The sequence below is a fragment of the Mustela putorius genome, unplaced genomic scaffold (genome assembly GCF_011764305.1).
Source record: "Mustela putorius furo isolate JIRA1106 unplaced genomic scaffold, ASM1176430v1.1 tig00003898_pilon_pilon_pilon, whole genome shotgun sequence".
Lineage (NCBI taxonomy): Eukaryota > Metazoa > Chordata > Mammalia > Carnivora > Mustelidae > Mustela > Mustela putorius.
The window spans coordinates 2670907-2959264 of NW_025422047.1; the positions used below are offsets into that span (position 1 = coordinate 2670907).

Consider the following 288358-nt stretch of genomic DNA (forward strand, 5'->3'; position numbering starts at 1 on the left):
GTTGTTTTTATAAAATTGTATTATCTAATTCTTTAAGAGTTAGGTTCTCTAAACCTGTCAAGAAAAATCTTTTTGATTTCTTTCTTTTAAAAAATGTATCTCCCTAGTATAGTGTTCTGCATAAAAATGAAATGAATACCAATTTCTAGAAAACTTCCTATAACATCAATTTTTCTGTCAAACTACTTTAGACATTTTCTATTATATAATCAAAATCATTTTTTATTCCTTTATTTAATTGAAAGATTAAGCATTTCAAAATAATTGCAAAATATAATTAAATATTAGTAAATTTCCTTGGTTAGTCTTATGTCGGCAAAATAAGAATGAAACATATGGTCTTCAGTTATTAAAAATTATGTCTGAAACCATTTATTTTAAGGATAAGGAAAATAGGCCAAATTACACCATTTGAAAATGAGCATAGATTGGGTGCAGAGAGATGAGATAAAAGAGTAAGAGGGAGATGTACTAGCTCCACAAGGATTCCTTTTTGACCTCACTGCCAGTACCACTCTCCTGTATTAATTTTCCTCTGCTTATACTCCAGAATCCCTTTACTTCTCAAGTCTTACCATGAATGCATGTCTCCGTGTGCAGATTACTAACAGTGGTTGTTAAAGAATAGTAAGAATAGCTGCAAAAGATAGGGATATAGAAGAAATATGTGAAAACAACACATTAGGAAATACGAAAGACACATAAATTTGGAAAACAACATAACCACTCTACCAATGGGAGAGAAGATGATAAAAAGCAAGCTTCTGAGCCAGGGATTGCTATATAGCAGAACATGAACCTGGAATGAGGATTTAAAGGGGATAACCAGAAAAGTTCTTAGTATTAAGCATTCACACAACTTTCTCTTCACATGACAATAATAGTTACCTACCTTCCAGGCAGGAAGAGCTTGAATTGGTCACATATGCTGAGTCAACAGCTGAGAAATTTTTCATGCTTTTAAGATAGATGAACCAAAATGATGTCTTTTTAATTCCATTCCCCTAGATTTAATAGTAGCTGCAGAAGAAATGATATAATTATAAGTTTAGGACAATTTTAATTAAATTACAATTCTCCTGCTAAGAAAGTTATTAGTGATATTTTGAGTCAACTTCATACAAAATATATTCCATATATGTTGTATATATTTCTGATCATGGGTTAGTATGATTGTAGCATCTGGTGATGAAATAATGTAGAGGCTGGCAAACTTTCTCTGTAAAGGACTAGTAAATATTTTAAGCTTTGCAGGACATGAGGCAAAAATTAAGACATTATATAGAACTTAACAAATTACAGAAAACCTAACAAAATATAGGCAACAAATTGCTTTATTAAAAAAATTCAAAGTATAATAATAATAACTGAAACATTAAAAAAATATATCTACTACTAAGAAGAATGGAGTTCTCTCTTTTTTTTCTTTTAGGATATCATTCCACTTAACAAGCGTTCAAAGTTACTCTTCCTGACATCAAGTTGGTTGCAAGAGGTCATTTGTTTTTTAAAAAAGATTTATTGATTTATATTAGAGGGAGAGCAAGGGAGAAGGGAGGGACGGAGGGAGAGGGAGAAAGAATCTTAAGCAGGTTCCATACCCACTGCAGAGTCCAATGTGGGGATATATCTCTTGACCCATGAGATCATGACCTGAGCCAAAACCAAGAGTTGGACACTTAACTTGACTAAACCACCCAGATGCCCCACAAAAGGACATTTGTAAAAATCATTCATATCTTGTGGGCAGAATCAAGATGGCAGGAAACTGGCTTTGGTCTAAGAGTTTTAATTTATTGACTTGGCAGTATTGAGCTTTAAAGCTATCATGATTTGGCCTTTTATAAAAATTAAAGTGTGACTTTAAACTTTAGATTTTGGAAAATCAATTGACTTCAATTTGCCAAGTTTTTTCCTTATAAACCTTATATTAATAAGATTAAATAAATGAATTCACATTTTAAAATGTTACATTATGGAAAAAATACTGGTTTTTACTTTAGTGTACTTTTTTTTTTTAACAAAAGATTCTACCTATTTATTTATTTACTTGAGAGAGATAATGCACACAAGTTGGGGGAGAGGCAGAGGGACAGAGAGAATCTCAAACAGACTCGAACTGAGCTTGGAGCCCACACATGGCTCAATCTCATGATCCCAAGATCATGACTGGAACAAAGTCAAGAGTTGGATGCTTAACAGACTGAATTACTCAGGTGCCCCCATAAGAGCATACTTCCAAAGAGTAATCTCAATGATTTTAATACCTCATCCCTTACCAAACAATAGCCAGAATAAGGAAAGAAACCCTTACCACATTTTAATTAAAACAAGTCAAGTTTATGGTTTCACTTACTTGTGGAACATAAGGAATAACATGGAGGACATTAGGAGAAGGAAAGGAAACATGAAGTGGGGGAAATCAAAGGGGGAGCTGAACCATGAAAGGTTAGTCTGTGGACCTCAAGAAACCAACTGACAGTTTTAGAGGGGAGGGGGTAGGGAGATGGGTGAGCCTGGTGGTGGGAATTAAGGAGGACATGTATTGCATGGAGCACTGGGTGTTATACGTAAAAAATTAATCTTGGAACACTGCAACAAAAACCAATGATGTACTGTATGGTGACTAACATAAAACAATAAAAAAAAACAAAAAAACAAAACAAGTCAGGCTTAATTTTGACTTCTGAAATTGCTTGTAATGCCCTCTACAATAGATCTGAGATTTGAGCATTTTGCAGTTAGATCCACCTTAGATGGTAGATTGTAAATACTAGAAAATTAAGATAAACAGCATTCTCTTAGATTGTTAATTGTTTATACACATTGTTATCCCTACTTTCTCCAAAGCTCTAAGCAATAATGAAATAAATCTTCAAAGAAACAAAAAACCTAAAGGATTTAATGTGATGAAGAAGCAAGAAACCAGAACCACATCTGATGAGACTGAACATTACTGATAAAACAGAAAAGGGAAATAATATTCTTGGGGTGAACTTAATCCTGGTATGACATTTGACTTTATGGAACTCAGTTGTTAAGGAACTTGAAAGGCAGTATCTCTCCTTCAGGGTGTTCCAGTTAGAACTGAGAATTATAGGTGAAGAATGCAGAGAGGATAACTGAACAGCAAAATCATCAATAAAGTAGATAAGAGAAATAGGATTTAAAATATACTATATATTGAATAAAAGAAAATAGCTTAAAAATGAGATAATAACTTACAAAGAGTTCTGTTTGAGGATCTTAAGCTGTTTTCTAAATCAATATTATTTCATTCTTATATACTAGAAAATTAAGCCAAAATAACAATCACTTCCTGTGCCAGAAAATAGCCATCCTTTTCTGGTCAGACCCATTTCTTTGGTGGGCACTAAACTGTCTTATTCCACATTCATTGGTGATAGTATTTCTTTAAGTACTAAGAAAATAAATTAAAACTATTCTAAAGTTTTATAGTTTGAAATGCAAGTTAATGCTTAAACATGAACCAAAGATAAAAGGTTAAAGGGGAAATACCTAAGAAAGGATGAAATATTTAGCCACAAATTTTTAAAAAATCCCATTTCTTGATGAAGGACCTCAGTGTGAGAAAGGAATCCATCAAAATCCTTGAGGAGAACAAAGGCAGCAACCTCTTCAACCTCAGCCACAGCAACTTCTTCCTAGAAACATCACCAAAGGCAAGGGAAGCAAGGGCAAAAATGAACTATTGGGACTTCCTCAAGATCAAAAGCTTTTGCACAGCAAAGGAAACAGTTAACAAAACCAAAAGACAACTGACAGAATGGGAGAAGATATTTGCAAACGCCTTACCAGATAAAGGGCTAGTATCCAAAATCTATAAAGAGCTTAGCAAACTCAACACCCAAAGAACAAATAATCCAATCAAGAAATGGGCAGAGAACATGAACAGATCCAGATGGCCAAGAGACACATGAAAAAGTGCTCCACATCACTGAGCATCAGGGAAATACAAATCAAAACCACAATGAGATAGATACCACCTCACACCAGTCAGAATGGCTAAAATTAACAAGTCAGAAAAAGACAGATGCTGGTGAGGATGTGGGGAAAGGGGAACCCTCCTACACTTTTGGTGGGAATGCAAGCTGGTGCAACCACTCTGGAAAACAGCATGGAGGTTCCTCAAAAAGTTGAAAATAGAGCTACCTTATGACCCAGCAATCGCACTACTGGGTATTTACCCTAAAGATACAAATGTAGTGATCCGAAGGGGCATGTGCACCCAAATGTTTATAGCAGCAATGTCCACAATAGCCAAACTATGGAAAGAACCTAGATGTACATCAACAGATGAATGGATAAAGAAGAGTGGTATATATATATACAATGGAATACCATGCAGCCATCAAAAGAAATGAAATCTTGCCATTTGTGATGACGTGGTTGGAACTAGAGGGTATTATACTTGGTGAAATAAGACAATCGGAGAAAGACAACTATCATATGATCTCCCTGATATGAGTAAGTGGAGATGCAACGTGGGGGGCTTGGGGGGTAGGAAAAGAATAAATGAAACAAGATGGGATCAAAAGGGAGACAAACCATAAGAGACTCCTGATCTCACAAAACAAACTGAGGGTTGCCAGGGGGAGCAGGGTTGGAAGAGGGTGGTGGGGTTATGGACATTGGGGAGGGTATGTGATATGGTGAGTGCTATGAAGTGTGTAAACCTGGCGATTTACAGACCTGTACCCCTGGGGCTAATAATACATTATATGTTTATTAAAGAATTAAAAAATTTTTAAAAATCCCATTTGTAAAAACTCCTTATTGTAAGAATTATGAAATATTTGACTACTGGAAAGATTTTTGAGTTTCATGCTTTATATTTTTCGAAGACTGCCTACTATTTTTCCAAGTTCAAGTATAATTCTGCCCAAGAGTCGAGATTTGGCCCAGACAAGCTCTTGCTATTCCTTTCTGTTTGGTGATCCTTTGTTAAATATGACAATCAACAGCATTTACATCTAAGAAACAGGGGGTACCACTATAAGGCAAAGGATCTGAAGCTCTTATGTCAGAATTTTTCTCCAACTTCTCCTAGTCTAGAAGTAACAAAGAGATTTAGAAACTTTCCTCACTCATGTCTGTGTTTTCAATTGTGTCTGACAGCTGGAGATAATGAATTTAAACTCATGTTATACAAAATGTGTCTAATTTTAGGATTTGGAGTTCCCAACCCAAAGTTATTCCCTAAAAGGAAGATAAATAGGTGATTAAAGTTTCCTGACCCATTTGCTTGTGATACCTGGCTGGTTTGTTTGCCACCTGAAAACACTTCGTATGGAGCTGCTTCCACTCGTGATGGTCTATGGATACTGATGTTCTTGCACTACCATGCTGAGAATACTAAGTGTCCTGATTACATGCAGTTCCCCCAACAAACATTAGTAGATAAGAGATGGGCTGTAAGTTCCACTATTATCCATACCTTCTCAGAAGATGAAGTCCATCTGTTACTGTAGCAATCTCCTTTATCTCAAAAATTTGAATAAGAATAGAAAGCTATAACCTACTTAACCATATTAGTGAAAGATATTAATAATAATAGTTTATGTAATTTTTGGCATGTGTGTGAAAAAGTTGGAACTCTCATGCACATTTTAGTAGGCATATAAATCAATTCAGCATTTTAAACAGTAATTTAACAAATGTTCACAGTCCATATTTGGAATATGGAAGATACAGCAATACAGCTTTGGGAAAATTATGTGGTCTTAGTGATCTTGAAATAGGGAAAATTTTTTCTTAAATGAAATACAAAAAGCATTAACCTTAAACCACCCTCCCAAAAGGAATAAATTGTTCATCAAAGACATCATTTAGTGAGTGAAAAGGGAAGCCACAGTATAGAAGATGATGGGGCGCCTGGGTGGCTCAGTGAGTTAAGCCTCTGCCTTCGGCTCAGGTCATGATCTCAGGGTCCTGCACATCAGGCTCTCTGCTCAGCAGGGAGACTGCTTTCCTTCCTCTCTTTCTCTGCCTCCCTCTCTCTCTACTTGTGATCTCTCTCTGTCAAATAAATAAATAAAAATTTTTAAAAAGATGATGATATTGCAAACACATGCATCTAACAAAGGGATTACATCTAAAAAAGTAAAACAAATAAAACAAAAAACCCAACTCTTACTGATCCATCAAAAAGTATGAGAGATAATACTGTAAAAGTATGTATAAGAGACTAAAAAACACTTTACAAAAGAGGATTTCCAAATGGCTACAAAGCAAGTTATGAGTGAACTACCAATTAAGAATACAAGGCAATTCCACCATAATCTCACTAAGATGGCAAAAATTAAAAAGACTGATAATATAAAGTGTTGGTGAGGCTATGGAGCAAATGGAACTCTAATAAACTGCTGGGAGGAAGGTAAATTATTTAAAGCACTTCAGAAAACCCAGCAATTCTTTTCAATAAAAATGCATACACATTTGAATAAAAGTTCTGTATAAGAACGTTCATAACACAATTATTTATAAAGCTATAAAATACCAAAATGTCATTCTTGAATGGATAAAGGATAGTATACCCATACGATGGAATAGGTTACAGAAAAAAAGTTAAAAGAAAGAAGAACCCGGGCTATCTTTATGATAGCATGGATGAATTTCATAACCATAATGTTGAGAGAAATGAAATGAAAGAAGTCAGGTACAACAGAATATACAAGAATAAGCAAAATATTTTCATTTATGTAGAGTTCAAAAACGAGCAATCCCAAGTACCTGTGGCATTAATTGTCAGAGTTGGTGACTGTCAGGAGAGGAGATAGAACAGTGACAGGGAAAGTCAGAGGAGAATTTCTTGGGAATGTTTTATTTCCTGGCCTGCATAACAATGACAAAGGTATGAGCACTTCCTGAAAACTCACTCATCTGCATATTTGAGTCTTGCTCTTTTCTGTGCCTTACTATTTTAACAAAAAGGTAAGAAAAAAAGCAGTCATATGGATTTTCCTAAAGTCACACCCCCCAATATCACTTCATTCATGCAAGGGTGACTCTGGACAGATATATTTCTTCCTGCTTCTCACTTCACATGGCCACCATCTTCTAGTAAGTTTTGGCATGTCATCTGTATTTGTAAACATTTTCTCTCACCATCCTTTCTATCTTACTTCATTTCGTTTCTTCATTGGAGTGATAGACTATAACCCTGAAAGCATCCAGGAATAGTTTTGGGTGGGAGCTTTAATCTGAATGATTATACCTTTTTAAACTAAGGATAGTTTTCTTCTATTTATAAGATGATCTTTCCACTACCTATTTCTGTTCTGTTTATTTGAAAGTGGGCCCCCCCCCCAATTTTTCTTCCATATCTCTCAATTTTTCTTCCATGTATTCCAGGTTGTTCTATTATATTCTGGACCATATCATTGACTGGTAGGAAGTTATTAGATTACAAACTTGTTCTTGTATCTTGAACTAAATTATGAACATCCTGTTAATCCCAGGTTATATATACCTGATTTCAGGAACCCAAGTAGCTTTCCGAATGAATTTATCAATGTTTATGGAAAACCCTGGATTTTTATTGAATTTTTAAAATTTTCACTCAAATATGTTATTTAAACATGTGAAAGAATAAAGAAAAAATAATGAAGATACTGCTCATGGATGAGTTTGAGAAAGATTTTAAACTTTCCTTTCTCAAATGTTATAAACAGCAGACAAAGTGATTAAAATGGATTTTTAAGAAATTAAGGTCCAATTCTGAATATGGCATTTAAAAAGCATTCTATTTAAAGATTAATGTTATTAAGATATAATGTGCATTAGATGTGTAATTTTCCTATGAATGTCTTGAATCATCTTCCTTGTAGAGGATTTTGGTGTGGCTTTGAACATTTTTTTTGGTTTTGTTTCAATGAACATATTTGTGGGACAACAGCCAAGAGAAGGTGCCATTTGGGGAAGGAAGGGGAAAACATTTTGTTTCTTTTTTTTCCTTGGGATATTTTTGTTTACAGAGTGAACACAGGTTGCCATCAAACTTTTAGATCTTAACAGCAGAGGTGACTTTGTCAGCATCACTTTGTTCCTAAAGTCAGTAGCTTTCCAAAATAGTGCAGTTGCCAGCTGACCTCTTTAGCTACTGCCACATTTAGACACTTTAACAAAAGCCTATTGTTTACTTTAAGGGGTATCATTTCATTTTTATGTATTGCTTGCTCAAGGTGAATTTATTTATAAGTGGGATTAATGCTCTAAAGTTATTCCATCATTAAACTGCTTTAACAACACTGAGAAATTATTTTCAGCCACTAATTAAAAACTAAATGCAGCATCAAAATCCATCCAGTATTTGCTTGCTTCAGAACGCTGAGAAAACACTGTCATTAGGATTCCACTGGAAATAATTTATTTGACAACATATGAAAAATTTCTACACTTAAATTTCTCACATAAAATTTCATACCTAAGTAGCTTGAGAAATGCACCTACATTTCTTTTTTTACACAATCCTTCAATAACAGACTTATAAGGTAGGTATTTCACTAACCAGTGGAGAGACCATATACCATTGAAGTTAAAAGAAGTTTAAGAGCCAGTGTACTTATGTTTAACCCACCTACTGACTACTTGCATGAACTCAGCGCAATTAACTTTTATTAATTAATTAATTTAAAGATTTTATTTATTTATTTGACACAGAGAGACACAGTGAGAGAAAGAATGCAAGCAGAGAAGTGGGAGAGGGGGAAGCAGGCTTCCCGCCGGCAGGAAGCCTCTTGCAGGGCTGGATCCCAGGACCCCATGATCATGACCTGAGCCGAAGGCAGATGCTTAATGACTGAGCCACCCAGGTGCCCCTTAGCCTAATTAACTTTTAGATACCCCAGTTTCATCATCTGTAAAATGGGGATGACAATAGTATCTAACTCATAGAGTTATTATGAGGATAAATAAGTTAATACAGTGCCTGGCACATAGTAAATATTAGACAAAATTTATCTAATTCCTCACTCTTTTTAGGGAGGAGTCAATAGAGAGTGTCTGAAGATGCTAAATAAGTAGAGATATAAATGTACTGTATAAAATTATGTCATCTTCCCAAAGACCTAAAAATAGAAACTGCTAAACTATAGAAAGGGAATGGGAAAGTTAAATACCTACTTTTCTTTAAACCTGATAAAAATAGCATAAAAATAAGTGCATAAGCTAGTTAAATATAAACCACTCCTTCCTCTCTCTGTGCCTTCTCACTTTGTTATTTCTGTTATTCACAATGTTTTTAGCAATCCCTTTATGATTTTAAACATTTCCTATGCCCTGTCTCCCAAAGACTGAACATATACACACAATCCCACAAAGTTGAGGGACCTGCAAATCTCAAGACAGGAAGTGAAGATTACCACATACAAGTTCTTATACTTTTCCATCTCTGCAATTTTGCTCTGGGTTGTGTAAAAATTCCTGGGCTTAACCTTGAAGCTCCTTAAACTGATGTTTAGATAATTTCTTTCTACTGTTCATCCCAGTACTAAGGTTTGGATTTGTTTAAGTTTATAACTGATTCACTGTTACAACAGCAGCCCTTTTTGTTAAGCCAGCTGTATCTTTAATTTATCAGATGTTAATGGTAATAATTAGTTTTCCTCTGCTTCTCATAATAACTCATCAAACAGGTAAATTACTTCTGTGGGTTGAAAATGATACCTGTCTTCTATGCCTGTATTGGTTTTCTTCAAATTTTTGGTGGTTCTTGGTTATCAGTTTATGTTTATGGATAAGCATCTAGATACCTGATCATTGCTAGCTGCAGTATAAGTCTTCAGTCCAAGTGATAATCTTTTCTCTTCTGGTTCTGAGTATACTGATTATATGAGTCCCGGCCATGCTCCCAGGTCTGTTTATGTAGGCCACTTATCTGGATGCAAGTACTCCTGTTCTTGTGAGACCACCCATAGCCTATGATCTCGGGCATGAAATCTCCCTCTGAGAATCTCTCTATTAGAATTAGAGTCACATACGTGGTCTGGCTTTAGATAGCAAATTTGGCTGCTTTGAAAGGAAACTACTGCTAGAACTGTTCTACAACCTGTAATTACATTACTGGCCAGCCAGCCAGAGCTCATCCTTCCCGGTTTACCACCGACTCTAATATTTGGCTTATAAATGTCATAGACTTACGACATTTATAGGCTGATGAAACCCCTAGGTAAATTACACATTTTAAAAAATGTTAACATGAGGTATATACTATATACCTATGAGGTATATACCTATATACTATGAAGTCTCAGTATTGCAGAAATCTCCATTCTCTCCCACCTGCTTTATATATTTAATGTATCCTTGATCTAAATTCCAGCATTATTTTTGGTTGAAAATGAAATGCTAATTCTAAAATTTTCATGGAAATGCTCAGGGTTAAGAATTGCCGAGATAATTTTGAAGAACAAAACTGGAGGATTTTTTCTACTGGCTATCAAGACATAGCCAGTAATTCAGACAGTGTGCTAATAGGGCAAAGATGGACAAATCAACCAGCAAAACACAGCAAACAATTTGGGACACAGTGATATAAATAATTAATGAAAAATGGTAACACTGTAGACTCCTGGAGAAAGAACTGTCCCTTCAGTCAATGGTGACGGTTCAATTGTATATGTTTATGGAAAAGATAAAATTTCAACCTTACCTCACTCTATATGCAGAAATCAATATTGGGGGGACTGCAGATCTAAATGTAGAAGTTAAATGATAAAGCTTCTACAAGATACCATTTCTTCATAGCCATGGTCTTGAAAATGTGCTCTTGAATAGGACACTGAAAGCAGTAACCATAAAGGAAAAAGTGATAAACTGGCCTCCACTAAGTGAACAGATATGATTCAAAAGATATCATTAAGACAGCAAAAAGGCAAGCTAGGGAATTGGAGAAAATATATGCAACAGACATATTTGACAAAGGTTTTGTATCTAGAATAATTAAGAACTCTTTATATAGCTAGCCCAATACAAAAATAGACAAGACACTTCAAGAGGTATTTTATAAAAGAGATAACCAAGATAGCCAGTAAATATTAAAAAAGGTATGCAATCTCATTAGCAATAAGAGAAATGCAAATTAAACACCCACCAAGATACTACAACACATCTAATAGGATAGACAAAATGGAGAAACCCAACAATACGAAGTGTCAGCAAGGATGTGGAGTGAAGGCCAGGCATCACTGGTGGAAGTGGACTAGGTGCACTAGGTGCACTAGGACTTTGCACATGGTCAGCATCATTTAAGACTGGACATGTGTAAACCTATGGTACCTTAATTTTTTATTATGTACCCTTCTCTAACATTGAGTTTTTTCATGTGTATGCTTAAAAGTGTGATAAACCTTAAGTTTTAGGCATTTAATTCAGATACTTATTTATTTATTTATTTATTTGTTTGTTTATTTATTTATTTATTTACTATATTTATATATTTGATAGAAAGATAGGGAGCACAGGTGGGCAGAGTGCAGGTGAGAGGGAGAGGGAGAAGCAGGCTCTCGGTTGAGCAGGGAACCTGATATGGGGCTCAATCCCAGGACCTTCGGATTATGACCTGAGCTGAAGGCTGCTGCTTAACTGACTGAGCCACCCAGCTGCTCCTAATTTGGATACTTAACAGCTTAAACATTTTATCTTTATTTCTTGAAAGCGGACACTATAAAAACCTATTCCTATTTGCTAACTACAAGATAGAATCACCTACCAAATCTAACTGGTCTCTGGAAATTATGTATATGGAAATACTTAATTACATACATAGTTTCTAAGCCACATTTTACTTTTAATTAATTTAAAATGAGCACAGTGATCTTATAAGTGAAGAAGTATCTGTGTTTTATGTAGTACTCAATAAATATTTATTGAGTACCTTTGGTGTGTTTGAATCCTTTCCACTCCCTCCCCACCCTACTCTGTGGCACCCAGCTCCTGCATTCTAGCTGAGGAACAGAGTATAAGCAAAGTGGAAGAAGTAAAATATATCCCACATTAGAGACAGATGAGTGTTAACAAGACATTTATAACAAGGAAGCAATGGACAAAGTGTTGGAATAGGTAGGTAGCATTCACAGATAGGGCAGCCAAGGCAGGCCTCCCCAAGAAGGTGACACGCTCCCAGGGGCACAAAGTAAGCCACTGGGGCTATCTAGGAGAAAAATGTTCCAGGCAGGCTAAACTGCAAGTGCAAAGGCCTATAAAACTGTCTCAAATTTCCACAAAAGGAAGCTGTCCTAATCACTCACATTTTGTCTTTTGGAACTTAACACTGGTTATGCATTTGCTTTGTACTGCCAATTTAAGATGTTGCAATTTTTGAAGCATTATTCATTTTAGTTCTTGCTGAGCATTTATAATCTAGCTACTTTGTAAAAGCTTTCTAAAATTGACTTTCCAAAATCAAATATAATCTTAGTACCCCAAAAGTCCTGACTAAAATCTCCAGGGAAGATTCTTCAAGCAATGTTGAGAGTGTCTGAACTGAAAGTCTGATGACGTGTGCTCCTGTCCCAGCCGTGACGGTAACCTGTTGGAAGGCAGGATTCTAATTTCTCAGTCCTCAGTCCCTCCTTTATGGAATGGGATGGGTAAGTTGATTCAGAGGTCTTAAGTCCATGTTTTGTTCAATGAACAGAGTGTTCTGGATAACCTTAAATTGAACTCTACAGTTTAATTCTCTGCTTCGCCCCAGTAAACATCAAAACTAGCCACCTTATACCTGGCCCATTTCATCCCTTAGTTATCTGCCTGACTCCTGACCAAGTAACTTTTACGGACCCTCCCAGTTATAAGGGCATGGTGCTATGACTGTACCTTATTTATTAAACCCTTCTAAACATAATGGCCTGCTCTGGTTAGTTCATTTATCTTCACATAACAAGAATGATCGAAACTTCCACTCACTGGAATGAAGTTAGGGAAACATTGTGAAAAAAATGATAATGAACTTCTTGTTTCCTGATTGGGAAAGGTCGCGGCAGAAACATACTTAGGACATTTTTCAAGCAGCTGCCTTTACGTAGCTAAGGCCGGTAACGTGGCTAGGAGAGTCTTCATGCAATAAAAGTATAATTCTTTGAACAGTCTACAGAGCTTATTTTTTCTGGAAAAACAAATAAACCAACCCTTCATCTTAATCCTTTAATACAAACTGAATACACATGCTGCCAGTAGATTATAAGCTCTTTGAGGGTAGGACCTATTTCCTAGTTGTCTTTGCATCTCAGTGGCATAACACAGTACTACCACACAAAATACACACCAATATATGCCTATAGATTGATTCATGTTCATAATTTTCTGCCTCCCCTTTCTGCCACTATTTTTTGGCCCTTAAGGCATCACACTCTCTCTTGCTTTGAGATCTCACAAGAATATGTGTTGCCTTTGACAGGCAGCATTTTTCTCCTTCTTTTTCCTATCTTCACCTGGTAACTCCCAAGACACCTAAATCCCTTCCCCCACCCCCCTAAACCTAGGCCAGGTACATTCCCCCCTCCCCATCTAGGTCAGGTGCATGCCTTACATATATTTGTATAATTATGGGTACTGTCCTCACTAGACTTCAAATCCTGTGAGCACATACACTAAGTCTGTTTCATTCTCTGGGATATACCTGGCACCTAGCATAGTACGTGGCACAAGATAGGTGTGGAGGCCACTTTTAGGCAAACAGGCTTGAGTGATGGAGGGGGGAAAGGACCACAGCAACCACCTGGCTGAATACAGGCAGGCTCATCAGGTGACTCACCTGATGGAAATCTCCATAGGCCCTGACAAATGGGCTACTTACAACCAGGCACAGTTAACAAAAAAATGAGAATTCAGTCGCATAACTCCTCTTCCTCACCTTCCCCTTTTAAATACAGCCCCCATCCACTGCCTCCTGGTAGACAGCCTCTCATCCTGCCCATTTCCTTGAGGAGTATTCAATAAACTTCTATCTCCTTTGCTCTACCTCAGGTGAATTCTTTCACCTCCTAGGCCACGGGCTTCCATCTGCTCTTGGGCCCACATTTGGGGTACCCATCTGATTAGACAGACACCCCATTAGGAACCACAACAGGTACTAAAAGGTGTTTGCTAAATGAATGTTATGAAAAGAAGGAGTCTTAGGAGGTAGCTGGCCAAAAGAAGAAACGGTGATGAGAGAAATAAGTGATAGGAGGAAAAGAAGACTTAACACTATTTTATCGAGGAAGATAAATCAAAGTTAAGTCTTGAAAAATTATTTAAAACTATAAAATGCTATAAAATGATGGGTAAAAAAAAAGTAAGCTGAAGAATCCTCATAGATCAAAATCCTTAATATTGAGATTTATTCCAAATAGGTTAGAACATAATGCCATTAGTGTGAGCAAAAATACTTCCTTAGGGGTTAGTAAAAGATATTAGAAAAGTATAAATTCATCGTTCCTGAGGAGCACTTCAACATGAAAAACTAGTGTCAGATGATTACAGTGTATACTAGCCATTATTCACACCTAGAATGTATTGCCTGCTAAGATTATAAAACACAAATGCTATCTGGTAATATTTGTTACTCTGTAAACCAAGGGAAAGAGAGTTGTGAAGGATGGGAGGAGTATCAGCTTTCAAGAAAGTAATAAGAAACAACTTAGAAATTTAAGAAATAACTCAGTCTTCATTTTAATTATACTTAAGCTCAGCCATGAAATTCTAAATTCTTAAATTTAGACTTCTAAATTCCTCTGGCAAAATTTATCTTCTTTGGGGGTTATTAGATCAATTAACCTTGGAAAGGGAAGGTTAAAAGGACTTCTGTGGGCTACATTCTCACAGCATGAAAAAGAACAGGCAGAAGCCTGAGTGAACTGCTGGTAGGGTTCAAGGAAAGGTTTACACTAGCAGATGATCAGCTCTGTTCCTGCTAAAATTTGGCAAAGAAATACACTGTGGTTTCTTCAGATGACAGCATCATAATTCATTTAGCTCTCCCCTACCTTTTCACAAAAAGGCCAAAACCCCACAGGAAATGTGAGCACTGACATTTTCTACCCAGGATCAAAAACTGACTATTTTGCCAGAAATTGAAAACAATATAGCTAAAACAGTAAATACACAGTAATGTGTTGAAAGAAATAGGCTGCTGGACTGGCCAGTGACACAATCCATCATTTCTATTTTAACTTCTGATGGATAGAAAGGTAAAAAAGGAAAAAAAAAAAAAGGAAGAAGAAAGAAAAAAGAGGAAAAAAATGTTTGGATTGGCAGACTTCCATACAAATATAATGGAAACCAAATAAATGTTAAAGAATCCCTTTGCGTTAATTTACAGACTATGCTCCACAGATTCATACTAAACACTGTACCTTTAATGGCAATTTTGATTATACATTTCTAGCTGATTTCCAGACAGTTAAAAGCTAACTTAAGGGCCATCTAGAAGGCATGATTTCTTTTCTTACCACAAAATGCTAAAGCTTCTTTATCATTCTGTATTCAGCCATGAACTCAGCCGCACAAGCCAAATGTAAAGATTTTATGGGCCAATCTATCATGTGAATTCGTGAACAAGAATACAAGCCTACTCATGCAGACACTAAGGGTGATTTCCATTTTTATGAATGAAAAAGAACCCTGCATAAACATTCTTTATTTAAAGTTTTAAATGAAGAAAGATGCAAAACAAAATGGGAGCATTTTGTTTTATATGTCAATATCCTGTAAGAGAGGCAAAGTAAGGGATCTGGCTCACATGATTCCCAAGACAGCAGTATCTCCTTTGCATTAAGTACATAAATGAGATTTATGGCCACTGACCTAATCTTAGATGCCAAAATGTACAGCGGGAACAGCTTTCTGAAAAACTTAATTTAAAATTATGGTGTTAACAAAAGCACTTTAGGAAGCAGACAACACGGCCGGCGTGCGTGCACACATGCATCTAAGAGAATTGACTCTAGGAAGGAGCCATGGCTATTTGCATAAAGCTTTACAATACGTTTCAGAGATAATTCAAATCCACAGGTTTTCCTTTTTCTCCCTACCACCCTGATGCTTATGGATTTCCAAATAAATGCTTATCTCCAGACAGTTGATTTTCATCACTAAAGGTCATTTAATACCAGACATTCATAGGCTCAGGTTTTGAGGAGGCTCAGAATAAAGAAAAATAAATAAACCTGTTTATTCCTTTTCTGAATTTTAAAAGCAGTTTCCTTACCCACTAAGTACTTAACTAGATTAGCACCTTGTAGAAAAGAAAAGGCTTGAGCAGCTGTACCTATAACACTTTATTACTAAATGAGAGAGAGGGCTAGTATACTGCTAATCCACTGGTAACCACTTGGAGATTTTCCTGAACATTGTTTTTTGACCTGAAAAAGAAAGACAGAAAAAGACAAAAAAAAAAAAAAAAAAAAAAAAAAAGAGGAAAGCAAGCAAGCCAGCAAGAAAATAGTAAATGAAACCTATATTGACAGATGTCAAGTTAACACTTCCTTAATATAGTCCCATAAAGTAGAATTCCTGGAAAAAATAGCAACCTGTAGAATAAAATGTCAAGTTGAAGAAACATATGCCTTCCCTTATCATTGGATTTTAACAAGTGAACTATGCATAGTTAGAGGGGGTAGACATATAGTAAAAACTGTGTCTCAAATGACTTAAAAATTTTTTGTTTTTAAATACAGATTTGAAGCACTGATGTGTACATTTCAGATCCACCTAAATATATCATCTCCCTGAAACAGATAAATCAGGCCACCATGTTACATGTCCACAGGGCTAAAACGATTTTTAAACAGTATCGCTGAAATTTTGAAATTAAAATGCAGGGTTTAAAAGAACATTGGACTATATAAATTATCTGAACATTCAATTCTAAATTCCTGTCTTACTTTAGATTGTCTCAGAAGAGAGTCCAAAAAATGAACTTGGCTGTAGGTAATTTCCTTGGGAGGTAAACCCCAGGAAGCAGAGTGGGAAAGCATGGAGATTGAGACAGGGAGAGAAAAACCAATAATGCTATTGCGTTCATTAACGATCTGGGCAACCAAGAATCAGTTCTACTGGGGATTCTCTGAGGAAATCTGTAGAATGTGCCTCAAAATGTTCATCTGAAAGATGTCAGGCTGGTGCCTTTATTAACAATATCCTCTTTCCCATTAGATAACGGCTACTGTGAATGGCAGTAGCTCCCTGACCTTTTCAAGCTTCCCTGGCATAAGGGCTGAATAAGGTTCCTTGGCTTCGGAGAAAGCCCCAGCCAGGGCCAATGGAGAAATACACAGCTCAAGCGTCTGGTAGGACACTGTTGGTGTGCCTAGAACTATCCAGTATTGTTATAGTTGGGATCAGAGGTGAGGTCACAGCATGTGACAAGGGCATCAAACAGTATACCTGAGATGCTAGATCACATACAAAAGCCTTGAATCAGCTCATGGATACAGATTAGTAAGACTCTTCATAAACTCAAAGGTTTTGCTTTCATTATTATACCTAAACCTTAAGAAGCTGAAATAATCTAATTTATAAAAATAATTTATGTGTTCATGTAACCAATCCAATTTCCTTTCTGATTAACGTGTGTGTGTGTGTGTGTGTATGTGTGTGTGAGACCTGGGTGACTCAATCAGTTAGGCATCTGACTCTTGGTTTCAGCTCAGGTCATGGTCTCAGTGTTATAAGATTAAGCCCAGTCTTAGGCTCCCCATTCAGCATAGAGTCTCCTTGAGATTCTCTGTCTTTGCTCCTCCCCCAGCTTGTGCACTCTCTCTCTCAAATAAATAAATAAATAAATAAATAAATAAATAAATCCTTAAGCTGAGCAAAATGATAAATTAGAAACTTAAAGAGAAAGAGGAAAGAGAAGGAGCCAATGATACTAAAGGAGAGAAATAAAAGTATTTATGACAGGTATTTACAAGTAATTTTCTCATTGTATCAGTACTACAAAATTATTTAAATGGAAAATAATGTGATTTGATTCTTTTGATTGTTTTTTTTATCTCAATAAAGAACATGCTGGTTTGGATTAATTTAACACTTTTCAAATGGTTGTGTCAGCATCATGAACACTTTGTCTTCACTGTACTTCTTTTAGAAGACCATGTATCATGGTGGTTAAAATTGCTCAGGCTTTGAGGTCAGATACTTATGTTTGAATTCTCACTCTATACTTTACCAGCTGAGCAAAATGACAGTTAAATTATGGTGACAGTTAAATTATATTAGAATATATATATACATCTCCTCCATAAAAGTGTCTAACTCATAATAACTGCTCAGTAACACTGGCTATTATTATTGTAAATAGTCAGCAAAAATTAGGGGGTAAAAAGTCAGAACAGCAAGTTTGTAATTATATGTGTATTCATATACTATTACACTACAAAGCAATAAATGAGAAAAAGAGCTTCTGAGTAAAATACGGACTCACTCTCTTGTAGAAGGTGAGTCAATGATTTCTAAGGAGAGGTGGAGTTTTACTTCAGTCTTCTTCCTCTGTTAGAGTGAGGATGTTGTCCTCATTACAGTTCACCACACATGAGCAATGATGCATAAACGGCTTGTCTCAGGATGCCAAATGCTAAGAAAAAAAGATTAGTGAGAAGAATAAGAAATGATGAATCAGGAAGCTTTAAAAAAAAGCTGAAATTGGATAGGTAAGTATAATTTACATTTATTCAAGATAAAATGAAGAGGAAAAGCAAAAAGTTTAGGAAAATGCAATATATGAGAATGGCAAACAAATCGATATTGGTGACACTCTATGTTCAGTGACTGGTGGAGAATAAAGAAGTGCTACTACAGGCACACAAATACTTAGTGTAGCACAATCATACAAAGCAGCAAAGGCATTATATGACAACAGCATAGAGTTGTGGACTGTTTAAGGGAAGGGGAAAAATATATAGCTGTTAAAAGCAGAAGACACAAAGAAAGAGTGCATCAGTAAAATACCTTTAAAAATTTAAAAATTCCAGTAGGAGAAAAGGCTGATCATGTAGTATTAGGCCAGCATTAGAAACTTGTATGTTCGGGCACCTGGGTGGCTCAGTGGGTTTAGCCTCTGCCTTTGGCTCAGGTCATGATCTCAGGATCCTGGGATCGAGCCCCACATCAGGCTCTCTGCTCAGCGGGGAGCCTGCTTCCCCTCTCTCTCTCTGCCTTCTTCTCTGCCTACTTGTGATTTCTCTCACTGTTAAATAAATAAATAAATAAATAAAATAAAATCTTTAAAAAGAAAATAGAAACTCGTATGTTCAATGGAATATTACTCAGGCATCAGAAAGGATGAATAACCACCATTTGCATCGACATGGGTGGAACTGACAGGGATTATGCTAAGTGAAATAAGTCAAGCAGAGAAAGACAATTATCATATGGTTTCACTCATACATGGAATGTAAGGATAGCACAGAGGACTACAGGGAAAAGGAGGGAAAACTGAAGGGGGGAAAATCAGAGAGGGAGATGAACCATGAGAGACTGGACTCTGGGAAACAAACCGAGGGTTTCAGAGGGGAGGGGAGTTGGGGGAACGGGTAATCAGATGTTGGGTATTAAGGAAGGCACATGATATGATGAGCACTGCGCGTTATTCACAACTAATGAATTGCTGAACACTACATCAAAAACTAATGATGTACTATATGGCGGCTAATGTAATAATAAACATTATTAACATAACAAAAATAACAAAAAAACCTTGTATGTTAGCATCCGCTAATAAATGAGTTCAGTTAAATAAGTACAGAAACATTGTGTAAAATAGGACAAAGTAGTATAAATGAACACAAAGTACTGGGCATACCTGTAAGAAACTAAATTTACATTCAATCTGGGTTAAATGCATTATTGCAGACTGCCATAATGGATCTAAGCTACCATATAGATCTAATAAGCATCAAATAGTAGATACCATTTTTAGTTCTTCAAAGTCCTCTAGTTTTAAAAGTGGAATACAGAGGATACTTACTTGGGATTCTGTAATTTTAGCTTTAAAAGAAACTTCAGTTTTTAAAAGATAAAAACTATTTTATTTATTTTTTTCCTCCCAGATTTTTTAAAAATTCAAATTAGTTAACATATAGTGTAGCATTAGTATCAGGAGTAAAATCTAGTGATTCATCACTTAAAACACCCAGTGTTCATCACAAGTACCTCCTTAATACCCATCACCATTTTAGCCCTTTCCCTCCACCCACCTTCCCTCTAGCGACCCTCAGTTTGTTCTCTATAGTTAAATTAAGCTTATTTTAAATAAAAAATTTCATCTATTAACACCAACAGATGATTGGATTTATAATAAAGTTTGGTTTAAAGTAGATAGACACACACAAAGTATGTGTGAAAGGTAAATTTGTGTATCACAAGAGAAAATATATTTCCCCCAGTTATTCAAATTGGTTTCCAAGTAGTTTTTTTAAACTGGGCTTTTATATCAAAACATAATGTTCTTATTACATGGGTTTTCATAATGTGAACTTGAGGAGAAGTTTAATGTTTTCCTATAAAACTAACCAATAAATTTTAGAGAAGTCAAAGATGATTGATTCATGCTCATCAGGTCTGTTTTTCTCAGTAACACTTAATGGGCTTTCAGTAATTCATGGGTTATCTGATTCCCTTCCTTTGGATACAGTCAAATGGGAATGCTACTCAGACTAGTATTCCTGCTACTCAGTTTAAATACATCAATTCAAGTCTAATCTTTTCATCTATACTTTCATCCACTTCTCTTTATCCTCACTGGGATTATGTTGAAGGGAATCCCAGATCTCATAGCATTTCACCCGTATATATTTCAGTAACTTGATAGAGAACTCATTATTTTCTTTTTTAAATACAACCATACTACAATTATCCACCTAAAAAAAGTTAATTCCTTAATATCAACTACCTTGTTGATAGTCACCTCAAAATTTGATGAACTGTAACAATATGTAAGACATCTGAGCAGATAGTACAATAAATGGCCAAAGCAAAATCCAAACACCTACTCTGAAAAATGTGTCTTGGTTTTTAAAACACATTTGGTGGAGCCTGGGAGGCTCAGTGGGTTAAGCCTCTGCCTTTGGCTCAGGTCATGATCTCAGAGTCCTGGGATTGAGCCCCACACTGGGATCTCTGCTCGGCAGGGAGCCTGCTTCCCCCTCTCTCTCTGCCTGCCTCTCTGCCTACTTGTGATCTCTCTCTCTGTCTGTCAAATAAATAAATAAAATCTTTAAAAAAAAAACACATTTGGTAATTAATTGCATGTTGTTCTCAGATGAATTATTAGTAAAGTTCTTAATTATCCAATATTATTTAAAATCTCCTTTAAGCAATGTAGAAGGATTTTGACTTTAAAATTCCATACTCACCAGTGAGTAAAAGTGTTCAATTTTTCTGTAAACAGTCACCCTAACTTGTATTTACACATGCACACAAACTACAGAGATGATGTACTTCCATGCCTGTAACACAAAAGTGCATGAGGTCTTTGTAGCTGTACTGCTACCTTATTTTCCATTATATACTACTTCATGTTCTAAGAACTGTTTAATCTATGGTGACAATGAATAGGTAGGGCTCTAGATTACTGTAAAAGATGACTTTTAAATTCAGTCATCCTTTGACAAATATAGAGAGCTGGCCAATTCACTTAAAATTAATTTAATAAATATTGAGTGTCTACTAAATACCTGTGTGATATTATGTGTACTGTGATGTTAGCAGTCACTAAGAGAGAAATGATCTCCTCTCTCATCAAGCTTATAATCTAGTATAGTAGAAAACTGTAAAAATATCCCAAAGCAATAAATGCCCATGTAATCAATTTCTAATATTTAGGAAATGTGATATTTAAAACAATCTCTAGGAACATTTGTTTCTCATATGGAAAATGTGATTTTATTAAGAAAAAAATGGATGAGAAGTGGAAGGTTTTACATATAGAAGGCTACTCAATTACAATTAATGGGACTAAACTGATTAACTTAGGATTTTTCGCTAGAAAAGGCATTCATTACTTTTCATGTTTAGCTGTTAGCTGTGTTTAAAGCACGAGAGATAATTTATAATTAAACCTGAAGTAATCAACTAAGATAAGTCTGAAACATTAAGTCAGTGTTTTATTATTAGATATCTTTTTTTCCCCCAGAAGTTTATCATTATCACTGTGATTAAGGGAAGCCAGACCAGCAAGAAAAATGATTGGGGGGGACATACACTAAAAAGTTCAAAGAGAAAATGTAATTGCCAATCCTAAATCCATTTGAAAATGATCTTTGTCTTTAGAAAGAATATTTGTTCCAAGCTGAAAGTGCCATTATATGCAATGGAATGGAACCATAGTCTATAATTGGTGTTGAGTCAAAAGTATAAACCAGAGATTCCATAAATACTTAACCTGAATACAGAAAGAAAGTCTCCAGTTAAGTGAAAGCTGTACATTTTAAAGTTCGCAGGAGACTCAATTACTATGCCTCATTCTTTTAGTAAATACAATTCAGGAACGGCTTAAAAGGAAGTATAAAAAAGTTTAGATTCCCAAAGGATTTATATTCTCTTGTTAGATATCCACTTATTTAAGTGAATAAATGACCAAGAGATAGATACCAAATTGAATCAACAAAAAGAAGCAACTTAATAGTATAGGATATGGATATATTATAAAATATTTTCCTACATGTGTATCTTGGTTGAAATCATAAATAAAACAAAAAAATAGGTTATCAGAGTCCATAATTTTGTTCTGAACTTTAGTTATAATAAAAAAGATAGAAAATTCTTTATTTACATATTGTTGCAGTTAAAGAATGTGCAAAAAACATAAGCAGATATCAGTTTCTATTTTATTTCAAACTGAACTTGAACTATCTTTGGACTTAATCCAAGGAAATTACTTTTAGAACAATCAGGGATCTTATTTTTAAAGAGATCTTTATCCTTCCTCCTTGGTTAAACTATTAAAAAAAGATACTAAAAATGTAATGTACAATAAATATGATGACTATGGCTAAGACTGCTGTATGATATACGGGAATGTTGTTAAGAAAGTAAATCCCAGGGGGGCGCCTGGGTGGCTCAGTGGATTAAAGCCTCTGCCTTCTGCTCAGGTCATGATCCCAGGGTTCTGGGATCGAGGCCTGCATCGGGCTCTCTGCTCAGCAGGGAGCCTGCTTCCTCCTCTCTCTCTCTGCCTGCCTCTCTGCCTACTTGTGATCTGTGTCTGTCAAATAAATAAATAAAATCTTAAAAAAAAAAAAAGAAAGTAAATCCCAAGAGTTCTCATCATGAAGAGAAAATTTTTCCCTTTCTGTTTTGTTTTCTTTTCATTGTATCTATGAAGAGATAAATGGTAGCTGGATTTATTGTGGAGATCGCTCCACTTTATGTGAATGAAACTGTCATGATGGCTTGCACACCTGAAACCTATACTGTGATGTACGTTGAATATTTCTCAATGAAATGTTTGAGTTGGCTTGACAACCCAACAACATACACCTGTATATAAAAGGATCAACAGGGACTGCCAAATATGTAGCTGCAAAGTATCATATTAGTGTTTGCTCAATAAGGATAGAATTTTTGATGTAATGTGGTACCAGACATGCTGCTAACATTCATTGTGAAAACACTAGCATTTAAATAACATAACAATATAATAAACATTCTTATGATTACAGTAGCCATTTTAATTAATAGATATAAAATATTAATATTATTTAATAATGGCATTATTAAATATTAGCTTTTTATAATATTTCAGACCGATGTGTTTTGGTGAGGTGTTGCATCAATCATCAGTTCTTGTCGAGACCTTTCTTTTATTCTGTCTGCAGAATAGAAGCTTGCTTCTATGCTTCCAAGAGCTTCAATTCCTAATCCCACTTTTAATAAATTGAAAAGGCCAAATATAACAATAAAAACATTACACTGAAAAAAATTCTTTTTTTTTAAAAAGATTTTATTTATCTATTTGACAGAGAGAGAGAGAGAGATCACAAGTAGGCAGAGAGGCAGGCAGAGAGAGAGGGAGAAGCAGGCTCCCTGCTGAGCAGAGAGCCCGATGCAGGGCTCGATCCTAGGACACTGGGACCATGACCTGAGCTAAAGGCAGAGGTTTAACACTCTGAGCCACCCAGGTGCCCCTCAAAAAAAAATTCTGATTTTCTCACAGGAATTCTATATTTGCAAGAAATTGGGTAGTTCCCCCATCTTTAATATATAAGTATAATATGTAAGTAATAGGTAAGTAGATTCTGTCCTTAGATTATAAACCATAAGGGATTATAAAAGATTATCACCTAATTTTAGCACAAATAAGAGAAATTTAGAAGCAAAAATCCTAACAAATCATTTTTAATGTTTCTTCTCGTCCTTTTTTTTTTCACATGCATAGATTTTACATGGCTATAATCATACCGCAGACACAATTATGTCTTTCATTGAAAGGTATGTCATAAGCAATTATTAATATTGTATAATAAACATTTTCAATGAATGTATTCCACTAAGTTGGTGTGCTATAATTTAACGATTGCCATTAAAAAGAAAAAGGCAAGGGTGTCCATATTTAAAATGCTTAGAAGAGTATCTGGTATATACAGTTAAGTTCTGCATTAGTGTTGGCTTTTATTATTATCATTATTATTGTTATCATTGCAATTGTTCTTAAAGTACTGAGAAAATAGAACTTTAAAAGAATAAATGAGATATAAAAATATTCAAATCAAATCGATACATATATAGTTGACCTTGAACAATGAGGAGGTTAGGGGTGCTGACACCCCTGTGCAGATGAAAATCTGCATATAACTTTTCTTCATTTTCCAAATTTTTATTTAAATTCCAGACAGAAGACATACAGTATAATAGTAGTTTCAGGCATAGAATTAGTGACTCATCACTTACATACAATAGCCAGTGTTTATCACATTAAGTGCCCTCCTCAATTTTTTTTAAGTAGGCTCCACAGCCAAAGTGGGGTTTGAACCCATGACCTTGAGATCAAAAGCCATATGCTCCTCCAACTTGAGATCAAAGGCCATATGCTCCTCCAACCTCCAACTAGGTGCCCTTCTTAAACCCCATCGCCTATTTCATCCATCCCTCTACCTACTCCCCCTTTGGTAACCCTCGGTTTGTTCTCTATAGTTGAGTCTATTTCTATATCTGGTTTGCCTCTCTTCTCCCTCATGTTCATTTGCTTTGTTTCTTAAATTTCACATATGAGTGAAATCATACGTTACGTGTCTTTCTCTGACTGACTTATTTTGAATATAACTTTTTTTTTAAATGTATTCTTTTTTTTTTTAAGATTTATTTATTTATTTATTTGACAGAGAGAGAGATCACAAGTAGGCAGAGAGGCAGGCAGAGAGAGAGAGGAGGAAGCAGGCTCCCTGCTGAGCAGAGAGCCCGATGTGGGACTCGATCCCAGGACCCTGAGATCATGACCTGAGCCGAAGGCAGCGGCTTAACCCACTGAGCCACCCAGGCGCCCTGAATATAACTTTTGACTCCCTAAAAACTTAACTACTAATAGCCCACTGCTAACTGGAACCCTTACTGATAATATAAAGTCAATTAACCCACATTTTATATATTTATTAAATACTGAATTATTACAATAAAGTAAGATAGAATAAAGAAAATGTTATTAAGAAAATCAAAAGGAACAGTAAATACATTCAGAGTACTACACTGCATTAAAAAAAATCTGTATACAATAGACTCATGCAGTTCAAACCCATATTGTTCAAAGGTCATCTGTATTTCTTGTGAAATCCAAGAGAATCAACAAAAATGTTATCAGAAATTAAAAAAAAAAACTTTTGTAAGTTAGAGCTATAAAATCAATTTATAAAAAAATCAGAACTTTTATGCAAATGATAACTCGTTAGAAAACAGAATGTAAGAAAATGATAGAGTATAGCTAATATTTAGTGAACATTGTTAAGTGCCAGGCATGGTTGCAAATACCTTAAATTTATCATATTTATTCATTACCTCTTCAAAACTACCTTATTCATCAAATCTAAGACAACATCTACTGTAGGACACATAATTTCAAAGATGTTAAAATGGAGCAAAATGTGCCCTATGATCAGTAAAACTCAGTATCATCATCCCTAGTTTATTATTTTTTTAGTGATTTTATTTATTTTAGAGAGAGAGAGAGAGCAAATTTGCATGAGTGGGAGGTAGGCGCAGAGGGAGAAAGAGAGAGAATCTCAAGCAGACTTCCTGCTGAGTGCAGTGTCTGACAGAGCGATTGATCCCACCTGAGATCATGACCAGAGCTGATATCAAGAGTTGGATGCTCAACTGACTGTGCCACCCAGGTGCCCCACATTATCCTTATTTTATTTTTTAAATTTTTTATTTTTTATAAACATATATTTTTATCCCCAGGGGTACAGGTCTGTGAATCGCCAGGTTTACACACTTCACAGCACTCACCAAAGCACATACCCTCCCCAATGTCCATAATCCCACCCCCTTCTCCCAAACCCCCTCCCCCCAGCAACCCTCAGTTTGTTTTGTGAGATTAAGAGTCACTTATGGTTTGTCTCCCTCCCAATCCCATCTTGTTTCATTGATTCTTCTCCTACCCACTTAAGCCCCCATCTTGCCATTTGCGACAACATGGATGGAACTAGAGCGTATCATGCTTAGCGAAATAAGTCAAGCAGAGAAAGACAACTATCATATGATCTCCCTGATATGAGGAAGTGGTGATGCAACATTATCCCTATTTTAAAGGAGAAACTGCTACAAGAGAGGTTAGAAAATTTGTTCAAGGGTAGTCAACGTGAAGGTGGAAGGCAGCCCGATTCACTTTCTATTTCTGGATGCAGATAAATCAAACTTTTCTCTAAATTAACCTTGAATCCAGAAACTTTACAAAACTTGGTATTAATTCTAAGAAGTTCATAGATTTGTTTTACATTTTCTAATTATACAGTCATAATCTGCAAATAATAATAGTTTTATTTTTTCCTTTCCCTAACATATATTTTATTTTTCTTGACATCTCCACTGGTTGAAAAGAAGTGATGATTTCAGAAATCCTTATTGTGTCTTTAAACTCAAGTGAAAAGATTTCATCAATTCACAATGAAATACAATGTTTGCTACATCTTTTGCAATGGTTATATGCTCTTGTCTTTGTTATTCTGTTAATATGGTGAATTCATTGACTGATTTTCAGTTGTTAAATCAGCCTTGCATCTCTAGAATAACCTAGCTGGGTCATCATGCAGTATTTATTTTGTATCTCAGAGGTTCAATTTGATAATATTTTATGAAGGATTTAAAAATCTGTGTTCATGACTGAGATTGTTTTACTATTTTTAAAATTTCTTAATAAATTTCTTAATTATCAGATTTCATTATTTCCAAGTACATTAAAAAAATTAGAATCATGAATCTAAGGTAAATATAGATTGAACATATATCAAATATCAGTGATATTTGACCTTACCCACTGAGTAAAGCTTTTTCCAAGGGAATCTGAGAGAAGATAAACTAATGAAATGAACTCTGGAATAAGACAGAGATAGATATGCAAAAATGGCTAATATCCTATAGGGCAATAAAATTGTAACTTTTGGGGCTATTTGTTTTACATCACAGAAATCATTCACATCCCTACTGGACAAAAATCTATATATATCACTTAGTAACTTCACAGATTCTAGGCCTTAATCAGTAAATTTCAAGTGAAATAAAAGTCCCTTGACTAGAGAATTAAATATTATTGTTCAATACTCCAGAATAACACTAAAAGGACATGTGTCATCCATTCCAAAATATTTTCAACAGAAACGTCAGTTACATGTAACAGTAATCTACATTACAATAACCTCATAAAATGAGTCTCCAATATATATTTTTTAAAGTTTATATAAAATTGTAAGTTTTTCCCTTATATGCTTGGAAAAATTTGCAAATGAAGTCATTTATATCTGGAAATGTGCGGTTTTTAATAATTAAACGAATTTATCTAATGTATTAGATAAATATTTGATGTGTATTAGATAAAAAGACTATTCAGATTTGGTAATTTTTCTGGTGTCAAAGTTTTTTTTTTTAAAGAATTTTCCCAATTCATTTGGTTTTCAAGTTCACTAGCATAAACCGATTGTCAATATCCTCTTTTTTACTTTTAACATCTGAATGAACTGTAATGACATCTTCCTTTTAAGATTTCTAGTACTATTTACAGTCAGCCCTTGAACACCATGGCGGGGGGGACTAGAAGCACTAACCTCTTGTGCAGCTGAAAATCCATATATAACTTTTGACTCTCCCAAAACTTAACTACCAATAAACAGTAAATTAACAAATATTTTGTATATGTATTATATACTGTATTCTTACAATAAAGTAAAATACAGCAAAGCAAATGTTATTAAGAAAACCATAAGGAAGAGAAAATGCATTTACAGTACCGTGCTGTATTTATGGAAAAAAAAAAAAGCCATGTTCAACTGGACCCGTGCAGTTCAAACCTGTGTTGTTCAAGGGTTAGCTATACTGGTGCCTTTGCTTTTATCTCAGTGTTGCCAGGTATTAATCAAATTTAGTTTTTTCCAAGAATGAACTGTTGGCCTTGGTGACCTCTTTATTAAATGTTTATATTTTATTTAATTTCTATTAAAAACTTTATTATTTTTGTTTCTTTGGGTTAAATTGCTATTTTTTATCTAACTTCTTATGATGATTGCTTAGCTCATTGATTTCCAGATATCTTTCTCATCTAATATATATGTGTGTGTGTATATACATATTTGAAGTTATGAATTTCATTACAAATTATTGCTTTAATGTTATTTCACAATTTTGATATGTCAAATTTTTCATTAGCAATTTGTTAAAGAAATTAAGTTCTCTCAGGATTTTCTGTGTCATGGATTACTTAGAAATTTATTGTTAATTTCCACCTATATGAATATTTTTCAATCTCTCTTTTTAAACAATATTTATCTACTTATTTATTTGAGAGAGAGAGAGAGAGAGAGTGCATGAGCAGAGAGGAGGGGCAAAGGGAGAGGGAGAAGCAGGCTCTCTGATGAGCAGGGAGCCAGTGTCGGATTAGATCCCAGGACCCTGGTACCAGGACCTGAGCTGAAGGCAGATGCTTAACCAAATGAGTCACCCAGGCACCCCTCAATCTCTTTCTTTTTAAATAGTGGCTAAAATTATGCAACATAAAATTTATTATCTTACCATTTTCAAATGTACAGTACAGCTCTGTTAACTATATGCATATTGTTGTTCAACAGATCTCTAAACTTTTCATCTTGTAACACTGATATACACTTACTATATACTCACTGAACAAATACTCATTTCCCTCTCCCCCACCAGCCGCTGGCAAGCAATGTTATACTTAACCGTTTCATAGAATTTGAATACTTCAGATACGTCAAATAAGTGGAATAGCGAAGGAATTGTCTTTTTGCGATTAGATTTCACACAGTGTAACCTAAAGTTTCACCGATGTTGTTGCAGGACTTCCTTCTTTTTTAAAGGCTGAATAATATTCCGATGTATGTATATATCACTTTTTATTATCCATTCATCTGCCAATGAACATTTAGGTTTTACCACATCTCAACTATTAAGAATAATGCTACAATGAGTATGAAAGCACAAATTTCTCTTTAAGACCTTAATTTCAATTTTTTGGGTAAATACCCAGAAGTAGGGTTGCTGGGTCATGTGGTAATTCTACTTTTAATTTTTTGAGAAACTCTGTACTGTTTTAATTATATAATGGTTCCATCATTTTAGATTCCTACCAAAGGTGCACAAATGTTCCAATATAGCTACATCCTCACCATTTGGTATTTCTTCTCCTTCTTTTCTTCTTCTTCTTTTTTTTTTTTTTGAAAGTTGAGGTCCTAATGAATGAGGAGATATCTCATTGTGGTTTTTACTTGCATATCCCTAACGATTAGTGATGTTGAACATATTTTTAGACATCTGTTGGGCATCTGAATACCTTCTTCGGAGAGATGTATGTTTAAGTCCTTTGCTTATTTTTAATTGGATTATTTTTGTTGCTGTGTTGCAGGAATTCTTTATATATCCTAGATACTAATAAGGTTTGCAAATATTTTCTCCCATTCTGTAAGTTGCTTTTTCACTTTTTTGTTTATTTATTTTTTGCTGTGCATACGTTTTTAAGTTGGATGTAGTCCATTTGTCTATTCTCGACTTTGTTGTCTGTGCTTTTGTTGTCATATCCAAGAAATCACTTCTAAATTGAAGATTTTCCCATTTTATTTTAGGGGTTTTATGTTTTCAGGATTTATGTTTAAGTTATTATCCCATTTTAAATTAATTTTTGTGAATGGTACTAGGAAAGGACCCAAATTTATTCTTTTGTATGTGGATATACAATTTTCTCAACACCATTTGTTGAAAATTGTATGCTTTTTCTATTGTGTGGCCTTGTTAGTCTTGTTGAAGACATATGACATATGACATATGACCATATACATGAAGGTTCATCTCTGGGCTCTTCATTCTGTTCTATTCATCTACATGTCTGTCTTTATGTTGGTACCATACTGTTTTAATTGCTATAGGTTTTAAAATTAGTAAATATAAATCTTTTTTTTCTTTTTTTTCAAGAGTTATATGGGCTATTTGTGGTCCACTGATATTGCATATGAATTTTAGGTCTTTTCTATTTCTACAAGATAATAATTAAAAAAGCAATTGGGATTTTAATAGGGATTACATTAAATTTGTAGATTGCTCTGGGTAGTGTGGATAATTTGACAATATTAAGTCTTCCAACCTTGAACTTTGGACTTGAACATGGACTGTTTTACATTTGTGTCTTCTTTAATTTTTTTTTTTTTAGCATTTTTTGGTAGTTTTTAGTGTATAGGTCATTCATCACGTTGGTTAATTTTATTCCTAAGTATTTTATTACTTTTGAGGCAATTGTAAATAGAACTGTTTTCTTAATTTCCTTTTCAGATTATTGTTAGCGTTTAGACATACAACTGGCTTTTATGTGTTATAACTGGTTTTGTATCTCGAAACTCTGCTGAGTTCATTTATTAGTTCTAACAATTTTTTTGAGTGAAATCCTTAGGGTTTTCTACATAGAAGATCATGTCATCAGCCAATAGATAAAGTTTTACTTCTTCCTTTTGTTTCCTTTCTTATCTATTTGCTCTGTCTAGAACTTCTAGTACTATGTTGACCAGAAATGGTGAGAGACATTCTTTAGTTTTATAAGGGGAAGAATATTCAGTTTTCCACCATTGAGAATAATGACAGTTTATGGGCTTTCATTTATGGTTTTTATTATGTTGAAGTAGTTTTTTTCCAATTTTAGTTTGTTGAGTATTTTCATTATGAAATGATGTTGAATTTTTCTGTATCATTTGAATCAAGTAGTTACTGTCTTTTAATGTGATATATTGTTTGATTTTCATATGCTGAACATCTTTGCATCACTTGGTCATAGCATATAATTTTTTTTTAATGTATCGTGGAGTTCAGTTTGCTTGTATTTTGTTGAGGATTTTTGTGTCACTATTCATCAGAGATACCAGACTATAGTTTTCTTTCCTTGCAGTATCTTTGCCTGGTTTTATGCCAGCTGAATAAAATGAGTTTGAAAGTGTTCCCTCCTCTTCACTTTTTTGGAAGAGTTTAGGAAATCATGTTAATTCTTTAAATGGTAGAATTTTTAGTGAAGCCATCTGGTTTAGGGCTTTTCTTTGTGGGGAAGTTTTGATTACTGATTTAATCTCCCTACCATAGAGTTCTGCCCAGATTTAAAATCTCATCATGATTTTATCTTGATAGGTTGTATTTTTCTAGAGTTTTATCCATTTCTTGTAGGTTATCCAATTTGTTGGCATGTAATTGTTTATAGTAGTCTCTTATGATTCTATTTCTGCTACACTACTTGTCTTCTCTGTTATTTTTTATTTTTGTTAGGTCCTCTACTTTTCTTAGCAATAATCGTGCCTCGGATAAACCTCATTGGCTACGATACTGCCACTGCGCAAAGCTAGGTTTTCTACTTTTCTTAGTCTACCTAAAGGTTTGTCAATTTTGTAGATCTTAAAAAAAAAAAAAAAAAACAAAAACCTCTTAGTTTCATGGTTTTTTCCTTTTCTTTCATTTATCACTGCTTTATTCTTTTTTTTTTTTTTAAATATTTATTTATTTATTTATTTGACAGACAGAGATCACAAGTAGGCAGAGAGGCAGACAGAGAGAGAGGAGGAAACAGGCTTCCTGCTGAGTAGAGAGCACGATACGGGGCTCGATCCCAGGACCCTGGGATCATGACCTGAGCCGAAAGCAGAGGCTTTAACCCACTGAGCCACCCAGGCGCCCCTATCACTGCTTTATTCTTTATTATTTCCTTTCCTCTGCTATCTTTTGGTTTAGTGTGTTCTTTTTCTAGTTCTTTGAAGTATAAAGTCAGGTTGTTGATTTGACAGCTATTCTTTTGTTTTTAATGTATCTGTTCTTTTCTAAATTTCCCTTTTAGTACTGCTTTTCCTGTATCCTATATGATTTGGTATGGTTTTTGTTCTGTATTTGTCTTAAGGTATTTTCTGATTTCTTGTGATTTTTTTTTCTTTGACCCATCGATCAAGCAAGAGTGTAATTTTTGACAGATTTATAAATTTTCTAGTTTTCCTTTTGCTATTGATTTCTAGTTTCATTTCACTGTAACTGGAAAAGATACTTGATATGATTTCAATTTTTTAAAAATTTACTAAGACTTGTTTTGTGATCTAACAAGTGATCTGTCCTGGAGAATGTTTCTTGTGTGCTTGAGAAAAATGTATACTCTGCGGTTGTTGGGTACAGTGCTATTTTTAGGTCCAGTTAGTTTATGGTATTGTCCAAGTCCTCTGTTTCTTTGCTGATCTTTGAATGGTTGATCTATAAATTATTGAAAGAGGGGTATCAAAATCTATACCATTATGGTGTTACTGTCTATTTCTCACATCAGTTATCCCACTATTTGCTGTATATATTTGGGTACTCTGCTATTAGGTGCATATTTATTTATTACTATGCCTTCCTTGTTAATTGACTTTTTTTTTAATCATCACATAATCTTGTCTCTTGTGACAATTTTTGACTTAAATCTATTTTATCCGATATATGTATGGCAACTCCTCATCTCTTCTTGTTATCATTTTCATGGAATACTTTCTTCCATCCTTTCACATCCAGTTTATGTATGTCCTTATATCTCAAGTGTGTCTCTTGTAGACAGCATAGAGTTGTATTTTGTTCTTGTTTTTTAAAGATTTATCTATTTGACAGAGATCACAAGTAGGCAGAGAGGCAGGCAGGGGTTGGGGGGAGGGAAGCAGGCTCCCTGCTGAGCAAAGAGCCTGATGCGGGGCTTTATTCCAGAACCCTGGGATCATGACTGGAGCTGAAGACAGAGGCTCAACCCACTGAGCCACCCAGGCATCCCTTGGTTTTTGTTTTTTGTTTTTTGTTTTTTTTTTTTTAAATCCATTCAGCCAGTCTTTGTCTTTGATTGAAGCATTTAATCCACTTACCTTTAAAGCAATTACTGATAAAGCAGAATTTGCTACTGTCATATTGTTAATTGTTTTATGTCCTGTAGTTATTTTGTCATTCCTGTCTTACAGCTGTACGTGGTGTGTTTTGTTAATTTTGGGGGGATGGGGACACGCTTTGTTTGCTTTCTTACTTTTATGCATCTTCTATAGGTATTTTCTTAGTGGTTACTATTGGAAATTACATGGAACATCTTATAGTTATTATAATCTATTTAAACTGAAAACAGTCACAAATAAAACTCTCCTTCTTTACATTTCCCCCTTCCATTTTATATTACCAATGTCACAAATTATCTTTTTGTATATTTTGTATTCTTTAACATAGATTTATGGTTATGGTTATTTTTAAATTTTTATTTGTAAAATTCCATACCAGAATTAAAAGTAGTTAATGTAGGGATGCCTGGGTGGCTCAGTTGGCTGGGAGGCTGCCTTCGGCTCAGGTCATGAGGCCAGCGTCCTGGGATCAAGTCCCACATTGGGCTCCTTGCTCAGTGGGGAGACTGTTTCTCCCTCTGCCTCTTCCGACTACTCTGTCTGCCTGTGCTCGTGCTCTCTTTCACCAAAAAAAAAAAAAAAGTAGTTAATGTAACACCCATTACAGTTATAGGATTCTATATGTCTCTGTATTTATATTTATCAGAAAGTTTTACATTTACATATGCTTTAGTATTGCTGCCTAGGGTCCTTTTTTCTTCTTTCTTCTCTTTTCAACTTAAAGAACTTCCTTCGGCAATACTTTTTTTTTTTTTTTCATTTTATTTTATTTTATTTTCAGTGTTTCAGCATTCATTGTTTATGCACCACACCCAGTGCTCCATGCAATACATGCCCTCCATAATACTCACCACCAGGCTCACCCAACCACCCTTCCCTCTCCCCTCCAAAACCCTCATTTTGTTTCTCAGAGTCCACAGTGTCTCATGGTTTGTCTCCCTCTCCAATTTCCCCCAACTCACTTCTCCTCTCCATCTCCCCATGTCCTCCATGTTATTCTCCTCATGCTCCAAAAGTAAATGAAATCATATGATAATTGACTCTCTCTGCTTGACTTATTTCACTCAGCATAATCTATTCTAGTCCCATTCATGCTGATACAAAAGTTGGATATTCATCCTTTCTGATGGAGAGAACCAAGGTGCCCTTAAGCATTACTTTTAAGGAAGGCATGTCTAGTCGCAATGGACTCCCTCAGCTTTTGTTTGTCTGGGAAGGTCTTTATTTCTCCTTCCTTTCAACTTTTCTGTATGTTTAAAATTTTCCTTAATAAAATGTTGGGATAAAGCAAAAGTGAAGTTAAGAAAAGTTTCAAATAAAAACTAAAAAAATTTATTACTAACAGACCCACACCAAAGGGCATTAAAGACCTTAACATGAATGTTATTAGCTAGAATTAAATATTTGCTTATTTCTTGAGGAAACAAATTACAATGAAATGAATAAACCATAAGCATACATCAGTGAATTCTGATGAATGCCTTACTGTCATCCTGAAAGTATTCTCACTTTAATGTCTGAGGGGTATTTTTGCTGGGGTACAGAATTCTAGGATTGGGTTATTTTCATTCAGTATTACAAAATACATGATTCCACTGCTTGCGTTTCTTTCTCCCCCCCCCCCATTTAAAAGTTAGGTTTTATTCTAATAGTTGCTTCTTTGAAAGTAGCCTGTTTTTAGCATATTTTAACTGTTTTCAATTTCTTTACTTTGCCTTTTGTTTTTAGCATTTTCATCATTATATGCCTAAATATGTATTTAAAAAATTTTTTTATATAGCTTAGGGTTCATAAAACCTCTTGAATCTATACCTTGGTGTGTTTCATCAACTTTGGAAAGTTCTCAGCCATTATCTTTTGAAATATTTTACCTTTCCCATTATCCCTCTCCTTTTTTTCTGACATTAATTACATGTATTCTAGACCACTTCATGTTTTTACTTTCTTAATCTCTAATGTATGCTTTCTTTGTTTCTCACCATGTTTTCATTCTTAATATTTTCTCTTGAACCTTTTTCCAGTTTACTGAATCACTCTTTGGCTGCATCTACAGGCTTCTCACAAGCTCACTAACACTATCTCCCATATGACCAAAAAGTCTGGTCTTCTTACTCTGTCACCATGGAAACCCAGGATTCTCAGACTATGCTTTTTCCATAAAATCTAATCCCATTTTTATGGATAGTAAGACAACTTTCTCACCGTCTCCCTTATTTTAAACATTTATTTATTTGTCTCATTCTATAAGATATAAGCTTCATGAAGGAAATAATTTTTGGATGTTTAGTTCACTACTGTATCCCTAGTGCTAGGAAACAGATGTTAAGCACTCAATAAATATGTGTAAAATAAATGAGGACTATTCTACTTTTCTTTTATAAGAAATCACCAAAGTGAAACTTTATAAAAACATCAGAAACTTTATTTTTTAAAGCAACAATGACAATAACAATAACAAGCTGCATACAAGAGCTTACCAACTAAATAAATAGTAGGACAAAATATATAGTTCACTAGAATTTGAAAGCAGACAAGAAAATCAACTGATTATTTTTATTGCCTCCCCCCAAACTGATAGGTCCACCATAGATTTTGGATTAAAAACACTTTTCCACTGTCCAGTTTGATCCTCTTGACAGTGGTATATTGTTGCTACTACTGAAATCCATGCATTAGGGATACAAATGAGTCAAGCGGCTCTCTAAATCTAAGTGAATCTGATGCTTGATTTATTACTCTGCTCCAATGACAATTTGCAGCAGCAGTGACTTAGTAGTACCCAAGGCCGAAATCTCTCTGAATGTCAAGTTATATCATTGAGGTTTGTAGAATTAGGATTTAAAGTTTGCGATCCGCTTTGCTCCTTCTTATCAAATCATTTTTCTGCTCTTTAGCTTGAGGACAAACGTGGGGGAGAGAGTGGGGTAGGAAAGCTGTACTGAACTCGAATGCTGGTGAGTGAAAAGTCATCATTCATCTTCCTTCCTCCATTGTCTCTTCTGTAAGGAAATATTTTTGAAGTGGCATAAAGACATGGCAGCTTATCTCTCTGGACAGGATCTTCAAGTTTATACATGTTGATATGAGAAGCGAGAGCAATTCCCATGCATAACAAACTTAAGAGGCCCGCTATCTGAATGTTTTTGGTCCTTTTTTTATGTATACTTTCCTCCCAGCATTCTCTGTGCAGACTTTACTACAGGATCAACTAGATTTCAACCCACATTGTGGGTACTGTTTTCACTTGAGTTCTATGGAAAATTTTAAAGAATCCTAGTATGTCTCTTTCTACCTTGACTACAAAAGTGTTGTGGAATAACATTTATGTATTTGTTTAGCACTGGAACTCATTTTATCATCTCCACCTCCTGAGGTTAATTTTCTTAATCAAATATTTTTAAATTTACATGTATATACTCATTATAAGAAGCTACAGATTATAGATTATATAAGTATTAAGTTTTTCTGTTTTTCCTCTTAAGCCCCTTACCCCCAAGATAGCCAATATTATCACTCTGGTTATTACGTGCCCACCCTTACCATCTTCATTCAAATATAAATGAATATATAAGCTCCTTGACTCCATCAGTATTTTTCAGAAAAACAGGATCATATCCTATACATCACTCTAGACAGACTAGATATCTGTCACTGTAATCATGATGCTGGGAATAATGATTACCTGTATTAACTTTGATTTGAACTTAGAATTAAAACTACTCTGTAATTTGTCATTATTTATAGTGAATTCCAAGGGGTGCTAACAATTTTTTAAACAGAGTAAGTACTCTTAGGTATGTTAGATTGAAGCAAAAAAAAAATAAAAGCACAGAGACAGTTTAATGCTATAAAGTTTTTCAAGATATTTGATGGTATTTCTGAAATAAAGCAAAATAAAATGAAAAGAGCCAAGAATGGGTTATGAGACTATGATATTTTTAAAAGTTACAACTTCTTGGAATGTGGGCTTTTACAATCATATAAAATATATACTTGTCCCATGAGATTATTCGACAAAAATCAAATTAAGTAATAAGAAATAGTAGTCCATTAATAGAATTGGGGCTAAGTGTTTGTGAACCTGTTTCTTTAAAAACGCAGTGGCTTTGTCAACAATTAATTTGAAATATTATTTCTCACAGAGCTGTTTGGAAATTCTAAAACAACTATATAAGGAAGAAAAAGCTTGTGAATGGTGAAAAGTAGAAGTCTTGATTTTTCTGTTAAAGGTTATGCATTTTAATATGATCTTTTGGCTGATTTATGTAAAGCTTTGTATTTTTCATTTTCTCAAGCCTGTCACTGCAGTGATGTATGGCATATTTTAGCATCAAGTTTGCCATAAGCAATAAAGTCAAGGTCCCAAAGAAATTTTAATATATTTCCCCATTTTTAACCTGGAGCTTTCCATTATTCAGTTATTTTGTTTGGGATCCCCTGTTTAGTTGACAAAAGTTTTATACTTGCATAAATAACTTTATAATTTTAAAGATAAAATTTAACTAGATTAATTATTGGGTAAGTTTACAGGTCATCATATATAAAGTGAAAATCTTAGTGATAACTTAAATTTTACACTAACAACCTGTCTAAAGGTTATATTTTATATTCTAGCTTGCTTTAAGAGCATTTTTCTCTAACAAGATAAAAGAAAAATGAACGAGAAAGTGACTTTCATTAAATGGTAGGCAACATGAAAAGGAAGCATATGTTTATAAAATTCTGTAAGAAGAAAAAATGAAGAAAATAACAATCAATTATAAACTCAAAAATCTTATTCCAGAACAGCTGTTACAGAGTACAAAAATGAAAAAGGAACAGTCCTCAAGAAATTTACAACCTAGTGGAAATAAGTCCTTAAACGTTATAACATAAAGCTGATTAAGTTTTTGTCACAAGAAAGGAAGAAACAAAGTATTAGGACAGTTGATCCGGTATGGCTAAATGTGTAAGTATTTGAGTTCAAAAAGAAAGGAAGACAGATAAGACAGAATAACCAGAGGCAAGGGAGGAGAGAAGCAGAAGGCACAGTAAGGGAGAATCCATCCAATTGTTCTGTACTACTAAGGGGAAAGGATACATGAGGGGGTTCCTGAGAGCAAGACTGAGAAAAGAAGTTGCACTACCATATTATACAGTCTTCAATTAAGATCTACACATCCTGTTTATTTAAAAAACAATGTAGTTGTATTATGGATTTTTGTGCAGAGACACAAAAATAAATACAGCAGTAGAATAAAATAGGGGGATAATGAAAGCAAAGAGTTCACTTAAAGAAGCTGTATGCTGTCCAAGAGTTTGGGCAAGATATGAGTTTAACTAGAGAGGTGGGCATGGAGATGGAATGGTGTAAAATATATATTAGAGAATTAGCATGTAAAGAATTAGACAACCAACTGAATGTCATGGTAAAGGAGACCCAGCTGTAACAGATGATGCCAATATTCTGTTCCTGAGTTACTAAGGGGAAGACAATTGTGTTAAAGAACAAAAACAGGCAGAAGTTACACCTGTAGGAGAAAATGGGTTCAGGCTTGTACACAATGAACCTGATAGATATTGGCAGTAATGTCCAGCAGCCAGTCAGAAATACGGAGAAAGAAATAAGCAGAAAGACCAGAAAGGGAGTAACTTTAGAATAATTTGCATAGAGCTGAAAAGTAGATTGTGGGAGAAGACAAAATTCCAGAGACAGAAAATGTAGAAAAAGAAAAAAAATGCAACCTTAAAAAGAACTGGGGTTATATACATTTGTTGAAGGTAAGAAGCAGAGGAACTACTGAAGGAGATAGAAGAAATCAGAATGGTACAGTGACATAGAACCATTACAGGGGAATTTTTCAAGGAGATGGTGGTCAATATTATCAAGGAAAGGATTAATTAGGGATTATAAAGTTGAGAAAAGAGCAACAGCAGTTTTTCATAAGCTAGATTGCAAATGTGTTATAGAATGAATTGAATGAAATTAAAGGACTTTAGGGAACAGATACAGATTTTCAGAGTGATATTCAAGGTACTACATTCTACATCTCACTATTATTTGGGGTGGAATGTTAATTTACTATGAATTTGAAATAGCAATGTGATTTTGATAAAGCATGTGAAAAGGTATCTGTATTTTTGTCCTCTAGCATTTATTCATCTTTCTTTTGGAAATCATACTTTGTTTTCCCTCTAGAGCATACCCTTCTCTATTACCTGTGCGAGGACAGAGTAAAGATGGTGACTTAGCCCAACCTTTGCCCAAGCCACTGAGATGCAGTGGGATTTCTGGGAAAGAAACTCTCACTGTTTCCCTCTGGTTCCACACTAAGAATGCCACAACAAAGCTTGTCATTTGCAAAAAAACAAAAACAAAAATAAAAACAAAACCCAAAAAAGGGCCTAAAGGAGGCAACATTTAACTTAAATTTTAATAATGAAGACAAGTAAAATGTCTTAGCAATACTAATGAAAGAAATCACACAATGGAGATATTCCATAATCATGGGTAGAAAGACAGTATTGTCAAGATCTGTTTGTTTGTTTTTTTTTTTTTCCTAATATGATCTACAGCTTCAATACAATCCTAATAAAAATGTCAGCAAGTTACAAATTTATTCTGATATTTATATGGAAAGACTTAGAATAGTCAATAAAATATTGAAGGAAAAGAATAATCAGGAGGCTGACATTACTGACTTCAAGACAACTATTAAGTTATTAATTAAGGCATTGTGGTATTGGTAAAAAAGAGATAAACAGAGCAATAGAACAGAGAGTCCAGAAATAGATCCACACAAATATAGTTAACTGATCTTTGGCAAAGGAGCAAGGGAAATAATGGAGAAAAGATAGTCTTTTCAACAAATGGTAACAGAACAGCTATACTTCCACATATAAAAAAATGAATCCAGACATAATCCTTATACTTCCTTATAAAAATTAACTCAAAATGGAACACAGACTCAAATTAAAATGTAAAACTATAAAACACCTAGAAAATAACATAAAAGAAAATCTAGAAGATCTTTGGTTAGAGGATCACTTTTTAGATACAATATGATAAAGGTACGATATATGAATGAAATAATAATTCATTAAAATTAAAACTTCTGCTTCGTAAAGGACAGTACCAAGGAAATGAGAAGACAGCTGTAGACTAGGAGAAAATATCTGCAAAAGATATAGCTGATAAAGAATTACTATCCAAAATATACAGCAAGCTCTTAAAACACAATAATAAGAAAGCAAACAACTCAATTAAAAAAATGAGCAAAGAGCTGAACAGACACTTCACCAAAGATATGGGAATGGGCAAATAAAGCATATGAAAAATGTTCCCCATCAAATGTCATCAGGAAAACACAAATTAAAACAAGATAATGCTGCACACCTATTAGAATGGAAAAAGTCCAAAATATTGACAATATTGAAAGCTGATGAAGATGCAGAGCAACAGGAATTCTCATTTATTGACAGTGGGGCTATAAAATTGTACAGCCACACTGGAGTACAGTTTGGTGGTTTCTTACAAAACTAAACATATTCTTTTTTTTTTTTTAAAGATTTTATTTATTTATTTGACAGAGAGAGATTACAAGTAGGCAGAGAGGCAGGCAGAGAGAGAGAGGAGGAAGCAGGATCCCCGCTGAGCAGAGAGCCTGATGCGGGACTCGATCCCAGGACCCTGAGATCATGACCTGAGCTGAAGGCAGCGGCTTAACCCACTGAGCCACCCAGGCGCCCAAAACTAAACATATTCTTAACAGTACAATCTGGCAATCACACTCCTTGGTGTTTACCCAAGGGAGTTGAGGACGAACACCTGCACATGGATATTTATTGCAGCTCTACTTATAATTGCCAAAACTTAGAAGTAACCAAGATGTTCTTCGGTAGGTGATTGAGAAGTAAACTGTGGTATATCCAGACAATGCAATTCTCAACACTTAAAACTCGTGAAAAGACATGGAGAAAGTTGAATGCATATCTTCTAGGTGAAAAAAGCCAGTGTGAAAAAAGCATGGCTACACATTACCCGACTGCAATTATATGACACTCTGGAAAAGGTAAAACTATAGAGACAGTAACAAGGTCATTGGTTACCAGGGGTAAGAGGGAAAAGAAAGGATGAACAGGCAGAGCACTGACAATTTCCAGGGCAGTGAAACTATTTTGTATGATGCCATAATGGTGGATATATGTCACTATACATTTGTTCAAACCCATAGAGTATGCAATACTAAGAGTAAACCATAATGTAAACTATGTACTTTGAGTGATAAAGATGTGTCATTCATTGTTTGTGGGTTCATTGATTGTAATAAATGTACTACTCTGACGCCAGATGTTGACAGCAGGGAAGGCTATGCATGTGTGAGGGCTGGGGGCATATGGGAACTCTCTGTTCCTTCTGCTCAATTTTTCCGTGGATCCAAAATTGTTGTAAAAAATTAAGTCTATTCAAAATAAAGTTGTCTAAAGTCAGCACAGATAATACCAAAATATTGTGGGTTTTTTTTTTTTTTATAAGTTGGCTATTGTAAGTAATGCTCCTATAAACACAGGGGTGCATGTATCCCGTTGAATTAGTATTTTTGTATTCTTTGGGTAAATATCCAATGGCGCTTGCTAGATTATAGGGCAGTTCTATTTTTAACTTTTTGGGGAACCTCCACACTGTTTTCTAGAGTGGCTGCACTAGCTTGCATTCCCACCAACATTGCAACATTGAAAGTTCCCCTTTCTCCACATCCTCACCAACACCTGCTATTTCAGTCATTCTGACAGGTATGAGATGATATCTCATTGTAGTTTTGATTTGCATTTCCCTGCTTATGAGTGATGTTTAGCATTTTTTCATATGTCTGTTGGCCATCTCTACATCTTCTTTGGAGAAAGAAGATGTAGAGATGTCTTCTGCCCATTTTTTAACTGGATTATTTGTTTTCTGGGTATTGAATTTTCTAAGTTCTTTATGTATTTCAGACACTAACCCTTTATCAGATATGTCATTTGCAAATATCTTCTCCTATTCTTAGGTTGTCTTTTAGTTTTGTTGATTGTTCCATTTGCTGTGTAGAAGCTTTTTATTTTGATGAAGTACCAGTAGTTTATTTTTGCTTTTATTTCCCTTGCCTTAGGAGCTTTTACCTAGAAAGAAGTTGCCATGTCTGATGTCAAAGAGGTTATTGCCCTTGTTTTCATCTAGAATTTCTGTGGTTTCAGGTCCCACATTTAGGTCTTCAATCTTTTTTTAATTTTCTTTTTATTTTTTTTTTCCTCACCATAGCACATACCCTCCCCAATGTCCATCAGCCAGCTACCCCATCCCTCCCACTCCTCTTCCCTCCAGCAACCCTCAGTTTGTTTCCCGAGATGAAGTCTCTTATGGTTTGTCTCCCTCTCTGGTTTCATCTTGTTTCATTTTTTTCCCTCCCTTCCCCTATGAATTTATTTTTGTGAATGGTGTAAGAAAGTGGTCCAGTTGCATTTGTTTGCATGTTGCTATCCAGTTTCCCAAACACCGTTTGTTGAAAAGACTTCTTCCCATTAGATATAAAAATTGCATTATTCATTGTTATAAAATACTCAGACCTAATGATACTCTTCCTGATTGTCCAATACTGTTGATAAAATGAATACTGTATCGAAACAAAAAATGACAAGTCATGCCAGTAATATACAGTAGAATAAACTTGACTGGCTAAGTAAACTGCCTTTTCATTCTGATTTTCAAATGCTCTGCATCATTAGACAACTGGCAGAAATGAGAGCAGGAAAGAGAAAAGGAGAAAAATAAAACAATGGGATGAAGGAAAATAAATGTTACAGAAATGAGAGTTGGAGATGAAGTAAAAGGGGAAAAAAGACCACATATTATGTACAGGTCATGGATAGGACATGGTAACTAAAGTCAGAGAAAGTGAATCCTGAGGAAGTCACCAATAATAATGAATGAGACTTTCACATTTCCCCAATCATCAATGTTCCTATTAACTTCTTCTGATAAAGATACATATTTCTAATAAAAAATGCAGAGAATGAGCTCGATATAATAGTTGAGGAAATGTTATGTAGTTTTTTTCATATAGAATTGGCAGCTTAGTAAACAATGTTCAAAATGTTCTTCAAGAATTATGTATATAATTAGATGTTCTGTAGTTGTCAGGTACTGTGGACACCTAAAAAAAGAAGAAGAAAGAAAATGCAGCATATTTATTTAGTGTCAGTGAATATTCCACCTTAAAGAAATAACATTCTTTTCTTTGAGAGGGCAAATGGACTGTGAACAAATGAAATACTAAAACAACAAGGTGAACAATGAGCTATTTAGGTATAGCTGCACATATAATGGCTGATATGTCTAAACAAAATAAGTTTCCTCAAAAAAACTCCCAAAAAAACAAAACAAAAAATTCAACAGTTTCTATTTTGTGTGTGTGCACATGGCAGCAATAGCGGCAGAGACCGAGAAAGTAAGAGGTTCCTTTCCCTGGATATGAAGGATGTTTGAATAGTACAGCTTTACTTTCTCGAGGATTACCAGCTTTTGACTTACTTTCTATCTTAATTTTGCTAGACACTGATAATTATACTCTTCCTAGAGAAACTCTTTCATCCTAATTTCTGGTTACCATTCTTTTCCTTCCTTTGCCAATCTTCATTAAACTCTCTTGATTCTTCAGATTCTCTATCATAAATAGCCTCAAGACTTGGCGATAGAACACTAAAGATGCAGAAAACTTCTTCCAATCCTTTATATTTCAAGTGGCGGACTTTAAAATTTTTTTAATTTAATTCTAGTTAGTTAACATACAGTGCAATATCGGTTTCAGTAGAATTCAGTGTTTCATCACTTATAACACCCAGTAAGGAGAAGACCCTTTAATCAAAGGGTCTAATCCAGATCTCTACCTATTCCACAAGACATCCTTAAACTGACATTCTGCTATACCTTGACAATCAACGTATTTAAAATAAAACTCTTTATCACTTTTGCTTCACTTTCCATCTTTCATTTGTACTTCTGTTTTCTTGGGTATTTTTGGAAAAGCTTTTATTTTTTCTTTTCTTCCACTCCTAAACTTTGTATAATGAAACTCCAATTCATTCTCAAACCTTTCCCCTCATGCTTATGTACAATGAAGCAATTCTTATTTTACCAGGTGATCTAATATTTGGTTGTATACTGTCCTATCTTCTCATTGGTTAATGTATATATGATTCCCTTTTTAAGTGAGTTGCAAGCCCTTCAGAAATGTAATTTCTTAGGCATCATATAGAGTTCTCAAAACCATAAAAATTTGCAAAATTTTTAGTTACTGACTGAGGATCTGGAAAAAAATCATTAATGATAAAATGACTTTTTTTTTTAACCTTTTATCTGTTGTTATAGCATTATAGATACAGAGCCAATGCATATATCCCAATTTTCTCTTGAAATCACTGGGAAAGTGAATCTTATTTACTTGCCTTGTCCTCCAAGTGCAATTCCAAAAAGCGTAGATAAGCAACAGGTGCAAATGCATCAGCTGAATGTGTGACCACTTCTGATGAATCCCTAAAACATAAAAATTTTATAATGTGTTTATTTACTATGTAAATTGTGGCAAATTGTTCTCTGCTAGTGAATAGAAGAGACCCAAAATCCTACTTTTGTATTTATTTCCACTGGTAAACAATATGTAGTGATTAACATCTATTTTTAAGAATCCAATATTTTATTGGGAAAAGGATCGAGGATGCTAAATTTACAAGAAAAAGTAAAGACGCTTTTGTCTTTATAATGACATAGTTCAACTTTCAGGTTCACTCAAAGCTCTCTGAACAGTTTTGAGACTTAAAATTCCTATTCAATTTCATTTTCACAAATTTGCTTGGTAGGGGCTAACCATTAAACAATAGCACTTTATCTTCATTATTCCTTTCATTTTCAAGAGGTAATTCATTCAGTGTTTCACACAAAATCTCAATTATCCTTCACAAAAGCAGTACTGGTGACGGTTTTAAGCTCTAGGTGAACTCTTCACACTGCAATATCATTGCTATTAAAATTGATTGTCTGACATAGTAATTACCACATTCAGGTAAAATGGTATGAACTGCTTGCTGGCACCATATGGATACATGTAAATTAACTGAACTTTTATCAAAGATACCCTGTAAAGCGCATATGAATAACTAAGATTATGTGTGAAGTTCTAATAACTAATTATTTTTTATTGTTGTTTATTAAGAAAGCAATAGTGTTTTGCATTTCAACTAAATTTTAAAAATAGAATTTCCCCGTATCTCTTTAATGCCTTGGGAACTAGTTCCATTATTTATATTAATACATTGTTAGCATTTTAACCTTTGTAGGATAGCAAAACAAATTGTTAACTTTATTTGACTTTGTCACTAATGTAAGATATTTTTGAGTCAACTTTTATAATGTAAAGTTATTTAGTGGCAATAAAAGGAACCTCAAAATACTTGGCTCCAGAATATTAAATTTTCATGGACAAAATCTGTTTACTTTCCCCTTTGAAAGATCAGAGATAGAGAAAAAAAAATATGATGATTAAAAGAGTCAGCTACTATTCATGAACCTTTAATATCAAATATGCCTCTTGTTAATGCTTACGAAAAAATAACATTAAAAAGGGCTTCAGTGACATTACAAGGAAAGCAACTTATGTTATAAAAGAAACAGAATTATTAAACAGTCAGGATCCTGGCAGAAAGATATAACCTGCTTTCACAGGTACATCAACCAAAAGATGTCTCTGGGATAATGAGGAGGAGAAAGAGAAAGTAAAGAGGCCAGCTTGCTTTCTCACACCTGCCCCTCTGGCTTGTTAGCCCTAATCTTGTTTTTCCTACTTATCCCAAAACTGCTCGTTATTCTGGTCCTATCTTAGATCATCGATCAGATGCAGATTCCAATTCCTATGCACAACCTTACTCTTACATTAAATTTCAATCTCCCTGTTCCTGATCTCAACCTTGGAAACTGACTCTGAACCTCAATTATGCCTAATCTAGGCAGCTTGGTTTTGATATTCTTGACAATGGAGTGGACCAAAACTGTAATTAACCCAGAACCTAAGCTATGTCAGTAGAAAGGGTTTTGGGCCCTCCCTTCTCATGCCAGTTATCTGCACTAGAAACAGAAGGTTGACAGCAAATAGCTCATTTAATTAATGTAATTACTGCATTCTGAATAGAGATGGTTATCCAGAGAAAATACAGAATATTCTAAGCACTAAATAAAGAAGAATATGATTTTTACGGATTCTATTAAACCCGTAATCTTTAGTTGACTAACATCATTTCATTCACTTATACAAAGTCAAACAACTGGAAGAGACTAGATCTCAAATGAACAGTTTTTAGTTTCAAACAGAGTAATGCCATACCTTTCAGACACTCAACTGAAACTCAGACACTCAACTGAAACTCAGCTTTCAAGGATCTTTGGTTTCTACTTCATGGATTTCTCTGAAACCTAGAGTAGGAACTGCTGAAATGTCCTTAGAGTGACCCAGAAAATTAAGACCAATTGTGCCACAGCAAAAATGCTTTCCAGTTGGTGTTCTCCTCCCCTTTCCCTGTTAATACAAATAGTCAGTCTGGGCACTACCTCTTATACAACCTTGGCTTCTTGGTAGCCTCAGAGGCTAACCCATGTTTCCTTTCACTGTTCCATTAGGCTTACCCCTAGGTACAACTTCAAAAGGACAGCTGAGTCAGGCCAGGCTCCCATGGTGTGAGGTCAGGCCCTATACCCTCACTTCAGAACAAAAAAACCTGACATTGTCTCTTCAGACAGCCATGGTCTTTGTTTCTATCATTCCTCTGAGAGAATAACATATACAGATATTCCCTGTGGACTCACACTTGTCCTCATAGACATCTTCAGTAACATTTCTGTGAAGCCTTCCTTGACATTTTCCAATAGTCCTTACTTGTCTTCTTTTATGTGCTTTTGTAATGTGTTCACAGGCCTTTCATTGCACATCCACTACATTACAATTATGTGTTTGTATGCTTATCTTTCTTCTTAGAGAGGGACGAAGTTTTGATCACCTTTGTGTGACTTCCCCCACCCCACCCCTCTTGGCTCAGTACAGAGTACACTGTCTGGTATTTCATCAGACTTTTGTTGAATAAATGACTATAGTTGAAATTTTGTTAAGTATCTTCACATTACACACTACTGAATTCTCATAAACCCACATTGATTTTTAAAATTACCTATCTTCTCATGAATAGATACTTTCTCATATGTGTACACTGCATGTATACATGTACATATATATACATGCACACACACCAATGTACCATATGCTATCTTCTAGCATAAAAAAGATAACACTTAATAGGTCTAAACATTTAAATATAAGGAAAATAGTTCGTAAGTTTAAATAAATCCCACATAATACAGGATAGATGTCAGAAGGTAGGTAAGTACTTGATTCATCCCCACTGAATGCCACATTGTGATGCCCTGTGCTGAATTATGCCTTGAGTGGGGAGAAAATAGGAGTAGGTGGGAAAAATGAGTACAAAGTGTTTTAACCACAGAATTTAGTACTTCCTTCCTTCCCCCCTCCCTTCATCCATCCCATGTGTAGCAACTTTATTAGTATAGGAATATTAATAAAGCAAATGAAAGATGGGGATGTACTGAATACTGACATTTTGAAAATATTTTCATTAATAGAAGAAAATCACTTTCATTAATACAACATTGAGAGTTCTGTTCTTTTGTCTGATAAATACACACATGTATTTTAAAGTAAGAAGTAATAAAAAAGTAGGCTCTTTATTTGAGGACCTTCAATTGCCCCACTATTATCTTCCTTTCATAAAGGTTAAGCTGTAATTGTTTTCCTCAAGGCCTCTCAGAAAAAACCCTTCACTCTCTGAACTAAAAATCTCTATCTAAAAGTGAGTAATCACATATTAATTGACATGAAAAGTGAATTGTAAAATGCTCTAGTGAGAAAATTTTTAAATTACTTCCAGACAAAGACTGCTACATCAGTCTTTCCTACAAGATTTTAAAAAATGTTAATTGGGACAAAATGTATCTTATAGTAAACTTCTAGAACCACCCCAATTTCTCTAAATTACTTCGATTCAATCTGTGTTTTTGAAGGAAAAAAAAAAGCCCTAATAATAATCAAGTCATTTTGCAGGTAAAAGTTTAATTTTTCTCCCCTTAGAGATGATCTCTTTTTCATCAAAACAATTTGAATCAGACATTTGAAATGGGATTCCTAACAATCAATTAGCTTTATGAATTGTGGCAGACTACAAAACAGGAGAAATTTTAATTTGTCCAAGAATGAATTCAAAGTTACCAGATCCAGTATTATTAATAGTCAGTTTTTAACAGACAGTTATAAGAACTTAATCTTTTAATTGTATCATCTCTAAATAAAGTAACTTTCAGGGGTGCCTGGGTAGCTCAGTGGGTTAAGCTGCTGCCTTCAGCTTGGGTCATGATCTCAGGGTCCTGGGATCGAGTCCCACATCAGGCTCTCTGCTCAATAGGGAGACCTCTCTCTCTGCCTGCCTCTCTGCCTACTTGTGATCCCTCTTTGTCAAATAAATAAATAAAATCTTTTAATAAAAAAAAAATAAAGTAACTTTCATTTACATACAGTTTTAGAATGTGCAATGTATATTCACTCCCAGTATCACATTTAGTGCTTATCAGGTAGGTATGATGATGACATTTTCTATTTTAAAGAGGAGGAAAGATTTTATATATAATAGGTGACATGCTTTTTCCACAAACTAGGATATGTTCCAACCTATCACCTCCAATTACAACCTAAAAAGGAACACATAGAAGTAAGTGGAAATGGGATAGATTTTTAAAAACAATAAATGACTGATTAATTCAACAATATTTAACAAACACTTATGAGTGACAACTATGTGTTCTAAGAGTTTAGGAATGAGAACAAGCACTAGAAGGGATGGCAACAGAAGCTGTTAAAAATGGAAGGACTTTTACAGCATAGGAAAGATAGTCACTACTAGTAGTAGTGCTGTATGGTGACAGATGGTGGCCATACTTGTGATGGGCAGAGCAGAACTTATAGACTTGTTGAATTGCTAGGTTGTACACCTGAAAGTAACATCATGTAGCATCGTGTGTCAACTATATTTCAATTAAAAAAAAAAAAAAGGAAGGATTTAGCAAAGAGGAGAAAAATGGGAAGGCAAGCTAGAGAAAAGGCATCAAATAAAAAAGTTATGAAGATAAGGTGAGGCATAGCCTATGAAGAAAGAAGCACAGAATATGTTTAAGCATCAGAATTAGATGAGTGATGAACTGATAAATGAGCAGGAATGAAAAGACAGTGCTTCCTCTGTGCTCTCAAGATACATACCTGTATATATTAGCACTTACATAGTCGATGCACCTGTCTCTCCTGTTATGGAAAAAACTTCTACAGAGCAGAGCAGTAGCTTGCAGAGTTCCACCCAAATAATTCACCTCAATAAATGATTATTCAATTGAACTAAACATTTCAGCACTAAGAGTTTAAATATACCTCCCCTGCCATCCATCTCTAAAAATAGCATGACTGATTTCTCCCATGGCATTGTCTTGGCCAGGCTTAGGTTCCCTTGCCTACAAATGAAGTCTACAAAAGTTTCAGTTTTCAGGTCTAAAGCACTATAATAAACGGACCTTCTGCTTATATAGTACGTCTCTTATAATTCTAGGTTCTAAAGACTTTTAGAACCTCAAGTTGTCAAATAAATGGGAAAAATTGTATTCTCTGGCATTTTCTCCTTAGCATGTCTTTTTTTTTTTTTTTTTTTTACAAATTTAGTCTCATATTAATAAGTAAATATACTGTAAGTTCCCCCATTATACTATATTTCACCTGCGCATGCAAATACTCTTCTTGAATAATAGAACGGTATTTTCTTATGGAAGTAAGACTTAATGTACATTTCATTCATGAATTATTTTGTGATCACAGTAGCCAGAAGAACGGTCTCCTACACATGAACTTATAACTTTTATCCCTTATCATCTTGTATCTTAATTGTACATAGACGTGTCTTCCATTCAACCTCTGAAGGCAGGAGCTATCTTTGAACATCAACAGTGCCCAATAGAATGCTTTAGACATAATAGGTACTTGATAAATATTTGTGAAATAAATTCTGTCAATGATTATTAATGGAAAAGAAGTTAGAAAAACATGAAAGAAGTAAGAGTGGATGAATATTACATATATGATAATGAAAATGTCTTGGCCGTGTTTCACTAGATAAACGTATTTAAAAAAAATTTTTTTTAGTTTATTTATTTGACAGAGATCACAAGCAGGCAGAGAGGCAGGCAGAGAGAGAGGAGGAAGCAGGCTCCCCACAGAGCAGAGAGCCCAATGTGGGGCTCAATCCCAGGATTCTGGGACCATGACCTGAGCCGAAGGCAGAGGCTTTAACCCACTTAGCCACCCAGGTGCCCCGATAAACATATTTTTTAGAAAATTCACATAGAGTTGTCTTAATTTTATTTCTCTCTCTCTCTCTTTTTTTTTTTTTTTTTTTTAAAGATTTTATTTGTCAGGGAGAGAATGAGAGAGCAAGAGAACACAAACAGGGGGAGGGCAGAGGGAGAAGCAGGCTCCTAGCCGAGCAAGGAGCCTGATGCAGGACTCAATCCCAGGATCCTGTGATCAAGACCTGAGCTTAAGACAGACACTAAACGACTGAGCCACCCAGGCATTCCATTTAATATTCTTAGATCACTCCTTCACTCATTATTAATATGTAAAAAGAAATAACCCCTTAGTGGTGAACATGTTGAAGCTGTCCACTTGAAATAGGATGCCAGTCTTTCATCAGATGTGGTTCCTGAAGTCGAGCATAATTCTGCCAATCCTTCCCAAGAATAAGAGCTTAGAAAAAGCAGATCAAGTGCTCTCTTAGCATAGGAGAAGAGGAACACAAATTAGAGTATAGATTACAACGTTAACAGACTGCAAAAAAAAAAAAAAAAGGAAGTTCTTGTTTTTCACTACACTAATTTTAACAATCTATAGCAAAGAAATCACAGTGCTTGCCAAAAACCGAATTCACTCAAAAACAAAGTTTATATGTAAAAATAACCCCAAATAATAAAAGAGAAATGTTTAGCATTACTATTCCAAGTTGTAAAAGCCAAGAAAGGGGAAAAAGAGGATGGAGTTAATGGAACCCACAGGCTACTGATGTGGCAGTTTATCAAATGTAGCTGTAATGAAAGATAAATAATACAGGCAATTCACACTTCATGAAAGGATAAAAGTGTCAGTGTGTAGGTACCAGTTTTACTGCAGGGCATAATCAGCAGGTAAACGAAAGTGCAATATCTAAAAAGTTTATAGCCTTCTATGAAGGCCTCGTCTTGTCAGGTATTGATTTAGGTATTCAGACGACTTCACTGGTATTAAACAAATTGAGTGTTTGTGAACTTGGAGGACACGTTCTATTTCTCCCAACAAAAGTTGCCTCAAGCTTAATGTTAAGTTGTTTTCATCACTTAAATTTAAAGAAAGGGAAGAAATGCTGAAATGATATCTTACACAATTATTTTCTTCTTAAATAGAGGGCAATCCAAAGTGAATGTTTCATACTCTCCTCCTTCTCCACAAACATGGACTCCATACTTCTTAGAAAGCTGAAAGTAAGAGAATAACACAACAAAAAAGAAAACTCAAAATTAGGCAGCAAAAACACTCATTTAACTAATATTATTTTTTCCTAAAAAAAAAATCCATGCAAGAAACTTTAATTCCAAAAAAGGATCACAAGCTACAGGAAAATAACTTTGTATTTCAACTTAAAATGTGTTTAAAGCCATCTGAAAAATGTTTTCATAAAAGCACAGGAGTTTTAGTAATCCCAAAATCCCTATATAAAGATGTAAAGGCCAACATTTTACATATAACGAGAAAATGTAGAGATTACCATAAATTTTAGGAATGACATTAGCTTTAGATTCAAAGAAGACTAAGGAGAAAAGGTACCTAGTCATATAGTAGTAAATGAGACTGTATGCAGTGGAACTGTGCTTCCCCTTTGCCCTTTGACCTATATGTGGATGGGGGGAAATAGGGTGTGTTTAAAGCATTTCTAGGAGACACATAGAAAGCAATGTAAGGCCTTTCCTTTGGCCTGTGAACAAAAGGGAGTCACAGACATGGTCATTATGCTTGAGGTTATTATTAGTGAAGTTCCAAAGGTACTGAGAACTAATGCAAGTTCCAAGGCTGTAGACAAGTCTTAGGAAGGTCTAACACCAAGAAAGGTTGGGATAGCTTATCATGTTATCTAATTAAACCTGAAATTAAAAAAACAGGCAAGCAAAGAAACAACAAACATCCTGTTATTTGCATTAAAAAGAAGTTATATTACTTAAATAATCCCAAGACTGAGAGTAAAATCATTTCCCATTTGGTCCATGTACGGCTGGACTCAGGGAACACTCTCACTGACTGTGTCAGAGAATCTTCCTGTTCCTGTGTTGAGGCTTTATTACTATGTTCCATCTTCTTCACTCTGAATTTCATAGCTTTCCTTGCTTATAGCCTCTCCCTAGTCCAAAGTCCTCATTGCCCAAAAGGAGAGTGACTCCACTGATGCTGCCTGCTACTGCCAGTGCTGGCAGTATGGCACAAGTCTTCAGTTTTATTTGAATAGTTATACATTTATTTCTCTGGTTATTTTTGTAGCCATGCTGTAATTCTGAAGTCATTATATTTAAACTCTTGACTATATGCCCATAGGGACTTAAAGCATGGATCTGTGTGAATTCTACTGCTCTTTTCAAGGATCAGCAGTAATGTGAATGACACTGTAAAGCCAAAGAGTAGGAAAGTGAAGGAAAGAAAGCTGGGTGGCATTTTCTATGAGTTCACAAGAGCAAAGCAGAAATTTTCACCTTGAGTCATGAAGTAGAGAAGCATTGAGACAGAATTATGGCAGTTGGTCCTTGTAGGAGCAGATAACAAGAACAGATTACTTTACTATATTAAATCAAATTAAATTAATGTCTGCTCTGCAATAAAAATGTAGAAATAATAACAGGATATGGGTTTCAGGGATGTTTCCTCATTCTGTAGCTAGGATCTGTCCTCTTTTTTGCTGATATCCCTTTCACTGGTTTTCCCATTCCAGGAACTTCCCATCAAATGAACCTTCTGACCTCACCTTTATGGTCAGTCTTCTTATAAGGGAGTATACCTTATCAATTATTAGCTTCCTTTCATCAGAAAATTCTTTACTTAAGCTTTGCATAATTTCTATAATCTACCACCAAAGAATAACTGGATTTTTAAATTAAAGTTGGCATGGCTGTTATCCTAGTGAAGTAGTTAGTGAAGTAGTTCTATTAGTCTCTAGTAAAAATAATGTAAGCTGCTATTTAAACGAACATACTCTCATTATAAAAAGACTGCCAGAAGGAGGAGTCAAGATGGTGAAGGAGTAGCAGGCTGAGATGACATCAGGTAGCAGAAGTTCAGCTAGATAGTTATCAAAACATTCCGAACACCTACAAATCCAACAGGAGATTGAAGCGAAGAAGAACAGCAATTCTAGCCACAGAAAATTGACCACTTTTGGAAAGGGAGAACCTGAGGAGAAGTGAATCCAAAGGGAAGGAAAGATAGACTGTGGGGGGAGGGGCCGGTTCCCGGCAAGCGGTGGAGCAACAGGGCACAAAATCAGAACTTTTAGAAATCTACTCCACTGAGGGACATCACTCAAGAGGCTAAGCGGGGGTGGAGCCCTCATGGGGACATTGTGGTCTCGGGTCCTGCAGAGTCACAGAAGGATCGGGGGTATCTGAGTATAGCAGAGTTCACAGGTATTAGAGTGGGGAAGCCAGTTACAGAGACAGAGCAGAGGAGTGAGCTCGCAGTAACAGTTAAACTGTTATCTGTGGCACAGTTGGGCCACTGCTCTTTGAGCAGGGACCCCACAAGTGGCAGACCCAGGGAGATCTCTGTTCCAAGAGTGGCAGGTATCTGCTGGGTTTGGAGACTCCAAGCAGGGCTGTGTGCCAGAGATAGAAGCACTCAGTCACAGGCCACAGGCTGAGTTAGCTTGGAGCGTGGCTGGAGACCAGGGAGAAGGGAATGATTGAGTGCTTTTCTCTGAGGGTGCACTGAGGAGTGGGGCTCTGAGTTCTCAGTAACTCTGAACGGGACACTGGGAGGCCACCATTTATATTCCCATCCTTCAGAGCTCTACGGAAAGTGTTCAGGTAACAAAAGCTTCTGAGAGCGAACCAGAGTTGATTACTTAGCCCGAACCCTGGCAAGGGCAGCACAATTATGCCTCAGGCAAAGACGCTTGAGAATCACTACAACAGGCCCCTTCCCCAGAAGATCAGCAAGAAGTCCAGCCAAGACCAATCTCACTGATCAAGGAGAACAGCAGAATTCCAGAGGAGAAAGCAAGCATGGAATTCATGGTTTTCTCCCATGATTCTTTAGTCCTGCAAAGTTAATTCAATTTTTTTAATTTTATTTTTTTCTTATTCTAATCTTTTAACTTTTACTCTTTCCTCTTTTAATGTTTATTAACTAGTTTATCTTAACAATACCTTTCTTAAAAAAAAAAACACTTTTTGAACCTTTATTATTATAGTCATATTTTATCCTTCATTGTATCGAACTTAATATTTTGTATATACATAGGGGTTTTTCTCCTAAAAAATTTTGGCATACAACTTCTTCTAATATATCAAAATATACCCTAAATTTAGCACAGGGTTTGTTCTAGTCTCCAGCCTCAGCGAATTCTCTCCACTTTCTTTTTCTTTCTTTTCCCAACTAACTTATCTTGTCAACTCCTTTTTTAGAATTCTTTTTTAAAATTTTCATCCTTATAGTCATATACCATTACTTCATTGTGATGATCCTTATTTTTTTTAATAAACATAAGTTTTTCTTTCTTTAAAATTTTGGGAGGTAGTTTCTTCTAAGAGATCAAAATACACCCAAAGTCAAGTGGATGGCTCTGTTCTCTTCATCAGTCTAAAATATATATTAATATATATATATATATATTTTTTTTTTTAACGTTTTACCCCCTTTCTTCTCCTAGAAGAGACCTTTGAGGTCTCTTCTGATTTGGTTACTGCACTTTTTTCTGGGGTCTTTGCCACCTCTTTAGTATTTTATTCTGTCATTCATATATTCTTATCTGGATAAAATAACAAGAAGGAAAAACTCACCACAAAAAAAAGAACAAGAGGCAGTACTGAAGACTAGGGACCTAATCAATAGGGACGTTGGTAATATGTCAGATCTAGAGTTCAGAATGATGATTCTTAGGGTACTAGCTGGTCTCGAAAAAGGCATGGGAGATATTAGAGAAACCTTATCTGGCGAAATAGAAGCCCTTTCTGGAGAAATAAAAGAACTAATATCTAACCAAGCTAAAATCAAAAAAGCTATTAATGGGGTACAATAAAAAATGGAGGCTCTTGGGGTGCTTGGGGGTTCAGTTGTTAAGCATCTACCTTCTGCCCAGGTCATGATACCAGTGTCCTAGGATCGAGCCCCACATCAGGATCCCTGCTTAGCAGGGAGCCTGCTTCTCCCTTTCCCTCTGCATATATGCCCTTTCTGTCTCTCGCTCCGATAAATAAAATCTTAAAAAAAAAAAAAATTAAAAAAAAAGCGGAGGCTCTTACTGCTAGGACAAATAAGGCAGAAGAGAGAATGAGTGATTTAGAAGATCAAATGATGGAGAATAAAGAAGCTGAGCAAAAGAGAGACAACAACTACTGGACCACGAGGGGAGAATTCGAGAGATAAGTGATACCATAAGATGAAACAATATTAGAATAATTGGGATTCCAGAAGAAGAAGAAAGAGAGAGGGGAGCAGAAGGTATATTGGGGAGAATTACTGTAGAGAATTTCCCTAAGATGGCAAAGGGAATAAGCATCAAAATCCAGGAGGCACAGAGAACCCCCCTCAAAATCAGTAAGAATAGGTCCATACCCCGTCACCTAATAGTAAAATTTACAAGTCTTAGTGACAGAGAGAAAATCATGAAAGCAGCCCAGGACAAGAAGTCTGTAACATACACTGGTGAAAATATTAGATTGGCAGAAGACTTATCCACAGAGACCTGGCAGGCCAGAAAGAACTAGCATGATATATTCAGAGCACTAAATGAGAAAAACATGCAGCCAAGAATACTATATCCAGCTAGGTTATCATTGAAAATAGAAGGAGAGATAAAAAGCTTCCAGGACAAACAAAAAGTAAGAGTTTGTAAACACCAAACCAGCTCTACAGGTAATATTGAAAGGGGTCCTTTAAGCAAAGAGAGAGCCTAAAAGAAGTAGACCAGAAAGGATAAGAGACAATATACTGTAATAGTCACCTTACAGGCAATACAATGGCATTAAATTCATATCTCTAATGGTTACCTTGAATATAAATGGGCTAAATGCCCCAGTCAAAGACAAAGGGTGTCAGAATAGATAAAAATATAAAACCCATCAATATGCTGTCTACAAGAAACTCATTTTAGACCCAAAGACACCTCCAGATTTAAAGAGAGGGGGTGGAAAACAATTTATCATGCTAACGGACATCAAGAGAAAGCTGGGATGGCAATCCTTATATTAGATCAATTAGATTTTAAGCCAAAGACTATAATAAGAGATGAGGAAGAACACTATATCATACTCAAAGGGTCTGTCCAACAAGAAGATCTAACAATTTTAAATATCTATGCTCCTAACATGGGAGAAGCCAACTATATAATCCAATTAATAACAAAATCAAAGAAATACATCAACAATAATACAATAATAGTAGGGGACTATAACACTCCCCTCACTGAAATGGACAGATCATCCAAGCAAAAGATCAGCAAGGAAATAAAGGCCTTAAATGACACACTGCACCAGATGGATATCACAGATACATTCAGAACATTCCATCCCAAAGCAACAGAATTCACATTCTTCTCTAGTGCACATGGAACATTCTCCAGAATAGATCACATCCTGGGGCACAAATCAGGTCACAACTGGTACCAAAAGACTGGGAACATTCCCTGCATATTCTGAGACCACAATGCTCTGAAGCTAGAACTCAATCACAAGAGGAAATTTGGAAAGAACCCAAATACATGAAAGCTAAAGAGCATCCTACTAAAGAATTAACCAGGAAATTAAAGAAGACTTGGAAAAATTCATGGAAACAAATGATAATGAAAACACAACTGTTCAAAATCTGTGGGACAGAGCAAAGGCAGTCCTGAGAGGAAAATATATAGCGATACAAGCCTTTCTCAAGAAACAAGAAAGGTCTCAAACACACAACGTAACACTACACCTAAAGGAGCTGGAGAAAGAACAACAAAGAAAGCCTAAACCCAACAGGAGAAATCATAAAGATCAGAGCAGAAATCAATGAAATAGAAACCAAAACCAAACCAAACCAAAACAAAAAACAAAAAACCCAACACACAAAGAACAAAAAACAATAGAACAAATCAATGAAACTAGGAGTTGGTTCTTTGAAAGAATTAATAAGATTGATAACCCCCTGGCCAGACTTATAAAAAGGAAAGAGGAAGGACCCAAATTAATAAAATCATGAATGAAAGGGGAGAGATCACAACTAACACCAAGAAATACAAACTATTTTGTATTATAAGAACATATTATGAGCAACTATATGCTAGCATATTGACAATCTCGAAGAAATGGATGCATTCCCAGAGACATATAAAATATCACAACTGAACCAGAATGAAACAGAAAACCTGAACAGACCCCTATCCAGTAAGGAGATTTAAGCAGTCATCAAAAACTCCCAACAAACAAGAGCTTAGGGCCAGATGGCTTCCCAGGGGAATTCTACCAAACATTTAAAGAAGAAGTGATTCTGATTCTCCTAAAACTATTAAAAAAAAATAGAAATGGAAGGAAAACTTCCAAACTCATTTTATGAGGCCAGCATTACTTTGATCCTAAAACCAGATAAAGACCCCATCAAAAAAGAGAATTACAGACCAATATCCTTGATGAACACAGATGTGAAAATTCTCACCAAAATACTAGCCAATAGGATCCAACAGTATATTTAAAGGATTACTCATCATGACCATGTGGGATTTATTCCAGGACTGCAAGGTTGGTTCAGCATCCGCAAATCAATCAATGTGATACAATACATTAATAAAAGAAAGAACAAGAATCATATGATACTCTGAATAGATGCTGAAAAAGCTTTTGACAAAGTACAGCATCCTTTCTTCATCAAAACTCTTCAAAGTGTAGGGATAGAGGGTACATACCTCAATATCATCAAAGCCATCTATGAAAAATGCACCACAAATATCATTCTCAATGGAGAAAAACTCAGAGCTCTTCTGCTAAGGTCAGGAACATGGCAGGGATGTCCATTATCACCACTGCTATTCAACATAGTACTAGAAGTCCTAGCCTCAGCAATCAGAAAACAAAAAGAAATTAAAGGCATCCAAATTGACAAAGAAGTCAAACTATCACTCTTTGCAGATGATATGATACCTTATGTGGAAAACCTAAAAGACTCCACTCCAAATCTGCTAGAACTTGTACAAGGAATTCAGTAAAGTGTCAGGATATAAAATCAATGTGCAGAAATCGGTTGCATTTCTATACACCAAGAACAAGAGAGAAGAAAGAGAAATTAAGGAATCAATCCCATTTACAATTGCACCCAAAACCATAAGATACCTAGGAATAAACCTGACCAATGAGGCAAAGAATCTGTATTCAGAAAACGATAAAGTACTCATGAAAGAAATTGAGGAAGACACAAAGAAATGGAAAAATGTTCCATGCTCATGGATTGGAAGAATAAATGTTGTGAAAATGTCTATGCTACCTAAAGCAATCTACACACTTAATGCAATCCCTACCAAAATACCATCCAGTTTTTTCAAAGAAATGGAACAAATAATCCTAGAATTTATATGGAACCAGAAAAGACCTCGAATAGCCACTGGAATGTTGAAAAAGAAAGCCAAATTGGTGGCATCACAATTCCAGACTTCAAGTTCTATTACAAAGCTGTCATCATTAAGACAGTATGATATTGGCATAAAAACAGACACATAGATCAATGGAACAGAACAGAGTACCCAGAAATAGACCCTCAACTCTATGGTCAACTAATCTTTGACAAAGCAGGAAAGAATGTCCAATGGAATAAAGACAGCCTCTTCAACAAATGGTGTAGGTAAAACTGGACAGCCACATGCAGAAAAATGAAACTGGACTGTTTTCTTACACCACACACGAAAATAGACTCAAAATGGATGAAAGAACTCAATGTGAGAAAGGAATCCATCAAAATCTTTGAGAAGAACACAGGCAGCAATCTCTTCGATCTCAGCCGCAGCAACTTCTTCCTAGGAACATCGTCAAGGGAAGCAAGGGCAAAAAGGAACTATCAGGATTTCATCAAGATCAAAGGCTTTTGCACAGCAAAGGAAACAGTTAACAAAACCAAAAGACAACTGACAGAATGGGAGAAGATATTTGCAAACAACATATCAGATAAAGGGCTAGTATCCAAAATCTGTAAAGAACTTACCAAACTCAACACCCAAAGAACAAATAATCCAATCAAGAAATGGCCAGAGGACAGGAACAGACATTTCTGCAAAGAGGACATCCAGATGGCCAACAGACACATGGAAAAGTGCTCCAAATCACTCGAAATCAGGGAAATGCAAATCAAAACCACAGTGAGATACCACCTCATGCCAGTTAGAGCGGCTAAAATTAACAAGTCAGGAAAGGGCAGATGCTATCGAGGATGCGGAGAAAGGAGAACACTCCTACATTGTTGGTGGGAATGCAGGCTGGTGCAGCCACTCTGGAAAACAGCATGGAGATTCCTCAAAAAGTTGAAAATAGCGCTACCCTATGATCCAGCAATTGCACTACTGGGTATTTACCCTAAAGATACAAATGTAGTGATCCGAACGGGCACGTGCACCCAAATGTTTATAGCAGCAATGTCCATAATAGTCAAACTATGGAAAGAACCTAGATGTCCATCAACAGACGAATGGATAAAGAAGATGTGGCATATACATACAATGGAATACTATGTAGTCATCAAAAATGAAATCTTGCCATTTGCAACAATGTGGGTTGGACTAGAGGGTATTATGCTGAGCGAAATAAGTCTGTCAGAGAAAAACAATTATCATATGATCTCCCTGATATGAGGAAGTTGAGAGGCAAAGTGGGGGGTTTGGAGGGTAGGGAAGGAAAAAATGAAATAAGATGGGATCAGGAAGGAGACAAACCATGAAACTCTTAATCTCATAAAAGAAACTGAGGGTTGCTGGGGGGAGGGAGGGTAGGGAAAGGGTGGTTGGGTTATGGACATTGGGTAATGTATGTGCTACGGTGAGTGCTGGGAAGTGTGTAAGCCTGACGATTCACAGACCTGTACCCCTGGGGCTAATAATACATTATATGTTAATTAAAAAATTAAAAAAAAGACTGTCAGTACTTGGAAATCTAAAATTTGTATGTATCCAGTGATATTTTCAGTTCACACAAAATATTTCCATAATATTAATTCATATCACTTCTTCAACCAGTATTTATTGAACAATGATTATTAGAAAGTTTGTGTGGGATGAGGAAGATCCGCAAGTAAACAAGACAACACCCCTGGTCTTTTAAAGCTTATCAAATATATACACCATGTATTTCAACACCACACAATAATGAAACAGTGATGTTGCTTCTATAAATGACACACACAATCTCTCCTCCCTTTCATTTACTGATTCATTAGCATGAATACAAATTCTAGGTCAAGAAATCTGAATAAAGAGCTCAGTGGTTTCTATGGCTGATGAACCAAGAAGTAGTTTCTGAATCCTTAGGATGTCTTTTGCAGCCACTCTAAACTCTACTAGCTTCAAGTTCTAACAGACCTAAGTCCTCAGAGAAAAATCCTTCTTTATTGGCTTACTTTTGGCCAACTTCAAGACCCTTTGATGTTCTGCAAAAAGCTTCTGAAGAAGCAAAACCCATGCTAGTCAACCACGTTCTGTAATGAATCTTCTGCTAAGACCTAGTATTCTCTTAGAAATTGACATCCTTGCAGCACAAAAGCATGATGTATGCCTGTTATAGAAAGGGTCAGTTTAGGAAGTGGGAGAATCTAGACGTGCACATTCCGGAAACATGTTTTGGGTACAAAATATTCCATTTAGTTTCATAAAGCCTGTTAAGTGTGTGTTTCTAATACACTGTTCACAGAAAGTTGCAACTTTATTTCTAATCTGTCTCAGGTCTGTGTTTTGCTTCAACTCAAAATTGCCATTATTAGATGCTAACAATCATTCCCAATACAGTTTTACAATTCCCTTTGATAAATTTCTCCATCAGTCTTATTGTCATTGAAAATGCTAAATAGGTAACAGTTTTTCTAAAGTTTAGTTTCTCACTGAATTGTCATGATTTTTTTCATAATTTAAGTACATAAAACAGCAAACTATATTGAAAAGTAAAAAACAAGTATTTTTCACATTGTCTATTTCTTTACTGAGGTCTAATATTCATTAATGATTAAAATATATTGAACAGTTTCAGTTAGTATGTAAAAATTCAGTTAGTATGTAAAAAGCAGAAGTAGATAGTTATTCTCACCATAACAGCAAAAATATGCTAAACAAATTACAAAATCATGCTTTTTTGTTTTACATATGGAGAGCTGAGAATGCAAAGAAGTCTGGATGGACTAAATTCCAGATCAAGGTGAGCCTTTTTTAGGTGAGTAAACATCAACAGCCACCTTCTCAATGGGCAAACAGCATACTTCCACAGACTAGGGATTTCTATCAGTGTGTAGAAAGAAGCTGAATACAGGACCATCTGTGGACATTTGTGATGGCTTCTTAGAGTCCTGAGGAGACCTGGGGAGTCTGTATAGCCTACCAGTTCTTTCCCATAGCTTGCCAATTCTTTCCTAAAGGCCTTAACCAGGTGCACTGACATGTGAGATTTCACTGTGCCAAAGGCTGGAGACAGGGAGGAAGGCTAAGATTTTTTTCCAAGGCTTGGAAGGTCAGGAGGAAAGCAAGGAGAGGCTTAGAGCAATAAGCCTGTGAAGAGGCACGAAGAACCTGTGGCAGGACAGTAAAGCAGGGGGAGAGGGAGGGAGGAAAGAAAGGAGAGAGGGAAGGGGAGGAGAGGAAGAAGAGGGGATGGGAGGAAAAAGAGTGAGAGACAGAGACAGAGATATCTAGACTCACTGAAGCATAGATCGCAAGCCCTGATAAATGAAAGCATTTGAAACAAGTGGTAAACTGAAACAAAATGCAACTCAGGTCAGACCCAGCTCAACTGGGAATTAACAGAATAAACACCCTAGACTATCTGTCAGACAGAGGAAGGGACGTGGCTTTTGGGGGGTAAATATTAATTACTTTAATCTCTCCTGTTCTTTTTTATTGAGTATCTACCACAAAATAAATAAAAAAAAAAAGACGTCAAAAAGTGAAAACTGTGACTTATAATCAAAAGAAAAACAGAAAAATAGAAACAGATCTAACATTAATCAAATACTGAACTCAATAGGCAAAGACTATAATGTAACTACTGCAAATATTAAAATATTATAAATATATAATTCATATTTTATATTTATATTATAAATACAGATATATTTTAATTTATATATTCATACATCATTTTTATCTCCATATCTATATATTTCTATATTTAATATATAATTTATATATATTTTATGCTATTTATATATTATATATTTATATTATGAATAATATATAAATTATATTAATTATATATAAAAATATTAAAGGATTTAGTGAAAAAGATAGATGAAATTCATGAACAGAGAGTAGTTTCAGCAAAGATGGAAACCAGGGATAGATAGATCTAGGTTCATACCCTGACTCTGACACTTACTACGCAAAGGACCTGGAATGAATTACTTAACTTCTCTGGATTTCCATTTTCCTAGGTAATACCTACTGTTTTGGGCATGTTGTGACTGTTCAAACAGATAAATGATACATGCAAAACCTTTAACTCAGTCCCTAGTGCAGAGGAAAACACTCAACACATGGCATTTTTTCTCTATTAGATTTGCCCTTCCCTTGGGCTTTCTGTTCTTTTATCTATGTACTCCCTTCTTTGAGGATTATGATCATTACTATATGTCTTACTTCTGTGCATATGGTTCTCAAAGCAAAAACCCTAGCCACCAACCTCTCTTCTATCTATTAGTCCCCACTCAAAATTCTTACTGAGTGTTTTACTTCTGAGCCTTGTCTTAAATTTAAAATGAATAAAACAAAGTTCTTGATTTTCTTCTCATAACTATTTCTTCCTCCTCATTTCTCTATTTCTGTAATGGTTCAATCAACCTGAATGCTTGAAATACTGAAGGACTTAACTCCTTCCTTTCCTTCTGTCATTCCTTCTGCCACAGAGCCTATATTTAAAAAAAAATTTCATTAATTCATTTACTGAATCAACAAATCTCTACCCATTACTTACTAAGTGCCCCTAGTATATAGAATATATATACTCGGGGCATGGCAGTAAATAAGATGGATAAAGTGAACAAATGACTTCTAACATCTTTCATGATCACTTCACATTTGTTATCTCTTGTCTTCCTGCTTAGTTTTCATAGCTCCCAATCTATCCTACATATTATCATCACGAACTTTCCTTAACAATAAATGACCATGGCACTCATCTGCTTAAAACTTTTTGGTGACTATTACCTATTCAATAAAATCAAACTCTGTAGACTGACTGATATTTCAGCCATCTGACCCCAACCTTTGCATGGATATAAAGAGATAAAGCCAATACAATAGATAAAAATTCAGAAAGATCTTTTGATACTAAATCTTATAAAATGAAATAAAAAGTGACAAATCCCAACATTTAGTTTCCTTCTCTTCAACTTAAAAGGAATTGCCCTTGTTACTACTATCTGTGTGACTATCCTGTGCTGCCTTATAATGTATTTCTACATTGTGTCACTATATACCTCCTGAACTTGAAATTCTTCATGTGTGACTTTTCCTTTGAAACCACTTTCTAAATCCCTTAGACACTCTCCTAGCTTCTTTCTTGTGGCATGTAGCTCACAGTATTTAGTGACCAATGGGGTGCCCTCCTTATGGTCCAGATACCCATGCATGCTTCCAGAAAAGGGCCTGATAGACATAAACTGATAGATCTAATCTGAACCAGAAATAAAGCCATTCCTAATCAGAATTTACCAAGCCAAAGGGCAGGGAAAGTTACTGACTTCTTTTTCTCTACCCTTAGAAATTGCATTTTTATCCTCTGGTGTTGGAAATCTGAAAGAGTAAATAAAATTCACATGTGATAGTCAATTTTTTCCTTATCTCATTAGCCACTGAATCAGTGATGTCCCATTCCCCCAACCCCCACTTTTAGCGATTTGGAGAATGTTATATAGAAAAAGATTTGGACCAGCTGACCACTGGGTAAGATGAACACACATACTATTTTGTCTGACACCCACAATTTGGTCCCAACCTTTGTATGAATACAAAGATATAAAGCTAATACAACAGATAAAATAAAAGTTCTAAAGGATCTTAAACAGTTGAAAAGAAATACGTTGCTGTTTTCTAACCAGTTGGATTATTAATAAAAGAAGATCATTTTTTATTAATTATACAATGTAATTTTCATTGCATAAAAGCATGTTCATTGCTTCACATATATCTAAATTGTGCTGTGTTCTCTTTTAGATAAAGCTTACAGGGAAAGTTAACACTGGTTTGCCATCTAACTTATGTTAAGATGAGCATTTTAAAAAGCATTTTGAACAGATGTGGCTGACTTGGGTCATTTCATGGATTATAAGAATGCCTTGGAGTATGAACATTTAAAAATTCTGAATTTCTAGTAAATGAAAAGGAAATTACTTATATGATTCTATTTTCTCTGACATACTTTTTTATATAGATGAATATTCATACTCATAATAATTCCATTTGAATGCTACTGTTTATTGAGTTGAAAATGTTAAGGGCATCTGGTTTCCACTTAATTTTTATCCCTTTAAAAGACTATAATAAACCCAATTGTGGGAGTTTCTTATTAAATCTAGATTTTTTCTTCTTTTAAACCTGCCTCATATATGTTAATCATTTAAAAGTTAGAATTAAAAAAAAAAAGTCAAATCAAACCACACTTCATCCCTCTCGCCACCTATAGAAAACCCTGAGGTTTATAACTGCTAAAATTTCATTTTATAAATGATATGCTTAACATACAAAACAATTTCATGCTGCATATAATCATTCATAGCACTTATTCAAGAAGTATTTATCAAGTATCTACTATAGGTTTGGTATTGTTTCAGATGCTGGGGATAATGATGAGAGCAGATATAAAAAATTCTGCACAGAGCCACTTATTGTCTGAAGGTAGAGACAGAAAGTTAAACAAGAAATTACAATAATGGGTAGTGATTGCTTTGGTGGATGCATGAGATGCTGAGGGATTGTAAAGTACAGTAGCTAACCAGAAGGAACCAAAAGGCTTCTCAAAGTAAAACCTAAGCTGCTATCTGAAGAATGAGTTAACCAGAAAAGGCTCAAAGGGAGAGGGAGAGGCCGAGGGAAAGAGAGAAGACAAGAGAGAAGGAAAGACTGTTCCAGAGGAAATGACATATGTTAAGTCCCAGAGCACATGATGGGTACTAGAAACTAAAGTAAGTATGGAACAGCTAGATTACAACTAGATAAATAACAGTGAGATGAGAAAGACTAGAAAGAGAACAGATCTTATGGGGCTTCATAAGTTATGCTAAGTCATTATCCTAAGGTCAGTGAGAACCCATGATAAGTTTTAAGCAGAAAGCTGAACTGCTCACATTTATCTTTTAGAAACAGTCTGGTTGCACAGTGGGGAATGGGCTGGAGGGGAGTAAGTCAAGAAGCACAAAGAACTGAGAAGTTGCTGGAGTAATCTAGGCAGGAGGTGAAGATTTCCTGAACTGGGGAAACAGCAGTGAGGACAGAGAGGAGAGGGCAGATATTTTGAGAGATATTGTTAGGAGGCTGAATAAGTGATTAACTGAATGGAGGAGTGAGGAAAGTTCAAAAAGAATTAAGGAAAACTGCCAGCTTTCTGCATTGAGAAACTAAATGGATGATGGCTGTGTTTCTTGGTAACTCAGTATGAATAGTAGTTCACTGGGAGAGTCCAATGACCTTACCCTTTTCAAATTTTATGTGGCATGATACTATGATATATATACTATGTATGTTTTTAAGCTACTGTTAAGCTATTCTGACACCTTCCTGCTGCTCCTAAATTATAAATATCCCTCACGAATATCTGTAATATATTCTTAATCAATTTATTCCCTTGGGTATAGCCTATGCACTCTGTGGCTTCAACCATCACCTTTATGCTATTCTGCTGCTGGTAAAACCAACAGTATCACTACTAACTAAAGACTATTTATTTCATGCCTTAAAATTAAGAAAATGATATAATTCTTTTAATCCTCAAAATGACTTTTAAGAATACAAAAGAGAATAGGTTCTGAAATCAGATAGATTTAAGCACATATTCAACATTTGCTACTTCCCAGCTGTGTGACTGTGGAAAAAGTAACTCACCCTCTGAATGATCCCTCATCTGTAAAATGTAAATATCAACAGTCACAACCTCATAAGTTAGTTGATCAAATAAAGTAAGTCATAAAAAGCACTTAGCACACAGTATGCTGCTTAGTAAGCACTTACTAAATACACTAAATACACTACATACTTACCAAATACACTAAAAAGCACTTACTAAATACATAAAAGTAGACAAAGCACATATTTGTTGAAGACCTATTTGAGAGTACAAACTTTAACAAACCTTGTAAAATAACAAAAAATAAGAATACTTTTGAGAACATTTAAGGAACAGTTCTAAACCTTTATAATTTGATGCAACTCATATATTAAAATTCGTCTACTTTTTTGAACAATGAGAAAATAAATAGTCCTGGGAGGAAAACTGACAAAGGATAAAATAATTTTAGACTCCATTTGTTCACTTATCAGATGATAATTTTGGAAACTGCAGAAGTTTAAGAAGGAATAACTATCATTATTCCATAGTTAATTTAGAGTAATAAATGTACAATCCTTCAAGTATTTTTTGACCCAGGAATAATATTCCTAGGAATTTATATGAAGCAAGTAATAATCAGAAATGTATAGGAAGATTTATTAGGAAAGATCATAATTATAACATTGTTTATAAAAATTTTAAAGTATGTAACATTGTTTATAATAATTTAGAAATAACAAATATTTCTAATAAGAGGCAATTCATTGAATCTGTCAAAATACATTTATATGTGGGATGCAAATATGATGGAATCCATATAACCATTAATTAATGCATTTTCTTAGTATATTCAGTTACATGGGAAAATAAATACAACGTAATGCTAGGAGAACAAAGGACACAAACTGTATGTACAGTCAAACCTAATTATGTAAATAAAATATGTACAACTATTTAACTATGTGAACTTGTGTGAAAAACTCTTAGGAAATAAACCATTACAGAGTACACCAACATGTTAGCCATGTGTGTTACAGGACAGAAAAACTATGCTTTTTATACTTCTCTATAACTTTATTATATCTCAAATTTTCAGCAATATGTAGGTACCTTATGTTGTTTTTTTCTAATTACAATTTATTTGTATACTTTATCTCCCTTTTTTCCCTTATCACAGGCCAACACTTAAAAGTATTTAATATGCAACTTTTGTCTATGTCTTTGCAAATATATTATTATTTTGTGTGCCTGTATTTTTAATTCCTTTCAATGTTACTTTTATGCATTCAACACTTTGCTGCTATGTGCACAATGAATGTATTTTTCTAACTGCAGACTTGTATCTCATAACACGTACTCACCACATTTTAACCATCTGCTCTTCCAGAAATGGACATTTATGTTGCCTCCAATAACCCCAACACCATCAAAAGTAACCCTGTAATGACTATTTTCACTAATGTCCCCTTATGGAATTTAAGCATCTCCTCGCATCTGTATTTTGTCTTGCGATATTCTTTTCTACATAGTGGTTCTCCATAGATTTTACCACTTTTCTGTTAGGATTGTTACCTACACGTTGATATGTCAGTTAATAATCTCCAGTTATAGTGTCTACTCAGTTTTGTTTTGTTTTGTATTTTGTATGGTGGAAGAATTGCAGAATTATTCTTCAGTAATAGCAAATATTATTCATAGTTTTAAACATTGCTAACACTTATTGAGCACTTAGAATGTGCCAGATGGTAAGCTAAGCACCTACTGTTATTACTTTCATTGTATTATGTGGGAAACTAACTAGACCAACATTGAGGTAAGCAGTAGCATTGGGGTCCACACCTGGCCTCCTGGGTACAGAGTTAACTTGCTGATTGCTGTCCTATGCTGCCTCTTACTTCATGTGATCTGAATAAACTATGAAAAGGACACTTGCCCAAAGGTATCTTTTCTCCACCACCTCTGCTACCAACCTGTCTGTCATTCTCACAAATAATATTAATTTCTTCAAGGGAAATCACTGTAATACACATAAATTCCCTAACTAAAAATATTAACTCTTGGATACAATAATATATTAAAGGATTAATGTATTAGCTAAAATAACATTACATTTTGCAAGTGATGTCCACCCACATTACACAAGGGGCACCTAACAGGTGGTTCAGGATACCTGAGGCAGGTGAACAAAATGGGTTCTTCTACTTTAGCCCTTCTTGTCCCACCCCTACAAGTTCAAAGGTTCTTTCCTTTTGAATTTCTTGACTATTCAGGAGAGTTGTGTCAACAAGTCAAAAAATGAATATGTAGTTGATTTTTTATCTCATTTAATGAGGTTAATGACATTTTTCATAAAGATAAGGACTTGGGCACTTGGGTGGCTCAGTGGATTAAAGCGTCTGCCTTCGGCTCAGGTCATGATCCCAGGGTCCTGGGATCAAGCCCCGCATCGCATCAGGGCTCTCTGCTCAGCAGGAAGCCGGCTTCCTCCTCTCTCTCTACCTGCCTCTCTGCCTACTTGTGATCTCTGTTTGTCAAATAAATAAATAAATCTTAAAAAAAAAAAAAGATAAGGACTTATATAGTCCTTAAACCCTGATATATCTTAGGCAATGATGGAGAAGACAGAGCCCTAGAAAATAAGTTTAAAAAATAAAAACCAGCCATTCCCTCTAAATGCTGAAAGAAGATGAAAGTTTGACAAATGACTCATTTGCTTTTATATTAGAATCATTGCATTCTGAATATATCAGGCAATTGATTGAGTCTCCTTTATGAGCATATGTAAAAATGAAAGGAAAAAGAGAAAGCAAAAAACCTGGGTTAAAATCTGGGTTGTGTCAGAAAACTGTTATACATGTAGTGAGAAACAAATTGGCAACAAATTGGTGTAAAAATTGATTAGGCACTCACTTGATAGAAAGCTCACACACACACAGATTAGACTATGCAGAATAGAAGCCAAAGAAAAAAAGGCACTCTAAATTGTTTTGCATAATTTTCTATAACTATCAGGAAAAATAATTCCTGTTCAAAGTATGCAATTAGCCATTAATATTCAATCTTTCCCTTTTGAGCAATTTTTACCATTCTGAGAAGCTACTTGTCAAAATCAGCAAAAATAACCACAGCTAAATCCTATAGTAAAATCTCTTCAAACATTGCTTCTGTTCTTTCCTCTCTCTCCTTTACTCCTGCAACCCCAGTTACAGGTATGACAAACTTCTCTCCCTTACATCTCATAGTTTTCTCTTTACTTTCTATCCTGTTTTCTTTGTGCTTCAGCCTGGATGGTTTATATCACCCTAGTTTCTGGGTCTTTAATTATCTATACAACTCTATCAAATCTACTGGTAAACTCATGTACTGTGTTCTTAATTTCACGTTTTGTATTTTAAGTCCTAGAATTCTATTTGATTGACTTATATAGATTCCAAATTGCCCCTAAAATAGTTCATCTTCCCACCCAATGCCACAGTCATCTGAAAATTTGATCATATGCATCCTCTGAAACCATTTCTAGTGTATGTGTTTTCTCTTGTTTTCAGTTATCTCATTGGATCTCCTCATATGCTGACCATATCTGATTGTCTGCTGAATTCTGTGTAAAATGTTTTAGAGATAACCTGAGGCTCTGAATCATGTTATCTTTTTAAAGAGAGAAATGGGCAATACGAGGAGCATGAGATCACTTCAATTCAGTCTAGAGTTGATATGATTCAAAGCTGGATATAAGTATTTGCAAAGGCTGGACTATTTCTGGTTGCCTCTAAGCCCTAGGGTATAACCCATTCAGGAGTTGACTGAATACCTGGAGGGTTTTTTTTTTTTTTTAATTTCTTTTTTTTTATTTAACTTTTTTATTTTTTATAAACATATATTTTTATCCCCAGGGGTACAGGTCTGTGAATCGCCAGGTTTACACACTTCACAGCACTCACCAAAGCACATACCCTCCCCAATGTCCATAACCCCACCCCCCTTCTCCCAACCCCCCTCCCCCAAGCAACCCTCAGTTTGTTTTGTGAGATTAAGAGTCACTTATGGTTTGTCTCCCTCCCAATCCCATCTTGTTTCATTTATTCTTCTCCTACCCACTTAAGCCCCCATGTTGCATCACCACTTCCTCATATCAGGGAGATCATATGATAGTTGTCTTTCTCTGCTTGACTTATTTCGCTAAGCATGATACGCTCTAGTTCCATCCATGTTGTCGCAAATGGCAAGATTTCATTACTTTTGATGGCTGCATAGTATACCTGGAGGGTTAACCAGGTTTTATTTCCTTAGCGCTATGAAGCTGCTGAGAGCCCTACTCAGCTTCTCAGCTGGAGTTCTCTCCTTAACTTCTTGGTATCCCTGTATCATTTTTTGAATTAGAAAAGTCTTAAGGGGGGGGCGCCTGTGTGGCTCAGTGGGATAAAGCCTCTGCCTTCAGCTCAGGTCATGATCCCAGGGTCCTGGGATCGAGCCCCACATCAGGCTCTCTGCTCCGCAGCAAAGCCTGCTTCCCTTCCTCTCTCTCTGCCTGCTTCTCTGCCTACTTGTGACCTCTGCCTGTCAAATAAATAATAAAATCTTAAAAAAAGAAAAAAAAGAAAAGTCTTAAGGATTTAGAGGCTCTGTTCTCACTGGAATTCTGGCCCCTCAAATTTTCTCATTTTTTGTAATTTCCTAATGCCTTCCAAAATTATTTTTGTTTTAATTCCATGCAACTATTCTAATTGTTTTAACTGGGAGAATTGGTCTGATTTAAGTTATTCCACCATAACTGAAAATGGATGTCTTCAATGTCTATTGCAATTAAAAACATACAGACATTCTGACCCAGTATTTCCATTATAGGATTTTATCCTACAGAGAAACTCACACATGTCCTAAAATATATGTACAGTAATGTTCACTCTAGCATTATTTGAAGTAGCAAAAGACATGAAAGAAAGCAGTAAGGAACAAAACCCATCAATAAAGAAGAGGCTCAATATATTATCCATATATGAAGTCACAAAAACAAACCATCTGAATCCTTTTGTGTTAATATGGAAGATGGAGAATGATGTACAATACGTTCTAATTTTGGTAAAAATGAATAAACACATGCATATATATTTACATATGCAAAAAATGTTTTTGAAGAGATACCTCACAACAGAGAAGAGTGGTTATTCTGGAAAAGAAAATGGGGGGGCAGGTAGTCAGTGGAAGATTTTTGATTATTTGATAGTGTTTAAATTTATTTTTTACACATCACATGCTTTAATGTTATAATAAACCACTAGAAAAAACTAGATAGCATGAGAAGTGCTATAGACTGGGAGTCAAAGAAGAAAATGTCAGCTCAAAGGAAGTTTATTTATTTATAAAGGTTTTGTTTATTTATTTGGCAGAGAGGGAGAGAGAGCACAAGCAGGAGAAGCAGCAGGCACAAGGAGAGGGAGAAGGAGGCTCGGGAGCACGATGCAGGGCTTGAAGAGGACCCAGGGTCATGACCTGTGTCAAAGGCAGATGCTTAACCAACTGAGCCATCCACGCACCTCAAATGAGGCTTATTTAAGCTAGAGTTTAAAGCTTAGACTTTAAGACAGATTGGATTTAGTTGAGTAAAGGAGAGAAAAGTCTGCAGAGACGGGGAGTAGAACATGGAGGTACAAGGAAGTACTCAGTTTAGGGAAACTATTAGTAGTTCTAAACTCATGAAGAATAGGATGGATGTAGGAGACTGCCTATCTTACAAACTCTTTTTCCTCAAGGGTAGATGGTGTTAAGGAGTTTAAATTTTATTTGAGGGAATGGGGAATAATGCAAAATTTTATTTTGAGGGAATGGGGAACAACAACATGATCAGATTTGCCCCTCACATATATGATGATGACAGGCCTTTGGATTGACAAGGGGTAAAGTAGGGAGGAGATAGATAGACTTGAGCTAGAAGATTGTAATAACCTAGGGGAAACCTTAATGCAGTGACAATGAGGATTCAATGGGACAGATTGTAAGATATTAAGAAGGTAGAATTAAAAGGAGCTGGGGCCTTATTTGTGAATAATGGAATATATGAAATAATTTATTGCAATTCACTTTTTATTGGTCTCGAACAACTGAGTAGACAATGGAACCCTTCACTGTCAGGACACACAAAAATGGCATAGATATGTCCGCAAAGAAATGTTCAGTTCTGCACAGCTGAGGTTGAAATGATTGAGTACATCTAAGAGGAAGATGTCTGGAGGTGGAGGAGGTGGTGGAGGAACACACTTAATTGTCATAAAAATAAAACTGGTAACTGAAGTCATGGAGGTATTTAATATCACAACAGGGGTAAGGCTACAGATGGAACAACAACTTATAAGGGGTGGAATATATACAGTAAGCCCTGAAAGGAAGTGAAGAAAATACTCAGAAAGCTTTCAGAAGTAAGTAGCAGAAGCCAATGGATGACAACGGTTTCAAGAAGGCTTACATTCTTTCAGAGAAATCTAGAAATAAAGTGCCTAAAATGTGTTACTGGTATTGAAGAACTAGGAGATGATATATTTGATCACTGTGTTAGAATTATCTAGTGCTTGTTTAAAGATTAGATTCCTGGTCATTCTTAGGGTGGGAAAAGAGTGTATATTTTAACAACGTCCCAAATAAACTTCACCCTCCCGTCTGAGAACAACTATGGCAGACTTTAAGCTCCTTTAGAACAAGGATCTTGTTTAATTCATCATGTAGCCCTAGTGCTTGCCACAGCATTTGCCATGTAACAGGTCCTCAATAAATATGAAGTAACTTAAGGATGAGAGCAGAGAATGGATAGATGGACAGATGAACACACGAATGAAAGAACTAAAGATGTCTTTGCCAAAATCTTGGTAGGATTATTAGAGCTTCCATTCTGGTGGGGTGGGTGAAAGGGTGACAGATAGTATACATGCAAGCAGATAGACAATTTGTAGAGATAACTTATAGAGATTTGCGTTAGCTGGGATAGTCACGGAAAGCTTTCCTGAGAAGGTATCGTTTGAGTTGTCACTTAAATTATGAGAAAGCATTAACCATGTGATGCTCTGAAGGCAAAAAACATTTGAGGCAGAACAAAGTCCTAAGGAGAAAACGGGTGAGTAAAGTGTATTTCAGTCATACGGAGGCATCTGTGGCTCTGGCTCAGTGAGTGAGATAGAAGTTGGTGGCAAATAAGGATGCTGATCATAAACAGTTTCATCAGTTGTGATCTCATAGGAATTTGGATGTTATTCTAATTGCAATGAGAAACTATTTAAACTTTAAACAAAGCAGCGATGTGATCTGATTTACACTTAAAAAAAATTACTCTGGCATCTGTATGAATAATGGATCATAGCAGGGCAATGGTGGAAGTAAGCCGACCAGTGAGGGGTTGATGAAGTATTCCAGACAAGAGATGATTATCTTGTGGTGGTAGCAAGAGAGACTGAGAGAAGTGCCTGGACTTACAATATATTCTGGAGAGAGAGAAAAAACAAGACAAAACTAATGGGTTGGCCAGAGTAAGTAACAGAAAGAGAAGTCTAAAGAATTTGGATTTTAGCCAATAAGCAATGGGGACTCAAAGTCTTGAAGCGAGTGAGTGACACAACAACAGTAGAATATATTAAAACAGATATCTTCAAGTAGTAGGCCAAATGAAATCTTTGGGAAATAAAATGGAAGGTAGAGGTGAATTTGGAGTTGTTAGTAATACTCTAGGCCTGAACTGACAATTACTGAACTAAGATGATGACAAAAGTAATGGCAAAAAGTGACGGATATAAAGGGCCACAATGAAGTTCATGGAGATTTAATTTGCCATGACTTTAGGCACAAAGACTTAGAAAATTTGGGCTAGAAATATTTGGGAGTCATCAGAATATAGATAGCTTTTAAAGCCATGTGAGTGACTGAGATCATCCAGAAAAAGATGATAGAGTGAAAACGGAGCTTAGGCAGTTAGGAACTGGCTATAGAGGCTAAGAGTGACCAGAACAAAAGAGAAAAAACTAGGAGAATGTGGCATCACAGATGCTGATGGAAGCATTTTAAGGAGGAGTGTTTATAATGAACAAATAAGGGCTAAGAAGTGTTGGTTGGGTTTGGTAAAATGGAGATCATGCATGATCTTTGTCAGAGCTGTATCCATTTAGAGGTGGAAGGAGAAGCCAGGCTCCAGGTACACGAGGCATCTGAGACATGAAGAAGCACTGAAAATCAACATGGATAATACTCTGAAACTTTTGGTTTTGAAGCAAAGAAGAGAAGTAGCTAGAGGAATAACTAGAGTGGAGGGAAGGAATTTTCAGAATGGGAGAGATGGTTCATGTTTCAATAGGATGTGAAAGAGAGTAAAGAGAGAGAGGAGGAAGTTATTGGAGAGGGTGAGTGATTGCTGCTAATGGGATCCAGAGAACAGGAAGGCAGTGAGCCATATGTGGGAGGAAGTGCTCTTCTCCCAGTTACCGGAGCAACAATGTGCCTGGGTGCCAGTAAGGTAGCAGGGGTGGTGCTCAGAGGCAGAGGAATTTCCAGGGTGATGGCTCCCATATTCTTTGTGAAGAAACAAACCATCCACTCAAAAGTGAGGGGAATGGTGAAGGGGACTGAATTTAGAGGAGAGTAGAGAAGGAATGCAATAGCCATTATAGAGAATGGGTAGATAATTCTTCCAGAGAAATATGAGATTGCCTGGCCATACTGAAGATTGAATAAAATGATTTCTTCAATTTTCGTGTTTAAATATTCTATGATAATATCCAGATTAACTCATAATCAACATCATGGCAATCCCAGGCCTTATACGCCTATTCTAGAAAGAACCTCTACATACTGGACACCTGAACTCATAACTTTAAATTTATGGAGTAGCTTACAAAAAGCTCTTTTGCTAAAGCTCCAGTCTCTCATTTCTGAAGTTCTCTTTTTTTTACCCCAATAAATTTAATTTCATTATTTACCTACATTTTTTTTCAGAAGCAAAATTTAATCTGATGATAGGGAATAGATATGAACATAGATGTAATGTTGGCCATAGCACAAACTGCTGTGAGAAAAGTTCTGTCAGAGTAGCATAAAAAGCAACCATGTCTGTTAGATTGACTTAAACAAGTGACACTAAATTATCAAATATAACTTGTCACAATTATATGCTCATTTCATTTTTATTTTTACTATTTGTCTCGGATATATTAGATGCTTACTGATATTTAGTGAAAAAGAGATGAACATTTCAGAAATTTCTAAGCATTTGGTACATATTGATAAACCATAAGATAATCAAGTACAAAGAGCTGAAAGAAAATCCAAAGACTATAAGGTTAGTAAAGAAGGTACTTTATGAAGTAATGAAGGTATCTGCCAGCACATCACAGTAATTGTATTAATAGACATCTAGAGACAATGTTGATAAATTTTTCCTAAAGATTTTATTTATTTGACAGACAGAGATCAAAAATAGGTGGAGAGGCAGGCAGAGAGAGAGGAGGAAGCAGGCTCCCTACTGAGCAGAGAGCCTGATGCGGGGCTCGATCCCAGGACCCTGGGATCATGACCTGAGCCGAAGGCAGAGGCTTTAACCCACTGAGCCACCAGGCACCCCGACAATGTTGATAAATTAAGAGAGGGGGAAGAGAACATGAAAACTTACTAAAGGAGTTCAGTTCTTTTTCGTAGAAGCAGGATAATTTTCATTTTTTTCCATCATTATTGTGAAATAAAATACTCTCATCATTATACTCCTTTAGTTGTCACTGGCATGTGAAAGCATTTGCCCCAAATGCTCATAAAATAATAACAGTTAATAGAAAAAAATAAAAATAACTAAATCTTTCTTTAAAGCTTAGAACACATTAAGGATTTGACAATGACATGGGTCAAATGATTGTTATTTGAAACCTTAAAATAATTTTTTTGCTACTCTGCAAGTTAATTTCCTAATTGGTAAAAGAGAACAGGTTAGATTAGATCATCTCTGAAGGAAGTTTCTACTCACATTTCTGATTGAAAAGCATCTAATCACAGAGACTATCAGCTACTTTAGGAGTATAGTACTTCCTATATAGCATACAATGTCCATGTTAATTAAAGAAACCTGACAGGACAGTTTCATTTTAGGTATAGCTTACTTCTAATTTCAGATATTTTCATATCCATTAGAAGTTGAATTTTTTTCACAAAACTATATCATGAATGTTATCAGAATTTTTCCAAAATAAAATTAATTTTATAATCATCATATCATGGCCTTATTTTTTTTTCTTCCTTTAGATGCCTATATTTTGAGAAATAGTATAAATTCTTACCTCTAAGAGATAAGGTTCCATTTGATCCAGGGTTTTTCCAAGATGTTTATCTGGATCTAAACCTGCCAAGAAAGATTAAATTTTTTTTTTTAAGATAATTATTAGATTGGAAGACACATTTCCCTGTTCCCTTTGCCTCTCCTTGCTTAGGAAACCAGTATATGTATATTTCAAATTGCTTTGATCCTAAAGTAAAATGTATTTGGCTAGTATTTACTTTTCTATTCCCCTTGGAACAGGGGATTTTCTTGCTCCTGAAAAATAAGTTCCATGCTAAATCATTTCATTGCATTGTGTCAACTTCCAGATGCATTGTTTTAATTCATTTTTGAGCAATTGTAATTTGGATGGAAAAACAGGTATCATTTCAAAGATAGGACATTTATGTCCTTGGTATTTTAATTATTATGACTATTTTATGCATGGACAATAGTGAGAATTTTCTTATGTATTCCTGTTTTATCTAAACTTTAAAATTCTAACTTAGAGAATAAGAGTAGAAAATAGAAGAGCGGTAGACCCTTATGCCTATATAATTAATTCACTTCATAAAAGGACACATATATGGGCACAAATAATTGTATTATCAAATTAAATGATGTTTCATTTCAATGACCATTTGCATGATAATGTTTTCTAAGCAAAGATAGAAACAACTCTGAAAAATCATTATTGTGCCAACAGCATGTGTATAATCTTAGATAAAGATGTTCAACTATATAGTAGAGTTGATGTAGGTGATAAGGTACAGGCAGACAAGTATGGGCAATAAACTCTTCCCACATACCAAAACTAACTTGCCAGGAAGAAAAAGTCACATACTACAAATCTGCTATGAAATGAAAGAATTCATTTTAGATATTACATTCATAATATATTTAGATATTTACATACGTAATGCGTGTATTGACTTAGCCTCATTTAAATGAGTTGTTTTTAACTTTTACTGGTTTAAATTATTTAGCTATTAATTACACAAACTGATCAATAATTTTCTGCTTCTAGTTGGATGTTTTTTTTGGTAACATGTTATTTCTTATATCACATATGAGAAGAAGGGAAGTCAGGCCAAGATCGAAAACTCTTCTGCCACTGAGTATTTTTAGGTGAAACTCAAAGCAAACAACTCAGACCAATAGCACTGGACAGACTTTTTGTCTCACCTCCCTTCACAGCAATCTAATTCTCATGGTGTATTCACTAAAATTAAAATTTCAAGGAGATGGGTGAACATTTAGATGAACCAATCACTGACTCTGTCTAGTTCCTCTACTTTCATCACAATTTAGCAATTTCATATTTAGAATGAGTAAGTAAATGAAATACTTTGAAAGAAACACTCATGTAATCATCACCCAGATTTAATAAGCATTAACATTGTGCCATATTTTCTCTACAACATTTTTTTAAAGAAATAAACACTACTAACACAATAGAATGTCACAGTATAACTATATACTCTTAATCTACATCCCCTACACTTCCATATGGTAAGTACTCTTTTGAAGCTGGTGAGTTACTAATTATGCTTTTATAATTTTACTACAAATGTATGTATCTAAACACTATTTAATACTGTTCACATATATTAAATTTTTATGTGAATGATATAATCTTTAACTTGATTTTTTCAATTCACATTGTTAATGAGATTAACTTACATTGATTGCTGTCGCTCTGGCCCATTCATTTTTATTACTGTATTCTATTCCTCTATATGGATATACCAGAATTTAATTCTACATTTTCCAGTAGATAGGTATTTAGGCACTGGGTTGTTTCTAATTTCTGTTTTGCCACAAGTACTTTGTATGCTGCAGTAAATATGGTTTTCTGTGAAATTACCATGATACAAGAAAATATATACATATAATTATACAATTATATTATTGTATTATTGCAATGTATGTGCGTGAGCGCGCGCACGTGTGTGTGTGTATAATCTTCAAGTCTATTAGATATTGCCAAATTGCTCTCCAAAGCAGTATTACCAATACTGCTACTATTAGGACAGAGAATTCCTATTTCACAACAGGAATAATGCAATATATTGCATTAAATAATGCACAATATTAAATAATGCACAATAATGCAAATATAATTTAGTGGTGTCTGAATTTTAAAATCTTTGCTAATCTGGTAAGTAAGTAAATAAATAAAATTGTTTTAGACACTTATTTTAATTGTCATTTTCTGATTATTATTAAAAGTAAGCACCATACCCAATACAGATGGCTTCCCAGGTGAATTCTACTAAATATTTAAAGAAGAGTTTAGAAGAGGAAGGAAAACTTCCAAATTCATTGTACAAGGCCCACATTACCCTGATATTGAAAATCAGATAATTAAACTACAGAAAAAGAAAACTACAGGCCAATATCTCTGATGAACATAGATAACAATCCACAGTAAGATATTAGCAAACTGAATCCAACAATACATTTAAAAGAAAAAAAATCATTCACCATGATCATGTGGGATTTATTCCAGGGACACAGGGGAGGGTGGTTTAGTATTTGCAAACAATCAACATGACACATCAAATTAGCAAAAGAAAGAATAACGGCTGTATGATCATGTCAATAGATGCAGAAAAACACTTGTTAAAGTACAATCTTCATTCATGATAAAAACTCAACAAAGTAGGTTTAGATATGGTTTCATTTACTTGTGGAGCATAAGGAATAAAATGGAGGACATTGGGAGAAGGAAAGAAGTGAGTTGGGGGAAATTGGAGCAGGAGACAAATCATGAGAGACTGTGAACACTGAGAAACAAACTGAGGGTTTTGAAGGGGAGGGAGGTGGGGGGTTGGGTGAGCCTGGTGGTGGGTATTAAGGAGGGTGGGTACTGCATGGAGCACTGGGTGTGGTGCATAAACAATGAATCTTGGAACACTGAAACAAAAATACATTTTAAATAGTTATTGTGTCAAAAAAAAAAAAAGAAAAAAAGCAACAGCTCAACATAATAAAGGCCATATATGAAAAACCCACAGCTAACTTCATTCTAAATGGTGAAAACAAAGATTTTCCCCTAACATCAGGAACAAGACAAGCATGTCCACTCTCTTCCCTTTTATTCAACGTAGTACTAGAATTCCTACAGCCATCAGGCAAGAAAAAGAAGTAAAAGGCATCCAAATTGGAAAAGAACTAAGTAAAACTTTCATTATTTGCAGATGACATGATAGTATTAAATATAGAAAACTCTATAGATTCTACTAAAAAACATGCTAAAACTGATGTATAGATTTAATAAAGTTGCAAGATACAAAATTAACACACAAATAATGTGCTGCCTTCCTATACACTAATAATGAGATAGCAGAAAGAAAAATTAGAAAAATAATCCCATTAAAATAGCACCAAAAAGAACAAAATACCTATGAATAAACTTAACAAAGGAAGTGAAAGACCAATACTTCAAAAGCTATAAATCGATAATGAATGAAATTGAACATGACACAAACAAATGGAAAGATACTCCATGATCATTGATCGGAAGAACTCATACTGTTAAAATGTTCATACTATCTGAAGCAATCTACAGATTTAATGCAATCCCTATCAAAATACCAGTAACATTTTCCACGGAACTAGAACAAATAATCCTAAAATTATATGGAACTACAAAAGACCCCAAATAGTCGAAGCAATCTTGAGAAAGAAGAACAAAGCTGGAGGTATCACAGTTATGGATTTAAAGATATACTACAAAACTTCAGTGATAAAAACAGTGTGGTACTGGTACAAAATAGGGTTATATAGATCAATGGAACACAGATCTATAGTTACACAGATCAATCCACAGAAATAAACCCACACATTTATGGTCAATTAATCTATGACAAAGGAGGGAAGAATAAAGAATATGCAATGGAGAAAAGAACGTATCCAACAAATGGTGTTGGGAAAACCAGACAGCTACATGTAAAACAACGAAACTGGGCCACTTTCTTATACCATAACAAAAATAAAATGGATTAGACCTAAATGTGAGGCCTAAATTTATAAAAGTCCTAGAAGAAAACAGGTAGCAATTTCTTTGACATCAGGCATAGAAACATTTTTCTAGATATGTCTCCTAAGGCAAGGGAAACAAAAACAAAATCCAACTACTGGAATATACCAAAATAAAAAGTTATTTGTATAGTGAAGGAAACCATCAACAAAACAAAAAGCCAACTAGTGAATATTTGCAAATGATATATGCAATAAGGGGTTAATATCCAAAATATATAATTTTCAAAACTCAACACCAAAACCCCCCACAAATAATCTGATTTAAAAATCAGTGAGAACCTGAATGGATTTTTTTTTTCCCAAAGACATACATATGGCCAACAGACACATGAAAAAAAGCTCAACATCACTCATCATCAGGGAAATGCAAATTAAAACCACAATGAAGTATCAATTTACACCTTTTGGAATGACTAAAATAAAAAACACAGGAATTTAAGTATCTGTGAGCATGTGGAGACAAAGGAACCCTTGTGCATTGTTGGTGGGACAGCAAAATGCTATAGCCAATGTGGAAAACAATATGGAAGTTCCTGAAATATTTGTGCTTTATGTATTTGAGAGCTATGTTATTATGTGCATATATACTTGCAATTTCTAAAGTTTTCTGATAAGATTATTCCTTTCATCAACAAGTCATGACCTATTCATCTCCATATATCTTCATACATGATTTTTATACTATATTCTACTTACCAACATTATAACACCATCTTTATTTTGTTAACATTTTACCGGCATATATTTTTTCCATAATTTATTCTTGAATTTTCTGTGTGTGTGTGTGTGTGTGTGTGTGTGTGTTTGTGTTTTCATATGCCATTTATCAACTACATATAACTGGATTTTTAAAAATTTTATCCTGTCTTATAAATTCAACTCTAAAGAATGGAGTTTAGCCATTTTACATTTTTAACATTTTATTCTATCAACTTATTATAGATTTCCTGTTTTACTAAGCTTTATACATATTTGTTCCTTTGGTATTTTCTGCCTCATGCTGTATCGAAAGGATTTTTGTCTGTTTGTTTTCTCTGCTGATTAGGAAGCTATAGACTGAATTTCCACTCTTTTAGTAATCACTTTTAATTTTTAAAATTCATTCAAAGCCTACACACATTTAGAGCCTAAATGTATTATCTAAAAGTTATGAATCTTAGAATATAAATTTAACAACTTGTTTAGCACCCTTTTGACTAAGAGAAGTTAGCATGTTTTCACTAGATATTAAATAAGCCCCACCATTTCGGTTGCTGCTACTGTGTTAACTTTTAGTTGCAACCTTTTGTGAAGAAAAATTAAGCCCACTAGCATATTTTACAATGTCTCCTTTCCCAATTGTTTCTCATTCATTTCTCCTGGAAGTCAATCTATTTCTAACTGAAATCCATTCTTTATTTTTTTTTAATATTTTATTTATTCATTGGACAGACAGAGATCACAAGCAGGCAGAGAAGCAGGCAGAGAGAGGAGGAAGCAGGCTCCCTGCTGAGCAGAGAGCCCGATGCGGGGCTCGATCCCAGGACCCTGGGATCACGACCCAAGGTGAAGGCAGAGGCTTAACCCACTGAGCCACCCAGACGCCCCCATTCTTTATTTTTTTACTGAAGATCTGTGAGTGGTAAATTCTCAGGTTTTAGATGGCTGATAATGTTCTATTTCACTCTCACCATATATAATAGTTTAGTTGTAATATATTACTTCTTCAGAAATTAGTCATTCTTAGTAAGATTTATACTGTCAGTCTAATAGTGATTCCCATATAATAATTTTTTTCTGTGCTAAATTGTAGTTTTCAATGTACTTGTGACATTTCATAATTTTAATACATGTGTGGGTGTATATTTACTTTTTTAATATTCTACAGCACCTAATACACACTTTCAATTCCAAAACTTACATTTTTCTTCAAGTCTAGAAAATTTTCAGTCATTATATTTGTAAATACTGTTTTTCTGCCTTTTCTTCTATTTTTTTTTCCTGAATCATCTATTACACAAATATTGTGACTTCCAAACTGTTCTGCATATTTTTAAATTGCTCTTAAAAGTTTTTTATGTTGCCTTTTGGGTCAATTATTTATATATTTTTAAAGATTTTATTTATTTATTTGACAGAGAGAAAGATCACAGGTAGGCAGAGAGGCAGACAGAGAGAGGGGGGGGAAGCAGGCTCCCTGCTGAGCAGAGAACCCGATGCGGGGCTCGATCCCAGGACCCTGAGATCATGACCTGAGCCAAAAGCAGAGGCTTAACCTACTGAGCCACCCAGGCGCCCCAGGTCAATTATTTTTTTTTTCCTGGTTCATTCATTCTCTTTGACTTGGCTCACCTAGAGTTTATTCTGCCCACTGAGCTTTTTGTTTTTTAAGTGACTATATGTTTCATTTCCAATAATTCTAATTTGTTACTTTTCATGTCACCTTGTTGCTGTTTCACTGTGATTTCTTTTTCTTTTTCTTTTTAAAACTTTTTAAAATATTTTATTTATTTATTTGAAAGAGAGAGAACACTAGCAGGGAGAGCAGCAGGCAGAGGAAAAGTAAGCAGAGGGAGAAGCAGGGTCCCTGCTGTACCTGTCTGTGAAGAACAATGTTTATTTTTCTAACTGATTGCTCTTCCTTTAATGCATATTTTATTTTTCTTTATCTCTTTGAGATTCTCCCTTATATGGGGGCACTTTTACTCTGTTTACCCAAGGATTATAATCTCCCAACTGCTTTTGTTTGCTTCCTAACCTTTTGTATTATAGCCCCCTGGTTCAGTCCTGCTTACTATTTTGTGTCTCCTCATTTCTACTTCACAGAGATGTTTGTAATGTTTTCTAGGACAGCTATGTCTTTCATACTTTTCCTTCATATATTCATATAAAGCATGAAGGTGCAAGGCCATGATGAATGGAAGTCACTTTTGATCTTTCCTTCTAATTCCTTCTTACGTATCGGTCAAACAACATAACCTATCTCACTCAGCATTTGGTACACATCATTAAAACCAAAGTCACTTGGTTGAATCTAATAATTTATGTTTTGATTCTTTATAAGGATCTGGGAATAAATAAATGCCTGTCTAAAAGTCATGAAGGGAATTTAAGAGCATATGGTTTTATACAGGTAAGATTGAGAGATCAAACTTATGATCTTCCCATTTTTCTTGTAGTAGTCTTTTAATTCATTAGAGAATCATCAAGTCTCAGTTCTGAACTCTTACCATATAGAAATAACTGTTGCATCTCATTTTAGCGATTGCTGCATTCCATGATATAGATAAAGTAATTTGGTTTACCTTTAGATAAAAGACAGTAAAATATGTAAACATAGGCCACACAGGGCACAATTTTTTCCACATGAAACTGATTATCACACAGACAAACTATGTTAAAAATTAGTTGATTATTGCAAGATTTTTCTGTATTCATAAAAATACTTTAAATTTATTTATTCCTGGGCTAAGCAGTGGACATTCTGTGGCACTAAAAATATTAATTCAAATTTAAAACTTAAAGAAGATTTTCAAATATTTTCCTGAAATAGGAAAATAGACCATTTCATTACAGTAGGAAATTATTATAAAGCTATAAAAATAGCTAAAATAAAAGAACTACATTTCTTTTCTCTCAGTGTTAATAATGAAATAAGCTGCACATATAAGTCTTTATAGTATGGCAATGGGGTCTGTGTCACGTTTAGTGAGTGTGGTAGGTACTGCTATATTTCATGGTCTGATGCTTTAGACATTTCACACAGAGAATACGACCAATTAGTAATATTTCACATACACAAAGCAGTAGATGATTTCACTGGACATATAAAACCAAGAGAATGACAGGACCTGAGAAATAAACAATTTTGAAACATTGTAAACTTATTGGAGGTTGTAGCTGGTGATTTTGGTAAGCTTCTTTGGCATGAACAATGATTTAAAAGTTCTTATCTCATGATCTGATATTATTTGAATAGATTATAATTCTTTTCTGGAAAATGTCTCTGTTTTATAATAAAACTGTTTGTCTAGATTCAATATAATATTCTACCTATTCTCTTGAGTGGATCTTTCTACTTTAAATCAAGACTGTATATAATACACACTTGTGTCATGCTAACATATTCCACTGTACTTGATTATGAATACTTGAGTTCTTTTCTCCTGATGTTTTGCTGGGTACTCAGAATGCAATCTGTCTTTGCTTCCATTTTTCTGTTCATTATAAAGTGACAAATCACTGGGGACCTCATCATCACTGCCCACATGAAATTTCAGACTTTTTACAAAATCCATTCTTGGATAAGATCCAGAGATCACTAGGAATTCAAGCTACTCTCTTTGAGAACTCCAAGGCCTAAAACCACCCTGATCTCAGAGATCTCTTCTAAATCAATTGACCCTATTGCATGTAGGACGATATTAGTCGGATGTGGTAGGTAGGTAGGATGTGGTAGGAAGATTATTCATCCTATCCCAGAATATACTCAGATATGGAACTTTTCTTAAGAAATCTTTACTGCCTAGAACACTTATAATTCCATAAATATTAAACTACATGCAAATGAAAACTCTTTGTAACTTATTTTTATAAATATAATGAAAAATTGAATATTTAATTTTCTTACATTTCCACATATTTTTTCACAAGCTTCCTCATTTAGAAACATTCCAGCATTGTATATACAGTCTTTATGATATTTAATTTCTCTAAATGGAAAAAGATTATTATTTAAAAATTTAAAATAAGAATCTGAGAAACAAATCACTTTAACATGAAAAAACTGTTAGCTTATCTATAATTATGAAGCTCAAGGATGCCAGTCTTTTATCTCATGTATTTTTGGTTTGGGTATTTTTTTTAAAGATTTATTTACTTTAAGCAGGAGGGCCAGAGGGAGAGAGAATCTCAAGCACACTCTCTGCTGAGCATGAAGCCCCATGGGGGGCTTGATCTCAGGACCCTGTGATCACAACCCAAGACAAAACCAACAGATGTTCAACCGAATGTGCTACCCAGGCACCCAGGTTTGAGGTTTTTTTTTTTTTTTAATTTAATTTATTTATTTGACAGAGAGAGAGAGAGAGCGAGAGTGCACAAGCAGGAGGAGCATCAGAGGGAGAAGCAGGCTCCCTGTTAAGCAGGGAAGCCCAATGCAGGGCTTGATCCTAGGACCCCAGTAAAATGACCTTAGCCGAAGGCAGACTCAACCAACTGAGCCACCCAGGCATCCCGGTTTGGGTATTTTTTAACTAGATGATACACATGGAGAATTCTGATATTCTTGAAAGTTTCTCCTAACTGAGTCCTTCATAACTCAAAATGGAAGGCTGGGATCAGATTAGAATCAAGAAATATTTTTATCATTGGACTTATTTTTTAACATTTTTGCTTTCAGTGCTTTAAAGAGAAACAGTTTAATAATGAAGTCAATGTTTGAGTTAAAATTTAACACAAAGATTGGAGAACATTAATAACTTCTCAGTTTAATTTCTTGTTTTACCTACCTTTAATTTCTTTAATTTCTTGTTTTACCTGTAAGAATCCACTTATATTCCTAAGAACATTAATAACTTCTCAGTTTAATTTCTTATTTTACCTACCTTTAATTTCTTGTTTTACCTACAATTACCTATATTCCTAAGTATAACTAAGGATGCTACTATACCAATATATTTGTATTATATTTGATTACACAGTCATTTAATGTATGTATGTATGTATGTAATGTCCACACCCAACATGGGGCTTGAACTCACAAGATCAAGAGTTGCATGTTTTACTGACTGAGCCAGCCAGGCACCCCATATATAGAGTCATTTTAAAGTATAAGAATATATAACAATACCTCAGTAATTTTTAGAGCTATCTCATACATTCATTCTATTTTCAATTTTTAAGCAATAGCGATTTAACTGGTATCTGTAGTCAGTCCAAAAGGCATATAATCTCTTCTTTCTTTAAATAAACCCTACCTACTATCTAGACCCAATACAATTTCAGTACAATCTGAAAATTACTCTCCTAATCTTTGTAATGTCATCATTCCATTTTATTTTATGTAAAATTGCATTAGGTTAAAACCCTTTGAGGGGCTGTGAAAAGCCTATGAAAAAGCCACAAGGGTTCATGGGTTTTTTCAATGAAATTCAACTTTATCTAAAAGCTTCAATTTATCACAGTCCTTAAAAAAGATTTTTTTTTTTTTTTAGATTCATTCAATTCAGGTATCTCTTTCCTTGTGCAGCCTGGGTCATGAATGGACATAAACTGTGCTTCCCCAAAACAGTACGGTCTATTTAATTTACCTCCTAAATCAGTGACTGATAGAATGTGAGTCTCAGTGTATCTATCTCCCCTCTAAAAACCTTTTTAATGATTGAGGTTATATTATTAATGTTAATATACATATCAGTATCAAGAAATATCAATATTAATAAAGAAGATTAATACAATCCATAAAACTTAGAATGCTGTTATGTTTAGAGTAAATTTTAACAAATACATAAAAAAGTTACTCAAAAGTTACTAACAAATTTTTCTCCAAAGTGCAGAAAAAAATTTACTGTAAATCCTGACACCTAATGATTTAATCATAATCATGTCTTATAGATATTCCTTGATGGAAGCTGGGTGGATGAATAAACCTACAACAAGACCTAGGCACTGGATAACTCCATGCAGAATTAAGAAATTAATTAGGAGGAAGAACTATAATTTGCAGAGCTGACATCTATTTTACTTTACCCTCATGTATCAATGGGAAGCAATTACAATTCAATTAAAATATTCAATTTTATTACTTTACTGACTGACCTTGAAGTTAATGCCTGTTTTATTTAATTGCATCATCTATGAATAAATGTTAACCCTACAATGTTATGCCCCATTATTTTCAATGCATTTTTCAACTTCTCAACTGAATTGTATCAGTCAATTTATTATCTACTGTCATGAAAGCAAGTGGAGGTTTATTTCTTCACGACAGCCCAATATACGATATGAGAGAAACATCACAAAATGTTTGATAATGCTATTTTTAAGAGAGTCAAGTAAAATGAATTGTGTTCTCATCTCAACTTTTGTAGCCTACACTTTTACTGTAAAATCAGTAGGTGGTATTAGAAGAGGTATAATCACTTGGAGAAGCAATTTCTAGTTTGCCTATAATTCTTGATAAATTCAGTACTGACAGGAATGGAGCATCCTATTGTATCTTCAAAAGCTAAGCACGTGTGCACACACGCATATACACACACACATGCCCCCACACCTAATTATCTCTTCCTATTTCTACCAGATTGATCAGCCACCAGAATAAGTAGATCCCATTTAAAAAAATTTAATAGTTTTGTTGGTAAATACAACTTATTTTTGTTGTTGTTGTTGTTCCTAGACTCCAGGTAAGCACACCATTACTCTATAATGGAGCATTTTAGAAATAAAATGACTGAACTTATGTTAAAATGAACAGATAAGAAAGCCTGATTATCCAAAGCAAAGATAAACTCACATATTCTGAAAGCTCAATATTTGGGGAAGGATATTATTTCACTTTCCAAATTTTTCCATTTCTACAATTATATCACTAAATGTTTAACCTTAGAGATTGTACTGGAACTCATCTCAACATAGCTTCTTTTTGAAATCTATTAATTGTTATTTTATTTCAATATAAGTAACATAAAGGAGACTCATATACCTTATAGATTCACCTTTAAGATCTATGACATCCATAAAATGAGTGACCAATAAATCATATGAAGTATAATTATTATACAGTTAATGATAATCAATACTTGCTATTGATCCCAAATTGTCCTTTCTTTTACCTTTAAAATATTATAGAGTTAACATGTAAAAAATGAATCAAAGTAAAAAGTATGAGTTTCATATAGAGATTTCTTTTTAAAAGGAGGATCTGAAGTTATTTATTTCAGAAATACCTTCCTAACTTTTCATAGTAGTATTTAACATGGTAAGTACTGGAAACTGGAAGAAGTTCAATATGAGTAGGGAGTGTTTGAAGTAGTAAAAGTTGAGGTTAAAAAAGCAGACAAAAGCCAGATCCTAAAGGGGCTTGTGTTTCATCCTAAAGAATTACACTTGAATATCAGGCCACAGAGAAGCAGAGAAATGCTAAGCAAAGGATGACATATTCCAATTTGACTTTCTAGGGGCTGTCTAATTCCTTGGCAGGAAACAAGACTGAAGGCAAAAAGGCACATAAAGGGGCTGTTCCAATAGTGAGAGAGAATGTAACTGACAAGGCAATTAGTATGAAAGGAAAAGAACACATTTGAGAGCAATATATAATAGGTAGGATATATAGTATTTGCTGATGAACTAGGTATGGGAAATACAGGAAAAAGAAAAGGCAAGGATGATTTTCGGGTTTCTGACTTGAATAAATTTAAAGATGATGGTAACATTTACTTCAGGTATAGGACAAACACAGAAGAAGATTTGGGAAGGAAAATAAAGATAGAATCAATTTAGACATGTATTTGAGGTTCCAGAGAATCACCAAGAAGAAATATCTAATTTGCAATCAGATGTAAGGGGTTAAAGTTCAGTACAGACGGCTGGGCTAGAGATACTAATGTAGGAGTAGAAACTATGAGATAAAAATACTCAAGGAGGCTATACAAAGAAAGAAGAGAAAATAGGGAAAAGAGCTTTGAGGAATATAAAATTTTAATTGACACTGTAGTCAGAGAGTGGTCCAAAATGAAAATCTGATCTGGTCATTTTCATATAAAATCTTTCAGCCATATTCTGGGCAAGTTGGTTATACCAGCACTGGCTTCTGATTCTTCTCTTTTCTTCCTGTGATGTTTCATTTTATGTGTCAACTTGAATGGGTCATGAGGTCCCCAGATTAAACATTGTTTCTGGGCGTATCTGTGAGGGTGTTTCTGGATGAGACTGGTATTTGAATATGCGGTCTCGGTGAAGTAGACTGTCCTCCCCAGTGTAGGTGAGCCTCAACCAATCCATTAAGAGACTTGGTAGAAAAAAGCACAGAGGAAGGAGGAATCTACTCCCCTTTTCCTGACTCAGTGCTTAAACTGGTACATAATCACATCTTCTCCTGCCTTTGGGCTTGGATTTATATCACTAGCTCCCCTCGTTCTCAGGCCTTTCAACTTGGACTAAATTATAGCACTAGTTTTCCTGGGTCTCTAACTTGTAGGCAGCAAATTGTGGGACTTCTCAACTTCCATAACATGGAAGTCAATTCTTCATAATACACCTTTTACAACCTACTGGTTCTTCCTCTGAGGAACCCTGACTAATACATGGCCTAATACATTTCTCCATTCCAAACTCCACAAAGGGGAAAAAAAAATCACTGAGTAAAGGTAGAAAACATCAGGATTGAAACTACCCAGAACTTGTACTAAATTCTGCTTGAGTGAAGATGGAATCAAATTCAAAGGAAAGTCTGTCCTAGACCTTTCCAGTGAAAGAATAACTTGTTAAAAAAACAAGCAAAGGGGACTCTAGAGAATCCTGATCGTAGCTCATATTTTGGATCTTGCATTTTGAGATGCAACTCCTCATGTGGTTCTTAATGTAATTTTATACTGACTGTAACCTATATACATTTATACAAATTTGAGACATCAAACAATACAGTAATACCTATCTGAAAGAGAATTTACCAGAGGACAAGCAATACAAACTTTATAACATATCCTTGCTCCAAGCAATTTTAATAGATAAATATTGGGCCCTTACCTGATATAGGATAGTCTCACTTTCCAACCATGGCAAATACAGACTAATACTGGTTTTAAGGTACAAAACAGAAATATCTGCTTGAGCAGTAGAGTTATTAAATAGTCTAAAAACTGAATAGATGAATAGAAAAAGATATGTAAACTTACCTTCCAGGGGGAGTTTTCAGTTAACTCTTACATATTATCATGTAAGTTGTTCTAGTGTAAGCTGCCTGACACAGATATAAATGTTACTATAGAGGGCTAACATTTTAATAGCTGCATTACATAAGATCTTATTTTTTGTGAATATTGCATTCTGTATATTTTTGATTTTTATAGAATGGAGAGAACTGGCACTACTGGTTGAGCTGAAGGCAGAAGGATAGGCTTTAAAAATATAATATAGTACATATTTCTTACAAGGCAATATAGTATATATATTAATATACATAGTAGCTATGGGATGGACAGGATCTTAATCTATTAAAGAACTCAAAGAACATATGCATATCAGCACCAAATAGTAATAGACATAACTTATTTTTAGAACACTGTGCCCTACCTAGAGGGAAAAAAAAATGTTAGCAATAAAATAAACAAAATCGGCATTTATTTCCTCTGCTATTACAATCTGTTACTTCCCTTCATAGACTGAGCAAAGGCGTTCTATTCAGTGATGGGTGGCTGTGGGACTAATAGTATCTGTATTTGAATCGTAAGGAAATATTATATCACATATACTTAGACTTTGATATTTAAACCTTGATTTAATTCGCCCTCAACTTAAAATAGTAGGTAATTTACAATACATTTGGGAAATGTTAAAAGTCTCAACTTTGGATGTTTCAATACTTAAGTTAGAAGTTTAAAATTTCTGTGTTAAGTATTTTGTATAGGGGTGCCTGGGTGGCTCAGTCATTAAGCATTTGCTTTTAGCTCAGGTCATGATCCCATGGTCCTGGGATCAAACCCTGCATTGGGCCCTGCTCAGGGGAAGCCTCCCCCGCCCCACTCCCCCTGCTTGTGTTCCCCCTTTCTGTCAAATAAATGAAGTCTTTAAAAAAAAGATATTTTGTATAAATAAATATATTTCTTCCTAGAAATATATTTCTAATAGCAATTAAACTATACTTGAATGCACATTATGTAACCTTTTTTAACAAAATAATTATTTGAACAAAGTTCAGGTAAAAAATGATATGTTAACCATAGAATATGAATGAATAATGCAAATTGCTTCTAACCTTTACTGTTCAGCATTATTTCCTAGAAAGGCTATTACAATGAGTGGTTTTAATCATGTCCATTATCATCCAAATGAATGATAGAAGAGTACAATGTGTAGGAGCAATAATTAATATGACTTAGTTTGGCCTATTTGGGCAGTTACAAAAGAGGAAATAGATTAATATGACATACAGGAATTACCACAGTTAAGTATGTGTAGAAGTGGAACTCAGGAACTAGGAAGGTTGCACAATTAAAGCTCATGTTCTTATTAGTATGAGCATCTCTAAATGTTAACCGAAAGGGGTAGACTTTAAGAAGTATATATTAAAAACCTGAGGGGGAAAAGAGAGAGAAAAAAAAAGGCTGGCAGACCTCTAGGAGGCAAGTAAAGAACTTAAAAATTATTTAGGTTGCTTGGAAGACAGATAAGGACACTGGTTATGAGAGATGTATGCACTATGCCATTATCTGAAAGGTCAAAAGAGAAATCTGTGGATAGTTAAAAAACAAAACAAAACAAAACAAAACAGGAAAACAAACTAGAAATAAGTTCACACAGACATTTACAAACACACTGAAAGTATTTAGAACATTTTTTTAACACTTAATGTTTTTTTTCTGAAATACTAAAAATATATTGTCAAAGAAAGGGAGAATCTGAAAAATAAAGACAAAAGGTAACATTAGGTAGGACTAGACAGCCAACACGAATGGCTGGACCAAGTCCTGACTTTCTTTCCGTCAATGAGGACATCCAGTAAAGACAGCAAATAAGAGGAAGAGAAGCTGCAGAGAAGTTTAATTCAGTTTTACTTGGCATTGACCTTGTCTGTACAGGATACTAGGGAAACGACTATTCCAAGGGCACTTTCTGAGAAAATCAGTGGGGCAGTAACAGAGAGCAATCTCCTAGGAGGAAATAATAGAGCAACTTGAGAAATTCCACAGCAATAAATCACCATGACCAGATGGTATTCAACTGAGAGTTTCTGAAGTAAATAAAGTGTGAAATGGCTGAGCTACAGATGAGGATATGCAATGTATCTAGAAAACCAGAAACTGTTTTCAGATATTGCGACTTTGCTAATACGGTCGCTTTTCTGTAGGAAAGAGAAAAACAATCAAATTAAGATTTATAGAATTACAGACCAGTGGCTCTCTTGGTGATAATGGAGAAACTGATAGAGTCTAATTAAGAATAGCTTCCTTCAACATCAGGATATGGTTAACCTGCTAAGGTCAAATCACCCACTGAGTCTATAAAGAGAACACTGTTTTTCTCCATCCTATTAAACTTATCTGGAGATGTCAATAAAATACTAGATAGAAGTAAACCAGTAAATGTAATTTATTTGGGAATTACATGAAGCTTTTAACAAGGTCACATGAGACTACTGGGGAAAATAAATAAGCACAGTCTTTGGGAGGAGAGGCCACAAGAGAAACTTCTGTCATTAATTGTAAAACTTGCTAAGTATCAAAAACAAAGTTTCAGGGACAATTTCTCTTTTCTTCCCTAACACTAAGTTACTTCTTCCCAAAGTACAGATCACCTTCAAACAAACCAACAAACAAACAAGCAAACAAAAAAATTTCACTATAGACAAGATACAGAGTAACAGACTAGGGAAGAAAGTTATGCTCTGAAATCAAGAAGAAAACAAGAGATTAAAAGACAATGGCAAAATAAGCATGTAACAAAATTTTTACCTATCCACTGGAATATGAATACCGTAACTGGGCTTAAGTTTCTCATCACCATGCTCTCTGTAAGCATCAGAGTTTAATAAAAACTAACAAAAACTAACACGTAGTAAAGTAATGAGATGGATTTTCCATATTCAAATGAGGACTGTCCCTCTCAAAGTGGTGGTCTTTGCACACTATATGCTTATTCCAATAGTACTATATACTTGTCATTAAATCACTTCTAAAATTTCCTCTACAGAACTGCCTTCAGAGGCAGTGGCATATCCCAATGGGGACAGAGCTTCATCCTTCAGCAGCAAAGCCAGAAGCCATTAGGGAAGAATTGCCTTTTCCCCAAAAAGCAACCTTTGTTAGTCCAATTCTACAGCCTCTGATTATCATCTCTGTTACACAGAGCACAGGGGAGCCGTATTATATGGGAAAAGGCAAGGGCCATGCAGTAGCGGCTTGAAGAAATCATACAAAGGCCTGGGGAAACCTCCTATGCCATTATTTAAGAGCTCTCCAAATGTCAGAAAGTTCTCATACCAAACCAAGACATGTTTAACCATATGACTTACACTTAACTCTTAGAATTTTCCTCTGAAGCCATGAAAAATGCCAGTAGCCTTTTAAATATTGTGGGTTGCTACAAATCCCCATTCTCCTTGGCCCAATAACCTGCTACCTTCATTTCAGGCTAAATATATAGTTCTTTAAATAGTCCTCCTATGGCCCCATTGCTTGTCCTTTCATTGTTCTGGTCACTTCCCACTCACTGAACTATAGCTGCCTCTGTGTCCTGTGTTAATGCAATCTTTCCCTGTTTAAAAAAGCAATTTCTGTTCATTTTAGGAAATACAAAACCCATTAGCAAAAAATTTAAAATTTTCACATTAACATTATCTGGTGACATCTTCTGCTAATCCACTGTCATTTTTATTTTCAGTGTTCTTTTTTAATAAATACCGTTTGCAAAGATCTGAGATCCAATTATTTATCCTGCCTTTTTCTTAAATTGCTATAGTTGTAAATGTCTTAAATGAAGGTGCTATAATGAGACACAATATTCCACATTAACTCTGTTAATGCCACCCCTCAGAGCTTGTTAGCTGCTTTGGCAGCCACGATGTACCAATGACACATATGTGACGTCACACAACCTCAAAGGTTTTTCTCTCAAGTGCTCATGTTAAGCGATAACTCACCCATCCTGTATCATGGAGTTGGTTTTAGGGAATAACATTCAGAAATCTTTATATTTGCACTTATTACACTTGATCTGGTCAGAGTTAGTACCAACTCCGAGCCAATGAATATAAATCAGTATTCTGAATGCATCATTCAAAGTATTAGTGATTCCAAGAATCTCTGTGTCATCTACATATTTTATGAGTATGCCCCTCAAGTGCTCATTCAAATAATTGTTTAAAAGAAGAAACGTGTAGGATAAAGAAAGAGTGATACAGCCCTTCCTACATGTGATACTGACTTATTACCAACTTCATATTAGTTTTATTTAACTAAATATGAATTAACTATTACATCTTTGTTTTTATCGTATATTACTTACATACATGCATTCTACATATAAAATCTCATATTTTTGAAAAACGAAGTGAATTAAATCAAATTTTAAATATCAACAGAATTCAATATTGAAAGGATCTGTGTAATAAAAAAAAAATCTATCCCAAATATGAGTAATACTTTGCTAATGCTGTTTAATTTTAACTGTATATTGGTGGTGTGATATTTATGAGTTAGGAGTGGTAAAAATCAAAACAGGGGCTGAACAGGAGCTAGATCCTAGGAGATCATGGACATAAGAGCTAAAACTAGTCTGTTGGGGGAGAAGTGGGATGGGGAGATTAATTTGCTAATGTGGATCTGTACTTTGAAACAAGGCTATACTTGTTAGTATGTACAGACAGGATTAAAAAAGAAATAATCAAAATGTGATATCTATTTGTTCAAATATATGTTAAGTGAACCTTGAACTTTTCCAGGGAAAGTACATAGAAAAAGGGGAAAAAGATGAAAGCAATCTGAAGTCATGCTATGCTAATTAAATAGGGACACAGATATAATAATTGCATACTATCAGCGGCATTCACTTCTGACTGGAGTCTATTATTTGGTAATGCATTCATTACTGCTTGGTTTATAAAGTACTACAGTTATTTACCTGAAAGATAAATAGATAACCTGTACTCTAACTTTTTTGCTACTTGATATGTTAAACAACCTTCATACTTTAAAAAAAAAAAAAGCAATTATCAAAGCACAGCTGAATGGCCCCAGAGCACACAGGCTCCATTAAATTTGCTTACATCTAATTACTCCTGCCTGAGGCAGGTGAGAAATTTACTCTTATAAGATCTTTCTTTATCTGGTAGCCAAAAAATAAAATGAAATAAAATCAGTGATTTTCAATCTAATTACTACCTAAAACTATTTGTAGCACTTGCTCTTTCAGACCCTATAAAGCTGGGCTTTGTGCAATAACCATTATAATTATGTTTTTAACTGCTTAATACAAACATTTCCTCTTAGAAAAATTAGTGTAAATCATCATCAATGTCAACTATGAATTCATTTCCTGTATCTTTCAAATTAAAATTTTAGGGTCATTTAAAAAGACTGTTATTTAGAAACTGTGGTACTGTTCCAGTTTCCCCAAATGTATAAATTTATCTCATCTTAAATATCTTTTAAAAACCAAATAAAAATGTGAGATTAACAAGTACAACATAAGAAGCCAAAAAACTCAAAGATTCAATCAACCATAATTCAGACACTGACTTTTCTGGACCTATTAAAAACAGAAAAATGTATCTCCTAGCTCCATTTCCATTGAAAAACCACAGGCTTTAATTGTCTGTATTCCATCTCTTCCATGGGAAACTTCTAGTGGTTTTTTATAGGTGAAGATAGAAAGAGAGGTGTATTGAATTTATGTTGCAGTACATTTATACAGCAACCACGCTTCTTTTTTGCCAAACAGGAAAGCGGAACAACAAATGAAATGTATGAGAAAGCTCACCCACTAAGTAATATTTACTCACATTATGTCACTGCATATCAAAGGTCACTCACTATTACCCCTGGACCTCCTTGGCAGTTAATAATAATGGGTGTAACACTGACGTTAAGCTGTTCAAAAAACTTTCACAGATAAAGTCTCATTTTAGTAATAAATGTTTAGTAGGACAGATGCTAAAACATTTGTTTTATTGATAAGAAAATGGGAGCTGTGAAAATGGAGGTCCTGGGTCTAAGTGGATTCTCTAGGACTGCAAAACTAAGACATGATAAAATCAGGCACTGAAGTGATATTTTGATTCTGAGTCCAGTACTCTTTCTTAAAGATCAAGTTAAACTATAATAAAATAAAAAAGGTGCCCCTTATAGTGCATAGACAGCAATGCGCCACAATCTGTAACAGTTCCAATTAACCTGGCATACCTTCTTAGAACAATTTTGTTATAAGAATTAGAGAAATAAATACCCCCAAACAATGGAATATAATGAGGGTGATAATTTTGATATTAGGCATACAGTGAAAAGTCTAAGAGGTAGCACAACAGATTATTATAATAGGCAGAGAGTAGTCCTCAATTTAGGCTGCCCCTTAGAACCAACTGCTTGGCAAACTTTTAACAAATACCAATACCTGTGCCTTGCCCCCAAACCACCAAAATAGACTATCTGGGTGTGGGGCCTACACATAAATATTTTTTCAAAGTCTCCCCAGAGGATTCTAATGTGCAGCCATGGTTAAGAATAACTGATAAAATATTACACAGGTGGATGAACAAAATATGGACAAGGCTTTTCCAGTTAAATACAAGGGAAAGAAGTACATGAAAGAATAGAAGAAAAAGTCCCCAAAGGTTTGAAATGAGGAAGAATGGGAAATATCTTACAGAAGAATAGATTGCTGATTTATACTCCTGAAAGAGATACAATCTTCTAGATACAGTGTTTGCTGCAGTTGAGTTTCTTACCATTATTCACTATCCTCTTGGGTGGTTCTCCAGACTCTTATATATAACAAGAGCTCTCAGACTATGCAAAGTCCTACCAGAAATTAGACCAAAGAGTACAACCAGGAAGAGAGAAAAGGTGCCTGACCACAGGGAAAGAAGTGAGAGGAGTTGCTTAATCAAATTGAAAGCATTTCCTGCATCCCAGGGGGGAGGAAATAGGAACACCAATAAAAAGTATAGAATTACTGCCAAAGCAATCTCAAGTAAGAACAAAGCTGGAGGTATCACAATCCCAGATTCCAAGATATACTACAAAGTTGTAGTAAACAAAACAGTATGTTATACTGGCACAAAAATAGACACATAGATCAATGGAACAGAATACAGAGCCTAGAAGTAAACTCACACTTTTACAGTAAATTAATCTATGACAAAGGAGGCAAAGAATATACGATGAAGGGGGCGCTTGGGTGGCTCAGTTGGTTAAAGCCTCTGCCTTTGGCTCAGGTCATGATCCCAGAGTCCTGGGATCAAGCCCCGCATCGGGCTCTCTGCTCAGCCAGGAGCCTGCTTCCTCCTCTCTCTTTGTCTGCCTCTCTGCCTACTTGTGATCTCTCTCTGCCAAATAAATAAATAAAATCTTAAAAAAAAAAAAGAATATACGATGAGGAAAAGACAATCTCTTCAACAAATGGTATTAGGAAAACTGGATGATGACATGTAAAAGAATGAAACCAGACCACTTTCTTACACCATATACAAAAATAAAGTTGAAATGGATTAAAAGATCTAAATGTGAGACCTGAAATCATAAAACTTCTAGAAGACAACATAAGCAGTAATTTCTCTGACATGAGCTGTAGAAAAACACCTTTCTAGCTTCGTCTCCTCTGTAAGGGAAACAAAAGTAAAATTAAACTACACCAAAATAAAAAGCTTTTGCACAGTGAAGGAAACCATCAACAGAACTAAAAAGGAACCTACTGAATGGGAGAAGATATTTGCAAATGATACATACAACGTGGGGTTAATATCCAAAATACATAAAAAACTTATACAACTCAACACTCAAAAAAACCCCAAACAGCTTGATTAAAAAATGGGCAGAGGACCTGAACAGACATACAGATGGCCAACAGACACATAAAAAGATGCTCAACATCACTCATCATCAAGCGAGTGCCAATCAAAACCACAGTATCACCTCATACCTGTCAGAAAGGCTCAAATCAAAAACACAGGAAACATCAGGCATTGTTGAGGATGTGGAAAAAAAAACCCAACAATACCCTTTTGTACTATTGGTGGGAATGTCAATTAGTGCAGCTACTGTAGAAAACAGTATAGAGGCTTCTAAAAAATTAAAAATGGAACTACCATATGATCCAATAATTCCACTTCTGGGTGTTTATCCAAAAAAATGAAAATACTAATTCAAAAAGATATATGCATCCCTATGTCTGTTGCATCATTATTCTTATAGCCAAGATACGGAAGCAACCTAAATGTCCACTGATAAATGGATAAAAACGATGGGGGGGGGTGTCTGTGTGTATTTATGGATACATAGATAGATATAGATACAGACACAATGGAATATTACTCAGCCATAAAAAGAAGAATTAAATCTTTCCATTTGCAACAACATGGATGGACCTTGACAATATAATGCTAAGCGAAATAAGCCAGTCAGAGAAAGACACGTGATTTCACTCATATGTGGAATTAAAGAAATAAAACAAACAAAGAAAAAGGCAAGAAAGCACTTTTTTATTTATTTGTTTTTTTTTAAAGAAAACAGACTCAAGTATAGAAAACAAACTAGAAGTTGCAGAGGGGAGGTGAATGAGGAGATGGGTGAAAATAAAACAAAAACGAAAGTGTTGAATTATAAAAATATACACATAAACAAACAGATTAAAAAGTAGAAAGTAGAAAACTCAAGTTATACATTGTTAAGCTTTCATATGTTAAGGCAAAAGAAATAATCTGGGCTCAAGAAAAAAATTGTTTTTGAGATACAATTCCTGAGGCAGTAACAAAGACATACTCCACTTGAATGAATTAAGGAAAAAAATGAAGAGATCACAAATAGGGAAGTTGTAACATAAAATAATTAATGGTCAGCACCAAAACCTGGTCAGATATATAATTGTGTTAAAGAAGTTTTACAAATCTACTGTTAAATGTAAATGTCAAATTCATTTTTGAAAAAGAAACAATATATGTAACTGAAAATAATTAGTAAAAATAACAGCAACAATATGGGCTCAAACTTCAGGGCCTAGAAAATGGTAGGGGAATGTATTGGAAAAAGCAAAGGATGACCAAAAACTAGATATACACCAAAAGGTACAAGCAAAGGATCCTTTAAATTAGAAGAAATAAATGTATGAAGATAGCTTTTCAATGCAGAAAATCAGTGGCATTTTCCCAGGCAGAAAGGCAAGATTCAAAGTTAAAACCCCTCAAAGATACCCAGCTCACAGTGAAATTGCCAGACTAGAGATTCTGTTAGGTCTCACTAGACTTGAGTTTGGAAACTCTTCCTATACAAAGTTAAACAGTAAATGCTTTGGGTTTTGTGAGCTATGAGTTCTCTTTTGCAAATACTTAGCTCTTCCACTGTACCAACACAGCAGACATAAAGAAAAAATGAATATGAGTAAATGAGCATGAGCATGTTCTAATAAAACTTTATTTATATATTCAGGTGATGGACCAGATTTAGCCTGCAAGTAATAGTCTGATGATCTCAGAACTTCGTACTGGAATTACCTGAGGAGCTCTAAAAATACACATGTGCCTCAGTTCCATCCCCAGATATCCTAATTTAATTGATCTGGGTTGCATCTTGGGCACAGGATTTCTAAAAGGTCAACAGTTGACTCTAACGTGAAGCCAGAGTTATAAATCATTGTTCTAGAAACTTGACCTATGTATGCCGTCTATGGAGTGGGAGAGAAAGGGAGGTAGACTAGATGTCTTTATTTGGCTGTGACATTCCCAAATGTACAGCCTCAGGCTCTCCCATACAACATATAAATTAACTGCAAGAGTACCAGAGCATGTAGTCCTGAAAATATTTATATTCATCTCTATTACAAGCTTATAAACTAGTGCATATCAGATCCAACACAACAAATATATTTCTGAAAAACTGCGGCAGGTCAGTTTGAATCAGAGGCCAATCCATTGTATCCCTGGGATCTAAGGATTCCTAATAGGACTGTTTCTGGTCTTTCTATGGGCTCAGCTCCTTAAATTTTTTATATTGACTAGGAAGGACTGAAAAGATGTTATCATTTTTTTAATATTGATATTTAAAGAATAAGTTAAAGAATGCTTTTGAAAAGATTAAGCTAATTCCTCCCAGCAAACAAAAAACATTAAGATATCCCATATTGAAAAAGTAGAAAATAAAGAAAAAAGCAGTAAGTCATGAAAAGCTGATGACAAAGTGGATAAAATTTTTAAAAATGAGAAATAACTTATTATATCATAAACTAGGCTATAAAACATCTCCTCAAAATTGCAAGTAACTGAAATACTTCCAAATGTATTATCTCAACAAAATGTGATTGAGCTAGAAATCAATTACATAAGAGACATACAAAACCCTCATATTTGGAAACTAAGTAATTTAAGAAATTAAGTAATGCATGTCTAAATAATTTGTGGGTTAGAGAATAAATTTCAATACAAAGCAGAAAATAAATTGAACTAACTGGTAATGGAAATACAACTACAAGCTGCAATTAAAGGAAAAATTAGAGCTTAAACATACCTACTAAAAAACAAGAGTGAAATTTAGTATATATGTATACATTAAGTAATTAGAAAGCATTTCATAACATATGCAAATATTGAATCATTATGTTATACACCTGAAATGAGTATTATGTTGCTTATGACAATTATATCTCAATTAACAAAAATTTAGAAATGAGGAACAGCAAATTAAATCCAAAAAGAGTACAAGGGAAGGAATAATAAAGATAGCAGAAATTAGTAAAATAGAAAACCAGTATGTCATATAGAAAACTACCAAAATTAAAAGACTAATAAAATTGATAGCTCCTATAAAACCGATATAGGCAAGGAAAAGAACAAATTACCAACTGGAATGAAAAAGATGACATCACTACTGATCCTACAGATGATAGCACAATGAGAAGACTATACCTACTATTTTCACAACTTAGAACAAATGGAAAAATTCTGGGAAAAACAAATTTATCAAACTGAAATAAGAAATGGAAAATCTAAATAGTCAATCTAACAAACTGGATTTCTAATAGAAAACTTCCCTAAAAGATAGCTCCGTGCCCAGATGGCTTAAGCAATAAGTACTTCAAAACACTGAAGAAAGCATTAATAACCAGTCTTACAGAAAAACTTTCAGATAATAAAAAAGAAGAAACAACTACAAAGCTTTATGAAACCAATGTATGCTTATTATCCACATCTGTCATTACTAGGAAAAGAATTCTAGGTCAATCCCTCTTAGGAACATATATGCAAAATTCCTTAACAGAGTAATAGCAAATTGAATACAGAAATACATATAAAAGACAATTCATCACAAAACATTACATGGCAATAAAAACAAATTAAATACTGATTCATGATGTAATATAGATGAATCTTGAAAACATTATTCCAAGTGAAAGAATCCAGTTACAAAAGACCACATATTATAGGATTCCATTCACATGAAATAGACAAATGCAAATGTATGAAGGTACAGAACATGCAAATCTATAAAGAGATGTGAGGGGAAGGTTGGGGAAAAATGGGAAATAATTGCTAAGTGCATACAAGTTTCTTTTTGTTGATTATGGTGATAATGGCATATCATGAGAATATACTAGAAAACACTGAATTGTACACTTTAAATGTGTGGATTACTGTTAAAAAATAGTGTACAGTATATAATAGATTTATGCTCAGGCCAAATAGATTTAGAACTCAAAATGGTAGGGGAAATTCAGAAAAACAAATGTAAAGAGTTCTTTTTAGCTATTCTCAATGATCATATTGGTGGTAGCAATAGCAGCACTGTTATTCTGAGATTGTTTCATATACTGCTAAATTTTTAATATCAATATTTATTAATATCCTGAATGCAAACATGAGTTCCCTGGAGCAGAACAGATTATTATTACTACTTACATATATTAAGTAGATAATACCATTCTGGCTCTTCTCTGCCCCAGCTCTTATCTCAGGAACAAGGTGATGAGAATGAGATGTAATCTTTCAAGAAATTGCTCTACAGAAGGTAAGGAATCCCCCCAAAATAAATTTGCATGTTTATTTAGGAAAAAGGAAACAATTGTTTCCCCTCCCCTTCTGAGTTTCTTTGAATATGTAAAGGAAAAGACTTGTGTCTTCATACCTTAGAATGTAAAAAAAAAAAAAAACCAAAAAACAAAAACCAAAAAACAAAACAAAACAAAAAACCCACAGGGAGGAATAAATTAGTGTCTTCAGTTTTATAACCTTGATGTCTCCAAGATCTTGGCCTCATTCTGGCATCCTTGAAATGCAAACATATACCTCCAGAGAAGTAAATACCTCTGCAGTTCTCACTCTTCAGTCATACATTACATTTCAATGCCTGTCTTTTAGCCTAGGTCCCAAGTTTCTGTTAAATTTGCTCAGAAAACCCTAACTGTGCAGACGTATTTAAAGAACAGAAGTAATGAAAAAGCACAGCAAATCAGGGAGAGGTCCAGGACCCCAAGAATAGCTTTCCAGGTCCTTCCCTGTTACAGTACTGTGGCCCAGATTAGCATGTGAGGTCAATTAGCATCATAGTAACATTCTCCATTTCTCACCCAACAAAAACAACTCCTCTCATGCACAGTCACATTCACAGAGACTGGGGTGTTGACCAAAGCATACCCTTCAATAAATTCTTAATTCCATCTGGTTTGAGAATATAACTATACCCCAAAAATCCCAGTACAGGCTTTAACAGTCATTGGATTCCAGATGTCATTATGCAAGATGCTCTCTTCAAAACAACACAGTGTCGTTCTGTTATCTGTCTGATCCCAACCCATGTACTGTGGGAAAGACAATCCCCTTTATATCTCTGGTACCCTAGGTCGTTAGAAAACAAGCAGAAAAGCCACACTGTCCAGTAATGTTCACCATAACCAAGACTAGCTGCAGTATTCCCACAGTTGGAATCCTTCGCTTGGCTTCTGATACTCCTGATCATTGATCTTTAAAAACATCAACTGCCATAATGATTAGAATATTAAATAGTCTTTCCTGGGCAAGGCCACGAGCCCTCTCCCTGCACTGACACGATGTTCCATTAAAGTAAAATAATCTTATTAGTCCAGTCATTTAAAGCTTTGTTGTCCCTCCAGGCCCAGGTCTAGATGCAGCCAGTCTCCTGGAAGAGAGCTCCCTCTAGTGTCTCTATTTGGACTAGCAAGTCCTCTTCATGACGATGAACTTCAGGATCATGATTTTGGTCTAATGCAGTACCCCAAATCTCTACAGAACATGTGGCACAGAGGGAAGAGCAATCAAGTTACAACGAGTATATTAGTAATATCTCTGAGGTTAGGAAAATGGTTTTCACACAAAAATAACTAATGAAGTCCAATGAGGTCATCAATTGGTATATTATACCAAATACAGCTCTACCTGGGTGTCATAGGTTTTCTATAAATGTATTTTATGTAACTTCACAAAGGATTTATCAGTAATATTGATTCACTGTATCTCCTCCAAATTTATCTCCTAATATTAATAATAATATTTATTTGTTATTAAATATTAATATTTATTAATAATAAATTCCACTTTCACTGATATATTTTGTATTCAAAGGACTAGACCAAGCTATGGCAGGCAGTAGAAATCTGTTTTCCATTATACCTAGGTAGATGTCTTAGCAACATACTGTTTTGATTTATGCCCACAAACAGAGCAAAAGCTCCACTGTTCAGAATCTCCCACTATATAATTCATCAGTAATTATCAAGTCAGCAGAAACATGACCAGAATGGTAACTATTGCCCTTAAACCAGTAACTGAGTGGTAACTGTAATAAACTACCCCTGCAATGAGTCATCAAGTGGCACTCTGTCATTTAGTTGCTGCAAATTATCCAGGTGGAATCTTTAGATACAGCTTGTACATCAGCAATTTCCCTTCTTTGCAAAAATAGGTCCGAGTTTCTCTCGACATTAGTTAAGTAGTCAGCATCAGATCTGAGAAGGATATCTAAAATTCTCTAGCTTGGAGGTCCTATTTCAACCTCACATGAGGTCATGTGAAGTCACATGATTTCACCCCTCCATGGAATTGTAATTCACTTATAGGCACCTTTCTATTTCCTATTATTCCCTCCATTTCCATTTATTACCTGTTTGACCCATATCCTTTCCCCTGTGATTGGTCTTTTTGGTTCAGTAGATGCATTATAAATCCAGAGGGCCAGTAAAAACAGCAGCCTTGTTAACGCATCTCCTTGGACTCATTCCCAGGCTGACACTATAGAATTCAACAGATAATCACAGACACATGCCCCTCCGTTTACAGACAGGCCTTAATTTGTCTACATGGATGAAGCTATGACACAACCTAAGAGTCTTTAAGAACATGCACTGTCAAACTTACGGTATTAATATTGTGTTTAGTGCACTGATAATACTTTCCTTTGGTACATAGTGCAGATCTGTGGGTGATGAAGTCTCTCAACTTTTGCACATCTGAAAGTGTCTTCATCTGATCTTCATTTTGAAATTTATTTTTACTGAGCATAAAATTCTTGGTAATTTTTATTGATTTTCCATCACTTTAAAGATGTCTTATCATTTCCAGTTTGCATAGTTTCTGAAGCAAAGTCCGCTGACATTTTTATCTTTGCTTTCTGCATAAAATCAATCTTTCTTTCTTTTTTTTTTTTAAGATTTTATTTATTTATTTCACAGAGATCACAAGCAGGCAGAGAGGCAGACAGAGAGAAGGGGGGGAAGCAGGCTCCCTACTGAGCAGAGAGCCTGATTCGGGGCTTGATCCCAGGACCCTGAGATCATGACCTGAGCCGAGGGCAGAGGCTTTAACCCACTGAGCCACCCAGGCGCCCCTAAAATTAATCTTTCACACTGGCTGCCTTAGGATTCTTTCTTTACCACTGGTTTTCAGCAATTCAATTATGATGTGCTTTGTGATTTTCTTCACATTTCTTCTGTTTGGGGTGACTGAAATTTTGGATCTGTAAATTTACAGTTTTTCTCAAACTGGGAGAATCTTTTGGTCATTATTTCTTCAAAATATTCTCCTCATTCCCTCTCCTGAGGCTCTACCACTTGTTAGGCTGCCTGATACAGTCTAACAGTTTGCTAATGTTGTCTTAATTATTTTTAGTCCCTTCTTTTTCCCTCTATGCTTCATTTTTGACAGTTTTATTTATCTTCAGGTTTACTCATCTTTTCTGCAATATCTAATTGCCATGCACTGTTCATTTCAGATAATGCATTTTTGAAGTTATATTTAGGTCTTTTAATATTTTGTATTTTCCTTGTCATAATCATAATTTGACTTTTTTTGAGCATACTAAGCATATATAAGAGCTGTTTTAACTTCATTGTAAGCTAGTTCCAAATCTGATCTATTCTGGTTGATTTTCTCAGTATCAATCAAATGTTTTTGCTTCTTTGCATGCCTGGCAATTTAAATGCAAGGCATTGGAATTTTACATTACTATGTATTAGATTTTCATAGTATTCCTTTAAGTAGTTTAGGATTTTGTAGAATGACCATATGATCCAGTAATTGCACTACTGGGTATTTACCCAAAGAATATGAAAACACTCATTCGAAAAGATATATGTACCCCTTGCTTATTGCAGCATTGTTTACAATAATGAAATCATGGAAGGAGACCAAGTGTCCATCTGTAGATGAAGTGTGTGTGTGTGTGTGTGTGTGTGTGTGTTGTACTCAGCCAGAAGAAAGAAAGTTGCAACAACATGGATGGGCTTAGAGGGTATAATTGTAAGCAAAATACATCAGTCAGAGAAAGACAAGGACCTTATGATTTTTCATATAGAATTTAAGAAACAAAACAAATGAACAAAGGAAAAAAAAAGACTCCTAACTATAGAGGACAAACTGATGATTATCAGAGAGGAGAGGGTGAGGGTAGGGGATAGGACAAATAGGTGAAGGGGATTAAAAGTCCCCTCAATCACTGAACACAACATCAAAAACTAATAATATGCTATATGCACATATATGAACATAAAAAAAAAGTACACTTATCTTGATGGGTACTAAGTAGAGAACAGTTGACTGACTATATTGTACACCTGAAACCACCATTGTATGCTATCTACTCTGGAATTTTAAAAAAACAGAAAAAATAGCTTAGGATTTTGATTTATTTATTAGATCAGGTTCATAGCAGCCTTTGGACTAAGACTCAAGACCACCAAGGCACTAACTGTTTGAGGACTCAATTAAGGTAAATCTAATTTTAATGACATGGACAACAATCCCTAAGACATACAGTTGAGTAAAAAAGTCAAGCTGTCAACCAATACAGAGTATGATACAGTTTATGTAATATTTATTTTAAAAAAATCCCATAAAACAATCATAGCATTTCTACTCATACACAATACATATAGCAAAAGAAAAATGTGATCTAGAAAGATGATCAGTTATTACTTCTGGTACATATCTCTGGGAAAGGGAGTAGCTGGAGAGAAATGAGAGAACAGAAACACATGGAAACTTTATCTAGAAAATTTTAAGATTATCTGGCAAGAATTTTCATGTAGTTTTCATGTAATTACTCATACAATTTTCATGTAGTATACAATTTAAAAAAGTATTTCTAAAAATCAGGATTGTTCTTAAATATAATGTATACAAGGTTCTTTAAATAATTCTAAAACCCAGAAACTTCTTAAAACAGAAGATTTAATGTGCAGATTTCATGAGTTCACTGATGCCTACAAGAGACCAAGGTAATGTGACACAATTATCAAAATACATTTTTATTCAGCCATGTAGAACTGACGCTTTTCTAAGACCACTCCTATAATCTAATGGGCCACAAAATTTTGCTGAATTCCTCTCCTGACAGAAAGGTCCTATTGTCCCACTTTTTGATTAAAAACCTTTCTGAAAATTTTAAATAGGCAAGGAAGAAAGCTTGGAAACCTATTTCACATCATTTATGTTTTCACATTCTTAGAAATAATGCCCCACTCAATAATAAACCATTCCTTAACAGTGTTCTCAAGAATGACTTTTACCATTTCACACCTTTAGGTAATCAATAGAAACTATGTACTATAAATGTTAAAATCAGATCTATACTTTTGTCATTGGAATGCTGAAGACAAATTAGCTCAGTTTTACACTTTATCTAAAAGTTTGGTACAGTTAAACACCATCTCTAACCCCTCCATAGAGAGACACACATATCCACATAGACAAATGAAAAAAAGAACCATACAGTATCAGTTACACTATAATAAAGGTGTCACAGAGGTTATATCATACGGCTCTTTCTAATGAGGTAAGTTCTCTGGGTTCTAATCCATTCCATTCTCCACTCCATTCTAGTAAAAGTGACAGAATGTGTACTGTCCCATGAGGTGTCACATGAACTTCATTACAAAGTAGGCAATGTTAGGCAATCCAAAAGAGAGAGCAACAGACAAAGAGAAAGCAAGAGAACATAATCTGTATAGATTTATATAGAAACTCAGAGGACAAATATATCTATAGTGAGAACTTCAATCATAAGTGTTGCTGAGCAACCTTTTCTCAAAAATGAGAATACCCCACCTCGATCTTTCTCTTGTTAACAGCTGAGGAGATTAACTTCAGGTTCTCTATATAACACTTTCCACTACAGAGAATGTTTCACCTTCAACAAGGACAGAGTAGCTTCATGTTTACCAAGGAGAAATATTATGGGATCTTTCTTTTAATGTTGTTTAAAATGTGAATTTGTCTTTAAAATCTTCCACAGCTTGAGACCTTGCTATTTCAGAGATCAGCAATGTAAACTTGCAAATGAGGTACATGATTTAGGCTTTGAGAAACCTGAGGCTCCAGGGCATTTACTGTAATAGATTCGTGAAATAAATGTATTGAGCTCAAACCCTACGGTTTCTTGAAAGTGAATATAATTATAAAAATTCAAAATAACAAATTAAGTGTGTTCGTATATAATATCCATATTTGAATCACATTACCACCTGCCTGTTGTATCCATGCTAACTGATCAAATGACATTCTCGCAAATATAATTTTCTTACCATCCCCTACAAAAACCCACTACTCTGCTTATTTCTGACACCACAAAGCCAACCATTCTATTTTAGCATATTCAAAATGTTTAAAAAATATGAAAAATATGACATGTTGTGTGTGCCAAATACAGATTTTAAGAAATTTCAAAAAAAGAAAAAAGAAAGAAAGAAACCAACCTTCTTATCCCATTTCCTATGAACCTGTGTTCTGAATCCTATAAAAAGAACTTTAATCAAAGGACCAAAATACAATAACAATTTTAGAGGCAGTTATACATTTAAAAAAGAAAATGATGAGGCTCACTTGTAATCACTTTAGTAAATGGTCAAAAGCGCATTTGAAACTTCCCCCTAGTCAATTTGTTCAGTTGTGACTCCACATTTTTACATTCTAAATTATTCTCCTTTTTCTGTTGTAACTGTTTATTAGTGAACACAGATTATCTGTGTGGTAACAGATAACTCCCTTTAACATCTGGCTACTTACCCAAAGCTGCTACTTTAATGATGATTGCTTGAATGTTAGACGATATCATCTCTCGGAGCAAATCTTCCTGGTTTCTCTGCCAAAGGTAAGCTAAAGGCTGGAGATTAAGCCTTTTACACCTATAAAATAAAAAGAAAAAAATCAGATGATATCTTGATGTTCTATACTTGGATCCAGAGCAATTACTTTGATTCTAAACATAATGCTTCTCTCAAGGATTTTAGCATTTTAAAATGCTTTAAAAAACATGTTTTGCATAATGAAGTTTATATATACAACATAAACATATTTAATTTCCATAGGCTATGCATAAACAGATAAAAATGAAATCTCCAGGCAGATTAGAAATATTAATTTTAGTAAGACTCTAAGTTTAGAAATCTATGCTAAAAAGCTTCCAAATGCCGATGGATGATTATTCTTGTTCTTAGAACTTCCTTAGGTATCAAAATTGTGAAGCATATGTAAAACAGGCAAATCAACTTATCCTAATAAAACAATCATATATTGATTAAATTTACAATACCTATGGTTACATGAACTATTTTTCTCTACTAACCTTGACATTTTTTAAAAAGAATTTGACTTTGAATGAAAAATAATAATAAGGACAAAAAGTACAATATACTGAGCATTGTATTACATATTTTACATTATGGTACAATAGAGAGAATATATATGGTTTTGGAGTCAAGACAAATCTGGATTTGAAATCTCCTCTGGCACTCACTAGCTACATGACTTTGACAGGTTAACTAAACTCTATGTCTTAGTTTCTTAGTTCATAAATAGGAACAAAAATATCTCCTTTCAAAGTTCTTGAGAAGATTAAGAAATTAGGAAGTAAAGCCATCCTTTACTCCTCTTTTTCTTTTCTTTCACATTTCTCACCCAATCTACCATAACACACAACATGATCATTCCTCACCAATACACTGCTAACACCCACGTCTGAGCCACCATTATCTTTGATGTCAGTATCGCTCTAACTTCTTTCCTTGCTTCTATCTTTGCCCGTTCAAAATCAGTTTTCAATGGAGCAGCCAGTATAATCCTTTTAAGACATAAAAATGAATCATGGGATTCCTCATCTCAAACTCTTCCCATCACTCCTTATAAAAGTCCTTGCAAGAGACCTACATGGATCTCACTCTGGTTAGCACATAGCTCCATCTCCTACTACTTTCCCTTCACTCCAACCCACCACCTCTGGCCTCCTCACTCTTGTCTAATACACTAGCCATGTTTCCTATCTTCTTCACTTGCTTTATGCCTTAGCTTAAATGTCACTTTCCCAAGAGGACTATAACTGATTAAAAGAAGTAAAGATAAAGAAAAGAGTACAATGCCTGGATAAAATAGATTTTCAATAAATGGCAGTTAAAGCCAAGTGACTTGCCCAGGTCAGAGTAAGTGGCTGAGATCAGATTTCAAATAAAAAAAAAACATCGCTCTAAAACTCAGCATCTGTAAGTTTGCCCTGCTGGACTATCCAAGCCCACAAGAATCTTTCTCTCAGCAAACCCCAATACTTAATAAACATACCACATATTTGGTCATTTACTCATACATGGCCTTAAAAATATTACTCTTTGGGGCGCTTGGGTGGATCAGTGAGTTAAAGCTTCTGCATTTGGCTCAGGTCAGGATTCTGGGATGGAGCCTTGCATCAGCATGGGGCTCTCTGCTCAGCGGGGAGCCTGCTTCTCACGCCCCCCTTCCCCCCCACCTCTCTGCCTACTTGTGATCTCTGTCTGTCAAATAAATAAATAAAATATATTTTTTTAATTTTTTATTTCTTTTCAGCGTAACAGTATTCATTGTTTTTGCACCATACCCAGTGCTCCATGCAATCCGTGCCCTCTCTAATACCCACCACCTGGTTCCTCCAACCTCCCACTCCCCGCCCCTTCAAAACCCTCAGGTTGTTTTTCAGAGTCCATAGTCTCTCATGGTTCACCTCCTCTTCCAATTTCCCTCAATTCCCTTCTCCTCTCCTCTCCCCCCCAAAAAAAACATCATTCTTCTTTTTCCAGGTATCTATACCCTGACTTTCAAAGACACCAAAACCTTCCTACTGCAGACTGTTTTTACATACTTACCCTTTGTAAAATGTCCCAGAGTATCTAAATCAATGTTGAGGCAGTTAATAAATACAAAAATAATAAAACTGAAAGTCCTCATGTAACAAAGGCATTATAATTTTAGCCGTCCTCCCACCAGCACTTAACACCTACCAATCAAAACGATCTCTCTACCTTTTTAGCTAAGATTTTTTAAATTGAAAAAACCTTATTCTCTTTCTATCTTTATTGTAAAATTCTTGGTTTTTGCTTTGATAGCCATAATCTTTTGACTATTTCCAGACTTAAGTCAAGCTTTTTTGCTTATTTAAATTCTTTAACAGTTCAAAGTATCATGGCTCAAATACACTTCCTCTGTAAGTCACTATTGCATTTGAGCTTGTGATATTTATTAAATATTTTATAATCTTGAAAATACACTGATGCAATACAAACTACAAACTGAAGACAGGCTAATTCAAAACTGAGTCTATAAACCAAGGGATTCCCAGTAACAACGCTTCAGAATTTTCAAGGATAAAATTAGTGGAGATATGGTTTACTCTATAAAATCTGAGTACTTTAATCATGTGTTAAAGTGCACCTGAGACTGTTTTAAGAAAAATCTTGCCTCTGTCTATGGGTATGTTCTGGACCCTTCTCCCATACAGATATAAGGCAGCTTCCTAATCAGAAGCACATTTTCATTTGGCTTTTAACTTTCATAAATAAATGTCAGCCCCATCTATAGTTTGGCTACCCATTAAACCATGTGGGCTTGAACTTATTAAAAAACACAGATTTGTAAACTAAATAATTCTGAGAATACGACCTAAAACTTGATGAAAATAGTATTTCTAACATATGGTTTAAGGGATATGCAATCCATCTCCATCTGTAGATCAGTCGTTCTCAAATGTAGGCGAGCAGAATGTAAGGAAATCTTTTTCAAACTACACATATGACCTCCCCCAACTTCCACCTCCACTCTCCCTTTTCCAGAGATACTGATATCCCCCAAATTTGAGAGCATCATATTCCTCTTCATTTAATTATACTTTGTCCTATACTTCTTTCTTTTATTTTTAAAAAATTGGATTTTTAAAAAAAGTTTTACTTTTGTTTATTTATTTTTTAGTAATCTCTACACCCAACAAGGGTCACAAACTCATAACCCTGAGAGATCAAGAGAAGCATGTTCTTCTGATTCAGACAGCCAGACGGCCCTAAAAATTCTGGATTTTTGACTGCCTTAAATTCACTGCAGAATTAAGGGATAAAATAAATACAATTAAAAAAAAAGTTTTCAAGCCAATTAATATATGTTTTTTAATACACAAGTTTTTTATGTGATAGTCAATATGAATGTGTCTTTGTCAAGAATATAAAACTATTATATAAATACAAACTTTATCTGATTTCTATTTATCACTCTGAATGGCAAAATTACTTATTTCTAGGTCAAGCTGTACTGAAGATTAATACTGAAGTCCCTATTTTCCTTTTTGCTAATATAATCATATATAAAGTTTCTATTCAGTATTTTATTTACCCAAATAAACTAAAAATGAAAAATAAATTCAAATGATGTTTTATAAGCCAACATTAAATAACCAATATTATCATTATACTTTATGGTTTTTGAATAGATGAATAGAATTGATTATTTTGGTATCTGGAGATACAATGTTTTACCATTGCTACATCCTTTGAGGGGTGAGAAAGATGAAGAGAGCAATAATCTAAAAAGTCTTTGAAAGCTGAATGCTTTGTTATATAAGTATTTTAATCACATGAATATTTCTGGCCAAGAGTTGAATTCTAAAGACCAAAGAAGGAAAGATTCCTTAATAAGCTTTTTTATTTTCCTCTTTAAAATACCACTGCATTCCTGGTGTGTTTGGATGATGTTTTAGGTTAAGCACCTGACTCTTCGTTTCAGCTGAGGTCTGATCTCAGAGTCCTCAGATTGAACCCTGCATCAGGCTCCATGCTCAGTGAGGAGCCCTCTTGGCTTTCTCTCTCCCTAGCCTCTCCCCTTTTCTCTTTCTCTAAAATAAATAAATACATTTTAACAAATTTAAAATTTAACAAATTTAACAAATTTAAAAATGCAATCATTTTACTAGCTGATTTTTATTAACAATGATTGATGAGTTAAAAGGGATTAAAAAGGCATACTGATTCAAATAAGGAAACTGAAACAATACTTTTGACTTTAAAAATCTTTGCCTTGATTTTTTATTATAAGTAATTTATTTTTCCTTACGGTAAGGGAGTTGGAGTTTTCTCCAAGTGTGATATTAGGATAGGAAAAAAAGTAAAAGTACAACTTTTGTTATTTAGATAACATAGGTAGTTATTATGTCCATGAAGCATGTAGAATATACATTTTACTTATTATTTGGATACAATTATATTTTTAATTTATTCCCATTCTTAAAATACATGTAATTTTAAAATATAGGACAAGTTTTTAAAAATAAAATAAAATATAGGAAAAATAATTGTTCTCTTACACATTTTCTACTCGAACACGCTGATAGTCAGAAAGTATAGCACCTACTGATATCCCCTCTACTTCTTCTTTTTCCTGAAAATAAAAGAAAAAAATATAGCTTTAAAAATAAATAAAGTGTGGCTATGCATCTTGCTCTGAAAATTATTAAAATACTGTGTATCATCTAGAAAACCATCTTGAAGCAGAATAATTTATGAAAATGCAATCCACATTCAGAAAAACTACATACATAGATTTAAGTCATACTCTCAGCTGTGGGAAAAATAATCATTCTTTTTACTTAAAATCCAAATAACTAGAGACTACTTTCTGTAGACTGGGCAGACTTAGATGGTACTTTCAAATGTTTTCTCACTTAACATATTTTTAAAGATTCAATGATGTTCAGTTGAAATTTTTGAGAAATTTCTATTTAAGGACAATATTTTCTCAGACTGAGTAACTTTAAAAGAAAAATAAGCAGTGGGTTAAGTACAAAAGGAGACACAATGATTTTTTATTTGTATCTCATGAAAGGTGATTAATAGGAGCATCCAGGAAGCAGAGATGGAAGAGTGATTACCTGAATAACAGTATAGCACAATGGATAAAAAAATTCCATGATGAGAAGGAAACAATGAATTATCATCAACAGAGTTACAACTGAGAACACCCAGCACTACATCCAGCAGAGTCTCATAGGAAAGAGAACTAGTCTACCCAGAGTGCTCATTAATGATGGAGATGTAAATTCAAATATGATCAAGTCTGCAATGATATAAAGCTAGGGCAGATAAAAAAAATAAAGAAGAGGAGATCAATCAAGTACATATATGGATACAGAGAACTTGGAGATTTAGAAGGACAGGTCTAAGATGAGATTTAATGTAAGGAAGTATAAGATAGTATACTTAGGGAAGAATAATATACAATACAGGTATACACTAGGGAACTGTTATCTCGAAAACAGATAGGAAGAAAGTGACTAGGGGGTAATTACTAATAACAAACTGAACAGAAATTCTCTGAATAGGCATAAAAGAAAATCCATCCCAGTATATACAGTACAGAAGAAACTACTTGAGAGAGATGACTTCATTATTAATACCCTTTCCATACTTGGAAATCTACAAAGAAAAGCAATAGTGTCTCACATAAAAACATATGTAATACTTCAAGACATACTGAAATAATGGAGTGTGTCCTAATAGGATGTCATAATAAGTAAACAACTAAATGCACAACAGTAATCTCTCATATCTTTGGAGATAAAGCCAATTTAAAGTTTCCCCTCCAAAATGATAAAGAAAGATCTGCCCCAACATCCCCAAAATAAAATGATTCTATTAGATAAGGATGACAGGAAAAAAGCTATTTCCTTTACTTCCCTAGTTTAGCAAATCTGTGAGAGCATTTGCTTATAACCTTTCTCTTCACTTCCTAATCATTTTCTTTTCATAAAAGTCATTGTATTCATTAGAAAAGGTCAAGGCATAGTGTTCCTGAATAAATACACAGATCAGAGTAGTGAACAGTGTCTCAAAAGATAAAGATCAGTTATATTCCTAACCATATAGTTGTTTATAAGTTCTGCCATAAGAAAATGTCAAGTACTGAATATTGTATGTGTGTGTGTTTGTATGTATTTCTCTGTACATCAAGAAAATAAAGACCAGAGCCACTGGCAAGTTTTCTCTTTTAACTTCAAGTTAATGTTAAGTCAAGACATTGTTAAAATAAAATTGGCATTTATTATCCATTTAAAATGTACTATCATTCTATGATTCTCATTTAATGCTCACCACCCTAAATAATTATTATTTAATTCTTCATAGTCTACATTTTTCCTCTGGAATTATTTACTATTTCCATCTCTTTTATTTTCTATTTGGTAATACCTAACTAATCAGCTCTAGAATTATATATCAAACTGAATTTGGACTATTCTTCCAAACTAGGCCTAAATCCAAATTACCTTTTTTTAATGTAAGAATCTTTTTTTTTATTAATTTTAAAAGATTCTAATTCCAGTATAGTTAACATACAGTGTAATATTAGTTTCAAGTGTACGATATAGTGATTTGACACTTCTATCCATCAGATCCATACTCATCAAGGTAAGTGCACTCTTAACCCTTTACATTCACTTATTTCATCTATCTCTTCCCTCAGCCACCTCTCCTTTATTAAAAGTCTGTTTGTTCCCTATAGTTAAGAGTCTGTTTGGGATTTGTCTTTTTTTTTTCTCTCTTTTGTTCATTTATTTTGTTTATTAAATTCTCCATGAGTGAAATCATGTGGCATTTGTCTTTCTCTGACTGGCTTATTTTACTCAGAATTATATCCTCTAAGTCCATTTATGTTGTTGTAAATGGCAAAATTTCATTCTTTTTTAACGACTGAATAATATTCCATCATATATATAATATTCCATTACATACACACAACTGTATCCAGTTGTATAAAGGTATAACGTTGTATAAAGGCTCTTCCCTTGATAAAAGATAAAGCTAAAGACTCAGTGTGGTTTTGCTGCTGCCAAATGTACAAAATAACTTAGATAAATGATGAGATCAAATGTTATGAACCCACTATTCATATCTGCCTACTTTTGATCTGAAGGAAGTTAATAACAACAGTGCAAGGTAGGGCTGACATAGGATAGTCAAGTTCTCCATCTGGGAGATCATAATCTAAACATAGATCTAACGAATGACTTTTCAACAACCGGATTACTACTACCCACTAAAAATTCACCCTAACACCTACTAGTTCTGTGAATTTGAACAAGTTAGATAATTTTCCTGTTTCAGTTTCCTTATTCACAGTGAGGATAATAACAGTTCCTATTTTCTAGGGTTACTATGAAGACTGAGTAAAATAATCCAGATAAATAACACTGTCTAGCACCTAGTAAGCACCCAGTATTTTCTTCTGTCATTATCATAATTTTCATCATTATTACTACTACTTATGTAACTACTTCTGTTACTACTACTACTACTACTACTACTACTACTGAATACTGCCACCACCACCACCACTACTATTACTACTATGGGACAAAGGCCTAACTTGACAGACAAAACCCTTTCATTTCTGGGCATTAACTTCTTGCTCATTATCACTTGAGGAGATTTTTTATAACTTGAACTGGTAAACTAAGTAAAGAAGATAACCCTAACCATTGAGGTGGGCATCATCCAATCCATAGAAGGCCTGAATAGAACTAAAAGGTAGAGGAAGAATGAATCTACTCTCTGCTTGAGCTTTCTCCACTTTCTCCAGACATTGGTACTTCTGGTTCTTGGGCCTTAGAACTTGCACTGAAATTTATACCATTGGCTGCCCTGGTTCTTAGGCCTTTGGGTTTGGACTAAAACTGTACCACCAGCATTCTGGGGTCCCCAGCTTGCAAATGGCACATCATAGATCTTCGTAGCCTCCATACTCAGATGATAATCTCTCATAATCAATCTCTTTCTGTACATCTTTATATATCCTCAGTTCCCTCTTTCTCTAGAGAACGATGACTAATATATAACCCTTAACACTCAACCCTACAGTCCAGTTACAATAAACTTTTCCAACATAGTGAGTTCTGAATCAACTAAGGCTAAGTAAGACTTTAGTTGAATCCTTAATCATTTAGAACATACTACTAACTTCAAAGAAAGGCAAAATAGACCTTTAAAAGGTAAAGATATAACAGAGTCAATCTACTCCATAAAAAATATAAAGTTAGTAAGCTCAGGCCTTGATCTATGACCTATACCTCCTGGGAGAAAAAAGTTAAAAAATTAACAATAATAGCAAAATAACAGCAGTGGAAGTGTCAACTAAGAAACAGAGAAAATGATTAGTAGAATCAAAGATAAACGGAGGCTGCATGAAGACAGCCATATAAATCACTTGGTGCCATAATGGAAATAAAGATGAATGTGTTAGAAAAAATAACTAACACAGAATCTGGGCTCCAAAAATCTGGTCACATTCAGACCACCTTCCTATGATACAATTCTATGACCACTGAGCAACGTTTAGATTCTAAATTAGGTTGCCTCGTTATTTTCAAACCCAGAAACATTATGCTAATCAATCAAAACAAGCACTCTCATCCTTTTAACACAAATGCTTACATTATAAATGAATGAACTGATGTTCCAGTTTACACAGTCTTTAACAGCTTTGATTTGTATTAATGTATACTAGAGAGAACGATAACTTCTTGGTACATCATCAAAACCAAGTCTCTAGCCTGGAGAACTATACCACAGTGCTCACCAAATATTGCCAAGCTTAACCAGTCATGTAACCTCCAACAATAATGCTAATTGTCATTGTTCTTTAGTTATTCACTTAAGCAACAAAAGAAGGGGCTTGACATATAAGGGATGGTCAACAGTATGGAGTAGCTGCAGTGGAAAGCATGCATTAAGAAACAGAAGGAAAAAAAGGCTAGAAAAATTTGGGGTGAGACCAGACTGTTCAGAAATGTGGCCTGCATTCTGAAGGCAATGAAGGGCCCTTCGCTGTACACATTTTTAAAAGCAACTTTACTGAGGCACAATTTACACACAATAAACTGTATCCACTTAAAGTGCACAATTCATTGTTTTAACAAATGTATATTCCAGTGAAACCACCACCACAATCAAAGTACAAATCATTTTGATTATACCCAAATGATACCTTGAGCCTCTTTATAGCCCAACCCTCCCTTCATTCCTGGCTTCAGGCAACTACTAATCTGCTTTGTATCATTACGCATTAGTTTGCATTTTCTCAAATGTTACACATATAGTAATGATAAAATATATAGATACAATATATATCCTTTTGTTTCTAGCTTCTTTCACTCAGTATGATTTTGAGATTGATCCACATGTATCCACAGCTCATTCCTTTGTATTCCATTTTAATCCATTGTATGGATATACCACAATTGTTTATCCATTCTTTTATTGATGGTTATTTAGTTTGCTTCTCATTTGTTGCTTCTTGTGAATAAAGCTGCTATGAATTTTCCTACATGTCTCTGTGTGAATATATATTTTCATTTCTTTCGGATCATGCTAAGGATGTTAAGAAGTAAGATAGAATCATATTTACAAGTGGAAAGACAGACTGGTGACAGTGTTAAGGGTAAAATGGAGAGTAGAGAAAGAGGAGGTTAGTCTGAAGGAATTGATGGATGCAGATAAGAAGCTAAATTCCCAAAACAATTTAAAGACAATATCAATAAAACTTGGGAACCACCAGCACAGAGAACAGGAACACACATAGAGGGTGGGACCAAGTGACTATTAGCTAGGAACTACATGTCTTAAAACAAAACGATGAGTTTATTTTACTTTGTATATATTTTTCCAGTCTGTTTGCTAAGTATCCAAAGTAGAAAAGAACTATTAGACATAATAAATACTCTGGTGCCCAAGACATATAGAAAAAGATGTGGGTGTTATCAACATACAAGAGAACTTAAAGCTGCAGGAGCAAACAAGAACCCCAAAGCAGCAGGACATGAGTGAGAAGAGGGTTCAGTGTAAGAATGTGAGGGTACAGTAAAATGTAAGGACGAGACTTCAGTGAAGACCCTGGAAAAGAGTGGTCATGATAATAAGAGTAATATAAGAATAAATAAGGACCGAGTAATCGGTGCATGCACAAATACTATTCTGATGAAAAGGAAAGATATTACCAAGTGCCTAGTATATACCAAAATTTGTGCTCAGCAATTTGTATATCTTGTCTTGGTTATTCTTTATAGCAATCCAAAATACTATTAAACAGATTTTACATGTGAAAAAAAAAAAAAAGATCATTCCATTCAATTAGACACAGCTGGTCAACAGAATAAGCAGCCCTTACATTGAGGCCTGTCTGCCAACCACACCTGTGCTCTTGCTTATACACAGTGTCACATGTTGTGGAAAGTTCAACACAACCTCTGTAATTTCCAATTAATAAGTTAGTTATGACCACCGTGGGGAAAGCTGCAGTCATGTTTGATGAGAGCAAGAATGAAATATTTGACATGTACCAGTGCCAAATTCTTAAAAAAAAAAAAAAAAATTGGATACTCAGTAAAATAAATGATGAATCAAACAATGAATATCTATTGCTAAATTCAACACAATTCATAGAATTTTTAGAGTGAACACATTAAATTATATTCTTGTCATCGGGATTAACAAAGGCGGATAAGATAAAAATAAAAAAATAATAATGTCAGTAATAAGTTAGAGACAAAGACTGGGACCCTCAATAGCTGGGCATTTTGCTGAGCCACAGGAGCTCTCAGACACAAGTGGCCACCACTCAGCATAGAACATCAACACGATCAGTGATAGATGTATTTAGTGCAACTGAGCATACAAATAGTGAAGTCAGCAATGAGCATCACTGAGTACTAGAAACAGCAGTACTTAATACCATTAAACATTTATACAGTTACTGCTTTCAACAATGCTTTAAGGAGACTATCATCATCTTCTTTGTCTTGTAAATAAAAACCACTAAAAGATATTTATAAAGTCAGCTTTGAGCGATTAGCTAAGCACACATCACAGGGCCATTTGTTGCCTAGAGCACCCTTTCCCCCAGTCTTTGTCAATGTGAAACACAAACAAGACTGCTGAGAAGCGAGTCCAGGCAGCTATCTGAACAATTCGGCCAGTCGTAACAATGGAGGGAACATCTGCAGAAGCACACAGATACTCACAAACAGGTACAAAGACAGTTTCATTATAACCAGCAGGTGGTACTACGATATAAGAAAGAACACAGGTATGGTTGGCAGATAGGCCTCAACAAAAACAAATTAGCAACATGGAAGATACACCAAAGATTAAAATTTCTATCACTCTTAAGTAGTCAGCAAACTGTTCTATATCATTTTTTATGTAGAGAATCCTCCCCACCAACTTTCACTGTCAATTTTATCATATACCAATTCCTATACACATTTAAATCTTCTGTGTACATTCTGTTCTGTTCTACTGATCTGACTACATCTCGGTCAGCACCACATTGTTTTAATTATAGCACCCACAGAGTACATCTGAATACCTGTTAGTGCATGTCTAATCCTTGTCTTTTTAAGTTGGGAGATATTAGTGAACCTCTTGGACTTTTCTGCAATTATATTTTACAAATCTGCACTGGGCTCTTAAGGCCGAGAATTGTGGCTTGACCTTCAGCATTTCTTTACTTTTGAAACAAACTGTTTTGTGTTTTTAGTTAAGATTACCATCCAGAATACATAGGTGATTTTTCCCCTGCTCTTGGGAAGTTATTCTAAACATTTAGAAAAGAACATAAAAGCCTGAAAGATCTAAGGACCATCAACTCTATCAACCTATTGGTATCTGTACCTGTAGATTCTGCCTCCACCTATGAAAATGGTCTCCTAAGCCCTAAGTGCTTCTAAGCATTACTTTGCAGGAGATTCTACTCCATCTAGATAGCTTAGGGACTAACTTTGTTTTGTTTTGTTTTCCCCCACAACATCAATTTTTACTCCTGGTTCATGTTTATCATTATATAATATGCTGTGATAGCTACCAAAAACTCCTCTTCCAGGTATCATTATTCCTATTAAAGTAACACTCCTCAAAAGAGTTTATACGTTTTTCTCCACTTCCTCATCATCCATTCTCTTTTAAACTACTCCAGGCAACCTTGAGTTCGCATCAGTGTATTAAAACCTCTCTTATCATGTCAGTCAGTGACCACTAGATTTGCCAAATTCAATGGTCCCTTCTCTGCCATTACCTTTACTTGAATTCTTCTTCCTATTTTAATGGCTATTTCTTATTCTCCCTTAATAGTGCCTTGTCCTCTTCATTATCTCTAAAAATTAAAGTGCCCAGAGTTCAGTCCTTGGCTCTCTTCCCTTCTCTAGCTATATTCATTCCACAGTAATTTCATTTGGCTAGATGGTTCTAAATATAATCTGTAAATTAATAATTCCTACCTCTCTGAGATCCAGAATCCAAATATCTGCTCTAATGCCCATCTGAGGGTCTACTAAGTTTCTCAAATGTGAACACTTCAAAACAAACTCTCGGTTCAGAAACGTATACCCATTGTTGCCAGAAGTCCTTCCATATGGCTCCTCATCTTAGGAAATGACATTGCATGTACATTATTGTTCAGGCCAAAAATCTTCAGAGTTGTTCATGATTTCTCTTTCCCTTATGAACTACATCAATTAAGCCATAGTTCTATTAGCTCCATCTTCCAAAAACGTTCAAACTCCAAGCCTTCTCATCTCCTCCACCATTACCACTAGTCCTAATCACCATCAATTTCAATTGGACTATTGCAATAGATATCTAACTGGCTTTCGTTAAGTCCACACTTCCTCACTACAGTTTATATCCACAAAACAGTGATCATTCAAAATATAAGCCAGAACATGCTCCCTCATTAAAAATCCTCTAATGGCTTCCCATACTACTTAAGAGTAATATACAAGCTCCTTGTGAACAATATACAAGGTTCCAAATGACCTGGAACATCACTACTTCTCTGACATCACCACCTACTACTATCCTCTCAGGTCATTCCAAGGATTCACACTACGCTTACTGTCACTCAAACATTTAAGCTTGTTAATATCTCAGAATCTCCTTCCCTATGCCGATGACACACTTCCTATAGATATTTACATTATTTCTTCCTTTACTGTTTTAGGGTCTTGCTCAAATATCTCAAACATGCCTTCCTTCTCGGACTTCTTTCTAAAATAGTCCTACTATCTTCTCACTGTCCTCTCCTACCCCTGTCACTATTTCCTTGCTCTGGCTTTCTTTTCTTCATAACATTACCTGAAATTATATCATATATTTACTAATTTAATTTTTTTAAATGTATGTCTTCAGTTATATGAGGGCAGGTACTTAGTCCTGTTTCCCTATAGCCTCAGCTCTAGAAAAGTACCTGGGATGACAGAGTAGTCAATAAATATTTGTAAATGAATGAAGTTGATTAAATAAAACTACAGTACTTCTACACTTCAACAATTATCCAAAACAAAACTAAGGTAACAAAGAAAAATAAAAATACTATTTTGTAACATATATGACAAAGGGTTAATGTCTTTCTTTTTCAAACTATTAAGGAACAGGTTAATACCCAACAGTAAAAATGAGAAAAGATATTACTAGGTATTTCTTTTTTTAACCTGAATCTATTTTATTTATTTATTTTTTTACCAACATATAATATATTATTTGCCCCAGGGATACAGGTCTGTGAATCATCAGTCTTACACAATTCACAGCACTCGTCATAGCACACACCCTCCCCGATGTCCATAACCCAGCTATCCTATCCCTCTCTCCCACCTCCCAGCAACCCTCAGTTTGCTTCCTGAGATTGAGTCTCCTACACTTTGTCTCCCTCCCCAGTCCCATCTTTTTTCATTTTTTCCCTCCCTATCACCCAGGACTGCCCCCCAAACTCTCAAATTCCTCATATCAGAGAGATTGTATGATAATTGTCTTTGTTAGATTGACTTATTTTGCTTAGCATAATACCCTCTCTAGTTTCATCCATGTTGTTGCAAATGGCAAGATTTTTTTTTTGAAAAATAAAAAAATAGTATTCCATTGTATATCTATATCACATCTTCTTTATCCATTCGTCTGTTAATGGACATCTGGGCTCTTTTCATAGTTTAGCTATTGTGGACATTGCTGCTATGAACATTCAAGTGCATGTGCCCCTTTGGATCACTACATTTGTATCTTTAGGGTAAAAACCCAGTATTACTAGGTATTTTAAAGAAAATAAACACAAATAACTAATTTCAACCTTCAGAAAAACAAAGAAAATACAAGCTGGAATTACTTTTTGTCAAACAAATATATGCGTGTAAGGGTGTAATTTGATTAAAATTTGATTAACACTCAAAGATGATTAGGATATGGAGAGCTGCATAAATTCATACACCGCAGATGAAGCTGTTAGTAGTGCATCCTTTCTGAAAACCAATTTTGCAGTATGTATCAAGAAGCCTTATTGTGTGTATTCTCTTAGACCCAGCAATTTCATATTTTACTACTAGAAATTTAGTCTATAAAAATAACTGTAACTTTGCACAAAAGTTTATTTATAAATATATTCATCTGATTTAAATTCTTCATGTTATTGGAACAGAAATCTGAAAATCCTAAAAATCTCAAGTAATAGAAGGATGGCTGAATAAACCATGATACATTTAGAAGAGTGAAAACAGAGCAGTCATTAAAAACATATTTTCAAAGGTTATGCAAATAAGGAACTATTTATAAGATTCAGTGAAAAGAATTTCCCCAAGTTGCGTATTAAAATATATGGATTTAAAAAAGAAATAGCCATAGGCATCGAAAGAAGAAAAGAAATAGACAAAATTATAATAGTGCTTATTTCTAAACAGTATTCCATGTTTCTATTTTATTTATAACTTTATAACTTCTCAAATATTTTTATACCAGGTGTATTACCTTTTCAATCAGGGGAAATATTAAAAATACATCTATGCATACGTGTATTCATTGTATTCATTCTTTGTCCTATGTGTGGGTACACTGGTAGGCAAATTACTCATGTATTTATTAAACAGCAATAAATAAAACCCTACTGTGTGACCAATCCTATATCAGGAAGGGGAAAATACATCTGAAAACAGCACAGTTGCTGACCTTAAGAAATTAAAATCCCATGAGGGATGCACGAGAATGGACATTTTAAATAAAATAAGTGACAGAAGTTTATACAAAGTATAATAAACTACAAAAGAAGGAATTCTTCCCTAAGAGAAATGACATTAGGAAGTAATTAGAAAATTATATCCTAAGTATTGAATAGTCAAAAATATTGATCCTTTGCCCTTCTTGACTATAGGAAAACACATAACTGCTCCTAATACTGTCTTCCTATATTTTCCTTAATATACTGTTTATGTACAAAATCCACCAAATATTTTTCCTCAAAGAAAAAAGTCTAACTCTAAAAAGAAACATATATTATAAAAATTTGTCTACTAACAAACTGACAACAATCCTAATTGCCTACCCTCATTTGATATCTGATTGTATGGTTGAATCTTCTAATAATAAAAGAACCAATTAATAAGGGTCTAATCTGCCATCAGTCCTACTCTAATCACCATAAGAAGTATGAACATGGAACTGCCAATAGTCTGAAAGCCTTATTAATGCCTATCTTAAAATTAGCACCCTAAAGTATCAGGAACACTGACATCAAGGATAGAAAGGGATTTCTACTATGAAAGGCACCAGATCCGATTTTCTCATTCATACGAGAAGCTCTACCATATCACAGCTAAAAGGCACCCAACACAGAGGCTGGGATGGTGAAAGCATGCAGCAATCTGGTAATAGCGATAATTACAAGTTTATAAGGAGGGTCTCAAGGTAGAAATTCAGACCCAATTAGATTTGTTCACTCAATATTCACTTGTCCCCATATGAAGAAGTTGGTTCACAAAGACAACAAGATAAATTGAAAACAACCTGTCCATTTTTTTTTTTAACGAATGAAAACTAGACCTACTTATTCTAAAGATAAGATATGCAGCTTGCATTTATCAGGGAAATTATTTTCTTTGAAAAATGCCTGTTACCAGTAGTATTCTGTTAATGAGTTCCTGCCTGTTGAGAAAAAAATGATCTGCTGAATTTAAAGTGTTTTTCATCTGAAAAGCATTCTAACATTTTTAATATGAACCATTCATTAAAGAAGCACACTTGCATTAGAGCTCTGAGTGTTGATATTTGGACTTCTGGCAACATGACATAATTAAATAAGAAACATTTGTGAATGCTGATGACATTTTAGGGCCTGGATAACTAAACAAGAAATTTATATGGCCAGTAAAGCACTAGATGCTTTTCCTTAAACTTCCAATTCTTCACTTGAGTAGATTACCAAGTCCAGATTTAAAAAAAAAAAAAAATAGAAAAATGAGAGAAATGAATACTATTTTATATGAAGAAATTCTGAAAGTAACACTGAGAATTTTCAAATGGTAATGACTTCAAATGATATATATATATTGCAACTAAAAGTTCTCTTTGACTTGTTAAAAGGCTTTGTTTTTCTTAGCATCATCAATATAAGACATTTCTGAAATGGAAAATGATCACCATCTGGAGTTCTTCCATTAAACAGTGAGCTCATGACTGAGTATTAGGTCACTAATTTGTAGGATTATTGTCTCTCTTTGTGAGCTTTCTCAATTAAATAGGGAAAAAGTTGTTAAGGCTGAAAATCAAATGACAAAGAAACTGTGGAAAATCATAATCATTTGTCATTTATTTCTTTTTAAAGCTAGCACATTATTTTACTTTTGAGCCTCCACAGTATGACACCCATAGTTTTGAATAAATTAGCTCTTTGCTACATAGTGAGACCCAACCTCAATGCAGAAACTGAGACTGTGCTATTCAGCCTAGACCAAATTCAACCTAAATATGAAGCTGAACAAAAGTCTAGAACTATAGTTGCTTTTCCAATTGAGTTTCCCAAGAATATTCTTGCTAAAATGATAAGGTGACTTCGATGAAACTTTTTAACAATAACAAAATAAATAAACAAAGGATTAATTTGTTAATCCTTGTTGGGAGAATAAAGCAATAATCATAAAGTATTCAATTCTAAGCAAATCAGTTTGGTGTAAAGTATCTAAGCTGTTTAGAATGTGCACCGGGTGGTTATACATAACTAATGAATCACTGAACACTGCATCAAAAACTAAAGATGTATAATACCTATTCTTCTGAAACTGTTCCAAAAAATAGAAATGGAAGGAAAACTTCCAAACTCATTTTATGAGGCCAGCATTACCTTGATCCCAAAACCAGACAAAGAACCCAACATAAAAGAGAATTCATATCAATATCCTTGATGAACACAGATGCGAAAATTCTCCCCCAAATACTAGCCAATAGGATCCAACAGTACATTAAAAGGATTATTCACCACGATCAAGTGGGATTTATTCCAGTGCTGCAAGATTGGTTCAACATCCAAAAATCAATCAACATGATACAATACATTAATAAAAGGAACAAGAACCATATGATACTCTGAATAGATGCTGAAAAAGCATTTGACAAAGTACAGCATCCTTTCTTGATCAAAACTCTTCACAGCATAGGGATAGAGGGTACATACCTCAATATCATCTAAGCTATCTATGAAAAACCCACAGCAAATATCATCCTCAATGGGGGAAAACTGAGAGCTCTTCCACTAAGGTCAGGAACACGGCAGGGATGTCTATTATCACCACTGCTATTCAACAGAGTACTAGAAGTCCTAGCCTCAGCAATCAGACAACAAAAAGAAATTAAAGGCATCCATATCAGCAAAGAAGGAGTCAAACTATCACTCTTCGCAGATAATATGATACTTTACATGGAAAACCCAAAAGACTCCACTCCAAATCTACTAGAACTTGTACAGGAATTCAGTAAAGTGTCAGGATATAAAATCAATGCACAGAAATCAGTTGCATTTCTATATATCAACAACAAGAGAGAAGAAAGAGAAATTAAGGAGTCAATCCCATTTACAATTGCACCCAAAACCATAAGATACCTAGGAATAAACCTAACCAATGAGGCAAAGAATCTGTATTCAGAAAACGATAAAGTACTCATGAAAGAAATTGAGGAAGACACAAAGAAATGGAAAAATGTTCCATGCTCATGGATTCGAAGAACAAATATTGTGAAAATGTCTATGCTACCTAAAGCAATCTACACATTTAATGCAGTCCCTCCAAAATACCATCCATTTTTTTCAAAGAAATGGAACAAATAATCCTAAAATTTATATGGAACCAGAAAAGACCTCGAATAGCCACTGGAATGTTGAAAAAGAAAGCCAAATTGGTGGCATCACAATTCCAGACTTCAAGTTCTATTACAAAGCTGGCATCATCAAGACAGTATGATACTGGCACAAAAACAGACACATAGATCAATGGAACAGAATAGAGAGCCCAGAAATAGACCCTCAACTCTATGGTCAACTAATCTTCGACAAAGCAGGAAAGAATGTCCAATGGAAAAAAGACAGTCTCTTCAACAAAAGGGGTTGGGAAAACTGGACAGTCACATGCAGAAAAATGAAACTGGACCATTTCCTTACATCACACATGAAAATAGACTCAAAATGGATGAAAGACCTCAATGTGAGAAAGGAATCCATCAAAATCCTTGAGAAGAACACAGGCAGCAACCTCTTCGACCTCAGCCGCAGCAACATCTTCCTAGAAACATCACCAAAGGCAAGGGAAGCAAGGGCAAACATGAACTATTGGGACTTCATCAAGATCAAAAGCTTTTGCACAGCAAAGGAAATAGTCAACAAAACCAAAAGACAACTTACAGAATTGGAGAAGGTATTTTCAAACAACATATCAGATAAAAGGCCAGTATCCAAAATCTATAAAGAACTTCTCAAAATAATCAAATCAAGAAATGGGAAGAGGACATGAACAGACATTTGTACAAAGTAGACATCCAGATGGCCAACAGACACATGAAAAGGTGCTCCACATCACTCAGCATCAGAGAAATACAAATCAAAACCACAGTGAGATACCACCTCACACCAGTCAGAATGGCTAAAATTAACAAGTCATGAAATGGCAGATGCTGGCGAGGATGCAGAGAAAGGGGAACCCTCCTACACTGTTGATGGGAATGCAAGCTGGTGCAACCACTCTGGAAAACAGCATGGAGGTTCCTCAAAGTTGAAAAACAGAGCTACCCTATGACCCAGCAATTGCACTACTGGGTATTTACCTAAAGATAAAAATTAGTGGTCTGAAGGGGCACGTGCACCCGAATGTTTATAGCAGCAATGTCCACAATAGCCAAACTATGGAAAGAACGTAGATGTCCATCAACAGATGAATGGATAAAGAAGTTGTGGTATATATATACAATGGAATACTATGCAGCCATCAAAAGAAATGAAATCTTGCCATTTGCAATGATGTGGATAGAACTAGAGGGTATTATGCTGAGCAAAATAAGTCAATCAGAGAAAGACAATTATCATATGATCTCCCTGATAGGAGGAATTTGAGAGGCAAAATGGGGAGGTTGGGGGGTTAGGAAGGAAAAAATGAAGCAAGATGGGATCGGGAGAAAGACAAACCATAAGAGACTCCTGATCTCACAAAACAAACTGAGGGTTGCTGGGGGGAGTGGGATATGGAGAAAGTGGTTGGGTTATGGATACTGGGGAGGGTATGTGCTATGGTGAGTGCTGTGAAGTATATACACCTGACTATTCACAGACTTGTGCCCTTGGGGCAAATAATACATTGTATGTTAATAAAAAATTAAATTAAACAAAATTAAATTAAAAAAACTAATGGTATACTATATAGTTGCTAACTGAACATAACAAATAAATAAATGCTGCTTTCTATACTTATTTTTTAAGCTTGTAAGGAAATTTCTTTGATTTGTTTGAAATAACTTTGTAAATGCAACTCATATAAATGAGAATTATTTTTATATGATTTAAAAATTACTCCAGCTTTACTGAGTTATAACTGAAAATGAAATTGTAAGCTATTCAAAATGTGCAATGTGGTGATTTGATACATTCTGAAAGAATTTAGAATTTTAACTACCAAGTTAATGAACACATCCGTCACCTCACATATTTCCTCTTTATTTTTTCTTTTGCTGAAAACATTTAAATTATACACTCAAAGCAAATTTCGATGATACAAGATGGTATTATCAACAACAGTAACATGTTATACATTAGATCCTCAGAACCTTATTCACCCTACAATTTAAAATTTATACTCTTTTACCGACCTCTCCATATTTCACACATCCCCCAGCCCTGGCAACCACCTTTCCACCCTATGAATTCAAGGTTGGTTTTATTGTTTTTGTTTTTTGTGGGGTTTTTTGTTTTGTTTTGTTTTGTTTTTAGCTTGACACATAAGTGATACCATGCAGTATTGATCTTTCTCTGTCTGGCTTATTTCACTTTGTGTAATGCCTTCCCAGTTCATCAATGTTTTTGCAAACGACAAGCCTTCTTCTTTCGTTTAAAGCTGAATAATATTGCATCCTATATATAAACCTACATATTTATATTATATATGTATACACACACAGAGAAATATTTTCTTTATTCATTCATCTACCAATGGACACTTAGGCTGTTTCCATACCTTGGCAACTACAAATAATGCTGCAGTGAACACAAGAGTAGAGATCTCTCTCTGAGATGCTAATTTAATTTCCTTTGGCTATATATATAGAAGCGAGATTGCTGGACCATATGGTATTTCTATTTTTAATGTGAGACACCTCCATACTGTTTTCAGCAGTGGCTTTGTCAGTTGACATCCCCACCAAAAGTGCACAAGGGTTCCCTTTTGTCCATATTCTTGTCAGCATTTGTTGTCTCTTGTCTTTTTGACGATAGGCATCCTAAGTGATATACTATTGTAGTTTTGATTAGCATTTCCCTGATAATTAGTGATTTTGAGCACTTTTTCATATACCTGTTGGCCATTTGTCTGTCTTCTTTGAAAAATGTCTATTCAGGCCATTTTTAAATTAGGTTGTTTCACTGCTATTGAGTTTTACGAGTTCCTTATATATTTTGGATATTAATCATTTACCGTATATGTGGTTTGCAAATATTTTTCTCCCATTTTCTAGGATGGCTTTTCATTTGTTGGTTTCTGGGGCCATATGAAAACACTTTAGTTTGATATAGTCCTATTGGTTTACTTTTGCTTTTGTTGCCTGTGCTTTTGGTATCAAATCTAAAAAATCATGGCGAAGACCATTATTAAGAAGTTTACCACCCTGTTTTCTTCTAAGAGTTTCATGGTTTCAGATCCTACATTCAGGTCTTTAACCCATTTTTGAGTTAACTTTTATTTATGGTCTGAGATTGAAGTCCAGTTTCATTCTTTTGCATGTGGCTAACCAGCTTTCCCAATGCCATTTATAGAAGACACTATCTTTTCCCCACTGTATATTCTTGGTTCCTTTGTCAAAATTAATTGACCATATGCATGAGTTTCTTTTAGGACTCTCTATTCTATTCCACTGACCTGTATATCAATTTCTTTTTTTTTTTTTTAAAGATTTTATTTATTTATTTGACAGACAGAGATCACAAGTAGGCAGAGAGGCAGGCAGAGAGAGAGGAGGAAGCAGGTTCCCTGCTGAGCAGAGAGCCCGATGCGGGACTCAAACCCAGGACCCTGAGATCACAACCTGAGCCGAAGGCAGCGGCTTAACCCACTGAGCCACCCAGGCGCCCCTGTATATCAATTTCTATGCCAACAACATACTATTTTGATTACTGTGGTTTTGTGATATAGCCTGAAGTCAGGAAGTGTTATCCCCCATCTTTGTTCTTTCTCAAGACTGCTTTGGCTATTTGAGGTGTTTGTGGTTCCATACAAATGCTAGGATTTTTTTTTCTATATCTGTGAAAAATGTCTTAGAATTGTGACAGGATTGCATTGAATCTGTAAATCACTTTGGACAGTATGAACATTTTAACAACATGAATTCTTCCAATCAATAAGCATGCAATGTTAAGGACATTAACATTGCTGTACCACTAGACTTAAGTTTTTTAAAGATTACATGAGGTACTGATCAGAAAAGTATAAAGTTAGAACATCTACTCAGGAAACCCTAAAAGAAATCTAAGTAAAAATATGATGAAGACCAAAACTAAGGTAGTGGTTATGATGATAACAAGAAATGGCAGACCTGTGACATAAGAAGAGACCAACAGATTTTAGTGACATGTGGCTGGGAAAGGAATCCAAAATGCTCTCAACTCTAACTGACCCAACAGGTTTATCTTCTCCAAATCAACCCTTTTGTATTCCCCATCTGTTAAATAAATTTCTCCCTCTAATCTTATTTATTTTCATAAATCCTTTATATAACTATCTACTATTTAGAGTGAATATGCTAATTTCCATCTCTCAACTTTTGTTCTTACTCAGCTTTCCATCTGCAATTTTCTATCTATCCTCTGGCCCCAATCTCCACCAAGCACAATCCTACTCACTCTTTACAACCAATGAAACCACACCTCATTCCTCTGATCAGAAGTGATCCCTCCCTCCCTTAACCCCTTTATATCTCTTACTCTATGTATTTCTTGAAGCCCTTTACCTTATTTTTTATGTATGTTCTAAATTCTGTTATATTTCTCTTAGCAACACAGTACCCAGTATAATGTCTTATATTCAATCATCAAAAAGCACATGAGAAAAAAAAAAAAAAGCACACGAGAAGAATTCAGTCCTTTTAAAGGACCCTACAAGTATTAATAAATGTAATGGATGGTTATTTTATTCATTACTTGGTAATATTAAAGTTATTTAAGATTAGGACTTCAGTGACTATATCAGTCAAAGCCCAACTAGAAAAACAGAAACCACTCTAAAAATTTAAGGAAAAGTACAGGGAATTGACTACACAGATGACAGGACCAAGAAGGCCAAGAGAGCATAGTGACATAACCCAGGACCAGCAGTAACAAAAAGCAATTACTTTCCCTAAGCTGAAGGGACAAAGGACTTCCAAATAGTCCAGCTACAGATGGAACCTCAGCGGATGTGTCCAACAGGAACTGAAGCAAGAGGGAAAAGCAGCCACATCAGATCCTCCACCCAGGAAGACAAAATAGAGTCAAAGGTTTCTCCCTTCCTTTTGACTGTCAGTATCCCCAGTGCCTTGCACTGCCTAAATCCAAGGGAAAGCCAGCTAAAAGGAGCAAGGGAATCTAAGCCACCACCACCCCCGCTCACCACCAAAGGGAAACTGAACCCCCTTGGTATGTCAAGCAGTACCTAGAATGGGCAAAGAATGGATATGAAGACAAAGAGGTCCAGGACCAACAAGTACAATGACCTTAACAGTATGAAATTATTTAAGAAAATTTAAAGAAAGGGGGGGGAAAAAGTACTTACCAAAGTAAAATGTCAAAAAATCAGCAACAGACAAATCCCAACATTTTTTTTTTCTTACTTGGTAAATTACTCATTATTTGAGTTTCTATATGCATTCTAGATTAAGCAATACATGGGTAGACACTACCTGTACTCTCATGGAGCTTACTGTCTAATAAAGGCATTCCAGAATACATCAACTTTTTAAATAGATACAGAAAAATCATAAAATTCATTGGTTTCCACCATCACCACATAAAAGAAAAGCAGGTTATCAGTTCTATCTGAAATTTTCTTTTCTTCTGATTCTCTTAAGTGCTAACCTAGAAAATGACAGAAACAACTTCACTGATGACACCAAAAATGGAAACTTAGGAGGAAGAGTCTTTAAGATCCTTGATTTCAAAGTATTTCTTTGCTAGGAGTTAGGCAGGGATAGCAAGAGAATCCATGTTTAAATGTGCTCATAAATAAGTACCACACTGATTACTAAACAAACAGGCACTGTCTCATTTGTATAGAAGGTCTGGTAACAACCCTGGAAAAGAATGAAGTAATGAGATAAATACCCAGTAGTGCAATTGCAGGGTCATAGGGAAGCTCTATTTTTAATTTCTTGAGGAATCTCCACACTGTTCTCCAAAGTGGCTGCACCAACTTGCATTCCCGCCAACAGTGTAAGAGGGTTCCTGTTTCTCCATATCCTCTCCAATACACGTTGTTTCCTGTCTTGCTAATTTTGGCCATTCTAACTGGAGTTAGGTGGTATCACAATGTGGCTTTTATTTGAATCTCCCTGATGGCTAGTGATGATGAACATTTTTTCATGTGTCTGATAGCCATTTGTATGTCTTCATTGGAGAAGTGTCTGTTCATATCTTCTACCCATTTTTTGATATGATTATCTGTTTTGTATGCGTTGAGTTTGAGAAGTTCTTTATAGATCCTGGACATCAACCTTTTGTCTGTACTGTCATTTGCAAATATCTTCTCCCATTCTGTCGGTTACTTCTTTGTTTTGTTGACTGTTTCCTTTGCTGTGCAGAAGCTTTTGATCTTGATGAAGTCCCAAAAGTTCATTTTCGCTTTTGTTTCCTTTGCCTTTGGAGACATATCTTGAAAGAAGTTGCTGTGGCTGATATCAAAGAGGTTACTGCCTATGTTCTCCTCTAGGATTCTGATGGATTCCTGTCTCACGCTGAGGTCTTTTATCCATTTCAAGTTTATCTTTGTGTACGGTGTAAGAGAATGGTCAACGTTCATTCTTCTACATATTGCTGTCCAATTTTCCCAGCATCATTTATTGAAGAGACTGACTTTTTTCCACTGTATATTTTTTCCTGCTTTGTCAAAGATTATTTGACCATAGAGATTCAGATGTAGTGAAAAAAAAGGCCATCTGTACCCCAATGTTTATAGCAGCAATGGCCATGGTCGCCCAACTGTGGAAAGAACCAAGATGCCCTTCAATGGACGAATGGATAAGGAAGATGTGTCCATATACACTGTGGAGTATTATGCCTCCATCAGAAAGGATGAATACCCAACTTTTGTAGCAACATGGACAGGACTGGAAGAGATTATGCTGAGTGAAATAAGTCAAGCAGAGAGAGTCAATTATCACATGGTTTCACTTATTTGTGGAGCATAAAAAATAACATGGAGGACATGGGGAGATGGAGAAGGGAGTTGAGGGAAACTGGAAGGGGAGGTGAACCATGAGAGACTATGGACTCTGAAAAGCAACCTGAGGGTTTTGAAAGGGCGGAGGGTGGGAGGTTGGGGTAGCCAGGTGGTGGATATTAAGGAGGGCACGTATTGCATGGAGCACTGGGTGTGGTGCAAAAACAATGAACTCTGTTACGCTGAAAAGAAATTAAAAAAAAAAAAAAGAATGAAGTCATAGTACTGGCTTTAAAGAAGCAGCACATGCTATGCTTTCAGAAACTCACCAACTAAATCAGAGGCATCATTATCAAGTCAAAGACTTAACACTGAGTTACGTGTTCCTTTCATTTAAAAAGTAAAAATAAAAGCCTAGAAGCCTAGATTAAAAATAATATAACCACTGTGTTAGGAAAAGCCCAGTTCCTCCTATGTTTCTCCTTTACTCTCACCCCACAATTATCACACCCACAGTACTTATGATGCCAGATGTGTGGGGTTTTTTTCCCCACACCGAGCAATTCTGCAATACCAGTGTCCTACAATTTAACTCAATTCTGAACACTCGCTGTCTTGAGTTAATGTCAGATCCCACAGGTTAATGGCTCAGTTCTGTAAGACTGCCTCCCCCCGCCCTTCACATGGCAACTGCAAGTGGTAAGTCCCTAGGTTACCCACAACGTCTGTCACTTGACTACAAACTGGTGGTATCCATAAACATTTTGAACATTTTGAATTCTGAACCAGGTGAATGCACTGCCTCCTCAATAAATAAATAAAATTAACAACAACATCAACAATAAAATCCTCTAAATCTTTGCCCTTAGCAAATTTGGCAGGAAACTGAAACTGATTTCTAAACCAAGTTAATTTTTCCCCCTCTCTCTAAGAGAGAGAAAAATTCAAGGGAAAAATTCCAATTAGCTCTGATCTGCATATTATTGCCTGAAGTGCTGTTACAACTACAGAGTCACTAGGTTTAAAACTCTAGCAGAATGTTGCCACATAAACATATGGAATTGCACAAAGGAGAAGCAAATACTGAAGACCAGTTACATTCTTAACAATTCTTTGCCCTTGATAAAGACACAGACACATATGCATGTAGGCCTGCATACACACATCCACGCATGCATGCGTGTGCGTGCACGCACACACACACACACACACACACACACACACACACACCCCAGCCATAACATTAAAGTTTCAAGGCAGAGATTGTACTTTTCAGAATTATTTCAAGGTTAACCTGCTGAAGGCCTACACAGGGTTAGGCTAATTAAGATGAAACACAGATCAGCCTGTCAATTTTTCATAGTAGATCATCTTTTAGTTACTCATTTTAGCATTTCTGGGGAAAAAAAGAGTGTTGACCGCCAGCCAAACAGTGCTTCTCTCAAGCCATTCTGGAATATTATATAAATGTAAAAAGTTAAAATAGCTAACGGATTTTTAAGGTTGATTACTAGCATCATCTAATTAATGAATACCAGCTTTATAAGTGGACTGAAAAGTATTAAGTAAATGTAAGAAATGTCTCCATTCAGATCTTTGATATCAAAAGTTGGGACATAAAGGCCCAGTCCTCTGAGAGGGGTAATGACAATACTGCCCCTCATGCCACCTACAAACTATCACAATTGAGGGAGCTGAAGACAGTTTAAACAGCTAGCACCATTCTTGATTTTAATCTCTCCTTCAGGCTTCACTTCTGCATCTGGATAATGAAGCAGACATAATAAAGTACATTTAATCTAAAAACATGGCTATCTTGGGTCCAACTAGCAAATATTAGACATTGTATAGAATAGAGATAGGTCAGAGAGCAAGAATTAAACAAAACTTGGAGATGGTCTTTATAGGTCTTCTTTCCAAGTACTAAATTATACATACATCCAAGAGATCACTGATGTGATTTTCTAGGTCAGGGTCACATACTGACTGTGGGGCAGATCTAGAAATAAACCCCGTATCAGTAATGGTTTCAGAAGCTATAGATATCAATATCCATTTAGTTTCTCCAAACTTTTTCTGCAATCAAAGGCCCTCAGAAATCATAAAACTGGAGAACCTAATAGGAGCCAGTATTCCAAACTTGCCAAGGTCTTTCCAGACTGAGCACTGACTGAGATGACATCCAGTTACAACTAAGGGATACAGTGCTACTGGAGACACACTGATTAAGTTGAATTATATATTTCTTAAGTCAAGTCTTTGATATTCTGTGGTCAATTTCAGAAAAGCAAATTCTTCTGATACAGATGCTAAAGACATGGGGGATTTTAATTGTTTTGAAACATTTTGTGTTTTGCCAAAGTTATGTTAACATTTTAATATTATTAATTTCTGAACATAAAGCACCAGAGGAACCTGAAATTAATGTAAAAAAGACTGAATTTAAAAAAAAAACAAAGCCAAGAAGAGGAGTAAGGTAACAGAACAATAACAATAAAAGTAATAGTAACATAAATCAAAAGGGGAAAAAACTGGAAGAATATTAAAAAGCAATATAAGCCACAGTCTCTACCCTCAAAGAGCTTACTTGTTGCTAGGAAAATAGATATATAGAGAATTAAAACAAAACAGTAAATGAAAAGAACAAGAATTTTTATAAAACAAAACATCAAAATATTGCTGTAAGAGGCTACAAAAAGTACGGAAGAAATAAAAAGGAAAGGTTTGGGATAAGAGAAGGCTTATTCCTTTTTAACAAAAAGCTTTAAAAATATACAGCCCTTTTCAATGATAAAAACTATTACAATATTTATAAAAGCAAGAAATATTCCTAACTGAGTTCCCTTAACAGAAATGCTATCTATAAGATACATATTTCTGATAATCACTAACTATGGATCTTTGGCCAAGATTCCTGACTTCTCTGGATCTCAGTTCTCTCACTGGTAAATGAGAGGCTCAGACTTCTTTTCATGTCTATTATTTGGATACTGAGTTGTTGAGGCTAACAAGCATGGCTGCGTCTAAAGAAAGGATGATGGAATAACACATGATCTAAAAAGGTACATTCTGTGTGACTTGGTCCTTCTGTGTTAAGTCTAGTAACTGAAACACAGTCTTGCTTTTTCTAAAGCCAACCAGAGGTTAACGAAGAAATTACTATAAATAAGTCCTAGCAATGATCTTTAATTCTGAAATACCAGAAAACTAGAACACTCATTTAAACACAATCTAAAAATCTTAACTTTTTAAAAAAGTTCTCATCGAAACACAAAGATTCTGCTTATTTTATTTGATGATTTTAGTTTATTGCTATCACAGTATACACTATATTCAATTTACAACAGAGAAAATACACTAAAACTTTGTGATTACAAAGTCTTCAAGATCTATTCTATAGAACTCAGAGGTGAAACGTCTTTAAAACAAGGACCTATTATTAATCAAGTACAACAGAGAGTGACTAGATTGAATCCCATTCACCAGTAATAATGTGTATTATAAAGAAATTTCAATGTATTGATTTAGTCTTCAGAATATTCATTATAGAACAATTATAGCACACTAAAAGTGTTAAGAAAAATAATCTATGAAATGTAGGCAGCAAAAGACTATGCAGATTTCCAGTTAATAAAACTTTTCATTTTTTGTAACATTTTCTTTCCGTGGAAATTACTAAATTTTCTGTTCTAAAAATGAACATGAGATTTCAAAAACCAAACCAAACAAAATAAAAACATGCAATTGTAAATTATGATAAAAGACATTTAGAGGTGGGCACAATACTTTATAACATCTACAAAGATAAGACTTCTTAATTATAGGTTTTATTTTTCATACAAGCTGAAGTGATATTATTTTAGCTTTTATTATACCCTATGCATATCATTAATGAAAGTGGGAAAAAACCCTGGCGGCTTACTGCTAGATTAAAATGTACAATTATACAATAACTATATATCAAAGTATAACATTTATTGTCTGAATTACATATAATTTTAAATAAATCCTTCTTTAGATTTTTTTGCTGTTGGTGCTTTGTTAAGGGGTCTTTGGAGGGAAGGGAGGTTTTCTCTTAAATATTAACATGGAGTTAACTATGCTTTGTTATACAGCATAAAATATTTTTCAAAGTTAAAAATGAATCATATTAAGAAGTGTTAAGAGCTTCATAACAAACAAGGTACAGCAAAGGCCCTATAGCATCAGTGTACTTCATCAACCCAGCATATTCGTTCATTCGAGTGGTGCCATCATACACTTGGATAGTAGTGATGTATTGGTTCCTGGTAGATGTATTACTTTCACAGGTCAGACCAGTGTAATATTTTATAAACTACAGTACATACTGATTTCATTCATTTAGAAATTTCATTTCCTCGTCACAGCCTAAAATGAATTTTTCTGAACATTTATGATGGTTTCATTTTCCGTTTTTCAAGTGTCTTAACTGGCCAACTAACCAATTGTTTAAATTAGTATGACTTACATGGGTTTTCTTCAATTTTACATTCTCACTTCTTATCTAGCCATCTTAGGGTTCAGCAAAAAGAAAATTAGTGATAATGCTTTCAATTTAATTAGTATATTACATGCACTGTAATTATTAGCGGGAAATGTTATATTAATGAATGTAAAAGTTAGCAGTAAATTACCTTGTAGCTATTATCAATTTCCCAAGCTACTGCTCCTTAAGATAACCCTCTCCCTATGGTCCTTCCGGTAATTTTTCTTTGCCTGATAAACATGATGATTAAATAGCACACAGAGCAAACCTTTGATACTTTTTAAATTAAATCCATGCCCAGCCTAAGGGCTGTGTCTGATTTCAACTAAATGTGTCAGTTAATCAGATAAAAAATTATCAGTAACTCAAAGAAACAGCAGCCTTAGGCTTCATCAGTGCCAGGGAAAGCTGAACAAAATAAGACATTCAGACAATATCACATTATGTGTAAAGGTTACTGATAAGCCTATAACTAAACAGAACTGCTTACCACTGTAACAATGTCTGTCTGGGAAGAAATGTTATATTCAACATTCAAATTCCTCTAAAATTTTAAAGAAAAAAATGTAATTTAGAAAAAAAGTCTAGAGATACTTTATCTGTATACACAAACACACATGCACACACATACATATATAAACAAATCCACAAAAAGATAATAAAATTATGCAGTGAGTTAGGAAAGTGGAATTCTTAAAACTAGATTCTTGGAGAATTGAAAAAGAATTATTATAGAACTTACTATTACCAATACAACTTAAAGGATACTTCAAAAATTATACAAAGTAAACCAAATGTTTCATGGTATGGTAGGCTAAGATATTTATAAATTCAAGATTATTTATCCACACAGTTTTACCTAGTGTCTTACAATGATGAAATTTCAACATTTCTTTAAAAACCTGCCACAGCCTAAAATTATAGTAAAACCCTAAACTAACTAAAAAACAGATAATTTTTAACCTGTAACAATGTGCACCAATAGTCATTTATTTTCAATACTGCCAATTAAAATAATACATATTATCAGGATCCTGATTATTTTATTAAGACAATTTAAAAGCTTCTACAATTATTAGAGAGGCTGGCAAACTCAAACTTTCAAAGCATATTATGATTTTTCAAAGCATTCTCAGATTCCTAATTAAAATTGCTTGAACTATAGAAGAAGGCTATCTTATAAACTGATATATCAATAACAACTGCAAGAAAGAAACTATATCTGAAAAGAATAAAACATTATCATTGAAAGACATAATGGGCAGTAGATATGAAAAATCCATTTACAGAGCAGGAGTCCCAAACCTTCTGACAAAGAAAATTTCAAATTAATACTCCATTATCTTTATTCTTCACTCTCTCTCTCTCTCTTTTTAATTTCTTTTCAGCGTAACAGAATTCATTGTTTATGCACCACACCCAGTGCTCCATTCAATATGTGCCCTCCTTAATTAATACCCACCACCTGGCTCCCCCAACCTCCCACCCCTGGCCCCTTCAAAACCCTCAGGTTGTTTTTCAGAGTCCATAGTCTCTCATGGTTCATCTCCCCTTCCTCAGGGAGCTCCTCAACTCCCTTCTCTCCATCTCCCTATGTCCTCCATGTTATTTGTTATGCTCCGCAAATAAATGAAACCATATGATAACTGACTTTCTCTGCTTGACTTATTTCACTCAGCATAATCTCTTCCAGTTCCGTCCATGTTGATACAAAAGTTGGGTATTCATCCTTTCTGACGGAAGCATAATACTCCAGAGTGTATATGGACCACATCTTCCTTGTCCATTCGTCCGGTGAAGGGCATCTTGGTTCTTTCCACAGTTGGGCAACCGTGGCCATTGCTGCTATAAACATTGGGGTACAGATGGCCCTTCTTTTCACTACATCTATATCTTTGGGATAAATACCCAGTAGTGCAATTGCAGGGTCATAGGGAAGCTCTACTTTTTTTTTTTTAAAGATTTTATTTATTTATTTGACAGAGAGAGTGAGCACAGGCAGATAGAGTGGCAGGCAGAGGCAGAGAGAGAAGCAGGCCCCCTGCTGAGCAAGGAGCCTGATGTGGGACATGATCCCAGGAGGCTGGGATCAGGACCTGAGCCAAAGGCAGCTGTTTAACGAACTGAGCCACCCAGGCATCCTGGGAAGCTCTATTTTTAATTTCTTAAGGAATCTCCACAGTGTTCTCCAAAGTGGCTGCACCAACTTGCATTCCCACCAAGACTGTAAGAGGGTTCCCCTCCTGCACATCCTCTCCAACACATATTGTTTCCTGTCTTGCTAATTTTGGCCATTCTAACTGGAGTAAGGTGGTATCTCAATGTGGCTTTTATTTGAATCTCCCTGATGGCTAGTGATGATGAACATTTTTTCATGTGTCTGTTAGCCATTTGTATGTCTTCATTGGAGAAGTGTCTGTTCATATCTTCTGCCCATTTTTTGATATGATTATCTGTTTTGTGTGCGTTGAGTTTGAGAAGTTCTTTATAGATCCTGGACATCAACCTTTTGTCTGTACTGTCATTTGCAAATATCTTCTCCCATTCTGTCGGTTACTTCTTTGTTTTGTTGACTGTTTCCTTTGCTGTGCAGAAGCTTTTGATCTTGATGAAGTCCCAAAAGTTCATTTTTGCTTTTGTTTCCTTTGCCTTTGGAGACATATCTTGAAAGAAGTTGCTGTGGCTGATAACAAAGAGGTTACTGCCTATGTTCTCCTCTAGGATTCTGATGGATTCCTGTCTCATGTTGAGGTCTTTTATCCACTTCGAGTTTATCTTTGTGTATGGTGTAGGAGAATGGTCAAGTTTCATTCTTCTGCATATAGCTGTCCCATTTTCCCAGCACCATTTATTGAAGAGACTGTCTTTTTTCCACTGTATATTTCTTCCTGCTTTGTCAAAGAAAAACTACTAGAACTCATACAGCAATTCAGTAATGTGGCAGGATACAAAATCAATGTACAGAAATCAGTTGCTTTCTTATACACCAACAATGAAAATACAGAAAAGGAAATTAGAGAATTGATTCCATTTATTATAGCACCAAGAACCTTAAGATACCTGGGAATAAACCTAACCAAAGAGGTAAAGGATCTGTACTCGAGGAACTACAGAACACTCATGAAAGAAACTGAAGAAGACACTAAAAGACAGAAGACCATTCCGTGCTCTTGGATTGGAAGAATAAACATTGTTAAAATGTCTATACTGCCTAGAGCAATCTATACTTTTAATGCTATTCGATCAAAATTCCACTGGTATTTTTCAAAGAGCTGGAGCAAATAATCCTAAAATTTGTATGGAATCAGAAAAGACCCCGAATTGCTAAGGAAATGTTGAAAAAGAAAAACAAAACTGGGGGCATCATGTTACCTGATTTCAAGCTTTACTACAAAGCTGTGATTACCAAGACAGCATGGTACTGGCATAAAAACAGACACATAGACCAGTGGAACAGAGTAGAGAGCCCAGATATGGACCCTCAACTCTATGGTCAAATAATCTTTGACAAAGCAGGAAAAAATATACAGTGGAAAAAAGTCTTTTTATTCTTCTCTTTTACTATAATCAGATAATGTATTCAACTACATCAAGAATCTCATTCCTCTTTATCAACTGCTACTTTTCAGTAAGTAGACCTATAATAGAATTGGGCCAATTCTAAACAAATATAAGCTGCTAAATATCAAAGACCCATACAAATTAAAGTTATCCAACAAAATTTCATACTCACTAGCCACATAAAAATATAAGATCATTATATCTTTAAGTTTAGATTCTCAATACATTGGAACACTTAACATAGACCCTCTGAAACCACTACTTTAGTTAAGAATTATCTAAGAGGGAAGGGGGAGAGGATGGGGAAAATAGGGGAAGGAGACTAAGAGGGGGAAACTTCCAGTTACAAACTAAATAAGCCATGGAGATATAAAGTACAACATAGGGAATATAATCAATAATATCATAATAACTTTGTATGGTAACAGTAACTAACTACACTTACCATGGTGAGCATTTTGTAATGTATACAACTGTCAAATCATTAGGATGAACACATGAAACCAATATAAGATTGCATTTCAACTATAACTAAAAAAAAAAAAAAGAAAGAAAGAAAGAAAAAGAATTATCTGAAGTGCAGAGGAAGTGGTTTTGCTTTCCTAACTGCTATAAGCAGCAACATATACACTTCAGGAAACACCTTTGACTATGGAATTCCATCCAGGTCTAAAACTGCTTAAAATTAACACAGCTAATGCTTCTCCAAGACATTTACACATTTCAGGGTTCACCAAAGAGCAGCTGAAAAATTATCTTAAGATTACAAGATGAAATTTGAACTGGTTACCAAGAGATTACTTGATTTAGATACTCTTAGCAATCCCCCGGGCTCTCTCGTCTCTTCTCATAACACAAACCCTCTGACCTTTGCATGTCTCATATGAATGGTCACAACACTGTCTCTCTGAACGTTCCAAAACTTCAAATCTCGGTAAGAAGGATAACAACTTGTTTAAATAAAAAACGTAACTATTTGTAGAGCTACCCTATGACCCAGCAGTTGTACTACCGGATATTTACCCCCAAAATACAGATGTAGTGAAAAGAAGGGCCAAATGCACCCCAATGTTCATAGCAGCAGTGTCCACAATAGCCAAACTGTGGAAAGAGCCAAGATGCCCTTTGAAAGATGAATGGATAATGACTTGTTCCGTATACACAATGGAATATTACTCAGCCATCAGGAAGGATGAATATGCAACTTTTGCATCAACATGGATGGGACTGGAGGAGATTATGCTAAGTGAAATAAGTCAAACAGAGAAAGTCAAGAATCATATGGCTTCACTTATTTGTTGAACGTAAGGAATAGCATGGAGGACATTAGGAGAAGGAAAAAATGAGGGGAGAGAAAATGGTGTGGGAGACAAACCACGAGAGACCATGGACTCTGGGAAACAAATGGAGGGTTTTGGGGGTCGGGAGTGAGCCTGGTGATGGGTATTAAGGAGGGCATGGATTGCATGGAGTGCTGGGTGTTATATGCAAACAATGAATCATGAAACACTACATCAAAAAATAATGATGTAGTGTATGGTGACTAACACAACACAATAAAAAATAAAAAATAAATTAATTAAAAACATAATTATTTGTAAGTATTAGAAATTCTAATTGAAAAGAAAATTATCAAGACTCTGTAATTCCAATAGTAGGTCCATCCTCTACAAGTAACTGAAAGGAAAATAAGAATGATGTCCTATATTAAAATAATGTATTTGTTATTAGATTCTAAATAAACTTTACTGTTTTTAAATTTATATTTCTGAATAGTAAAAAATTTTTAAAGAATTACTCTAATGATAATATTTATTTTTGGTATGTGATGACAGATGTAAATCATATTAAACTTTGAAGAAAACAAAATAGAAGTTAATCTTGGATTTTTTTTTTAATTTTATAGCAATAATCAAATTTTACTCCTAGGGTGGTTTCAAGTCATTAAGAAGACTTTATAAAAATATTACCTAAAAAATCTAGTATCAGGTAGATGATTATTGGCAGCCCAATAGATGCATTTTATTTTTTATTTTAAAAGCTCAGATATTTGCAGAACATTTGCTTATAGGTGACTCTTTCAGGAAATCCTATGTAAGGATGACTTCCATCAGAGGCCTGATGATGACTTATATTTAAAATTGAATATAAGCTTCCTGAGACTTAAAATTATTCTGCAATTATGAGGTACCGATGAGCAAACATAACAATTAAATTTAAACGCTAAAGGTTTCTATCCAATACCAACCACATAAATAGCAATGCCTCTGGAATACCTGTAAAACCTATAGTAGTTAATATTTTTATTCTTAAACAAAATGCTTAATGTTTAAAATAAGCACTATCATACTTTATATACACCATACTAATATTTAAGAATTCCACTAAAATAATGGAATAAGAAAACCTAAACCACTTTATATTTGAGTGGACATTGTCTTTAAGAAAACGTTATTTTTGAGATAAGAAACAAGAATTTGTGTTATTTTTCCCATATGTACCCTATCACTGGGTAACTGCTGGGTAACCAAATAATAGGCAAAGGGATGATTCTATAGAATATTCCAACTAATAAATAAAGAAGGAATGACAGAATCACTTGTATCACCATTTTGCAATATCCTTTTAAATAAATAAATATAAGTAATGATCATCAATAGTTGTTAACACCACAAGAAAGAGACGTAATTAGACATTATACGTCTCCTGATGGAAGAACAAAAAACCATTTGTGAGGCATTCTTAAAATTAAAAAAATCAAGCCTGAATTTGAAGAGAGCCTAAACACAAACTTTTAAATTTATGGCTAATTGATTTTTGACAAACTTTCCAAGGCAATTCAATGGGGGAAAGGATAATTTTTTAACAAATAGTACTGAGACTGGATGTCCATATGCACAGTTATTAATTTGCACACTAACCTCACAGCATATACAAACCAACAAATAAAAAATACATTTATATCTCAAATGTAAAGGTAAGTGATAAAACTAAAACATTTAGAAGTAAATGCAAGAGAAAATCTGAATGGCCTTAGCTTTAAAAAAATGCCAAAAGCAAAATTCATGAAAGAAAAAAAATTACAAATTTAGAATTCCTCATATTTTAAAATTTCATACTCAAAAGATGAAAAGATAAGCCATGGACTAAAAGAAAATACTTGCAAACCATTTACTGAGAAAAGATTTATATACACACTTTATAAAGACCTCTTAAAAGTGAATAAGAATACAACCAACTACTAAAAAGTGAGTAAAAGATTTTTTTTTAGGTGAGTAAAAGATTTTAATAAATATTCTACTGAAGAAGACAAATGAATGGCTAGCAAGCATATGAAAAGATGCTCAGCATCTTTAGTCATTAAGGAAATGCATATTAAAACCACAATGAGATTCCACTCATACCATTTAAATGTCTACAATCAAAAAGAGAGACAACTGGGGCACCTGGGTGGCTCAGTGGGTTAAGCCTCTGCCTTTGGCTCAGGTCATGATCTCGGGGTCCTGGGATAGAGCCCCGCATCCCGCTCTCTGCTCAGCCGGGGAGCCTGTTTCCCCCTCTCTCTCTGCCTGCCTCTATGTCTACTTGTGATCCCTCTCTGTCAAATAAATAAATTTTTAAAAAAGAGAGAGACAATAACAAGTAGTGAGGAGAATGTAGAGAAACTAAAACCCTCATTCACTGTGAGTAGGAATGTAAAATGGTGCAATCACGTTTGGAAACAATTTGGCAATTCCTTAGAAAGTTGAATATAAATTTACCTTATACACAGCAATTCCATTTCTGGTGTCTACACATGAGAAATGAAAATATATGTACATAAAATTTACATGTGAATGTTCATAGCACCATTGTGTGTGTGTGTGTGTGTGTGTGTGTGTGTATATATATATATTAGCCCCCAACTGGAAACAATTTATTTTCCATTAATTGTTGAATGGATAAGCAAAATGTGGCATATGTATATAATGGAATGCCATTTGGCAATAAAAAGGAATGAAATAAAGAAATATGTACAACATGGATGAACCAAAAAACATCATGTTAAATGAAAGAAACCGAACACAGAAAGCTACATATTAGATTACTTCATTTATATGAAGTGTTCAGAAGAGGCAAATTCATAGAGACAGAAAGCAGATTAAGATGAAGTAGGTTTCCTGGGGTTGAGATATGGGAGCAAGGGCTGAATGCAAATGACACAGAGAAACTCGCTGGAATAGAGATGTTCTAAAGTTGGATTACGGTGATGACTGCACAACTCTGTAGATTTACTAAAATCATTACACTATATAGTTATGGGAAATTTATATTACACAATGGGTAAATTTTATAGCATGTTGTAAATTATACCTTAATAAAGCTATAAAAACAAACCATCAACAAGGAATAAGGAGTAGGGAGCTACAGATGAAACAAGTTTGGCAATATCCTAAAATTTTTAAAGCTGGTTATATTAGTTTTCTATTGCTGCATAAGAAATTACTCCAAAACTTACTGGTTTAAAACAAGAAGTATTTACTATTTTGCAGATTTTGTGCTTTAGAAATCCAAGTACAGCTTTGCTGGACACCTCTGATATAAGGGCTCTCAGAAGGCTACAGTCCTGCTGTAGCCAAGGCAATGATCTCATCTGAAGATATAAGAGGGGTGAGATCTGTTTTCAAGCTCCCTCACATGGTTAATGGCAGAACTCAGTTCCTCACAGACTAGTACACCAAGAGTGCCAGTTTCTTACTGACTGTTGCCAGAGGCCTTCTTCAGTTCCTTGCCATGCTGACCTCCTTCAAAGTGATTGAGCAACAGAGCAGGAAAGGAAGTACACAAGATAAAACAAACAAACAAAACCAGTCTTTTTTTTTCCTTCTTTTTAAAGGTTTTATTTATTTATTTGAGAAAGAGAGATAGAGAGAGCACAAGTGGAGGTAGGGGCAGAGGAAGAATGAGAAACAGGCTCCCCGCTAAGTAGGGAGCCTGATGTGGGACTTTATCCCAGGATCCTGAGATCATGACTTGAGCTGAAGACAGTCACTTAATCAACTGAGCCACCCAGGTGCCCCCCAAAGCAGTCTTTTTGTAACCTAATCTTGGGTGACATCCCATCACTTTTATTGTATTCCTTCCGTTAGAAGTTAAGTCACTAGGTCCAGCCCACATGCAAAAAAAGAATATCACAAAAGGCCACAGACATGAGGAAGCACAGATCACTGAGGGCCATTTTAGAGGCTGCCAAATGCAATAGGTGATTGGTATCTGGGTTAGTTACACTATATTCTATTTTGATGTAAGTCTGAAAATTCTCATGACAAAAAGCTCAAAAACAAAGAGAAAATACCATCTTGAGAAACTAAATGTAAGAAAGTTTCTACAAAGTAGCAAGACAATGGGAATATCATTAAATGAAAAAAAAAAAAAACCTGGTAATCTGCACATTTATTGACCACTCACCACACAGGAGACAATATTCTAAACACTTAACATGTATTAATATAATTTAACATTCACAACAATCCTCTGCAGTAGATACTACTATTTCACAATTTTAAAGATATGAAAACTGAGGCACAGAGAGGTTAAATAACTTGTCCAAGGTCACAGAGCTAGCTAGTGTGCAATAGAACCAAAGAGTTCCATGGTGCTAAGGAGAGGGATGGGCGTTGGATGGCACACAGGGAATATATCAAAATTTTTGAATTAGGAATTCTTGGTGAAGGGGATTGAGATATTTTGTGTTGTCATATTAATGTTTAAATCATTACTACACAATTCATGTGCCATTATATGTTACCATGTCAAAATAAGTAGATAGTCTTAACTCTCAATTCCATTAAAAGATCAGGTTGTTATGAAGATAAATTTATTCTATGGTTCGTCCCCTGCTCAAAACATCAGCATGGATGATCTTCAGATATAAACAATCTTTAATAGCCAATTTAATTTCATATTTATACATATCATAACGTGGCCAACTGTTCTTTTCAACTATCTTTTGTTCTTCTACCACATCATATGCCTTTATTAATCTGTGATCAGTCAGCAAGGTTCCTTTTCCCATGCTTCACTCTGCGTCAGAGTCAAATGTCTAATAATAAAATAATTATTATAATAATTATAATTATTAGATTCTCTCTTTGGATAGCACACCTCTGAATTTATGAAGAAAGTTCATACATCTTATCTTATTCAAATCCTTCTCACAGTAGTTTGTGATGAATTTAAGTGTACTATAGGACTGCTAAATTTAGATCCTGCTAAATTAAGATTATAGTGATAATGATGAGAAGATGGCGAATTTAAAGCTCACACCCAGACTACTGCTTCTTAGTCCAGGGCCCTTCCCAGTACCCACTGTCCTTCTCTAGGTAGTTCTGGAGTTCAGGAGATCACAAATCACTAGCTGCCTTAAGTAATTAAGTATCAGAAAAAAGGAAAAAAGGAATACATTTCACATTATATGAAATATAGTTCTGTGGAACTATAAAAGAGAAAAATGATAAGGAAAGGAAATTATAACAAAAATGGAATTAAAAAATCTGGTTGAGCACCAGAGATACTGTAATTCAGGAATAATGAGACTTGAATTTTGCTAAATTCCCTAAAAATTCAAGATTGATACTGCAACTTTGTGCACAGCAACATATAAAATCACTGAACAACTTGTAATTTTAATGAATGGAGTAAATACATATTTAGTTGTCTTTCCAGTATCTCTTTTCTGCAAACTGCCCACCCACTATCTATGTGGTAACCACAGCAAATTTTTTTTTACAAGATGATTCAGTCCCCATGACAATAACTAATTGGTTCAATAATGGGCACTCCAAGCTGTGCAGTAGTTGATTTCTCAGAAATGTGAAATTGGAACTAAGAGATTTCAATCTCAGCCTAAAATGGGCTCTTGAAAAGAGTTATAGCCTTGGAAACTATTAGCAGCCATGTTTTCTACTACAAGACCTGTAGATCTGAGAAAATCAATCTACTGAGAGAAAATAGAGTGGATAAACAAAGAGAAACAGAAAGTTTTGAAAGTGTTCCAAGCCCTAATCCTAGTTTCATGAGATTCCCTTCCTTCCTTAAAGCACCTTTTTTCTAGCTTAACCTAGCTTAACTTGGTTTGTCACTTGTAACCAGAAACCCAACTAATATATTACACACACAGAATATTATGCATATTAATAAATATTAACTACAGTTAAAAACAAAAATTATACTCTAAATTTATGAAGGAAAGGGCCTGTATCTTCCTCATGTTTAAATTTCTCTGAAAAGACATCAAAAATATCTACCCCAGAATACATATCTGGAAAGATATCCATAATATTTTAAGTGTGTGTGGGGGTGGAGGGAGCTGAGGTATTCAATAGTACATAGAATGAGATTCCTTTTGTTTACAAACTAAAAGATTAAATATGAAACCCATTTTTTCCAGTGCAATATACAAAAACTATTAAATGTTTGGCTTTGGGAGGATGAAAAACAAAGTCTACCTTCATGTACAGTTCTATTGTCTAATAATGTTCGTCTAATCGTCTAATAATACATTAACAAGGTTTATCTGGATTATGGGATTCCAAGATGTTTTTTATCATTCATCTGAATTTAAAAACCTAATAATAATTACTTTTTTAAAAACTGCAAAAAGAAATACTCTATTTTTGGCAAATAAACAATTAGAGAAAAAGGTTGAAAATGCATAAGCCTAGAAGGAATGCCCTTCATGCAGAGTCACCCAAACTTAAAGAAAACAGTCAGTGCTAAGAGAAGACTGGGCAATTACCTCTCTACTTGGACTAAATCTATTCCAGGCTCACTAGCCTTTTCTCAACCACACCTCAATTCTCGGGTTAATTGGCATTTCACTTACCAGTCAAGTCTGAGACTGCTGCGAATTCTTCTTACTCCTCTTAAAGAAAAACAAAACTAAAAAACAGAAAAGTCAGCCTGAATTGCCAGTCATGACAAGAGATGTGTATCAGATCAAATGAATGTGGAATGTAGCTAATAAATGAACTACATTCCATCACTTTAAAACAAATACCTTCAGTATATTTGACTGAAAAAGGAAAAAAAAATGAATTATTATGTATATGTGACCACATAGGGCCATATAAGGATAGCAATTTGCTGTGTCAACATTTCCTCTTCTTTAGGTCCAGTATTATAGGAAAGAATATTTTCTCATAATAAATTCTTGTGTGCCACTTCATTCATGGTATTTTATTTAGAATTTCTCTTTTCTAAGATAGCCTCCTGGGACATGCATCTCATTTTCATGAGGGTCCCTGAGAGACTTGAGCATACAGTATTTACTTCAGTACAATGTCAACAACATATTGCAGAACATTTCATCTAAAATAATAATAGAAAATGTTGAGCCATCTTTCCACTTGGAAAAATATATCTGGAAGAATGTGATGTCTGACGAAATCCACATTGTTTAAACACACTGTGCCATCTCAGCTTGCTTTGGGAGTTTAAAGACATTTATATATATATATACATATATATGTATATATATATACATATTTTTTAAAAGAATGGAAGAATGTAGACAGATAAAAGTCTGTACAATGCTAGGGAAGAGAAAATTAATGGATATCTACATACTGTTCCTGGCACAGAGGAAACAAGAACCCCATAAGGTTAGCTGACTATATGACTTGGTCCAAAGTAAAATGACTAGATTCGCAGATAAAGAACAATTTTCTACCAAGTAGACTGTTTCTGAAATTAGTGTCCTAAACAAAGTTCTTTCAAGTTCTTCCTATAATCACTTCCTCAGCAGCATTTTCAATTAATCATCTGGCCTGCCATGGTCAACATCAAACAAGAGGCCAGTGAAAGAAGATAATTAATTCACCTATTAGGTTACTTGAGTTTTTCATTCAGTCATGAAAATATTCACCAGGAAACAAACGAAAATTATTTATCAAATTATTTATTTATCATTGATAAAAAAAATTATCAAATTATTGCTAGAAGGTGTTTCATAAAATTTCCCTCCCTCTTCATCAGTAATAGCAAACAGGAATAAGATTTCCTAAGACTCAAAAACATTTTTCTCTCACAAAGGATATTTCACTGACTACCACTGATAGATTTTCAAGTCTGAGAGCACTGCTAACAATTAGAGCTGTTAAATTAATGCATGTTCTCTGCTAAGAGTCTTACATGTATTATCTTATTTAACCTTCACTATAACTTCATAAGGTATGTTCTTTTGCTTTTAATTTTACAAATAGAAAACTGAAGCAAGAGGAACTAAGAAACTTGCTCAAGAACTATTAGGGCCATATGGCATCAGGATCTAAACACTGGCAGATTGATCTGAGTCCAGGTATGTACAACAGAGTAAAGGTATTGAAAAAAATGAGTAATTAATTCCAGTATTTTGGTTTCCTAGACAATATATAGAACTTTACAAATATAAATCCAAATGTGTAAATTACTTTGATCTGATTTTTAGTGCTATCTTTAACATTTAAAAAAAGGTGGTTCTATTTCCTACTATGAGAAGGCCATTAACTTTTCAATTCTTTATCCAAGAATAGTAGATTCATGCTGATCTACCAACATTCTCTCATCTGCAAATAAAATAAGACATATTTGAGATAGTTCTCCATGGTTAAATTTAATTTAATCTATACTTACAGACAAAACAAAGCTAATTGGCTCACTCACTATTTCTAAATATATGAATTAAACAGCCAGAAATATCAAGTGTATGTGTGTTGTGTGAAGAATGTATGCAAACTTCAACTCACAAAAAAATTATGCTTTACAAATCTATTTTAAGTAATAGACTCCCAGGCTCATTTGTTGAACTAATAGTAATATTTCCAAAGACACATGTACTGGAAAAAAAAAAAAAGAGTAGACAGCAGTAAAAATTTTAGTAATGAAACAATAACAAAAAGAATTGGATTTAAAACAACACAAGAAAGCTTTTTTCTCATACATATAATACCTGAAGGAAAACACATTCGATGGGATCAAGAGACAGGAGCAGAATAGGACATTCTAGGATAACTAAAGGGTCATTACAGTCATTTTAAGAGTCTTACTAGGTTAGGTCTAGTTGTTCTAGAATTTTATAGATTAAATTATTCAACTCTATTTTATCATTTGGAAACTTAGGAATATGATTCATCATTATATCTAATTTCACTGCATGACAGCTTTGTTGATATCCAGAGCACATGAAGTAGTTTGGGGTAGAAAGAGTGTTGGCGTGAGGGTCAGATTAGATGGTCTAGGAAAGACAGGAAGGAGGAACAGTGTACACAGCACATGTATGGGGGCAAATATGATGTCTTAATGTGGAGAGCTCTTACAGTTTATGTGGAAGAATTTTAACAACATTTTTGTTGCTCCTGCTATATGTTTTTAGTCTGAGATTAAAATGTATTATTATCCATCTATTTTAAGATTCTATTAAAATTAAAGATTTCTATCCCAGCACAACATACCACAGCCTTCTAGAGAAAGCTCTGAAGCCAACTTCCTGGGTTCAAATCATGATTCCATCATTTATTAGCTGTGTGAGCTGATGCAAATTACTTATCTTTCTGTGCCTCAGTCTTCTGATCTGTAGAAAGGATGGATAAAATAGTATTGTGATAATTATTGTAAGGAATTTGTTAATGCATGTAAGTCACATAGAACAGTGTCTGCTCAAAAGCGGGCTATTTTTTTTAAAGACTATTTATTTGAGAGAGAGACTGGAGGTGTGAGGGGCAGAAGAAGGGCAAGAGAATCTTAAGCGGACTCACCACTGAGCGTGGAACCAGTGGGGCTCAATCTCACTACCCTGAGATCATGACTTGAGTGAATAGCAAGAGTCAGACCCTCAATCAACTCAGCCACCTAGGTGCCCCCAGAGCAGGCAATTTTTAATTGCTCAAAAATATTACCTTTAGCTATTACTACTTTTACTACTATTATTATAGCTACCATTATGACTACTCCTTGTCATGCACCTATTTTATGATGTGACATACTTTATAATGATCTAAATGATAACAATTTGTGCATTGCACAGTTTAATCTTTTGTACACTCTCACTATTTTGGAGCACCAGACTCCGAATTAAAAGAAACTAGAGCAGTTATTTGCATTAGTAAATGAAAATAAATTATGTAACAACATTGGATACCTGTGTAGCAAAAACTAAAGAATCAAAAATTGTGTTAAAAATAGTAAAATGTTGATGATAAATATCTAGAGATTCTGAAAGAGTAGATAGCTAAGGTTTTAACTTTGTCAATGAACTTATACTTCAAAGTAATTTTCCCAGTTTCCTCCAAATCATTCTTTTCAAATTTACAGAAACTAGGAGATATCACAAAACTCCAATTTCCAAAAAGTTCCTCTCTTCTACTATTTTCCATATCAAAATTATCCATCAGTAAATCCTAGCAACTTTTCTCTATTATAGCAACAGTTAACATTCAAATAGTCTATTAGCTTCAAAGTTAGTTCAGGATTAAAAACAAAACAAATGGGCACCTGGGTGGCTCACTGGAGTAAGCGTCCAACTCTTGATTTTGCCTCTGGTCATGATCTCAGAAGTGTGAGATGGAGCCCACCTTGGGCTCCCTGCTGGGTGTGGAGCCTGCTCAAGATTCTCTCTCTCCCTCTCCCCCTGACCCTCCTCTACCTCTCCCTCTCTTAAATAAATAAAATGGTTTAAAACAAAACGTATTAAAAAACTCAACAAATGAACAATGAGCTATAGAAAGGAAGCTATCTTAGTCAGGTAAAGAGTATCTACAAAATTCCTGTAGCATATATCTTAGTTAATTGTGAAATACTAAAGGCTTTATTCTGAGATCAAGAATAAAAGTCATTATTCACAGGTGATGTGACTGTTTATGGAGAAAGTCCAAAATAATTAATAGAAAACACTTTTAGAATTAATAAGTGAATTTAGCAAGATCACTATATATAAGAATATTAAAAAAAAATTTTATGCTACATTTTAGCAACAAATAATTTGATACCATTGTGTTATGGGCTGAATTGTATCCCCTTAAAATTCATATGTTAAAGTCCTTAACCCTCAGAACCTTAGAATGTGACTGTATTTGGAGATGGGGTCTTAAAAGAGGTAATTAAAATAAAATGAGGTCATGTGGATATGCCCTAATCTTATTTGACTGGTATCCTATTAGAAGAGATTAAAACACAGACATGCTTACAGACACAGAAGAAAGACTATGTGAAGAAGAAACAGGGAGATAAGTGTCATCTGTAAGTGAAGGAGAGAAGCCTCAGAATAAACCCCACCCTACGGACACTTTGATCTTGGACTTCTAGCCTCCAAAACTACGAGGAAATAAATTTCTGTTGGTTATGCCACCCACTCTGCAGTACTTTGTTCTGGCAGCTCTAGCAAACTAATAAACATCACTGTAAGATCAAAAAGCACTCAGAGATAAGCTGAAAGAAATATGTGCATGACTTCTATATAGAAAACTTCAAAACATTATTTAGAGGTATTAAAGAAGATACAAATAAATGAAGGGACATACTATGGTCATATATTAAAGACTCAATATTGTAATGATGTCAGTTCTCCTCAAATTAATCTATAGATGCAGTGTAATCTCAATCATCAAACTAAGGTATATCCATACATAGAATATTATACTACAATAAAAGTGCACATTTTACCACCATGTGCAAACATAGAAGTATCTCATAACTACAAAAGGATCAAAAGGAGCCAGATGTAAACTCCTAAATACTGTGATGGTGACTATATGATACTAGGAACAGACAAAAATTACCTGCAGTGGTAGAAGCCCTTGGTAAAGGGGGCGTTGTGACTAGAAGTGGATATAAGGGATTTCCAAGGCGCTCTTTTGTATAAAGCTCTGGAGCCTTAAACTATTCATTCAAGTGCACTCAAACTTCATTTTTGAAGTATAATGCATGTACAGAAAAGTGTACATCAAGGGGCAGCTTGATGAATACTCCCAAACAAAACAACCTATGTAACTGCTACCCAAATCCACTTACTTCTCCAGACTCCTCACACATCACTCTCAGCTTTCACTCCATATACTGGGGCCATTCTGTCTTTCTCCCAGCTTAATACTGCTCACCAGGCCGCTCTCCTGCCACTAGGTGCCTCTGCCCACGACCATCTCTGGAATGGAAACAATTCCTTTCTAGCACTCACTCAAATACCATCCAGCTGAAGAAACCACTTAACACTCAAGCCTCACTTCAAGAAAGCCTTTCCAGGGGCACCTGGCTGGCACAGTCGGTTTGGCACTCAATCTAAGGTTCTGCTCAAGTCGTGATCTCAAGCCCCAGGACTGGCTCTGCGCTCAGCACAGGGTTTGCTTGAGTTTCTCTCTCCCTCTCCCTCTGCCCCTGCCCCCTGCCCTCTCTCTCTCTCTCCAATAAATCTTTAAAAAATAAAAAAGGAAGCCTTTCTAAATCTTCAACCATTTTAAATTCTTTCTTAGGGCCTCTTATGATTCTCCTTTGTAGCACTTGTCACAGATGCAATTTTCTGTTTTAGATGGTTTATTTGATTAATGTCTATAGACACTAATAACTAATTATGTAATTAATTAGTAATTAACATAGACATTAATTACTAGACTCTAAGCAGATGCTCACCATTACACTCCTAGCAGTGAACATAGGGCCTGTCACACAAGAAGTACTCAATGTTAAGTAAAGGAGTGAAAAGAAATATAATGAAATCACACTATAAAATTATGTCATGCAATAGGGAAATAGTTTTAGTGAGTTTTTCTTTATACTGAAATTTTTATGTTTGCTGTTTTTCAAGTGTGAATTTCCAACCAGTTACACATTTTAGAAACCATCACTGACACCAATATGCAAAGTTGGAATTGACTGTTCTCTAAAATGTGTTCCTCTGTCATACAGCATATTTGCTTGCCCTAGGAAAGGTACTCCCAAGGTTTTTATAACCATATCCATAGTCGGAAGCAAGTGCTCCATAATACGGTTAGCTCATTCCTAGTAAAAACAAACCAAAACAACAAAACCATTTTCATCAGTCTTTATATTCTGTGGGGAAAAGGAAAAGATAATGACTACTTACCCTGCCAATGTATCAAAATTTCAATCAACCCTCAACAAAATGGAGAGAAAAGGATGGTTCAAAAATCAGTTAAAAGTAAGTCAAACTGGAACTAAGTCAAACTGAGTTAAAATTATCCAATATCGTTTCAAAACTATTTATTGAAAATATCAGATATTTAAAAAACAACTGCTATTCTACAACACTGCCCAATAGTATAAAAATAATACAAGTAGAACAGTTTATAAATACCAGATACCACATGAGCTGAAGATAACAAAGCAAAAGAACCACCTGTAAAAATGGTGTATTATTGTTCACGGTTGGGGAGCTGTGTTCTTTTTTTTACTCTAGAAGAAAGCCTATGCAATATTAGTTAGTCACTCTGTAAACCAACCTCTTCACTTTCAGTAGTTTGAGTAGACACGAGTACATCAAGTCCAGCATTGTGCAAGATCACTGCTGAGCTTAACAGTGAGCACCTTCTCTCTGTTGGGTTTAGAGACATCTTGTAATTCAGAAGTTAAAAATCCATGCCCTTCATAGTATCTCAAATATCCCTCTAACTATGTTCCTGGATATTTGGAAGCTCTCAGGAGGCTTTTCTCAGATAAATCTAGAATGATAAAATATATAAAAAATAAACAAAACCCTCTCAGTCTCAGGCCCCTCATTTTTAACAGCAAGGTCATGAGCTGATACAGGCACTAGTTTCTCTTTCCTGTTCTTCATCTTTCTTCTCCTCCCTACTCTCAGCCTGAAAAATAAAATCACTTCTTGGGAGAAAATTAGAGAATCCCCTTATTCCTTGATTACCATAAGAAACATATTTCTGCAGAGGTTGGCACATGGTTATCAACGCATAAGATTAAATTTATTCCAGTAATCTTATTCTCTCACTCTATCCCACATCTCTCCACTTCCCAAGAAGTACAGTTAAGAAACTGTTGCTAGTGGAAAGTACATGCTTCTTCGTTGATGGGAATGGGGCATTCTGCCATGGGATTAGGCACATTATTATCCTTAATGATTTCTATATAATTCCAAACAACAGACACTTCCTGATACATTATCACTTTTTCCTCCACAATACCAAGTCTTACAAATTATAATTTTCCACTCCAACTAACACAGCCCTTATATTTTTGTTATATTCCCTTTTAGTCTCTATCTATATTTGTTTTTACACAGATGCTGTTAAGGTGTATGTATAATTTGGTATCTTGTTATAGGCTTATATATGTTATATATGTTAAAACATAGGCTTTAGCACTAACTGTAAGGCTGCATAAAATATCCCACTTAATGGGATTATTTATTTAGCCATCCCTACAATGTTACATACCTCTTACAATAGCAAGTTCCTGTAGTTTGCTAATCCTTGAGAAAGTCATTCTATACTTCTCGATTTTCCTAAATTTGTTTCTTTCCAACTCTAAAATACCAAATACAGAATGAACTTACTCATCCTTCTCATACTCCTTTCCAAATCCCTTTGTTATTGACAAATTTCACTTGAGATGCTATGACTGGAATCAAATGAAACAGTCTAAGGGCAGGAGTTTCAGAGCTTACCCAAAAATACAATCTTCCCTCTCTCTCTTCATTTCTTTCTTTCTTCCACCTCCCAAGTTCTTTGCCTGTTATTATGAGATTTAATGTATCTTTTTGGCTATAAAGACATATTAGAGGGGTGCCTGGGTGGCTCAGTTGGTTAAGCATCTGCTTCTAGCTTGGCTGTGACCCCAGTGTCCAGGTATCAAGCCCCACATTCAGGGAGCCTGCTTCTCCCTCTCTCTTTGCTGTTCCCCCTGCTTGTGCTCACTCTGTCATATAAATGGATAAATAAAATATTTTTTAAAATATTAGACTGATGTCAATACTTACTCTGTCCCAACCTATGAAATTTGGGCCAAGTGCAAATTTAATTAATAGCACAGAATATGGAAATATCTCTGTCCCTTACCCCACTCCTATAAAAATCTGGCAAAAGGTTTAGATCTGAAACAGGAATTTTCTATGGTATGTTTTGGGAGAGGGAAGATAAAGAGGGAAGAGTTAAGAGAGATGGTCCCTGGCTATTACTATAAGGATAGAGACCCTAAGTATAACCTAAGCATGGTTATGCTATTGACATTAGGGGCTTAGGGTCTCTATGGCCAAATCACTACCATACCAGTAAGTGAACTTGTTTAAGTATTAAGGGGAATACCAGTTACAGCAGCAAAAGGAAATCACAGGTTATGGGTCTAGCAGATACTTGCTCTATTTACTTTCTGGAAACTGGCAGGTTTGCCTGTTGGTCATCAGTGCAAGGGTGTCATGCTGGCGAGCTTCCCATTTAACTCAGTAAGTACCCTGCCAACATCCACAGCAGTGTCAACAGAAGCAGGAATGATGCTCCTGGCAATAATGTGCCCCTAACAACCAGCTTGCAAAAGGGACCATCCAGTCTTCTGGGTGTCAGCAAAGTCACAGACTGCAATGGTGTGACTTGTTTTCATTAGTGCCAAGAGGTTAAGAAGTTGAGAGTAAGGTGAAGCTAAAGTTGACATAGTTTTCTAGGTTCATTCCTATCATTAATATGAGAAATACTTTGATCCTACCCTTTAAGTAAGCCCTCTGTTTTTACAGAATAATGAATATATCCGTATACACCACAACAAAATCAGTATCATAATTAGCCCTTATTATGCTGATGGATCTTACCCAGGAAAGACAATGATGGGCTCTCTCTTGATCAGAAGCTTCCTATTTTCAGTCTTGAACCTCATATACTTTCCATCAGTAGAATCATAATGTTATGGTCAACAGAAAGTGCAATATTCCCCATTCCAATATTCCCCACCTAGCAAATATTTTCAGCCATACTAACAAGGAGCCCAATATGATCCCAGTCAATTTAATTTGATATTCACTATCTTTTCTCAGAACTGTATCTGCTAGCAATGCAACCTGGTGATCAAGGAGAATGAGTTCTGGGACTATTTTTACAAATAAGTTTTTATTGACTTGGGGAGCCCTGTCCTGTAGGACCTATGGTCCTACAAGCAGTAGTTACCCTACTACACACTTGTTCACACGAAGGCTAAACTCGCAGTGCTTTATTCCCTAGCATTTATTTTTTAACTTAACAAATAACTGGGAGACCCAAATATGGACAAGCCACCATGCGCACACAAACCTGGCTATCTTCCAGCATCTTGTTTCTATTAGGAATAAACTCTTCTAAGCCAGCAGATTTTAGCATGTACTCTCTCTTTGTGATAATTAACTTTTAACATTAAATAAAAAATGGGTCTTAGTTTGAGTATGCATTATATGAATTTCCCCATTCAGAAGATCACCCACTTATTTCTCGCCTTTTCTCCCGGTCTCATTGCTCATTCTCTTTTCAAAAAGTGCTTCCTCTAACTTCATAATTATCAGTAGTAATAATAACCTAGGATAAGGAAAAACACTAGAAGCTTCCTCTCATATTTATATTAGGTTCTGTTGAAAACTATGCCCCTCGTTAATATCATGTTTCTTTACTTTTGAGCAAAGTGATGCTCATGAATGCCAGAGCAGCCTTCCTGTTTGCATTAATGTTTAGCTCAGTGAAAAACTCAATTAGTTCTCTAAAACTGCTGACATGGGTCAATTTCTGACAACTGTAACTTTTTCCAGGAACCTTCATCATGTTTCACAGAAAAGATGAAAAACATAGAAAAATTAGTTGCATATTACTTTTCTGGAAAGTTAACCCAGCTGTTTTTTTTTTGTTGTTGTTTTCAAATAAATACAGTGAAATGTGTTCCTGAAAAATAAACCATAAAATAAAATTCTAATATTTTTGTTCCTTCATTAAGAAACTTTAGAAACCCAAATTATTACATTTATCTTCTGGAGAAAAAGTAGAAAGCCATTCTGATTTAAATTTTGTGCCTATACTTTTAAGGGTGACTGCATTTTAAAAAGGTTCTCTCGAGTTTTTCTAAGCAGGGTAACAAGGACTATTCAGTGGGTCAAAGATGTTCTCAAGATAGACCTTAACTAATCCAAGTTTAGCATTCCCAAAATAAGTTCAATTCTTCTCATGTAGTTAGTAGATATTCTTGACTTGACTTCAATCTCTCATTTAATAAATAACCTAGAGTTATGGTGCCTTAATGGCCCTAACTGGAAAACAATAAAAACAATGGCTTTAAAATGCTCGCTTAACAGTATTGGGGATGGGGGGAGAGTTTCTTCAAAACCTGTTTAGGCAAATTTATGTTTAATTTTAGATGCTACTATGGGTTTTTCTATGTTTAAAATTAAGATATAGTTAATTATCATATGGCACCAAGACATCTCAGGAATCTGTATGCATTAAGTGAAGCATTCTGTGTTGAAAATTATTGAAGGTGGAGTCAGCTACATGGGGATTCATAATGCTATTCTCTCTACTTTTATACATGCTTGAAATTTTTGTCAATCAAAAGTTAAAAAAGAAAAAAAGTTAAGCATTAAATGAGATTTGGGATAGTTACCAGAGAGGAAATAAAATAAACTATCACCAGAGTCCCTGCATTTCTATTTCCAATCACTCTTCCTCTATTATTGACAAATAATATCCCATTCAGAGTTTTGATTGTTTTCTATTTATGAATCCAAACTATAAGTACTCAGTTTCTCACAAGTTAAAAAGATATTAAGGGGCACCTGGGTGGCTCAGTGGGTTAAGCCTCTGCCATTGGCTCAGGTCATGATCCCAGGGTCCTGGGATCGAGCCCCACATCCAGCTCTCTGCTCAGGGTAAGCCTGCTTCCCTCTCTCTCTCTGCCTGCCTCTCTGCTTACTTGTGATCTCTCTGTCAGAAAAATAAAATATTAAAAAAAAAAGATGTCAAGTAGTTGACATTGGGGTATTTAATAATCCTTTGTAATATAAATTAATGTATACTAAGTTAAAGTATTCTAAAGGTAATTCTCCATGCTAAAAAATGGGAACACTGTTTAATAAATAAAATACAGGATAAACACTTAAAAAGGAGCATTTGGAAAAAAGCTAATGAAATAACTCTTGAAGCAACTTACCTAATATAGAAAAACTGCAACACTTTGTTGTTATGAAGACATTTATTTAACTTATTTGTGAATGTCTCATTCTGCTTTTAATTCAATTTAAATGGGCAGTCTAGGCACCTATGTCTATTAGTCTCATTATTAATTCTAAGGTGGGAGGACTATTCGTTTGACTCTATAAATTGTTTTCTGGCATATGATTCTTTCATCACTGATATATTAAAAGACCATCATAGAATGACTGAATCATCTGTTGTTTGTCGCCCAGAAAATATTATCTTTGAGCAGCCATATTTGTTTAAATGCATAGTAATGCTGCATTCTCCCCTCTGAAATATGGAAGGTGATTCTCATAGAAATTTTACTTAACAGTTGTCTGCAATAATTTTTGAAATGCTTTATTTATATATTCCATAATAAAATACATTTATTACTTATCTTGATATAAGTAACTTCCTAAAAGAGAGATCTTCCTAACAAATATCCTTAATTTTCTTTCAATTTAACTGAAATTAAACTTGAAAGATTGTCATCTCCTTTTCAAATTTCTGGTTTTCAACCACACACGGGCTCTTGACAGTTTGGCAATCCTCAGTCCCCTTTTCCTTTCTCCTAAGAGATTATTCCAAATATTTAAAATTCTCCTCAAATCCCTTAATTACTTCCATCATCTCTACCCATCTGAGGGAGATGGTCTTGCCTCTAAGATCACAGAGAAAAATAGCAGCTGCTGGATGGATAGTCCTTTTTATTCCATTTCTGGTTTCTAAATATATCTGTATTCTTCTATCCAGAGCTAACCTACCAACCTGTGCTCTGCTAACAATCATTTCCATATCTTATTCAATCATTTGTACCTTGAGTAACTTTTCTATTGCTACTTTTTCTTAATTGATAAACACAACCCAATCTCTCTCATCTTACAATACTCTTTCTTTCTATTGATCAGCCATTTCTGCCTCCTTAACAGAATACTTCACAGGGGGGGAAACAAAACACCTATTCTAAACCCTAAATAACAGCATGTAACAATAATAATAAGAGACTCTATATTAACTCATTCAATCCTCACAGCAACTCTGTAAGGTAGTCAATTTTGTTTTTAAGTGTACTTATTTAAATGATCTCTATACCCAATGTGGGGCTCGAACTCACAACCCCAAGATCAAGAGTCCCATGCTTACCAACTAAGCCAGCCAGACACTCCATAAGATAGACAATTTTTATCCTTATTTTATGAAGGAAGAAACTGAGGCACAGCAAGGTAAAGTAACTTGCCCAAAGTCACATAGCTAGAAAGTGGCAGCTAGGAAACTAGGCATCTGAGCCCATGTTCTTTCTCACTATGCAACACCTAATCCCCATGTTTACTCTCAGTATCTTGATCATTAATTATACGCTAATGATCACTACTATCAGCTTATCTAGTCTTTATTTCTCCCTATTTATTTTTTCTACTTCCTATTTTAAGATACCTTAATTTCAATATATCTGAAAGACCTAGCCTCCATCTCTCTTCTCCCTATGCTTCCTCTACCCTACTACAAAATACAACTCTATCCACTTTGCTACTTAACAAACTCAATGACTCTCCATGAGCTACAGAATGGGGTCTACAAATTCTTCAGGAAGGCACACAAGGTTCATCATAATCTGTTCCCAAATTACCTTCTTACTCCTGTTCCTACCATTCCTTTACATATCCTCCAGTCACTAAACTTTGAGAAGTGTGTGCCATACTTTGTTGTATCCCACGCTCCACACATAATGTTCTCTCAGTTTGGAAAATCATTTTTAATCTTCTCCTCTTTATGAATCATTACTCATCTGTATTATCCCAATTGCCCATTTCCCTCTTCCCCAGCTAAAAGCTAATCTCTGTCTCCTACCTCTATGTTCCCAGAACATTTGTTTAAAAAAAAAAAAAAAAAGTTGTAACTCTATTATCACAATATAAGATTATATTGTCATTAATAATCTAGACTATGAGCTCTTAGAGAGTTAGGACATTCTCTTACTTATATTTGCATTCAGTACCCAGAACAAGAGCAGTCACTCAGAACACATATGATGAATGAATAGATGAAGCGCTTTTTTAATATTCAAAATCAATGTGCCCTGGACATGGGAAGATAAATTAATACATCATAGGAAACATCATAATCTTAATTAATCATTATTTGCCCAAGAAATGCCTAAAAACTTAGCAACACACAGAGCATATTTTTGTTTAAATATTAATACAAGTACAGATTCTTTTTCTTGAAGTGCCACTGAGCAAAGAACTCTACCATCTACACAGTGATCTTGAAGTAAATAATAAAATACATGAAAACAGAGAGAAACCATAAATGTTAGGCCTATCTCTAAGTCACAAGACTTGATAATGAACAGCCATCAAATTATAAGTTCTACAAAATATCCCCATGAACTAAACAGCAAAGTGTTAAGTGAAGTTTAAGACTCAATAGTTTCCCCACTACACTGATTCCATGATGTATAAAATATTTTGGCTCTGGTATGACACAGTCATGGCATTTACCAAATGGTTTATTAAATCATATTTATAAATCACAACAACATCAGCTTACATGCCTGACTAAATACAAATGTGAGGTGGACCAACACTGTCTCTCTGAGCCTCAAGTGTGGGAAACACACTCCTCTTAAGTTTTACTTATAAGAATAGAAGTAAATAGAAGTAGAAAAAGTTAAAACTGTTGCATAAAGTAAATCTTTAAAGAAAAATTCAACCATAAAGCAATATGATTTCCCACTACTTTTTTTTTTTTTTTTAAGATTTTATTTATTTATCTGAGAGAGAACAGCATGAGCAGGGGGAGACTCCCTGCTGAACAGGGAGCCTGATGTGGGGCTTGATCCCAGGACTCAGGATTATGACCTGAGCCAAAGGCAGCCAATTAACTGACTGAGCCACCCAGGTGCCCTCCACCATGCTTTAAATGGTTGTTTGCACTGCAAGCATTTCCTCCTAATTCTAAGAAACAAACAAACAAACAAAAAAAGTGAAGAGTACAAAATAAGGTGATGAGAAGAATTCAGAGTAGCACAGAGTAGAGTAATGATGAAATACCCAAGCAGTTTGGTTATCTACGCTACAATGAAGTTGATTAAATATGTCTTATTTCTTTAAAAACTGAAGAATATTTCACTGACAGTATTTTCCTAATTTATATTAAATTCTAGTATCAACATTCTTTGATTGCATTTAATAATATGAGTGGTATTGAGTGATTTTGATCCTAAAGTTACTGTGTTGTTTATACGCTGGGGTTCACATATGGGCTGGTCTAAGTTCAGAGTTCAAAATAATTCAACTTTTAATACATATAATGAAAAATTACACCTAAGTCACTCACCAGAACACAAAGGCAACATTAATATTGCAGCTGTAGACTAAACAAAAGCAGGAGTGATCAGTCTTTAAACTTTTACTGTTTTTCTAGCCTTAAACAGGAAAAGCATTTTGGAAATATAGGGCTCATTAAAGAACACTCTTTAAACTACTGCTGGAATTTAGGATTTTTGCCTTATAGGTGGGACTCTGAACAGAAATCTATTAACCATTCTTATTTACACTTGTCAGAATCTTAAGATTTTATACTTTACAGAGAACAGCTGACGTTCAACACAGCAAAGTTCATTATTAAAACCATAGTATGGCAAGTCCAAGACACAAAAGAGAAATAAAACTTTGATTTGTCAAGAAAAACCTTATTGTGCACAATTTACTTTTCCTCCTACATCACCAGATTTATATTTTTATCTTACTTAAGATCGATGGCCTAAAAATACAATGAATTAAAATTAATTAATTAAAAATAATTTAACACAAATATTAAATCACCAAAATACTAGAACACAAACAAATCCCTAGGAATGCTTAAATAAAAATTCTGGAGCTGAAAAAGAGCTATTTACATGCTTCCCTGCATTAACAAAAGGGCAGGTAATAATGATGGCTTGTATGACAATATTGTCTTTGTTAGTTTAGCCCCAACAGAACTAAAGATTTCCTGATTACAACTTTGTAATCTAAGTCAACTGAAAAGATTTCTGGGGAAGGGAAACAAAGAGGAGTCTGAGTGCTAGCATTAAAGTGGAATATATTACCTAAGTTTATTCTTCAGTGTGGGACACTGTAAATAAGAGGGGCTCCTACTTCGACAGCCCATGCTAGGTCATGACCTGAGCTCACTGTACTGGTGTAAAAGAGAAAGTTGTGCTGGAGTCTCAGATTTGCATGCTTCTCTGCTTCACCTTCAGGATCCTGTAATCACAGAGGGTCTTACAATGAATTGTTCACTCTGTACTGTATCTCATTGTCAGGATTTTTAAACAGTTGCTTTTTTATTGTAATGAGCCAATTATGAGCCAGTCACTCAAGAAGTCATTAACAATAGATTTTTTTAATTGCATTTTTAATGAATTTTATTTTGGATAAAAGCCCTTAAAAGCACCTATGGCAAAGGGTAATCATACATTGAATTAACAGCAAAATCTGTTTAATAATGACTTGTCTTTTATTTACTACAACAAAATAAATTCCAGTGAGAACGCTAACAAATTGACAGTGTCACAGAAAAAAGAGTGGGTGTCGGGGGCGGGAGTTGTATCTACACTGTTAAAAAAATTAAAATGAAAACATGCCTTCTTTGCATTTAGCTATGTCCTTATTCTTTCCTCATTTTAAGGCACAAATAAAACATCTGATCAACACAGACCTTGCTCTATATTTAGAAAATAGTTAATATTTTATCCATAAGTTATCAATAATGTCTAATATAATTATAAAATAAGCTAAACTAAAAAAAAAATCCCACCAAACCAAATTTAAAGTGTTCATTCCTAAGGATGAATGTAATATAGAGCTAAGATATGATAAAAGTTAAAACTGTCGCTTAAACAAAACAGTATAGTGTAAAAATCTTCATCTTGAAATATTTCTATGCAAGTATGAATGGAAATGTTCTTGTTGAAGATAAAACGTGATCCTAATGAAAATTTGAATGAGCACAGTTTACAATCAGATATAAAAATGTATTTTTTTAGTTGACTCTGTTGAAATCTCTGAAGTCTTAATCATAAATAAGAGCCCACTACTCAAAGTAACTTAATCATTAATTAGGAAATCTTAAGAATGTACCCTGCTATCAGAAAAATTCTCTCTTTAGGGTTTTATACATGTCATACTGTGGCTGGATTTTAAATTTTTTAATCCATTAAAATCACTCACACATGCTAAGGGAAAAATATCTATCTACCTATGTATATTGTATGTATATATTCGGAGATTCCTTAGAGTAAGTGTCACTATACACTCTGATTCTGTGAAAGAAAAAAACTTTTAAATGTTCAAGGTCTTAAAAACCTTGCATTATCTGCCTCAAGAATGGGCTGACTCAAAGCACGAGCCTCTGCAGCCTCTGGTTAATTAATCTGCCGGCTGAATGACAGTGTGCCTAGGGGCATGGCGCTGACAACCTACACAGGGTCCCAATGTGCTTTAAGCCCTGGATAGCTACATTCTGCACTCTAAGACTTTGCCCAACAAATAGTAGAGAGGCCTATAGAGCCTTTCTTCTTCTGAGACATTCCATTTAATTAATGTAATCCCTCTTTATCTAAAAGTTTTAATAAATTTAGAAGGTGAGACAAAATCAACATATTTATGACACTGAATGCAGTAACTAGTTGCTCTAACACCTTTTTTATGAACCCAAAAGGTTTCTTTACAAGGCAAAAGAAAATGAAAGCAAAAAAAAAATGTTATATCACATTCAGAAATTTTCAAACATGCTACTTGATTTGTTACAAATATATATTTGTACCACCCAATGTTTAAGAATTTGATTAAATGAATCTGGTCCTTTCCATCTTGCTGGGTTTAAAGATTTTACTGTTATAAAAATATAAATCATACACCCACCCCAAAACTCTTCGAAAATTACGAATACCTAATCTTAAGCAAGGTAAGGCTATTTTTTTTTAGCAACAGGATACAAAGGACATTCTCCTAATCCCTTTTACTGCCAGAACAAAACATCTTTCAAATCAAGATAAAATCGCTACATCATGAATGTTAATATCATTCTGAGAAAAATAATACCTTATGACTAGAAAAGACCATCCCTTTAGGGAGAAATGTTGTGTTAAAGTGGATTATTCTTTTAGTAGTGTAATAGAATGGCTTCTACCTAGTCCCAGATGGAAAATCAAAATCTGCATTTAAATGGAAATATTTTAAAACAGATAGGAAAAAGGCTAAAACCATAAGGAATACCTCCTTCCTTATATCTTAAAAATCCAAAATGCTTCATGAGAACTTTTCTGGAAGGTATGGCTTTAAGATTTTTGTTTGTATGTTTCTTTCATTTTTATGAAGAGCTTGCAGGGCAACATAATTTCAGTTTTGTGATTAACATATACTGCTTATGCCTATTTAATCAAATTTATAAATTGGATCAAGAAGTTGAGCTGCAAAATTTTTAGCATTGCAAGAAACAGATTTATGGTTTAGGCTTATGCAAAGTTAATAAGAATGAGTCCTCCATTTTATTCCTATTTTTTAACCATGATGTTTTATATGTAATTCTTACAAAGCAATAGCAGTTTGTTGAGTCAAATAAAATCTGAGTTTCTTCTAGCATTTGACTCAAATCACCACCATGGTTAAAGTAAAAAGAAAGCAAAATGTTAGGCAATATTATAACAACTGCTCTTTGCGACCTGAAAGATTATTTTCAGTTCTTCAATAGTTGGGGCAATTTTCTTAAATCCTAAAGGAGCCTGACAGCACTGCACATTTCTTAATGCTTGCATTTACTTTTACATTATAAAACAATAAAACAGCAGGATAATGTTCATGCAGTTTAGAGACTTGTAACATTACCACAAATAATTCTACTGTATTATGGCAAAACATAAGCTTTTTAAATGTAGGCTGCCTAAAGAAGGAGCAATCTATATTCATTGAAAGTACATCGACAAGTAAGATTGGAAATATAACTTAAATGTTGTAGCTAGTTCTAAAATAATGGTTCAAACAGTTTGAAAAAGCAAAATCCATGCTAGATGAAATTTTTTTTGGGTCATAAATTAAAATATAATTAATTTTCAAGCGCAGAGCTTATTGGCAAAGGAAAGGCTTCCCACATTTCTTTCTTTGGGTTTATAACAGACTACGTGGCTTCAGCCACCTCAGGAACCAACTACATTAGATAATTTGATCATTTTTCCTCAACAATGTTATAAATCAAGACACTTTACAATTACCCACTTTAAAGATGCAGGTGATTTGATGGTGACTAATGGATTGCAAATAATGGACCAACTTGCAGAAGCTGGCCATAGCATTTCCCTTCTAAAATCAGCCCATCTTCTAGTCACTCTATTGCAGGTTCTGATATGTCCTTATTGCCAGAAACTGTCCATTTTTGTACAGGAAATTGTGTGGGTCTCTTTAAAAGACATGAAACATAAAGCATAATGGGAACAACTCCTGTGTATGTATTGGGTGATTTTCTCACTTTCAACAGGTAATTCATTTTAATCCAGCTGTCCATGATCCTCCTAGTGCTACCCATAGGGATGAGAAAGAACAAAGCATTTCTCTGCTGTAACCCAATTATCCTTTACGCTGGTGCCTCCATCCTGTTTCCAATTCCCACCTCTCACCCTCACTCCTGAAACCTGCACAAGAAAAGTTTTTCAATGGGAGATGATACACTATTAAATCTCATCACCAAAATAAACCCCAAGACACATCATCATTAGTCTGCACTAAGGAGCAAACTAAATCAGGGCAGTTGTACATGAGGCCATCACAGAATATCCAAGACTCACAGATCATTTAAATCACCAGGCTCTACAACTGCCTACATTAGATAACTGTATAAACATGGCAAATTTACATTTTAAAAGAAAATGTATGCCCTCATCTTTGTAGATATTAGACTCTTATAGACAATGTATGAACAAACTGACCTTTAATTCAAATATTTCTTTCTAAATCAATGATACTTTCAGTTAGAAGGGAACCAAACTCTAAAACCTCACTACCCACAGCAGGGCCTCAGACCAGCAGAACTGGCATCACCGAGGCACGTGTGAGAAGAATGCCAGGCTCCACCCAGACCAACTGAATCAGAACCTGAATGTTTAATAAGATGCCCAGATGACTCATCTACATATTGATGTTTCATAAGCTCTGGTCTAAACTTTGCTCTAGTTGCACCATTTATTCTTCATTGAGAGACATAAAGCAGTTAAGGGCAGAACAGCTTGTACTCATAAAAACAATTAAATGTTACAGATGACCACAATTTAAATAATGAAAGAGAAAACAGGGAGAAAATGTAAGTAAAACTTCAGCAACTGAATTAGGTCTAGACCCTGCAATCTTTATTTTCAACACTTGAAAATTCATGTATATGTTACATGCCCAAATGCATGTAACAGATGAGAGAGGAAGACGGGGAGGAAAAAGAATGAAAGTGACAGGAAAAAGAATCAGAAGAGAATGGAACTACAAAGTACACACAGTGCATAGAGGTAGATATGCTTAGAGCCTGAAAAGAGAAGAAATGAAGTGAAAACTTCATTTTGGAGAGAAGCAGCAATAACCCCCTCAAAAACATTCCCACATGCGCCCTCTTATACATACAAGCCCAAGCCAGTGTGCTGGAATGCGGGTCACATCACCAACAAGAAATTACCAAGAAATAAGTATAACATAAACAGGGTATGTCACAGAAGCCAGTATCCCCTAATACTAACTGAACAACAATACAAGAAAACACAGCAAGAATTAGTTCTGAGAAAGCAAAGAGACCAATAGCAAAAGGTAGTTACAATACTAAAAAGATGATCTAAGATTCTTTTTCCAAAGTCTAAATAATCATTTAGTTATAATTACCATAAAATCAACATTACCTATGTATTAATTATTTTTAAGACTTTATTTATTTATTTGACAGAGATCACAAGTAGGCAGAGAGGCAGGCAGAGAGAGAGAGGAAGGGAAGCAGGCTCCCTGCTGAGCAGAGAGCCTGATGCAGGACTCGATCCCAGGACCCTGAGATCATGTCCTGGGCCGAAGGCAGCGGCTTAACCCACTGAGCCACCCAGGCGCCCTAACATTACCTATTTAATACTTACAAATGAACTTACTATTATTAAAGTACTATTGTTATTAGTTATTATACTAAGTCTACTAAATCCAAAATTGCACTGTGGTTTTGTTTTTAATGACATAATAAAAACAGCCAACATGAATAATATAAATTCATTTTTAAAAAAAGGAAGCATAAGGGGCGCCTGGGTGGCTCAGTGCGTCAAAGCCTCTGCCTTCAGCTCAGGTCATGATCCCAGGATCCTGGGATAGAGCCCTGCATTGAGCTCTCTGCTCAGCAGGGAATCTGCTTCCTCCTCTCTCTCTTTCTCTGCCTGCTTCTCTGCCTACTTGTGATCTCTGTCAAAGAAATAAAAAAAAATCTTAAAAAAAAAAAAAAAGAAGCATAAGAGATTTTCTATGGGATATTTAGTGAATATAAAGTAATGGCTTATACCTGCAATAATAATTTATAGAGTGTGAAATATGCCTAAAATGTTATGCTTGATATTAAATATATATACCCCAAATGATTAATCTATGATTAATCCAATAGTCTATCAGCATTTATTTAATGAAAAAATTAGAAATAATTTCTAAATACTGCCAAACTTAATGATGCCAATAGAAAATAAACCAGCTGATAGCCAGAGACTATAGTATGGCTAGTCAGAAAATAGAGCCTGTCAAAAAAAAAAGAGTTATAATTAACATTATATCTGGAACTTAAAAAAAATAACATACATGTTACTATGTCTTTATCTGTGTTCATCCACTTGGCACATTATCAATATACAATATACTAAAACTCAGCCCACTTTGTAACTGATCTTTTGAATGTAATCCCATTAAAACACTGGAAAATGACTTCTCACAATATGGGGGGGTGGAAATCACCCTATGCCTTGCATTATGTGACTGAGCTGCCCTAACACATATCTCTTTGGTTTTGCTCCAAGAGTAAAACGCAGTCAAAGATGGGCAGAATGCTACTCCCAGCTTGTATTCACCACATGCCAGGAACTGTAAAAATAGAATTCCAAGTTGAGGTTTCAGATACATTAAACAAAGACTTAGAATTTCAAAATATAAATAATGCATGCATAAATAGTTATATTATTTATGGAAATCAAGTAGGCAATATGTATCAATGGTCTTAGAAATAATCATATACTTTGATCCATTAATCATACATCTAGAAATCTGTCCTAAGAAATTAGTATTTTTAAATGTAGACAATAATTGATGTGCCCACATCAAAGTGCTATAATTTATAGTAAAAATTAGATTCAACCTAATTTACAAAATTAGGGAATCATTAAGGAATTATTATACAGCTACATGATGGAATATTAAGTAGTCATTAAATTATGTTCATAAAGAGGTTTTAATGGCATGAAAAAATGCTCCTGGTATTTTAAGTTAAAAGAAAGCAGTCTACAAAGTTATATACACAAATGATTATACACGTGTATGTGTGTATCTATGACAGTATGTTAAATATATATGTGTGGAAATATGTCAAAACGTTAACTCTGAATGATTGAATTTTGAGTAAGATATTCATATTTTTTATACTCTCCTGCCTTTCCTTAATTTTAAAAACAGTTGTAAGTATCAAAGAATATTAAGGAGTAATTTAGATTAACAAACAAAACAAAACAAAACAAAAAACCAAGGCATGAAGAACAAGGGTGAGAACGCTTCAAAGTTACAGCAAACCTATGCCGCTAAATAGAGAAAGTGTGTGTGTCAGCAAGAGGAGTACTAAGAACCTAGTCCTAGAGGAAAGAAGTGGCTGGACTACCTGAAAGGTGGAAGACAGATGAAAATCACTGATAGTTAAGTATAAAGACAAATGAAAGTAAAATAAAAGAATGCAGAAAAGTCAAATCTATTAGAATCTAATAAGTAGACAAAAAAGCAAAGGGGATATCATCAATGCCAGGGTTATTTTCACTATGCAAAAGCATCAAATAGTTACAGAAAGTAAAATATAACCATTTTAGGAGGATTATTCTAAATCTTTGGTTAAATGTAAGAAATGGGTTACTATCAAATCATAACAAAACACAGTTTATATATCCTCATTTTGTTTTCTACAAAGTTGATACCTACAAAGACTGCTTTTTTCTTTTCAGAGTTAAATACATCTTTAAACTGTGCAGATAATGAAATTACATACTCAAAAACATGTATAACCCACAAGCTACATCTTTTATAAAATAATATTTTAGCTAGTTTGTTAATTAAGTTAGTTGTAATTTACTACATCTTCCCTTAACCTTCCTTGGTTGTAAATGCTTCATAATCATTTCTATTTCAGACTGCTTGACGGATCTGCTAGTTCCAAATCAATAAAAACATGGGGTAAAGAGTAGCCACACAAAAGGCATTATATAAAACAGAATTCACTGAATGCAATGATTTTAACCACAAAGCAGAAAATATCAACATGTTTCTTCACAAACTAGATTAGTCTTATCTATTATATAGCATTGTTTTGTCTAAAATATACACAAGTAACAGTCTGAGAAGAAACTATGCATAATAGCATGAAGGAAAATTCAGGCTACTCAAAGATTAAGACAGAACTCCTGTGTAAGTATAAATGCTTAAAAACTCCATCTGAAACAAGAACCATTGATACTAACTTAAAATTGAAGTTTATAATATTATCTAGGCTTTGACAGAATCTAGTCTATGATGGCCCTAAGGAATGTCTGAAATAAATGTGAAGATGCTTCTTTAAGTAATGGTAGGGGGCAGTTACTGGCTTTCAAAACAACTAATTTAAAATAAGAAAGTAAATACTGTCTAATTAATGATCTCAGGATACACTGAGTTGAAAGTTTGATTTATCCATTCGTCTGTTGAAGGGCATTTTGGTTCTTTCCACAGTTTGGCTTTTATGGAGATTGCTGCTATGAAACGTTGGGGTACACATGGCCCTTCTTTTCACTACATCTGTATCTTTGGGGTAAATACCCAGTAGGTGACTAACATAACACAATTTCTTTTTTTTTTTTTTTTTTTTTTTTTTTTTTTAAATTTTTTTTAAAGATTTTATTTATTTATTTGACAGAGAGAAATCACAAGTAGATGGAGAGGCAGGCAGAGAGAGAGAGAGAGGGAAGCAGGCTCTCTGCTGAGCAGAGAGCCCGATGCGGGACTCGATCCCAGGACTCTGAGATCATGACCTGAGCTGAAGGCAGCGGCTTAACCCACTGAGCCACCCAGGCGCCCCCATAACACAATTTCTAAAAGTCTGATTTACTTTTAGTATCAAATCACACTTCACACTTCGGTGGTGTTAGCATGAAAAAACTATGTTAATATGTAATGATCTGCTCTCTACTAGAGAGGACCGGGACAGGGAAGAAACCCAGAGCCTGTTAACACTGAATTGGCTAAGAATAAATGATAAATTATTTCAAGGTATTAATCAAAAGTATAAGCTAAATCAAGAATCAAAAGTATAATTCTTAAACAGACCCAGATAGGGCAATCCTGAACCTTAAATACCATAGAATTCTTAGACAAACTCAGCAACAATGGCCAGACAAGGAAGGATGAATGCCAAGTCATGGAACAAAGAGGTACAATGCAAGGTATATGGAATATTTTTCAAAGAGCAAAGAATGAACCACAAATAATAATCATGATGAATACACCACAGTAACCTTCTCCCTCCTTGAGACAGGCGCAGTGCCTTAATCATCTACATCTCCAGCAATTAGAAAAATGCCTTCAACAAACCAAGAGAAAAAAATGTATATTAACATTCTACAACTCATACAGCATGTGTAAACATTATGAATAATGGTTATATAGTGTGTGACTTTTTATCTTTGCACTTCTAGATTTTGTCAATTTATTGAAGTTCAAAGAAAAAAGCATACAGGATAAAATCATCTGACAAAGTTCCTCCTCATACTGTTTTCTTATATAAACTTTTCAAATTGTTGGTGATGTGTCCGTTTTCTGCCCACAAGGCTTTCCCATTAAGAAGTTTTTAGTAGATAGGACCCTGGAAGACCCTATAGAAAAACTGAACTGTGGAAAATATTCAATTAATTCCAGTTGGTATCCATCTAAGGCAAAGTCCAAAACAAACATATTAAAATGCACAAAATTTGACATGATATTTGCCAATGTGAAAGCAACTGATACATGAAAGACCAAGAGGAAAGACAATTAAAGACAAAATAAGGAGCAGGAGAATTTCTACCATACTATTCCTGAATTCACAGAAGGGCAAGAAACTTCTCTAAGAACCAGATCAACAGAGCAACCATGACAGATAAAAATATCTTATTAAACTAGTTAAGTATGAGCAATGCTCCACTGCTCCCATGACATAAGAAAAATATTTTATCTAGTGACTTGGTATAATATTATTGATAATATAACCAACAGTATTAACATTAGTTAAGATTATTATTATTATGTAATAGTTAACATTTATTGAGGCTTCCTTTATGATCTATTTTACATGGATTATCCCATTAAATGCTCATGACAATCCTATGATGTAGGTACTATCGTTAGCCACAACATTATAAATGTGGAAGTCACCGTGTATAGAAGTTAACTAAACCAAGGTCATATAGCTAGCATGGGGTAGAGCCTAGAACAGACACGTCTGACTCCAGAATCCCCACTTATCTCTTGTAGCCAAAAAATCAAAAAGCAAAAAACCATGTCTTATTACACACAATATTGATTTCCTTAAATATACGTAATTATAAAGGTATCATTGGACGTCATTAAAATAAAAGATGAAAATATACAGTGTAACAGGGGTTCTCAACCTTTTTGGTCTCCAGACACTGATACATGCAATATATTATCCCTTCTTATAAACCAGTGATGGAGTTGAGGAGGAAATACCATCCAGTTGTCTGCCCCACTCTGAGAATTCCACAGTATGCAAACCTCTATCTTTATGTGTAAGCAATGCTACTTATGGCTCTACCCAAATCTTGCTTGTGGCTCAAAAAGATTAATAAATAAAATGTATATTCAAATATTTTGCCATGATTCTCTCATGCAAGACTCATGTTAAAATAGTAATTACATACTTCATTATTAACTCATAAAAAAGAAAGCTGAATTAAGGAAAATAAGAAAATGTTACTTTTTCTTGGGTTTAAGCTGTTTCATTCAGCAGCAAGATCTCATCTCATATTCTACCACCTTGAAGAAATTTAAAGGATTTCTTTGGAGGACTGCTATAAAATTATCATTGACATTTTAATTAAAAAAAGAAATGTATGTTGAATAAACAGGACATTTCCCCTAACAGTCTGCAGTAGCTGCTCCATTGCTTCTTTGTACAGTCTTGGTAAATTATGCAGGCTCTCACTAGACAGAGCAGCTGTATTTCACTGTCTTCAGTAATGTAATCTACATTTATCATTATTTTAATTAAGCAGATTCTTAATTTGGTACTTTCACTGCAAAGAAAAATAGCTTATTCATTTTTTTTTTTTTTGGTAGACAGCATCTTGTCAGTCTTATAAACCAGAATTTAATTTTAAACACGATTCTTACTGCAACTAGTCACTATTTTTTTTTAAACTACCATATTTGGTTTATTAAAAGCTTGTTCAGTCTCATTCTATCAGTTTAAAACATTGGTTCCTTCTTTATGTTTTTAAAAAAAGGGTACTTTCACAGTTCCCAATTTAACCCAAGTAATATACTAAAAACAGTATGATTTATTATAATATTAAACTCAGGATTCAAAATTAATATGAAGCACAAATAAGAACTTTACAAGAAAAATAATGCTTTACTCAATGTTTAGAAAATTCAATTCACAAGTTCTTTGTGCAAGATTATTTTTATCATCAGGTCACTTGAAGTGTCTGAATCTTTAGCTAAATCTATCATAGAGGAATGCAACAGCTTTTAATCATCTTGAAGACAACTTCTGAATATTTTTTTATTCATTTCCCATTATTATTTGTAGTCACAACATGCTGATTTCTAAAAAATAAATTGGTGAATTACACTTGAAATGTGCTTGCTTAGAAACAAGTACTCTAATAGTACAATGCCACACTAAATTGCGCATTTTAATACATATGTTATCTCAAATCTTCTACATCAATAAGGCCTGACATTAAAAAAATTCTGTATTTGGCATATGTTAATTGAGCATCTTTTATGTGCCAGGTAAAGAATTAGCTGCTCTGAATTCAAACCAAAGAAGAACAAAGCCTTTACACAAAAGAGAGAGAAAGAACATATATGTACACACACATATGTGTATATGGTAAACTGGTTTTTAAACTTTGTTCCTTCAAAGAGAACTTCAGGCCCCCACCTCTACTTCAACCAGAAAAGCTCCACTTTCATCTATTTTTATGTCTTTTTTGGTAACTGGGTTGAGAAAGCAAAATCCACTTACCTAGAAACTATGAAGAAGGGCTCTAGACTACTACTGAGAACACAGGCAAATGAAAAGTATCCTGTTTTCTCAGATACATTAAGGGAGGAAAAAAAAATGAAAGACTCTTTTCTCAAGTTTCATTTATTATCTGTTTTCACATGTTGTCAAATATTGGTTTGTGGGTAAATTTCCACTAAAGTTTATAAACATGGCTTATAAGAAGTTTGGGGATAAAGTCTGTAAAGAATTGAAAGTTAATGTACACCTCATTTTATCAGTCCACATTACCAAGGAATGCCATGTTAGCTTTCAGATTCACATAAATCATCGGGAGTAAAATTTTTGAAAAATCTAAAGTACATTAAATGTGTTCTAGGTTTTTATTAAAACTTCCTTGTATAAAAACAAAGCCATTTACCTTCACGTTGTGATTTTTGGAACAAAGTAACCATTTGGGCACTTATAATAACTTGGCCAATAAATATACATTATATCTAATTCCTCACAAAAACCTCAAAGATAAGCTATTTTTACTCCCATTTTGCAGATAAGAAAGCAAGCTCAGAGATTTAGAAATGTGTTCACCATTACGTAGTGACTACCCATGGAGAAGCTAGGATTTGCCCCATGCTCTTTTTACTAAAACACTTTCAGAAGCAAAATAAACTTTGCCCGTGGAATATTTTTACTTCTAATCGCACAGCTAAATATGACCCTGCTTATATTATCATCTAATAACTTCACATAAAGTTGTGTTTACAATGAAAAATTTAGCTATCAATATATATAATCAAATAGGTAACCCATAAAGAAAGGAAGGCAAATCTAAAATTTAAATCAATGCTAATGAATGACAAATACTTTAGACATTGTGTAACTCCTTTGGTTTGAATTTAAATAATGTCCTGTATAAAGCCTGGGTTGTCCAATTCAGGAACAAGTAAAAGTTAAGTTCTAGGCAGCCCACTCAGGCTCTAATTAAATAGAAGAAATGAGGACAAAGGAACTAAATTATTTTTTAAAATACTCCTATTGGAACTCAACTTCAAAAAGATATTTCATAAAGAGACAGTACAGCTTGTAAGATTCCTTCTATCTCAAATTACTCTGATGAATGTCTGATAAAACTTGAGATTTACCACTGGGTAACAACAAGAGGTAGCCAATAATTCTAAATGAAAACTCAGAATGGTCCTTTGTTCCCTTTGTTTAAAGTAAAGCCGCTAGTGAAAAACAAGAATGTCTACTTAGGAAAAAGGACTCTCTTGTCTGAGAAAAAATTAAATTTAAATATCCTGCTTCCTACCTGAATATTCTAAATCATCTACATGTATCTACTGTTCCCTAAAAGACTACAGAGGGCACTGTTGCATCAGCTTTGAAGCTTTACAATAGAAGCCTAGAAAAACTGTCTATAACATATAATTTCTTAAAGGGTCAAAAGCATGGAAATCTACCAAGCTTAATATAAGGGATAAAACCAAAATGTACGTTTTTTTAAAATAGGCTGGACTTCAATGGGGGAAAAAAATTAACAAAAACAACTGTCAAATTGAGAACACTGCACCACACACATTTTGCATTTCCTTTTGTAGTGCTTTCATGAGAAAGGTAACTAATCATAGCACCTCCTTATCCAATGGAAACAGGAGCCCAGTGCAGAATCCTTTTTACAATCAATAGGAAAATGAATGTGGCACCTCATGCAATCCTTCCATAATTCTATCAACAGAAAGAATGCAGTCTGTTTGCATACTTTTTGTCTAAAAGGCCAATTCCATTTGTCCCCTCTTTGGGTAAAATGACAGCTACAGATCAATCACTCTTACATGAGAGTAAACACACTGCAAGAAAAAAAAAAAAGGATCAAAACTGAAATCTTCACCGTTTCTAAACGTAATTTTGTTACACACATAGGAACGCAAACTCAAAGCAAAATAGAAAAAGCAGGTTTTTCCTCATAGACATGCATTTCGTGCTATTGTGTAAAAGTACTGGGATACAAAATTATAATTAGATATGAGTAACATTCAATTGAACTTCAATACATTTTCTGTTCTCTCACATCATTCCTGTTACAATTCTTTGAAACTAAATTCAATCAAGTATAGTGCCAAAAGTTTTTTTAATACATGTTTGCAAAGTATTACAATAAGACTTGTATATAAAATATAAAGCTTTTAATTACACTACCACCTAATGTTTTCCACTTCTTATTCACCAATTTAGATTTCTGATACTACAAACAATACAAAAATGAAAGAAAAGTTATTTTATTTTTGTAATTTAAAAATAATGTCTTTAATAGCTTAACTTCTGTAAAAACACTAACATTAGCTGTAAGACCATGACCAGGCAGGCAACTAGAGATAACATGTAAAATGAGAAAGGAGAATACTCCATTAATGCGTATCAGATCACATCACCACATCACATATTAGATAAATCAACATTAATACAGGTGCCATCATAAAACTAAGGCCTCTAATAAAGAATCCCTGATTCCCTAGAAAAACAGTATACAACTCATTTTGTTACTCTCAAACTCCAGAGAGATTAGCACCTTCTCTGAAATCAAAGTGTAGAACTGTGAAAGTGTTAAAAATTCTTCAATAATATGTCAACCTACTCATAAATCAAAAAAAGGGGAAGGGCCTTCAGATGGTATGTAGATTTCATTTTATGACAAAAGCCTCAGTTTAACAAGTTATTTTCAGCCAATAAAAGTCAAAAGTAAAGATTGTTAAAGTGGGCAGCACTGATTCTAAGGCTTTAACTTACTAAGTTAACCAAAATGCTACTTGAGTATTGCTCCCTTAAATTATTAATTTACGAGTTTTGCTTAGTCTCCTCCTGAGGCAAGGTGGTTTGTAGGTATATTGAATGCATGTAAATAAACAGAAAGCTTTTATAATAGTCTAATAACACAGCAAACATAATAAAACAACCCTTTTTAATGAACACTGAATGCACAATCCTACAAAGCAAGTTTATATAAATGGGCTATATAGATAATTTAAAGAAACTGTAAGATCCTCTAGGAAGTAAACGCACAAATTCAGAAAAATTAAACATAAGCCTATTGATTTTCACTGATACGATAAAAGCTTTCAACAAAATCAAAATGTCACTATGCCTATGAAGAGTATGTCACATGCAGTTTTGGAGAAATATAAGAGAAAACGTCATAAACTGTTAGAAAATTTGCAATATTGCTTTTCATCTATCTTAAGTGTGACTGCAAAAAAGAAAATCAGGTAATGTCTTTAATATTCACTGTATTTAACTAGCTGTTTTAGTTTACTATTGTAGAAAGGAATGCAGCATATTAAAATCAATTTTAGTTAGCTCTAATTTATGCAAAGCTTGATTGTGAGCAATAGCTGCTAAAAGGATGCAGCATTGTTGATTCATATACAAGCATTTTACTTAACTACATTGGATAATAGCAGTGCTCCTAAAGGAGTATAAAAAGCAAAGTGATTAGCAGTCATTACTGTTAATTAGTGCTCACATTACATTCCTTGGGATGAATCTTCTTTAAGTTGAATACATGGGAAGTTTATTTTTTTAAAGAACTGCCAAACCTTGCCTAGGTAAGTACTGGAATAAACAGTCAACTATCAGTAAACGGACTAAAAAACAGGGACAGATCAGCATCCAATTAGTATGTCTAAGTTTTTAAACAGGAAAAAGGTTGAGGGGAATGAGTAAAACTGGAAACTCATACTTCACATTCTGCAATCTCACTGATAAAAGGAGGAAATGTGTGTTTATCAAACTTGCTGTGAGTGCACAGTTCATGTGGAGTCCTGTAAACAATTGCCTGCCTGCCCACTTCCAAATGCATGTGAAAATCTTGGAGATTCGGAGCATCATATTCAGCAGACGAGGTCACTCTAGTGATGCCCTGGAAATGGGAAATTAGGAAAACGTGGCAATCAGAAGTTTAGGGCTGACCAGAAAAAGCCCTCAGGCTGGTTTACCATCTTTCACCACCAGTCAGGCTTTCTGCTTATTCAGTATTAACATGACAGGGCTAAGAGTGAATGAAAAGAACTCCACACACCTAACTGGGACATTGCCTTTCTCATTTAGAAAATGATAGGCATTTGTCATGGGAAAAACAAAACAAAACAAAAGACAACTAAAAAACTCAAACACAGCTTTTAAGAATAACCTCTGAAAGAAAAAGAGCCTCCTCAAGAATCTTCAGCAAAGAACCTAGAGAATGGCGACATCCTGTTGATTCTCAGGTTTCCTCTCCTTCTACACCATTCTGTGCATTTTAAAATGAAGGCCAAATTTTGGACAAAGAAGCTTCAAATACAATATATGATCATTAGAGGGAAAACATTTAAAAATTCAAATGTGCAAAAATTATACAAACATTCTTATTACTTCATATATATGTGCACCTAAAATAGGTCCTTCGATTATTTTTCTATGTATATATTCTACAAATAACTTTTATGAAAATATAATCATAACCATTCAGGGTATTTGCTAATCTATTCACTTCTCTTAATAACATACACAGATGTACTTCTGCAACTTCATTTTTGATGCTATATATTTAACACCATGATTCAGTTTGCCAGCCACTTCTAAATGTATTCTAAATCTTTGAATACATCTTTATATCCTTAGAATAAATTTTCCAAAGTGGAAATACTTGGTAAAGAGAGTCTATTTTTTGTATCTGATGAGATCTGCCAAATTACGTCAGAAAGGCTGAACCAATTTATAGGGCTGCTGGCAGCACATAGGATACCCATTGCTTCAAAACCAATATTATTTCTTAATGCTGCCAAAGTGATAGCCACATTTTTTAGTTAGTGAGGTTGCACATTTTTTGGCTATTTGGATTTCTTTCTCTATGAACTGCCTGTTCATATCCTTGGCCCATTTCTCTATTTGGAGGCCAGCTTTTAAAAATTAAAAAAAAAAAAAAAAAAAAATTGAAATTCTTTTCAAATGCTATATTAGAGGATCCCCAAAAAGAGATTATCTAAAGAGGTAGATGGTAATTATATAGACATTCAAAGACCCTTTTAAGGTGGGTAACTTCATATGAGACTCTTTTACCACATATCATATTATAGAAGGAGACATCCCAACCTACCCCCCCAAAAAAAGGAAAATTCAAAACTGACCTGGTGTAAATATTATCTCATTGAAGCTCCCTTTATTTTCTATAAGTGGAAAATCTATTATATTAGTCTATTAATCTGGAACTAATAGTACTGTTCTGTTGTTATCTCTTTTTCTTAAATTTTCTGTTATTCCAGGGAACAGTTTGCACATACAAAAAATGCAAATTATCTTATTAGCTGTTTTTTTTTAAAGATTTTTATTTATTCATTTGACAGACAGAGATCACAAGTAGGCAGAGAGGCAGGCAGAGAGAAAAGCAGAGGAAGCAGGCTCCCTGCTGAGCAGAGAGCCCCATGCGGGCCTCAATCCCAGGACCCTGGGATCATGACCTTAGCTGAAGGCAGAGGCCTTAACCCACTAAGCCACCTAGGTACCCCTATTATTAGCCATTTTGGTAAGTCATGGAAACAGACTGTAACTATAGATGATGGACAGGTTCCTCAAGCTATTACCCTGGATCAAGGATTTAATTAAAATATGTCATTCTTGGGGTGCCTGGATAGCTCAGTGGGTTAAGCCTCTGCCTTCAGCTCAGGTCATGATCTCAGGTTCCTGGGATCGAGCCCTGAATCCGGTTCTCTGCTCAGCAGGGAGTCTGCTTCCCCCTCCCCTCTGCCTGTCTCTCTACTTGTGATCTGTCTGTCAAATAAATAAATAAAATCTATTTTTTAAAAAGTGTCGTTCTTGAAATAAAGTACTAAGCATAAGAAAAAAATGAAAAATGCCCTCTCCCCCCCAGGTGAGCTCAATTAGGGCCTTCTCACAGAACCAAGGAACTGACAAAGTAGCCAAATATACTAATTCCTACTTCATCTTCAGAAACAGGTTTAAATTAGAATGTAATTTCAAGCTATAGATCATGTCTTTTCTTTTTCAAACAAACCATAGATTAAAATAGCTGTTACCTAAAACAGTGCTTCTCAAGCTGTGTTAAAGACAAGGTTTTTTTCTTTTAATTTCCAAAACTTTGAAGGCAAAAATGTCTATAAAATACAATTGAAATGAATTACAAAAAAAAAAAAGAAAATTTAAAAAGATATAAAATATAAAGCCATTTTTTTGTTATTAGACTCAATAGATATAAAATTACACTCAAATAACTACAAAAGTTTCCAAATGCCTATTTTCCATTTCTATAAATAGCTGACCTTGTACCAATAACAATTATTTCATGGATTAGTACCAGCCCCTAGACCACACTTTGAGTAGCAACAATTTAAAAGAATTCTGAGAGTTCTGAAATGAGATGAGATCAAGCACAGAGAAATTACTTTGATCCTTGACTCAGTAACATCACTCCTCCTTATCTAACCACATGTCCACCCCTCTGTCTCACTATTAATTCACACATGCCTGACTGGTTTATAAATATGCACTATATATGCACTATTTTATGATAATATCTGCATGATAACATGTCATAGTGCTAGGAGGCAAAATACAGTGATTAAAAATACATATTCTACTACTTTCTAGCTGTGTAATCTTGGACAATTTACTTAACCACTCTGTATTTTAGTTTACTGGTCACAAAACAGAGAAAATAAACCAGAGTTGATAAAGATAAATTAGAATATAATGTATAAAATGTATAACAGTGTCTGGCAGATAGTGCTGCACAAACAACAACAATTAAGTTATAATGCAGAAATAACTGAAAAAAAATCACATGTCTCTGGGCTTCTAACAATTAATATAAAAAATAACTAGAATGAGCTGCATGATTTAGTTTTCACACATTAAAACTGTCCAACAGTTATAGTAAGACAAAATATTTAAGACCAAGTCACACAAGAAATTCCACCACTGAAGTGTCATAAATTTGAAAGTGTGATATGATAAAAATCTGGGTAAAAATACCTGAGTAGTTTTGTCTGTTAGTGTCCAACTCTTGATTTCTGCTCAAGTCCTGATCTCAGAGTCTGAGATCGAACCCTGTGTTGTGCTCCATGCTCAGTGGGGAATCTGCTTGAGATTCCTTCTCTCAGTCCCCTGCCCCTATGCACATGTGTGTACACACTCTCTCAAATAAATAAATCAATCTTAAAAAAAAAAAAAAAAAAAGATAGGGGACGCCTGGGTGGCTCAGTTGGTTAAGCAGCTGCCTTCGGCTCAGGTCATGATCCCAGCATCCTGGGATGGAGTCCCACATTGGGCTTCTTGCTCGGCAGGGAGCCTGCTTCTCCCTCTGCCTCTGCCTGCCATTCTGTCTGCCTGTGCTCGCTCTCTCTCCCTCTCTCTGACAAATAAATAAAATCTTAAAAAAAAAAAAAAAGATATGATAAAAATCCTCAATAGCATCCTTAGAGCAAATATACCACAAAAATTTTGAGCATCTCATATGGACCAGGCCTCATGGTGAGCACTGCAGAGTATCCAAAACCAAAAAACACAAAGTTCTTGCCTTTAAGAGGTTTAAGCTAACAATGAAGATATACTATATATGCAAATAATTATATAAAAGAAGGCATAATGTAATAACTTCCCTCAAAAGTCATTAAACACAACAGAAATTCAAAAAATGAAAGCTATATTTCAGGAAATCGCCTTTTGCATCTCTATTCTCCTTCAACACAAAACCCAAGGGTCTATTATGAGCCAGCCAAACCATGTACAGGTCCCCAAGTCTAGGGTTCCTTCTCTGGTCCCCATCACTTCCTACCTGAAATTTTAAGATACCACTTTGCACTCCATTTCCTTTGAAATCTTCTTAAGAGATGCATGTCATCCTCATCTGCTCTCTGGTGCTACCTCCATTCTACTGTCTTCCTCACCCCTTGTAAGACCTAGATGGCCCCTCTGACCTCACAGCACCTACCGACACCTTTGAGCACCAGGCTCAAAGGATAACTGATTCCTGAGTTGAGAAATCATAAATACCCCTGGGCTACAAGGCTTTCTGAAATTTATGGTTAAAACAGTAGTTACCAGACTTTTGAAGAGAAGAGACCAATGTGAGACTGTAATAAAAATCTGGACCTCTGCCCAGAAAAATTTATATATACAAAAAAATTTACACAAAACTTCAGAGTTCAAAAACACCTCTCTCCTTGTCTTATAATATTATATTATCTTGCACTGAATTCCATTAGACTGCTTTTTATTAGTTTTCTATGACCAAAACTAGGTTATATGAACACTCAAAGTCAGTAGAACTTTGGTGAGGGTTAAAAAAGTCACCAAATGACTATGAGATCAGTAAAAATTACTAAAAAATATGATTTGTGAAAAACTGAAAAGGGAGACTGTGAATTATTTATCAAGTGACAATGATTCTCCCTACTTTCCCTCACTTCCAGGGAGATTACTATGTAGGATTAGATTACTATATAGATTACTATATATATCTATATATAGATATATATACTATATATATCTACTACATAGATTACTATGTAATTTCACCTTCCAGTGAAATTACTATGTAGGAAAGAATTCATAAGGAAACTGGTCTTAAAATAGACCTTGGGTCATTTCAATGGCCCTGGAACCAATCCTATAGTAGAGAGCAAAGAAACCTGTATGAGAAAGGTTAACAAATGTCTGATAAATAATTTCTGTCTTTCTGATTCTCAACATATTTTTGCAGAAATCTATAAGGAAAAATATTAGCTGGATTTTGTCAGGGTTAGATGGGCTTAGCTTTGTTTACCAAGTTTAATTTAACAACTGCTCGTTGAACACCCAATGTGTGTAAGTATACGAAATAACCATATGACCCAGTACTGTAGATGTTAGGAATAACTGTGATATAATTCCCCTGGCATTGAGAGGTAAGAGCTTTCACATACAGGATTGCACACAATGGCCCTTTTCTATTGCCACTGGACATCTCTTAATTTCTCATATTCTCTTTCAGAAGTTTAATTTCTCTAAAGTCAGTTCATGTAACTTTCAAATGGAAGTTCTTGCTTGAGGCTTTTTACAAATGAGTTAATAGAAAATACACTGCTTAGATTTTAAAGATAAGCACAGAATTTTAAAAGAACATGCCAAAATAAGTTTTGATGGAAAGAAAGCATCTATAAGTAAAAACCTTTGTCATCTTCTGGTTCAATTCCTTATCTTCTTTTGAAACAACCCATACATCAGTTTATTCACCTTGGTAACTAGATAAAAAACATCAATTCCATATGTCCTCAGAAGGTTCAATTATCTGAATGTATAAGTCTGAAAAAGACTCAAGGGGGCCAAAAATTAAAGGCAACAAATGTAGAAAGATAAATTCAATCTAATATTAAATAAAAATTTGCCCACATTAAAAACTCTTTCACTACTTGAACAATTACCATTCTTTTTCTTCTCTGTATTAACTTACTAATAAAGTTGAGAGGAATTACACTCATCTCAATGCTAACTTGCAGCTACTACTTAATTTTAATTAAGTATTAATGCACTAATGGAACTTTATATGTAATGGAAAAAAAAAAAACTAAAAACAAGCAAACCTGACTTTATTTAACTTCACTGGATTATTTTGGAAGCAAAGGAATAAAGAAGAAAGACTACCTGGCACTAACATGAAATTGACAGGGTACAAAAATAACAACAACAACAACAAAATTAATTTATACAGCATCTTTCTTCCTAGAAACCTAAAGAGACTCTTGTATATTTTCACCTTATTCTCAAAACAGATAAATTTAAAAAAAAAAGATATATCCATAGTTTACAGATGCAATAAATGAATTCCAGAGGAGTACAGTTAAACACAATGCCTGTATAGTTCAACAGTTGTATAAAGTACCATAAAAAATAAAAAGTGAAATATAATCCCTGCTCCTCAAGGTACTTAAGATCTTTAAACAAAACCCACAAGATAAAAAACAAAACAAAACAAAACCTAGTAGCTCTGTATATCAAGACAGATTAAGTACTATAAGAGAAATACAATGTTATATGAAGGTTCCAGAGAGGAAGTTATTACATGCAGTAGGGGCATTTGAAGGAAAATATCAAAAGGAGATGCCATGTGAAAGAAGCAACTGGAGAGGAAAGGTTATTGCTGACTATAACACAGCACTATGCAAGAAAGACATGGACTGTGGCGGTGGGGGGCAGGCGGGATGAATTCTGACATAGTCTAGTATAGATGGAAAGTAGGTACTATGTAGGGGAATACTGGGAAAAGATGAAACATAAGTGGAAGCCGTACTACAGAGCACCTCACAGATCAATGGTAAGCAATGAAGATTTTTGATGAAGAGAGGAATGTGACTTCATCTATGCTTTTTAGTAAGACTAATCTGGCAGGAGTTTGAAGGATAAATTATAGAGTGAGAGGAAAACCATAAGTGGAATATAAGGGGTCAATTAATTTACAGACCTGAATCCAGGTTCAATCTGACATGATGCCCAAAAGCCTATAGAACCTATTAAGACTTTATATTTTGTAAATAAGTGCAACTAAATCAAACTAAAAAAACTTCTGCAGAGCTAGAAAAGCAATCAACAAAATGAAAAGACAACCTATAGAATAAGACACTTGCAAATTATATATCTAATAAAAGGTTAATACTTAAAATACATAAAAAATGCATACAATTCACTGGCAAACAAAACAAAACAGTAAAAAAACTACAAAAACCCCCACAAATAAATGGGCAGTGGAATAGAATAAGTATCTTTTCAAATAAGGCATCCAAATGGCCAGCAGGTATACAAAAAGGTGCTCAACATCATTAATCATCAGAGATATGCAAATCAAAACCACAATGAGATATCACGTCACATCTGTTATAATGGCTATCATCAAAAAGACAACAGATAGCAAGTGCTGGTGAGGGTATGGAGAAAAGGGAATACTTGGGCAGGAATGTAAATTGGTACAGTTGGTAGGAATGTAAATTGGTACAGTTGCTATGGAAAAACAGTATGGAGGTTTTGGAAAAAAACTAAAACCATATGACCAGCAAGCCCACTTCCGGGTATATATCAAAGGAAATGAAAACAGGATCTCAAAGAAATCATCTGTACCTCCATTGTTCATTGCTTCACTATTCCCAACAGCCAAGATATGTTAACAACCTAACCTTAATCAACAGATAAATGCTAAAGAACATGTGGTATGTATATATCTCATTATACTAAGTGAAAAAAGTCAGCCAAAGACACATGTGGAAACAAAAAAATTCCAAACCCAGAGAAACAGAGTAGAGTGGTGGTCACCAAGGGCTGGGGAGTGGGGTCAATGGGAAGATGTTGATCAAAGGGTACAAATTTCCAGTTATAAGATTAACAAGTTCTGGGGATCTAATGTACAGCATAGTGGTTATAATTAATAATAGTGTATTATATACTTGAAAGTTGCTAAAAACATAGATCTTCAATGTTCTCACTACAAAAAAGAAATGGTAATTAAGTGATGGAATGGGGGTATTAGCTAATGCTAGGGTGATAATCATTTTGCAATTTATAAATATATCAGTCAAAGCACTGTATACCTTGAATTTATATAATACTATATGTCAATTATATCATAAAACTAAAAAGACTATATTTTGCTTGTAAATACCAGTAATTTATTGGCTTACCAGTAATTACCAGTAATTTACTGGTAAAAATAAGTAAACTTTTCAATGCAATTACTATGATAACTTAAATCTCACCTAAATGCATTGTTATGTTAAACTCATTAATACCATACATTTTGCTTCCTTCTGTGAATTCACACTAGGCGATTTTATTTCGAGTTGAGAAATAAGGATAACATATTTTAGTTGATATGTACTACATACAACAACATGAAAAAAATTAAATGTTCAATTAAAAGGACCATCAGACCAATATTTACTTATTTAAGTTTTTTTATTTTAATCACTGGGTGCTCATCACAACAAGCACATTCCTCATTCTCCATCAACTATCTCATCCATCTCCCCACCCCTTATCCCCTCCCTCTAGTAACCATCAATTTGTTCTCTATAGTTAAGAGTCTCCTTCTTGGTTTCGCTCTCTCTCTTTTTCCCTTTGTTCCTTTGTTTTGTTTCTTAAATTCTACCTGTAAGTGAAATCATATGGTATTTGTCTTTCTCCGATTTTGCTTAGCATTACACTCTCTAGCTCTATCCGTGTTTTTACAAATGGCAGGATGTCATTTTTTTTTTCATGGCTGAATAATATTTGTATGTGTTTGTGTTTGTGTATAGCTACATCACCTCTTCTTTATCCATTCATCAATCAATGAAGACTTGGGTTGCTTCTATAACTTAGCTATTGTAAACAATGCTGCTATAAATGTAGTGGTACATGTATTTTTTGAGTTCATGTTTTTGTATTCTTTGGCTAAATATCCAGAAGTGCAATTGCTGGATCATACATACGGTAGTTCTATTTTTAATTTTTTGAGGAACCTCTACATTGTTTTCCAGAGTGGGGATACCAGCTTGCATTCCCACCAACAGGGCAGAGGGTTCTTTTTATCTCCACGTCCTTGCCAACACCTGTTGTATGACTAACATTTATTAAGAATTAATCTTGATTAAATGAACCCAGCTTGATATGAAGCATCTTCTACATCATCCTATACCAGCTTAAAAAGATGACAAAGATAGGGCACTATAAAATTTAGTAACACAATATTTGTAATATACAGCTATTGTAATTCACTCAGATTATCAACACTGCCCAGTGAAATCTGAATGAATTAGCCATGGAACTATTAGTTTACTAAGTGTTTTATATAGACTCCCTGTCACTTTTTATATAAATACCATCTTTTTATTTAAGCCACCATCAAGCCCTCTCAATTCACCTCTGCAATGTCCTCTCTCTTTCCCACTGCAACTCCTCTAGTTCAAGTCCTCAGAACCTTTCAGCTAGCCTCATATCTCAATTTTCAATCTGAACCCCTCATCTCCAGAATTCCACTTCATCAATCCATTTCTTACATCATTATAGTGGTTCAACTTAATGACAAGTTCCCTTCAACTGTACAATTCTGTCATTCCTTTTGGAATATCCTTCAGGATAGTGGCTTTCAAATTTGTTTAACCTTAACAATTTGTTTAACAGACTAGAATATACCTAATGTACATGCATACACACACATGAATGCACATTTCACAAAATATAATTAACCTTACTATGTACAATGCACTTTGATACTTTCTATTTTATTCTGGTCTCTTTCATTTAAAGGGAAAAATGGTGTGACACATTAAACTGAGTTTGGAAAATACCACCTTAGGGGCTTTCTATTGCCTAAATAATACTTGGCCTAAAATTTAAGACACTATTTTTTTGCTTCAATCAACCTTTGCAGACTGGTTTTCTACTACCCCTTAAACTCTGATCTCTAGCCACACTGAACTTCTTGCTATTTCCCTAATATATCTCATGATTTTCTGCTTCCATGACTTTGGCTAAGCTCTGCCCCTAATTTGCAACATTCTTTTAGGCATTCACCCATGCTGCCTTTGTCAAAATCCAAACAACTTTCAAGGATATCAAATGTACTTTCCCCCATAAGGCCCTCTAAATGCCCAACATAAGATTTTTTTCTCCTCAGAATCCTCACAGCCGGGGCACCTGGGTAGCTCAGTGGGATAAAGCCTCTGTCTTTGGCTTGGGCCATGATCCCAGGGTTCTGGGATCGAGCCCCACATCGGGCTCTCTGCTCAGCAGGGAGCCTGCTTCCTCCTGTCTCTCTCTCTGTCTGCCTCTCTGCCTACTTGCGATCTCTATCAAATAAATGGGTAAAATCTTTCAAAAAAAAAAAAAAAAAGAATCCTCACAGCCTTTTAAATTGCATTCTCCAATGGCAACTCTACCTTGTAGTAGTTTCTTTAAGTACAGGTCTTATCTCCTCAAGCTCTGTGAAGGCTGAGACTGTCTCATACATCACTCTACATTACTGGTACATTATAAGCATCCAATTAATGTTTGCAGAATAAAAGACATAAAAGGGTCTATAAATTGTAGTAGTATCAAGTTAAAGTTAAAAGAAAAAGTCAAGGGGCACCTGGGTGGCTCAGTGGGTTAGAGCCTTTGCCTTCGGCTCAGGTCATGATCCCAGGGTCCTGGGATCGAGCCCCGCATCAGGCTCTCTGCTCATCAAGGAGCCTGCTTCCCTTCCTCTCTCTCTGCCTGCCTTTCTACCTACTTGTTATCTCTGTCTGTCAAATAAATAAATTAAATCTTTAAAAAAAAAAAAAAAGGAAAAGTCAAGGTCAATTAATACACCTTTTTAATTCACTCAATTTTTTCTCACATAAGCATGTCACAGAAAAGGCCTCTATTGAATTATCTCTTACCAATAATACTCATTTTTAAAACTCTAAATATTTGTTGATTTTATCTTTGCTTTTTATGGTTACTGTATGATTTAAGAACTACAAATCTGCTGAATGAAGATGTTCCCAATTTAAAAGGGAAAGTCATGGGGCTCCTGGGTGGCTCAGTTGGTCAAGCATCTGACTCTTGATTTCAGTTCAGGTCATGATCTCAGGGTCATGAGATTGAGCCCCACATGGGATTCTCTCTTTCCCTCTGCGTTCCCTACCCATGGTTGTGTGTGTGTATGCTCCATCTCTTTAAAAAAAAAAAAAAGGAAAGTAGATGTAAAAATATCAGTTTAAGATCTAACATATTGTTGTGTGACTACCAATAAAGTCCTGTGCTACAAAAAAAATATTAAGGATAACAATAAATGAATAAAGTAATTTATTATTTCTAAAAACTATTTTATTTGTCAGATAGAGAAAGACAGAGAGAAAAAAAGCAGATAAGCAGCGGTGGCAGAGGGAGAGGGAGAAGCAGGCTTCCCGCTGAGCACGGAGCTGGATGTGGGGCTGGATCCCAGGATCCTAGGATCATGACCTGAGCCGAAGGCAAACACTTAACTAACTGAGCCCACCCCTGCACCCCATGAATAAAGTAATTCATATTTGTAAATTTGTTTTTTTTAAGATTTTATTTGTTTATTTGACACAGAGAGAGATCACAAGTAGGCAGAGAGGCAGGCAGAGAGAGAGGAGGAAGCAGGCTCCCTGCCAAGCAGAGCGCCTGATGTGAGGCTCGATCCCAGGACCCTGGGATCATGACTTGAGCGGAAGGCAGAGGCTTAACCCACGGAGCCCCCCAGGCGCCCTTGTATTTGTAAGTTTTGATAATACGTTCTCAGTAATTTAATAGAGAATCTGACAAAGACAAGGTAAACTACAGATCCAGAGATGAAGTAAAAGACTATAAGGCAGAAACAAGCATCTAGTGTCTTAGACAACACAACTCCAAACTGGACAACTACAGAAAGTTTCTAACCAAATAAAGTAAAATAGTCAGGAAAAAAGACAAAAAGTCAATAGGACACAAACAACAGAGTCTTAAAAGATAAGTCAAATATACCCAACATACTTTAAAATATATAGAGTATATGTTAAGATAGAAATTATAGTTCACAGAAGAGAAGAATACAGGGACATAAAAGTCAACTAGTGAATTTATAGAGAGGCACTGAATCAGGCAAAAAATAAAGAGTATACATGTGCATGTTTAATACACACACACTATCAGTGATACCAAGTAGAGAAAGTTCAAGGTTGAGGAGAAAGAATAATTATTTTGCTACAATGAGGGAGTCACATTTTCTAGACGTTAGGGGGAGTCTACAGATGAAGACTCTAGATCTGTGATAAGTTTACAAACTATAATAACTGACAAGCATAAGCCAGTATTTTATTTCCAGACAGATCATCCATCATGAGCTTTCTATGTATGCTTGACTTTATTGTCTGAAGGGCCGGCAAAACACAGCCTCAATAAAATCACACCTGGGAGTCAAAATGACACTTGTCTGTGCTAATTGCAACTCTTCTGTTTGGGGTCCAGAATTGATACTAACAAAACATTTCTTGTGCCAAGGGACCAGGTTTAATGTCCAAAATCTTGGGAACTGACAGGGCTTGAGGCAAGCTGTGCAATGCTGAAGAGCCAGGAGCAATCTGTATAGGGCTATGTGCCTGTTTAATTAGCAGTATGTTTGGGTCCTCCCTGAAAATCTTAAGGCCCTCTTATAAGTTTCTCACACCCTAAACCCTTTGGATTTGCTTTAAGCCACCCAACCATATAAGGCTTTTTTCACCAAGATCCAAAGCAGAAAGAAATCCGCAGAGCAATTTTCCACCATAATAAGCATGTTTTCTAACATGCAGATACCAAAAACAATTTGAAAAAGTGTCTGCTTGGCATTTTTATAGAATATTCTGCAGCTGGAAATTATTCCTGGTACACTTAGTGGTTACGCTGCCAAATCTGATAGGATATCTTATTTTGCAAAGTTTCATTATGATGCCTATTCCAAGTGTAAAAACAAAAGCAAATAAGCAATCCTACCAATGTCCTGAGAAAGAGTACAGGTATGGAAAGTGGACAAGTAAAAGACAGGAAATAGATAAATTAGAGCCAATCTCACAGAAAGGTATGAGGTGAGAAGAGGTTCTTCAGAACAGAGATAAGAGTATAGAAAAGCACAGGCAAAGATTCAGACATGGAAAGCAATCTCCTGGAAACATAATCAGTTCATAACTTGAACCCAGAAATTTGTGTGGGAATGACAGGATCAGACAGGTAGAGATGCAAGGGTCTCTCCTTCTAGATTTGAACCAGCAAGAATGTAACCGGGAGCCTTCTTATAACTATAAAGGTCTAATCAGAATGGAATCAACAGAAAATAAAGTAAAGAAATGGAAATGGGGAAAAAAGACTTTGATTTTATTCTCTGTTGTCTGTATCTAGTTTTCCTGAAGCCAAATTTATCTTTAGGTTATTGTCAATAAATTTCTCCTTTTCTTAAAGGAACATCTGTGCACTGTTGGTGGGAATGCAAACTGGTACAGCCACCAGTGAAAAACAGTATGGAGGTTCCTGAAAAAGTTATAAATAGAACTACCATATGATCCAATAATTTCACAACTGGATATTTACCCAAAGAATATAAAAACACTAATTTGAAAAGATATATGCACCCCTATGTTTACTGCAGCATTATTAACAATAGTGAAATTATGGAAGCAGCTCAAGTGTCCACTGATAGATGAATGGATAAAGCAAAGGTGGTATATATAGTCCATGGAATATTATTCAGCCATAAAAAAGAATAAAGTCTTGCCATTTGCAATAACATGTATGGATCTAGAGAATATAATGCTAAGTGAAGTAAATCAGTCAGAGAAAGACAAATACCATATGATTTCACTCACATCTGGAATTTAAGAAACAAAACAAATGAATAAAGCACAAAAGAGACAAACCAAGAAGGAGACTCTTAACTACAGAGAGCAAGTTCCCCTGTGGTTACCACAGGGGGTGACTGTGGGGGAAGGGTGAAATAGATGAAGGGGATTAAGAGTATATTCATCATGAGAGCACTGGGTAGTGACAGAATTGCTATATCATTATATTGTACACCTGAAACTAATAAAGCACTGTATGTTAACTACACTGGAATTAAAATTTTTAAAATTAACATGGAGGAAAACAAATAATACTCAAAAAGTAAATAAGTAAAATTCTCTTTTTCTTTAAAACTGCTTGAATATGACTTTCTACTTCCTGTAATCAAAATAAATCTAACCAATACAAAGAGTAAAGTGGCAACCACGATGTTTTTAAAAATATTAAGTTAAAATCTAGTTTTTAAAAATCAGTCAGTTTATAAACCTTTCTATCAACAGCAAACTTTTTATTTAAAAAAACAAAGACAGGGGCACCTCAGTGACTCAGATGGTTGGGCATCTGCTTTTGGCTCAGGTCATGATCTCCAGGTCCTGGGATCAAGCCGGTATCCAGCTCCCTGCTCAGCTGGGAGTCTGCTGCTGCTCTCTCTTCTTTTGCCCCTCCCCCTGCTCATGTTCTATCTCTCCATATCTCTGTCTCAAATGAATAAATAAAATCTTAAAAAAATAAAATAAAAAAATTTTAAAAGACAACTACTCATTTATTTTTGTATTCAAATTACAATGAAAGTGTCAATTAAGCAATTTAAGAACATAGATAGCAAGATAAAATGCCTAATGAGAAAAAGAATATGAGGGAGGGAGGTTGGGAGAAGGGGGTGGGATTATGGACATTGGGGAGGGTATGTGCTTTGGTGAGTGCTGTGAAGTGTGTAAACCTCGTGATTCACAGACCTGTACCCCTGGGGATAAAAATATATGTTTATAAAAAATAAAAAATTAAAAAAAAATAAGAAATTATAAAAGCAAAAGGGCTTATATATAGGGCACTGGATAAATAAATAAAACAGTAAATCAGAAAAAAAAAAGAATATGAGAGGAAAAAAGTAGCAAGGATTAGAAGAGGAAGACTGAAAGTGAATATTCGACTTTGGAAAGAATATTAAGTGCATTCCATTAGAAAGAAATTAACAGAGATTTCTGGATGAAGAGAGTTGATTAAAATGAAAACAAAGGTATAACCTCTAGAAAACAAAGAGAATGTGGGGCAGGCAGGGGTAGACATCAATGGCAAAAGGATTTCCATAAATTTCTTGAGTCAGCTGATCAAGAAGAAACAATGACTGATAAATCAGCATAAGAAGCTGTAACCCACTATTTGCATTGAAGAGAAGAAAGCCAAGGAAGAAAACAAACTAGGCTGGATTTTCCTGAACTCCAAACATAACAAGTGTGAGATGTGGGGCTGAAAAACTCTAAAATCAAAAATGTTCAGTCATCTTTGCTCTTGCCTTATTTTTAGATACTAGATATGAATAAGTAACCAAAACAGTTGAGAAAAGACTACGACATGAAAGAGAAAAAATAAGAGAAAAGAACCCTAAAGAAAACATTAATATTTTAGGAAGCAAAAGACAGTGTTTAAAATTAATTTGTATTTTAAGAGGGATATAAGGATATTACATCTACAGAAAGAGAAACTAGCTATTATAAAAATGAAATAATCAATAAACAAGTAAAGTTACTGAATACCAAAAATATGCCTGCTAAGAAAATAGGGAATTTTAAAAATAATCTTATATAATGTACAACAAAACAACATAAGTGTAGGAAATAATGTGAGAAAAGATAAAAGACATGAAGATTCAATCTAGGATGTCTAATATCTGATCAGTGAGAATACCAGAAAAAGAGAACAGGGAGAATCAGGAGGGCAAATTATCAAACAAATAAAAGAAGAGGATTTCACAGAGCCATCCTCAAACTGCAATCCTATTGGCTCTGCTATTTTTTGTGTCAGATTTGACATCAGGTTTTTATCCATCCAAAAACAAAAAGCCATAGCAGTTCAAGGTCTTATACCCACACATTCTTCTATACTGGGGAAAGTGTTTATCTTCTGCCAACAATTCACCATCCTAGGCTTCATTCTATTTGGTACACATAAGTTAACAAAGCCATCACCAATCTAATCTCTATAAGTCAGGAGAATGCCATATTGTGACTGGCTTCCCCTGGATTAATACCAACTCTGAATGGTCATTATGGGGAAGAAGACCGGGACATGCTGCCACTCAATAGGAAGCTTCAGAAGGGATACTGGAGAAACAACGTTCAATATCCAATGCATTGTTGTGATATTTCTGTACACCAACCATAAAGGCACAATCATAAAAGTTAACAGGGAGGAAAAAGACTCAGCTAAAAAGAACAAAAATCATAGCCGCAAAACTCTCATCAGCAAAATGCTAGCAGACCATGAAGCAGTATCTTCAATGGTTTAAGGAAAAATTATTTTTCAATCTAAAATTTTAAGTTTAACCAAAGTATCCATCAAATGTGAGGGCAGAAAAGAAACGCTATCAAAATGTAAGGATTTCAAACTACCTTCTCAATGGAAGTTTCTTAAAGATGGACTCTGAAGAGAGGGAATAATATCAGAAGCAGTAAGAAGGGCCTCCAAAACACTGGAGAAAGAATGATTATGTTAATCCTTAAATATATTCTCCAGCGGGATATGGTGTTTAAATGTATCCTTCAGTAACAATTACATTTATTCTATGACTTAAAAAGAAAACACAAAGAATTTGAAAATTACCAGGAAAAAATCCAAGTTATCTATATGCCAAATTAATCCAGATGAAAACCATGGAGAAATTTTAATATTAAATAAATTCTAAAGAAAAAAAAGCTTAGCCTATGAAAACCACGTTATCTTGTAACCTTGAAATATACATTTGTATCTACTTGTTATAATCACCTGGTCATCCATGAGATACAAAGGCTTATTATATTTCTAGTAGTTTTCAATACTTCTACAAAACAGTTAGGAAACTTAACTCCAAATTCTTCCAAGTCATTGTGACTTTTTTTCAGCAATTAGTCAATTACATACTTTGCAAAAAGAAACATCTCCTATTCAAAAATTAGCTCTAGTATTTTGTGGAAAAAAGAGATATAAGAACAAAAGATTGACTTACATATAAAAGTCACAAAACTGCAACCTGTTACAAAGAAATGTTTATAATGAAAATGAATCTAAATGTTTCCAATGCTCATTAATATTCAAAGATTTAAAAATGCAATTTCATCTTTTTCTTAGAATGAGTAAACACTAACTTGAAGAGTTATAGCTTTTCTAGATTCATTTTTTTCCACAATTACTCAATTATTCGTTAGAATATGTAAGACCTCTATTGGAATCCTTATATGAGTGCTTCATAAATGGATTAAACTATAAAAGTCTGGTTATACAATATCTTCTATAAAAGCAATATATTTCCAATATTTATATCCTTAAAATATCCTATAGTAAAACTAATATTTCTATACAGAAAAAGAAGGAACTATTTAGTCCCCGACAACTTGATAACATCTCTTTCAACTATAGTTATAATTATCATGTACGAACTTCCAAAGCAGTTGTCAAGATTTAACATTAGCATTAATTTATGTCATAACTGACGGTTACTATAAAGATAATGGGAAAGCATCCATTTCTCCAAAGACAGCATGGATCAAAAGGGAAATTTCTTCTTAATTACTACTAATCTGCCCATTTTTAATTAAATTGATTAGTAATTTATTATCTTTCCCTTTCTTGGAAGGCTGTTATTATCACATAGCTTCTCTAAAGTTATCAGTTATCAGTGATTTTTAAGCAATCCAATTACTTCTCATGTGAATCCCACCATTTTGTAATACTGGTTTATGCTAAGAACTTATTACCCAATTTCTTTGTACCCTGAAAAAGAAATTTTAAAAATGTAGACTTTGTACCTCAGTATTTCACACCTTAAAGTGAACAGTGTCAAGATCTTATTTATATAGAGAACACCATTTAAGTGGAAATTTTTATGCCTTTCTCCCTTGTTTGATAAGCAAAATAGTTGTTATTAATATGTATCTTCCCACAGGAAAGAAAGGAGCTCCCTGTAATTTCCTTTGAAAAATATATATTTCTTATACTATCTACAACTAAACAGTAAATTATGGCATTATTCCAAAAATTTTCCCTGTTAGTTTTTTTTTAAAGGGTAAATAAAAATGAAAATGTTCTGACATACAAAATGAGATATATTTTAATTAAGCAAACTTTCAAAGAATTTAAGTGCTTCATATACTTTTCTTAATTAAAATCCTTAATTGGTATTAAGCTTTGATCAGTATCAAATTTTAAGTATAACATGGAAGTAGCTATTTGACACCAGCAAATTTTCATGACATTAGTTCATAATATAACTTCTGAAAAGCTGAGCTTCTATGAAAAATGAGAAAAATAAAATGCAATGCCTCTTGGTAGAAAGGACAGAAATCTTCCTTTCTTTTGTGAAAATATGCTAAGACAAGCAGGAAACATCAGCTGAAATAGTCCCTATTTCATTAAATATGCCCTGTATGAACTAACTACAGCTTACTGAAAAACACTTCATATTAAGAATACAAAATGTAGTCAAATAGTTAACTATCAATATGAATGAAAAGATAATGGCTTAATATAAAATAATCTCCATGAATTAACATATAATGAATATAGTATATATTAGATATATGAGTCCCAGGTTTTCTCTCCTAAATTTTCTGTTGGAAAAAATGAACAATCAATGCTTAATGGTTGCTAAACTCTATGTACTGGGGCTTAAGTATTTATTTATTTATTTAGTTTCTTTCAAGAGTTTTATTTACTTGAGCAAGAGGGGGAGAGTGAAAGGATGAGCAGATGAGGAGCAGTGGGAGATGCAGACCCACCACTGAGCAGGGAGCCTGATATGGGGCTTGATCCTGGGACTCCAGGATCATGACCTGAGCTGAAGGTAGGCACTTAACCAACTGAGCCACCCAGGTGCCCCAGGACATAAATATTTAATTCATAACTCTCTTACTAGATTTAAAGCAAGGCTCAGTCCCTTGCTTTCATTAGGTCTATTTAAATTTCACCATACCAGAAAGGTCTTGCTTGACCACCCCTTGTCATTACTTCTTATCATTCTTCTCCATAATACACCAAGTGTATGATTTGCTTGTCTGTCTATTGTCCATCTGCTTCCACTGGAAAGTAAGCTACCGCAGAACAGGGCTTTGTCTGATCTGTTCATTGTTCTAGACACATCTCCAGTGTCTAGAACTATATACCACACACATAGTACACATTCAGTAAGTATTTGCCTAGAAAAAAATCATGAAAAGATGACCAGCTACAAAATCCTAAGGAAAACTTAATTAAATATCATCTGACAATCCTGAATGCCAAGCAATAACAAAAGTTTTGTTTTTAAATAGTATTTAATATAAAGGCATAATAAGTTTTCTTTTCTATCCAAAAAGATAAAATACCTTTTCAAAGAACAGTTGGGCCACTAACAGTTGTTATTTATTACTAAGTAATTCAGTTAATGTATTTGGTCACTGGGCATACCTTAACAAGTTTCAAAAGCTCATAGAGATCTTCGACCTCATCACCTTCGCATTTAGTATACACTCGTCCTGTATCCACACTCCTTCCTCTTATGGTGCGGCGGTAGAGAGGAAGACCCATTGCTTCTGCATACAAATCAATAGCATGATGACCCACTGTCTGATACATGTAGCTATCCAGTTCATCTGCCCCCGCTGCAACAATGAAAATGGAAATAATCAGTAAAACAGAATGAAAAAGAAAAGAGATTTGAAAGTCCATCTGAGTTTTACTGCTTGGAGACTTACTACACTATTTATCTCTCTGCATTTACTAAGTGAAATAAAGGGGTAGAGTTGCACATTTGTCCATAGCTGCATCCACCTCACATCAGCTCTAGTCATCTCTACTGCTAATTACAAATACATATAAATTTTTAAAACTACATACAATGTTTAAAGAGAATAATATAGCCAATAAATTTTAATTAGTTTATTTGATTAAAGATTTTATTACATAAATGTTTCTCAAATCATTCAAGGTTATTTACAAAGTCATCTAGAGTTTAGGAAAAAAACCTTGACAAATACATGTAAAAATAAATCACATGCTTTTGATATATTTTATATTCAGTATTTCAACAAGACATACAAAAATATATAAATTATGGGGGGGCACCTGGGTGGCTCAGTGGGTTAAAGCCTCTGCCTTCAGCTCAGGTCATGATCTCAGGGCCTTGGGATCGAACTCCGCATTGGGATCTCTGTTCAGCAGGGAGCCAGCTTCCTCCCTCTCTCTCTGCCTGCCTCTCTGCCTACTTGTGATCTCTCTCTATATCAAATAAATAAGTAAAATTATATATATATATATAATGAGGCAGTCCAAGACGGCTGCATGAAAAGACCCTGAACTCACCTCCTTCCTCAGACATATCAGAACCATAGTTATGTATGGAATAATTCCCCGTGAATTCTAGCTGAATAGCTCCCTTCACAAGGGATAAAAGGGCCACATCAAGGTGGCAGAAGCAGACTCAATCTCACCCCAAACCCAGCAGTGATCTACAACAAGGAGGGAGCTTACAATACTGAAGCCTCTCTCTGAGGAGTGAAAGGTTTATGCAGTCTGACACCTCAACCCTGTAGGACCTGCACAGGAAAGACAAGACCCTGAAAACATCTGGCTTTGAAAACCAGTGAGGCATACACCCAGGAGGACTGGGAGACTGCAGGGATTTGAGATGTTCATTTTGAGGAGCTTGTGCAATGACTCACTCCTCCCAGGACCCCGCACAAAGTCAGCAGTATGAGAAACGACTGGATTATATGAAGATTTATCTAATGTTAAAGTGACTTTGAAGGGATAGAGACAAATGAGGACTTTCTTTGGGGATGGAGAGCACCATTTTCCCACTCTCCATCTCTCTTTACCTTGCTAGTACTGGTGGCAAGTGCAGGTGTCTGGCTCCCAATACTTTTTTCCTATGTGGGTTAAGTTATGGGCATGCCCCACCCTCAGGGCACTTTCCTGGCCCTGGTAAATCCACAGGTGAGCCCTACCTCCGTGCTCTTTTCCTGCGTTGCCAAAGCTGTGGGCATGTCCTACCCCAGTGCTCCTCCCACATCTTGCTAAAGCCATGAGTATGCTCTACACCCAGCGCTCTTCCCCCTGCATCACCAAAACCATGAACAGCTCACCCTCAGCACTCTCCTGCAGCCTGACTAAAGCTGGCCACCAAGCACAGTCCACACAAGGGACACCCCTTGATCACCACAACCCGGTAGCCAAAGGGGCTTCTGTTTCTGGGCCCCACAACCAGAGACAGTTCTGCACAGGTTACCAAACCCACAGCACTGCACAGACAGCAGACTGAACTCATCTCAAGTCTGCCTGTGAAAACGGCCCATCTACTTGTCCTGGAGCTTCAACCTGAGGGACAGGCTTCATGTTAGTCACATATTGAGAAATTATAGAGGTGCTCTCAGGGACCACAGGCAGGAAGATGAGCCCTGTCTTCTTTGAACCCCAACATGGCCTTGTCACAGTCACTGCTATCTCCCAGAAAGAAGCTTATACACTTGTCAGAAGCCCTGCTTTTTGTAACTGTTGCCCAGGGGACACATCCAGATCTCCCGGTCTGGCAGCAGAGTTTACTCTTGTGGTCCCACAGAAATGTATATATTTGCATTCTTCAAAAGCTGCTGCCTGAGGATCTAGTGTCCAGAAACTAGGTCTTGATTAAGATCACTCTATTTGGAAGCCACAAACAAGTCAGCTGCAAAAGACTGGGAGCAGGGGACAACAGTCGAAAAGGACTGCTGCCCCGAGCAACTCTACAGTCTCACTTTTATTGGATAGAAAACAATAGCCAACAGAAGGATTGATGAAGGTCAAACGTTAATCCCGTCTTGCAGACAAGCAAGAAGGAGGATAAGGTTTATAGTTAACCAAGCACATTCAAAGGACTCATATAACTAACAAGGAGCACTTCTGGGAAGAGAAAGGAGTGATCACGAAAAAGGGAAGCAGGCGGTTTTCATTCCACCCTGAGCTGACCGGGAGATCCCAGGTGCTCGGCTTCCCTGAAGCAGGCTGCGTTCTGCCCTGGGCAGGCCGGGCGTTCCCGGCTGCCTGGCTTCTGTGAAGGGGCGGCGTTCTGCCCTGAGAGAACCAGGCATCCCCAGCTGCCCAGCTTCTGTGAAGGGGCGACATTCCGCCCTGAGCGAGCTGGGCATCCCCAGCTGCCCAGCTTCACGGTCGTACATCACCCTTCTCCCCAAAGACCTGTTATCAGTATATGTATTTCTTAAGGCCATATCTAAATGTGCTTGGCAACTAGGAAAATCCTCCAGGGGTTACAGTTTAAGTAACAAATTGTTCCGAGGGGCAGCAGTCCTTTTCGACTGTTGTCCCCTGCTCCCAGTCTTTTGCAGCTGACTTGTTTGTGCCTAATTCTTCTCTCGTCGCCAACTGGAAGTGGCAAGAACACTGACAGATCTTGGCACACCTTCAACAATGGGGATCTATCAAAAATAAATAAGTCTATTTAGACAATCACAAAAATTTAAGAGACAACCAAGAGCTAGGGCAAAGTTGAACAACAAGTTCATCTCCTATAGACGTCCACTCCTTTAAGACTAGAAGAGGTATCTGTTGCATCTAATAACAGAGCAAACAAAGAGAGTAAAGCAAAACGAAGAAACAGAGGAATATGTTCCAACTGAAAGAACAAGAAAAAACATCAGAAAAACATCTTAATGAAGCGGAGTTAAATAATTTACCTGATAAAGAGTTCAAAGCAGTATTTATAAAGATGCTCACTGAATTCAAAAGAAGAATGGATGAGCGCAGTGAAACTTCAACAATGAGACAGAAAATATAAGAAACTACCAAACAGAAGTCACAGAGCTAAAGAATACAAAAACTGAACCGAAAAATACACTACAGGAGTTGAATAGCAGACTAGAAGAAGTAGAAAAAGTGATCAGTGAGCTGCAAGACAAAGCAATGGAACTCACCCAAAAAGAGCAGTAAAAAGAAAAAAAATAAGTGAAGATAGTTAAAATGACTTATAAGACAACATTAAGGGCAATAACATTCATATCACTGAGGTCCCAGAAGGAGAAAAGAGAAAGAAGCAGAAAGCTTATTGAAGAAATAATAGCTAAAAACTTCCCTAACCTGAGGAAACAGACATCTAAGTTCAGAAAGCAAAGAGAGTTCCAAATAAGATGAATCCCCCAAAATGCATACCAAGACACATTATAATTAAAATATCAAAAGGTAAAGATAAAGAGAGAATATTAAAATCAGTTAGAAGGGGCATTTGGGTGGCTCAGTCCTTAAGCGTCTGACTTCAGCACAGGTCATGATCCCAGGTTCCTTGGATCGAGCTCTATGGGTTCCCTACTCAGAGGAAAGCCTGCTTCTCCCTCTCCCCCTCCCCTTGCTTGTGTTCCTTCTCTCACTATTTCTCTCTCTCTGGCAAATAAATAAATAGATAAATAAATAAATCTTAAAAAAAAAAAAGGTAGTAAGAAAATAAACTAGTTATATACAAAGGGAACACCCCCTCCCCTACATAACACTATCAGCTGATTTTTCAGCAGAAACTTTGCAGGCCAGAAAATAGTATCAAAATATACTTAAAGTACTGAAAGGGAAAAGAAAACAAAACAAAATAAACAAAGCAAAACAAAACAAAACCTCCAACCAATAATAATCTACCTAGCAAAATTATCAGTCAGAATTGAAGAAGAGATAATGATTTTTCCAGACAAGAAAAACTAAAGGAGTTTACCACCATTAAACTGGCCTTATAAGAAATTTTAAAGGGACTTCTTTAGGGTATAAAGAAAAGGCACTATCTAATAACTCGAACACATATGCAAGTAAAAATCTAATGGGTTAAGGCAAATATATAGTAAAGAGAGTGAATTACCCATTTATAAAATCAACATAAAGGCTGAAGAGCAAAAGTAGAAACATTAACTATAATTATAATAGTCAGTTTAGGGATATACAAGATTAAAAGATACCCAATATAATATTAAAAACACAGAGTGTAGGGGAGGGAATGTAGCTTTTAAAATGCATTCAGATTAAAGTTGCTATCAACACAAAACAGACTGTTATATATAGACTGTTAGGTATATATGAAACTCATGGCAACCAAAAACCAAAAATCTATAGTAAATACACAAAAGATAATAAGAAAGGAACCTAAACATAATGCTAAAAAAAAAAAAAAAAAAAAAAAAAAAAAAGGCATTAAACCACAAGGGAAGACAGCAGGAAAAGAAGAAATTAACAGAGAGAAACCACAAAAAAGCAGGAAACTTAACAAAATGGCAATAAGTTACATACCTATCAATAATAACTTTAAATGTAAATAGACTACATTTTCCAATCAAAAGGCACAATGTAACTGAAAGGATTTATTTAAAAAAAAAAAAGGCAAATCACAAGGCTCATCTCTTTGGTCTAAAAGAGACTAACTTTAGATTAAGGATATACAAAAGAAGGAAATAAAGGGAATGGAAAAGATATTCCATACAAATGGAAATAAAGCTGACAAAACAGACTTTAAAACAAAGACAGTAACAAAAGACAAAAAGCATCATATAATGATAAAAGGATCAATCCAAAAAGATGTAAAATTTGTAAATGAAGAACCTAATTATATAAATATTACCAGATTGAATATTACTGGACTAAAAGGAGAAATGAACAGTAATACAATAATAGTAGAGAACTTTAATACCCCTACTTACAGCAATAAATTGATCATCCAGAGAGAAAAATCAACAAGAAAATATAAGCCTTAAATGAATGTCACAAGACCAGATGAACTTGATAGATTTATAAAGAACACCCTATCCAAAAGCAGCGGAATACACAGATTCTTCTCAAATGCACATGGAACTTTCTCCAGGATAGATCTCATGTTAGACCAGAAAAAAACTCAATAAATTTAAGAAGTCTGAAATAATATCAAGCATCTTCTCTAATGGTATGAAAACTAGAAATGGTATGAAAACCATTCTCTGAATGGTATGAAAACTAGAAATCAATTACCAGAAGAAAACTGGAAAGATCACAGTATGTGGAGATTAAACAACATGCTACTGAAATAATGCATCAATAAAGAAATCAAAGAGGAAGTCAAAAAATACCTTGAGACAAATGAAAATGGAATTAAAACAATCCAACAACTATGGGATGCAGCAAAGGTAGTTATTAGAGGATAGTTCATAGCAATACAGACCTACCTCAAGAAACAAAACAAATCTCAAATGCACAATTTAACTTAACATCTAAGGAACTAGAAAAAGAATAAACATAGCCCAAAATTAGAAGTAAGGGAACAACACAGAGTATAGCAGAAATAAATGAAGTAGAGACTAATAAGACAAAAGAAAAGATCAATGAAATTAAGAGCTGGTTCTTGGAAAAGATAAACAAAATTGACAAATCATCTAGATTCAGGAAGAAAATAAGAGGACTTTGAATAAATAAAATCAGAAATGAAAGAGGACACGTTACAGCTGATACCACAGAAATACAAAGGACCACAGGAGTTACTAAGAACAATTATACGCCAATTAGGCAATGTAGAATGAATGTTTTTAGAAACATATGGTCTTCCAAGACTAAATCATGAAGAAATTGAAAATCTGAAGAGACTGATAACTAGTAAGGAGACTGAATCAGGAATCAAAAACAAAAAATAACATAAGACCAAATGGTTTCACTGGTGAATTCTACCAAACAAAAAAAAAAGGTTTTATACCTATCCTTATCAAACTCCTCCAAAAAAAAAAAACAAAAAAAAAACAAAAAAAAACTCAAGAATACTTCCAAACTCATTTTACAAGGCCAGCTTTACACTGATAACAAACCAGAGCAGAATACCACAAAACAAGAAAATAACAGCCAAATATCCCTAATGAACACAGACACAAAAATTCTCATCCTGAATTCAATAATATATTAAATACAATATATTAAAAGGAACATACACTATGATCAAGTGAGATTTACTCCAAAGTAATAAGATGGTTTAACATCTGCAAATTAATTAACATGAGGCACCACATTAGCAAATGAAGGCTAAAAATCATATGATCACCTCAACAGTGTAGAAAACACATTTGACAAAATTTGGCATCCATTTATAATAAAAATTCTCAGCAAAATGGATATAGAGGGAATGTACCTCAACATAATAAAGGCTATATATGACAAGACCACAGCTAGCATCATACTTGGTGAGATGTTGAAAGCTTTTCCTCTAGGATTGGATGAGCCCATTCTCATCACTTTTTTTTTAAAAAGTGTATTTGAGAGAGAGAGCGTGAGTGGAGAGAGGAGAAGCGACAGAATCTCAAGCAGACTCCACAATGAGCACAGGGCTCAACACGAGTTTTGATCCTACAACTCATGAGATCATGCCCTGAGCCAAAATCAAGAATTGGATGCTTAACTGACTGAGCCACCCAGGCACCCTATCACTCTCATTGCTTTTATTCAATATAGTCCTGGAAGCCCTGGACACAGCAATTAAGCAAGACTTTAAAAAGTCCACATTAGGAAGAACTGTCACAATTGCAGATGACATGATACTTTATAGAGAAAACCCTACAGACTCCACAAAAATATTAGAACTAATGAATGAATTCAGAAAAGTTGCAGGATACAAAATCAGTATACAGAAGTCTGTCACATTTTTATACACTAATGACAAACCACCAAAGAGAAATTAAGAAAGTAATTCCATTTACAATTGCATCAGAAAGAATAAAATACCTACTAGAAATGAATCTCACCAAGGAGGTAAAAGTCCTGCATACTGAAAACTATAAAGTATTGGTGAAAGAAACTGAAGAGGACACAAATAAATGCAAAGATATTCCATACTTGTGGGTTGGAAAAATTAACATTGTTAAGATGTCCATACTACCCAAAACAATCTATAGATTCAATGCAATATCTATCAAAATTCCCATGACATTTTCACAGAACTAGACCAAATAATTTTAAAACTTACATGGAACCACAAAAAGACCCTGAATGGCCAATCTGGAGAAAGAAGAGCAAACAAGGAGGTATCAAGCTCCTTGACTTCAAACTGTTCTACAAAGCTATAATAACCAAAACAATATGGTATTGGCATAAAAACAAACACATAGATAAGGGGAAAAGAATAGTGAGCCCGTAAATAAATCCACAATATATGTTAAATTACTTTACTACAAAGTAGGAGCCAAGAATACACACTGTGGAAGGGATAATCTCTTCAATAAATGGTGCTGAGAAAGCTGCACAGCCACTTTCAAAAGAATGAAACCACATATATCATATACAAAAAGAATTCAAAATAGATTAAAGACTCGAACAAATTAGAATTAAAAATAGATGAAAGACCTGAAACCACAATAGTTCTACAAGAAAACACAGATGGTAGGTTCTCTGACATTGGTTTTGGCATTGAATTTTTGGATTTGACTCCAAAAGCAAAACTTAGGGACCAAACCAATCTAAAAAGATTCTACCCAGCAAAAGAAACTATCAACAAAATGAAAAAGGAACCTGCTGAATGGAAGAAAATATTTGCAAATCATATACCCAATAAGAGGTTAATAGTCAAAATATATTAAAAAATGTATACAACTTGAGAGCAAAACAAAACAACCCAAACAATCCAAATAAAAATGGTCAGAGGATCTAAACAGACATTTTTCTAAGGAAGAATAGAGATGACCAAATGGCACATGAAAATATGTTAAACATCACTAATTATGAGAGAATTACAAATCAAAACCACAATGACCACTGAATACTGGCTAGAATGGCAATTATCAAAAAGATAAAAAATGACAAGCGTTGCAGAGGATGTGGAGAAAAGGGAATCCTTCTACACTACCAGTGGGAATGTAAACTGATACAGCCAATACGGAAAAACAGTATGGAGATCACTCAAAAAATTAAAACTACCACTACCATATGATCCAGCAATTACCTCTGGGTATTTATCCAAAGAAAACAAAAATGTTTCAAAAAGATACATGCACCCCCATGTTCACTGCAGCATTATTTGCAATTGCCAGGATATAGAAATAATATAAGTTTCTATCAGTGGACAAACGGATATAGAAGATGTGGCATATATACTGCTACACACAAGGGCATTATGCTAAGTGGAATAAAGTCAGATAGAGAAAGAAAAATATCAAATGACTTCACTCATGTGTGGAATTTAAAAGAAAAAAACAAAAAACAAAACCAAAATCATACAGATAAAGAGAACAGATTTGTGGTTATCAGAGGGAAAAGAAATTGAAGGAGGATGGGCAAAATGGGTGAAGGTGGTCAACTGTGTGGTGATGGATGGTAAGCAGATGTGTTGTGGTAATCACTTTGTAGTTTAAACAAATACTGAATTATTACATTGTGTACCTGAAACTAGTATGTTATATATACCAATTATATGCTATATATCCCAATAAAAATAATAAAAAGTTACCATATCTCAGGTGGAGCCATAAGTTTTTTAATATATTTTAAATAAAATTGTCTATCTTAGAAAAGAAAATGAAATTCAATATTGTTAGTTAAATATGAGTACAGAAACATAACTTAAGCTAAGTAATAACACAATCATGGTTGTCACAAGAGTCCACAAATACTGATACAGGTAAAATAAATGACTTACATCAGACTTTTTGATGATACAAATAAACTGACAAATATATTGGATCAAACTTTTTGATCTTATACATTTACTTTTTAGAAAAAAGAATCATGAATGTACAAAATATTATTTGCAAATATTCATCATAGCATTATTCACAATACACTAAAATTATTGTGTATTCACATAATGAAATACTATGTAACCATTAATATAATTTTGAAGAAAAGCATTTTCTTTTTTTTTAATTTATTATTGAAGTATAATTCACATACAATGTTGTATTAGTTTCAGGTGTGCAACATATGGATTCGACAATTCTATACATTGCTCAATGCTTACCACAATAAACACAGTCACCATCTGCCACCATGTAACATTATTACAATATTATTAACTATATTCACTATGTTGTGCTTTACAACCCGATCTGATAAATATATCTGTATCTCTTAACCTAATTCATCTATTTCACCCATTCCCCAACCACCACTAGCTGTTTTCCACATTTAAGAGTCTGTTTTCTTGTGCTTGGTCATTTGTCCAGTTTAAATTCCACATATAAATGAAATCATATAATATTTGTCTATCTTAGTCTGACTTATTTCAATTAACACAATGCCCTCTAGACCCACCCATGTTGCTGCAAATGAAGAAGGAGCATTTTCTAAAGCGTGTTCTATAGAGTAGGAATCGCATGAGATATTAATAGATACTGGATGCAAAAAGGATTCCACAATCAAATAGCTTTATTAAAAATGGAGAGAACCATGTTAAGTAGGTATCTTTGCTGAATTCTTCCTAGGCTAATGTGCTTTAAGCTACTCCAATAAGGGGAGAGTATGAATGGTCTCTGAAATGGTCTTAGAAGACTACATTGCATCAGGTATCTGTGTTTCAAGGACGATACCTAGGGAATGCTGTGATGGGATAATACTTAATGACATGGGAGATGTTCACACTATGTTAGTAAGTAAAAAAAAAGTCACAAACAATTTGTTTGACCTATATGTATAGATGGGTGTATGTATGTATATATGACAAGAATATCTAGTGAATGTGAGCATGAAGGATAATCTACAAAAAGGGATGAAAAACTGTATTTTAAGGGCCCCTTCTGTGTTCAAAACCATCATCACATGACATCACATTTTGGCCCACCAGGTCTGAACCCAACTCACACATCATACTGGCTTCCATGTACTTGCATTATTATTATGTAACTGTCTATTCCTGGCCACAGTAGGAAGTACAGATATAGCCAAAGTCACCTAAAAACCTTTCAGCTTAATCCCATCTCAGACTTAGACTGTATCTATAAATGTATTAGTTTTAAAGTATATTGATACAACTGAATTTATATATTTAAAGAATTCTGAGTTTCTGAGCAAGAAACCTCCTGATGTCAGCTAGTAATTACAACATTTTACTGACTTGGGTGCTTGGGTGGTTCAGTGGGTTAAGCATCTGAGTCTTGATTTCAGCTCCTGTCAGTCTCAGTCTTGAGCCCCCTGTCTGACTCAGTGCTCAGTGCTCAATGGGGAGTCTACTTGGGATTCTCTCTCTCCCTCTTCCAATTCCCAACCCCCCACCCCTGCCCCTGCTCATGTGCTTGTGCTCTCACTCTTTACCTCTGTCTCACTCTCTCTCTGATAAATAATAAATCTTAAAAGAACAACAACAACATTTTACTGACTTCAAAAACCTAGAAAACAATTTTCCTTTAAGGCTCCATTTAGTCCTAACCACAATGTAACTTGTATTAATGGAACCTACATTGCAACAATGCTATGAGATCAGATAAAACCAAAAGGCTCCCCTGTTGCCTGAAGCACCTCAATTAACATGCCACAAAAGTTCCTACTACATAAAGAGATGGTTTTGTGAATTTTAAGACAAGTTCACATTATCCCCATTGATGGGAATAAATTCCTTTTCAGACTACCCATTGAAAACCCCGTGCCATGAATTCACTCTAACAAGTTTTATACTGGAGTCCTCTCTACCAGTTATTCCTCATTAAGATTTCTTTTGCAACATGTTTGGGGGACAGGGGAAAAAGTCAATCAATGAAACATTCAACAATCCACCAACTTCCTGCTGACTTTAAATCAAGATTAGCTAAACCCTTTCCATCTACTAACCCACAACCATCTATTCTCTTCCACTACCATTACTTTAGTTTCAGCTGATTTTCCAGCCTTTACTTCATAAGATTTTAATTCCATTTACTATTGAATTTTTTCTCACTAACAGTATTCTAAGTAAATGTCTCCACACCATTCTGAGGTATAATTTAGAGATATACTTTGTTTATCATTTTACCCATCCTGCCAGTGAACCATGAGACATGGAAGATTATACATTAATGATTCAGTACAAAGTCACTATAATAATTCAAGTAGAAAAGCTTAAGACAAAATCGAAACTCCAGGAAGGGAAATTATATCATTGTATGTATTATATATGATACAAACTTCTGCCTTTTAAATATCAAGACCTCCCAAACAGAAAGCTTAAAAAACCCACTTGCCCGATTAGCTACAAGGAGTAAGGGAATTTCTTCCCTTTGATAATAGAACATAAGTCTACAACAAAATTCTGCTTCTTCTTTTACAATACAGAAGTTCCAGGATGTTTCCACTCACCCTTAGTCAAAAAGTTTTCTCTTTATCATTTAAAGTCAGAAAAAAAGGTCATTTTCCACACATTTCTAAAATGCTATTATTCATCATTGCAATCCTAGTGCAAAATCCTAGAGTATGTGTTTCCCCATGACCCTCTATAAGACCCATCTTCTCTTCCTATAAAATATTTCTAACCTCTGTCTTCCCACATCACTTTCAGCATTACTTGGGTCTTAAAATGTGAAGGAAAGAAATTTCAAGTATCTGACTGAAATACCTGCTTGCTCTTCCAGGCCTAATTCTAGTTAGGTCATTATTCATCTGTCCACCAGTAACAGAGTAAATGCCTACCAGAGGCACAGAGCTGTCCCAAGTGCTGAGGTGCAATTAAAACATAGAAGATACAGAAAAGAAACATAGAAGATATGACCTTCCTCTCAAGAATCTTAAAAGCAATCTATTTGGGGATAAAAGCCAAAGACAAAATAGATAGACAACAACTGTAAAATGATATAAAAACAAAAATTCAACAGACTGGCAGCCTTGAGGAAGGAAGGAAGGAAGAAAAAAGGGACATATTTAGCGCTAGATTCAGATTCAACTAAATTTACTGGATGCTTACTTCATGCCAGGAACTCTAATTAGTGTTTTCACATATACTACTCATTTAATTCATCCTAAAATAACAATAGAGCAAAAGCATGGTCTTGAAAAAAGATGAGTAAAGGGGATGATAAAAAGATCTTACTAGAAGAGCCATGTGGAGAAGCAGTTTAAATAAAGTCAGACAAATGTTAATCTCTCCCTATTATACTTAACAGATAATATCTATAGTTATATGGGTATAATAGAACAGTATAAAACACAAATTGGTGTATATTTTTCTTTTATTTAAATTCTAATTGGGGGAAAAAAAAAAAACCACCCAGATGTGGCAATAGATGTTAACTAATCTTGTGGTAATCATTTTGCAATATATACAAACACCAAATCATTAACTTGTACAGCTAAAATTAATATAATGCTGTGTCAGTCAGATCTCAAAAAATAAAAGAAATTACTGAAGGTTGAATCCTAACATCCTTTGTTCAAATTGTGTTCTTATTGGGAACTGGGCTCACTGCAGATGTAATTAGTTAAAATGAGATCATTAGGGTGGCCTTTTAATCCATTAGACTCATGTCCTTGCCCATAGAGGAAACTTGGACACCGACAAGGACACAGGGAAAACCAACTTTCTGATAAAGGAAATTTCATGGGGAAGAAAACTGAGAAACACAGCTAAAATGAGGTCTGTGAATTATCTGTGGATGTCCTTGTTATCACGGGCAAATAAAAAGCAGAAATGTGTTGCTTTATGCCTCTCTCAAGTCTTACCTGTTTAGCTTACATCTAAGATGGATCATTTATCAATATATGTCTTACTTCTCAAGCTCCTAGAGGTTGTATCTTATTTATCTGTGTGTTGGTTAAAACACTTGGGAGTTTTATGGAGGAACAACAGTACATGCTGAAGATTCAGGGGTTCAAGTCTCAGCTCTGCAAGTTTGTTCTAGCTATCTACCTTGGACAAATTTATAAAACTGTGAGTCTCAGTATCCTTGTCTAATAATGCTCTCTAGGAGTTCTTATGAAGATCAAGGACATGTAATTAAAAACATTTAGCATAGAACCTAGCATCTAATTAGGTGCTAAATATATATTAGTTCTATTTTTGTCTTTGCATGCTGTACACAATAGAATGCAATTATGAAGTTGGAGTTCCAGTCCTTTAGAAAACTTCCTATTAAAGGTATGCACTTACCTTGGTTTTCAGCTGGTCTCAAATTTGCTAAAGCAACAATCTGATGCCCAGCAGCAATGCACTGCATCATATTATAACAGCTATCCTTCCCACCACTAAAAAAGAAATAAAAAGATAAATATCAGGTTACTGACCATTATTAAGCATAGAATCATTAGATATCAAAATATATTTACTCAACTTTTCTGAATACTTGAGAGGCTGCTATACAATTAAGACACAAAAAAAACACATGTAATTTCCATCACATAAGAAAACTGAGCAAATGAATCTGAATGTATAAGGCTACTATTCATAAGGGCTTATGAAATTATATGCCATTATCAAAGATCACTCTCAACAAAATACAGTAAACTTGGTTTATAATAGTGGCTTTCCTTTATATACAAAGGGCTTCAAAAATTTTTTAAAAATGATTTCATTTTACAATCTAGCTAAAGAGCTATTATATATATTCCTCAGATGAAATTCTCTACGGAAAAACAGAAAAAAGATCTATTCTGTTCTCCTGTCAGAAATCTAACAATTTGCGACCATCACCAACTAAAGGGTCTAATTAAAGATTTGAGATCCAATCTAATGACAACGTTTGATGTACTGGGTGGGTTCACATTCTGTAGAGATAGAAAACAAAATGCTAAAATACACTGATGAAGTTAAACATCAGTACCATTAATACTTTAGCCAACACTATCCAGATGCTGGCAGGGTATGCTTGAGCCTTAGAGCTAATAAACAGATTGAAAGAACTTGTAAATTCTAGGACCATATCTACTGAAAGCAGGGGCATATAACTTAGTCAAGACAAGTAGTTTCATCTATAACAAGGCTGAATGACAACCTTTATGTCAATGGCAACCTCTATGACAAGTTCATCTATAACAAGGTTGAATGGCAACCTCTATTTTGGTTTAAACTCTATTGCTTCTCACTATACATATTTCTTCCTTTCTTATCATTGCCTCTCTTCCCGCTCCCCCTTCCCTTTCTTTCTAATTTTTGCCTAAAATCTGCAAGTGTATCTACAGGAAATAGATATATTCACAGTCCAAGAAACTTTTAAAAAGAGACTGTTCGTCCTAGAAGCTAGTCCTTTTGCCTTATATTTTAGTTCCCAACATTTATTTGCTTCTACTATATCAAATCATTAACTACTATTCCAGAACTTCTCATGGGGAGACCTTGAGAGGCACAGTAAAATTATACATTATTCTCCCTTTTCTCAGACTCTGATATTCCATTATTATATCTTCCACAACTTTCCCTATTGAACTTCACTGCTCTATTTTCTCAAGACAAAAAGATTTGGCTAATTCTTTAGAATATCTAGAACATCAAAGATGAACAGGTATACAACCACAATTATAATTCTTTAGAATACTAAAGATTAAAGGGCATCATCTACAATCAGAACTCAGCTTTATAATTCACTTGAAAATGTGCTAAAATCTCAAACATGGTTTTAAAACAGTATTTCCCAGGTGCACCTGGGTAGCTCAGTCAGTTAAGCATCTGCCTGCCTCTGACTCAGGTCATGATCCCACGGTATTGGGATCAAGCCGAGCATCAGGCTCCCTGCTCAGCTGAGAGTCTGTTTCTGCTTCTGCCCCTGCTCCTGCTCTCTCTCTCTCTCAAATAAATGAATAAAATCTAAAAAACAAAACAAAACAAAATCCAAAAAACCAAACAAACAAAAAACAACAAAAAAACAGTTATTTCTCAAACTGTGTTCTATGGAACACTAGTGTCCAACAAAGATTTTAAGAACAAAAGGTTTAAGGAATGCTGAGTAACTTACTCACATTCAGAATATTACAAAGTACATAAGCATATGTTAGGTGAGAAGTCCTATAAAAGATTGAAATTTTAGTTCCCAACTCTGGTATACTAAGCAGTTACTCAATGTGCCTGGGTACATGCTTCATTATAAAACTAGAGAATGGTTTAGCTAGTCCTCAAGCTGTCATTAAACTGTAAAACTGACTAATTCAATCTTTTGTGTATAAGGAGAACAATGTTCTTTATGTTCTAAAGATATTGTGAGAATCTTGGTTTCACTTACTGCTTAGAGCAAACAAACATATTCCATCTCTCATTTTAGTACACATACACACACACACAAGATATATTACAAATAGATCCACTGTATTTAAGTTTAAATTCATATATATTCAAATGTATATTCATATAAATGTATGTATTATGTATGCATTCATATTCATATATAAAATTGTTATATATTCATACTTACAGCATTCATTCTCCTAACATTTATACATTTATATATATTTCTTACAATCTAGCAAGAATTTTCCAACATTGCCATTTTTAAGTAATTTCCTTTTTTATAATAGAGTAATATATGCACATTACTGAATATTTACTGTAATGGATTACAGCAATCTTCTATCCTTCCTTCCAAGATCTCAATCTTCAGTTGCTGTGTCTTACTTCAATAGCTACACTTTAGGCAAATCACATATGATGTGAATTACTCATTTCCTGAACTACTTTTTATTCTTGTCTATTTGATCAAATGAAGACCACAGTGGTCAGAGATTAATCACTTACTTTACGGAAGATATTTACTGAATAACAGTAATTAGTTTGACGTTATAGAGTCCCCAAAATGGCACTTAAGTAAAATAAATTGGAATATTCCAATCACTACAGAAGGGATTCAAATGTTACATCAAGAGTTCTTAATAGGTCATTATTCTTAGCCAGTATCAATTAACTAGCACATTGAACAAAAACGTGTATGAAATATTCAATGGGCTTACAAAAGAAAACATGGTTTGTTGTGTATTTCAGATACTCTGTACAGGTCCAAACCTCATCAAATATTCAAGTACTGCAGTTTACAGTCCCTTTTTAATGTTACTAAGTTTGCTTTTGCTTCAGCTTACAGATTGCATTTGGAAACATTTAAACTGACCTGTCTTTAGTTATTTTAGGACTTACTTGAGACACCTAAATATAATGCGTTACTATAGATTTAAAACTCCTTTTGGAATAGACTACGTTACCATACGTCAATCTAAAAGCACTTAAGGTGTCTGTAGCAAAAGCAATTAGATCTAGGATAAAACTAACACAATTCCACCTTAACCCCGAGAAAAGAGACCCTTTTCCTGTACTTGAGCCCAAGGTAAAACACACCTTGTCCAAATCAGGTGAGAAGGGGTGGCCTTAAGTGGGAGGGGCCTGGAGCTATTTACAGCCTCGGGAGAGAAAGGCGGACCCGAAGGACCGAGCAGAAAGACTGAAGGAACTCTTGTAGAGAACTGAGTGAAGCCGTGGCTCTCAAAGGTCACGGCCCATCACACTTTTTTAAGAATGAAATCCTGGGCCGTGTCACAGTAGTGAAACCAGCGTTCTGGCGGGAGACTGCAGACATGGGTGGGTTTTAAAGTTCCCCCTGTGCATCCAAGTTTGAGGGCCAGGAAAAAAAAGAGAGGCGGGGACAGGCACACAGGACGAGCGCCAGTCCCAGACGGCGGGACACGCCGGACCAAGCAATGGCCTGAAAACTCCGCCTCTTCCTGTGACCGGGAGGAGCCGCTGGATGCCCCGACACGCGGTTCCCACAAAAACACTCTCTTTTCCGCGCAACCGAAAGCGCCGGCTGCAGCTCCCACCAATCAGCAGGAAAAGATGACAGACTGGCAGGGGAGGAGGAAGGCCACTCCGGCGCCGCGTTACCTGATCAGAGCCGCGACCCTCATGCTGGGCTCAGTGCGCGTGCGTGCGGCGGGCGGGGGCGGGAGCTGGGGAGTCGCCGTCGTAGCCGTAGCCGTAGCGGTAGCCGTAGCCGCCGCCGCGGCCCGCCGTGACGCGCGCCGGGGCCTCGCGCGGGTGTTCGCCTCGCCGCCTGTCAGCGGCCCAGCGCGGCGACCCTTGGGGCTACCTGCAGGACGCCTGGCCGGAGGAGACGCGCCATATCGGCGCCTTGTCCCTGTGACAGGAACCTCCTGGCCCAGAAAAAATTGCTATTTAGGCATGGCCTGACCACCTAAGTGAGGGCATTGAAGCTGCTCGGGGAAGGGCAGGGTCCGCGTCGCTGGGCCCTAGTGCGGTGGCCAGTGGAGTGGATTTGTTTTGGTAGGAGAATATTCAAAGTCACTTGTGTTGCAAATTGAACCACTTTGAACGTGCAGAGGGAGAGGAAGTTTGCCTTTTACTTCCTCAGCCACCTGCAAAAAACTAACTGCACCCTTTAGTGGTTTTTTGTTTTTGTTTTGACCTTCTATGTCCTCTATGGAACTAGCCTTCTATGGAACTAGCCCCCTGACCTTGAAGTTCCGTGGGGTTTGGACCTTTGCATGGTACAAAAGCTGAGAAGCCAGAGAAGGCTCCTTCCGGAACAGCCTTTTTGGCCCTGGAGAAAGAAAATCTAGCTTCCCAATTCATTCGCTAAGTATTTATTGAATGTCTCTCATGTACCAGGCACTGACTGAGGCTCTTTAGGATACATCCATAAATAAAACAAGGCTCATTATCCTGGAGTTTATAGAGGGTAAATAGAGCAGACAACATACATGTTAAAAAATGTTATACAGTACATTAAAAAGTAATACGTACTATGAAAAAAAAAAGAGGATTCAGGAAGTAGGGAGGATTCAAGAGTAGGCGGAAGAGCTAGTTGTTGATAAAGGGCAAGATAGGACTTACTGTGAAGGTGAGAGTTGAGCCAACTTAAAAGAGGACAGTTAGCTGTGTATAACTAGGGGTGTGCTCCAGGCAGGAGGAAAAGCTAGAGCCAAGGGCCTGGATCTTTTATGTGTTTGTGGAAGAACAAGGCTGGCCATTGTGGGAACAAACAAGGCAGACAGTAATGGGAGCTGAGGTTCTTGTTATCAAGGGAGGAGGAAGATGACATAGGGTCATATAAGCCACAAAGAACTTTGTCTTTTATTCTGTGTGAAGTCAGTGACCACCACAGGGTCTTGAACAGAAGTATAACTTAAAACTTTAAAACGATTATGCTATGCTGTTCTAAGGATATATACCTCTTAGGAGGCTAATGCAGTAATGAGAAGAGAAATGATGGAGCCTGGAAGTGAATTTGGTGAGAAATAGGAGGAGTCCAGGTCCATTTTCAAGATAGAGTTAATTGAGTTGGATGGATTACATATGGGATGTGAAAGAAAGAAAACCATGAAGGATGATATCAAAGTCATGAATTAAATAATATATGTAAAAAAATTTAGAATGATGCCCAGAATATAACAATCATTCAGTTAATTATACTATAATGTTCTCATTAACTCCTGTACTCTTAGTATGAGTGACTACAGCTGTGACAGTCTGCATACCAGTTTCAGCTTCTAAAATGATGCATTTTTAAAATTAGGCATTTGTGAATATTTACCAAAGGAGGCAAGTATTTATAGAGTTTGTAGTCTATTTGGGGAGATAAGACAAACACATTAAACAGATATTCACAATACAAGAGGGTGTGTTTTGGAAGTAACAAGTTAGGTAATGCATAAGGCAAGAACCCCATGAGTTGAACCCAACAGGGTAAATACTAGAATGAGGACAGGATTTAAAAGATGGGCAGAAATGAGCAGCAGGAACAATTAGACCCTACAAACAAAGGTAACAAGACAGGAGGAGATCAGAGCATGTTACCCCAAAATATGCTACTTCAACATACTGATTATTTTACATTAAAGGCACTCGAGAAATAGTAGATGCAGGAAGGGCACTCTGACCCTCCTTTTTATTCCTAAAAGGGGGGAAGTAAAACTCCCCTGTAGAAGGTCTCCTTTCTGTACCTGGGATAAAGAAGATATTCTTATTATCAGAGAAAGGGAATTGAGGAAGGAAGGTGATAATGACCTAAACATTCATTCCTAAGGGGTTGTAGTAGACTATAGTCTCACACCCTTCTTAGTCTGGGGTTGTTGCATGTGTCCATTCACAGTTACCACTGGGCAAGGGGATACCAAGAGGCACCCAAGTAGATCATCCAGGCTCCACATGTATTCTTCCTTGTCTCTGCTGTATGAAAGCAGCCCCATCTCTTCTGGCTAATAAGAGTCAATTATCCTTGGATGCTGGCCCCTGGGTGCAAAAGGTTACAAGTGACCTACTACTAAATATCTTATATTTCAATAGATCACTGTCCTGCCCCCTGGCAAGAAAAAAAACTTTGAAGACTGGGACTTCTAACTCTGGTCACTCAGAGTTGTGGGAGGAGAAACACAATGTTCCCCCATGGGTCATTGGGAGTGTTTATAAAGGAGACCATTCTTGCTTTCATCCCTTGGTTCCCAGATCCATATATTTTTCCTATTGGAAACACAGTGCCATATAGAGATCTTTGATTTAGTGTCGATACTATATCCTGAGGGATGGTACACCCTCATTGTTGAGTATTGTCTTTGAGCTGCTGATTTAGCTGTTACTTCAGTAGGCCTTTCCAGTACTCTATGAGGACAGTTTCTTGTAAACAATACTGCATATGATACAACAATATGATCTCATGGGCATGGACCCACTCCTGTACTTCATTCTCTACATGAGAATTACATAATTCTGGGTATTTTTTATGAAAGCTGTGCTAGATGGGATTCTGTGCTTGTAGACTTAGCACTGCTAGCAGAGGCATTGCAGACCAGAAAAGCCAGTTAGTATCCCTTTTGTGTTCAGTCATAGTCTGGGAGCAGCCTGGGGAGGCATGGTATGCTATGAACTCCACAGTGGATCCAAAAGTGTGGCAGTTGAAAGATGTCAGTCATCTGTGTTTCCTACGGCAGGTGTTTTTGAAGGAATATCTGAGTGGGTCACCTCCATAGTTGCCACACTGATCCAAATGACTTTCACAGCATCACATGATGTGGAACAGGAATGTTTATACTACGTGTTTCATATTGTGTCCTGTTGGAGTAGGAAATGTAGAAAGAAGGGTTCAGGGGTGCCTGGGTGGCTCAGTGGGTTAAGCCGCTGCCTTCGGCTCAGGTCATGATCTCAGGGTCCTGGGATCGAGTCCCGCATCGGGCTCTCTGCTCTGCAGGGAGCCTGTTTCCCTCTCTCTCTCTCTCTCTGCCTGCCTCTCCATCTACTTGTGATTTCTCTCTGTCAAATAAATAAATAAAATCTTAAAAAAAAAAAAAAGAAAGAAGGGTTCACTCTTAGAATAGTATTTGAAGAAGGGTCAATCTGAATTTGTAAAAATCTAAATAATAAATAAGAGTATTTTAAAGAAATGCTTTAATTTGCATCAAAACAAATATATTCATTGTAAACGTAGTAGCAAACTAATACTGAATCCTGACAAGTGTTTTTAAGAGGACTCATAAGCTAATAGGGAAAACGTATATTTAATTAGTAATATCCACTTGCCTATAAGTAGTTTGCTCAAATTTCAAGAAAGGTTGGCTTAGCAAGCCTTTAGATGCATAGTGTTCTATATGGATAGTGTAAAAGTTATTGCAGCCTAGTCAATGTCAACAAGTTAATAGATTCTGTATCAGTATAAACTAATTCCTTTTATAATATACTAAAACGACTTACCCATGATTCACATTTTAAAGGCATTGTGAGCTCACTTCTGTAGTCTCAAACTCTTAACGTATGAAAGACTATGGATTAATTTGTAGAGCCAACAAAATAGGTGACTAGAAAATCAAACTCAAAATAATTTCAATCCCTTGACAGTTTACTTGAGAGAAATTCTCCTTACCCAAACACTGTTGCTGGTAATAAAAAGTTGCAAGCTGTCATTGAATTCTGCTTCCTTGGCAGCATATGGCAGTGATGCACTGATTGATAAAGACCCAGATAACCAAATCAAAAATTCTACAGGTAGTTATCTCAGAGACCTTGAGAGGATTTATATCTAAAGCCTGTACATCCCCCTGTAGTCATGCAATTTGTAGGAAGCCATTGGAAGTTTGCTTGGTAAGAATTTAGGAAAAAAAGGAATTAAGTAATTATCTGCAACATAAATTTAGGGCTATCATTATATGAGTATCTGATCCATCTGTGTTAATAATGGCAACTTACATGGACCAGACACTCTTCTAAGTGTTTTAGGTAGAGTGATTCATTTAAATATCGCACCAAACAAATGAAGTAGGATACATCGTTATTCCTTTTACAGATGAGGAAACTCAGTAGAAAGCTTTTAAATAACCTGCCTATGTTAGTCAGTTTAGGCTTCCTTTTAAAAAAATACCATAACCCAGTGGCTCAAACAACAGACATTTATTTCTTGGGATTCTGAAGGCTGGGAAGTCCAAGCTCAGAATGCCAGCATATCAGGTTCTGGGGAGAGCTCTCTTCCTGGTTTGCAGACTACTACATCCTTACAGGGTGGAGAGAGTCTTCTCTTGTAAGTACTAATCCCATTCAGGAGGGTCCGATGTCATGACCTAATTACCTCCGGCAGGCCACTATCTAAATATCATCACTTAGGTTTAGGTCCTCAACCTCAGTCCACAGCATGCCCAAAGTCCAGCAGATAGTGAGTGGAAGAACCAGAATTCCAACCCAGGCAGTCTAGCTCTGAAGTCTATGCTCTTAACCTCTATACTATACCTGCCATTGAAATGGTCAGCTGTTTTTTTGGCAAAAATATGCTATTTCCAAGATATGTTTGGAAGGACAATGCTATCACTCACCTCCTGAATCACCTTTTTTCTATGCTTCCAAGCCAACCACCCCTTTTTCCAAAAGACACAACTTGTTGTATTATGTGAATCAATATATTGTATGAAATCACTATTAAATATTGAAGGCCTGAGAGTCATTCAGTCTCTTTTATATATCTTTTTTCTTCATAATGGATAATATCACATTCAAAAACTATAGGAGCCAGCAGGTAGTATAAATGAGTAAAGTGGCCTAGTATAAGATAATATAGGATGGTGAAGACTGGCAAACCATTACACACTCATCACTTGGCTCCAGTTGCCCTGTACAAATGTGTACCCACTTTTACCAGACCTTCTGATGTTCCAAGATGACAGAAATCATCATTTTAGTTAACTCCTTTAAAAAAAAAAGATTTTATTTATTTATTGGAGAGAGGGAGTGTGTGCCTGTACTAGTGGGGGAGGGGCAAAGAGAGAAGCAGACTCTCCCCTGAACACAGAGCCCATTATGGGGCTCATCCCAGGACCCTAAGATCATGATCTGAGCTGAAGGCAGATGCTTAAATGACTGAGCCACCCAGGCACCCCAGTAAACTACTTTTTTTTAAATTTTGGAAACTAATTTTTATTTTTATTTTATTTTTTTTTTTAAGATTTTTATTTATTTATTTGTCAGAGAGAGAGAGCAAGAGCGAGCACAGGCAGAGTGGCAGGCAGAGTCAGAGGGAGAAGCAGGCTCCCTGCGGAGCAAGGAGCCCGATGTGGGACTCTATCCCAGGACACTGGGCTCATGACCTGAGCCGAAGGCAGCTGCTTAACCAACTGAGCCACCCAGGCGTCCCTGGAAACTAATTTTTAAAACAGTAATCACTTTGCACACCAAATAAAACATCTGTTTATTATTAATTTTGTAATTTAGCTTTAGAGAGCAATCTTTATCCTCTATTCAACTAGCATTTATTGGTGGCCTATTATGTTTATTTGTCAAAATTTTAAATTCCCATATCCTTACCTTACATTAATATTTTGTCTCATATATGTGTAAAAATGAACAAGAATGTCCACTGCAGCATTATTTGCAAAATAGAAATCTCATCCAGGCAGGGACTTTGTATTATTCATTTCTAGAAGACTCCTGGAATTATAGTAGGAGATACCTATATCTATATCTATATCTACCTATCTATCTATATTTCATCAGCAGAACAGGATAAATTATGGTGCCTCCACTGAAATACTGTGTAACAGTTAAAGAAAAATGAAAAATTCTTTAAGACATATTTTCAGCATAAAAAGCAAGTTGCAGATGTTTCCATTTGTACTGAAAGAAAATTAAACATATATGCACAAGTATGTAAGTAGATATTAAAGGTTTTACGAAGTTATATGCTAAACTGTTAAAATGAGAAAAAGAGATGGGACTTCTACTTTTCACTTCATGTACATCTGTATTGTTTGACTTAGATGAATATTTTTAAAAGACTATATATTTAAGAAGACTGTATATTTAAAGAGACTAAATATTTAGCCCCGTTAATGAATAAATGAAATAAAACAACCATGTAATGTCATTTCTTAATTTTCAGGATAGCAAAGTTTTCAAAAAAATAAAAAGAAAAGAAAACCTCTTGAAGATAGATACCAATATTGGCAAGAAGAAGGGGAAAGGAGCAGTCTCATGCTCAGTTTCAGGAGAAGTAAATACAAGTTTTCCAGAGGGCAATGTGGGACTACGCAGTAAATCTTTAATATGCATACATTCTAAGCATTCCCACCTCCAGGAATTTATCTTAAGGAAATAATTAGACAATAATACAGAGATGTATATATTATAACGTTCTTTGTGATGTTTATAGTATTAAAAATAGAGGGGTGCCTGGGTCGGTCAGTCAGTTTAACATCTGTTTCAGCTTAGGTGGTGATCTCAGGGCAAAAGATTGAGCCCACAGTAGGACTCTGCACTCAGTGCAGACTCTGAGATTCTCTCTCCCTCTCCCTCTGCCCACTTGTGCTTGCTGTCTCTCTCTCTCTCTAAAATAAATGAATAAAATCTTAAAAATAAAGAAAACATATTGAATATCAGTAATTAGGAGATTGATTAAATAAATATACTATGGTAAATATACCATAGTATACCCACAAAGTAGAAGATTATGCAGTCATTATGAAAGGTGACGTTTATGTATGTTTGTTACTATGTAAATGTAAGCTTGAGTATGATAGCATTATCATACAAAAAATACACACATATACATTTACATAGGCATATATATGAGACAGTGCAGACTTGGTTCAGTACTGCACTCTGCAGTCAGACTCACACAATTTGTGACAACTACTACTTACTAAGTTTTGTAATCTGAGACCATTTACTGAAATTTTCTTTTTTTAATTTTGTTATCTGTCATATAAATATGACCTACCACACATAGTTGTTGTAAGAATTAAAGAGACCAACATAATCACAGTCTATTTTTATTTAATATAGAAAGAAATCTGGAAAAATATCATCAATATGGTGGTGGGTCTTTGGGTGGTAAAATTGAATCTTCTTTTTGTCTTTCTTATAGATATCTTACTATATTATTTTGATTTTCTAAAATTAACACTTTTTTTGTTAATAGAGTAGATGATAGTTGGAAAAAGAGATGATTGGTAGAATGGAAGGAAGGAAGAGAGGCAGGATACCTGATGGCTTCAGGGTAGGTCTCATAGGTACCCAATTCTCTGATGAAGTTACAAAGAAGTAGAATTTACTCTTCAGCTCTATAGAATACAAAAATCAACTTGACCATTCTTCCAGTATAGATCATATTGTAGGGAACTGATGGAAGCTACATGAAACTACATTCATATGTAGTATAGATGAAGCTACACACCTTCACACACATTAATAAAGCAGCATGTGTATGAGTCAGCTGATTCTTTTGTCAATAGGAAGACACAAATTAGAAATACTCTCCCTGATATGAGGAAATGGTGATGCAACATGGGGGCTTAAGTGGGTAGGAGAAGAATCAATGAAACAGGATGGGATTGGGAGGGAGACAAACCATAAGTGACTCTTAATCTCACAAAACAAACTGATGGTTGCTGGGGGGAGGGGGGTTGGGAGAAGGTGGGTGGGGTTATGGACATTGGGGAGGGTAGATGCTTTGGTGAGTGCTGTGAAGTGTGTAAACCTGGCGATTCACAGACCTGTACTCCTGGGGATAAAAATATATGTTTATAAAAAATAAAAAATTAAAAACAATAAAAAGAAAAAAGAAAAAAATTTTCCTAAAAAAGAAATACTTTTTCATTGAAACATTGCTTGATAAATGAAAACCACGGTGAAATACCAGTACATACTCACTAGAATAACTAATGTTATAAAGACTGGCAATACTAAGTGCTGACAGGGATATAAATAAACTAAAACTTTAATACATTGTTGTTAAGAATGCAAACATGGTACAGCCTCTTTGTAAAACAGTTTGACAGTACCTTATAAAGTTAAACATACTATACCTTATGACCCAGCAATTCTAGTTCTAGGTATTTACCCCAGAGAAATAAATACATATGTGCACAAAAAAGTATATGTGAATGTTCATAACAGCATTATTTATAATAGCTGAGAACAAAGGCAACCCCAGTCTCCATTATGGGTGAATATATAAACAAATGGTATATTTATACCATGGAATACTGTTCAGCAATACACACAACAACTTGGATGAATTTCAAAAGCATGCCAAGTGAAAGAAGTCAAACACCAAAGACTGCATTAAGGATGATTTTGTTTGTATGAAATTCTAGAAAAGGGAAAGCTACTAGTGATAGGGGATCAGTGTTTTCTGGGGTCAGGGATAAGGAGAGATCATCAAGGGCAAAAGGCCTTGAGGAGACTTTTAAGAGCAAATGTGCTGTTCTACATATTGCTAAAGCAGTAGTTATATAATGGCATACAGTTACCAAAATTCATCAAACTATACACTTAAAAGTGGTTAAAATTTTTATATGCAATTAATGTCTTAACAAATTGTCATTAAGTTATTGGTAAGGATGGAGCCGATTGGTATGGATGGAAACTTTGAAGGAGGCTAGACTATTTCTTTCATTCTTTTTCCCAAACAATGGGAGTTCTGGAATTCTGTTTCCAAGATGTTCTAGGAGAGACTATGTATTTAAAAGTAGAGGCAAGGGAGTTGTCTTAAATCTGCATTTGTATGGTAAACAGTACTCTTATTTACATTGTGAGCTTATTTGAGGGTAGTATTAGACATTTTAGAGGTGCTAAAGCCTCCAAAACCATCTTCAGTTGCATTTACAGTTTCAAATACTGTATTGATTTCAGGCACCAGTCACTTATAATATCTGAAAGGAAATTTGCATTACACGTTAATATTATCAACAACATATTTTAAAACTTTGCCTTAAGATTTTACTTCTACAGAATTTCTTCACTGTTCACAAAATTTCTTCATTGTTCTGTTTCTTTTCATTGTTCTGTTTTACTATATCCAATTTCACAGAGAAAGTTAACAGTACTATACATGTTGATTTTATTTCTGAATTCTCACAACTCTTTACATTTAGACCCTTTGTCCCTTTACAGTCTCTATGTGTATATTCAATACATTAAAATGTAATACCAACTCCGATTTTAGCCTGTGTCCTTTTTGTGGACTTCTGACTGTATTGAAGGTTGAAAAGTTATTCCAGTATTTTCCTAAAAATATGTTTTGCAGTTGGGCATACTTGAGTTTGAATTCTGGCTCTGAGTGTTACTTAGTAAGTTTGCCAAGAAGTTTTTCCTTCAACTGTAAAAAAGGGATATCCATGCTTACCTTATGAAATGAAGATTAAATATATATAAGTGCACTGGTCACGGTATCTGTCACATGCAAACTCTTAGGCAAACACCACACATTATAGAGCAAGGATTTATAACTAATAACCGATAAAGGGATGAAGATGGATTCCTATAGAAAATACTCAGCCCAAAGAAGGCAAGAATAAAAGAGGAAAGGCAAAGGGGGAAAAAAATGAAACAGAAAACAAATAAGCTGGTAGATTTAGATCTAAATTTAAATCAATAATCCCATAAAATGTTAATGTCCAAACACCTAAAATGCGGGTTGAAAGATTCAACCAGAAAGCAAGACCCAACTACCATGTTTATAAGAAACACTGTATAAATATGAAGTCACAGACAAGTTAGAAGTAAAATGATAGGAAAAAGATATATACTATGCAAAGACTGGTCAAAAGAAAGCTGGAGTGAGTACATACCAGAAAATGTAGTTTTCAGAGCAAGGAATAAAATTTGTCTCTCTGCTTCCTCAGACCTCCAGTCCCCCAGATCCCTTCCTGTGAGGGAACACATTACCCATTTTTCTGTATCTTTCCAGAATGAGTTTATGAATATATAAGCATATATATAAGCATATATCACTTTTATTTTTCACCAAGGGGAGCATAGTATATTCACTATTGTGTACTTTGTTCTTCCGAATATATCTAGGACATTATTCTGTATCACTACATATAGATTTATCTCATTCTTTTTAACTACTGTATGGTAAAGAATGAAGTTTTTTGAAGGTCTCCATCAAGAACACTAGGGCTCCAAATTCTAGCTAACATGGGTAAGTGAAACTCCTCCAAAGTGTGATTGGAAAGTTCGAAGAACTCTGGACACCTGCATTTCCAGCACATTCAAAACTAAGGTCAATATCCTGACATGTCACAGTCCCACCAGTTACTCCAGGTCACACTTCTACCAGTTCGTTAGTTTTTGAGGACATCATCCTCCACCTACTTAGTCTCCAAGCTAATTCTTAACTTCCCCTTCTCCCTTATGTTTCCCCAGTCTGTAAGTCTTACAGATTCCACTCTGAAGGTCTCTCAGCAAGTTGGAGATGGATGATGATATTCTTCTTGAAGTTCATTGTTGCATCTTCAATGCATTGAGCTAAGACTAATATCCACATCCAGTCCCAAGCTTCATTACCAAATGTTTTGTCTATAAAATTGCATCATAGAATTTAAGAGGTTTTTTTTAAGTGATAAATTAGTGTTTTTCATATTCTCTATTTGAAAGGTTTCTTTCCAGATTGTTTCTTTATACTTGTATTCATTGTTATTTAGGAAAATATTCTGGTCTTGTGGGATATATAGCTTTATAATTATAATGTGGAATTATGGATCATCTTTTGACAAGCTCCAAGTACTTTAACAAGTTCTGTTTCATATATCCTAATAATATCCCTTTGAAATAGGTTGAAGAAAGTATAATTTTTTCAGTTTACTAATGAAAGAACAGACACATAGGTATATCAGGTAATTAGTGCTTGGCTGCACAATGTGTTAGTGACCAAGCTGCGACTAGAACCCAGATTCTTGACTTTCAGGCCAGATTATGCTTCAGAATCATAAAATTGTCTACTCTGTAATTTTGAAAAAATAATGGTGTATACTCTTACACATTCTGAATTTCTAGAGCTGAAGTAATAATCCATTAAAAAAAGAAGGTAAGTCTTCCTTAGAGAATCTCATTGGAAAAGAACATTTCTTGAGAAATATAGAGAAGACATGTTCAACCAGTGATTTTCTTCATTAAGTACTTCTCTGTAAAATGAACTTAAATTGTGATGACATCAGGTTCAATGTTACATCTATTTTTACTCCTCTAAAATATTGTCCAAACATACAAATGCCCTAGACTTTAAATCAATCATTTGAAAATGTTTGACTACAGCTTTGAAAATTTTGGGAGCATCGTAAACATCATGCCCATCTGTCATTTCTTTTTCATCATGGGACACATATAGCCTGCAAACATTCATAACAATATCTCAAGGATCTGGAAAACTCTTAATAATAACTTTCTCGGTCCAGTTGTGTATTTCTCAGTAATTAGATGAACTCAAAAGCCCAACAAACTAAATTCTAAATGGTGACTCAATGACAGAAGGAATAGTTAAATAAACTAGTTTATTTAAATGGAAAACCCAAATTTCTTTGAAGTGGAGCAATTTCCAAGAAGAACTGAAAAACTAGCATATGAAAGGAGAATTTAAACTTGGAACATTTTCATTGCAATTATAGAATACATTAGAATTTGATTGAACATTTTATTTATGGCCCTTTTCTCTTTGAGCTTTATTTCACCAAGATTTCTGTATATTGGTGTTGCTTTTTTTATAGAACCCAGGATATTAAAATTTTATTGTGTTTAGCAATGTGAATTTTGGATTATGTGTGTGCATAATTCTAATTTAGTTTTTCATTTCTCATCTATTATCTGAGCATGTGCACATATAAGACAGATAAGTGATATTTGAGAACTATTCAGGTGTAAGGAAGGAGAACATGTGGTTGATATGATTTAATTTATCTGCAGTAAAAAAAAATGACAAATGAAATAGGTAAGATTTTTAAGCAAGCAAATTGAGTATATAAGCATCTATGGAATCAAAATAATGAGGGATGGTTTGATTTTGTTTTTTAAGATTTTATTTATTTGTCAGAGAGAGAAGATGAGAGAGAGACCAAGTAGGGGAGCAGAAGGCAGAGAGAGAAGCAGGCTCCCCACTGAGCAAGGAGCCTGATGTGGGACTTGATCCCAGGACCCTGGGATCATGACCTGAGCCAAAGGCAGATGCTTAACTGACTGAGCCACCCAGGCGTCCCTTTAATGAGGGATGTTTGATGATAAATAATAGTGAATACTTAAAATAATTTATCACTCTATTGGCATTATTCCAGAAATTAAATAGAAGAAAGTACTTGTATTTTCTTACAAACATTTATTTTCATTTTTCCACATTTAATTTTTGTTTGCACTTATACACACAGAATTTTAACATAAGTATTTTGAGTCCATGTAATTTTGTATTTTGACCTGGAAAAATGAATGCTTTTTGCAGATAAGAAATTCTTTGGGAAACTGTAGTGGATACTAATTTGATGCAACATCTTAAAATATTGATAATTAAAATATTTACTAGGAAGAATATTTCTCTAAAATCCCCTCAAATATTTTTTTAAATAAAAGGTAGAGCGATAAAATAATAAAGAACAAATAAATTAACCTATCTGATTTATTTATAGGATTTTCTTTCTCTTTCTTTATCACTGATTCCTTTGCCCTGCTCAGGCAAAAGAAAATTTATGTGTTCTTAATTCTGCTTTCTTTTAAAATGCATAGTAAGTATTGTCAATCAGTTGAAATGTTCTAATGTTATTAGTGTAGAATACTAATGAGCATGGATAGATAGGAATATTTTGCCCATATAAACTAAACCTAATTAAATATTTAATATTAATTTTGTATCTCATGGAAGAGACTTTTGTTTCCTAAGACTTGCCAAGACTTTCCAAGACTACCTGATTTCTATCCATTGGCAAGATTCTATCTGATACATGTAATAGCTTTTATTACTGTTCACTAAAATTTCTAGTTTCCTTCCCTATGGAGTCCCTTGCTGAGAGATCATCGATCATTGCCCAGTGATCATGTGATTTATTCTGGCCAATGAAATGAGCAGTGGTGACAGAATTCACTTCTGGGAAGAGCCCTTAAGAGCCAGCACATCGTTCATTGATTCTCTTTTCCCTGTCTCAAGAGACTGACAATCATCACCCTTTGCTCTGAAAGCCTAGGTCTTGAGACAGAGCCCTTCGCTGTTTGGACGCTTACAACAATTGAGAAGTAAACCATTCTTGTTGCAAACTACTGAGATTTTAGAGATCACTGAAATTAGGAGGCCACTGAGTTATATCAGGAAGGAGATAGTACTGCCCATAGATGCGGGCAGCAACCTGGCAAGCGTGTATAGGAATGGCTTCTAAAGGTGTTAGATCAAAGAGAATTAACTGTGAAATTGAATAAGGCAAAATTTACCTTATCTTAACACTTAACAAAAATAGCAAACGTTTTTCCTTGAAGTCACTCTTCAAGATTCTCAAGTAGTTTTAGTTCACAGACCTCTCTGATGCAAAGACACAGAAGACTTTATCTGCCAAAACTTAAATGCACACATACCTATCTCTTTACTCCTGGCTATGTGATATTTAACATCTCATACAATAAACCATTCTGGACATGGCAGGCTAGACAAGATAACCCCCCTCCCCACTGTACCTTGTACTTTGGGGTTATAACATACTAAATGTCTATATTCCCTACTACAATCTCAGTTTCACAAAGGCAAAGACGTCCCATTTTATTGTACCAGTCAAGCTAATGGCAGGAAGCTGGAATTTGAAAGAAATTGAATGAAAAGATTGTGTGTGTGTGTATGTGTGTGTTATGAGCAAGATTAAATAATCACCAAGGGAAGTTGAGACACCCAGGAACTAGCAATACTAGAAAGATAATAGTACCTATATGTCTAAAGAGACAAGGGAAGAAAATGGTATCATTAGATCTTTTTTAGAGAATAGAGCGATAGAACAGGGGCCAGGCAGTAAGAGCTGCAATAATGGAGGGGTACAGCCACTACCAAAATGGTGCGCCAAAAAGAGCAATCCCTGGGGAAGAAACACCCTGATCTCTTTCCCCATCTGCTTTGCCATCATACACACCTTTACTGATGTATTTACCTTTACTGATGTATTTCCAGTTCCTGTTTGTCTGCCTGGTGCATAGGAAGTGCTTAAAGATATGTGATGAGTGGAAGAATGAATAGCGTAGACACTAAAAGCAAAGTAATTTGAATGCTTAAATGCAGGCTGCTCTTCTTAATTTTTTAGGAAATTATGTTACTTCAATGAGTTGTCTTGTCATAGAATATTGTCATAAGGGACTTTCAATTATTGATATTAAATACTTCTAAACCACATTTTGAACTCCTCTGAAGAACACTGAGAAGCAAAGTAACTGGGGAAACAATTATGAAAGATCATATTGGTATGCAAAAATGAAGTGACTCAATTTGAACAAGTTTACTGAGTAGATAATTAAGTGTAAGAAGGTGAGTCATAAAATGTAATTCAGGGCATGCAGTGACAACACCAAGTACTCTAATAATCACTGGTATTGGTGCTGGGTAGAATGTCAACCAGGGCAAGGCATTAGGAGATAATGTGGTTGTGGCATTTGATCACTATGGCAGCGGTGATTAAAAGATTGAGAGCTGGGTTGGATATCTCTTTGTCAGTAAAGCTTGTAAGAAAGAAATAGCGAAGCTTAGTGCTTGAACTCTTAAACCAAAACACGAAAGGAATATAGAAAAGTTTCTATGGATGTTTTAAGGAAGATTTTCTATCCTAGGATCCACGTTTAGAATTCATGTCTCTTATATAAGGGTAGGGGCATTTGCTGGGAAAAAAGTGAAACATTGAGATTTGAGATAGGACACTTAGACAGACATAGGTGAGGCTGAAACTCTAATTGTCTTGAACCTACCTTGAGAGTGAAAGCAGCTCTTTTCTATCGTCTGAAAAAACAGTTTTTCATTGCAGGGAAACTTTTTAGTAACTTCTCCTCAATTTAACACCCCTTATAGCCTTTAGGGCCATAAAGAGAATTAAATACCAGTATAACCCTGAGGGAAAATGACTTGGTCTGCTCTGGGAGGAGATCATTTTACCAATTTGTATAAGCAAGAATTGTGGGCATGAATTAGGTTGAATTCTAAAGAGATTAGGTTGAGGTGAATGAACTACAAGATTGAATTAGTATGGTTGTTGGGCCAGTCAGCATCAGTTCTCTCCTGACAACTTGTTAGAAATGCAAATTCCCAAGTCCTATCCTATACCTAATGAATCAGAAACTAGAGGGCATGAGGCTTGGAAATCTGTTTTAACAAATCCTCTGGGTGATTCTGTACATATTAAAGTTTGAGAACCACTGGAATATGTTAAACGTATGTATGTGACCTCTACTGAGATTTGAGGTTTAGAGTTTTAGCTAGAACAGTTGGGAGTGAGTCTCATAGTTGGCTGGTATGGAAGCCAGGGACTTAACAGTTGCCCATAATCAATGAGGTTGAGATTAAAACCTACCCTGACATAATGTAGGAAAGGAAATTTGATGCCTTAAAGAAATGAGAATGTTAGAAGAGATTTAAAATGTGCCATTGTCTCTACTGTCCTCTCACCTTCATTACCCCCAGAACATCCAGAGGTCACTTCTTTCATTTAAAAATATTAAAATGCATTGGTGAGGGGAACAGTCACATCCTTGAAAACTTCTGTGGTGGCTGTCTCTAACAGCTAATGATGGATATGGGTAGTGGTGCCTTGAAAATGAACCCTCTGACTTGAGCAGAAAAAAAATGGGATCCCAGGGTAGTACAGCCAAGTTTCTATTCTTAACTGTGAGACAAGTTGGCACAATTATCTGAAAAGCACCTAGCTTCCAGAATGGTAATCAGAGTGTTTTGACTAGCATGGACATATGCCAATGACCAAGTGATCATTAGGTTACTGGGGATTAAACAGATGGGCAACCCCCTAAGGTGTTTCTTGATTTATATAAAATAAAAACTGACTTAAATTTTTGTAGTCTCATATTCAGTTCTTAGCTTCAGACCCAGTTCCCGCATCTGGGAACATGCAGATCTAAAGCCCTTTAATGAAGGAGCAGGCCAGGTTCTTTTGAGGAAGTGTGGCCTGCAATATGGCCACAAATGAGGTCCTTGGCTTTTCCAAATAAACCTATTGAATTACTTACCAAGAAAAATTGGGAGGGGGGGGTTGGAAACACCAGAATTCCTAGGCCTTCTGGAGGGTTTTAGATAGTGACTGACTCTGAGATATTGCCAGTACTTAGGATATAAAACACCATCATAGTCCAGTAGTCATGGTATGGACTGAGGAAGCTAAGGTGATAAAATTTTGACTCCATTCTGTTTAATAGTAGCTCTAATAAGTCCACAGATCCATCCTGTGGTTATTTGCACATTTTCTCAATATATTCTCAAATAGATATTTTTCTCAGCTGAGGCACCAGCTTAGAAACAAACCCTGGTTAGGGCAACTGAGTGGCTCAGTGGGTTAAGCATCTGACACTTGATTTTTGACTCAGGTTATGATCTCAGGGTTCTGAGATGGAGCCCTGCTTCAGGCTTGGCGCTGGGCATGGAGCATGCTTGGGATTCTTTCTCTTTCTCCCCCCACCCCCTACCCTGCCAAGAAAGAGAAAAGAAACAACCACTGGTGAATTTAGGTTGCTGTGCTATAGAATGCAGATGAGGAACCAAAGAGTGGAGATGGGAGCTACCTCTCTCACTTTTATATCTTATATTTCATTCAAAGATTCAGAAGGTTTAGAAGTTCTAATTTCCGGGGCGCCTGGGTGGCTCAGTGGGTTAAGCCGCTGCCTTCGGCTCAGGTCATGATCTCAGAGTCCTGAGATCGAGTCCCGCATCGGGCTCTCTGCTCAGCGGGGAGCCTGCTTCCCTCTCTCTCTTCTGCCTGCCTCTCCATCTACTTGTGATTTCTCTCTGTCAAATGGATAAATAAAATCTTTAAAAAAAAATTTTTTTTTTAAAATTAAAAAATAGAAGTTCTAATTCCCAAGGTAGGACAATTTCTGCCAGGAAACATAGTTACTATTCCATTAAATTGGAAGCTGAGACTGTCCCTTGGCTTTTTGGGCTTTTCATGCTGAAGAACCAACAGGAAAACCTGACTTTACTGGCTAAGGCAATTGGATCCGGTTGCCATGGGGAAATCAGGTTACTGTGATACAACAGCAACTAGGAAAACATGGTAGAACTAAGGAGTTTCACTGAAGAACCTTTTACTATTCCATAAGAATGGCCAAATGGGAAAACATGGAAGCTCAATAAAGACAGCACTACTAAGGATTTTAAATTGTGGGAATAAAGGTTTACCTCTACCAGGTAAATAAGCCCAATCAACAAGAATACAGGGAAAAACAAGTGCTAGATATCTCTTTAGGTCTCATGATTAGTTACAGAACCAGGTATTATTATAGTGGCTCTGTCTGATGTTTATCTTTTCTTATTCCTCTTTTCTCCGCTACTGAATATGAAAAGATCTCATGGGAGGATTAGTTATATTTTAAGTTTCAGGAAAGGACATGGATGAACTGAAATAACTCCATGATTATAGGATAGCTGATGGGAGTTAGTATCACATTTGTGATTCCTGCTCTGTGGAAAGCAGGAGTTTCTGCATGAAGAGGCAGAAATAAATGCTGTGAGGCAAAGGGTGAACTGTGCTGATTGCTCTCAGACTTTTCTCCCTCCCCATGTATCAGTTATCTATTTCTGGATGACAAATTTCTTCCATATCTAGCAGCTTAAAACAACAATTCTTTATCATCTTATAGTTTCTGTGGGTCAGAAGTCCAGACCTAGCTTAGCTAGGTCCTCTGCCACAGGTTCTCTCAGAAGGCTAAAGCCACATCCAAAGACTTGACTAGTGAAGGATCCACTTCCAAGCTCATTCACGTGAATATTGACAGGATTCCGTTCCTCATGTGGTTGTTGGACTGAGACCCTCAGTTCCTTGCTAGGCTAGAGACTTTTCTCAGTTCCTTGCCATGTGAGACTCTCCATAGGGAAGTTCATAACATGACAACTGACTTCCCATAGAATGAGCAAGTGAGAGAACAAGAGAATATCCAAGATGGAAACTCAGGATGGAAGCTCAAGGTGGAACCCAGGATGGAACCATATCATGGAAGGATATTCTAACACTTTTGTCATATTCTGTTCATCAGAAGTTTGTAACTATGTCCAGCACACCTTTAAGGGGAGGATTTTACACAAGGAATGGATATCAGGAGGCAGGGACCTTTAGAAGCTACCTCAGGGTCCGCTTCTTATACCCCCAATTTATTCTCAGCCCTAATGTGGAACTTACTTAGACTGCATTAACCAGGTCCTCACCCACTAGCTTTCTGCTGGGTTTTCCCAAGGAGAGTTCCAGGCAGGAGAATAACAGACAGAAAGTCAGAATATTTCCTTCCCTGCTTTCTGTCTTCATTCTGTGTTTCTGGCTATATTCTTCTGTCCAAAGAATATATATACATATTCAGAATACTAGTATTTCCTCCCTTACCCACTTTAGGCCTGGGAATGATTTAGGCTTCCCATAGTTGCCAGTCCCTGGCCACATCAACATCCCTTGCTGAGTCTTCACTTCTGCACACACCTCTATAAATAGTCCTTTCACTGAATTCTTTTGTTTTCCTGCTAGCACCTTGAACGATATATGTCTCTTAAGACAAGAGATTGTATATGAATATTTTTCTTTAGTCCTCGTGCTTAACATGGATTAAAGACATAGTCAGTGTTGGGTGATTAAGTGGTTGGCTGGGCACCTAGTTTGAGTAACGTGTAAAAAAAGAAAGAGAAAATATTTTAAATTATGTGAAAATTCTTCACTGACATGGAATGGGCCTAATGTGTTTTATCTGAGACCATAAATGAGAAAAGAATTAAGTGATTTCTAAAGAAAAATGGTAATTTCAAAGAAGTAATTTTTTTTTTCTTCTGATAGAGAAAGAGAAGCTAATATAGAAACTTACCTAAACAAGCCACTAAATCTATAGTAGTGTTAAGGGGAGTTTTATCAGAGGATTATCAAATTTATGGAGGCAAAATGCATATTGCATTGGCTCAATATGAAATAATCATAACTAAAGGGTGTGGTTGTTTTTATGCCATTCCTAAACAATTAAGATTATTCTAACCATGTGTGTCATTAAAAAATTTTTACCAATGATTTTTAAAATTTATGCTAATAATCAAGGACAATTAAGCTGATGTTTGAAAGTATTTAAGAGTTTTAGGCATGACATGCTTCACAACAATCCTTGCTGTGCTCTAAATATCAATGTACAAAAAGTAAGGAACGTTGACCCTTTGAAGGAAGATATAAGAGGATTTAGTATGTTAGATGACCTCATTCTGCAACAGGTAATATTGTGGAAATCTGGCATTTTCACAGTTTACTTTGTGAGGGCAGAGTACCATATCCTCTGAGATGTTGGCTTATGTCCCTTTACCACTATAGTATAAAATACCCTTAGTGTTCTGGGTTTTAATTTCCTTGTTAATATAATGCAAATCCTAAGGACCATCTGTTTTCATTTTGTAATGTTTGTTAAAGCAGCCTTGCAAATAATTTTCAGAAATTGACTTACTTAGTATTTTTCCTGCCTGCTCTCACCTCAGGAGACATTTGCTTGTGCAGTAAATTCATAGTCTTTATTACTCCTAAAGTCCACATGGTTAGCTACAGTGGGCAAGTGAATAAGGGAATATTGGCAAGGCCCATGTAAAGACTATCAGAAAGAACAAAATTTAAAGTAGACTCCAGGCAACCCAAAAATGTTATATTAGTGGAAATTTATTTTTTAAAATGCATTTTTATATAGCCCAATTACATAGCTAACTCGTGTTTTAAAAAAATATCTAGGAGTACCTTTTCTTGTCTTAATTGGCAGTTTTACTGGCACAGCGTTGACAACAGCCCTCATTAATACAACATTCATTTCACTTAAAGAAACCTAAGATGGTATGCTTTAGGGTGTAATAATATCTCAAACAACTCTGCACCTTCTTCCCAATGCTTGCGATCAGTAAAATCAAAAAGTTGAGAGAAATTAATAAAGTGACAGAAACCAATAATATTAAAAAAGAAACTCTAACACACAAAAAACTCAACTTCTTAATTAGGTCCTCTCTTCCATTTCAAACACGCACAGGCATAGGCCTACATATATCTTAATATCAATGTATTCAAGTATATGCTCATTTTTATAGACTTGAACTACCTTATAGATCCCCCAAAAAAGCAAAAGTTCTAGGAAATTGTTCAGTTAAGAGAGAACCAAGAATTCTTTTAATTAAATATATTTGTAATCAACCTCCCAAGTGGGTAATAAAATAGGTGACTGAATGTAAAATAGGCAAACAAAAAAGAATCACAAATCCATTTATTTTCCCCAAAACAAAACATTATATCGAGAAATCTGTTACTCACCTGCCAAGTTCTAAGATTAGAAATCTTTGTTTTTACTGTAACAGTTGATGCTACTGAAAACTGCTAAGTCGCTTGAGGAACCTGTTCCCTGTTCTGAAATAAATTTCCCTGAAATATCAGATGTTTCTTCCTCAATAATTTTTTAATTAAAAAGCTTTACAGATAACCCTAAACTTAAAATCGTGAGAACAAGACTTTCAGATTTTTTCCCTCTCTTTTGTGTATACATATACCTGTAATTCTTCAGATCTCTTAAAATAACTACTGTCCTGTAGGCTAAAACAAAGCTACAAGTACAATCAATGTCTGTCACAGGTCTCTAATTATCTCTCGTGAATTTCTACCATTGTATTAATTAGCTTCTAGACTTCTCAACACTGTTGACCTTATGGTTCCTTTTTTCAGTATCATCTGTTATCAGTCTTGTTCACAGTTAAAAAAAAATAATAATAGATCAACTTTTTTCTGTAGGTTTCATTTGAACATGACTTGGAGTTATCACAGCCATCAGTCACCCTTTCATCAAGACAATGACTTTTTTATGCATAATATTACTATGCTATATTTGTCTCTTAGGAATAGAGAGAAATAGACAATATCACGTGTTAAGAGGTGCGATAAGGCCAGAATCTGCTGAAAACGATTCATCTTCCTACGTGGTACAGTGTATGAAACTCTTACCCTTCAGGGCACTCTATTTAGTTAAGCTAAAGGCACCAGAACAATTATGTATTCTGATAATGTTACAAGGAAAGTAATCTAATAACACAGCAAATCATGCATGCTTGGGGCAACTTGAAACTTACCTAAACAAAGTAAAACCCATAACCCTTGCCAGTGGGTTTGGGATCAAATGTAACTTTTCAGTGAGTCTTCAAATTCTACAACTTTTCCATTATTTAAGGTACATTCTTCAAAACTCCAGAAAGAAATTCCCAACACACCACCATGTAGCTGAGGTTTAGAGAAAGCTCCAAACATTAAGGAATGTGTGTAGAAGATCTTAAACAACAGAGCTGTTTTTGTTCACTCTCCCCTCCTCTTCTACGAAGAAAAACAAGAACATGGGTGACCTATGAGGATAAAGGAAACAGATCTCCATCTGTAAGCCTGTAAGAGGCCATTGCAAACAAGAGTATGAAAAGAAGTTTTAAAAGTTATAAGGAACACATTCAGAGAAGACTTTCAAATGAAAACAAGCAATTAATGAATTGAATAACAACAGAAATTGAGCATATGCCAAGGCTTGCCAAGGCCTGCTATCTATCTCATGCTTCTTTGGTGGGAGAAATTGCTTTCTTTTACTGTGTAATTCTATCCTGAACTTTGTGCCATATGGAGGAAAGAAAGGTGCTCAGGAAATAGGATTATCATTACCAGTAGCAGAATGAGAAGCTTAATGGGTTTATTGTTTAGAAGCCATTCCAAGTAAGAATTAAATTAAAGTTTGTCTGAATTTTATACAAAGAGCATATTGTAGCTGCCAGTCAATAAACTGTAATGTACTAGAATAACTACATGGTCAGTATGAAATGATATTTTAAGCAGTTTGTTCATATGTGAAAATACAGTTGACCCTTAAACAACACAGGGGTTAGAGGCACCAAACCTTTGTGCAGTTGAAAATCCATGTATAACTTCTGAATTCCCGAAAACTTAACTACTAAATGGCCTACTTTTGACTGAAAGGCTTACTGATAGCATAGTCAATTAAGACATATTTTGTATGTTATATGTATTGCTACTGTATTCTTATAATAAAGTAAACTAGAGAAAAGAAAATGCTGTTTAGAAAATGATAAGGAAGAGAAAATACATTTGCAGTACTGTACTGTATTTATGGAAAAAAATCTGTGTATAAGTGGACCTGTGCAGTTCTAGCCTGTGCTGTCCAAGAGTCAGCTGTACTTAATATTGATAATTTAGTGAAGTAGTTATGACCTTGGGCAAGTTTGGTCATCTTATTTTGTGTGCCTCACTTTCACCATCCTTAAAATAGGAATAACAAAGGACCTATCTTATAATTTGTCTTTCTGCTATTAATTTGTACAGCATTTATAAAATATCTGGAGCTGTAACGGTACAAAGTAAGCACTCAATATTACTACCAATTTCTTAAAAAATTAGAGACTTTTTAAAAAATATCTGAATAAGTCCTTCAATTTTCTAGTATTTCTTAATGATATGGGTTTTGTATAAATGCCTGTAATAGGCTAAATTATATCCCCCAATGATATCCAGGAGAGTTGATCTCTGGAACCTAGGAATATTCCTTCAAATGGCAAAAGGATCTCTGTAAATGTGGTTGTTAATCTTGAGATTGTGGGATCTTTGCAGATGTCATTAAGTTAAGAATCTTGAGATTGTGAGATTTTCATGAATTATCCAGGTGGGCTTTAAAGATTTATTTGTTTATTTGAAAGAGAGAGAGAGAGAGAGAATGACAGGGTGGAGGGTCATAGGAAGAAGCAGACTCCCTGGTGAGCAGGGAGCCTGATGTGGGACTTGCTGCTGGGACTCCACCAGCACAACCTCAGCAGTTGCTTAACCAACTGAGCCACCCAGGCCCCCTACAGGTGGGCTTTAAATATAATCACAAACATTCTTACAAGAGACAGGCAGAGGGAGATTTGCATATAGAAGAAGGCCATGTGATGACTAAAGCAAGATGACATTATATTGGCTTTAAAGATGAAGGAAGGAACCAGAAGCCAAGAAATGCAAAGAATGCAGTTCTTGAAGCTGAAGAAGGCAGGAAACAGATTTTCTCCTAGAGCTTCCAGAATGAGTGTGGCCCTGCTTGACATTTTGATTTTAGCCCAGGTGAAACTGATTTTGGACAACTGTAAAGGAACACATTTCTGTTATATTAAGCCACTAAGTTTGGGGTAATTTTTGTAGCAGGAACAGGAAACCAATGTAATATCATACTGTCTTATAAATGCATTTATTATGCATGTACTATGGATGAAATGGTTATGGGAAAGTGTGGTTGTCTGGTTTAGAAGTCAAAATATGGATGTATTTGCTTCAATTTTGCAAACTGGTGAGATTTCTCCAGCCTTTTGTCTCTCTCCAAGTGTTCACAACTGTTTTATTTCAACTATTTAGACAGAGCTATGGGCATTTAGTGGGAGGCCTTTTAGCTTCCTTTCTATGTTTAAGTTATCACTTCAAACTTGTACTCTTTAAGTTGCTTATCTCAGGTTTGATGATACTACTTTTTAAATGGCCGTTTTAATATAAGCATACAGACTTGCTGCATTTTACAAAGCAAGAAGAGGATGGATAAAGGAATGGTGGTCTTGTAATAAATACTGGCTTTGGAATCAGGTAAAAACAGGTTTGAGTCCTGGGTCTATTACAGACTTTGAGACCCTTATCTTCTATGGGCTATAGTTTACTCCTGTGTAAAAAAGGATTTTTTAAAGTGCCATCTATGGTAAAATTTGTCTCATTTACATTAATAAACAGATTACAATTTTCCAAGTCTACGTTGCTCTTAGTAGCAGGTATTCCAGTCATTTTCCCCAGAAGATCCCCTCATCAAATGCTTCTGAGAATGTAAGTCTCTACTCACGGTAGCAAATCAGATGATGCCTCTAGCTGGGCTTTAAAACTGTTGGTGCTTTAAGAGACCTTGGTATCTATTGGTTCCAGAAGCCATAGTGTTACTTTTGCTCCCTGCTCTACTTCTGAGACAGGTTGCAACCTACTCTGGTGCCCTCTGAGAAGAGCTACACTAAATTTCCAGGGGTGGGGGAGAAAGCCAAGAATGGGTTCTTTAGATGAGTCGCAAAAGATGAAAAACATCCTTTCTTCTCTTTAATTCTTAGGGCATATTCCAGAGCATATAGCTGGACCACAAACCAGCATCATGAAGACGTTATGTTTCAACTCTTTTGATTCTCCCACATGTGATTGCTTTCCCCTTGGCATAATTCCCAGTATTAATTTGATTAATCCAAAAGGATGTTGGCAAGAATTTAGATAGACCCACATAGACAAATCCAACAAGTGTTATTTGAGAGATGTCATCTCTGTTTAGGAAAGCTTCTTAATCTCTTGTAGATGATACTAAGAAAGAACTGTGACTTTCTAGGAATAACGGCAAGTCTTGACTAAACAACACGTGGCCCAGATTAAAAAATTAATCTCAGGCTCTTCTCTACAGAGAATAAAATTTATTAAATTTGCAGATGTCTTCCTCAGACTAACAATACTGACAATCTTCAGAACTTATGTGATCCTTACGAGCCTGGAAGTGACAAACCAGTAAACTGTCTCAGAAAACATGTAACTATAAGGGGGGAAATGATTTATATAGTCCTCTGACAAAATTTTCAAGTTCCATGACTTTCTTCACTGTGGACTAGCCAGATCATTCATTTGATGATAAATGATTATCCATCTAAACAAAAGCATATAGCATTGGGTTTTATTTCCATTAGGGAATAATCTGTCTTGCCTACTGATTAATCAAATAGAAAGTGTGTCCCAAGGTTTAAATGGTTCTGACTTTTGGGAATGACACATTCTCCCTATCATAATGAATATATACAAAGCCTACAAAATATGGCATGTAATAAATATTAAGAGGCTTGTGTGTGTGTGTGTGTGTGTGTGTGTGTGTGTGGTCTGTGGACCCCAGGTTAAGAACTCCTGAGACACAAAGAATTTCAAATATAAAGCAAGATTTTCAGATTACATCTGTGTGATAACACAGAATTTAGGGGTTCAGGTTGCATTTTTATTCTATTGTGACCCTGAGTTGCTCACAGTCAGCAGTCAGTTGGATTGTCTTTAATGAATTCAAATGGTAGAATCAGTCAAAATAATGATATTTATGATTTGATATCATAAATAGATTTTTAAAAATTCCTTTTTATATTATATAGCACATTAATTTGTTAGAACTGCCATAAGAAAACAGCATGGACTGGGTGGCATAAACAACAGAGATTTGTTTTCTCCCAATTCTGGAGGCTGAAAGTCTAAGATCAAGGTGTTGGGAGGGTTGGTTTCTTCTGAGGCTTCTTTCTTTGGTTTGCAGATGGCTGCCCTATTGGTTGCTTTTTCATTTGTCTGTCCCTCTAGGTTTGCACCTCTGGTGTCTCTTCATGAGTCTAAATTTTCTCTTCTTGAAAGGGCACTAGTCAGATTGGATTAGGACCCACCCATATGATCTCATTCAAATTGATAACTTCTGTAAAGGCTTTATTTCCAAATACAGTCGCATTCTGAGGGACTGGAGCTCTAGGGCTTCATCATGTGAATTTTGAGAGAGACATAATTCAGGCCATAACAAAGTATCTGAATTTAATTGCCTTTAAAAGTATTATTTCACATGTCCAAAATTTTGTAGTTGAATTATCCTTCAGGTTGTCTATAAATTGTACCTTAGTTTCTTAGCTTAACCTGATGTCAGTAAAAATGGCATCATTAATCTGGTGGTCCAAAGAAAACAACCATAGACAAAGGCTTTATAAAGTAAAAATAGTAATACCTGGAGTTTGTTGAGCTTGTCATGATTTTAAATGTCATCATGAAATAAACAATGTAAATACTTTATATATAGTCTTGAAAAGACTTATAATATTTAATTGTTGTGTTTGCTTTTTATGTAGAAGAACTGGTATACAGGTTGTTCTTGGCAATTTAAGGACTGCACAAATGATTAGTACCCTCATCATTTAGTACCCTTCCCTCACCAAAGATCTTTTTACAGTCCTTACCACCCTAATGATTTGGTTATGTTATGTCCTTACCACACTAATGATTTGGTTATGTTATGTTATGTTTGCATATTTGCAAATCTGCCAGCTGAGGATGGAAATTACAAGGGAAAAAGAATCAGTGGGTTTATATTACAATAGGCTAAAAGATCAAACATTAGACATTTATTTACAAATAGTACATTTATTGTTAACTTTCACTTTTAAACTAACCTCAAATAAAATATCTTATATTGGTGTGCATGCAGAAATGACAAAAGGTGAATACAAAGAGGGGAAAATTATACAGCTGAAGCATGGCCACAAATCCAAAGCAAATAAAATTAATATTGGATATTAAAATGATAAATATTTAGGCAATAAATCTTAGCATATCAAGGTTATCAGTAGGTCAGCTTCCATATTTGTGAAAAAGGTATCAGAAAAGAGACTGGTCTACTTAGTACCCTTCCCTCACCAAAGATCTTTTTACAAATAGGAAATCAGGATTTTGTAAGAATTGGGCTTTTTTTTCCCCCCATTTTCCAATTTCCAAACCAGTTTTGAGCAATATTAAAAGACATGTAAATTCAGGAAATATGCAAAATATCAACAGAATTTTAACCCTAATGCACAGTGCGTCAGATGAACGACAGAAATAATTGCTGTCGGTTTGTACTTTTTTGACCAATAATTCTCTGTATTTCCTGCAAGTAACTTGAGTGATGCAAATGACCTTATTTTTACAGCATGCTTTTATTAAATAGTTTATTATTTTGGCAGACTAATAAAGATTTTGGTATTTGCTTTTATTTGCAATAATATTACCACCACATAAAAAAGGATTTTATGTTCTTTTTGAGGAACAAGGAGGATAAAAGTGGTGATGGATAGCGCAACTGAGGCATCAGCAATGAGCTGGAAATGAGACACATAAATATGAAAGCAGAGCTAAGAAAATAGAACTGCACCCTTGGCCTTTCTTAAAAGAACATGCACACTTCATGGTTCATTCACACTGTTACAGAAACTCCTTTTGTTTCCAATGAATCAGGGAATGCACGCAGTCTAAAACCCTATTCTCACTCATAGCTGACTGACTCCTTCTATTTAATTAGACTCATTCCAGGAAAATATTTCCAAGCTTTCTGAGGATGTTTTGATTTGAGGAAAAAAAATAATCAATTGACTGAAAAGTTGGTGGATGGAGGGGCTGAAGGGGAAATCAAAACAGATTTACTAATTTCACCATTATTTAGCACAGAGCACAGAAATGAAAGCATTGCACACTGTCACGTCTTTGCGATTGGGCAGTTGTGTAGTATTTAAGGATATTTGATGAAGGTCGTTTTGCAATTGAACGTGTCTTTAAGGACAGATAATATTCAACATGTATATAGAAACATTGGACAGACCACATTAGATGGCTTTGGGAATTATAGCATTATATCTTGCCAGTGATGGTACGTGTTTATTCAAAAATTATAATTGTTTGCATGTTGCCTGTTTTCTGATTTAATGTTGGTATGTAAATTTTGCACGTCAAATATTATATATTTATTGTCAGCAGAGTATGTTTGGCATTAATTTTTATCTTCTTCCATTAATAACTTGTTTCCTCATAGCAGCATTTAATTGTTACCACGAATGAAAGCAGATTGTGATGAAGAAACCAAAGGGAAGGTAAATTTCTTATCAGGGCCAGAATCTGAATTGGCACATAGTAGCTCTTAGCTCAGTAATATTCATACGTAGAACTATTTTTCTTTGCACATGGAAGTGCAGCCAATAGATGAAAGTAGAAAGAAGTAATATGTTGTGAGCCGAGAAAGCCACTGCTTCGTTATCGACATAATTCGAATCTTACAGAGGGAGAGAGCTCTACCATTTGGACTCTTGTCTCAAAGGCTTACAATAGACATGATTCTGACAAGAGGTTGGTGGTAGCAGAACAGACTTAACAATTAATGGTATGCCAAGGCTGAGTTCAGAGAATTGCTTTACCCAATGCCAATCATTCATTCCTGGCAGTAGTACTTCACATCTTTCCTGGGATGCCATCCAACCGCAGTGGCATCTAAAATATATCGAGCAGTGTTGTTACAGTTGGAGGTGAAATTGAAATTTGCGCCAAACAGAAGTGACAAATTCACATGGCTGAGTGTTGCCTAGCAATCAGGTCCAAGGGGGACGCGGCAATTCTGCCTTTACCCGTGGGGGTGTGTAAGGGGGGGAAAGAAACATTTACTTTAGAGCCTAGGTGGTCTCATAAGTACAGCCAGGTATATGACAGACTTCATTTCACTTCCAGGGTGGAAGGAGATAAGGTATTCGAGCAGCACGGGAAAGGAGGGCAACAGCTGAAGTTGGTAGGGTAAGCAGCTTTCAAGGCGGAGATTCTCAGCAATTAACCTGGGGGAGGGGGAGAGCAGCAAGATGCCAAGATGCCAGACACGCTGCAGAAATTCATGGCAATTGGCCATCCTGCTGCCTTTTGACTGCAGGCCTCTGATGCACCTCTGTTCAGCTGACACTTGGCAGCTGTGTGGCCCCAGGGTAAAGGGAGCAAATGGTGGCTTTCTCTTCCCAGAAATCCACCTGGGAGCAAAGCTCCAGGCGGGTAACTGGATTCTAGAGATTCGTGGAAGGAATGGAACAGTCAGGCTGAAATTCTTGTCTTGTGCCCTCATTTACTATTTCTTTTTTGGGTTCCCCATTCCATCTATTTTGCACTGGTCTTTTCTTTACCTTGGAGAATACTACCCAAACTACCCCCCACCCCAGGCCCCCCTGCTGTCCTCTACAGTGTGAAATGATTGTCAGATCAATGATTAACATATGAAACAGCAAGTGGATACACAAAAACACCAACTCTGGGGGAAGAGACACAGTGCTGGCCTTATGAAATGTTCTCGGGTCACAAACTGATAAATTTTGTGCAAATATTTTTTTTTTTCCACGGCTCCCTTATTTGGAAGAAACATGAACCTGGACGTTTATAGAATGGGTTTAACTGTTTGATGGAGGAATTTATGGAGGTATTACAGCAACCACATCATAGATTATTTTCCCTCTTTGCTTACATTTGCTGTTGTTCTTTTTCTCTTTGACTATTGGAGACTAGTTAACCTGCTGGGTCTAGTCTTCACTGTTTGTGAAAGAAGAGCCCAGTCTCAGCTAAGATAGTGGATACTGTCATTTCCTGGTGTGTTCCCCCTACTTTACAGGCTTACTCAGGAGTCTCAGGCTTTAGTGAATTGTCTATGTTGCAAACCTTCAGTACTGTGTTTATGGTATTTGGCTGGATTTGTATGTAAACTATTGCTATTCTTAAAGAGACTATAAATTCCTAAGAGCAGGAACCATTTCTTGTAAGTAGAGTCAGATAAGATAAATAGATGAAATTGCAAAATGCTATCCAATTAGATTTTGTTATTCCTGTTATGTATAGTGCCGCTCTCCATTTTGCAATAGATGTCCAATAAATGCTGGTGGATCAATGGATGGACTGAATAAACGGATGAGCTGATAATGACTGAGGAATAAATAAAACTACACATGAATTTCAGAGATTATATAGAACATAAAGCTAATAATAATAACAGCTAATATAATAACAATATAATATATAACAAGCTAATATAAAACAATAATGCAATAATAATTAATTGTATGGACTTCTCATTTTGCATCATCTTAAATTCTTTACATAAATTAATTCATTTAATTCTCACAACAATTGAGGTAGATATTATGATTTAATGTGAGGGGGCTGTGGCTCAGAAATATTGACTCATTTTCCTAAATTATAAGTGAAGAGAACTGCTTTCTAACTGGACCTCAGAAGCAAACTCCATTAATGGTATTAATTACCTATATATGAGAATGTAAACTTTGGATCTATTCTGTTGGAGTTCTGTAAGCATGAAGAGCTAAGGCAGAATGCACTCAGTACACTGTTGAGGTAGGCAGAACAGTGGCTCTTCTAATCCCGGGAATCCCTGAATATGCTAGTTTACACAGCAAAGGAAGACTAAGGTTGCAGATGGCATTATGGTTGCTAATCGACTGACCTTGATCTGGAGGAAGGTTAGCTTGGATTATAATCACAGGATACTTAAATGGAAGGCAGAAGAGTCAGTGCTAGAGAGAGATTTGACTGGCTATTACTGGCTTTGAAGATGGAAGGGGACCACTACCCAAGGGATGCACACCATTTCTAAGAAGCTGGAAAAGGCAAGAAAATGGACTTTACCCTAGGCCTTACCAATACCTCAGTTTCAACCCCGCGAGGCTCATTTTGGACTTCTACCTCAAAAGTGTAGGATAATAAATCCCTGTAGTTGAAGTCATTTAGACTGTGGTAATTGGTTATAGCAGAAACAGGAAACTAATAAAGCTTTCACATTTTTAAGTTTACAGAACAAATTTTCACTCCTGGCTAATCCAACACTGAAATTTAGTGACATAACTTACGAGAATTGAAAGTTGGAAGTCTTGGCCTGACTTAGCTTCATTATTAAGTTCATTTCGTCTGAACTATGTACAAGGAAAATCTCTCCACTTAACCTTGTAGAATTCCTCAACACTTTTCTTCTCTAAAACAAGCAGTGTCTATTTTTATTCTATTTTATCCATATTATGATATTTAAGATTAGAAACATAGTCATGAAGAATTACTCAGGAAAGAGAGACATGAAGTCCTATGGACCATAACTGAAACTTTTCTGTCCTGTTGCTTCAGCTTCCTTGCTCTTGTTTTCCCATCTACCTCTTGTCCTTTGTTAACTCTCAAAACGATGATGATCAGCTCAAATCTGCTAAGTCTCTGGCTAAAGATCTGTAAGGATGCATCCTTTTTTTTTTTTTTAAAGTCGCAGTATCCTAGTATTTTTTATTGTTCTTATTTTCCCCTTTAATAATAGTAGTAATAATAATAATGATGATAATTAAGCACTTTCAGATGTAGGAGAATGTTAGGGCTTGAAGCCGATGGCCAAAAAAGGATTCTTGAGATGCCTTTGGTGCAAAAAGATGATTTTTATTAAAGCACAGGAATGGGACCTGTGGGCAGAAACGGCTGTAGTGGGGTTGTGAGGGATGGTGATTTTTATACCTACAAATTGGGATGGGGGTTTAGGGACAGTGTAAGTCTCTAAGAAATTTTGGAAACAAGGTTTTCAGCACCTTGAGGGGACTTAGCTATTGTCGAGAAAAGGTCATTTATTGTGATCTATTAAAACCTTAGTTATGAGACCCTTCAGATGTATATTGGTGGGTCATATTCTTGGGGTATGACTGCCAACACATATCTTGGGGGTTTTGAGATAAAGGATAATTTCTGAAGGAATTTTTATATGTTAAAGCAGACTTAACAGGATTGGGGGGTGCTAGGTGGGCCTTTTGCCCTTAGCAAGTTGTCCACACGGACATCTAGGTAGTTGAGTCCATAGAGGAATGTCACTTTGCCTGTTTAAGGACTAGTCAGTGGATTGTAGATAGTAAGGACATTTAATAATTTTTCTTGCGCCTTTGTTTCCCACATCACTTTCTGTGTGCCATTCTTGTGTAAATGCTTCTTCAGATGTCATTTAATCCTCATAAAACTTCAGGAGATAAGTACTTTTGTTATTTCTGTTTCTTAGTTAAGAAAAGTAAGGCCTAAAGAGGGTTAGAAACTTGCACTAGTCCCTTAACTCAAAAGTGGAAGAGCTGAGATTCACATCCAGAGGATGGTCTAACTTTAGGTGAGTGATTTGAACCTTATAGGCTGCTGCCTTGTTTAATGTCACCCTGGGAGCCATTGCTAGCCCACCTGCTAGGCAGGAAGTACTAGAATTATTCACAGTGCTTAAGATAACAAAAGATAACTGGGTGCTTAAGTGCTCTGTCCTGAGGATAGCCTTAGGTGGTCAGGAAATAAGTAGAATAAACCCAGGGGAGGTAGAAATCCTGGCAGGCGTGCATTCAAAAGCCATGGTTATCCATATCAGAAAGTAGACCTTGAGCATATCTAGGAGGGGCCCTAGGATTATTTAATGTCCTATTTTGAGCATTTAGTGCCAGGTTCAGTCTGTAGTGTTTCACCCGTGATTTGAAATCTGGGTTTGCTGGACCACCAGGAATGTGATGATAATATTGGAGAATCCATGTGTTTTTCAGACATTATTCTAAAATGTCAAAGGAAATTATCCACTGACAAGACTGCACAGACTTTTTATTTTTTTTTTATTTTTTAAAGATTTTATTTATTTATTTGACAGACAGAGATCACAAGTAGGCAGAGAGGCAGGCAGAGAGAGAGAGAGAGAGAGAGAGAGAGAGAGAGAAGCAGGCTTCCTGCGGAGCAGAGAGCCCGATGCGGGGCTCGATCCCAGGACCCCGAGATCATGACCCGAGCCGAAGGCAGCAGCCCAAACCACTGAGCCACCCAGGCGCCCCTGCACAGACTTTTTAACCACTGAGCCACCCAGGCGCCCCTATGCACAGACTTTTTAAAAAGATGAATTTCTTGACTGTTGGCTAGAATTCTACCAGTTTAGTAAGATTATATACTGGTTACTTCATGATAACCAGAAGCTTTGATTAACAGATGTGCATGTACGATAAAATGAGAAACCAAATATGGCTTAAAAGGAATTTTATTTGAAAAACAAAAGGTTTCAAAAGGGACCATGAATTATATGAGTACAATGAATTATGAATGCTTTACTTAATGGTTTTGATGCAGACAGGCTGAGTCCGAAAACCCAGGAGAGAGTCCTGTAGGACCATCCAAGAGGGTCCTTGGCTTCACATAGGATAGAAATAAAAGATAAGCCAGAGAACATGAAAACAAAGTTTACTGAATAGTGTCAGTGACAGGTAGAAACTAGCAGAACGTGTGTCTGGGAGACTCAGGAAGGAAAGAGAATGAGTCTCATTGTTGCTTAGGGTTAGGGATTTATATTGGAAAAGGGTCTGGGTTTCGGTAGGTCTAGGGTAGGGTCTGATTAAAGGTGAATGTCTGGTAAACAATAGGTGTTATTTCATAAATTACCAAAGGTATTGATGCATATGTGAGTGGAGATTTATTTGCTCGAAGCTAATGTCCTGGAATGTTATTTGATATCTGGCTCTTTTTAGATGTTATCAAGTGTTTGGGGCCTAGGACAAAACTCACAGATTAATTTTCTCGTTTCCCACTTGAAATGGGAACATAGCTTCTTTGGTTTATTCAGACACAAAATATGGATCCTGAGTAAAGGGAGCCTAGCAGACAAACAGCAGGATGGAGCCTTTCTACAATGGAGTCCTTTCAGTTTCCCTACCTCAGTGGACACATTGAGAACTATAACCCATACTCAAGTGTTAATCACAGAAGTTGAGTGAATGGGTTGAAACCTTGTGTTTCCAAATATCTGCATTATATTTGATGCCTCTGTTAATAAATTACTTCTTCTAGTGATCCTACTTAGTGCTAATTACCTCAACTTCTGTGACCAGTGACATGTATCTGAGCTCAGGCCACACAGAAAGACTGTAAGTTTTGTTTAGAGGGGAAAGTAATTTTCTAGAAAGAGCAACAAAAGTTTGTCTATTACGAAATGTTAAAGGACTAGTTCCTTTTGGGTTGGGGGTGTAGGCATAGAAGAGAGTAACATAAAAAGGAGAAAAGCATTAAAAGAAGAAATGAGACGATACAGCTAGAGACAAACATTGTCTACTGTACAATTTGCCTATTCCTGACACTTTTAACCAAAACAAGAGCAATTAATCAATAATTTCTGAGCCTCTACTTTAAAGGCCTGTGCTATACAAAATAAGGTTCCTAATTTTTGTCCTTAAGGGGAAATGGGACATACACACAGAGCTGGCACTAGGGTAAGAGGAAGGCACTTTGTCTAAGCATATGAAAACATAAATGGTGACATAAAATAAACCATAATTTTATCCAACAGTACAGTAGATATCATGAGGTAATACCAAAAAAGTTAACCAGGGACAGGAAAGGATACAAAATTTAGGGGAAAAGCCATCATTATTGCCTGGAATCAAGAGGTTCAGAGCTAATGTATTGGGATCTGGAGGGGGACATCCACCTGACTAGTTCAGTATTTCTAGACATGTTCTACAATGGATTACTCTTGCTACAATAGATTTTTTTTTCACTTTCTCTTAATAAATAGAAGAGAACAGGTGAAGCTCAAGGGACTTCTGTTTTTTTTTTTTGTTTTTTTTTTTTTTCATGACAACCCTAGCATCCTAAACTTCACTGGTCCATGCTGTAGCACTCATCAGAGTGCTAGACCCATGGATCCACCTGATAAATATCTTCTAATTACACGGTAAAACTTACAAACATTTAACTTAGAGAAGACCTCACTAAATGGCCACGCCACTACTTCCTAGCAGTATGAGTGTGGGTTAGTTATTAATTTTATTTTTCTTATCTGTATAATGGGACAGCTAACTTCTATAACAAAAGGTTAAGGAAACCATCGGCATAACTGAAATAATTCGTGAAAGTATCTGATACCTATCAGACCCTCAAATACTGACTATAAATGTGAAAATTGACCATTTGGGTATAGGCAGATGGAAGTGGACACCTGTACCTATGGTTGAGGGGAGTTGTGTGCTGTTTAACAGTTAGGTTCTGCTGGTCTTCAAATTTCTTATCTACAAAATGAAAGCATTGAACAGGTGGGTTTGAAAGATCACAGAAATTCTAATGGTATCTTGCTCCTAAGAAGCAAGATATTAATGAACCACCCCAATCAAATTCTTTCTAGGCTCCAAAGCACTGGTGCAATATTAAATATAAAAATAATGAGGGGGACTGCGTGGCTCAGTCATTAAGCATCTGCCTTCGGCTCAGGTCATGATCCCAGGATCCTGGGATCGAGTCCCACATCTGGCTCCCTGCATCACAGGGGAGCCTGCTTCTCCCTCTACCTCTCTCTCTTACTGTCTGTCTCTCATGAATAACTAACTAACTAACTAAATAATCTTTAAAAAATATAAAAATAAAAATTGAAAAGTCACCACTAACTAAAAAGACAACATCTGTCTGCTCATTGGGCGTATGCTTATGGCTTGGATATATTAGCTGGTGCCAGTCAATGACGATTGTTTTAGATGGCAAAAACAAAAAGTAGTGAGTGTTTTATTAAGCCAAATTATTCAGCTTGATAAGAAACTATATCTTATTCAGGGATTCTTCCCACTACTTTGGTATCAAATTGTCTTTATGATAGGATAGAGATAAAGGATAGTAATTTATTCAGATTACAGAAAGGGAAAATGAAAAGTTGGCAACTCTGTGTTATTTCCCAGTTGTTATTTTATTGTTGGTTAATTTTCAGGTTCATAAAATTGGAAAATCTAGCAATTATTAACCTGGATCACACCCCCCCCCCAATAAATAGTTTTTATTTTTATCATTAGCACTGACAGTATCACTAACAATGTTGAGAACAAAGTTTCTGAAAAGAATGTTGGATTGTTCATTGAAAAGTAGCAAGTTGTTTAAAGCCTCACTAGCCTTTCTCAGCATCAAAGCTTAAAAACACATCTTCCCCCTCCCCCCACTCTGAGGAGAAAAAGATGTTAAGAAAGAAGGGGCAAGAGTCAGAATTTTTTTTTTTCCTCCCTGCTCTTGGGGGATTCTACTGAGTGAAATATTTACAAGTGTGGAAATGGCACAGAGGAAGCCCACTTACTGATGGGGAGGAAGGTCAGTTCAGGCAGGCGGCCTCCTCAGTGAGCCAGCTCAGAAGGCTTGTCTGTTCTGACCTAGCTCTAGGCAAGTAGCTATCAGGCCTGTTTGGGGTAAGGGATACAAAGAAGATAAAACATCACGGCACTTTTAATGTCTGAGCAGTTGCTTGAGTTGCCAAGTTCCCAGCAGAATAATATAGTCAAAGTTCTGGAGGATTTTCAGGAGATGAAATGTTAACCGATATATTAGAAAAACTGAGGAAAGTAATTTTATAGAAGTTGAAAGTTCATGCATAGTGATAGATTTTTTAAATCCACAGTAAAGGCTTGGTTTTGACCATCTTCTGACGGACTTTTGAAAACATTTCTCTTATAAATTAATACACTTTTATAATGACTAGAGACATTTTCTAATTTAAGAACTCAATCATGAAATAATAAATCTATAAATGATTTATCAAGTGTAAAAACTGCTATTGTTGCTACCATTTTTCCAACTGAACAGCAATATTTTTTGTTTCTTATTGTTGTCTCTGTATGGAATTTGACTTGAAAAATGTTTCTTTGTGTATGTTAACCTTGAGTGTTACGTTCAGTTATATCAGACTTGTTGTTCAGACATATTGACATTAAGAAAAACAAAGGGAACCCAAACTGACTTTGAGAGTTCACCATATTAATCTGTTATCAGAACCAAGGACATGCATTTACAAGTTGGTTTGCTCACATTATATCAGGCCCCATCGGTAGTCCTAGATACTTAGTTTGAACATAGATTCCTATGTGAGGGAACATGCCAAACAACTTCAAGTCAGTCCATGACTGTACTGGCTGCAATAGTACGTATAGATTCAACAACAGCAATGATAATATCCTACAAACGCGTATTCCCTAGAGAAATAACATGACCTTTAATACGTTGTTATCCAGTCCTCATTTAAGTTTTGATGTTTTATTGCTCAGTAAAGGATCCCACCCTTTGACCTCTTCAGAGCTGATAATTATTATGATTCAACTTATCGATCTGAAGGTACAGAAAAGAGTTTTAATTCTTTCCCATTCTTATGTATCATTTGTGACTTGCATAAAAATATCATGAATGCCCGCATCCGGGTAGCTCAATGGGCGAGGCTTCTGCCTTGGCTTGGGTCTTAGAATTCTGGGATCTATCCTCTGTCAGGCTCCTTGCTCAGTCGCTTCTCCCTTTCTCTCTGCCTCCTTCTGCTGCTCATGCTCTGTCTCTGTCTCCCTCTTTCTCAAATAAATAAATAAAACCTTAAAAAAAATACCATGAATGCATGTACCTGTGTTCTCAAGGTTATTCTGACTATGTGTGTGTGTGTTTGGTAGTGTTGTCAGTTATATTTTAACAAAACACTTGAATGACATAAAGTAAAATTTATATTTAGTATTTTTCTTTTTTAAGTCAATAAAAGACCGTACATTTAGTTCATCTATTGCAAGGTGAATTGACTTGAGAAATATGTATTTTCTTTAGCTATTTAATTTTATATTTTGACTGGAAAATTATTTTTACCTTCTTTCCCTATCCTCATATGCCTATAGTTTTTGAAGATACTCATCAGTAAGAGTAGATCTCCAGGTATGTGTTTGTGAAGGGTAGGGAAAGGGGGCACATGCAACCTTACCATCACTCTAGTCTTTAAACTTACTAAAAAATCCTTTAAAGGACACAATATTATGTTTTAATCTATCCTCAACAAAATTCAAAAATGGAAATTGTTTTCATAATTGCTTCAAAACTACAACAGTATGGTCTAAAGAATATTTGTGACCTCATGCTACCTCAAGAACATAGGTCAGGCATGGTTGTTCAAGTGTGGTTCCCTAACCAAGTCATATAAGGTAGGATTTTTCCTTCTAGACTTTCAGACAACAAGTTTTAAAGAATGAACACATAGTTTGCCTCTAAATCAGTTTCCTTTGGAATCAGTATGTGTTCTTCTGGGAACGTGGGGGCATATATGCACTATATTTGTGTGTAGGATTTGAATGGACCACTCTGGGAATAAGCTATATATTTGTATGTAGGAGTATGTATGTATACACACATATGTTTAATAGTCTAATAAAAAGAACCCATAGGCCTATATTCTAGCGTAAGTGTACATATTCATATTTTATGCTCAAGCACAATTCTGACATCATCGACACTTTGTGTTGGGATAGGACAAACTGGTTTCACCAAACAGGAAAATTAATTCACTCAATCTTTAGTATGCTCATGGAAACCATACAATTCATTATAAGCATATTGCCAATACAAAGACAAACAAACAGTACATGTATCCTATTAGATCTAAATCATAGAAGGGGGGTGATCTGGTAGAAAATATAATGCCTCCAGACTTGAGCATTCTGAGCTGTACTCATGAATTACTTACTGCATGCCTAGGTTCCACTCTAGTTTCATGTAATTTATACAGGGTATTATACATTGTGCCTCTTCCCAAATCAGCTATCTCCATAAGAGATTCATGCATTATGGAGCCAGGGGAACACTCAGGACCAGTCTAAGAATGCTGGGTCCATGGGGGAAAAGACAAAGTAAAACTCAGCCCCTACCTAAATGCACAAAGCACGTTGGTCTCTGAAATGTTCCTGAAGCCCTACCTGTGAAAAGTCTAAAGGCTGGTCTCACAAAGTATGTCACAGAGAGTTTGGGTAGATAATTTAAGTCATCATGAAGTCGGGGACAGTGGCTGGTTAAATCTTTTGTGAGCTTGCTTCTTCTCCATTCTGTACAGAGTCTAACATACAAACACACTTTATTGAGCACCAGAGGGTTTTCACCCACCTCTGCTCCATTACTCAGACAAATATAAGAATTAAAGCCAATGGAAAGGAAAAAAGTAAAAGCCTAGATGTCTCAAAGTTCTTTGTTCAGAAAAGATTTATAAATAATTTTAATTTGGATATTGCAGCACTCACTCATGAATCCTCTGCTTTTAATGTTCAGTATGACTTTAGTGATATATTCCATGATAAAAACCATTCCTAAACCTATATGGAGGGGACGTTTTGAATTCTATATGATACCAGGCTAACTATTTGACAAGTAAAATGTTCAGTTAATGCCACTCCAATCAGTGAGCATGTCTCTTAAAAAACAAAGAAACAAAAAGCGAGATTTTTTATAATGGAAACTAGATATAAACTCAAATAACAGATGGATTTTATATATTTTGCTCACTAGTGTATTGTTAGTGACTAGGCTGTAGTAAGCATTTAATGCATATTTATTGAATGGGGGATGAAATCAATGCATGTGACATGTCAGGGAGAACAGAGCTCTGAGCTGGTGATGTGTTTATCACAGTGGAGTTCATTCCTCTATGTGTGTTTGCTCAGAAATGCAGAGGATACTACTTACGGCAAGTTTTAGTAAAGGGTGTCCTGATGTCTCTTCTGATCTGATATCTGTGTATCAGATATCAGGGTCAGATAACAGGGTCAAAGGAGACCTGGTAGGGGGTATATTTGGCTGCAAATAACTGAAAGCTGCCACCGTGGCCCGGCCATGCAAGGCTTTGTCTCCTGCCACAAGAAGTTTGGGAGTAGGTAGTCTGGGGTAGGTGTGGCAACTCAATAATGCCAGTAAGGAATCTATTTTTGTCCATCTTTCTGTTCTGCCAGACATAGTTTGTAGGCATTTGCACTCAAGCTTGGCATCTTGTGATTGCAAGAAAGTTGCTTGCTGCCATGTCATATGCTAATATTTCATCAAACAAAAAGGAAAGATAAAGGAGTGAAGGAGTAATCAGGAATGGATGGTGACTCTATCAAGAAAGCAACAGCTTTCCCATCAATCCCAGCAGACATCTGCTTACGTTTCATAGAGCAGGACTGTGCCACATGATTAGCATGCCACAGAGTCTGGAAAAGCAAATGTTTTAACTGGACAGTTTGCTACATCTCCAAAAAAATCAGGGCCCTGTTGAGAAGCAGAAGTGAAAGAGGGTGTTGGATAAGCAACTAGCCATGTCGGCCCCAGGGGCTGAATTTAGGGAATTAGTATAATGGCCAGAACATAATATCTGAGCAGGGCTCCTCTGATCTCACTCTTCTAAAAAATAAGTTCAGACCAGAGTAGTTCTATGAGGCAACAATTTAAGTGGGTATTTTCTTTTTCATGATTGAGTTAATTCAGACCTTGTATTCATAAATAACTGAACTAGTAGGTGAAGATTTCTTGATGGATTTTCATCCTGCATTTGTGGCTTAAAATAAAAAAAAGTTATTGCCTTTGTACTGCCTGCATTTAGGATCTTCTATTCTCTGGATCAACGTTTTGCTTATTTCTCCTTTCAAAACAGTTTTTCCTAAATAGGAAAATAGAAGGAGTATGGTAAAGAAATTCATACCAGAATTTGAATGGTTGACAGTGTCTTTATAAATAGTTCTCTTTAGAGGCTATTTGAAGTTTAATGGGGTAATTGCCCAAAAGTTCATCTCTTATTTCAGAAGCAACTGAAGGAGTGGTTGAGATAAACATTTTTGAACAGAAGAATCTTAATCTTAGCTATGTAGTAACCCATGTGGGCAATTCTCTTTCTTATCTAAGCATAGGACTTTGTTTTCATTAATCAAGAGTGGTTAAAAAAAAAATAATAATAATCTTCCTCTCTTTAATGCTTTGACAGTATGCTGATAGAACAATGATTTCTTTAGCAGATGACCTATATGAATCATGTAATTCCATGGGTCTTTGTTCATAGAAATACAAGCAATTTAATAGTCAGGAGTTAGAGATGTTCAAATCTTTAATAAGGTTTTGGCCCTTACTTGGATTTATTATTTTTTTTCATTAGGACAAATATTTTATTAATATAATGTAGGGAGATATTTGCTAGAAAGGTATAATGTAAACTGATCTGTTATAAATTTAAGAAAATTAGAAAGAGAGACCAAAATAAGTCATTTATGAATAATACAACAGGAACCATTGTTGCAAGTATTCCTGTGTGTTTTATGTGCACCCAGAGTCTTTATACTCTTCAAAATAATTTGTCTTCACCTACAAACCACATAGCCTTGTCCTGTATTTGTTGCTCACAACCCAACTTGCTGCTCTATTTTTCTTTCCTGCTTGAAGACTTAACATTCTTGGAGAAGAAGCTTTATGGGAAATAGTCATTGACTCTTATTGAAGCAGTGTCGTTTCTGCATGGGAGCCAGGCTAACGCAGTATTGCTACAGATTCCAGGATAACTTCCTTGATTTTACAAGAAGGGCTCTCAGGGATCCTTTCACCTCAATCATATGAGCAGAAAGTCTCATTCTAAGGTTTCACAGAAATGCATACACTTCTCTACTCATACCACTCAAAAAATCTTGCCCTTAGAGAATCAGAACCTGGGCACTTGGTAGAGCTGGAAAAGAGACATCTGAAGAGATGTCATCTTGACTGTGAAAGGGACATTTGTCCCCATCCTATTATCTTCCATTCAGGCCTCCTTCATAAGGCTGTGCGGGGCCCTTCTCTTTGCGGGACTTTATAATGGCTTCAGACTTTCTGTTCTAACACAGGAGTGGGATATGAGGATTTGTAGAAAAATGTAAATGGATCTTTTTTCAGTAATTGTCAAGGGACAAGGAATATTAGAGAAGGATTTTTTTTCCCCACACATGGAGCACATTGTCCCTGGCTATTCAAAATAAGCCTCTCAGTCGCAGAGAATCCTATCCCTAAGGAATGCCACAAAAATAGCCCCAATTAGCAGAATGTAATTACTTAAGTGGTAATCATATACTTAATGATGAACCTCTCCTCCCAAATAGCATAAGCTCTTGAATAATTTAGAAGGCAGAACAATTCAGTAAAAGAGAACCTTCTTTAGAGTTAGGGGATGTTTGTGCCCATGCTTGTGCACATGTATATTACAAGGGAAGGTGAGAGAGAGATAAGTTTAACTAGCTTTAAAGAAGAACAGAGTTGGCATTTTTAATCTATAAAGGGCTCATTTAAGTGCATGGCATGACATCAAGACTCCTGATAGCTAAATGGACTAAGGTTATGAAGAGGCAGCTTAATCAGGAGAGAACAAAACCAGTAAACAAGAAAAATGTACATTTTCATGAGGAATCCAAGGCAATGCATGTTAAAACAATAATCCAGGCCAAATTTATTAAAGTAAGTAAAACGTAAAAATATATTATATAATGCTGGTGAGATTGTGGGGAAGCCAGTATCAGAATTTATTGCTGGCTGCATTGTAAAATTTTTAGAGACAAATTTGATCATTTTATTATATCAAAAACCTTAATAAGTGGCCAGTGATCCTGAGAGATAATTCAATAAAATCATAAAACTGTATGAACTGAAAGTAATTGCTGTATTTGCTATAATAGCAAAAGTTAGAAACAAATATTTAAGAAATATTCAGACATGGTATTCATAAATAACTGAACTAATAGGCGAAAACCACCCCAACAGTGGGACGCCTGGGTGGCTCAGTAAGTTAAGTGTCTGCCTTCTGCTCAGGTCATGATCCTGGGGTCCTGGAATTGAGCCCTGCATAGAGTTCACTGCTCAACGAGGAGCCTGTTTCTCCTTCTCCATCTGCCGCCACCCTGCTTGCACTGTCTCTCTCAAATAAATATCTCAAATAAATAAATGAAATCTTTTAAAAAAAATTTTTAAAAAAGAAAACACAATAGTTACAAATGATAAAATAACAATTCAATGGAATGAGATTTTTTTGTTTTTTGTTTTACAATGGATGATTAAAAAGTGCCAGAATATGATACAGGAAACAAAAAATACAAAATTTAAATTATACTATGGATGTAGCTATGTAAAATATGTAACTATATGGGCAAGCATTAAAAAGGAATTTATGAAAAGTAGCAATATGTTAGTGTGGTATGATTTTTAGGGATTGGTTTTTATTCTAAACATTATTTTAATATGATACAAGTTTTTAAAAAATCTGTAATGAGTTTATTGAGGACCCTCAACCCGTTAGGGATAAACATGAAATAGATATTTTTCTCTGATAACTCTACTATGCTGACCTTTCTAAGTTTGGCTGAGGTGCTACTTCCAGTTCTATGACTTTCCAGCCTTTTCAGTTATCAGAAGAGTCTCTTCAGTTTTTGTTCTTGTTTTTACATTTTGTTTGTTTATTTATTTATTTTAAGTAATCTCTATGCCCAATGTGGGGCTTGAACTCCTGACCCTGAGGTCAAGAGTCATGTGTTCTGTTGACTGAGTCAGCCAGGTGCCCCTCTAGGTTTTTGTTTGTTTGTTTGTTGAAACTCAGTTCTGTGTGTTTTCTAACTTAATCTCATATTCAGTTCAAAACTTTCCTGTTCTCCCTCCAACTTCAATTGGATTTATGACTTGCTATGGACTGCATATTTGGGTTTCACAAACCCAAACTCCTACTGTGATGGTGTATGTAGGTGGGGCCTCTGGGAGGTAGTTAGATCTAGATGAGGTTACCAGGGTGGAGAGTTCATATTGAGCTCAGTGCCCTTTTTAGAAGAGACCAGAGAGCTAGCTCTTGCTGTATGTGAGGATACAGTGAGAAGTGGCCATCTTTAAATCAAGAAACGGGTCCCTCAACAAAACCCAACCGTGCTTGTGTCCTGAATTCAGATTTCTCAGCCTCCAGAACTATCAGAAATAATCGTGTTTTTGTTTGTTTGTTTGTTTAAGCTACCCAAAGCATGGTATTCTGTAATAGCAGCCCAAACTGAGTAAGACATGACTCATTTCCTTTCTCTCTTTCTTGTATTTCTGCTCTGGACATGGCTTGGCTTCTTTCTGATGTTTTCCCTTCAACAAGTCTATTCTGTGTCTAATGCGGACTGTCCATCTTCCTTCTTTGGTTCCTTCTTTGGTTCCTGGGAGGAATGTCCCCTCTATCATCTCCTGGAATGGGAGATCCAGGTTAACTTTAATCTTTTCCTTCTAGCCTCAACTTTTCTCACAGAACATCTAACTTACAGTTTCTTACAGCTAGAGTCCCCTTAGTAGGCAGTCTTCTTGGGGATGGGTTGATACCAGGAAGACAGCTCAAGCACAGCCATTTCATTCAGGATTTATATAGGAAATCATGGACCCTGGTTTATACCTAGTAGTGGAATGTGGGCTGTTTTACTGACTTTTCCCAAATACCATCTTCCTCTTACCTTTCAGCCATTCTCAGCATCAGACATTCTGCTAGCCTGGTATCCTGGGAACTTTTTAATAACTTACCAACAATTGCCCACTTAATGGTGGATGGGACTATTCAGATAGTCACTGAGAATAATTCTCCCGGAGACTTCTTTTCTCTACTTTGGCAAGTCTCACTCTAGATCTTTTCTTCCTTGATTTTCAGCTTCGTAAACATTGCAGTCTCCAGGAGAGCCATGCTTTAATTCCCATATCCAGACGTTTTCTTATATTAATCAGAGTGGTGGTGGTGATCTTTTGGTTATGTGGAGAGAGTGTCTCTCTCTAAGTCCTGGAGGAAGATGGTGGCTCCAATTACTGGCATTTCTTTGAACTTAGAATGTGAAATATTTAGATGACAGTTCTGGCACTCAGCATCTAACATCATTTAACAGCAGAGAATTATCATTTAATGGCAGTTTGAATGTAGTTAATTTATAGAATTGGGGACTAAACTGATGCATTCTAATAAGTAAATATAGTTACTGCCACCAGTGTTTGTTGTCTGAGTGATTAAATCCTTTTTGAAAAGGTCAGGACAATAATTCAGAATGTTTTAGAAAACATTCCTAAAGCATCCTAACCCAGCCACATGGACGTTTTATTCTGAAATACTACCCCTAAATAGTATCTGCTGAAAACCTGCTGAAAATCCTTTCTCTCTCTAAAATACTTGCCATGCATACATCTTCTACCTGGGTTAAAATTGTCACTATCATGGGTAGAGGAAGGGAATTGGGGTGAAGAGCCATGGAATGTTGGGGCCAATGGGGAGAAATGGGACTTCCAAAACAAACTACTTCCTTTTTTTACCAGGATTAGCACCATCACTCACAAGATAATGAGCAGGAATTTCGTGTTTCCTTTCCAAATCTATTTGTGAGTGGTTGTTAACTCATAGGCAATTAAAGGGCCTGAAGGCAGAAATCTTATTTCCTCAGTGAAATGCCCAGGTATTGCCTAACACTAAGTAACGTGGATGCTACTATTTTGAAACTTTCCTTGAATTAGGAGACAATGATACAGCTTCAAATCAATCAAAATTTCATAGTTAAAAATGGAAATACTAGTTGACAAAAGAGGGAAAGAGAAAGATTTTCTTTTTTTTAATGAACATTTTAAAAGTTGGAAAATTTCATCTAACTGTAAGACTTTGGCATGCTTTTAAATTTAACCCAAAATGTTATTCAAGTCGAATTGTTTGTCTAGTTTCCAAAGCTGTCCATTTTTTATGGATTTTGTTTGAGATGTGCATCATAGATGTATTTTTAAATTGATCAATTTGACATAGTAGTTTAAAATACAACATGTCCCTTAAGACCCAATGTCTTTGAAAATGGGAAGCTCATGGTTGAAATAGCTGAAGGCAGAGTTAGAAAAATGGCCTATATTAATATCAGTAAGCTTGTTTTGCTTTTGATCATGCACAGACAGAAAATCATGTCTCAGAGGTGAAATTGTGTATTATCAATATGCCTTTCCATTGTTCTTATATTCTGTAGTGAAAGCCGCTAATGATGATTCTTTATTTAGAATTAGGTGTTCAGTTTTACCAGACTATCCTTAAAATAACATGTATTTGGATATAATAGACTCAGGAAAATGTAAAAAAAATACATGTTCGGTGAATCTATGGCAGCTGATGTGGTGAGCTGACTCTGGAAAGATAAGAGCTAAAGGGTCTGTTGACTGTAATTTTGTTCTATACATGATGTCTACATGAGCTTCAGATGGGCCAAGTGAACAAATATTTGACCTTTCTTAACATTATGTAGGCTTAGTTGTATATGCTGTCACCATTCATTTAACATTTAACTGCAAACTGTCTTGTTTTCTGTTTTACTTTAAATGTATGTAAAGCTTTTCTTTTCCCATTACTTCTTTTCTGTTTCTACCCTGTGATCACTTTGGACCATAACAGGAAGATAAAGAATATGGAAGACAAGGGGGCACCTGGGTGGCTCAGTTGGTTAATTGGCTGCCTTTGGGCTCAGGTCATGATCCCAGGGTCCTGGGATGCAGCCTTGCAACAGGCTCCCTCCTCAGTGGGGAGTCTACATTTCCCTTCCCCTTCACCTCTCCCTACTCCACTTGTGCCTGCTCTTGCTCTCTCACTCTGTCTCAAATAAATAAGTAAAATCTTTAAAAAAAAAAAAAAAAGAAAGACTATGGAAAACAATCCCCCTAAACTATAGGATCAATCTTACCTTGTGTTGTTCTGCTTATTTGTGTTGTGTATTGAGCTTGGTACAACACTTGGATTCCCAAATTTTCCTTCCTGCAGACTTGTGATACCTAGTCCCAACTTTGCTGAACTTCTGGTACTCAGATATGTGCATCTCTGAGTTTTAGCCTTCTGTTTTCTATTGCTCACCGCATAACAACAACTTGGTAATGGTAACTTACTCATTAAGGATAAGCACTGGTGGTCTCACTCATGCTTCTTTTTTTTTTTTTTTTTTTTTTTTTTTAAACTGGGAGTTAGTAGGCAGAAGGCTAGAAGTAGCTGTTTTGTCAAAATGATTTCAGTCAATTCATGGTAAATGAAATGAAATTTTCTCACTTCCTACATGGTTAGGAATTTTGGTTCTCAGAAGGTATTGAATTTAAATGGAAGAACCAATGAAAGCCACATCTGTGGCTCTGAGAACAACGGTTAATTATATAGGTTCTTAAAAATCCAATCCCAATCTATGTTACTAAAGAGACCTGCTGAAATGAGATTTTTTTCTACTTCAAGAAATCAGTTCAGAAATTCCAAACTTTTGTAAGTCATGGTCTTCTTTGAAACCACATTGCTCATATGTTTTACATTTTCACTGTATGAGCTCTCTGTTCTTTTGATGTATTCAATCATTTATTACTTTTTACATTTTTCTGGTGACACAGATCCCAGAGCTATAAGAAACTCAGCATTTATTTCATATGATTTGGTCTTAAAATATGATTTTAAAAAGTAAAAATAGTTCCTGTATTAAACTGCGTTACAAAAGGTGTTCTGAATAACAAAGCTTATAATCATTCAGTGTGTTTTTCTGTGAAAGAATGATCTTTTTATTACAATTTTTATGTAATGAACACTCCAATAAAATTCTTCTGCTTGTTTCTGTCTTATGATCATTATCACTATGTAATAGACTTATCTGCTGCTTACAGTAATGATCTATAGATGAATTTATTACAATTGCTTCCTTCTGCCATCAAACACCAATTACACATCAACTCTCCTAAAGTTTTTACTCCTCTATTACTAAAACCAGTTCAGACAGAGACAAGGACCAAATATCTAAAGTTTGATATCACTATCACTGACCCCAAGCAATTAGTTTTTAAAGCTTAAATGATGGGTATTTCATTCATAACATCTCCTGTTTTTCCTGACCACAAAACCTTTTTTTTTCTTCACAAGCTAATTGTAACTAGGAAATCTATTAGATTCTTTTCATCTCCACCACCTACATATGGTAAATTTAATTTCAAGTAAATGCCATTGTGAAGCAATTGGAGTGCTTCATGTAGTTTGTTACAATGCTTTTGAACTACAGCAACCTGGTAACATTAGGTGAAAACCCGTTATAATTCTGTGTGCGTGTGTGTGTGTATGTGTGTGTGTGTGCGTAATTTTGTGGCCCATGGGGAGAATTGGGCAAAGATACTGTGTTTTTCTCCTGACCGGAAGTCAGAAATATAGCAGCTCTTTGCCATCTCAAAAAACATCCATACCTTCAATGAATTGTTAAAATATAATCACTTGCCTGGACTTAATAAAAAACATAGTCAAAGATTCTAATATTAGATACCAAATCAGAATCTATTCTCTTTCAACAGTTAAAATAAACGGGATGGAGGGAATATACCAAGGCACAAAAAATTGTATTTTTATCAAAACCAGCCGTAGCTACCTACTTGGAGATAGGCATGGATCTATCACTTCTGAGCCTTTTTGACCCTCCTAATACTTTCTAAATCTGAAATCCCAAGCCATAGAAGGCAATCATGATAAGGGTCCTGGTATCTTTCAACTACTCTTGAACATTCTCTCCTCCCTATTACAGCATTGTAAAGTTTTATTTTTGCCTTTTAAACATCACTTGTCAGTCATCATTACTTTTCTATGGCCAATAGTTATTTCTCATAACTAAAATTTTTTTGGCTTTTGTCCCTAAGCATCTTGTAGCATGTATGTTTCTATGTGGTTCACTTTTCTTTTTGCTGAAGTTTGTCCCCTAATGTTTATGGTGAGAGTGCCTGTGTGGCAAGCTCTGTCTTTGTAGGTCTGATAATGTGTTTCCTTTGGCCTCATTCTGAAGTAATAATTTAAGGAGATATAAAATTCTAACTTGACATCTCTTTTTCTCAACTTTTAAAGATATTGGTCCATTATTTTCTGGTTTCTATTGATTTAGAAAAGATATCGTTGTTGGCCTATTTTCATTCCTTTGTATGTAAAAACCTTTCTATGGTAGATTAAAAGATGGCTTTAAAAATTTTTGATACTTTACAGTTTAACATGGATTTTGTGTGGGATTTTTAAAAAAAAAATGTTCTTGTTATTTGGAGTATATTCTTAATTTCATGGTTTTGTTTTGTTTTTCAATTCTGGAAATTCCCAGATAAAAATCTCTTCAAATATTGCTTTTCTTCCATTCCCTCTATTTTATCTGTCTAGGGCTTTTATTAGATGAATGTGAGAGTTTCTCAATTTGTCTTATACTCTCAAAATTGCTCTTCCTATTTTAAAAATGTCATTGTCTCTGGCATCCTGAGTGGCTCCTTTACTCCTTCTTCTACTATTGCTAATTCTCTCTTCAGTTGTATTTAATTCAGTTTTATTACCCATTGCACTTTTTATTTCAATGGCTATATTTCTAATGGTTTATCTTTAATATTAATGATTTCTTCTTTTTTTAAAATAGAAGTTATTAGCCCACTTATCTCCATGAGCATACAAAATATGCTTAATCTGAAGTACAACTATCTTTTCTGTAAAATGCACTTCCCATGAAGCAAATTAATGCTCTGATTGTTGTTTTATGGTTCCTTTCTTATTGGTAGATTTTGTCATATGTTTGGAAACATTCGTTTGCAACTTTATTTTGAATGAGAAGTTATTTTTTCTTTCTCTCACTTTTGGCTGACTTCCTTCTTCTCTAGAAAATTTGAAGACTCATCCACTTGGATCCTACTCAGTACATGTTAATACACTCCCCCATGTTTTCCAGCCTTCCTTATATTACTTTGGATTATGAGACTAGTTCTGGCAAATGGATTGTGAGTGGAAGTAACATGTATCACTCCTAGTCCAAAAGACCATTAAGGGCATATGTGGAATAGCCATGTTTTGTAGCTTGTAGATGGGTATAAAGATCGCTGGACTGGCAGAGATGCTAGATGGAATTGTCCCAGATTCCTCGTCACTGTTAGAAGATAGCTGCCAAGGAGAGCCACCTGACCTGCAGTAGACTGTGATGTGAACATGAAATAAAATTTTATTGTATAAACCTGCAGATTATTTGAGTTTATTTCTTACTGCAACATGGGTAAACCCTAACTGATATACCACATACCACTCTATCCCCCATTCCAGCCTGTATCCCAGAGCCAAGTTATAAAATATTGGTTTAAAGTTCTTATCCTATTTTGATATTTGAAATATTGAAGATAATTCACTAAGTTACAGATAGGTTTCACTCCTTATTATAAAGCTGGTCTATACATTCCCTATTCTTTAGGCCTGAAGTCCTCATTAGTCCCAGGCAGCAATCAGCAGTTCTCTTAACCTACAGCTACAGGTTGTGTAGCTGACTCTGGTTCTTCATTTGGAGTACCTGATGCTTATGAAGCTGACCTGCCTGGTGCCAATCTGCTTCTGGGAGTGACACCCAGAAAGCCAAGAGCTTCAGCCTCACTCGGCCCTATGAATTCTGATTTATGGAGATGCTTATCTTTTTTTTTTTCTTTTAAGATTTTAATTATTTATTTGAGAGAGAGAGAGAGACAGAGAGAGAGAGAGAACACACATGAGTGGAGAGAGGGGTGGAGAGACAGAAGAAGCAAACTTCACTGAGCAGGGAGCTCATATGCAGGGGTCAATCCCAGGCCCCTGAGATCATGACCTAAGCTGAAGGCAGATGATTAACTGACTGAGCCACCAAGGGGCCCCGAGATGCTTATCTTTTAAAATATATATAGCTATGAATTTTTTTTTTCCTTTCCATACTTGCTATATGTTTGGAATAGAGGGGTGTGTTGAGGTATAAATTTATTTCACTAGCTTAAATAAGAAGACTCTTTGAGTACAGTTCTCCAGTCTGGAGTTTAAAGATTAGCATACATAAAAAGCCATAGTGATTAATGCAGGACTTCTTAGATCCCGTGGGGGGTGGAAGAATCTGCAGTTGTTTTTAGCCATGGCTTCTGGAGTTATAATGGGGTTTATGAAGTTCTTGGCTTTCAGTATGCATTCACTATCAATTGTCCATTTCACACTCTGGCAACTTTTATGGTGCTTTTTAGAGATGTTTTGGAAGTGGTGTTAGAAGCAATAAGCTAGGTTAGTGATTCTCAAATTTGAGTGGTATATTGCCTTTTTTTTAAGGACCAAAGAATTCAAGACCTCCTTAATGTTGATTGACATTATATTATTATTATTATTATTAATTCATTTACTTAAGTGTATACAAACATAAACTAGATATGTGCTTCTCATGATTAAAGCTCAGATATGGCTAAAAAAACAAATTTACAAATTAAATACAAATGAAACTATAAAATCAGTAAGATTCAGAGTAACACATTTATTTTAATGTGACAGATGATGTTGCTTTGCTGAAACCAAATTGATGCTTGTAATACAAACATTGTAAAGACCATTGAGATTCATTGTATCAGACAGATCATGGAAGAAAATGAAACACATTTATTTCAGGAGTATTTGAAGAGGGTTTAATAAAGGAAATATACACAAGGTAAACACAGGGTTGAGTATAGCAATAGTGAAGTGCTATTATCACCCATGGGACTGTCCGGCAGATGAAGGAGTAATAATCAGAGCCTGGAGTGTGGCTACCGATACATGAGTAGAATGACTTGGAGAAGCTGTGCTCTTTGTTGGAAGGATACAATCAATTTGTAGGATCCCAGCAGGGAGGAAGCCATCAAAATAAATACCCTGACCTTACTCTTCCCACTCTTCAACCTCCTGCTATCAACTCCCATTTGCTGACCCCAACCAGAAGCCAGAGGGCAAAGAAGCCTGGGAATGAAGGTTATAGGCCTTCATAGTGGAAAAGGGTAGAGAGAATAGTCTGGAGAGGCAAAGGAAAACATTCACTCAAGTTCTTTGAAGTTAAATATGTACTACCACGTACTTTGTGATAACATAGTTCTCCCAAAACTTTTTTTTAATTTAAATTGGTAAAAAAGCATTTGCCTTTCCCTTGGCATAAATACAAATTTACACTGAAGTCCCCTTTATTTTTTTCTTATTAGTCCATGACAACTTAAATTGTAATTAGTGCCAACACAATGATAAACAGAAAGAAGGCATAAGCACTGCAGTTTGTGGTGATATTCAGTTGTAATATGATCATCTAACTGATCCTGAATTGCATTTAAAAATTATCAAAATGAACACAGAATATTTTTAAATGTTAAAAAAACAGAAAAGCCAAGCAAATAACAACAATAACAAAATCCCCAAAGAGAACTTCAGCTTGTGCCTATAGACTTTCCTGAGATCATGGACTTCATTTGAGAATCATTGAGCTAAGCCATTTTATCCTTCAATTTGGATAATTTCTCCCTGTTCCAAAGCAACCTGCACATAGCTGCTGGGAAAACTACCTGCAGCTGTGTTGTGATTCTGTCATTCTCTTCATAAAAAAATGTTTAGTGGCTCCTCATTTCCTACAGAAGTAAATATGAGTCCTCAGCCTGGAATTCTAAGCCCTTAACTTACTTTTCTGGCTTTATCTTCCATGACTGTTCCCTTAGATATATTATATACACGATAGCCAAACTAGGATATATATTATGGCCTGAATATCCTGTGTTTTTCTACTTTCTTATCTCTAACTATTTTTTCTCTGTTTAAAAATGTCAGATGCCTCATTTTTGCCTTTTAAAATCTTATACACCTCTGTAAGCTCATTTCAAATTCTACCTTTTCTCTGAAGACTGAACTAACACTAAAGATCAGATTGTCAAATCAGACTCACACAATTTGGAGATCTTACCTGGGATCAAGCTTTCCCACTAATTTTAGGAATACAGGCACTCAGAATTTACAGGCAGGGCCGAGAGAAAGGTGGCACATCCCATATGACTTCCCACATCCTTTTTTCTATTACTGTGGGATAGTAATAGATGAGCTCTCTAATGAGGATTGCAGGTCACCTTACACAATGGAGAGAATTTAAGCTAGGAAACCTCTCTATATAGTGCTCCAGAGAGTTGTATGGTTTATGTCACGTACTATAGGGAGCCATGTATCATAAACCCATAGATTGTAGGCTTGTTTACCCTAAGCAATCATAAACCAGAGGCATCCTGCATCATTAGTCTATTTTCCAAGAATTCTGTTTATCATATTTGCAAGGATATTAAATTGAGTCACTGCCTACTTCCTTCTTTTGGAATCATCTGCATGGTAATTGAGAAGAGAATGACTCACTAATGTACTGCTTAAATGCCTTCCTCCACAAATACTTTCTTGATTACTCCAGTCAATATAATCTTTACCTTCTATCTCCTTGTGACTCTACCATAGCATTATTTTTCTGCCTTGTGTTATACTTATTTAAATTAAGTTCTCCCCTCTTGCAACTCAGCATAAAGGACATGATATATTTATTTTTGGGTTATTAACAATACTTCTCAAAGTGACTTACATATAGTAATTATTTAATCAATGTTGAAAGGAATTAGGAGAAAGAGAAGTTTTTAATCCTCATTAATTTCTGCAAATACCACTGTTAAGTCCTAGACAGTGGAGAAGAATAAGACCAAATTCAGGTGAGTGTACATATCAGCTTATACAAATAACTTAATAACAGCCCTTTAAAATGTTGTTGAAAAGGTACATTATGCAAAATTTTGCATTAGGTGAAGTTGTTTTCACAGCCTTTCCTTTCATTCATGAGTACTTTTTTCCCTCTCTCCTCAATGCTTATCTTGATCTTGTTTGTGGGGATGGACTTTATCCTGGTGATATGCTAGCTGGAAGAGGGATTCACAATTGCCAGGGTAAGTACTAGAGAATGTTATCTAGAAATTCATCCTTGGAGTATCAAATCAATGATAGGAAAGATAAGAACCACAGTGGAGTCAAGCTTGGAGGAGGGGAAATTAGAAAGTAGTTAATCAACTGGAAGGATAAGGAAGAAACAGTAACCAGTGAAACACAATGAGGTAGAGAGGATAGAGAAATGTGCTAGCTGTTGAAGTGAATGGCTCCATATCCAGGTCTGAAAATCTGGAACATCCTTGGGGTGTTGCTTTTATGTGGGATGGCTTCTGAATGGCTTCAGAGACAGAGTTCTATATGAATTCTCTCCATTCATATGCAATTTCATTCTCATTACAGATATACCTCATTTTATTATGCTTATTTATTTATTATGCAATTTATTGTACTTTGCATATATTGTGATTTTGTGTTTTTTTTTTAAACAAATTGAGGGTTTGTGGCTATCCTCCATCAAGCAAGTCTATGGGGCCATTTTTCTAATAGCATTTGTTCAGTTTGTGTCTGTGTTACATTTTGATAATTCTTGCAATATTTCAAACATTGTTGTTATTATTCTATTTCTTATGGTGATTCATGATCAGCGATCTTTAATGTTACTATTGCAATTTTTCTTGGACACCACAAACCGCACCCACATAAGATGGCAAACTTAGTAATAGTATGTGTTCTGACTGCTCTACAAGTGGCTGTTTGCCCATCTCTCTCCCTTTCTTCGGGTTCTCATATTCCCTGAGATACAACAAGCTTGAAACTAGGCCAATTAATAACTCTACCATGGCCTCTCAATGTTCAGGGGAAAGGAGGAGTCACATGTCTCTGACTTTAAGATAAAAGCTAGAAATGATTAAGCTTAGTGAGAAAGACATGTAGAAAGCTGAGATAGGCCCAAACCTAGGCCTCTGGCAGCAAACAGCTAAGCTGGGATTGCAAAGGAAATGTTCTTGAAGAAAACTGAAAGTGCTACTCCAGTGAACATGTGAATGATCAGAAAGCGAAATAGCCTTTTTGCTGATTTGGAGAAAGTTGTAGTGATCTGGATAGAAGATCAACCAACACAACATTCTTTTAAGACAAAGCCTAAAGCAGAGCAAGATTCTAACTCTCTTCAGTTCTCTGAGGGCTGAGAAAGGTGAGGAAGCTATAGAAGAAAAACTGGAAGCTAGCTGAGGTTGGTTCATGAGGTCTGAGGAAAGAAACCATCGCAATGACATAAAGTGCAAGGTTAATACAGAGTTCTGAAATAGAGGCTGTAGTAATGTATCCAGAATAACTAGCTAAGATAATTAAGAAAGGTAGCTATACCAAATAACACAGTTTCAGTATGGATGAAACAGCCTTATACTAGAACCATTTAGGACTCGTATAGCTTGAATGAAGTCAATGCCTTGGCTTCAAAGCTTCAAAGGCAAGGTTGACACTGTTTTAGGAGCTAATGCAGCTGTTGACTTTAAGTTGAAGCCAATGCTCATTTGCCATTCCAAACATCCTGGTGCCTTAAGGAATTATGCTTAATCTACTCACTCTGTGCTTATTAATGGAACAACAAAGACGAAATGACAATACATCTGTTTGCAACATGGTTTACTGAATATTTTAAGCCCACTGTTGAGACCTACTGTTCAGCAAAAAGAATTTCTTTTAAAATATTACTGCTCATTCACAATGTACCAGGTCACCAAGAGCTCGGATGGCCTTGTACAATGAGATTCATGTTGTATTCATGCCTGCTAACAACATCCACTCTGGAGCCCATGGATCAAGGAGTCATTATCACTTTCAAGTCTTATTATTTAAGAAATACATTTCATAAGGCTATAGCTGCCATAGATAGTGGTTCCTATGATGGATCTGGGCAAAGTAAATTGAAAACCTTCTGGAAAGAATTTACTATTCCAGATGCTATTGAGAACATTTATGATTAATGGGAAGAGATCAAAATGTTGACATTAACAGGAATTTGGAAGAGGTTGATTCCAACCCTCATAGATGACTTTGAGGGGATCAAGACTTCAGTGGAGGAAGTAACTGGAAATGTGATAGAAATAACAGTGACTAAAATTAGAACTGGAGCTGAAATGTGACTGAATTGCTGTAATCTTATGATAGAGTTTTAATGGATGAGGAATTGCTTCTTACAGGTAACCAAAGAAAATAGTTTCTTGAGATGGGATCTACTCCTGGTGAAGATGTGAAGATTGTTGAAATGTTCATAAAACATTTAGAATATTACATAAGCTTAGCTGATAAAGCATCAGGGTTTGAGAATATTGACTCTAATTTTGGAAGAAATTCTACTGTGGTTAAAATGCTATCAAACAGCATTACATGCTGTAGAGAAATCATTTGTAAAAGGAAGAGTCCATTAATACGGCAGACTCCGTTGTTGTCTTATTGTAAGAAACTGCCACAGCCACCCCAGCTTTCAGTAACCACTACCCTCATCCGTCAGCAGCCATCAACACTGAGACAAGATCCTCCATCAGCAAAAAGATCACAATTTACTAAAAGCTTAGATGAGGGTTAGCATTTTTCTTAGGAATAAAGTATTTTTAAATTAAGTTATGTACATTGTTTTTTAAACATAATGCTATTGCACATTTAATAGACTATACTATAGTATAAACATAGTTTTTATATGCATTGGGAAACCAAAAATTTCATTTGACTCACTTCATTGCAACACTTGTTTTATTGCGGTGGTCTGAAAATAAACCCACAATACCTCTAAGGTATGCCTGTGTGTGGAAAGGATTGATGATAGTTTAAAATTTCTTCCCTCTGAGGACTATATACATATGCCTAGAACACAAAGCCATAGGCAAAAAAGCGAAGAAAGGTGCATTTCTGTTCTTGGATGAGGAGAATTGGGACCATAGGGGCCACCTTCTTTAGTATTCTGATTGCTCTTTCCTCCCTTATATTCTTGCAATGCTTGGCAACTCTTTTATGGCTCATCATATTGTATTTCATAGACTTATTTTGTGGAAAATTCATATAACATAAAACTGAGCACTTTAACCATTTTAAAGTGTGTAATTTACACTCAACATGTAAAAATGTACACTCAAGTGTGTAATTTGCATTCATGGTGTACAACCATCACCATTATCAAATTCCAAAACATTTTCATCACACCCCCCCCAATACCCTGTACCTGTTAAAGTGTCACTTCCCATTTCTCTACCCCCAGGCCATGGAAACCACCAATATCTATGGATTTGCCAATTATGGGTATTTCATATCAATGGAATAATCATACAACATGAGGTCTTTTGTCTAGGTTATATCAGTTAGCATAGTATTTTCAAGGTTTATCCATGTTATGGCATGCATATATCAATACTGTTTGTGACTGAATAATATTCCATTGTATGGCTATGTTACATTTTGTTTATTCATTTATCATTTGATGGACATTTGGGTTGTTTCACTTTTTAGCTGCTTGAATAATGCTGCTCTGAAATTTCAAATACATGTTTTTATTTGAATACCTTTTTCAGTTCTCTTGGGCATATACTCAGAAGTATAATTGCTAGGTCATATGGTGATTCTATGTTTAACATTTTGAGAATATGTCATTATTTTCCATAGCAGCTATACCACTTTATGCTTCCAATAGCAGGATGTTAAGACTCCAACTTCTATACATTCTCACCAACACTTGTTATTTTCTGAATGTGTGTGTGTGCGTGCGTGTGTTGTGTGTATGTGTTAATTCAAGCCATCCTAGTAGATGTGAAGTAGCATCTCATTGTAGTTTTAATTTGCATTTCCCAAATGACAATGATGTTGAACATATTTTTGTGTGCTTGTTAGCCGTTTGTGTATATTTTTTGAGACATAATCAAACAGATGTTGATGTTTATGTTACATCTTTCCTTTGAGACTATTAGTTTCTTGAGGACAAGAAATATTTTATTAATATTTTAATCTGTTAAGGGATCTTTTAAATTGATTTGGGTACACTAAATGCTCAACAAATCCTTATTGACCTTAATTTAGGACTCATAACAAGATGTTGTATTGCCTGAGTCAGCCCTGAACTAAAGTCTTCATATCATGTCATTTTTGTATAAAACTATTCTTATTCAGGACATCAGTAAATTCTTTATTAATAAATCTATTGGGTCTTTCAGCGACAACTGAAGTTTCAACTACGTATTCCTTGAAATAGTTTGTTTCCCTTACTTTAGGATAACACATTTCCCTAGCTTTACTTCTTGCTTCTTAGAATCAGTCTCCTCTGTGGAATCCTCTCCTCTGATAAACACTGGAAGATGAGAATTCCCAGGACATCTGACCTTGGTATTCTCTGTTCACTGGTACCAGTGTTTCCCAAACGCTTGTCTTCAGAAGGTGTCATTTCATGATACGGGTCATTTTGTGATTAAAGATGATAAGGCAAATCTTTTATATATCTTATTTGATTAATTGGAATGATTATCCTTTTTAAGATTATATCATCCATATTTTTATAAGTTAAAATTTCTTCTCCTTATTCTATGAAATAATAGTCATAGTATATGGCTACAAATATATACTTTTAATGTCCATGAAAAAGTAAAATATGAACAACCATTGATTGAGTTCTTATACCTAATCATTTTAAAATGTTCTGGACATGGATATTCTATTCTACCCTTCTTCCCAAAGTAGTTTCATTTATGGACAAAACTTTAGTGATCACTTTCATGATGATGAACTCCAAGTGAAAAAGTCTCTATTAAGATCAAATCTACATGTCCAGCTTCTTACTGAATAAATTTGATGTTCACAAGATCTTTTGATTTAACACAGCTAATCTTGAACTCATTGTGTACCTACTCACCTGCTTCCCACATCTCCATGTTTCCTATCTCATTGAATTGTATTATCTCATCACTTAAACCAGAAACAAGGAAGTTCCTCTGAGTTCCCCTTTTAACACGTTTTTCACACCCTATTATCAACCTCTTTCATTTTTATCTTTATAGTATTTCTATAGATCATCTACTCTACTTAATCCCCTATCTACTTGCTGCTACCTTATTTAAGACTATAGCCAAGCAACCATCATCCATTCAACATACACTGACAGAGTCTATACTGTGTACCAACCCTGGGGATATAACCTGAAATCAGTATGAGAGCATATTTTGAGAAAATATTCTTTAGCATTACAACCTAGACTAGGTAATAGTGGATTTTCAAATCATGAATATTATGAAATTTTCCCATGCTTGGTCAGTGCTGTGTATATTTTAGAGGTTTACATTGGAAATATTTTGGTTTGGGGGATTTAAAGTGAATTATTTATATCGAGCAAAGAAGTTATTCCCTAAACCTGGACTGTAGTTTAAGGAAATTCTCTTAATCTCTATTCCAGTTTTCCAAATGGAAACTGGAATAGTTTTGTAGGAAACTAAGGGAAGTGGTTGTTTGTGAGGATTCAAGAGCTCTATGGATAAAACTTTAAAGTACAGATTTCTTATTTATTCATTTAAGATAGTTTTTCTATGACTTCCACGACTGAGGTATAATGGATTATAATCATTAGTGCATATTTAAGAGCACTCAAATGTTACCAATTATTATCTTACCAGTCAAAAAGAAAAGAAAAGAAAAAAAAAAGACCCAGAAATCAAAGCATGAGACTAGAGAGAATTAAAGGGATTTGACCGGGGACCATGAAGAAGTTGGGAACAGAGTGTCCATCTTATACTGTGGTTCAAAGCAAAGGCTACTAGAATATGCTACTTATCCAAGTAGGGCTTGCAAAAAAAAAAAAAAAAAAAAAAAAGGAAAGAAAAAAGAAAGAAAAAGGAGGTCACAGGGTTAGTAGGGTCAGTGTCTTAAAGGGAAAAGAAAAACATCTGACTGAGTTCCAAGGAGTCAAGCATGGGGGGGAAAAAAAGAGGCAAGAAATTTGGCTCTCTGGAGTGAATTATACCATCTGCTTTTGGGCAGTGTCCAGTACTTGATATTTCAGGACAAAAATATCCAACACCTTTTATACATTTCACTTGGTAAATAATTAAAATCTGAAAACGGTCCTTCCTACCACCTTTACTTTGGCATTATTTTTCCTTTGGGACTTGTTTCTTTTAGATTTCTTAGTTGGAATAGAATTTGAAAAATATTAGTGGTAATATCTTTTTTAAAAGGCTGGGATGCATGACTAATGCAAGCTTGCTGGCGACATAAATGCTTTGCCAAATTCGGTATCACAGGGAGTGCCTAGAGTTTCTAGAAAGGTTCGCAGAAAGAGAGCAAACACTTCGCATGTCCTAATATTCTTGCAATGTACCACTAGGACTTACATTTTTAGATGTGTCTTGATTTTTGTCAGCCATTTCAGCTATTTTTTGGGTAATGAGGCAAGAAATCAAGGAGCAGTATAGAGGAAATACATGCTTGTTTTATAATCCTTATCTCTCCCGGTTGCCACTCAAGAGATTGCCATCGTGATAACCAAGATGTTATAGATTCAGAAAGTTACCCTTAGTAACAGCATTTGTTTCAAGTTCCCAAGGGAGTATTTTAACCCCTGAGTTGATGGTCTGGGACAGCATGTATTTGAGCAGGCTTCTCCAACCAGGAACAAAAGAGCAGAGTTCATTGTCAATAATTAAATATTTCCAGGTATCTTCCTCTGCTGCTTTTGGGCCACTTTTTAGAATCGTAGAGTTTTTGTGCCTAAAGGGACTCAGATAATAAAATCAAATCTCTTTAATTTGGAGTCCAATCTTTGGTCTCTGAAGTTTTGATCCCATAATTTTTTTCATAGTTACTAAGTTACTGGTGGCACAGTTGTGACTAGAACCCAGAACCCACTCCTTGTCCTGTGTTCTTTCCTTTTATCTGATACCCAATGTTCTCCTTTCTTTGTTGATACTTTTTTTCAAAACTTTCTTTGAAGAAACTAAACAAAACCAGTTTAGCATACTGCTGGCTTCGTGTGAACTTGTTTTTTGTTCTTTTACAACAGTGACTTCCTCTGATAAAAAGAATCCTGGAATATTAGAGTTGTAAAGGGTATTTATGGATTCTAATCTCCTTATTTTATAAATATAAAAATCAGGGCCTACAGAATCTACTTGCCAAAGACCACACAGGTAGTGGTAAGCGTAGGATATGAACTCAAGAGTTCCTGAGAGTTTAGTGACTTGCAAAGAACTTCATTACCTTTAAGAAGCCACCTCTTGGGGCAACTGTGGCTCATTGGGTTAAGCTTCTGCCTCCAGCTCAGGTCATCGTGATCTCAGTGTCCTGGGATTGAGCGCACTTCGGGCTCTCTGCTCAGCAGGGAGCCTGCTTCCCCCACCTCTCTCTGTCTGCCTCTCTACCTACTTGTGATCTCTGCCAGTCAAATAAATAAATAAAATCTTAAAAAAAAAAATTTAAAAAAAGGAAGCCACCTCTTTTTCTGAGCCATGTCTATGCTGGTTGAATGCATTATGGCTATTCATTAAAATTAAAATTAGGAAGACTTAGGACTCCCAATTCTGAAACTCAGTTTTTCTAGTATACCATATATCTTAGAGAATTAATGAAGAAAGAAAATAGCAAAATGAAAAACAACAACAACAAAGCTGTAAATAAAATCAACATTTAAAGGGAGCTTAAAATGAAATTGCAGAGATAATAAAGAATGATTTGTGCTTTGAACTATTATAGGTTAATTAATTAGCAGCTTTCCTGATGTTAAAGACTGGTGTCCAATGTTTTTTCCTCTAGAAAATACCAAGATACCAGCTTCTTTTAAAGCTCCAAGCCATTCCCTATGGACTATTCTTGGCCTCTGTTATCACAGACTATAACTAGAAAAAGAAAATTGACAGATAGAAAGAAAAAACCTTAACAGCTGGAGCTTTAATTTACCTACGTGGGAAAAAAATTTCAATTTCTGAGATTTCTCTGGGGTTGCCTGATTTGGAGGTAGAAAGAGAAGCCAAAAATCACCAAAAAAGCTTTTAAAAGAAACACTATGAAAAGAGCAAATCCTGAGAATTGTGTTTAATAACAGCAGTGATGAATTTCCTGGCAGTCTATACTGAGCAGTTAAAGACCAACCAGCATGTGAAAGAGGCTGAATTAGTTAGAATGGTCTAGAGCAGCTTAATAGAGAGTGCCAGAAGATTTATTCTCTCATATGTACAATTTTAAGATATGAATGATTCTATATTTAAGAAATGTATTATACCATCATATTAATTTTTACTAAGAGCTTCTAGTTTGACTCAAAGCAGGGTCTGAAAAATGGAAGAGCAATGCTTTGAGCTACCAAGTTAGTGCCCCACAGAATATTTTAAAATTATTTAACACACATCATCTCAGTGTCAACAACTCATCACAGATAAACTATCTAATTAACAGAACCCTTCATAGTAATTTGATAACTGAGTCTTGGCTCAGTTTTTATACCAGAAGGGCAATCCTTGATAAGTAGAAATTATAAAAGCAGATTTAAAAACCATTAATTCAGAAATAAAATCAAATTGGTCTCAAATTAACCCCCTATTGGTATTTAAACTTATTTAAAAGCACTTGGCTTAAAGATAACACTTGGAGAGGCTGCCTTTGACCAGAGTCAGGCTTTGTCTGGATTGTCAGCCTCTGTATTTTAATTCCCTTTGTTGTGTACCATCCTCCTTATGCCCAGTGTAATTGATGTGGTTCCTACACTAGGGACAGATGAGTTTATCCTGTCATCGAAGCCCGTCACAAGATGTTTTAATTATTAGAACTAATTCAAGGATTTGTGCTCTGTGTTCTACTTAGGAAGCTCAATTGTTTTCTCTTTCCAATTCCATGTTGGCACCATTTCCAATGACAAATCCAGTGAAGAATTTGAAATTTGGCTCCCCGTGGTTGTGGAAAAAGGACAGCGAGAATGTGCAACAATAATAGTTCCTGTTTGTATGGTGGTGTTTTTTTTTAAATGGGAGTTATTACTGCTACAGTTTAGGGACAAAGACCCATGAAAAAGTAGAGAAGGAATTGAATTCTATAAGGATTGTAAATTCTGATATTCTTATCCCTGCTTCTGATAATCCATTTTGCAACTACGTGGGAAAGGATAGTTTCCAATGGAGAGAATCGGAGATAAAGAAAAAATAAGATATTTCCATTAAAAATGATATTCTTCTGTTTAGGGTTCAAAGTGACAAGCAAGAAGAGACAAAATTAAATTGTGGATGTTGCAGTTAGGTTACCAAACTCTCAGAATAGTGATTTGGTGGAAGTGAACTCTTTTTGGCTAGGAATCTACTCTTGTATTTCTTTGGGACCACATGTTTAATTAAGGCTTGCTGAATCTTATCCTGCATAATAGCTGGAACAGCAGAGGCATCCATATATTAACAGAAGAATGTACTTCCCAGGAACTCAAAACATGCTCACTTCTTGCTCTTATTTTGGTGCTATGGATAGGTTAGTGCATAGATAGTTGATAACACAGCATTAACTGTAATTATCTCTGGGTTGTGGAACTATGAATAATTTTTCTTTGCTTTTTAATTTTATTGTGTGTTTGTGTGTGTGTTCAGCTCTGTTTTTGAAAATAAGCATATATTACTTCTGTAATAGCAAAATACTCAATTTCTAAAGTACCTGCTTTGTGATATTCCTTCAGATGCATACATTCTGATTTCCAAAATTCAGTTCATGGAAATCAGGATATACAATATAAACAAATCCTCAACTATTTCATTCTTGCTAATAGACCAGTTTCTGGATTATTATCTAGATTTAAACACAGGTCTGAAAACCATTTTACAGACAGAGCAGATAGACCTGGAGCATCCTCTTGGGACCTGGTGGATTTTATTTCTGATATACATAAATTCAAAAGTTTTAGAACTTTCTTCATCTCCATTTTTACTTACTACTCTTTGCTTGTAAGTTGACTGACAAAGAGGAAACTCTTGCAGTTTTTTAGCATTACATTAACATAGTACAATTTAGCAAGGGGACAGAGGATACAGACTGTGTTTGTATTCTTTTATCAGATATTCTTTTTTTTTTTTTAAAGATTTTATTTATTTATTTGACAGAGAGAGATCCCAAGTAGACAGAGAGGCAGGCAGAGAGAGAGAGGGAGGCAGGCCCCTCGCTGAGCAGAGAGCCCGACACGGCACTCGATCCCAGGACCCTGAGATCATGACCTGAGCCAAAGGCAGCAGCTTAACCCACTGAGCCACCCAGGAGCCCTGTGTCAGGATTTTCTTGACATGCAGGTTGAGAATGGGCGCTTCTTGGCAAATGAACTTTGACATCACTGTTGTCAACTTCGCGGAGTGGCCACCTTATATCTAGTTCCTCAGAGAGAAACTTAAATTCCCTAGATTATCTTCTTGGGATTAGAATAGTTTTATCTACTGTGTGATAACTTAATGAACATTTGAGAAACTTCCACAACCTTGTTTGGAAACCAACTATCAGAAACCAGTTTTTATTTTCAGTTGAAATTTCTCATATTTCATTTTTCCATTCTTTTAATTTCTGGCATTTGTATCCAGATCACTGCGTAGAGATCATTCATATACTTGCAGAACAATATATTAATCAATCCCTTAACCTTCTCTTCTCTGAGTCAAATTTCCTTATTTCCTTTAGAAAATATATATCTCCTGTTTCTCCATATGGTTCTTCTTTTGGTCACACATACAGGATACCAAAATGGCATAATGAAATTCTCGATTTTTTGTCTTTGGGAACTTAAGGTAGTAATTCTCATTAGTCATCGTTCAAATAACATGTGGAACCCCATCTCTGGAGATACTGACTTTGTAAATCTGAAATAAGACATAAGGTTACCCTTACATTTTTAAAAATATATTTTTATATTTTTTAAAAATTTATTTATTTGAGAGATATAGGAAAAAAAAAGCAAGCATGAGTGGGGCTGGGTGGGGGGCAGGCAGAGGGAGACCCCCCTACCAAGCAGGGAGCCTGATGCAGGATTTGATCCCAGGACCCTAGGATCATGACCTGAGCTGATGGGAGATGCTCAACTGGCACTGAGACACCCAAGCGCCCTACACTTACATTTTTTAGAATTGTCTTTTGAAGAAGTAATTTTTAATTTTGATGAAGTAAGATTTATAATATTTTTTATAGTCTATAATTTTTGAGTCAAATAAGAAAATTTTGTGTGACCTTAAGTGACCACTTTTTAAAGTTATGCATTCATTTTTTTTGATAGATATAGGAACATTCAACTTGACTACTTCTACTTTAGTGCATTTTGGTAGTTCATATCATTCAATAAGTTGCCCATTTTATCTTAGTTGTCAAGTTACTTGGCATATAGTTCATAAAATTATTGATCTTTTAATGCCTGTAAAATTAGTAGTGACATCCTCTTTCTCATTCATGATATTGGTAATTTGTGTATTTTCTTTTTTTCATAATTAGTATAACTAGAGGTTTATCAATTTCTTGCTTCTTTTCAAAGAGCAGCTTTTGATTTCCTTGATTTTCCCTAGTGTTTTCATGTTTTATATTTTGTTGCCTTTTGCTCTGACCTTTATTATATTTTTTCTTCTGCTTATTTCAGTCTGATTTTTTCCTCTTTTTCTAATTTCTTAAGGTAGTAGCTTAGATCATTGATTGGGTATCTTCCCTTTTTTACCCTTTCATAGTTAATTAATGCTATCCTTCAAGCAGTGCTTTACCTGCATTTTGAATATCTTGTTATGTTGCATAACTTTTAACGTATTTATATGTCAAGTGAATTTCTTTAATACAAGATATAGGTTAGCATTATTTGTGTTTCATGTAACTTAACAATGTATACATTTTACTTGAAGTATTTGGAAATTGATTTCCAAGTATTTCATATTTTGGGGATTATTTTAAATTGTATTATTTTCTTTCTTTTGCTGTCTTTTTTGGTTACCTATTTTACAAATTTATTCAGCTATAATTGAAGTACAAAAAATCGTACATATTTAAAGCATATAATTTGATCAGTTTTTGACTTATATATGCACCCATGAAACTATTACTACAGTCAAATAGTGAATGTTTCCATCACCGAACTGTTGTATTATATGAGTTTAAAACATTATATAAATAATGATATGATCTGGTTTAAATCTTTCATCTTGCTATATAAGCTTTATTTGTCCTGTCTGTTCTTTGTTCTTTTTTTTCTGTTACATTTTCTTGTCAGATTAGTTTTTTTTAAATAATTCTATTTTATCTCCATTATATACTAGCTCTACTTTATTATTTCATTTTTCTATGTACTTGATGCAGAGTTTACATTACATACTTCTAAGTTATCACAGTCTGTTTTCAAATAATATAATATCACTTTGCATATCATGTAAGAAACTTATTAACCATGTATTTCTGTCTTGATCTTCATAAGCTTGTGCTATTTTTGTAATAAAGTTTACTTCCAAATCTATAAGCCACAGAATATATTGTTAGTGATTTTGCTTTAAGGAGATAAAAAAAAGAAAAAAAATGCCTTTTATATTTTACCATAATTTAATCTTTTCCATGATCTTCATTTCTTTGAGTAGATCTGTATTTCTGTATGGGTTTATTTTATTTTTGCCTAAAGAGTTTCCTTTAATGTATTCCATAGGTCTAGATTGCTGGGAATGAATTCTCTCAAGTTTTGTAAGCCAAATAAGTATTTCACTCTCATTTTTTAAAAGATATTTTTGCTGGGTATAGAAGTTTAGGTTGACAGTTCTTTTCTTTATGTACTGTGAAGATGACGTTCCATTGTCTTCTGGCTTAAATGGTTTCTTAAGAAGTCTACTTCACTCTTTTTTTGTAATTGTTCATCTAGTGTCATTTTTAGTCTGTGTTTTCAGGATCTTTCCCCCAACTCCCTAGTTTACATTAATTTATTGTGATATGCCTTCGCATTGTTTTCTTTTTTGTTTCTTCTGCTTGAGTTTTGGTGAGCTTCTTGGATTTTTGGATTTCTGTATTTTATCAAATTTTGCTAATTTTAGGCCATTATTATTTCAAACAGTTTTTCTACCCCTCAACTTTCTGGGGTTTCAGTTATCCTTATTTTAGGTTTATTGTTTTTTCTCAAAAACCATTGATGCTCTTGTTGTTTTAATTTTACTAGTTTTTCGTTGTATTTCATTTTGTACAGTTTCTATTGCTGTGTTTATAAGCTCAGTGACTTTTTCTTCTGTAAAGCTTATTCTGATTTTAATAGCATTTGGTGTGATTTGTATTTCATATACTTTATTTTTCAGCCCTGTATGGTCAGTTTTTGTTTTTTATTTTCCACTTCTCTCCTCAACATTTCATGCTTTCCTATACCTTCTTTACAATATAGAGTATCTTGATTTTAACTGTTTTAATATATTATCAACATCTTTGAGTATGATCCTAATAATTAATTTTTGTCTTGGTTTTGCATCATATTTTCTCCCTTTGCATGTTTGGCAATTTTTGAATGGATGCTAGTACACATGAATTTTAGTTTGCTATTTTCTGGATTTGGGGAGAGAGTAATATTTTAAATATTTGAGAACTTGTTCTCAGATAAAGTTAAGTTACTTGGGTCCAATTTTATCCTTTGGGGTTTCCTTTCAAGGTTTGTTAACAAGGGTCCAGATATCCTTTATTTTAAGCTAATTTTATGACCATAGAGTAGTGTACTTCTGAGGACTCTACCCCATACCCCATGTATTAGGAGGAATTTTTACTCTAGCTAGTGAGAATAGAACCTATTTCTGGACCAATTTAGCCTTTGAGGATTGATCTACCACTTTCTGGTATTCTATTCCTGGTCTTACACTCATGTGCAGATCAGTACCCAGCCAAGGACTCAAGGAGACCTCTTCTGCAGCTTTCTTGCATTCTTTCTCTTGGTAGCAACCTCCTCTCCTCTCTTTTGCTTTCAAGATTGTAGTCACTTTGGCCTCCCAAAGTCTTAATCTGTCTCTGAAACTTAGCAAGATTACAGTCTGTCTTTGGATTCCCCTTATGTTATGGCTTGGAAAATCCCCTCATGTAGTGAGTTCAGGCCCTCATAAGGATCAAATCATTTGTTTTTACTCTCTCGGAGATCACTGCCCTGTGATTTCTGTTGTCCAGTGTCCATTTTATTCCATCCTTTTTGTCTCTTTTTAAAATTCTTTAAGGATGTAGGGTAAATCTGGTATTTACTACTTCATCTTGGTTGGGCATATGATTTAAATTCAGGAAAAAAGAAAGAAAGAAAAAAGTTATTGTATAGATAGAAGAGCATATCACAAAACTGAGGGCAAGAATGCAACCAAGATTTGGGAATAAGTAATTTAAAATCTTCAGTAACCCAGGCAATACTTTCTTTTCTTTTTTCTTTTTTTTTCCTCTCATCACTTCATCTCTCTATCAGTCTCTGTTGACTGGCTTTCTGCTTCTCCAAGCTCTATGGTTAAATATGTCCACTTTATTGTTCCCAGATTTACATATTATTATTCCATTAACTTGCAGAAACTTCTTCTTGAGGTATTTTCCTTTACAGCATTAATTGGTTTGCAAAAGACTTTGAAATTACTAGAAAATATTATTGTAACAACTATTTTACCCATTTTTAAATACTATCAAGTCTTCTGTTATGTAATATGCTTAATATTATTAAACCCTGATGAACTTAGTGCTTAGTAGGTAAGAATATTGATTTGAATTTATTATTTAATATGTATATATAGTTAATATCAAAATATTCTGCACATTATTTTTTAACCCTTGCATAATCTAAAGTTTCATTCACTTTTTAAAAACAGTTGTGGGGCACCTGGGTGGCTCCTTGGGTTAAAGCCTCCGCCTGCGGCTCAGGTCATTGTCCCAGGGTCCTGGCATTGAGCCCCGCATTGGGCTCTCTGCTCAGTGAGAGAGCCTACTTCCTCCTCTCTGCTTGCCTCTCTGCCTACTTGTGATCTCTGTCTGTCAAATAAATAAATAAGATCTTAAAAAACAAAACAAAACAGTTGTTACAGTTTTATTGATTTACTTATGATGATGTCTCTATTTTTTCAAGTGAGCACAACTGACTTAAAACCTGTATGTGTCTATAAGTAATTTAAAATTTTCTGCCATTGCGTATTTATGATCATGGGTACTCAATTTTATATTTTATTCCTTTGTCTAATATTAAGGCTTTCTTGGAAGCCATCATATCTTTTCAACTTTGCCTCAACTAAATTGTTCAGTGCTGTCTATAATTTTTATATTTGAACTTTTATTAAATACATAGCATATTATTTGGCCTTGTAGAAAATTATTCTATCATTTAGGCACTTTACTACTGACCTTTTCCCACCACAAAACAGATGCCACAATTTATCTTTAACAAATTAAGAGCTTGTTTGGAATAAAACTGAAAGTGTGGAACTTTATGTCTTCAGGCAACTTCTAGTAAAATATAAAGAATACACAAAGTATGTCACTGTTTTAAGAATCAATGTAAAGTTACAACATTAAGGGGTTTTGCATGAAAGTGAGTGATAGGTTATGTCAAATATGCAGTTCAGTTCAAGCACTGTTCAAAATATTGATTAAACAAATAAGTGAATAAATATTGAATGTAATGTGAGCTATTCACATTCATAAATTAACTATGTCTCTTATTGAATTGAGAAGAAATAGATCATCTGCAAGTATTGTGTAATAAAATATGTGATTATATTCACTATTACACAACCTGGTTGTCTTTCTTAATCAGAATATAAAATTCACAATAAAAAATGATTACTCAGACTTGACAACAAAAGCATAATCCATAAAAAAATTGATAAGTTGGACCTTACCAAAATTTAAAACTTTTGCTATGCCAAAGACTGTGTTAAGAAGAAGAAAAGACAAACTGCAGAGTAGGAGAAAATTTTGCGAATCACATATTCGACAAAGAACTTGTATCTAGATTCTATTAAGAACTTTCAAAACCCAAAGATAACAAAGCAAATAATCCCATTACAAAATGAGCAAAAGACATAGACATTCCACTGAGGAGGATAATAAGTACACAAAAAGATGTTCAACATCATTTGCTATTAGGAAAGGCACATTCAAGCCATAGTGGGATGTCATGCACCCCTATCAGAACGGCTAAAATATAGAAACAAAAATGATAACACCTAATCCTGCTGATGATGTTGAGAAACTGATTCGCTCATACACTGATAGTGCAGATTTTAAATGGCATAGCCACGTTGCAATTTTTTATGAAGCTAAATATGTGTTTACCAAAAGATCCAGCAAATGTACTCTTTGGGCATTTATCTTAGAATATGGAAATGTACATCCATACAAAACCTGTACATGATTATTCAAAACATCTTTATCTTAATAGCCCAAAAGTAGAAATAACCTAAATGTCGTTTGATGGGTTAATGGTTAAATAAACTGTGGTATATGCTTTCTGTGGGATACTACTCAGCAATAAAACGAGAACTGTTGACACATCCTTTGATGGATTTCAAGGGAATTATATTGAATGAAAAGACCACTCTCCAAAAGTTATATGCTGAATGATTTCACTTATATAACAGTCTTGAAATGAAAAAATTACAGAAATGGTGAACATATCAGTAG

The 288358-nt window shown here is 35.2% G+C and overlaps 1 protein-coding gene and 1 pseudogene across 3 annotated transcripts; both read right to left on the minus strand.

The window, feature by feature from the left end:
* Window positions 1–31949: 31949 nt before the first annotated feature.
* LOC123388420 lies at window positions 31950–32031 on the minus strand (annotated as a pseudogene).
* Window positions 32032–43116: 11085 nt separating this feature from the next.
* On the minus strand, window positions 43117–218462 carry DPH6 (diphthamine biosynthesis 6). Of its 3 annotated transcripts, none has more exons than XM_004751052.3 (9): window positions 218108–218426; window positions 214403–214497; window positions 200800–200993; window positions 114523–114596; window positions 109941–110059; window positions 77505–77566; window positions 52148–52242; window positions 45033–45120; window positions 43117–43741 (listed from the first exon to the last, which is right to left on the minus strand). In XM_004751052.3, the coding sequence occupies exons 1-9, from the start codon at window positions 218128–218130 to the stop codon at window positions 43688–43690; spliced, it is 804 nt and encodes a 267-aa protein (XP_004751109.1). In that variant the 5' UTR covers window positions 218131–218426; the 3' UTR covers window positions 43117–43687. The 3 variants fall into 3 exon arrangements, with proteins under 3 accessions (XP_004751109.1, XP_044923705.1, XP_004751110.1); XM_045067770.1 differs by lacking the exon at window positions 218108–218426 and adding an exon at window positions 217565–218099; XM_004751053.3 differs by lacking the exons at window positions 43117–43741; window positions 45033–45120; window positions 52148–52242; ... (1 more) ...; window positions 109941–110059; window positions 114523–114596 and adding an exon at window positions 174634–181744 and having other exon boundaries at window positions 218108–218462.
* Between the last annotated feature and the right edge of the window lie 69896 nt (window positions 218463–288358).

Bases quoted from the DNA above. Each gene is read 5' to 3' on its own strand.
- DPH6 (XM_004751052.3), bottom strand. From the start codon at position 218,130: ATGAGGGTCGCGGCTCTGATCAG. The intron at 114,597-200,799 runs GTATGCCCAGTG...TTTTATTTTCAG, and splicing joins AGCTTTTGAAACTTGTTAAG to GAAAAAGAAGAAGTAGAGGG. The intron at 110,060-114,522 runs GTAAGAGAACAA...TTTATTTTATAG, and splicing joins CGTGTTCGAGTAGAAAATGT to GTGTAAAAGGCTTAATCTCC.